At 44.8% G+C, this 212,137-nt stretch overlaps 2 protein-coding genes, 3 long non-coding RNA genes and 3 other non-coding genes across 17 annotated transcripts, besides 21 other annotated features; 6 read left to right on the top strand and 2 right to left on the bottom strand.

Annotated features, from left to right (window-relative positions):
* The first annotated feature begins 43,664 nt into the window (after positions 1–43,664).
* On the top strand, positions 43,665–43,788 carry LOC124900563 (small nucleolar RNA SNORA26). Its single transcript, XR_007096312.1, has one exon. It is a non-coding gene; the product is annotated as a small nucleolar RNA SNORA26 (small nucleolar RNA).
* Positions 56,218–56,267: a silencer, noted in NCBI's record as "silent region_14465". NCBI's record gives its function as "represses an Ori minimal core promoter by ATAC-STARR-seq in GM12878 lymphoblastoid cells {active_cell/tissue: GM12878}" and the evidence as "EXISTENCE:reporter gene assay evidence [ECO:0000049][PMID:35858748]".
* LOC105377094 (uncharacterized) lies at positions 60,228–80,731 on the top strand. Of its 2 annotated transcripts, XR_940846.3 has the most exons (4): positions 60,228–60,273; positions 69,394–69,496; positions 76,695–76,872; positions 80,622–80,731. It is a non-coding gene; the product is annotated as an uncharacterized LOC105377094 (long non-coding RNA). The 2 variants fall into 2 exon arrangements; XR_940847.3 differs by lacking the exon at positions 76,695–76,872.
* Positions 60,412–61,037: an enhancer, noted in NCBI's record as "NANOG-H3K27ac-H3K4me1 hESC enhancer chr3:53404491-53405116 (GRCh37/hg19 assembly coordinates)". NCBI's record gives its function as "activates a minimal SCP1, AML or CMV promoter by ChIP-STARR-seq in naive H9 embryonic stem cells {active_cell/tissue: H9 hESC(naive)}" and the evidence as "EXISTENCE:reporter gene assay evidence [ECO:0000049][PMID:30033119]".
* Positions 77,965–78,259: a silencer, noted in NCBI's record as "tiled region #4971; HepG2 Repressive non-DNase unmatched - State 23:Low". NCBI's record gives its function as "represses a minimal TATA promoter and a strong SV40 promoter by Sharpr-MPRA in HepG2 cells {active_cell/tissue: HepG2}" and the evidence as "EXISTENCE:reporter gene assay evidence [ECO:0000049][PMID:27701403]".
* Positions 83,464–84,233: an enhancer, noted in NCBI's record as "active region_19968". NCBI's record gives its function as "activates an Ori minimal core promoter by ATAC-STARR-seq in GM12878 lymphoblastoid cells {active_cell/tissue: GM12878}" and the evidence as "EXISTENCE:reporter gene assay evidence [ECO:0000049][PMID:35858748]".
* Positions 83,464–84,359: a biological region, named in NCBI's record as "H3K27ac hESC enhancer GRCh37_chr3:53381169-53381759".
* Positions 83,769–84,359: an enhancer, noted in NCBI's record as "H3K27ac hESC enhancer chr3:53381169-53381759 (GRCh37/hg19 assembly coordinates)". NCBI's record gives its function as "activates a minimal SCP1, AML or CMV promoter by ChIP-STARR-seq in naive H9 embryonic stem cells {active_cell/tissue: H9 hESC(naive)}" and the evidence as "EXISTENCE:reporter gene assay evidence [ECO:0000049][PMID:30033119]".
* DCP1A (decapping mRNA 1A) lies at positions 83,958–148,072 on the top strand. 5 transcript variants are annotated; one of them, NM_001290205.2, is made up of 11 exons: positions 83,958–84,118; positions 86,559–86,599; positions 89,230–89,357; positions 93,356–93,410; positions 112,028–112,094; positions 119,122–119,260; positions 127,211–127,324; positions 138,674–139,432; positions 140,645–140,710; positions 143,218–143,436; positions 143,841–148,072. In NM_001290205.2, exons 3-11 carry the CDS (start codon positions 89,325–89,327, stop codon positions 143,919–143,921), a joined length of 1,533 nt encoding a protein of 510 aa, NP_001277134.1. In that variant the 5' UTR covers positions 83,958–84,118; positions 86,559–86,599; positions 89,230–89,324; the 3' UTR covers positions 143,922–148,072. The 5 variants fall into 5 exon arrangements, with proteins under 5 accessions (NP_001277134.1, NP_060873.4, NP_001277135.1 ...); NM_018403.7 differs by lacking the exon at positions 93,356–93,410; NM_001290206.2 differs by lacking the exons at positions 89,230–89,357; positions 93,356–93,410.
* Positions 84,360–84,950: an enhancer, noted in NCBI's record as "H3K27ac hESC enhancer chr3:53380578-53381168 (GRCh37/hg19 assembly coordinates)". NCBI's record gives its function as "activates a minimal SCP1, AML or CMV promoter by ChIP-STARR-seq in naive H9 embryonic stem cells {active_cell/tissue: H9 hESC(naive)}" and the evidence as "EXISTENCE:reporter gene assay evidence [ECO:0000049][PMID:30033119]".
* On the top strand, positions 98,374–98,440 carry SNORD38C (small nucleolar RNA, C/D box 38C). Its single transcript, NR_145715.1, has one exon. It is a non-coding gene; the product is annotated as a small nucleolar RNA, C/D box 38C (small nucleolar RNA).
* LOC124909380 (uncharacterized) lies at positions 104,667–108,336 on the bottom strand. Its single transcript, XR_007095912.1, has 2 exons — positions 108,260–108,336; positions 104,667–104,794 (listed from the first exon to the last, which is right to left on the bottom strand). It is a non-coding gene; the product is annotated as an uncharacterized LOC124909380 (long non-coding RNA).
* Positions 129,667–129,836: an enhancer, noted in NCBI's record as "experimental_70700 CRE fragment used in MPRA reporter constructs". NCBI's record gives its function as "activates a minimal promoter by MPRAs in K562 erythroleukemia cells, with activity observed for the introgressed 3:53335780 variant allele {active_cell/tissue: K562}" and the evidence as "EXISTENCE:reporter gene assay evidence [ECO:0000049][PMID:34662402]".
* LOC107986087 (uncharacterized) lies at positions 135,626–161,527 on the bottom strand. The gene is made up of 4 exons (XR_001740702.3): positions 161,321–161,527; positions 138,495–138,602; positions 137,593–137,645; positions 135,626–135,925 (listed from the first exon to the last, which is right to left on the bottom strand). It is a non-coding gene; the product is annotated as an uncharacterized LOC107986087 (long non-coding RNA).
* Positions 136,355–136,854: an enhancer, noted in NCBI's record as "H3K27ac hESC enhancer chr3:53328677-53329176 (GRCh37/hg19 assembly coordinates)". NCBI's record gives its function as "activates a minimal SCP1, AML or CMV promoter by ChIP-STARR-seq in primed H9 embryonic stem cells {active_cell/tissue: H9 hESC(primed)}" and the evidence as "EXISTENCE:reporter gene assay evidence [ECO:0000049][PMID:30033119]".
* Positions 136,855–137,356: an enhancer, noted in NCBI's record as "H3K27ac hESC enhancer chr3:53328175-53328676 (GRCh37/hg19 assembly coordinates)". NCBI's record gives its function as "activates a minimal SCP1, AML or CMV promoter by ChIP-STARR-seq in primed H9 embryonic stem cells {active_cell/tissue: H9 hESC(primed)}" and the evidence as "EXISTENCE:reporter gene assay evidence [ECO:0000049][PMID:30033119]".
* LOC124906364 (small nucleolar RNA U13) lies at positions 148,202–148,305 on the top strand. Its single transcript, XR_007096331.1, has one exon. It is a non-coding gene; the product is annotated as a small nucleolar RNA U13 (small nucleolar RNA).
* Positions 157,550–158,102: an enhancer, noted in NCBI's record as "H3K27ac-H3K4me1 hESC enhancer chr3:53307415-53307967 (GRCh37/hg19 assembly coordinates)". NCBI's record gives its function as "activates a minimal SCP1, AML or CMV promoter by ChIP-STARR-seq in naive H9 embryonic stem cells {active_cell/tissue: H9 hESC(naive)}" and the evidence as "EXISTENCE:reporter gene assay evidence [ECO:0000049][PMID:30033119]".
* Positions 159,198–160,083: an enhancer, noted in NCBI's record as "H3K27ac-H3K4me1 hESC enhancer chr3:53305434-53306319 (GRCh37/hg19 assembly coordinates)". NCBI's record gives its function as "activates a minimal SCP1, AML or CMV promoter by ChIP-STARR-seq in primed H9 embryonic stem cells {active_cell/tissue: H9 hESC(primed)}" and the evidence as "EXISTENCE:reporter gene assay evidence [ECO:0000049][PMID:30033119]".
* Positions 160,701–161,900: an enhancer, noted in NCBI's record as "MED14-independent group 3 enhancer chr3:53303617-53304816 (GRCh37/hg19 assembly coordinates)". NCBI's record gives its function as "activates an origin of replication core promoter dependent on BRD2, BRD4, P300/CBP and CDK7 cofactors, and independent of MED14, by STARR-seq in HCT116 cells {active_cell/tissue: HCT116}" and the evidence as "EXISTENCE:reporter gene assay evidence [ECO:0000049][PMID:35650434]".
* Positions 160,747–161,623: a transcriptional cis regulatory region, noted in NCBI's record as "candidate enhancer chr3.2458 targeted for multiplex CRISPR interference". NCBI's record gives its function as "positively regulates TKT gene expression with high confidence in K562 cells {active_cell/tissue: K562}" and the evidence as "EXISTENCE:mutant phenotype evidence [ECO:0000015][PMID:30612741]".
* Positions 172,634–172,928: an enhancer, noted in NCBI's record as "tiled region #10976; K562 Activating non-DNase unmatched - State 6:EnhF". NCBI's record gives its function as "activates a minimal TATA promoter and a strong SV40 promoter by Sharpr-MPRA in K562 cells {active_cell/tissue: K562}" and the evidence as "EXISTENCE:reporter gene assay evidence [ECO:0000049][PMID:27701403]".
* Positions 172,634–172,928: a silencer, noted in NCBI's record as "tiled region #10976; HepG2 Repressive DNase matched - State 8:EnhW". NCBI's record gives its function as "represses a minimal TATA promoter and a strong SV40 promoter by Sharpr-MPRA in HepG2 cells {active_cell/tissue: HepG2}" and the evidence as "EXISTENCE:reporter gene assay evidence [ECO:0000049][PMID:27701403]".
* Positions 175,193–175,882: a silencer, noted in NCBI's record as "silent region_14464". NCBI's record gives its function as "represses an Ori minimal core promoter by ATAC-STARR-seq in GM12878 lymphoblastoid cells {active_cell/tissue: GM12878}" and the evidence as "EXISTENCE:reporter gene assay evidence [ECO:0000049][PMID:35858748]".
* Positions 175,479–206,789, top strand: TKT (transketolase). 5 transcript variants are annotated; one of them, XM_011534054.2, is made up of 16 exons: positions 175,479–175,665; positions 189,259–189,376; positions 190,256–190,369; positions 191,153–191,250; positions 193,681–193,704; positions 196,327–196,518; positions 198,227–198,345; positions 199,951–200,144; positions 200,880–201,044; positions 202,065–202,221; positions 202,364–202,494; positions 203,142–203,225; positions 203,352–203,445; positions 204,623–204,745; positions 205,570–205,750; positions 205,892–206,789. In XM_011534054.2, the coding sequence occupies exons 1-15, from the start codon at positions 175,559–175,561 to the stop codon at positions 205,743–205,745; spliced, it is 1,896 nt and encodes a 631-aa protein (XP_011532356.1). In that variant the 5' UTR covers positions 175,479–175,558; the 3' UTR covers positions 205,746–205,750; positions 205,892–206,789. The 5 variants fall into 5 exon arrangements, 4 of the variants coding, with proteins under 4 accessions (XP_011532356.1, NP_001128527.1, NP_001244957.1 ...); NM_001135055.3 differs by lacking the exon at positions 193,681–193,704; NM_001258028.2 differs by having other exon boundaries at positions 205,570–206,789.
* Positions 189,631–190,626: an enhancer, noted in NCBI's record as "H3K4me1 hESC enhancer chr3:53274891-53275886 (GRCh37/hg19 assembly coordinates)". NCBI's record gives its function as "activates a minimal SCP1, AML or CMV promoter by ChIP-STARR-seq in naive H9 embryonic stem cells {active_cell/tissue: H9 hESC(naive)}" and the evidence as "EXISTENCE:reporter gene assay evidence [ECO:0000049][PMID:30033119]".
* Positions 194,320–195,128: an enhancer, noted in NCBI's record as "H3K27ac-H3K4me1 hESC enhancer chr3:53270389-53271197 (GRCh37/hg19 assembly coordinates)". NCBI's record gives its function as "activates a minimal SCP1, AML or CMV promoter by ChIP-STARR-seq in naive H9 embryonic stem cells {active_cell/tissue: H9 hESC(naive)}" and the evidence as "EXISTENCE:reporter gene assay evidence [ECO:0000049][PMID:30033119]".
* Positions 202,373–203,572: an enhancer, noted in NCBI's record as "CDK7 strongly-dependent group 2 enhancer chr3:53261945-53263144 (GRCh37/hg19 assembly coordinates)". NCBI's record gives its function as "activates an origin of replication core promoter dependent on BRD2, BRD4, P300/CBP, MED14 and CDK7 cofactors, with strong dependence on CDK7, by STARR-seq in HCT116 cells {active_cell/tissue: HCT116}" and the evidence as "EXISTENCE:reporter gene assay evidence [ECO:0000049][PMID:35650434]".
* Positions 211,522–211,571: a silencer, noted in NCBI's record as "silent region_14463". NCBI's record gives its function as "represses an Ori minimal core promoter by ATAC-STARR-seq in GM12878 lymphoblastoid cells {active_cell/tissue: GM12878}" and the evidence as "EXISTENCE:reporter gene assay evidence [ECO:0000049][PMID:35858748]".

Here is a 212,137-nt window from a genome sequence, read left to right as displayed (position 1 = left end):
CTCTCTCTCTAGAGTATAATTCCATGTGGGCAGGAGCTTTGTCTCATCTTGTTGTATCTCTCCAGTGCCTTGGAACTGTGCTGGTGCAAAATAAGCACTTAATACATATTGTTGATTTGATGGAAGGATGCTTAAAAAGTACTCTGAGAGAAACAATATATTTCTCAACTCTGAAGGAAAATTTCATGGAACACTTGAAGTTAGTGAAAAATACAGAATAATTTATAAGCAAGAATCAAATTATTTAACATAGATTTGTGCTCTAAAGTTGAAGAAATCAAGTAAAATGATCAGTAAATTCTACAGCAATTGAGAAACTTCAAAAAAAATGGAACTTGAATTAGACTCTGAAAGGTGGAAGTTTTGGGTTTGGAATAAGGGAGATGGGAAAGCAGTGAATGAAGCCAATGAAAATGGCGCATGAGACCAGACAGATTTAAGAAGAGTTCCTTTTGGGGAATAAAATGGCAAGTAAAGTTGTAAGAGCAGGTGAATCACAGCTTTTGGAAGATCCTCCAAGAAAAAGGAAAGATTCAGACTTGATGTGATAGAGACAGGAAGCCCAGAAATAGCAAGATTAAAATCTTGCCTCCCAAATTAGATTGCAGCAACCCTCCTTTTCCTTGGGCCCTCAACCAACAATGCCCAAAGCTGGTCATGCAGTAGCTGTTTAATTAGTACTTGCTGATTCATAGAATTCCAATCAAAGACCCGGCTCTTCGATCAACGCTTTATTACTCACAGACAGACCCCACTGGAAAGGGGCAATGGTGCAATTTTATTTCCCATCCATCTTTTGTTCCCTTTTTCCTGCCTGCTACTGTTTAGAGTCCAGAAAAAAAAAAAAAGTATTACGAACTAAGTCACTGCCTCATTAGGAAGCAGGGTCTGATCTGAAACCAATTTTTCAGAACAATGACTTGTTAAGTGCTGAGAAATGCAGTGTTTAGTCATGGAGAAAATAAAGACAGCTTTACCATGCAATTTGGTTTTTTTCTATACTAAAAGATGAGAATTTTAACAAGTGGAGGGAACCAGTCCATTATCAAGTCCCTCCTCCTTCAAAGAGGGAAACAGAACATGCTTTTTAGTGCACAAACAGAAAAGGCTTCTTCTCCCTCACTCCCCGTATTTTCTTGCTTAAAATTCAGAATTAATGTCAGCCTTGCAAGAAGGTGAGGAAGCTCAGAAAAGAGGGTGTGTAGAGCCCAGAACAAATCTCCTTGCGAAGGACAGATTGGGTGAGCATTGTCAGGTGAGAGTGTATGGTGAGCAGTCTTCCACAGTTATCAGTGATGACTGAAGGGCAATGAGGTCTGGATACTGAGAGGAGAAGTTATGGAATTTCCAGAGTAACAAGTCACCTGCAAATATCAAAATGACATGGACAAAAGGTGATGCTAGTTTTATTTAAGAAGTATTTCAGAATAAGTCAGTGGGAATAATGTCTATCCTATCATTTATATGGTCTCTGAAAGATAAATGGGTAGAAAATGAAAACTATTTGACTCCATCCATTAAGAAGCCCACTGAAGGAAGAAGAGAGGCAGAATACTAATGCAACAATGTCATTTTGGCATAAAATAGAAGATACTCCAAGATATTCTTCCTATAGCTTAGAACGCACAGTTCATTGTCCATTTCCTCTATAGAGTCATTGCTTTCTGTCTGCTCCTGGTCACATATTTTAACTGTAACTTCAACAAATTAGTCAGCAAATTTGTACCATCTATCACAAGGACACCAGTTCAGAGAATAGAAGTAGCTCTAACTCATGTTTAAGTTCACTTTTGGAAGAAACATCTAAAACATAGGTTCTACAGATGGTTAGCCTACCATATCAGATTTTTATCTAAAAATATCATGTAAAACAAAGCAGTCAGAGAACATCCCCTCCCTGCCACTGGGCAGGCTTTCCAGAATCTCAAGCAGTTGCTCTTCCCTTGTCCTGAGTGGTCCCATCCTGGTCTTGTTGAAGAAGATCGTGGAAATGGAGGTTTTGAGGGCACACCCCTAACTACTGCATATTTGTCATTCCCTCCTCTTCTCTTCCCTTCTAGCTCTCAGAGCATATGAGTGTAGATGTACTTTTAATTTGGAGATACACAGATTAGCCCTTCATTATTAGCTGTACTATGCTTATATTTCAAATGTATACATGTTAATTTCATCTCCCGTCTACTCTAACTTGTATGCTCTTTGGGGTGAGGGATTAGCTTCACTTTTGTGTCTCCCAAAATGCCTATAAAAAATGTTGGGCCAACACAGGAGGATTACTTGAGCCCAGAAGTTTGAGATCAGCCTGGACAATATAGTAAGACCTCATCTCTAAAAAAGTAATAAGTAAAAAAGAATGCTGGGTACATGCTTTGGCAAACAGTTTAGCAGTTCCACAAACAATTAAACATAGAGTGACCATATGACCCAGTGGTCTAATCTTATACCCTAGAGAAGTGAAAATATACATAAACATATGAAAAACTTATACACAGATGTTCAGAAAAGCATTATTTATAATAGCCAAGAAGTGAAAACAGCCCAAATATCCATCAGCTGATGAACAGATAAACCAAATATGGTATATTCACACAATGGAATATTATTCAACCCCGAAAGGAATGAAGTACTGATACATGCTACCATGGATGAACCTTGAAAACATTATGCTCAATGAGAGAAGCCAGTCATGCGCAGAGGCTCACGTCTGTAATCCCAGCACTTTGGGAGGCTGAGGTGGATGGATCACTTGAGGTCAGAAGTTCAAGACCAGCCTGGCCAACATGGTGAAACCCCATCTCTACTAAAAATACAAAAAATTAGCCAGGTGTGATGGTGGGCGCCTGTAATCCCAGCTACTTGGGAGGCAGAGGCAGGAAAATTGCTTGAACCCAAGAGGCAGAGGTTGCAGTGTGCTAAGATCTTACCACTGTACTCCAGCCTAGGTGACAGAGAAAGACTGTGTCTCAAAAAAAAGAAAAAAGAAAGAAGCCAGACATAAAAAGCCATATATCGTATGATTCCATTTACATAAAATGTCCATAATGGGCAAATCCATAGAGACTGAAAGTCGATTACTGGTCACCAGAAATGCAGGTGGAGGAACAGAGGGTCACCGCTAATGGGTACAGGATTTCTTTTGCGGATATAAAAATGTTCTGAAATTAGATAGTGGTGATGTTTGTACAACTTTGTGACTATACTAAAAAACCACTGGGTCATACACTTAAAATATGAAAATTTTATGGTTTGTGAATTATATCTCAATTTTTTTAATGTTGGGCACATCAAAAAATAAGTGAAAGTGAAGTTTCCAAAGATAATTTAGGGAAAGAAACCCCAGAAACTATGCCTACCTGTCTTTGGTACAGTCATTCCTTCCCGTTACCACATTGTGAGCTAGAGGCCTTCTCCACTCCTGGACTCTTACCTGAGAGAGGATGTGTAGCAGCCGTGAAAACACACTGCTTAGGCCCCCTGCTGCAGGGGAATCACTGACTGATGGCTCCAGCTGCTACTCCTCTGGATTTGCCACCACATTTGTGCCAGGCTTCCACGGGCTGCTCTCAACCAACGGCTGGCCACAGCAGGGGTACTAATGCAGGCTTATTCTAGCAAGACAGAGAGTCCTCCAACAGGCAACTTTAGCTTGAGGACTCCCCATCTATCTGGCACCACCAACAAGTTTAGTGATGGTTCTTCTCTGCAGGCCAGCGTTCATGATTGGAAAGGCAATCAGAGCTGGGCTCCTTAATATTCATGTATACTATGGGGCCCAAAGACATAGAGGCTTGTGGCAGGGAAAGGGACTTAACACACAGAGTTTAGAGATGGTGAATAGAGCCTATAATGTTCCTGGGGCAAAACAGATGGACAGCCATCAAGGGTGCTACTTAACATCTACAAGCAACACATACACACACACACACGCACACACTAAAAGGAAGAATGGAGCTTGAGGGTGATCACAAACAAACAAACAAACAAACAAACCAAAAACTTGCTTTCCCTTTCCCTCACTCTGTTCCCAGCCCAAGGCAACTTTTAGATCTGGAACCCACTGCCCAAAGGAGGTGAGGTGGCCAAGTCCCTTAACAACACAGCAAGTTATACTATAATGATTCCCCCAGTTCTTCTTCCAAGGATCTAGAACCATTTACTCATGTGATTATATAGAAAAAAATAGAGAAATTTCCAGACTTTTTGAGAACGATTAGACACAGAATCTGAGCTAACACGGACACCTAGAAACCCAAAGCCTCATCACAGGTCTCCCATTATTACCTTATGTGGAGGCCATAAATTGAGTCCTGGTTATGGTCCAGTTCACAGGGAGCCTCGGTCCATGGGCCCACCTAGTGGTCATTTCCCCACTGCATGTATAATTGGAATGGATGTCCTTGGTAAATGACGTAAGCCCCACACTGGGTCCTTGGCTTGTGGAGTAAGAGCTATCATAGTGGTGATAGCCAAGTAGGAACTCTGAAACTGAGCCCCTACAAGCTGAGATAGTAAATCAAAAATGAAATTACTGCCTTCTGATCAATGGTGAAAAAAAAAAACACCAAAAAAACCCAACAACAACAACCTGATATCACTTGGAGGTGGGGGGTGGAGATTAGTGCCATCATTAAAGATCTAAAGGATGCCAAGACTTATCATATTTCCACTCATTTCACCAATCTGTCCCTTGCAGAAACTGGATGGAACCACAAGCTCAATCAAGTAGCAGCCCCAACTATAGCTGCTATGCTGGACACAGAATGAATACTGCAGCAGACTAATAAGGCCTCATGTATAGGATATGCGGCCAATGATTTGGCTAGTGCATTCTTTTCCATTCTGCATTCACATGACAGCAACAACAATAGTCATTTACACAAAAGTTGGGTAATAAGCTGGAGTCATGGTAAAATACATGTGCTGCAGGGGTGGAAGATAATCCTTATGAAACTTCAGAGACCTGCCACTTCAGTGAAGCTTTTAAAGGTCCAATGGTCAGGGACATGCCAGAATATCCTTTCCAAAGTAAAAGACAAATTGCTGTATCTTGCATTCCCTACCACAAAGAAGGAAACACAGTTCCTGATAGACCTCCTTGGGTTCTAGAGGCAACACATTCCACACCTAGGGATACTCCTCCTGCCCATACCAGGTGACATGGAAGGCCAGCAACTTTGAATGGAACCCAGAGCAGGAAAAGGCTACCCAGCAGGTCCAGTGGACCTGTCGTGCCACTTGGGCCATGAAATCCAGCAGATCCTATGGCTTAGGGATGTTAGTGGTGGAAAAAAAGATGTACTGTGGAGACTATGGCAAGCCCCAGTGTGAGAATCTCAATGCAGGCCCCTGGGATTCTGGAGCAAGGCCATGCCATCTGCAATGGAGAATTTTATGCCTTTAGAAAAACAGTTCCTGGTATGTTAACTGGGTCCTGATAGACAGAATGCTTGACCCTCGAGTAATCAAGTGACCATACATCTGCAACTATTCATCCAGAGATGGATTCTGTTGACTCTGCCAAGTTATAAAGTGGGACAGGCCCAGCAGTAGATCATTATAAGATGGAAATGGTACATCTGCAATTGAGCTAGCATGAGCAGGTAGCCCAGCCTCCACATCACTGACCACAGCGCACCAGTACCTCTCTACCAGCTTACACCTATGGCCATATGGGGGGTGCTACACAACCAACTATAGGAGCAGGAAAAGGGCCAAGTTTGGCCTACAAACCTGTGTGGTATGTGAATTATATATCAGTTTTTTAAATCTTGGGCACAAGCTGTATGTGGATACCAGCTGAATTACACAAGCGGACAGTGGCTGCATTACAGCCACGTTCAGAATTGGCCTTGAAAGACAGTGGAGAGGGAATATTTACCCAATGGGTAGAGTTATGGGGATCACACTTGGTCATCCACTTTGCACAGATGGAGATGTGGCATGAAGTGAGACTATTTAAAGATTCCTGGCCAGGCGGGGTGGCTCACGCCTGTAATCCCAGCACTTTGGGAGGCCAAGACGGGCGGATCACGAGGTCAGGAGATCGAGGCCATCCTGGCTAACATGGTGAAACCCCGTCTCTACTAAAAATACAAAAAAAATTAGCCGGGCGTGGTGGCAGGAGCCTGTGGTCCCAGCTACTCGGGAGGCTGAGGCAGGAGAATGGCGTGAACCCGGGAGGCGGAGTTTGCAGTGAGCTGAGATTGCGCCACTGCACTCCAGCCTGGGCGACAGAGCAAGACTCCGTCTCAAAAAAAAAAAAAAAAGATTCCTGAGCTGCAGCCAAAGGCCTGGCCATCTACTCAGGGGCCTGGAGGGAGATATGTGGTAGTGCCTCCTGGGACTTCCTTGCTTCATTGTAACTATAAACAGATGTGTATAGCAACAACACCTGGGGGAGGGGATGATTGCCAAGGGTTCAGATCCCTGGAGATGAAGCTTTGGGTCAAAATACCAGTAAGTTAGCACAACCTGCCAAGGTGGTGGCTGAAGATGAAGGAAATTTAGAATGGATAGTGGAGGAGGGAGACGATGAATACCAGTTGTGACACTGACCTAACTGCAACAATGAGTCCTGTAGTTCATCCCACTAAACTCTTCTAAGTTTCCCCTCAGAAAGAGAGGCTTATGGGAATTATGGACAAGCTGTTCCCTGAACCTGTGTAGAGAAGTGCAAGGGATGAACAGTGGACAGTGGTGGCCATGAAAATGGACAGCTCAGATCTCCTCCTGGGGGGCATGCAATTGACTGATAGTCCAGCCAATGATTAGGCACAGTGGGGTATTAAGGTAGGCTCATTCCAGCAAGACACAGGACTCCTCCAATGTGAAACTGGCTTGAGGACTTCCCACTGACCTGGCTGAACCTCTTTTGGAGCCATGCTTCAGTCCAAGACTCTTCTTACCCAATCCTGCTTCCTTCCCTTCCTCCCTGCACAGATGTCGGACCTGCATCATGGTCTTTGCCTTCTCCGGCTCCCTCCCTCAAGAAATCCCTTCATGTTTTATCCTATCTAGAAGTCTGTTTCTTGGTGAACTTGATATAGCAGAGGCTGCATTTTAGTTGGGCTCTGTGATAGTTCTATGAACAAGGTGCTTTTGGGTGCATAGAATTTTTATCATTACCCGCTCTGCCCCAAATAGGTGTCTTTATTACCTCCTGCCAGGAGTTGAGGAGTGATTGAGTGGAATGTACTCGCTATCATCTAAAACACTAAAAATGATGAATGAGGTAAATTTTGAAACTGCATTTTATCAATTCTCTTTATCTACTCAATTTCTAATGAATAGACATGAGAAGTGCCAAAACCTGCACAGTTCCTTACACATGCTGTCAGGAGTGCTGGGATTTGGAGACCACTGAGGGACTCCTGGTTTTGTGGGATTCAGTAGACTTGAATGACACATTGGTGATTTGGGACCTAACTAGAAAAATAGACAGGACCTCTTATTGCTGCAGGAGAATGCCAAGCTTCCCATCAGAGCAAACCAGTGAGCAACACCCTCTCATTCTTGCTAAACTAGCCAGTGAAGCAAGCGTTGATGGGAGAGCCATGGCTGGGCAGCATATTTTTAACACTCTCACATATCTCCTTCCTGGGACTGCTCTGTTCACATCTAGAGGTGTCTCCATATATGTGAATCAGTGATAGCAACTTAATATGGTGAATCCCTCAAGTGTTTAGCACTCTGAGAAGATTTCCAGTGAAATGAAATTTTTAAGTGCAGGGATCCTCCCACCACCTATGACTTGTTAACAGGCACCTACTGTCCACCTGAAACAGTATTAGGTTGGCGGAAGATTTAAAATCAGAGATATCTGGGTATGCCCCTAGTTGAAAAAAAATAATAAAAATAAATAAAAAATAAAATCAGAGATTACTTTCAAATATGTTGTCTAATGGCTAATGAGGTCATCCAAAACAACAGAAGGCAAGCAGGGCAGGGATTGCCATTTCATTGTACAGAGAGGGAAAAAGGTTCAAAGGTAAAGTGATTTGCTCCAGATCAAAGTTCAGGTCTTGCTTTTCTCACTTCCTTACTAGCTTGCCTAAACTTAAAGAGCATATAGTCTTTTGGTTAACTAGTACTCTTGACTACCAAGACAATCATATCTATTTCATCAACCAAGGTGGATGAGGTCAGGAGATGTCACATTCAAGATTTTTAAAGATCATGACTAGTGATTGTATTGGTTTAAAAATCATGACTAGTGATTTTATTGGATGCTGTGATGCCCCACCCTGACCTCCCTTCAGGAATGGAAGAGTCACTCCCAGCTACTGTCAGTGCTGCCAACAGAAGGCCCTTAGCTGTCAGCCTTTACAGGAATCATCCTGGAAAGACAACCACATTGCCAAGGTCATGATCCTTTACCAGGGCAGCCTGCATCCGATGACTCATTGCCATGGGGGTTTAAAGGCTAAGTCCTCTTACCCCAACTAGGGACAAGCACCAAGGGCCACCTTATCCCAGATTCTGAACTCCCCATAGGGTCAGCTGAGGCCTCCGCTGAGACTGCATTACAGCTCAACTTCTTCCCTTCTCCTCCACAGTTTTTGATCCCAAGAGCAATTCCTAATAAATCTCCTGCATGCTGATCTTCAACTGACTCTTAGACAATTCTAGTAGTCTGAAAAGCAGACACTAGGTTAGAATTTTGAAAGGGGATCACCCAGCTGGCAATGAGGATCCCACCACTGGTGGTAGGTGGCCCAAGGTAGCAGGGCAATAGTTTAAACTTTTACCTACGGTGGGACACATTGGGATGGAACCATTAGGAAGGTTACCATTGGGATGGTATGCTGATGGAAAGGAAGGCATTGGCTGGCGTGACATATCATGCATTGGAGAAATACAGGCAAAATAGTAACAATAAAAACAATGAAAATGGGTAGCTATTGCTAATACACAATCAACACTGTGGAAAAAGATAATGGAAAGCTGATAGTGATTAATCATCAATTAAAAGCTAAGTGTGAAAGCCAGATGGCCCCTTTCATAACATTTGAAGAGGCTCTGATCACCTGTGATGATAGGACAGAAAAAGCCAAGGGTTAGGCTGAGGACCTAAGAGCAGTTGAGTTTGTCAACCAAGGTAGGTTTGCTATGCCAAGGACAGGGCCCTGCTTGGGAAAGAACTGGACCATTACCCATGGGATGAAGACATCTGGGTTGATCCACTTGAAAATGTTGAATCTCTATACTTCCCTGAACCTTCTAATCATGAAGAAGCAGGCCACTCCTGCTGATTAGGGGCTGGCACTCCCCTCTTGCTCAAAGATGATGCAAAAGCTTCTTCCCAGGAAAATAACATGTGCCCCCATGGCTCGCCCTCATCTTCCTCCTGGTCACTAGGCCAACAATGAGGTTTGAGGCACAACATAATCAAGCGATGCAATAGCAAATAATAAAGACTAAATGCTCCTTAAGTCCAGGCAACCTGGTAGGGAAGTGAGAAAAGTAGGACCTGACTTGCAGCCTGCCAGGGAGGAAGGAGACTACACCCCAGGGCCTGGCCAGCATGTAGCAGCAGGAGTGAGGAGAGGACACATCGGACTGGATTCTCAGGGTGCTGGAGCAAGGAGGGCAAACGTAAGGTTGAATAACGAAGAGTTTATAGCTTTGGGAATGCTCTCCTGGGATCCATAATATAATCTGGCAAGAATCCCAGGAGGCGGTGTGAACACGTTACTAGGATGGCTCCTAGAAACAGAAAAGACAGTGGGCCATGCTACGTGAAGTAGAAATACAAGAAGTGTTCCTGGCAAATGATGGAGGAAAGGATTAAAAAGATGGGAGGTAGGGTGCTAGGTGGATACTATAAAAGGTCGGAAAACACATCAGAGGATACACCACTTACCAAAGTAATAACATACACCAGCTTTATGAAGAGGTTTAATGGTGGCTGTCTTCTACGGGCCAGGGCTGATGGTAGAGATGCCATTATACCAATGGACTCATTGATAGCAACTACGATGAGGATGACAGGACCCTCCCTCCTGCACCCTATGGTAATGCTTAACTGTCAGATGGCAGATGGATGTCATTATCACAGTGAGAGGCAAGGTTGGAGGGGCAGCCAGGGGGGCTGAGACACAGAGTTATGGAGACGATTAATAGAACACAGTCCAGCACTTTGGGAGGATCATTTGAGCCCAGGAATTCAAGATTACAGTGAGCTAAGATTGTACCACTGCACTCTTGCCTGGGCAACAGAGTGAGACCCTGTCTCAGGAAAAAAAAAAAAAAAAAGAAGAAGAAGAAGGAAAAAAAAGAATACAGGATCTCTAGAAACAAAATAAGTGGGATGCCAACAAGGATATTACTCAAATTGTAAAACCAAAATAAATCAAGGATGGATACTGAGGAGGTTGAGGGCCATTGTCCCTAAGAAAATGTCAAGGTCATGGCCTCTTTCCAGGGCAGCCTTTATCCAATGACTCATTGACACAGGGTTTAAAGCCTAAGCCCTCTTGTTAGCTTAGCTGTGAGACATTTGAGTTGACCCACTTGAAAATGTTGACTATATTTCCCTGAACCTTGTGATTGCACAGGAGTGGCCCACTCCTGCCAACTGGGGGCTAGTATTGCCCTCTTGCTTGAAGATAATGCAGCAACTTCTGAACCTGGGCCAGGTTTTAGACCCAAATAATTGCCTAAAGGAGATGCCAGACTCCCAGATGGAAGGATCCTGTAACGCCATGGCAAGTGTACATGGTAGTGTTTCCCTATGTTTCCTCCACAAATGGGCCTACTATTATTTATTTGCATAACCATACACTAAGGAAAGGAGACTGCATAAAAGGACCCTAGTGGACACAGGGTCCAAGTCGACGTTAATTCCCAGAGTACTAAATAAGCACCAAGTCCTCCCAGTGGATCATATGGAGTTTAGGTAAAAACTGGAGTCCTGGCCCAAGTCCTAGTCACAGAAATGTCAAGTAGGTCTGCAACCCATAAAGTAGTCATCTCTCTGATTCTCTAATGTGTAACTGGAAGGACATACTTAGTATTTGGAACCACCACACTGGTACCTTGGCCTATAGGGTAAAAGGTTTCATAGTGGAAAGGCCAAGTGAAAACCTGTGAAACTGCCCCCAACTCCTTGGCTTACAAGCAAGCCAAGATAGGAAATGCAAAGCAATATTGCATTCAGGGGAAATGGAAAAATTAGTGCATCCTGATTGAAAGGATGCAGAGATAGTGGTTTCCAACATGTCTTCATTTAATTCATCAGTCTGGCGCCTGGAGAAAATGAGACAAATTCTGGGCAATGAAAGTAGGCTACTGCAAATTTAACCAAGTAGTAACCACAGTTGCAGCTGCTGTGTCAGATATGCTATCTTTGGTAGAACAGACCTGGATGGCCTCAGGTATGTGGTATGATCTGATAATTGTATTCTATCTCTTTTGGAAAAGATTATTAGGTACAGTTTACATTCACTTAGAAGAAACAACAGTATACATTTATAGTCTTGTCCCAGAGCTATAGTAACTCTCCTACTCTTTGGAGAGATCTGGTCTGGCTGAAAATCCCACAGAATATCATACTGATTTTCTATATAGATGATGACTATGCCATCTAGATGGACAGCAAGTAGCTAGCACATTAAGGGACTTGTTGAGGCAAGTATACTTTCCAGAGAGTGGGAAATAAACCCTGCAAACAGTTGGGGTCTTCCACATCAATAAAATCAGTGATCTGGTGCATGCCAGGAAATCCCCTCCAAAGTTAAGGACAAATTATTGCATCCCACTAAAAAGAAGGAAACACAGTGCCTGATAGGCCTCTTCAGATTCTAAAGGCAGCATATTTCACACCAGGAAACACTGCTCTAACCCATGTACTGAGTTACATGAAAAGCTGCCTGCTTTGAGTGGGATTCAGAGCAGGAAAGGACCCTGCAGTGAGTCCAGGTCACAATGGAAGTGACCCTTCCGCTTAGTCCATACATCACAGCAGCCCCCAGGGTATTAGCGGTATCAATGTTGAGAAAAGACATGAGGATTTTCTTGAAAGCCCCAGTGGGAAAATTACACTAGAAAACCCTAAAGTTCGCCAGGCATGGTGGTTCACACCTGTAATCCTAACACTTTGAGAGGTTGAGGCGGGCAGATCACTGAAGCCCAGAAGTTCCAGACCAGCTTGGGCAACATAGCAAAACTCTGTCTCTACAAAAAATACAAAAATTAGCCAGACAACGTGGTGCACTCCTGTAGTCCCAGCTATTTGGGAGGCTGAAGTGGGAGGTCAAGGCTGCCGTGAGCCATAATTGAGCCACAGCACTCCAACCTGGGTGAGGGAGCAAGACCTTATCCCAAAAACCAACAACAACAACAAACCAACAACAACAAAAACCCTAGAGTTCTGAAACAAGCCCATATGATCTGCAGCAGAGAAGCATACACCTTTCAAAAATCCACACCTGGTGTGGTGGAAATGGAGTGCCCAATAATGGGACACCATGCATCTAGAACAACCCATCATGAACTGGGTCCTATAAGGCCCACCAAATCATAAGGTTGGCAGGCCCAGCAGCAATCTGCTGAAAGATAGAAGTGGTACATCCAAGAACGAGCACAAGCAGGACCAGAGGTTACAAGCAAGCTGCATGAGCAGGTATAACAGACCCCCATGTCATACGACACCATTGCACCAGTACCTGTCCCTGTGCTCTATGGTTTCATATGGGGGACAGGGGAAGTATGTTATGGTGAACTGATGAATGGGCCAAGCTTGGTTTTTGGATGGGTCAATTTAAGATATGAATGCAAATCAGAAAGGGACTCTATTTCCACCTGACTCAGAGGTATTTGAAATAGTGATATGGAAAGAGAAATGACCTGAGGTTAGAATATACACCAATTCATGGCAGTGTAAAATGGCTTGGCCAGGTTGTCAGGGAACAAGAAGGAGAAATAATGGTATATCAGGGACAAGAAATCTGAGTCTATAACTTATGGGAGTGGACACAAAGTATATAGACAGTTGTGTTGCATGTTCATGCCCACCACAGAGCATCCACCAGGAAGAGGAACTAAGTCTCAGGGTATAGTTCAGTTGACAGCCAGTTGACATCAGTCACTCCAGTGCTGGCACATGGGTACATATGAACAGAGTACCATAATGACAACAATGTTGGTTACACCTGGGAACAACATAGGGTCCCATTTACTGAGGCTGATCTAGCTACTGCCACTGCCAGTGACAAAGACCAACTTTGAGTGCAGAATATAGTTTTATCCCTTAAGTAGACCCACTGGCCACTTGGTGGCAAGTGTGATGGCAGTACTTGGTGGCAAGTCACATTGGCTACCTTCCACCTAACATAGGTAACAATTCATTTAGACAAAAATGACCCCACTTACCATCACTTCCACTGACCCACTAGGAGAATTTGTACTTCCCATCTCCGCAATTCTGTGCTCTGTCAGTTAGAGGTCCTGATTCCCAAAGGGGAACGCTCACTCTAGGGGATGCAGTGAGAGTCCCACTGAACTGTAAGCTACAGTTGCTGGCAGAGGGAGTGTTGGGGTGGGGAACTTTGGACACCCAGGAGATTCACTTAGGCACCTCTTGGTGTTGTCTTGTTCTATTTCGGTGGTGAATGCAGAGGTGCCGCAGCCATAGCCTGAGAAGGGCGTGGTTGACCGAAGCTCAGACTCCTCAAAGATTGTGGGCGTGGCTAGGTCATCCCCCTGGCAAAGATGTTGGCTGAAGGTAAGGGGAGTCTGGATGGGGAAGAGTAGGGGAAGACGATGAGTGTCACTTAAAACCCCAGAACCAGCTGCAGCCGCAGCAACAAAGGCTGTGGTTCATCCCACTAATCTTCTCTTTTTTTTTTTTTTTTTTTTGAGACGGAGTCTCACTCTGTCACCCAGGCTGGAGTGCAGTGACGCAATCTCGGCTCACTGCAACCTCTGCCTCCCGGGTTCAAGCGATTCTCCTACCTCAGCCTCCTGAGTAGCTGGGACTACAGGCACGCACCACCACGCCCAGATAATCTTTTTTCATTTTTAATAGAGACTGGGTTTCACCATGTTGGCCAGGCTGGTCTCGAACTCCTGACCTCAGGTGATCTGCCAGCCTCTGCCTCCCAAAGTGCTGGGATTACAGGCATGAACCACCAAGCCAGGGCTTTTGAATGAAGATACTCCTGAAAGATTTCAGAATAACTTACCATACATCAGTTTCCTGTGGCATGATTGGTTGACATTCAATCTTGGACGGTGGTGTTACTTAGAAATGAGGGAGAATCATCAATGGGGCACTGGATACCAGATGGAACTCAGCACTTAATGGATTGGGGATAGATGAAGAAAAGGGAACTTGCTGGAAATGCATTTAAATGTTACCAGCTTCCACTATTTTGCATTGGAAGACCAGCTCTGTGCCCAAAACAATGTTGTGCCAAATAAAAGTTCCCAGCAAATGATAGCAACCCCAAATTTTGCCTGATAGAAATACACAATTTGTGGTATTATTTTTAAGGAAAAACAACAAGCCCGTTACAACAGAGCCACCATATTAACATAACTGATTCTATATTAAATTTAATTTCCTAAGAAGTGTGCAAGATCTTTTTGAGGCCATGTGATTGTTATCTGCCGCTCTTATTTTATTTGCTCCCAGTGATCTCCTCTTCAGGGCCCCTAGCTGAATGGGCCTGGATGCTAAAAGCATTACTCAGTGTCTCTGGTCAGGGGGCCTCTCCTAATTCCTGGCGTGCTCTGCCTAAGGAAGAAGGCACATGCATCACACACACCTCAGTTCCAGGACTCCTAGCTTCCTTCAGCACCTATTCCCATATATGGAGAGAAAAAGTGATGCAATGTAAAGAATTCTGAACCAGAAGTAGATCTGCTTTGAAGTCTCAGCCTAACATTTACAAAATGGATTCTCAGGCAAACCACTTTACCTATACTTCCCCTAAAGTGGGACTACTACCTGTCTTACCCAGTCATATTCTTTGAGGACCAAGTGAGATAATATATGTGAAAGTACTTTGTAAACTGGGATGCATTCATACTCAGGTAAGTTTTATTTTAATCACCTCTGAGTGTACCTCTCCTTCCCCTCTTCATCTCACCTTTCAAGGCTTACCACCCTCTTTGAGATTTCTCTAATCCCTTTATCCCTTAAAGTCCTCTTTCTCCAGCTTCCCTGTGGGTTTCTCCTACCTGTCTAATATATTCCACACATTTCTGCACTTTACAAAATATCTTATTCTATTCACTGTTTCATATATATTAGTCTTCTCTGCAATTTGAATACAGGCGCATTATAAACAAAGACCATGTTATATTCTAAAACTTCTCTTCTTTCGCTGGATACATGATAGGTTCCCAATAAATAGGAACTTGACAAGCTGATTCTAAAATATACATGGAAGGGGCCAGGCACAGTGGCTCACATCTGTAATCCCAGCGCTTTAGGGGGCCGAGGCGGGCAGATCACTTGAGGTCAGGAGTTCGAGGCCAGCCTGGGCAACATGTGAAACCCCATCTCTACTAAAAATACAAAAATTAGCCAGGTGTGGTGGCATGCGCCTGTAATCCCAGCTACTCGGGAGGCTGAGGCAGAAGAATCACTGGAACTCGGGAGGTGGAGGTTGAAGTGAGCCAAGATGGCACCACTGCACTCCAGCCTGGGCGACTGAGCAAGATTCTGTCGCGAAAAATAAATTAATAAAATAAAATAAAATAAAATATATATGGAAGAGCAAAGGCCAAAGGATAGCCAAGATACTCCTGAAAGAGAATAATAAGTTGAGTAGACTTGCTCACCAGATACCAAGACTTAGAAAGTTGTAGTAATTAAGGTAATGTTTACTGACACACAGATAGACAAAGTGACCAGTGGAAGAGAATAAAGACAATCTGAAGAAGTAGCATGCATATGTAGAAATATAAGGTATCTCTGCCTGGCGTGGTGGCTCATGCCTGTAATCCCAGCACTTTGGGAGGCCAAGACGGGCAGATCACTTGAGTCCAGGAGTTTGAGACCAGCCTGGGCAACATGATGAAACCCTGTCCCTAGAAAAAATACAAAAATTAGCCAGGTGTGGTGGTGGGTGCCTGTAATCCCAGATACTCGGGAGGCTGAGGTGGGAGGATTGCTTGAGCCCAGGAAGTTGAGACTGAAGTGAGCGATGATCACACCACCACACTTCAGCCTGGGTAACAGAGCCAGACCCTGCCAGAAAAGAAAAGAAAAGAAAGAGAGGAAAGAAAAGAAAAGAAAAAAGAGAAGAGAGAAGAAGAGGAGAGAAGAGAAAAAGAAAAAGAAATGTAAGATATCTCAAAAATAACATTATATACCACACAGGGGAAAGATGGACTAGAAACGGCACTGAGACAACTGGTTACCTATATGGAAAAAATTAAACTGGATTTCTACCCCAAACCATGTATAAAAATCAATTTCAGATGGACTAAAAATTTAACTGGGAAAGGCACACTTAAATATTTAGAAGAGATTATCTTTATGACTTGAGAGTACAAAAAGTTTCCTGAAAAAGATGGAAAAAACACTAACATTAAAAAAAGAAAGAAAAAAGGCTGAACGCAGTGGCACATGCCAGTAGTCTCAAAGCTTTGGGATGCCAAGGCAGGAGAATTCTTTGATCCTAGAAGCTCAAGATCAGCCTGGGCAACATAGTGAGGCCCCCAGCTCTATAAAAAAATTTTTAAATTAGCTAGGCCCAGTGGGGCATACCTGTAGACCCAGTTACTTGGGAGGCTGAGGTGAGAGGATTGCTTGAGCCCAGAATGTCAAGGCTGCAGTGAGCCATGATTGCACCACTGCACTCCAGCCTGGGTTACAAAGATCCTGTCTCAAAAAAAATTAAAAAGCCTGAAAAATTTTACTATGTTAAAATAAATAACCTCTGTTCATCAAGATATCATAAAGAAAGTGAAAAGGCAAGCCATAAACTGAAAGTATTTTCAACGCATCTAAGTAACAAAGAATTTGTATCCAGGATATATAAACAATAATAAGAAAAAGACGGCTCAACAGCCTTGACAAGATCTGCAGGGGAGAGACAGTTTTGGAGTTTTGAGTCCTGCCAATTTACAGGGGTTGTCGGGAGGGGCTTGCCACAAATACGGGCCTTCCCCAGATCTAGCCTAGCAAAGCCTAAAAGTAATTCTACGCAAATTCAAAGTGATCAGCCAGTAATTGAACTGCCTGCTAGAACAAAAATCATCACCCTTTGGAGGAAGAAAATAAAACTCAAGGTCTCTACAATGTATTAAATATCAGCACCAATTTCCAGCATGCAATTTAAGACTATTATACATGAAAAAAAAAACAGAAAAATGTGACCTTGAGATGGCACAGGTATATATGATTTAGCAAACAACTTTAAGCAGCTATAAATATGGTCAAGACTTAAAGAATCATATGGTATTAATAAGCAAAAAGATAGGGATGATCAGCAGTGAAAAGAAAATTTGTTTTATTTTATTTTTTATTTTTTGAGACAGGGTCTCACTCTGTCACCCGGGCTGGAGGTAGTGGTATGATCACAGCCCACTGCAACCTCAAACTCCTAGGCTCAAGCAATCGTCCCACCTCAGCCTCCCTAATAGCTGGGACTACATGCTCATGTCATCATGCCTGGCTAATTATTTTATTTTTTTGGTAGACATTTGTCTTGCTGTGTTTCCCAGGCTGGTCCCAAACTCCTAGCCTCAAGTGATCGTCCTGCCTCAGCCTCCCAAAGTGCTGGAATTACAAGCATAAGCCACCATGCTCAGCATCCCCCCAAAAATTTTTTAAACATCCAAGTGGAAATTGTAGAATTGAAAAGAACAATAACTGAAATGAAAAATTTATTGTATGAGCTTGACAGAAGAAAGGGTTAGCAAACTTGAAGACAGGGCAATAAAAAGTATCCAATCTTAAAAAGAGAAAGAACAAAATTCAAGAAAAGTTTGAGACCTCCTGAGCAACAGAATGAGACTGCATCTCAAAAAAAAGAAAGAGAGAGAGAGAAGAAGGAAGGAAGGAAGGAAGGAAAAAGAAAGTGAACTGGGCCTCAGGAATTTATAAAAATTACCAGTCTCACATACATTAAAATGAGTCCCAGAGGGAGGGTGAAAGTGGAATAGATAGTTATACAAGGAAGGAATGGCCAAAAGTTTTCCAAATTTAAATGTAAAACTTGACTTACAGATAAATGAAGATAGGCTAAATTAAAAAAAAAACCCACACACACTTGGGCACACCATTGGTATATCTTTAACTAAAGATAAAGAGAAAAATATTGAAAGCCCACAGTGAAAAAAAAGAGAGAAAGAGACACATTACATACAGGAAACAATGATATGAATAACAGCTGACTTCTCATTACAAACAATGAGGGCTATAAGACATTGGAATGATATATTTAGAGTGCTGAAAGAAAAAAACAAGCTGACATCCCATAATTCTGTATCTAACAAAAGTATCCTTCCAAAACAGGGATGAATGAAGACATTTGCAGATAAACAAAAGCCAGGAGAATCTGGCACCAGCAGACCTGCTTTACAAGAAATGCTAAAGGATATTCTTCAGGATAAAGAAAAATAATACCAGATGGAAATCTGGAACTACAGAAAAAAAAATGAAGAGTGCCAGAATTGGTAAATAAGAGGGTAAATTTTAAAAACTTTTTTATCTTCTAATTCCTTTCAATGACAACTGACTGCTTAAAGAAAAAAATAATATTGTAAGGTGGCATTTATCATGTATATAGAAATAAAAGATATGACAATAATAGCACAAAGAATGGGGTGGCAGGTTAATGGAATTGTGCCATTTTAAGGTTATTGGATGTGGAAAGTATCAGGTGGGACACCTGAAGTGTGAAGTGGTACAATATTCACTATTAATATTTTGATAGGCTGAGAATTTATAGTGTTAGTCCTGGAACAACCATGAAAATAAATAATAGAAAGAATTATCACTGAAAGGGGAGAAATAAGACAACCAAATGAACAAAGAATGGAATAGATGGGGTTGATACTCATCCAGCAGCACAACTTTGAAATACTGAGTGTGAAAAACCTGCCATATTGTTTAACATGTTTTAAAAATATTTTGAGTTTTATCCCTGGGAACAGAGATTTCACAGAAAAAGAAACATGAACAGCGAATAAATATAGCAAGTGGGTGAATGTTTTTTTTTTTTTTTTTGAGACAGGGTCTGACTGTGTTGCTCAGGCTGTAGAGCAGTGATAAGAACATGGTTCAGCGCAGCCTTGATCTCCCCGGCTCAAGTGAGCACCCCCCTCAGCCTCCTAGGAGTAGCTGAGACCACAGGCACATGCCACTATGCCCAGCTAATTTTTTAATTTTCTGTAGAGATGGGGTCTCACTTATGATGTTGCCTAGGCTGGTCTCAAGAAATCCTCTTGCCTCGGCCTCCCAAAGTGCTGAGATTACAGGCATGAGCCAACACACAGGGCCAGTAAATGAAATTTAATACCATGATAATATGCCAATGGTTTAATATGCCATTTTAAACCCACCAGGTTAGCCAAAATTAAGAGGTCTGATAACACCAAGTGTTAGCAAAGACAGGAATCAAAGAGAGCTCTTTCATATACCTGGAAGAACTGGAAATTGGTACAATGAATTTTAGAAAATAATCTGACATCTTGTTAGGGCTGAAAATGTACATAACTTACAACCCAGCAATTCTAATCCTTAGTATAACCTTGAATCAGCCAGAGTCCTACCAGAAAATCTGCAAACACCTAAGTATTTGTGACATAGGTTAATGAATGAAGGAAACTGTGATGTGATGAAACACCTGAGAAACCAAACAGGTTAATGAAGCAATGGAAACATTAGCAACAGCAGGCAGCTACTACAACCCTTAGGCTAGGCAGGAGGCAGCCAACAATAGCCTGCAACCCAAATCCAGCTCACTGCTAGTTTTTGGAAATAAAGTTTTATTGGAACACAGACACACCCACTCACAGAGTTGAGTGCAACAGAGACTGTATGACCTATAAAGACTAAAATATTTTACTCTCTGCTCCTTTACAAGAAAAGTTTGATGACCCCTAGGCTAGCAAGACAAAGGAAACAATGTTAAAGAAATGCATGGACAATAATCACCTGGCAGAAGCTAGAACCACAGTGGACCCGTCCCGAACCGAGAGCCAGGAAGACACTCAGCCACTGCTACTCACAGAAAGACCATTCAAGACAGAGAGAGGGGGACAAATACCTGGCTTCTTTCTTCTTTGTGCCCTCCAATCTCCCTCTCCGGTGCCTCCCACACACCAACCCAGCTGACACAAAACCCTGAAACACACAGCTTTGGGTGTCCGCCTTCTGTATACAAAGCAGAGCAGCAGAAAGGCGAGAACTGGATCTGAGAGTAAACCAAACCAAGAACTGCCAAATACCTTACAGAAACCCTCACATGTCTGGACTAGGAGACATAGAAAGAATCTTCTAGCAGCATTGTTAGTAACAGAAAACAAACAAACAAACAAAAAACAGAAACAACCAGCTAGGTGTGGTGGCTCATGCCTATAATCCCAGCACTGTGGGAGGCCAAGGCAGGAGGATTGCCTGAGTCCAGGAGTTCGAGACCAGCCTGGGCAACATAGTGAGACCCTGTCTCTATAAAAAATTTTAAAAAGTAGCCAGGCATGGTGGCATGTCCCTGTAGTCCCAGCTACCGGGGAGGCTAAGATGAGAGGATCACCTGAGCCCAGGAGGTCGAGGCTGCAGTGAACCAAGATCACGCTACTGCACTCCAGCCTGAGTGACACAATGAGACCCTGTCTCAAAAAAAAAAAAAGCAGAAACAACCGAAGTTTCCAGCAACAGGAGAATGATTAAAAATACTGTGGAATGGCCAGGCATGGCTCACGCCTGTAATCCCAGCACTTTGGGAGGCTGAGGCAGGCGGCGAAGTTCAAGACCAGCCTGACCAACATGGAGAAACTCTGTCTCTACTAAAAATACAAAATTAGCCTGACATGGTGGCACATGCCTGTAATCCCAGCTACTTGGGAGGCTGAGGCAGGAGAATCACCTGAACCCGGAACGCGGAGGTTGCAGTGAGCCAAGATTACGCCATTGCACTCCAGCCTGGGCAACAATAGCAAAACTCCATCTCAAAAAAAAAAAATACTGTGGGATATTCACATAATAGAGTACTACATAGCAGTGAGAATAAATGGACTATAACTATACATAAAATAACATTTGACTCTAATATAATGCTGTTTAAAAAAGCAAAATACCAAAAATGTATTGTATTATATTTATCTGAAGTTCAAAAATGCAAAACTAAATAATACATTGTTTTGTGATCAATACCTATGTATTAAATCTATAAAGAAAATTTATCCCTGAGAGGTCTGAGAAAAAAGAAAAAAGAAAAAAAATCTATTTAAAAAGTAAGAAAATGACAAATACAAAATTCACAATAGTGTCTCAGTGGAGTGGGTAGAGAGAAAGCAGAGAGATGAAATTAAGGAGAAATGTAAAGGTAGCTTCAACAGTATTGGTGATGTTTTATTTTTAAGTTGGATTTTGCTTCTCTGGTATTTGTTTTATTATTAACTTTTATAACTTACATATGTTTATATATTTACACATAAATATATGTGTTATACGGGTTAGTAATATATGTATGTATCAAATGTTTTATAATAATTGTTTTATTTATGTTTCTCTGTTTTTAAATTTGAGATAGGGTCTTGCTCTGCCACTCAGACTGGAGTGCAATAGCTTGAACACGGCTCACCGTAGCCTCGAAATCCTGGGCTCAAGCAATCCTCTCACCTCAGCTCCTGAGTAGCTGGGACTATAGGCACATGCCACAATGCCCAGCTAATTTTTTATTTTTTATTTTTGGTAGAGATGGGTTCTCACTATGTTGCCCAGGCTGGTCCCAAACTCCTGGGCTCAAGCCATCCTCCTGCCTTGGCCTCCCAAAGTGTTAGGATTACAGGTATGAGCCACCCTATCCGGCCAATAATTATTTTAAAAGAAGAGAAAACCATGTTTCCTAGCTAGAGCTTATTTCTGTCTTTCCCTTAGGTATTTCAAGTCCCTGAAAAGGAGAATTGCTCCTTTAAATTGGAAAACACAAACAGAAAACTTTATCCCAAGAAGACCCTCATTACCACAACAACCTCAGGCTGGTCCCAGTCATAAATATAACACAGGCAAAATCCGTTTTGAGAAAATCACTCTCCCTCAGGAGATGATACATAGAAAGGCACAGATACACTGTGGAAGCAGAAGAGAAGACAGAAAGAGACAAAAGATGGAAAGAGACAAAAGTATTGCCATGGACGGCCACCGTGTACTATCCTCTGCTAGAGAGACTAAAAGAGCCTGCAATCTAGCAGTGGAAATGACAAGGTACAAAACTACGTGCCATGAGAGCCTGGAGAGTGAGTTCTGTAAGAGAGAGGTGGTGAGAGAGATCAGGACTGACTGGGAAGGTGAAGGAAGGTGTCATAAAAGGAGAGGACATTCCTTTCTTTACTGGTGCTTGGCATCCCCAAATCTGTCAGTAACTCGCTGGATGATCCTGAGCAGACCAATGCATATCTATACTTGAGGTTCCACTCTGTAGAGAGAGATAAAGTCCATCTGCTTTCAAGGTATGTTTGGGAGAAAAATGATTGGTGACATGGAAAATTAATAAAACCCTTTATTGATATGATTTTTTAAAGGAGATACACCAAACACCAACATCTTGTCACCTTGTTCTCTAAATTCCTGGGAATCAGCAAAGCAACCCTAGGCTTTGCTAAGCAGCTTTTGTGCAGATTTTGTGCAGCTTTTGTGCAAGGCTCCCAGGTTAGTCCCTGTCCCTGGCATGTTGATGGCAGTAGGGATGACAGGGAGAGTGCTTTTAGATCGGGATTCAAGGTATAACAGAGTACCTTTCACATACTGACTGATTAAATGCTTAACGAATGAATGAATGAATGATCTCCAGCCAGCAATATAGTGTTCGGTGCATCCTTTAATACAAATTGCATGGGAGTGCAACACACCCAGATATATTAAAACCATAAGTAATATCTAAGAACTTAATTGAGATATTTAATAGCTCAACATAAACATATGCAAAATGTACAGCAAATGTTTATATAAAGTATCTTGGGCCGGGCATGGTGGCTCATGCCTGTAATCCCAACACTTTGGGAGGCCGAGGTGAGTGGATCACTTGAGGTCAAGAGTTCGAGACCAGCGTGGCCAATATGGTGAAACCCCGTCTCTATTAAAAATACAAAAATTAGCCGAGCATGGCGGCACCCACCTGTAATCCCAGCTACTTGGGAGGCTGAGGCAGGAAAATCGCTTGACCCCGGGAAGCAGAGGTTGCAGTGAGCCAAGATTGCGCCACTGCACTCCAGCCTGGGTGTCAGAGTGAGACTCGGTCTCAAAAAAAGAAAAAAAAAAGTACCTTGTTCTTAAAAACAATGTATTTAATGTCTCATGAGTAATATTAACGTTCTCTTTCTGTGTTTTTTTTTAATTAGGTGAAGGTCAAATTAATCTTTCAACAGCCAAATTTCAGGGATAACTCAGCGAAAATTTCATCAAAACAGCCTTCTTTGTGAGACTTAAGGGACCTTGGAAACCTGGGTCTTAGTGAAGGAATGCACCTCATGCACTGGGCCACTTCTCTGATGTTACCAGTTGCTTAGGATGTGACACTCTGACCCCATGGTGAAGTCAAGCCTGAGCATTTCACTTTCCTGAGATGGCAAATGGCTAAAAGACTTAGACTTAACAAATGCAAGAGCACAAGGGATTCTGATATAACGTCGCATGAGGATTTCCAGTAGCCCTGGGGAAACACTGAGCTCTTTCTCTCTTCTCTAGATCAGCACATCTACTTTGTCACTCCACAGCTGACAATATCATTTGTAGTTGAAAAACACGAGAGGGAAAATAAGTAATGCAAATTTCTCCTCATTCACCTGTTACATAAAGTTCAGATTTCAGGGCTGAGAATTGAAGTTCTACTTAAAGACCCTCGAATCTGACAGTTGAGAAAGTAGCTCTCCTTTACATGCCTTGTCTTAATTGCTAAGGTACCACAAACACAGGCTTCTCAAGAGACCTGCCTGGTGCACACTTCCTCTACTACAGACCGGTAGAGGACTCCAGTCAATTATCTGTTTCTTCCCCCTTACCAGTCCCTGCCAGTGGGCTATATGGGCTGCACATTTCAAATACATTGTTTTCACTGTGGTAAAATACATATAACATAAAATTTACCATTTTATCATGTTAAGTACATCACTTAGTGGCATCAATTGCAGTCACAATGTGGTATAATCATCACCACTATGTATTTCCAAAATCTTTCATCATCTGAAACTGAAACTCTGTAACCATTAAGCAATAACAGCCCATACTCCCTTCTCTGTGTTCTAACCACTGCTCCACTGTCTGTCTCTATGAATTTGACTACTTTAGGGACTCATATAAGTGGAATTAAGGCCGGGCACAGTGGCTCATGCCTGTAATCCCAGCACTTTGGGAGGCCAAGGTGGGCAGATCACTTGAGCTCAGGAGTTCAAGATCAGCCTGGGCAACATGGTGAGAAACCATCTCTACTTTTAGAGGTGTGTATGGTGGTGCACACCTGTAGTCCCAGCTACTCAGGAGGCTGAGGTGGGAAAATCACTTGAGCCCGGGAGGTCAAAACTGCAGTGAGCCATGATTGTGCCACCGCACTCCAGCCTGGATGACAGAGTGAGACCCTGCCTCAAAAAAAAAAAAAGTGGAATCACATATTTATGCTTTTGTGAATGGCTTATTTCACTTAGCATATCTTCAAGGTTCATCCACGTTGTAGCATATGTCAGCATTTCCCTCCTTTTTAAGGGCTCAATGATATTCTATGGTATGTATGTAACAGATTTTATTTATCCATTCATCCATTACTAGTAACAGGTTTTCTACCTTTTGGCTATTATGAATAATGCTGTGAACATTAGTGTAAAAATATCTATTCAAGTCTCTAGTCTTAATTATTTTGGATATATACCCAGAAGTGGAATTGCTAGATCATTTGGTAATTCTATGTTTAATTTATTGAGAAATTGCCATACTATTTTCCCTCATTAGGTTTTGATTTGCATTTCCCAAATGACTATGATGTTGAGCATGTTTTCATGAGTTTATTGGGCATTTGTATAACTTCTTTGGAGAAATGTCTATTCAAGTACTTTGCCTATTTTTAACTGAGCTTTTTAATGTGTTGTAGGAGTTCCTTATATATATTCTGGATATTAACCCCTTATCAATCAGAGATATGATTTGCAAACATTTTATTCCATTTTGTGGGTCATGTTTTCACTCTCTTGATGGTACCCTTCATCCTTTGTCATTTTTTAGCTTTTTTGTTTGTTTGTTTGTTTTAGATATGGGCACTATATTTCTCAGGTTGGACTTTAAGTCCTGGGTTCAAGCAATCCTCCTGCCTCAGCCTCCTGACTAGTTGGGATTACAAGTGCATACCACCATGCCCAGCTTGTCCTTTGTCCTTTGAAGGATAAACGTTTTTAAATTTAATAAAGTCCAAGTTATCTTTTTTCTTCTGTCACATGTGCTTTTGATGTCATATTTAAGAAACTGTTGCCAAATCTAAGGTCATGAAGATTTATCTCTACGTTTTCTTCTAAGAGTTTTATAGTTCATTTCTGAAATTTAGGTCTTTGATCCATTTCGAGTTATTTTTAGTATATGGTGTTAAGTAAGGGTTCAACTTCACTTTCTTGCATTTGGCCCATTTGGCCCAGCACCAGATCTATCAAGTTTTACTTTATGTGTTTTGAAGCTATGTTGTTTGTTTCATGCACATTTAGAATTGCTATGTATAGTTGGGGATAGAGGCTTTTATCATTATGCGATGTCCCTCTTTGTCCCTAGTAACTTTCTTTGCTCTGAAGGTTATGTTATCAAATACTGATATAGCCATTCTTGCTTTTTGTTGTAGTTGTTGTTAATCCTTGCATGATACATCTTTTTTAATCCTTTTACTTTCAACCTGCTTTCAACCTATGTTACGTTTGAAGTTAGCTTCTTGTACACAGAATACAGTTAGATCATTTATAAACTACACTCTGTCAATCTCTGCCTTTTAATTGTTGTACTTGGACCACTTACATTTAAAATAATTATTGATATTTTGAGGCTTAAGTCTGTCATTTTATTATTTGTTTTCTGTTTCTTCCTTCTCTTTGTTTTCTTTCTTTCTTTCTTTCTCTCTATCTCTCTTTCTTTCTTTCTTCCTTTCTTTCTTTCTTTTTCTTGAGACAGGGTTTCATTCTGTCATCCAGGTTGGAGCTCAATGGTGTAATCATAGTTCACTGCAGTCTTGACCTCCTGGGCTCAAGCAATCCTCCCTCCTCCCACCTCAGCCTCCTGAGTAGCTGGGATTACAGGCGTGTGCCACTGTGCCCAGCTAACTTTCAAATTATTTGTAGAGACAGGGTCTCACTATGTTGCCCAGGCTGGTCTCAAACTTCTGGGCTCAAGTGGTCCTCCTGCCTCGGCCTCCCAAAATACAGGCATGAGCCACTGTGCCTGGCTTCCTCTGTTTCCTGTTACTCTGTTTCTTTACTCTTGCTTCTTGTGGATCACAAGAACAATTTTTAGAGTTTCATTTTTATTTATTTATAATGTTTTTAGTACATTGCTTTGTAAACCTTCTTATTGGTGAGTGTGTCATTTATCAGAGTCTTCTTTCTGGTGTTGACATTTTCGAGTCAAGTGAAATATAGAAAACTTACTTCCATTTAGGTCTCCTTCCCCTCAGTGTTTTAAAATATAAATTATTTCCTCTACATACACTGAGTGCCATATCATATGGTGTTAAACTTGCTCTATTATGTTTACATCTATTTCTACTCATTTTGTTGTTCTTCTATCCTTTCTGATGTCCCAGCCTTCTGTTATTATTTTTTTTGAAACTTAAATGCTCTCAATTTATTTTTTTTATTATACTTTAAGTTCTAGGGTACATGTGCACAACGTGCAGGTTTGTTACTTTTATTGTAGAGCTTCCTTTAGCCACTCTTTAAGGGTAGGTCCGCTAGCAACAAATTCTCTTAGTTTTCCCTTGTTTGAGAATGTCTTTATTCCTGAAGGATAATCTCTTCAAATATGGAATTTGGGGTTAATGATTCTTTTCTTTCAGCACTTGAAAACTGTTGTGCCACTTCCTCGTAATCCCCATGGTTTCAGGTGAGAAAACTGCCGTCATTTAAATCAGTGTTCTCACACACACCAGGGCCTGTCGGGGGCTAGGGAGCAAGGAGAGGGAGAGCATTAGGACAAATACCCAATGCATGCGGGGCTTAAAACCTAGATGACGGGTTGATAGCCGCAGCAAACCACCATGGCACATGTATACCTATTAACAAACCTGCACATTCTGCACATGTATCCTGGAACTTAAAGTAAAACAAAAAAATTAAATAAACAAACCCGTGTTCTCCATTGGAAATATGTCATTTCTTTTTGGCTGTTTTTAATGTGTTTTTTATTTTTTAGTTTTTAGAAGTTTAATTATGTGTCTTGGTGTAGGTTTCTTTGTGCTTATCTTATTTGGGGTTTACTCATCAAATTTGGGACGTTTGCAGCCATTATTCCTCCCAAATACTCTTTCAGCACTATTCTCTTTCTCCTCTCCTTATGGAACTCTGGTGATACACATGTTTATTCTTTTGTTACTGTCCCACAGATCTCTAAGGCTCTGCTTTTTGTTTGTTTGTTTATTTGTTTTTGGAGATGGAGTCTTGCTCTGTCGCCCAGTCTGGAGTGCAGTGGCGCCATCTCAACTCACTACAACCTCCGCCTCCCGGGTTCAAGCAATTCTGCCTCAGCCTCCCAAGTAGCTAGGATTACAAGCGCCCACCACCACACTCGGCTAATTTCTGTACTTTAGTAGAGATGGGGTTTCACCATGTTGGCCAGGCTGGTCTCGAACTCCTGACTTCAGGTGATCTTCCCACTTCAGCCTCCCAAAGTGCTGGGATTACAGGTGTGAGCCACTGCACCCGGCCCATTTTTTTTCAGTCTATTTTCTTTCCGTTGCTCAGATAGAGTAAATTCTATTGATCTATCTTCAGATTTACTGATTCTGTCCTCAGTTATCTCCACTTCACTACTGAGCAAGTTTTTTATTTCAATTATTGGATTTTCAGTTTCATAATTTCCATTTGTCTCTTTTTATAACTTTTATTTCTTTACTGATATTTTCTATTTTGCACTTGTTTCAAGAGAATTTGAAATTGATTGTTGAAGCATTTTTATGATGGCTACTTTAAAATCCTTGACAAATAATTCCAACATCTGATTCATCTTGTCATCGGCATCAGTTAATTGTCTTTCCTCATTCAAACTGTGGTTTTCCTGGTTCCTGGTAGAATTAATGATTTGTTTTTATCACTGGACATTTTGATTATTATGCTAGAAGACTCTTGATTATATTTAAATATTCTATTTTAGCAGACTGTCACTCTGCTTAGACTTAGCCTATAAGTTCTGGCCTACTTTGTGGGCTTTTTTGTTCCAATGACAGTCCAGTTTTGAAAGCGCTTGCAATGTTATTCTGGTCTGTTTTGTTCTTCTGGTGCTGATAGGATTCCTGCTCATTCCTGCTAATGCCATCTGCAGAGGCGGAAGGTGCTTCTTTTAGCCACCTGCTAGTGCTTGGTGATTTTCTGGGAGTAGGGGTTGTAGCAAAAGCCACTAGGCTTGGGTCTCCTTATGCCAGTGGGTAGAGAGCAGGGGAACACAAGGATTCACCCTCTCTGCCACTGTGGACATATCGGACTGCCTGCCAATGCCCTGGTTGTGAAGCAGTGTCTTGGATAGCTTGGGATTTTGCTGCCACCACCGCTGCCAACAGATTGTACTGTCTACTGGCCTGTGGTGTGAAACAGGGGTTTTAGTTCCTCACTAGGTCTCTGTTGGGCTTCCCCTTTCCTGGTTATTTGGCCAGAGAGAGCAGGCTTTCCTTAGGTTCTTATGTCTATGCCTGTGGGTAGTTTCAGACTACAGGCCTCTCTGGCATCCAGGCCAGGGGCATATGCGAGACAAAAAGAAAACTCAGAAAACTCAGCATGTTGTCATTCCTCATATCCTGGGGTTTCCTACTACTCTGTCATCTTTCTAGCTTTCAGAGACCTTTTATCATTGTCTGTTCCAATATTTCCAAGGGGTTTTGTTGTATTTAGAGGGGAAAAGTAGTGAAAAGTAAGTCTATTCCATCTTGTTTCAGAACCAGCAGCACAAATCAATGTTAATAAATTAGTATTATCAAATCAAGATATCACCTCTCAATTATGTAAAGAACTTATAGAGCCAAGTGTGGTGGCTGACACCTGTAATCCCAGCACTTTGGGAGGCCCAAACAGGAAGATCACTTGAGCCCAGGAGTACAAGACCAGCCTGGGCAACACGCCCAGCTTAAAATTTTAATGTAACCATATATAGAAGAGTCGAGTAAATCTTTGAAATTTTCATATGACTTTGACAGGGTTTTATCATATATGTAGAGAACATATAAAATGTAAAATAAAACTTAAAATTCAACCTTACTCATTAATAAGACAATAGATATTGACAGATTTTATGTGTTTTTTAACTTTAAAGGTAGGTTCTCTTGTCTGAAAGAAAGGAGACATTATGGAAAGCCTCGAAAGACAGAAAACAGAAACAAGTTAGTTTAACATATTAAAAAATTCATCTTGATGAAATAAAGTATCTGCTGTACCTTCTGTCAGTAAACCCCAGAGGTCTGACCACATAGAAGTAAAGATACACAAGGTAAAAATCAAACAGAATTCCAAATGACTGCCCTAAATTCCAAAGCTGCAAGGCTATTTCAAAGAAATGGCAGAAGTCTTCCTGCTCTCTCACAGAGAAAGTGTATATCCAACCCCTAAGAAGTCCTGGATGGCCTGGAGCTGTCATAATGACTGCTGACCATGTTATACAAAAGATATGACTGGGAGGTGGTGGTGGAGATTCGGGGGGTGATCCTTGGGGAAGATGGCAAGGAAGAAGAAATAAGGAGACCAGTAATTGATCTTCTGCAGGCTGACCCCATCTGCTAAAGTTAGTATGCCTGGGTGATGAAAAGGACTGACTCACCAGGAGAATAATAAATAGCAACAATCACAGGCATTTGCAGAGAATTGATTTCCTTGAGACTTCTGCAGGTTCTCATATGAATAATCTCATTTATAACCAAGCAGTTCCTATGATGAGTCTGAGGAATCTCCTGTATGAATCTGTGGTATCCCTTACATTTCATAGAAGAGGAAACTGAAGAGAGAAGGGACATGGCTTCCTGGCGACCACATGGGACCTATACCAAAGAGATGGGTTCTGGAGAATGCTAGAACTATGGTTCCAGATTACATGGATGATCCATAGTTAAGTCACTGGATGTTTCTAATCGACATGCAAATCTAATGAAGTCTAAATAACTACTGTTAATTTAATTTTTGCTAATACAATTTTATATCTGAAGGCAAATGTCAAAATAGTTTTGAAAGAAATAATATGCAATGTAAAATGGTAATTGAATAACGATAAAAAATTGAGCACTTCTATATTGTTCACTAAATGCCAGGCACTACTCTAAGTGCTTTACATATATTTCCTCACTTAATCCTCACAAACACCCTTTGATGAAGGTATTATTATTAACTCCATCCTTCAAAGGACAAAACTGAGGCAGAGAAGTTAATTACCAAGGTCACCCTGTTGATAAGGGAAGGAGCCAAGATTCAAACCTGGGCAGTCTGCCGCCAGAATCTGAACCACCACTCTACACTGCCTCTCAGTACTACTACTAATAATAATCCAAAGTGAGATTCCTGGAGTGTATCTACAAAATTGAGAATACCAGGGCTTAGGTGTGGTGGCTTACACCTGTAATCCCAGCACTTTGGGAGGCCAAAGCAGGAGGATCACTTGAGGCCAGGAGTGTGAGACCAGCCTGGGCAACATAGCGAGACCTCAACTCTACAAAAAATATACAAAATTAGCTGGTGTTGTGGCACATGCCTGTAGTCCTAGCTGCTTGGGAGGCTGAAGTGGAAGGATTGCTTGAGCCCAAGAGTTCGAGGTTGCAGTGAGCTGTGATAAGGCCATATTGCACTCCACCCTGGGCAACAGAGCTAGACCCTGTCAAGAAAGAAAGAGAGTAAGAGAGAGAGGGAGAGAGAGAAAGAGAGAGAGAGAGAGAGAGAAAGAAAGAGAAGCAAGAGAAGTAAAACATGCCATTTTTTAAATTTTACTTGAAAGACAATTGATTTCATGTTTGAATTTGAGGAAAAATACATTCAGATTTTAGAGACTTAAAAAAATGAGGGGAGGCCAGGCACGGTGGCTCACACCTGTAATCCCAGCACTTTGGGAGGCCGAGGCAGGTAGATCATGAGGTCAAGAGATCAAGACCATCCTGGCCAACATGGTGAAACCCCATCTCTATTAAAAATACAAAAATTAGCTAGGTGTGGTGGCGCACACCTGTAGCCCCAGCTTACTCAGAAGGCTGAGGCAGGAGAATAGTTTGAACCCAGGAGGCAGAGGTTGCAGTGAACTGAGATCACACCACTATACTCCAGCCTGGCGACAGAGCAAGACTCTGTCTCAAAAAAAAAAAGAGGAAATTTTGGGGGCGATCGATGGTAATGTATATCTTGATAGGAGTTTGAGTTACATGGGTGTATGCATTGTCAAAACTCAGTCAGTATACATTTCAAATATGTTTATTTCATTTTATGTAAGTTTTACATCAAAAGAAAACAACAGGCCAGACAAGGTGGTTCACACCTGTAATCCTAGCACTTTGGGAGGCCAAGGCAGGAGGATCGCTTGAGCTCAGGAGTTTGAGACTAGCCTGGGCAACATAGCAAAACCACATCTCTACAAAATATACAAAAATTGCCCAGCTGTGGTGGTGCACACCTGTGGTCCCAGCTACTTGGTAGACTGAGGTGGGTGGATCACTTGAGCCCAGGAGGTAGATGCTGCAGTGAGCCATGATAGCTCCACTGCACTTCAGCCTGGGCAAAAGCAAAACCCTGTCAAAAGAAAGAAAAGAAAAGAAAAGAAAAACTCAATATTGAACTCCAGTTAATGGTATTAGAGTACAGAAGTACTGAGGGAGAGGTATACAAATGTCTGTCATTTACTTTTAAATGCATCCAAAAATAAGATGGATTAATAGATGGATGGAGGGATGGATAGATGGCTACATATGGGATATGGAGAAAAGCAAATATATTAATATATTAATGATAAAAGTCTTGGTAAACATTTCTACAATCATTACCCAGGTCAAGAAATAGAGTTTAGCCAGCAACCCAAGAAACTCTGCCATGTACCCCGTACTAACCACAGCCTTTCCCAGCCCTCCAACAGCACATTAATCACTTTTCTTATGCTACTTTATTGTTTTATCACCCAAGTGTGCATTTCATTTGCTCCCTTTTTTTAACTCGGTATATCCCCGTCAGTCTCTTTCTTTCCCTTACAATGTATGTATTGAAGGATGGAGGCTGTATTATATACAGAGTTTCCTGCAATCTGGTCTTCAGTGACTGCATACGCATAGCACAGTTCAGCATGTTCCTCTATCCTCTGTATTTCCTGAAAATTGGCAGCTAAATCCAAAGGATTGATGAGTTTTAGATTCAATTCCTTTGGCAAAATTAAGTGGTAGTGTGTTCTTTCATCAGGAGGTACATCATACCAGCTTTTCACTTACTTTTTTTTTTATGTCAGCTCAATGCCTAGGTTCACTGATCCATTTGGGATAGTTAGGGTGGTGTCATTCTAATTCTATCCTACAGTTTTTATTTTTTATCTGGAATAATTTTACAAAGAGATGCTTCCCCTCACCTACTATTTGATTACCCAGTTGTACAGTTCATAAAGAAAAGGCAAAGTATTTTGGCTTTTGTTACCATTGCTTTTGGTGTTTTAGTCATGAAGTCCTTGCCCATGCCTATGTCCTGAATGGTATTGCCTAGGTTTTCTTCTAGGGTTTTTATGGTTTGGGATCTAATTAAACTAAAGAGCTTCTGCATGGCAAAAGAAACTACCATCAGAGTGAACAGGCAACCTACAGAATGGGAGAAAATTTTTGCAATCTACCCATCTGACAAAGAGCTAATATCCAGAATCTACAAAGAACTTAAACAAATTTACAAGAAAAATCAAACAACCCCATCAAAAAGTGGGCAAAGGATATGAACAGACACTTCTCAAAAGAAGACATTTATGCAGCCAACAGACACATGAAAAAATGCTCATCATCACTGGCCATCAGAGAAATGCAAATCAAAACCACAATGAGATACCATCTCACACCAGTTAGAATGGTGATCATTAAAAAGTCAGGAAACAACAGGTGCTGGAGACGATGTGGAGAAATAGGAACACTTTTACACTGTTGCTGGGAGTGTAAATTAGTTCAACCATTGTGGAAGATAGTCTAGCGATTCCTCAAGGATTTAGAACTAGAAATACCATTTGACCCAGCCATCCCATTACTGGGTATATACCCAAAGGATTATAAATCATGCTACTATAAAGACACATGCACACGTATGTTTATTGTGGCACTATTCACAATAGCAAAGACTTGGAACCAACCCAAATGCCCATCAATGATAGACTGGATGAAGAAAATGTGGTATATATACACCATGGAATACTATGCAGCCATAAAAAAGGATGAGTTCATATCCTTTGTAGGGACGTGTGTGAAGCTGGAAACCATCATTCTGAGCAAACTTCGCAAGGACAGAAAATCAAACACCACATGTTCTCACTCATAGTTGGGAATTGAACAATGAGAACACTTGGACACAGGGTGGGGAACATCACACACCAGGGCCTGTCCTGGGCTGGGGGTAGGGAGGAGGGATAGCATTAGGAGAAATCCCTAATGTAAATGACTAGTTAATGGGTGCAGCCCACCAACATGGCACATGTATACATATGTAACAAACCTGCACATTGTGCACATATACCCTAGAACTTAAAGTATAAAAAAAAAAGAAAGAAAAAAGGCAAGGTAAATCATTGGTTGTTTGTTTTTATTTACACCATTTCCACAATAATGAATCATTTATCTGTCATCTTCAGAATGCAATCAATTCACCTTCTTTTTTATTTCATCTTTATTTTCACTTTTTTTATTATTATACTTTAAGTTCTACAGTACATATGCACAACATGCAGGTTTGTTACATATGTACACATGTGCCATGTTGGTGTGCTGCACCCATTAACTCGTCATCTACATTAGGGATTTCTCCTAATGCTATCTTCCCCCTCCTACCCACCTCACGACAGGCTCTGGTGTGTGATGTTCCCCGCCCTGTGTCCAAGTGTTCTCATTGTTCAATTCCCACCTATGAGTGAGAACATGCGGTGTTTGATTTTTTATCCTTGCAATAGTTTGCTCAGAATGATGGTTTCCAGCTTCACCCATGTCCCTACAAAGGACATGAACTCATCCTTTTTTATGGCTGCATAGTATTCCATGGTGTATATGTGCCACATTTTCTTCATCCAGTCTATCATTGATGGACATTTGGGTTGGTTCCAAGTCTTTGCTATTGTGAATAGTGCCACAATAAACATACGTGTGCATGTGTCTTTATAGTAGCATGATTTATAATCCTTTGGGTATATACCTAGTAATAGGATGGCTGGGTCAAATGGTATTTCTAGTTCTAGATCCTTGAGGAATTGCCACACTGTCTTCCACAGTGGTTGAACTAGTTTACACTCCCATCAATAGTGTAAAAGCATTTATATTTCTCCACATCCTCTCCAGCACCTGTTGTTTCCTGACTTTTTAATGATCACCATTCTAACTGGTGTGAGACAGTATCTCACTGTGGTTTTGATTTGCATTTCTCTGACGACCAGTGATGACGAGCATTTTTTTCATGTGTCTATTGGCTGCATAAATGTCTTCTTTTGAGAAGTGTCTGTTCATATCCTTTGCCCACTTTTTGATGGGGTTGTTTGATTTTTTCTTGTAAATTTGTTTCTTTGTTGATTCTGGATATTAGCTCTTTGTCAGATGGGTAGATTGCAAAAATTTTCTCCCATGCTGTAGGTTGCCTGTTCACTCTGATGGTAGTTTCTTTTGCTGTGCAGGAGCTCGTTAGTTTAGTTAGATCCCATTTGTCTATTTTGGCTTTTGTTGCCATTGCTTTTGGTGTTTCAGACATGAAGTCCTTGACCATGCCTGTGTCCTGAATGGTGTTGCCTAGGTTTTCTTCGAGGGTTTTTGTGGTTTTAGGTCTAACATTTGAGTCTTTAATCCATCTTGAATTAATTTTCATATAAGATGTAAGGAAGGGATACAGTTTCAGCTTTCTACATATAGCTAGCCAGTTTTCCCAGCACCATTTATTAAATAGGGAATCCTTTCCCCATTTCTTGCTTCTGTCAGGTTTTGTCAAAGATCAGATGGTTGTAGATGTGTGGTGTTATTTCTGAGGCCTCTGTTCTGCTCCATCTGTCTATATCTCTGTTTTTGTACCAGTACCATGCTGCTTTGGTTACTGTAGCATTGTAGTATCGTTTGAAGTCAGGTAGCTGATGCCTCCAGCTTTGTTCTTTTTGCTTAGAATTGTCTTGGCAATGTGGGCTCTTTCTTGGTTCCATATAAACTTTAAAGTAGTTTTTTCCAATTCTGTGAAGAAAGTCATTGGTAGCTTGATGGGGATTGCATTGAATCTATAAATTACCTTGGGTAGTATGGCCATTTTCACGATATTGATTCTTCCTATCCATGAGCACGGAATGTTCTTCCATTTGTTGTGTCCTCTTATTTCGTCGAGCAGTGGTTTGTAGTTCTCCTCGAAGAGGTCCTTCACATCTCTTGTAAGTTGGATTCCTAGGTGTTTTATACTCTTTGAAGCGATTGTGAATGGGAGTTCACTCATGATTTGGCTGCTTGTCTGTTATTGGGGTATAGGAATGCTTGTGATTTTTGCACATTGATTTTGTATCCTGAGATTTTTCTGAAGTTGCTTATCAGCTTAAGGAGATTTGGGGCTGAGACAATGGGGTTTTCTAAATATATAATCACATCATCTGCAAACAGGGACAATTTGACTTCCTCTTTTCCTAATTGAATACCCTTTATTTCTTTCTCCTGCCTGATTGTCCTGACCAGAACTTCCAACACTATGTTGAATAGGAGTGGTGAGAGAGGGCATCCCTGTCTTGTGCCGATTTTCAAAGGGAATGCTTCCAGTTTTTGCCCATTCAGAATGATATTGGCTGTGAGTTTGTCATAAATAGCTCTTATTAGTTTGAGATACGTCCCATCAGTACCTAGTTTATTGAGAGTTTTTAGCATGAAGGCTGTTGAATTTTGTCAAAGGCCTTTTCTGCATCTATTTTGATAATCATGTGGTTTTTGTCATTGGCTCTGTTTATGTGATGGATTATGTTTATTGATCTGCGTATGTTGAACCAGCCTTGCATCCCAGGGATGAAGCCAACTTGATCGTGGTGGATAAGCTTTCTGATGTGCTGTTGGATTTGGAGTACCAGTATTTTATTGAGGATTTTTGCATCAATGTTCATCAGGGATATTGGTCTAAAATTCTTTTTTTGTTGTGTCTCTGCCAGGCTTTGGTTTCAAGATGATACTGGCTTCATAAAATGAGTTAGGGAGGATTCCCTCTTTTTCTGTTGATTGGAATAGTTTCAGAAGGAACAGTACCAGCTCCTTTTTGTACATCTGGCAGAATTTGGCTGTGAATCCATCTGGTCCTGGACTTTTTGTGGTTGGTAGGCTATTAATTATTGCCTCAATTTCAGAGTCTTTTATTGGTCTATTCAGGGATTCAGTTTCTACCTGGTTTAGTCTTGGGAGGGTGTATGTGTCCAGGAATTTATCCATTTCTTCTAGAGTTTCTAGTTTATTTCCATAGAGGTATTTATAGTATTCTCTGATGGTAATTTGCATTTCTGTGGGATCGGTGGTGATATCCCCTTTATCATTTTTTATTGTGCCTATTTGATTTTTCTGTCTTTTCTTCTTTATTAGTTTTGCTAGTGGTCGATCTGTTTTGTTGATCTCTTCAAAAAACCAACTCCTGGATTCATTGATTTTTTGAAGGGTTTTTTGTGTCTCTATCTCCTTCAGTTCTGTTCTGATCTTAGTTATTTCTTGCCTTCTGCTAGCTTTCAAATTCATTTGCTCTTCCTTCTCTAGTTATTTTAATTGTGATGTTAGGGTGTCAATTTTAGATCTTTCCTGTTTTCTCTTGTGAGCATTTAGTGCTATAAATTTCCCTCTACACACAGCTTTAAATGTGTCCCAGAGATTCTGATATGTTGTGTCTTTGTTCTCATTGGTTTCAAAGAACATCTTTATCTCTGCCTTCATTTCATTCTTTACCCAGTAGTCATTCAGGAGCAAGTTGTTCGGTTTCCACGTAGTTGTGAGGTTTTGAGTGAGTTTCTTAATCCTGAGTTCTAATTTGATTGCACTGCGGTCTGAGAGACAGTTTGTTGTGATTTCTGTTCTTTTACATTTGCTGAGGAGTGCTTTACTTCCAACTATGTGGTCAATTTTGGAATAAGTGTGATGTGGTGCTGAGAAGAATGTATATTCTATTGATTTGGGGTGCAGAGTTCTATAGATGTCTATTAGGTCTGCTTGGTGCAGAGCTGAGCTCAAGTTCTGGATATCCTTGTTAACCTTCTGTCTCATTGATCTGTCTAATATTGATAGTGAGGTGTTGAAGTCTCCCATTATTATTGTGTGAGAGTCTAAGTCTCTTTGTAGGTCTCTAAGGACTTGCCTTATGAATCTGGGTGCTCCTGTATTGGGTGCATATATATTTAGGATAGTTAGCTCTTCTTGTTGAATTGATCCCTTTACCATTATGTAATGGCCTTCTTTGTCTCTTTTGATCTTTGTTGGCTTAAAGTCTGTTTTATCAGAGACTAGGATTGCAACCCCTGCTTTTTTTTCGTTTTGTTTTCCATTTGCTTGGTAGATCTTCCTCCATCCCTTTATTTTGAACCTATGTGTGTCTCTGCACATGAGATGGGTCTCCTGAATACAGCACACTGATGGGTCTTGACTCTTTATCCAATTTGCCAGTCTGTGTCTTTTAATTGGTGCATTTAGCCCACTTACATTTAAGGTTAATATTGTTATGCGTGAATTTGATCCTGTCATTATGATGTTAGCTGGTTATTTTGCTCGTTAGTTGATGCAGTTTCTTCCTAGCATCAGGGGTCTTTACAATTTGGCATGTTTTTGCAGTGGCTGGCACTGGTTGTTCCTTTCCATGTTTAGTGCTTCTTTCAGGAGCTCTTGTAAGGCAGGCCTGGTGGTGACAAAATCTCTCAGCATTTGCTTGTGTGTAAAGGATTTTATTTCTGCTTCACTTATGAATCTTACTTTGGCTGGATATGAAATTCTGGGTTGAAAGTTCTTTTAAGAATGTTGAATATTAGCCACCACTCTCTTCTGGCTTATAGAGTTTCTGCCAAGATATCAGCTGTTAGTTTGATGGGCTTCCCTTTGTGGGTAACCCGACCTTTCTCTCTGGCTGCCCTTAGCATTTTTTCCTTCATTTCAACCTTGGTAAATCTGACAATTATGTGTCTTGGGGTTGCTCTTCTCAAGGAGTATCTTTGTGTTGTTCTCTGTATTTCCTGAATTTGAATGTTGGCCTGCCTTGCTAGGTTGGGGAAGTTCTCCTGGATAGTATCCTGAAGAGTGTTTTCCAACTTGGCTCCATTCTCCCCGTCACTTTCAGGTACACCAGTCAGATGTAGATTTGGTCTTTTCACATAATCCCATATTTCTTGGAGGCTTTGTTCACTTCTTTTTACTCTTTTTTTTCTCTAAACTTCTCTTCTCGCTTCATTTTATTCATTTGATCTTCAATCGCTGATACCCTTTCTTCCACTTGATCAAATTAGCTACGAAGCGTGTGCATGCGTCACGTAGTTCTTATGCCATGTTTTTCAGCTCCATCAGTTCCTTTAAGGTCTCTCTACACTGTTTATTCTAGTTAGCCATTCATCTAATCTTTTTTCAAGGTTTTTAGCTTCCTTGTGATGGGTTTGAACATCCTCCTTTAGACTGGAGAAGTTTGTTATTACTGACCTTCTGAAGCCTACTTCTGTCAACTCGTCAAAGTCATAGTCCATCCAGCTTTGTTCCATTGCTGGTGAGGAGCTGTAATCCTTTGGAGGAGAAGAGGTGCTCTGGCTTTTAGAATTTTCAGCTTTTCTGCTCTGGTTTCTCCCCATCTTTGTGGTTTTATCTACCTTTGGTCTTTGATGATAGCGAACTACAGATGGGGTTTTGGTGTGGATGTCCTTTTTGTTGATGTTGATGCTATTCTTTTCTGTCTGTTAGTTTCCCATCTAACAGTCAGGACCCTCCGCTGCAGGTCTGTTGGAGTCTGTTGGAGGTCCACTCCAGGCCCTGTTTGCCTGGGTATCACCAGTGGAGGCTGCAGAACAGCAAATATTGCTGCCTGATCCTTCCTCTGGAAGCTTTGTCTCAGAGGGGTACCTGGCTGTATGAGGTATCAGTCAGTCCCTACTGGCCGGTGTCTCCCAGTTAGGCTACACGAGGGTCAGGGACCCACTTGAGGAGGCAGTCTGTCCATTCTCAGAGCTCAAACTCCATGCTGGGAGAAACACTGCTCTCTTCAGAGCTGTCAGACAGAGACATTTAAGTCTGCAGAAGTTTCTGCTGCCTTTTGTTCAGCTATGCCCTGCCCCCAGAGGTGGAGTCTACAGAGGCAGGTAGGCCTTCCTGAGCTGTGGTGGGCTCCACCCAGTTCGAGCTTCTAGGCGGCTTTGTTTACCTACTCAAGTCTCAGCAATGGTGGACGCCCCTCCCCCAGACCAGGCTGCCGCCTGGCAGTTCAATCTTGGACTGCTGAACTAGCAGTGAGCAAGGCTCTGTGGGCGTGGGACCTGCCGAGCCAGGTGAGGGATATAATCTCCTGGTGTGCCGTTTCCTAAGACCATTGGAAAAGCGCCGTATTAAGGAGAGAGTGTCCTGATTTTCCAGGTCTGTCACAGCTTCCTTCCCTAAGAAAAGGAAATCCCCCGACCCCTTGCTCTTCCTGGGTGAGGCGACATCCCACCCTGTTTCAGCTCATCCTCTGTGGGCTGCACCCACTGTGCAACCAGTCCCGGTGAGATGAACCAGGTACCTCAGTTGGAAATGCAGAAATCATAAGACTTCTGTGTGGAACACGCTGGGAGCTGCAGACTGGAGCTGTTCCTATTCGGCCATCTTGGAACGATCCAATTCATTTTCTTTTTAAAGATTATTACCGGCCGGACAAGGTGGCTCACGCCTGTAATCCCAACACTTTGGAAGGACAAGACAGGCAGATCACTTGAGGCTAGGAGTTCGAGGCCAGCCTGGCCAACATGGTGAAACTTAACTCTCCACTAATAATACAAAAATAATACAATTTTGTATTAAGAATACAAAAATTAGCCAAGCATGGTGGCACACGCCTGTAATCCCAGCTACTTGGGTGGTTGAGGCAGGAGAATCGCTTGGACCTGGGAGGCAGAGGTTGCACTCCAGCCTGGGCAATAGAAAAATAAAAAATAGGCCAGGCACGCTGGCTCATGCCTGTAATCCCAGCACTTTAGGAGGCCAAGGTGGGTGGATCACCTGAGGTCAGGAGTTCAAGACCAGCCTGGACAACATGGTGAAACTCCATCTCTACTAAAAATATAAAATTAGCCATGTGTGGTAGCTCATGCCTGTTATCCCAGCTACTCAGGAAGCTGAGGCAGGAGAATCGCTTGAACCCAGGAAGCAGAGGTTGCAATGAGCCAAGGTCATGCCATTGCACTCCAGCCAGGGAAACAAGAGCAAACTCCATCTCAAAAAAAATAAATAAAAAAAAATAAAAATAATAATATAATAAAACAAAGATTATTATAAACTCATGGATTTACAAATATTTAAACATTATCCTCATTAGGGCAGAAATTGTTTCCTTTTTAACCTGTGGAAGGCTCTTCAAAATGGCCCCTGAAAGGCCAGATGCAGAGCTCACACCTGTAGTCCCAGCACTTTGGGAGGCCAAGGTGGGAACATCACTTGAGCCCAAGAGTTTGAGATCAGCCTGGGCAACATAGGGAGACCCTCTCTCTTCAAAATAATTTTAAGAATCTTCTGCCCATGACTCTAGTAGTCTTTGATAACTTCTCTACTGTGTGGTAGGTCAAGATATTCCAGTTCATCTCCTACATTTCCTATTCCAGATTTGGAATTAGCCATTTCTCCAAGCAGCCCAGGTTTGCTTTAGCAGAACACGGTATTTCAAGACCATAATCTAGGCACTATGGCTGCTTTCCCATTGTTACTAGGCACTTTCATACCAAGAATCCTGGTTCTCAAGGACCCAGAGGATGACAGGATTGGAATATCCCATCATTTGTGCTAACCTATAAGGATTGTATGGCAATTTCAGAATAACAATAACAATATTACCACCATATATTGTGACTAAACAGTTTAAAAATATTTTTCTCAGGCTAACTTCATTCTCTCCCCCTTTTTAATGGTCATGGTAGATCTATCTGGACAGGCTGTAAAACCTTTACATATAATAATTTCCTCTTTTAACTCTCATTTAGTCTTAGTTCTATAAGCACCCATGTATTTCATGCTCACCACCAGTTCTTGTGTCAATGTTTCTCTAATTGTTTTGGTGGCCTTGATCTAGAGTAGATGCTTTAATAAAAGCCCATGAGAACAAGAGTTCCTGAGTTCTTGCATGTTGATCACAGTTTGTGTCAATCTCACTGGATAGAAGGTCTTTCCCTCACACTTGATATCCTTGGGTATCTTAAGTATGTTACCCCATTTTATTTTGGCACAAAGCTATTCTGTCAAAAAGTCTGATAATAATCTAATTTTCTTTTCTTCATAAGTCACATGCTATTTGTGTCTAAATGCTTATAGAAATTTTTTGAAAGCCAAATAATATTGCTAAAGAAAAGAAATGTTTATTTTCCTTTAAAGTCCAATAATTTTTCTAGAACATGTCCTAGAATATTTTCTAGAATAGCCCTGGGTCAATATGTTTAGGTACATGGTGTGCTTTTTCAATCTGTATTTCAAAATACCTCCGGAAATATTTCAGGAAAGTATTTTTTTCTTTTTCTTTCTTTCTTTTTTTTTTTTTTTTCTTTTTGAGACAGGGTCTGGCTCTGTTGCTCAGGCTGGAGTGCAGGGGTGCAATCTTCGCTCACTGCAGCCTCGACCTCCCAGGCTCAAGCCATCCTCCCACCTCAGCCTCCTGAGTAGATGGGGCTACAGGCACACACCACCACGCCCGGGTAATTTTTTTTTTTAATTTTTGAATTTTTTGTATAGACAGGGTCTCACTATGTTGCCCAAGCTGGTCTCAAACTCCTGGGCTCAAGTGATGCATTTGTCTCGTGCCTCAGCCTCCAAAAGTGCTGGGATTACAGATGTGAGCCATTGCCCCAGCCAGGCAAGTTTTCTTGACTTTCAGTTGTAGTACTCATTTTGTTCCCTTTCTTTGGTCTTCTTTTGCTTCAGGGACTCTAACTATCCATATTTCAGATCTTTCTGATCTATATTTGTCACTTTTCTTCAATGTTTTTTGTTTCTTCATTTCTTTGAACTTATATTTCTTTTTGCCTTCTCTTGTGTCTATTTGCTCTAGAGTTTCTTCTGGTTTGATTGTCATTTTTTAAATGATTTTTTTTTCTTTTCATTTCTAGTTATTTCTTGAATTCTGTCACCCTATTTGTAAGATTTTCTAATTCTGATGAATAATGCTCTTTCATGTCTTTTACTGCTTTCTTAACGTCTTTTAGTTCTTTTCAGATAGTAGGTCACTGTATTTAACTGTTCTTTTTCAATATGTCTTTCTGGGTTGCTTTCATTGTCTATACCCCTTTAATTTTTGCATAAAAATACTGAGACCCAGTGTTACTCATCCAAGTTCACTTTTCAAAGTATGAAAAACAATGTAATTTTAAAAACAAATTTGCATTCTAATGTTTCCTTTGGTGAAAGGTGGCAGAAGCAATTCCCAAAACCAACCAGTCAACATTAGACTACGAACTTCCAAAGGTAGGCCACCTTGCTCCAGGGACTGGAAGTTTCTTTCAGGTAACTGTTTTTCCCTTTTATATCTCAAAAGCAAATGAACTATCAATTCAGTCAGAAGACACTGCACCAAACAACACTCTCTCAAAAAGTCCTAATGAGTCTTATTTCATATCTTCTGTAGTGTCAGTTCAGATTCTGCTTTTGAGATTCTCCCTACAGAAAAGAATCATCTCTGACTCCTTTGTGTAAATCAAAGACAGAGATCAATGACATATTGAATTAATATGAAAGAGCATTTTAAATGCAGACGTCATCCAACACTATCACTGAGCATAAAACTCTGTCTTCATTGAAATATTTGATCAATTGTTTGATGTCAAGCAGTATTTTTTAATTAAATATTTGTCCCTCCTCACATAAAAGGACTGATTACTATCTTTTACAGAAGAATGAATTTAACAGTTTCCTACCAATAAAATAGAACTTTGCCCTCAAAATGTTTTAACCATTTGAACTTTAAAATGCAAGTTCATAGTTCTTTAAGAGACTAACACAGAAAGCTAAAGTAATTCTCCATAAAACCCAGAGACGAGATTGTAAAACTCCTCTGTAGATACTGTCTGGAGTCACAGCTTAACCAGAAAAAAATTTATCACAATTTAAGCACCTTTCTGATAATTTTATATAGTTCATAGGACAAGTGAGACATTTAAGTTTTCTCTGCTTAAAAGGTCATTTAAGCTGAGCATGATGGTGCACACCTGTAGTCCGAGCTACTTGGGAGGCTAAGGTGGGAGAATCACTTGAGCCTTAGGAGTTAAGGACTTCAGTGAGCTATGACTGCACCACTGCACTCCAGATTGGGTGACAGAGCAAGACCCTGTCTCTAAAATAATTAATTAATTAATTAAATCAATGTCTTAGTATACCATGAAGACCACTACCCTGCCTGAAACCCTTCCATGGCCCGCTTTGTCTTACAGGATGAAAGTCAAGTTGCTTGATGTCCCATCCCTTGGTGACCTGGCACTTAGCCTCATCTCTGTCAAACATTCATTTAACAAAGACGACTTGCCCTCAGCCCAACAAGATGAGATCAGAGGGCTGGAGGTCTCTCACACGTGCCACAATCTCTCACACATCCATGCCTTTGTACACTGCTCCCTCCATGGACCTGCCCTTCCACCACTCCTTCCAATTGTAAATGCCCGGGCCAAAGGCAATTCATCTGGTGGCCACTGAGGAGGTGGCTGGGGGTGCGATACTGGCTGGAAAGAAGCACAAAGGAACTTTCCGTATTGATGAAAATGATTATGATTTATATCTCCATTGAGGTGGTGTCAATATGGATGTATACATTTGTCAAAATTCATTGAGCTATATCACAATCTGTGCATTTTATTTAAATTTTTTAAAATGTTAGGCAACAAGATAAAAGTCAATTCAAAAGCATCATTTTCGCTGGGTGCAATGACTCACACCTGTAATCCCAGCAATTTGGGAGGCCAAGGCAGCGGATCACCTGAGGTCAGGAGTTCAAGACCAGCCTGGTCAACATGGCAAAACCCCATGTCTAGTAAAAATACAAAAATTAGATGGGCATAGTGGCAGGTGCCTATAATCCCAGCCACTCAGGAGGTTGAGGCAGGAGAAGTGCTTGAACCCAGGAAGCGGAGGTTGCTGTGAGCCAAGATCGCACCATTGCACTCCAGTCTGGGCAACAGAGTGAGACTCCATCTCAAAAAAAAAAAGAAGCAGCATTATTTTTCATTAGAAGCTCTCCCTACTTCTAACTCGGGCTGATTTGGATATCCCCTCTCTGCTCCCATAACACTTTATGAATACTTCTATCCCAAGATTTAGAAACTTACCTCACTGTACATACACAACTACTGAATTTATTTGTCTACTTCACCAGACTATAAACTTTAGAGAGGAAATGGTTTGGATGGGTGTCCCTGCCCAAATCTCATGTCAATTGTAATTCCCAGTGTTGGAGGTGATTGGATCAGGTGGATTTTCCTCTTGGTGCTGTTCTCGTGATAGTGAGTTCTCATGAGATCTGGTCATTTAAAAGTGTGCAGCACCTCCTCTTCCTGCTTTCTCTTTCTCCTGTTCTAGCCATGTGAAGTGTTGACTTCTCCTTTGCCTTCTGCCATGATTGTAAGTTTCCTGAGATCTCCCCAAAAACCAAGCAGATGCCAGCATCATGCTCCTATAAAGCCTGCAGAACCATGAGCCAATTAAACCTCTTTTCTTTACAAATTACCCAGTCTCAAGTATTTCCTTATAGTGGTGTAAGAACGGACTGATACAAAGAGCAAAGACCAGGTCTTAATAGTTTCATTTCTCTAACACCTACCATTTTTGTGGCACCTTCAGCACCATGAAAATTATGCAGTAAACATCTATTAAATGAATCAAAATGAAATTTAATGATAGGAAGAAGATGGTGGTGGTGACAAGGGGAGGGCAGGAAGATTTCTGAGGTTGTCACAACCCATAAAAATGACAACACAGGCTGGGCGTGGTGGCTCATGCCAGTAATCCCAGCACTTTGGGAGGCTGAGGCAGGCGGATCACTTGAGGTCAGGAATTCAAGACCAACCTGGCCAACATGGTGAAACTCCGTCCCTACTAAAAATACAAAAATTAGCCAGGTGTGGTAGTGGGCGCCTGTACTCCCAGCAACTCGGCAGGCTGAAGCAAGAGAATAGCTTGAACCCAGGAGGCAGAGGTTGCAGTGAGCTGAGATCGCACCACTGCACTCCAGCCTGGGCGACAGAGCAAGACTCTGTCTCAAAAACAAAAACAAAAAAATGACAACACAGTAAAATGTAATTATCAACTACAACTGGAATCAGCCTACAAAGTACTCCCACCCTTTGGCTACCATCTTTCATCCCTAGACACACATATATGAGCTCTTACCATCACCTTCTTTACTGCTCCTTTTAAAGAGTTTACACCAAGATTTATGTTTGGGACTGCAGGGGAACACTTTCCCAGTGTGAACTGAGATTTGTCTCTTTATTCCCCTCTCACTCCAATAGAGGGTTCTGAACAGAGGCATTTAGAAGCCATTCCCACAGTGAACTTATGTCTCATAAATGATCAGCATGAAGGATGGCAAATTGATTTTCTAGGAAAGGTTTCCCTTGCTTCTTGTTTAGGAAATTCAACTCTAATCTCTTCAAAACACATGTCTCAGTGAGCTTTATCATCCCTATAATTAACTTAATTTAGATAAATATTAGCCTCCAGAAATTTTACATTATAAACTTGGCTATGGTTGAACACTCCAGGAAGGCCCTAATGTGCTACAGAAATCAATGAAATGTTAACAAGCATTGACAGCTTAGCAGGTGCTACAGAGGAGAGTAGAATCCAAAAAAGGATTGTGCAACCCAGGCATCTCTGTCCCTTCAAGGTTATCATCTTGCCACTCATCCACCTACGTTAACCGACCTAGAGGCATAGCCGGAACCTGAGCTAATTGTGAAATTCCTCCCCATAGTAAACCTTTCCCCAGAGGTGCCACTCAGCACCTCTGCCCATGAACCTCTGTCGAGAAAGAACTGAAACTCATTTATTTAGTGGTGAAATTGACTGAGACAGACTCATGTTCTCTCTTATGAGCAATTCCAAAATCCCCAAACTCTGAATACCAAAAAACTTTTTTTTGAGACTAAGTTTTGCCCTGTCACTCAGGCTGGAGTGCAGTGGTACAATCACAGTTCACTGCAGACTTGACCTCCTGGGCTCAGGTGATCCTCCCACTTCAGCCTCCCAAGTAGCTAGGACTACGAGCACATGCCATCACATCTGGCTAATTTTTTTTGTAGAGATCGGGTTTCACCATGTTGCCCAGGCTGGTCTTGAACTCCTGGACTCAAGCAATCCTCCCACCTCAACCTCCCAAAGTGCTGGGATTACAGGCATGACCCACTGCACCCAGCCTAAAAAACTTTTTGAAGTTTGACACAAACTCATTTAGTAGCACACATTGGACTGAATTGAAATGAGACTATTTGTAGTCTTCATTCCCTTTAGTGGAAAAATTCATCACTGTCTGATTACAGAAAGCTACCCCAGACCATGTTGGCAGTATGGTATAACATATACTAAATGCAATGTATCACCTTTCTAAAATTCAAAAATACCTTAATGCTGAAATACATTTAGCATGGAATACTTTAGATCTAGTATTGTGGGCCTGAGGCCACTAGAATACCAGTTGGGTCAGTTTGTCATGGGCACCCACCATGACATCTCTGGGTCCAGGTGGAAAGGGCAAGCTCCATGGTAGCTTCTGGGGGTCTGGCACCAGTGGCAGAGCAGGGAGTGGGGCACACCTGCCTGGTAGTGCTACTCCTGACTCAGAGCATCGCCTCCTCCAGGGGGTTTACATTCCAGCAGCCCCAATACATAGGAGGCACAGCTGAGCCATGGCCTTGCTGTTGAAATCCATTGTTAGGAGATGGTGAGGATGACAGGGCCCTGGTGCAGAGCTCTGACCTACGCAGCTGTCCATGGAAACAAAACCTTTTGGAATCCATGGCCATGGCTGGGTGTCATCTCTAAGGCAGCAGGCCAAGTTAGTGAACTCTGGTACCCAGTTAATTACACCAATTTGTTGATATCATACATACCTATCTGGAGGTTGAATTGAATTATGAACTTGGTATTGAAGTATAACAAACATGCAGAACAGTGCACATTGTGTAAGTGTACCACAAGATGAATTTTCACAAATCAAACACACCCCTGTAACCAGCATCCAGCAAAATAGAATATCCCTAGCACTGCAGAAACCTCCCTCATGTTTCCTTACAAATTATTATCATCTGCATCCCCCCACCAAGGGCAACCACAATCTTGACTTCTAAGAGTCTAGTTTTTGCAGCTTGATTTTTTAAATGAAATTCACCAAATGTTTTGCCATTAGGTAGACATGATTTTAGTGATGGCCAGATTCCCTTACTATCTTCTGAAAGTGAGACTATAAACTAGCTGGGCAGGAGGTGAGGTATAACAACCACATAAAATTCAACAAGCATATGCCCAAACCCCAACCTGGAGTTGCCTCAAAATCAAACCCTGACAGACTATAAAAAAGAAACAAAGCTTGCTTGCAATAAAGAACACAGAAGGCTGTGTGCGGTGGCTTGCGCCTGTAATCCCAACACTTTGGGAGGCCGAAGCAGGAGGATAGCTTGAGCCCAGGATTTCGAAACAAGCCTAGGGAACATAGTGAGACCCTATCACTACAAACAATTTTTCAAAATTAGTCAGGTGTGGTGGCACATGCCTGTAGTCTGAGCTACTTGGGAGGCTGAGGCAGGAAGATTGCTTAAGTCCAGGAGTTTGAGGCTGCAGTGAGCTATGATTGTGCCACTGCACTGCAGCCTGGGCAACAGAGCAAGACCCTATCTCTTTAAAAAAAAAACAGAACACAGAAACTTAATTTAAATTAGATGATTCAAATATATGTATCACTTAAAGCTTGTAGAATACTATTTTTATTGAGATAAAATTTTCACCATTTTAAACATTTTGAAATGTATAATTCAGTGGCAAATTCATGGAGTTATACAACCATCACCACCATCTAACTGCAGAACATTTCTATCACACCAAGAATTAACCCTATACCTGTTAGCAGGTGCTCCCAATTCCTCCCTCCACCCATCCCCCGTCAATCACTAATCTACTTTGTCTCTCTGGATTTGCCTATTCTGGATATTTCCTATAAATTTAATCATACAGTATGTGGCCCTTTCTGTCTGGCTTCTCTAGCTTAGCATAATGTTTTCAAGGTTCATTCACGTTCTAGCATGCATCGGTATTTCGTTTCTTTTTATGGCTAAATAATATTCCACTGTGTGCCACATTTTGTTTCTCCATTCATCAGCTGGTGGCCATTTGGGTTGTTTCCTTCTTTTGACTATTGTGAGTAATGCTGTTATGAGCATTCATAAGTAATGCTGTTATGAGTAATGCTGTTATGAGCATTCATGCACAAGTTCTTGTGTGAATGTATGTTTTCGGTTGTCTTGAGTATATACTTAGGAATGGAATTTCTGGGTTATAAGGTAACTGTTTAACCTTATAAGGAACTCCCAGACTGTTTCCTGAAGTGGCTGAGGATTTTGCCTTCCCACCAGCAATGTTATGAGTGTTCTAATTTCTCGACATCCTTGCTAACACTTATTTTCTGGTGTTTCTTTTTTTTTTTCATCATAGCCATCCCAGTGGGTGTGAAGTAGTATCTTACTGTGGTTTTGATTTATTTCCCTAATGACTAATGATGTTGAGCATCATTTTATGTTCTTATTGGCCATCTGTATATCTGCTTTGGAGAAATGTCTGTTCAGATTCTTTGCCCATTTTTAAATGCAGTTGTCTTTTTATTCTTTTATGAGTTGTTTAAATATATTTTGGATACTAGATCCTAATCAGAGATAAGATTTACAAATATTTTATTTACAAATGTTTTCTCCCATTCTGTGAGTTGTCTTTTTTTTTTTTTTTTTTTTTGAGACAGGGTCCCCAGGCTGCAGTGCAGAGGTGGTGTGATCACGACTCACTGCAGCCTCAACCTCCCGGGCTCAAGTGATCCTCCCACCTCAGCCTCCTGAATAGCTGGGACTACAGGCACACCACCATGCCAGGCTAATTTTTAAATTTAAAAACAATGTTTTGCAGAGATGAGGTCTCACTAAGTTACCCACATTGGTTTCAAACTCCTGGCTTCACGTGATCCTCTCACCTCAGGATCCCAAAGTGCTGGGATTATAGGGATGAGCCACCATGCCCAGGCTTCTTGCTTTCTTGATAGTCCTTTTCTGCACAGAAGTTTTTTATTTTGATAAAGTTTAATTGACCTGTTTCTTCTTTTGTTGCTTATGCCTTTGGTGTCATGTTTAAGGAACTGTTGCCTACTCCAACGTCATGAAGATTTACACCTATGTTTCCTGCTAAGAGTTATAGTTTTGTAAAATGGCATTTTTATTAAATCATGTTTTGATTTATTTAAGATGACTATCATGCCAAAGCTCCCTGGTTACAAAGGTCACAAAAATATAAAGAAAATACAAAAAATATATTTTAGTCTTATCTTCTATCACATGATGGTATAGGATGTAGTCATTGGAGTCAAATCATGGATTTGACTTCCAGGACTTCTAGGCACCATGTCTAAGTAGCTTCCTTGGAGAATCTGTGTATCCTGACTGAGAATGAGTATTCCAAATTTTATGTGCATTCTATATATTTATCTATTACAAAGATATATATAAATATAGATATATTGTTATACCATTAAAAACTTTTTTTTTTTTTTTTTTTTTGAGACAGGGTCTGGCTCTGTCACCCAGGCTGGAGTGGAATGGCGCCATCTCAGCTCACTGTAACCTCTGCCTCCCAGGCTCAAGCCATCCTTCCAACTCAGCCTCCCAAGTAGCTGGGACTATAGGCATATGCCACCATGCCCGGCTAATTTTTATAATTTTTGTATTTTTTGTAGAGACAGGGTTTCACCATGTTGCCCAAGCTGGTCTTGAGCTCCTGAGCTCAAGCGATCCGCCCACCTCAGCCTCCCAAAGTGCTGGGATTACAGGTATGAGCCACTGTGCCCAGCTGGAAATGTCCATTTTTCCATCTCTTGGGTGACACTCTGGCTAGCTGTTCACTAGCACTGAGCTTTTTGAGAACTAAGCAATTAACTTCTCCAGTATATTTAATTGAAATTTTTTCTTACTATTCCCCTGCTTACTGGGAAGGCACCACAATAGTATATTGTAAAGAGTAAGAATTAGGAAACCTGAGTTTTGGCTCTGACTCTGCCACTAACTGTGTGACCCTGGAGATTCGTCTCATTTCACTGGCCCTTGGTGTCCTCTTTGAGAGAGGAAGAAAGGAAAGAAGGGAGGGAAAAAAGGAGGGAGGGAAAGGAATGCCCTTCCAATTCTGGCAGTCTGATTGTTTGGGACTACATTTAGAAATGTCTTTTCATCTCTATTTGTAGCAAGCAGAATTGTTCCAGCCAGTTTTCAGGCTATTTGTGTGTGCTAACCTTTGTGGTAGCACTTCTCTCACATTTGGCTTTTGGAAGTAATTCCTAGCCCAAATAACAATCTTCTTTTCCTTGTTTGGCATCTCTACCCAAAAGCCAAACATTGATACATCTGAAGGGAAGGCAGGCTGTGGGCCAGGCTCACAGATAGGCATAAATGTTGACTCCCCAAGTATGCTGTGGGAGATCAAAGGGGAAGATGTGCTGACTAAATGTCCCATGAGAATCCCTGTGAGCCCATAACTTGGAGGAACTGTGTGGTCCCTGACCAGCCTAAGTTTTGGAAAGGAATCAGAAGGCTCCTCCCGATTCACAGGGTAACCAGCTGGCCAGCTAACATCAAGCAGAAGGCAAACAAAATAATGCTTTAAAATTTCCGCTCCTGCCACTTGCCTTGGGGGGGAAAGAAGTATTTAGACAGTTAATTCACTCATTCACTCATTCAGTGAATATATATTGACAGCCTATAATGTGCCACTATTCTAGGCACCAGGAATACAGCAGGGAACAAAATAAAGCTCCCATAATCATGAAGCTGACACGCTCATGAGGAAGACAGACAACAGACAAGCGAGTAGCTCTACATACATGTGTGTATACATGTGTGCATACATGTATGCATATGTGCATGCATATACTTATGTATGTATGTGTCAGATGGTAAGCACTTTAGGAAAAGGCAAAACAGAGAAAGTGGCATAGGAAATGCGGGGGAAAAAGTTGAGTGTTCATTGCTATTGTAAATGGGGTTGTCAGAGCAGGCTTCATGGATTAGGTGGCATATAAACACAAAACTGGAAGACAAGAAGGTGAGACCTGGAGGAAGAGCATTCTAGGCAGAAAGAACAGTAAGTGCAATGGCCTTGGGCTGAGAACACGTGTGTCATCTATAAGGAATAGCAAAGAGGCCAGCGTGGCCAAATCAGAGACATCAAGGCAGAGAGCAGAGGAGGTGAGTGTGACAGAGTGAGAAGAGGGTACATCGTGTAGGGCTTTAGGACTTGGGCTTTTATTCTCAACAAATGGGGATCCATTGAAGGATTTCAAGCAGAAGAGAGACATGATCTGACTTATGTTTCAAAATGATCTCTTTGAAGGGAGTGCTCACACACGGTTAGTGGGAATGTAAATTAATTCAGCCCCTGTGGAAAGTAGTTTGGAGATTTTTCAAAGAACTAACAATAGAACTACCACTCAACCTTGCAATCCCACTACTGGGTATATATCCAAAGGAAAATAGATTGTTCTACCAAAAAGACACATGTTCTGCTTAGTTTTAGGGAATATTTTTTAAAAGACATGCACTTGTATGTTCACTGCCATGCTATTCACAATAGCAAAAACAGGGAATCAACCCAGGTGCCCATCAACAGTGGACTGGATAAAGAAAATGTGGTGCATATACTCTATAGAATACTATGCAGCCATTAAAAAGAACAAAAGTATGTCCTTTCCAGCAACGTGAATGCAGCTGGGGACCATTTTTCTATGCAAACCAACCCAGAAACACAAAACAAAATATTACATGTTCTTACATGTAAGTGGGAGCTAAGCCCTGGGTACATGCAGACATGTAATCCCAGCACTTCGGGAGGCCAAGGCAGGCAGATCACGAGGTCAGGAGATTGACACCAATCCGGCTAACCCGGTGAAACCCCGTCTCTATAAAACTACAAAAAAATTAGCAAGGCTTGGTGGCGGGTGCCTGTAGTCCCAGCTACTCGGGAAGCTAAGGCAGGAGGATGGCGAGAACCTGGGAGGCCAAGCTTGCAGTGAGCTGAGATCACACCACTGCACTCCAGCCTGGGTGACAGAGCAAGACTCAAAAAAAAAAAAAAAAAAGAAAAGAAAAGAAACCTGCATATGTACCCTCAAATCTAAAATAAAAATTACACAGTAGCTCACACCTGTAATCCCAGCACTTTGGGAGGCCAAGACAGGAAGATCACTTGAGGCCAGGAGTTCCAGCCCCATCTGGACAACAAGTGAGACCTCATATCTAAAAAAAAAAAAAATTAAATTAAAGTTAAATGGAATGACTACAAATCAAAAATAAAAATAAAGTGATCTCTTGAGCTGCTCAGAATACTCTGTTACGGGATGGTAGCATGGACATCAATGAGGAGTTTATTGCAATTACCCAGACAAGAGCTAAAGGGGCTTAGACAAGGGGGTAGCTGTGATCATGAGAAGGGGTCAGATTCTGGATATATTTTGAAGGGAGGACCAAGAGGATTTGCTGATATATGCAATACAGGGAGTGAGAAAAACAGAGAAGTAAAGCATGACGACAAAATGTTTGGTCTGAGCCACTAGAGGGAAGGCTATGGGATGAGCAAGTTGAAGGACAGGAAGGTGTGGTGACTCGGGAGTCCTGTTTTGGTCGTGTTGATTTTGTATTGCATATTAGACATCCAAGAGTAGATGAATAGATTAGCTCTGGAATCAGAGGAAAGGTCCAAATTTAGGAGTTGATGCCATATATGTGTATGGGGTTTAAGCCCCTGAGACTGGAAGAGGGCCCCTGGAGAGTGAGTATGAAGAAGAGCAGAGATGCCCCAGCCCTGGGGCCTTAAGACAGCAGGAAGGGCCAGGCGCAGGGGCCCTCGCCTGTAATCCCAGCACTTGGGAGGCTGAGGTGGGTGGATCACTTGAGGCCAGGAGTTCAAGACCAGCCTGGCCAACGTGGCAATACCCCGTCTCTACTAAAAATACAAAAAAATTAGCTGGGTGTGGTGGCACACACCTGCAATCCCACTACTTGGGAGGCTGAGGCAGGAGAATCACTTGAACCCAGGAGGTGGAGGTTGCAGTGAGCCGAGATCATGCCAATCACTCCAGCCTGGGTGACAGAGCAACACTCTGTCTCAATAAAAAAACAAAGCTGAAAGAGAGAATGGGAGGAGAGGACCTGGAGAGAGACAGTACAGTACAGAATCCTCTTTAGAGAACCCAATGAATGAAAGAAAGCAAAGAGACAAAGAAGGTAGGGTCAACACAGGGTTTTCTGAAAATGAGGCCTCTGCGGAACCCTGTGTTTGCAGGAGCTAGGCACCCAAGCTCACCAGCAGTGCCTGTCCTACCAAGAATCAGAGGCCTCAGTCACCCCTCCGAGGGTACTACTGTGGGGCTGAACCCAGAAACTTCTCCTTTAACTTCAAGTGCACAACAGTAATAAGTGCTTTTATTTTTAGAGTCACTTACTATGCACCAGGCTCCCTAGACATCATTATTACCCCAACTTACAAAGGCAGAAGCAAAGACTTCTGCGAGAAAGGCAAGAATTAGGGAAGGCCTGCATGTGAGGAGAGAATGATCCAGTGGAAAGGGGAGAAAACTGGGAGAGGGGACAGTTGCTGGGGCAATGCTCTCCAGCGGTGCTGGCATGAAGCAGTTAGCTGCAAATAAATCCAGCAGCATGGTCTCACAGGACAGCATGCCAGGGACACAGATTTCTTAGGGGAGGAAAACTGTCACTGGGTTTGTTCTATTTAAGGGACCCAGAGAATGAATCTGTGATGCGTCCTCATCCTTGGGCAGCATCTTCCTGTAAACACTCTCCTATGATCAGGCCTTAAATCAGCTATGATTATTCTTCATTAATAACAGTCCCACCTAACAACTACACAGTACCCTCTTCCCAAGAGTCTTTCAATTTTTAAAATTATTTTTAGTTTTTCAAGAGGAAATGACAGAGAAAACAAAACATAATCCCGCTGTACAGATATATATTAATATATAAATAATATATAATATTAATATATATTTCAATATATATTATATATTACATAAAATATATATTATACATACATTTTTATAGTTATATTTTTATATAGTATATATTTTTATATACTTCATATATATGATTTTTTTTTAATTTTTTGTGTGTGTTTGTGGTAGGGTCTCACTCTGTCGCCCAGGCTGGAGTGCAGTGACACAGTCTTGGCTCACTGCAACCTCCACCTCCCGGGCTAAGCGATTCTCGTGTCTCAGCCTCCTGAGTAGCTGGAATTACAGGCTCACACCACCACAACTGGCTAATTTTTGTATTTTTTGTAGAGACAGGGTTTCACCATGTTGGCCAGGCTGGTCTCTAACTCCTGGACTCAGGAGATCTGCCCGCCTCAGCCTCCCAAAGTGCTGAGATTACAGGTATGAGCCACTGCACCCGGCTTATATATATATATTTTAAGACAGGATCTTACTGTGTTGCCCAGGCTGGAGTGCAGTGTCACCATCACAGCTGACTGCAGCCTCAAACTCCTGAGCTCCTCCCACCTCAGCCTCCCAAGTCTGGGACTACAGGCAGGAACCACAGCAGTGGCCCCCTGTTAATATTTTTAATAGAAATAATAAAATGAAGAGTAAAGCCTCCCTCCCCTGTCCTAGTCTATTCCGTAAAGATAACCACAGCTCTTTATTTTTCTAGAAAAAAATTGCATATATCACCTATATGTTTGAGTAAAAATTCATACACAAAACCCATCATGCTATAAATTACTACTCTGCACCTCAGTCTTAATATATCTTGGCAATTTTTATCTACATATTTATTTTAACGGTCATGGTGCACGTTTTAAAAAGTGCTTTGCCAGGCCATGCAGGTGGCTCATGCCTGTAATCCCAGCACTTTGGGAGGCCGAGGCGGGCAGATTACCTGAGGTCAGGAGTTTGAAACCAGCCTGACCAACATGGTGAAACCCCATCTCTATTAAAAATACAAAAATTAGCCAGGTGTGGTGGTGTGCGCCTGTAATCCCAGCTACTCGGGAGGCTGAGGCAAGAGAATCGCTTGAACCTGGGAGGCAGAGGTTGTGATGAGCCAAGATCGCGCCACTGTACTCCAGCCTGGGCGACAGAGCGAAACTCCGTCTCAAAGAAAAAAAGAAAAGCGCTTTGCCATTTGTCATATCTTAGTCTCATCGAAACACATTGAGAAAAGAATACTTTATTTTGCAGATAACAAAATTGACCCAGAGTGACATTAAGTGACCTGTCCAAGGTCTCCCGGGAGTTGGAAGCTGAGGCAATAGTAGACACTGGGTTCCTGTCACTCCCTGTACCACAGCGCCTCCCAGTGGCGTCCAGGTGACATTTTTCACCCACAGCACTACTGGGGCCATCCAACACACCCTCTTCCTCCACATAGTCCACCAGATCTCAGGAAAATTTTCATCCACATTATTAAGACCATCCCATAGTCAAAAGCAATATGTCTCTTTTTTTTTTTTTTTAGATGGAGTCTCACTCTGTCGCCCGGGCTGGAGTGCAGTGGCATGATCCCAGCTCAATGCAACCTCTGCCTCCTGGGTTCAAGCAATTCTCCTGCCTCAGCCTCCCGAGTAGCTGGGACTACGGGCACATGCCACCACTCCCAGTTAATTTTTGTATTTTTAGTAGAGATGGGATTTCACCATGTTGGCCAGGCTGGTCTCAAACTCCTGACCTCAAGTGGTCAGCCTGCACTGGCCTCCCAAAGTGTTAGGATTACAGGCATGAGCCACCACGCCAGGCCCCACTGTGTCTCATTTTTACAGACTTTCTTTATTCATGAAATAATTTTTATAGCCATTGCATTGGGATTTAAAATTCTAAATAGAAAGTTAAGTTGTACATCTTATAATATCTAATATTCTAAGCCTTTCAGAGTGGAAAGAGAAGATATGGATGCTAGGGTAAGTTACTTTTGATCAATTTTTTTTAAGTCCAATGTACAGAGTATGTTCAAATGTCTGTGGTTCTTAACTTTTTTGTGAGACACGGACCCTTTTGTTGAAAATCTGATGAAAGCTACCAATCCTCTCCGGTGACAAAAGCACAGACACCTAAAATCTTGCCTTCAATACCAAGGCATTCATTAGAACTTCTAAGGACCATCCACAGGCCCCAGGTAAAAAAGCATTGCAATAGGGCCGGGCGCGGTGGCTCAAGCCTGTAATCCCAGCACTTTGGGAGGCTGAGGCGGGCGGATCACAAGGTCAGGAGATCGAGACCATCTTGGCCGACATGGTGAAACCCCGTCTCTACTAAAAATACAAAAAAAATTAGCCGGGCGTGGTGGTGGGCGCCTGTAGTCCCAACTACTGGGGAGGCTGAGGCAGGAGAATGGCGTGAACCCGGGAGGCAGAGCTTGCAGTGAGCGTAGATTGCGCCACTGCACTCCAGCCTGGGAGACAGAGCAAGACTCCATCTCAAAAAAAAAAAAGCATTGCAATAATGATTTAGTCCCCCGATTTTGCTATACCAAGTATATCTACATTACCAGCAGTGTCACAACATGCTTTTAATTCATTCTTACTTTTAACATATATGCCAAATCTCAGCTAAGTTGGCTATTTGTGGGTATATCAGTATAAGTTCAATTAGCACAGAAAATCTGAAAACCCTGAAATATTTTCTTTCAGTTTTTTTAGAGAATTAACTTTTCCATTGACAAGGCTGATCAACAAAAAGACATTTAAATTAAGATTTGACTTATATTATACAATGATACTTGACACTCATCTTACACTGAAAACAAAACCAAACCAAAGGGAAGTCCAGACTTGGATACGGTGAAGAGTGGTGGAGGGGATACAGGATTCATCTCATCAACTAATCACTTCTTTCAGAAATATAATTAACCTTAGGAGCAGACAAAATTTACTCTGTGGCTTTGGGGTGGGCAAAAAACACTCCATATAGAAAATCCTTTATTCTACCATCTTTCAAATCTTCCATTCTAATTAGGGTATCCTTTTCTGAGGTGCCTTAAGAATCATCTTCTGGCCAGATACAGTGGCTCACGCCTATAATCCCAGCACTTTGGGAGGTCAACACAGGCAGATCACTTGAGGCCAGGAGTTCAAGACCCACCTGGCCAACATGGCAAAATCCCATCTCGACTAAAAATACAAAAATTAGCCAGGCGTGGTGGTGGGCATCTGTAATCCCAGCTACTTGGGAGGCTGAGGTGGGAGGATCACTTGAACTCAGGAGGTGGAGGTTGCAGTGAGCCGAGATGGCACCACTGCATTCCAGCCTGGGCTTCAGGAGTGAGACTCCGTCTCAAAAAAAAAAGCCTCTTCCTTCCTAAGAAGGCTGATTTCCTCATTGTAAGGGAGTCTGCAAATAGCATTACCGTTAAGTAACAGCAAAGTACTGTATCAATGTTTTTCTTCACATAATTAAAACAGCCTTTAATTTCCCTTTTCCCCAGGTGATGATTCCATTTTCTGGTCCAAAGTCCGCTCTGAACAAGAGTTTAGTCAGCTGCCTAAAACATTAAAAGGCTATTTTCAAACACTTCCAAAAGCTGACTCTTTTTCTGCACTATTTAATGACAAGGCGAAGAAAAGAGGGACAGAAGATAGTAACCGTAACATGTTCTCACCTCTAAGACCTTCTCTTCCCTGTACCCCACACCATCGCTAACCTCATCACTCAGAGACTAAACACCTTCTTCAGCATAAGCCCCCCTCTCTGCTGAGTCACTGAATGTTAGAGCAAGAAGCAGAGAACCGAAGCCCTTGCAGACCGGCAAGATGGCGACCCTGCTGCGCATTAAGAGCCTGGTTATGCAGCTGAAGCAAATTCACAGAAGTTCCCGCCTTCCAGTGTTAGGAGGAGATGTTAGGAAGTTTAAGGGAGGGGGTTTTCTCCTTTGTTTTTTGTTTTTTGAGACGGAGTCGTGCTCTGTCGCCAGGCTGGAGTGCAGTGGTGCGATCTCAGTTCACTGCAAACTCTGCCTCCCGAGTTCAAGCGATTCTCCTGCCTCAGCCTCCCGAGTAGCTGGGATTACAGGCGCGCGCCTACACGCCCGGCTAATTTTTGTATTTTTAGTACAGGCAGAGTTTCATCATGTTGGCCGGGATGGTCTCGATCTCGACCTCGTGATCCATCCACCTGGGCCTCTCAAAGTGCTGGGATTATAGGTGTGAGCCACCACGCCCAGCCAAGGGGAGGGTTTCTTTGTTTGGGAGGTTTTGTTTTGGGGGTTTGTTTGGTTTTTGTTGTTGTTGTTGTTGTTGCTGTTTGTTTTTTTCTTTTCTTTTTTTGCCTTCGTTCTGTTTCTCTGACTAGAATTACTTGTCACTTGTTTTTGTTATTCTTTCAACAGAAACCCTGGAGCATAGGGACACAGGACTTATAGGTGTGTACCTGATGCACTCTGAAATTACATTTAGCTTTTAAAGAGGTGTTATTTTGCTCGCTAGAGGGCTTTTTCTTTGCTTTCTAGGCTTAGCACAAGCTCCAAAATCAGATTTGGGTTCTCCCCCTCATAGTGGCCTTAATTATAGGGAGACAGTGGGCTTAACTAGTGAGTCTCCTTCATCTGATTGCACTGCTGTAGGCCTTTTGAAAGTCATTCAGGAAAATATACATAAGAAAAATTGCTATAGCTCTGTGCTGGACCAGCTCAGTGGAAAACTTCTGATTGCCTAGCAATATGCACTTGTCCTTGGCTAACAAATGTCCTCACTTGTTAACATAGATGCCTGGACTCAGCACTTTTCAGTCCTAAACTCTGTTGTCCTTTACTTCTCTTGACAGCTAGCATGTGTTTAAGGGATCCAGAGGGTTGTGGATGGCAATGTACTGGGAAATGTGAACTGTGGTGCCACTATCCATTTCCCAGACAAGGATGAGGGGTCTCTGGGCGGCCACCAGTGAAAGGTCAGGCTTGAGTTTCCAGGAAGGCAGACCCAAATTCCAGAGCCAAGCATTTCAGCGGAGTTACCACATTCTTAATGCATGCTGCCAGGAGTCGTGCTGGCTGTCCCGTACTTATAAAACGAATCTATCATTTATGGGCTGTGAAGAGGAAAGAGAATCTTGTTCTTGACTGAGCTTTTTACTAAGTGGAAGGCCCACGTTTTTCACAACGTGGCCAATTTCTCAATTTCTGTAAGCCTGGGAAGAAGGTAATATCAACCCTATTTTTTCAGATGAGAACACAGATCCAGGGGGAGGAGCCAAGATGGCCGAATAGGAACAGCTCCGGTCTACAGCTCCCAGCGTGAGCTACGCAGAAGACGGGTGATTTCTGCATTTCCATCTGAGGTACCGGGTTCATCTCACTAGGGAGTGCCAGACAGTGGGCGCAGGCCAGTGTGTGCGCGCACCGTGCGCGAGCCGAAGCAGGGCGAGGCATTGCCTCACCTGGGAAGCGCAAGGGGTCAGGGAGTTCCCTTTCCGAGTCAAAGAAAGGGGTGACGAACGCACCTGGAAAATCGGGTCACTGCCACCCGAATATTGCACTTTTCAGACCGGCTTAAAAAACGGCGCACCACGAGACTATATCCCACACCTGGCTGAGAGGGTCCTACGCCCACGGAATCTCGCTGATTGCTAGCACAGCAGTCTGAGATTAAACTGCAAGGCGGCAACCAGGCTGGGGGAGGGGCGCCCGCCATTGCCCAGGCTTGCTTAGGTAAACAAAGCAGCCGGGAAGCTCGAACTGGGTGGAGCCCACCACAGCTCAAGGAGGCCTGCCTGCCTCTGTAGGCTCCACCTCTAGGGGCAGGGCACAGACAAACAAAAAGACAGCAGTAACCTCTGCAGACTTAAGTGTCCCTGTCTGACAGCTTTGCAGAGAGCAGTGGTTCTCCCAGCACGCAGCTGGAGATCTGAGAACGGGCAGACTGCCTCCTCAAGTGGGTCCCTGACCCCTGACCCCCGAGCAGCCTAACTGGGAGGCACCCCCCAGCAGGGGCACACTGACACCTCACACGGCAGGGTATTCCAACAGACCTGCAGCTGAGGGTCCTGTCTGTTAGAAGGAAAACTAACAACCAGAAAGGACATCTACACCGAAAACCCATCTGTACATCACCATCATCAAAGACCAAAAGTAGATAAAACCACAAAGATGGGGAAAAAACAGAACAGAAAAACTGGAAACTCTAAAAAGCAGAGCGCCTCTCCTCCTCCAAAGGAACGCAGTTCCTCACCAGCAATGGAACAAAGCTGGATGGAGAATGATTTTGACGAGCTGAGAGAAGGAGGCTTCAGACGATCAAATTACTCTGAGCTACGGGAGGACATTCAAACCAAAGGCAAAGAAGTTGAAAACTTTGAAAAAAATTTAGAAGAATGTATAACTAGAATAACCAATACAGAGAAGTGCTTAAAGGAGCTGATAGAGCTGAAAACCAAGGCTCGAGAACTACGTGAAGAATGCAGAAGCCTCAGGAGCCGATGCAATCAACTGGAAGAAAGGGTATCAGCGATGGAAGATGAAATGAATGAAATGAAGCGAGAAGGGAAGTTTAGAGAAAAAAGAATAAAAAGAAATGAGCAAAGCCTCCAAGAAATATGGGACTATGTGAAAAGACCAAATCTACGTCTGATCGGTGTACCTGAAAGTGATGTGGAGAATGGAACCAAGTTGGAAAACACTCTGCAGGATATTATCCAGGAGAACTTCCCCAATCTAGCAAGGCAGGCCAACGTTCAGATTCAGGAAATACAGAGAACGCCACAAAGATACTCCTCGAGAAGAGCAACTCCAAGACACATAATTGTCAGATTCACCAAAGTTGAAATGAAGGAAAAAATGTTAAGGGCAGCCAGAGAGAAAGGTCGGGTTACCCTCAAAGGAAAGCCCATCAGACTAACAGCGGATCTCTCGGCAGAAACCCTACAAGCCAGAAGAGAGTGGGGGCCAATATTCAACATTCTTAAAGAAAGGAATTTTCAACCCAGAATTTCATATCCAGCCAAACTAAGCTTCATAAGTGAAGGAGAAATAAAATACTTTATAGACAAGCAAATGCTGAGAGATTTTGTCACCACCAGGCCTGCCCTAAAAGAGCTCCTGAAGGAAGCGCTAAACATGGAAAGGAACAACCGGTACCAGCCGCTGCAAAATCATGCCAAAATGTAAAGACCATCGAGACTAGGAAGAAACTGCATCAACTAACGAGCAGAATCACCAGCTAACATCATAATGACAGGATCAAATTCACACATAACAATATTAACTTTAAATATAAATGGACTAAATTCTGCAATTAAAAGACACAGACTGGCAAGTTGGATAAAGAGTCAAGACCCATCAGTGTGCTGTATTCAGGAAACCCATCTCACGTGCAGAGACACACATAGGCTCAAAATAAAAGGATGGAGGAAGATCTACCAAGCCAATGGAAAACAAAAAAAGGCAGGGGTTGCAATCCTAGTCTCTGATAAAACAGACTTTAAACCAACAAAGATCAAAAGAGACAAAGAAGGCCATTACATAATGGTAAAGGGATCAATTCAACAAGAGGAGCTAACTATCCTAAATATTAATGCACCGAATACAGGAGCACCCAGATTCATAAAGCAAGTCCTGAGTGACCTACAAAGAGACTTAGACTCCCACACATTAATAATGGGAGACTTTAACACCCCACTGTCAACATTAGACAGATCAACGAGACAGAAAGTCAACAAGGATACCCAGGAATTGAACTCAGCTCTGCACCAAGCGGACCTAATAGACATCTACAGAACTCTCCACCCCAAATCAACAGAATATACATTTTTTTCAACACCACACCACACCTATTCCAAAATTGACCACATAGTTGGAAGTAAAGCTCTCCTCAGCAAATGTAAAAGAACAGAAATTATAACAAACTATCTCTCAGACCACAGTGCAATCAAATTAGAACTCAGGATTAAGAATCTCACTCAAAGCCGCTCAACTACATGGAAACTGAACAACCTGCTCCTGAATGACTACTGGGTACAGAACGAAATGAAGGCAGAAATAAAGATGTTCTTTGAAACCAACGAGAACAAGGACACCACATACCAGAATCTCTGGGACGCATTCAAAGCAGTGTGTAGAGGGAAATTTATAGCACTAAATGCCTACAAGAGAAAGCAGGAAAGATCCAAAATTGACACCCTAACATCACAATTAAAAGAACTAGAAAAGCAAGAGGAAACACATTCAAAAGCTAGCAGAAGGCAAGAAATAACTAAAATCAGAGCAGAACTGAAGGAAATAGAAACACAAAAAACCCTTCAAAAAATCAATGAATCCAGGAGCTGGTTTTTTGAAAGGATCAACAAAATTGATAGACCGCTAGCAAGACTAATAAAGAAAAAAAGAGAGAAGAATCAAATAGACACAATAAAAAATGATAAAGGGGATATCACCACCAATCCCACAGAAATACAAACTACCATCAGAGAATACTACAAACACCTCTACGCAAATAAACTAGAAAATCTAGAAGAAATGGATACATTCCTCGACACATACACTCTCCCAAGACTAAACCAGGAAGAAGTTGAATCTCTGAATAGACCAATAACAGGATCTGAAATTGTGGCAATAATCAATAGTTTACCAACCAAAAAGAGTCCAGGACCAGATGGATTCACAGCTGAATTCTACCAGAGGTACAAGGAGGAGCTGGTACCATTCCTTCTGAAACTATTCCAATCAATAGAAAAAGAGGGAATCCTCCCTAACTCATTTTATGAGGCCAGCATCATTCTGATACCAAAGCCGGGCAGAGACACAACCAAAAAAGAGAATTTTAGACCAATATCCTTGATGAACATTGATGCAAAAATCCTCAATAAAATACTGGCAAACCGAATCCAGCAGCACATCAAAAAGCTTATCCACCATGATCAAGTGGGCTTCATCCCTGGGATGCAAGGCTGGTTCAATATACGCAAATCAATAAATGTAACCCAGCATATAAACAGAGCCAAAGACAAAAACCACATGATTATCTCAATCGATGCAGAAAAAGCCTTTGACAAAATTCAACAACCCTTCATGCTAAAAACTCTCAATAAATTAGGTATTGATGGGACGTATTTCAAAATAATAAGAGCTATCTATGACAAACCCACAGCCAATATCATACTGAATGGGCAAAAACTGGAAGCATTCCCTTTGAAAACTGGCACAAGACAGGGATGCCCTCTCTCACCGCTCCTATTCAACATAGTGTTGGAAGTTCTGGCCAGGGCAATCAGGCAGGAGAAGGAAATAAAGGGTATTCAATTAGGAAAAGAGGAAGTCAAATTGTCCCTGTTTGCAGACGACATGATTGTTTATCTAGAAAACCCCATCGTCTCAGCCCAAAATCTCCTTAAGCTGATAAGCAACTTCAGCAAAGTCTCAGGATACAAAATCAATGTACAAAAATCACAAGCATTCTTATACACCAACAACAGACAAACAGAGAGCCAAATCATGAGTGAACTCCCATTCACAATTGCTTCAAAGAGAATAAAATACCTAGGAATCCAACTTACAAGGGATGTGAAGGACCTCTTCAAGGAGAACTACAAACCACTGCTCAAGGAAATAAAAGAGGACACAAACAAATGGAAGAACATTCCATGCTCATGGGTAGGAAGAATCAGTATCGTGAAAATGGCCATACTGCCCAAGGTAATTTACAGATTCAATGCCATCCCCATCAAGCTACCAATGACTTTCTTCACAGAATTGGAAAAAACTACTTTAAAGTTCATATGGAACCAAAAAAGAGCCCGCATCGCCAAGTCAATCCTAAGCCAAAAGAACAAAGCTGGAGGCATCACACTACCTGACTTCAAACTATACTACAAGGCTACAGTAACCAAAACAGCATGGTACTGGTACCAAAACAGAGATATAGATCAATGGAACAGAACAGAGCCCTCAGAAATAACGCCGCATATCTACAACTATCTGATCTTTGACAAACCTGAGAAAAACAAGCAATGGGGAAAGGATTCCCTATTTAATAAATGGTGCTGGGAAAACTGGCTAGCCATATGTAGAAAGCTGAAACTGGATCCCTTCCTTACACCTTATACAAAAATCAATTCAAGATGGATTAAAGATTTAAACGTTAGACCTAAAACCATAAAAACCCTAGAAGAAAACCTAGGCATTACCATTCAGGACATAGGCGTGGGCAAGGACTTCATGTCTAAAACACCAAAAGCAATGGCAACAAAAGCCAAAACTGGGATCTAATTAAACTAAAGAGCTTCTGCACAGCAAAAGAAACTACCATCAGAGTGAACAGGCAACCTACAACATGGGAGAAAATTTTTGCAACCTACTCATCTGACAAAGGGCTAATATCCAGAATCTACAATGAACTCAAACAAATTTACAAGAAAAAAACAAACAACCCCATCAAAAAGTGGGCGAAGGACATGAACAGACACTTCTCAAAAGAAGACATTTATGCAGCCAAAAAACACATGAAAAAATGCTCATCATCACTGGCCATCAGAGAAATGCAAATCAAAACCACTATGAGATATCATCTCACACCAGTTAGAATGGCAATCATTAAAAAGTCAGGAAACAACAGGTGCTGGAGAGGATGTGGAGAAATAGGAACACTTTTACACTGTTGGTGGGACTGTAAACTAGTTCAACCATTGTGGAAGTCAGTGTGGCGATTCCTCAGGGATCTAGAACTAGAAATACCATTTGACCCAGCCATCCCATTACTGGGTATATACCCAAATGACTATAAATCATGCTGCTATAAAGACACATGCACACGTATGTTTATTGCGGCATTATTCACAATAGCAAAGACTTGGAACCAACCCAAATGTCCAACAATGATAGACTGGATTAAGAAAATGTGGCACATATACACCATGGAATACTATGCAGCCATAAAAAATGATGAGTTCATGTCCTTTGTAGGGACATGGATGAAATTGGAAACCATCATTCTCAGTAAACTATCGCAAGAACAAAAAACCAAACACCGCATATTCTCACTCATAGGTGGGAACTGAACAATGAGATCACATGGACACAGGAAGGGGAATATCACACTCTGGGGACTGTGGTGGGGTCGGGGGATGGGGGAGGGATAGCATTGGGAGATATACCTAATGCTAGATGACGAGTTAGTGGGTGCAGCGCACCAGCATGGCACATGTATACATATGTAACTAACCTGCACAATGTGCACATGTACCCTAAAACTTAAAGTATAATAATAATAAAAAAAAAAAGAAAAAAAAAAAAAAGAAAACAGATCCAGACAAGTTAAATGACTTCTTCCAAGGGGCCAGCCATCAGATGGAAAAGCCAAGATTATTTGAGTTTCTGATTTAGAATGCTCAGATGCTAGGTGTCTTAAAGCTTTCAGTGAGACACTGCTTTAACATATCAAACATATCACAGCAAATAGGAAAAAAGAAGAAGTTCTGCCCAAGACATAGTCCAAAAGAGTGTAACCTCAAAGAGAATTCATATGATTTTCTCTGAAACAAAAACAACAAAAAAGAATTGGCCAGGTGCAGTGGTTAACACCTGTAATCCCAGCTAATCAGAAGGCTGAGGTGAGAGGATCACTTGAGCCCAGGAGTTCAAGACCAGCCTGGGCAACATGGCAAGACCCCCATCTCTGGAAAAAAAAATCAAAAATCAGCCAGGTGTTGTGATGTGTGCCTGTAGTTCCAGCTACTTGGGGAGCTGAGACAGGATGATCACTTGAGCCCAGCAGTTGGAAGTTACAGTGAGCCATGATCACACCACTGAACACAAAAGCTTGGGTGACAGAGTGAGACCCTGTCTCTTAAAAAAAGAAAGAAGCCAGGCGCGGTGGCTCACGCCTGTAATCCCAGCACTTTGGGAGGCCGAGGCGGGCGGATCACCTGAGGTCAGGAGTTCGAGACCAGCCTGGCCAACATGGTGAAACCCCATATCTACTAAAACTGCAAAAATTAGCCAGGCGTGGTGGCACATGCCCGTAATCCCAGCTACTCGGGAGACTGAGGCAGGAGAATTGCTTGAGCCAGGGAGACCGAGGTTGCAGTGAGCCGAGGTCGTGCCATTGCACTCCAGCCTGGCCAACAGAGTGACACTCTGTCTCAAAAAGAAAAAAAAAAAAAAAAAGAAAGAAAAACAATTGGATGTGGCATCTTCTCCTGTCCTCTCAGGCTATCCTAACCCTATCCATTCACCAAGGCTCAGTTGCGTTACTGCCTTTTCTGTAATAGCTTCTCTGAGCGCTCTTCATCCGGACACCCAGCCCTAGATATCAGGACCATATACTACTTTATATTGCTAGTTCCCCCCTCTTCTAACTTCTTTTTCTAACTCCTAATTACCTGATGAAAATTTTTTGTTCGTTTGTTGTTTGAGATAGGGTCTCGCTCTGTTGCCTGGGCTGGAGTGCAGTGGCACAATCATGGCTCACTGCAGCCTCAAACTCCTAGTCCCAAGCAATCCTCCCACATTAGCATCCCCAACTGCTGGGATTACAGGCATATGCCACCATGGAAATTTTAATGAGAAGATAAATGGTAACAGGAAGAAAAAAAAGAAAAATCATGGACATTCCACAGATTGGAATCCAGATATGTTCCTAAGATATCCAGAATTAACTCCATTCCAGAGGAAGCATCTTGACTTGGTTGCACCCCATCTGCAGAGGAGGCAAAGCCAAAAACAGACCTTCCAAAGTCCAGTTCTGTGGGAGTGAATGCACTGAGTTACTCAGCACTGAGGAGGCAGGAGACAAGGAAACCTGTGGCTAGCTCCAAAGCAACGCCAGCTCCAGTCACAAAATTAAGAGTTAGGTCAATCACAAGGATCTTTCAAAAATAGTTCCCAGAGTTCTTATGCTATCTAATAAAATTTTATGGACACTAGAATTTTTATGGATTTCTCCTTTCTTGTTTCACAGCTCAGTTTTATTATTTTGCTAGCAAAAAACTATCTTTCATGCTTTGGTGAAACATCCACTATAAAAGCCAGTAGTAGGATAGATCAGGTAAAATACATAATACCTGGCAATGGCCCTCTAGACCACCATGAGTCCATTAGCATTTGTTTATGGGTTTTGCTAAGTGATTTCTTGGAAGCCAAAGGGTTAAGATCCCAGATGAGTCGTGAGGAAGAACAAGCTTGTGGGATGAATGCTGTGGTGGTAAATGCTGGGTCCACCTCTGCACACAGGCTCTGTCATTTCATATATCGAACTGCCCATTTTTCCCTAAATAAAACAAGGGTAATCATACTTGCCCTGTCCCGGATTGAGTTAAAGGAGATAATATATATGGACATTCTACATAATGGGTTAATATAGCAGGGAATATATTGAAGATCAAAGTACCAAAAGCATGGTGCTTTGTTCATTGTGGCAGAGCTCTGATATAGTTTATCAGTATTATTATCCTGGAACTGTAGGCCCAAGATTGTTTTGTCTATTCAAAATTGAACTACCTAATGTGTTCATCATGTAAACTTTGGCCTCTTTATACTTCTACACTTCCATACTTCCATACTTCTATAAATGCTTTTCCAAAGAATCACAATAATTTCTAATAAATCTACCATGGATGTGATCAAAAATTGAAATGCATAAATGTTTATTGGAAGAAACACTACTGAGTCCTCAAAAGCATATTGACTATGTTTTTGGTTTAAAGTTAAAAATATTGGCCAGGGATGGTGGCTCATACCTGTAATCCCAGCACTTTGGGAGGCCAAGGCAGATGGATCACCTAAGGTCGGGAGTTCGAGACCAGCCTGGCCAACATGGTGAAACCCCAACTCTACTAAAAATGTAAAAATTAGCTGGGCATGGTGGCGTGCTCCTGTAATCCCAGCCAAGGTGGGAGAATTGCTTGAACCAGGAAGGCAGAGGCTGCAGTGAGCTGAGATCGCGCCACTGTACTCCAGCCTGGGCAACAGAGCGAGACCTGGTCTCAAAAAAAAAAAAAAAAAGTATTTTAGCACACCATACAAATATCTGATGGTGATGGCTTTAAATAAAACTGATTCAGTCAGGGCAGTGGTGTCTCATGCCTGTAATCACTTTGGGAGGCCAAGGCGGGAGGATCACTTGAGGCCAGGAGTTTGAGACCAGCCCGGGCAACAGAGTGAGACCCCCGACTCTACAACAAAAGTTAAAAAATAAGCCAGGCATGGTGATGCATGCCTGTGGTCCCAGCTACTTGGGAGGCTGGGGTGAGAGGATCACTGGAGCCCAGGAGGTTGAGGCTGCAGTGAACCATGATCACACCACTGCACTCCAGCCTAAGTGACAGAGCGAGACCCTGTCTTTAAAAATAAATAAATAAATAAATAAATAAAACAAGATTTAAAAATTGAGTAGAAGTTGATAGGGAAGCCAAGTCTGTGTTTTCTCCCTTAGCTTTTAACATTTCATTTTCTCCTTATCTGCATCTTAGAGGACAGGTGACCGCAAAGCAGAAGTGATGAAGAGCCAGTCACCATGGCCACATCTTGAGGTCACACAGTCAGCAGTTCGCTTTGCTCACTCAGTCCTATAAAGTGAGTAAGTCTAATGGATGTGGGCCTGCTATGGCCTGCAGATTTGTGTCCCCACCAAATTCATATGTTGAAACTTAATCCCTAGTGCAGTGGTGTTGGGAGGGTGGACATCTGGGAGGTGATTAGGTCATGAGGGTTCCACCTTGATGAATGGGATTAATGCCCTTCTAAAAGATACTTGGGCCGGGCGCGGTGGCTCATGCCTGTAATCCCAACACTTCGGGAGGCCGAGGCTGGTGGATCACCTGAGGTCAGGAGTTTGAGACCAGCCTGGCCAACACAGTGAAACCCCATCTCTACTAAAAATACAAAAATTAGCTGGGTGTTGTGGTGGGTGCCTGTAATCCCATCTATTCAGGAGGCTGAGGCAGGAGAATTGCTTGAACCCGGGAGGTGGAGGTTGCAGTGAGCTGAGATAGTGCCATTGTATTCCAGCCTGAGCGACAAGAGAGAAATTCCATCTCAGAAAAAATAAATGAATAAGTAAAATAAAAGAGACTTGGGGGAGCCTGTTTGCCTTTCTGTTATGTGAGGATGCGGCAAGAAGGTGCTATCTGTAAAGCAGAGAGCCCTCACCAGACACTGACTCTACTGTCACCATGATCCTGGTGCCAGCCTTCAGAACTGTGAACTATTCATTTATGTTCTTTATAATAGTCTAAGGTATTTTGTTACAGCAACTCAGATGGACTAAGACAGGGCCTAACTCATATTTTTAGAAAAGGTCAGTCCTCTTTTGTTTCACAATGTTAACATGTTGACCCTCCACCAGACTTAAGAATAATGTAAACTCATTGGTTTTGCCTCTGAAACCTATTTTGCATGACCAGTCTCTGGTCTGAAAGGACAAAATCCAAAGACTGCTCTTTTTTTATGGTCAGTGATACCCTTTATGGATACCTTTTAAAAAGATCATTTGACCCACATCAGAAAAGATCTATACTATTGTAACTTTCAAAATCAGTTGCTTACCTGGAAGAGGATTACATAAAAATAAATTAATTAATGAATTAATTAAAAATCAGTTGATTTCTTTTAGGGGAAGAAAAGACTCCTTGCTCATTCTGAGAAGGCACAGCAAAATATGACATTAAGATTACCCGTCAGTTTGGCCAGGTACAGTGGCTCACCCCTGTAATCCCAGCACTTTGGGAGGCCGAGGAGGGTGGATCACAAGGTCAAGAGATCAAGAACATCCTGGCCAACATGGTAAAACCCCGTCTCTACTAAAAATACAAAAATTAGCTGGGCGTGGTAGTGCACACCTGCAGTCCCAGCTACTCTGGAGGCTAAGGCAAGAGAATCGCTTGAACCCGGGAGGTGGAGGTTTCAGTAAGCTGAGATCGTACCACTGCACTCCAGCCTGGGAGACAGAGCAAGACTTCGTCTCAAAAAAAAAAAAAAAAATTAAGATTACCTGTCAGTTTGATGCAGCTGACGTATTTCTAACAATTACAAGCTACAAGGCACTGTTTCCTTCGTGTGCCTTTCAACAGATCTGTTGGCTGCTTTCTATAGATGATGTATGTCAATACTCAGGGATTCACTGACTAAAAAGTTAGAAATCCTATTCACATATATTCTATTAGTATAAACTGTGGTTGGGCATTTTTTCCTCCCAAGCTTAGTTTTCAGTAAATTACTTTAAATGCAGGAATTTGTAGCAAGCAGAAAATGCCGATATGGTAATGTTTCACCTGAGCAATCGTACTTGCATTACCTTTGCTAAACTAGACATCAATCTAGCTCAAAAACAGATAAATGGAAAGTTTGAAATTGTGTACGTTCTCCTGTGTTTCATTATTGAAGAATGAGAGGCCATCCGTGGAAAACAATAATAGGAAAGGGGTCACTAGATAAGAAAACAAAAACCTTTCTATAGGAAAACATCCATTTAAGTCACCAATACTTAAGAAACACACAATTTGTAGGTATTTACAATTTAAAAGCCCCAATTTCCTCCCAACATCCCTTAAAACTAAGTTACATCTATCACCAAACAGTCTCACTTAGACTATTTTCCAGTATTAAATATTACATTAGACTATTTTCCAGTATTAAATATTACACAAATACATGTGCTTTAACATACTCTTAAGAGAACAAAAACAAAGAAGTATCTGAGAGGTCAAAAAAACATTAACAAATGACTTTTCAAAACTAGAGGTAGCTCTTTTAAGAAGTAATGTTGGCAGCTTATGCTACTAGAAGATTTCAAACAAAAATAACCATATCGTATTTCTCATGCAATTTTACCCAGGAAGACATTTAATTTTATGAGATTTTGATGCCATATCTTCTTATTTCACTTTTTTTCTTCTACTTATCAGTGATGCAAAGAAAATAAAATTACAAATATACAGAACATACATAATGAGATTCTATTTGGTTCACATTTTAACATTACCTTTCTACACCATCTGCCTCTGGATTTTCAATAAGACATCTTTTGGTTTGTAAATCTTCGTCTTTGCCAAAAGACAGTTTCTAGAGGTTCAGAAAGTTGTCACACTAATACAGTCACAAAATGAAGCAGCATGGAGCAGCTTAGGAGGACACAGGAGAGTGGGTGTTTTATTACATTTCCGTCCCAGATCATTGTTTCTAGGAGGTAATTCATAAATTTTTAATTCTTCTAGTGTTCTTGAGCAATGTAAAAAGGACCACTCCTCACCCAGTTCAACCTCTTTTATCACAGTAGTTGCAACAATTTTATTATGCAAGAAAAATTGGTTATTCTATTATCTTGATGCTTATTTAATAGCAAAGCATAATTTATGCCCTTCTCTTTAGATAATGAACATTAAGATCTCCTTCAAGGTCCGCTACAGGTAATATTCCTTAAATTCAAGGCTGCAGGCAACATACAGATGAGTGAATGGTTTTTCATATTGTGACAGTTAATCTTCATTAAATTATAGCATTTCAGTAATTCGGAGTGATTTTCAATATATCTTGTTTAACACTAATTTCTATAAGTGCAATTGAGTGGGAAAAGACACAATGTTTTCAACACTTGAGCCCTCAGGATAAATGAATTTAAGTTTACCAAAAATAACATAAATGTAGTCCACTATCTGGACTGTGTTCATTATTCCACAAATCATATAATGAGTGGTTTACACAAGAAAGACTCCTAATGAATCCTGTATTGGTTTTGCCCCAAGTAGACCACATGTTGGAGACCTAAATTAAGATAGCATTCAATTGAAAAAATAGGAAGCAACTGAACCCTTTAACTATGTAACACTGTGGTTTTACCTCAAAGTGGGAGGATACAATGAAGATAAATAATTCATTCCTCTGGGTGTTTCTGTGCAGTTTTGATCCATAGGAGTTCAACAGCTTATCAGTATGCCCTGGTCATCGAACAATCAAATTGCAGATCCAAGGGAACTAAAACTTATTAAATGAGGCCGGGCGCAGTAGTCATGCCTGTAATCCCAGCACTTTGGGAGGCCGAGGTGGGTGGATCACCTGAGGTCAGGAGTTCAAGACCAGCCTGGCCAAAATGGTGAAACCCTGTCTCTACTAAAAATATAAAAACTAGCCAGACATGATGGTGGGTGCCTGTAATCCCACCTACTCGGGAGGCTGAGGCAGGAGAATTGCTTGAACCCAGGAGACGGAGGTTGCAGTGAGCCAACACGGTGCCACTGCACTCCAGCCTCAGCAACAGAGTGAGACTCCATCTCCAAAAAAAAAAAAAAAAAAAAAAGAAAAACAACTTATTAAATGAATTAAATGCATATGTAAAAATCATTATGAACCAGGCATGGTGGCACACACCTGTATTTCTAGCTACTTGGGAGTCTGAGGCAGGAGGATCACTTGAGCCCAGGAGTTGGAGGCTGCAGTGCACTATGATCACACCTGCGAATCGCCACTGCACTCCAGCCTGGGCAACATAGCAAGACCCCCATCTCTAAAAAGAATTATTATTATTATTACTACGTTAATTTTGCCAGATAAATAAATATTTGTGAATGAATAATAGTAATATAAGATTAGAGGCACCCTAGAACTGAAACTGGGAAGATACAGAAAGCATCAGGAACAGAAAGAGTCTATAGGTTCTGTTGGTACTTCTGCAGAAACAACAAAGAAGCTTGCAGTGTTCAGAATTGAAAAAGTGGACAGATGCCTTTAATCAAACTCTTCTTATTTTGTTGGTCTAAGAAATATTTGTATTTTCGTATGCCTGAGGGGAAAAGAAAGGCAGGATTAAAGGAACTCTGAGCATATTTGTGGAACTCTCATGGAAAAGTGCATTTTAAATGACAACCTCCCATTTTGGCTTAGCAGATTACTTCATGATGCAATTGCAAAATCAATTGCCTAATGGTATAGACAAAAACATTTTTGGTCTTTAGCCACTTTGTGACTCTGCAAATTTGTGCCTCTAACTGATTGTAAATGCAGAGCTATGCCTGGAGTTCTTTTAAAATCTTGACTTATTGTCAAAGCACTAAGCAGTGTGTTCTGGTAAATCATGTGCTTAATTTTAATTCTATTTCTGAAGGCTGAAGTTTTATTGCTGACTTTCTAAACAATCTGGAGCGGTGTAATTAACTGAGATAGGCTTCACTGAGGTAACAAAGAGACCCCAAAGTTCATCATCTCTTAAAGTCAACAGGCTATGTTTCTCATTCACATAACAGTCTGAGAAGGATAGTCTGGTCATCAGGCAACACTCTTCAGTATGGTGATTCAAGGTCCAAGCTCTTTCCAATCCTGGCTCTGCCATTCCTTATGGTCTCACCATTGCGGCACCCAGTCAACAGAAAAGGAATAAGAAAGTGTGGAGAGACAACATGCTCCTTCAAACCTGGGACTGGAGATGGCACACAGCTTTTCCACTAATATTCTGCTGACCAGAATTGGGTCATAGAGCCATGCCTAATGCAAAGGAGCTTGGGAAATGAAGCCTAGCTGTGTGCCCAATGCAATGGGGAAGGATCAAAGGATTGTTGTGAACCCAAAAGAGCTCTGCCACAGTCAAGTCAGCTAATCTCCTCTTACCTCTGAACTCCTTCATCTGCAAATGGGCAACAATTTATGTACATCCAATATCTATTTTGAGAGCTTGTGAATAGGTATACCTAGGAAGTACTTTGAGCTCCATGGATAAGCAGTGTATCCGTTGACTATATTGCTATTGTTTATGCCACTGCTGTGCTATTGCTATTTGAAACATTACACTGAGTTAAGTAACAGTAAAAAACATAATACTTTCTACCTAAGAACATCATAAGAACACTATGTTACAAAGTCTTGCCTGGTAATAAAGGGATGATCTAAAGGCTGTCTAGTCCTACCTTCCTATATTCTAGGTGCATTACTCCAAATGGAACAGCTATTTCTTCCTTTCTGATTGAAAGCATTTCTGCTCCAGAACTGACAGACTAAACTAGTTCACATTTCAGAAGTATAATTCTAGAGAACATCAAGCACCTTTAAAAATATAAAGTATCATTTTAAAATACAAAGTTCTGAGACCTTTCTGAGAAACCGAAAGAAAGCATTACTGTCCCAAATATCTGGTAAGGACCTGGAATGAATTTTACAGTAAGTCCACAATCTTTTGGATCAATCATGAAAAATAAATATCAGTGGTGAAACAGCAGCACAAGGATAACAAGTTTCACTCACGTGTAGCCAGTGTAATTTAAGAGCCTGCCAGGCAGCATGGTAGCAAGATACGTGATCTACCTGGAAGCCAAGGCTAGAAGATGCTAATCTTAACTCAGCAGATGAATCATTATATGACCCTGAGAAAATTAGTTAGCTTTGGTTTCCTGGCCCAAAAAGGCGAACAGGAATAAGCGGATACTTCCAGAATAAATTTTAAAAATCAGAGAGAGAGGCCGTGCACGGTGGCTCACGCCTGTAATCCCAAAACTTTGGGAAGCTGAGGTGGGAGGATCACGAGGTCAGGCAATCGAGACCATCCTGGCTAATACAGTGAAACCCCGTCTCTACTAAAAATACAAAAAAATTCCCAGGCGTGGTGGCGGGCACCTGTAGTCCCAGCTACTTGGGAGGCTGAGGCAGGAGAATGGCATGAACCAGGGAGGCGGAGGTTGCAGTGAGCTGAGATAGGGCCACTGCACTCCAGCCTGGGTGACAGAGCAAGACTATGTCTCAAAAAAAAAAAAAAAAAAAATCAGAGAGAGGGAGAGAGGAAAGGGAAAGAGTGGGGAGGGGGAGAGGTAAAGGAGGGCAGGGAAGAGGGGAAATGCGGGGAGAGAAGAAGAGAATGGAAATGGAGAAACTTGTAAGATTGAAAAGGTGCTGAAGATTGTTCTGGGCTACACTAAAAACAATATGTTTGCTTCAGGAAGCATAAAGCCTCAGAATGAGAATATATTAATACAAGTAAATCAGGCATTATTATTTAATTAGCACTCATGAAAAACAAATGGTTTGTTAGAGGTGGAGTTGAAATCACCATCCCTTCTGTAAGATTTATGCAACAGAAGAAGAGAGAGCATCCTAACATTCCAATTAATTCAAGAGATACGTATGTTAGGCCTTGATTTTGCCAGGTACTGGGAATGTAATGGTCAAAGAGACAGACATGATTCCTACCTTCATCAAATGAATGAGACAGACCACACATAAATAACTACAACTTGCAGATAAGTGCTATGAAGAAAGTGAAGGAAATGAGTCATGAGGATATCTAAGAAATAACAGAAAGAAGAATGTTTCAGAAAAGGGAAACAGCAAGTACAAAGGACCTGAGATAAGACTGCTTTGGCATTGTTAAGCAAAGTGTATGGGAGGCCATTATTTTGGACTAGCCTCCTGCACTAGGCCCCAGCAGACCAGACAAAACCATAATGGAGTCACTTGTGCTAAGTGACATAATCCAACTGAACTCGGAAAAGGGCCCATTTTCCAAAAACAGGAGATTTACAGCAACCAATCAGAAGGGCCCTAGTTTACCTGAGCTGGCATAAGGAAGTTTCTCTGTTCTAACACTATAAGGAAATTAACTTTGAAGTGACCAATCTGCTTTTTGTTTCCTGTTTCAGCTTTCTTCAGCCCTTCTCTGCCTGTAAAGCCAACCTCCTCTGATCAGCTCATTGGAATACTCATTCTATTTTATATACCCAATTCAAGAATGACAAATGAAAGCCAATTTGATCTTTAAACTAAATTTGTTGTAATTTTTTTCTTTTGTAATATACAGAACAGCAAGGTGGCCAGTGGGCTAGTGTGAAATAATTAAGAGGACAATTCATAGAAAATGGAAATGGAAAGACAGCAGGAGGGCAGACCAAACAGTATCTCCTGGACCCGTTAAAGGCTTTGGATTTTACACTGGAGAAATGGAAAGCCTGCGACTAACTGAAAAAGTTACACAGCTGGTAGGTTAGGAACTAAAGGACTGATTTCCCGACTTGAATTCCAGTGCCCTTTCCCTTAGATCCCACGATGTAAAGTGGCAAGTTTGATTTTTTACCACAAAGCCACTCCAACTGGGGGAGAGGAGGGATTGGATTGATTGGGTTTTAGGTTTTCATTTTTTAAAATTATTTTTAATTTTTTAAAAAATAGGCCAAGTCGGACATGGTGGCTCACGCCTGTAATCCCAGCACTTTGGGAGGCCAAGGCAGGCAGATCACCTGAGGTCAGGAGTTCGAGACCAGCCTGACCAACATAGAGAAACCCCGTCTCCACTAAAAATACAAAATTAGCTAGGCATGGTGGTGCATGCCTGTAATCCCAGCTACTCGGGAGGCTGAGGCAGGAGAATCACTTGAACCTGGGAGGCAGAGGTTGCTGTGAGCTGAGATCATGCCATTGCACTCCAGCCTGGGCAACAAGAGTGAAACTCCATCTCAAAAAAAAAAAAAAAAAAAAAAAATAGGCCAGGCATGGTGGTATGCACCTGTACCCCCAGCTACTCAGGAGGCTGAGGTGGGAGGAATGCTTGAGCCCAGAAGTTTGAGGCCAGCCTGGGAAATATAGCAAGACCCAATTTCACACACACACAAGTTGACATACATGGAACACACCTCAAAAGTTGAAACTGGCTGGGCGCGGTGGCTCACGCCTGTAATCCCAACACTTTGGGAGGCCGAGGCGCGCAGAGCACGAGGTCAGGAGATCGAGACCATCCTGTCTAACATGGTGAAACCCCGTCTCTTCTAAAAATACAAAAAATTAGCCAGGCGTGGTGGCGGGCGCCTGTAGTCCCAGCTACTCAGGAGGCTGAGGCAGGAGAATGGCGTGAACCCGGGAGGCGGAGCTTGCAGTGAGTGGAGATCATGCCACTACACTCCAGCCTGGGCGACACAGCGAGACTCCGTCTCAAAAAAAAAAAAAAGTTGAAACCACTGTTGCAAAGTTTCTGACACTTTGAAAAGTCTAGCATGGCTGACCCTATCTTCCTTCTGGCCTCACAGGCTGGCTCTTCTTGCTCATTTCTGGGCACAGACCAAGATAACAATGAGAGGAATTTAGTTTATAGTTTAACTTGGAAGCAGACATGATAATAATCTCTCCCTAAAACCAACCCCCTCCTTGATGAGGGACTGAAACCGCCTTTGTAAAACTAACTAAAGGCCATGAGATTAGGATTAGGGGAGGGGCCTGAATTCTGCTAAGATGAAGGCATAGTTTCTATAATCCCTTACTGCTCAGGAGTCATGTGGCCAGAGGTCACAAAATTTGTAACTTCCTCCATTGCTCCTATAAATAACATCACTATCGTAGACCCTAAGATTGGTCTTTTGAGATATTTTTTCAGACTTTGCATTCTGGCAACTGAGTGACCCCACCTGGACCCTGACTCATGACTTAACTAGTCCTGTGGCCCCCACTCAGAGGCAGACTCAGTGCATTAGGACAGTTTTCCACACCCCTATGATTTCATCACCAACCAATCAGTAGCACGCATTCCCTAGCCCACTACCCACCAAATTATCCATAAAAACCCTAACCTCTGAGTTCTCAGGAAGACTAATTTGAATAATAACTCTAATCCTTCCATTTGGCTAGCTCTGCATTTATAAAATTCTTTCTCAGCTGGGTGTGGTGGCTCATGCCTGTAATCCCAACACTTTGGGAGGCCCAGGCGGGTGGATCACGAGGTCAGGAGTTTGAGACCAGCCTGGCCAATATGGTGAAACCCCATCTCTACTAAAAATACAAAAATTAGTTGGGTGTGGTGGCACATGCCTGTAGTCCCAGCTACCTGGGACGCTGAGGCAAAAGAATTGCCTGAACCCGGGAGACAGAGGTTACAGTGAGCTGAGATCATGCCACTGCACTCCAGCCTGGGCAACAGAGCGAGACTCCATCTCCAAAAAAAAAAAAAACAACTCTTTCTCTACTGTAATACCATGGTCTCAGTAAATTGGTTTTGTCTGTGCAGCAGGCAGGAAGAACACGTCGGGCGATTACAAAGTGACTGTAGGTTATTGTGTCTAGAATAGAGCCTCCTTCCCAACTCTGTCACTCAGCTTCCTCCCCTCCTTCCTAGTAGTGTTTTGTGTGGCCTGGAAGTAGTTGGGTTTCAAGAGGACATTCAATCACCAATATTTATTGAGAGTCTACTCTATGCTAGGAGCTGGGCTAGCTAGGTACTGGGGACCTAATAAGACTAAGATGCCATCTCTGCCCTCTCAGAGTCTATTGTCTAAAGACACAAGAAAGGTCTTAAGGTTTGACTCACAAATATAAGGCAAAATTAGGCCTCACGATAAATGAAGATGAATTTCAAGTCCAAAATATTCATATTATCTTTAATATGTCCTAAGAGCTATATGGGGCATCAGAGCATGTTTAGAGGCAGGCAAATATGTATTTCGGAGTGATTTTCTTTTTTTGTTTGTTTGTTTGTTTGTTTTGAGACAGAGTCTCACTGTCGCCCAGGCTGGAGTGTAGTGGCACGATCTCAGCTTGCTGCAAGCTCCACCTCCCGGGTTCACGCCATTCTCCTGCCTTAGCCTCCCGAGTAGCTGGGACTACAAGCGCCCGCCACCATGCCTGGCTAATTTTTTGTATTTTTAGTAGAGACGGGGTTTCACTGTGTTAGCCAGGATGGTCTCAATCTCCTGACTTTGTGATCCGCGCACCTCAGCCTCCCAAAGTTCTGGGATTATAGGCATGAGCCACCGCACCCGGCCCAGAGTAATTTTCTATTCCAAATATGAAAATTCCCTAAAATAACTTGGTGTTCTTTAATAGGCTAGCCCTGCTCAATCAAAAATAGTAAATTAAAATGAAATGTCTTCGATTATTTTAGGAAATCTATGTAAGAAAAAAAACTAAGTTTCAGGTGTGCCTTTTGAATTTTGTACCAGATGAATGTATGTTTTTTAAACATTAAAGTGCAGATTTTTAAAAATTAGGGTGCGGATTTTTAAAACAGATTGAAGGTAAGTAGAGAGGAATAGGGCTCTTACCTCCAGCCACTGGAAGGAAGAAAGGCATCTGGGGCGTGTAGGAAAGGATCCCAGGGTAGAAGATAGGAGTCCCTAGATTCTAATACTGGATCCTCTGTGACTAGTGTGGAATTTTGAGCCAGTGAATTCTCCCCACAGGTCTCAATTAAATCATCTGTCAAATGAGGGTGACGACATCTTCTCTACCTCACCACTGAGCTGTGAAATGAACCAGAGGCCTTACTTTTTTCCCCTGAACTCCCAGTCATCCCTAGAACACCAATTTGAACATCATCTCCTTCAGGAAGCCCTCCTAGACTTTCCCAGCCAGTTAAGTTAGCGGCTCTGTCCTCTGGATTTCAAAGAGAAATGTCTCTAGCATCATCCCTGTTTCCTTGCACTGTCCTACTTTCTTTTTTCCCTCAGAGCCAGGAATGTCTTAAACAGAGTGAGATGCTCCCAAGGGGCCACCAGCTCACAATTAGGAGTTCAATAAATACTGACTTAAGAGTGAATGAATGATATCTGTGTCTTTGTCCACATTTGTACATGTTTACATGATTCTGCAAAGAATCTAAATTTCTCTTTACATTAACAAACAGGGGGGCTGGGCACGGTGGCTCAAGCCTGTAATCTCAGCATTTTTGTTAACCAGGACAGCCCTGACAAAATAACTGGGAAAGTTCCTTTTTCTTATTGTTTTTCTTTGGTCCCTTTATCTATAGACACTGCTGCTTAAAGAAACCAGATGGCGCCAGAGCTTCTTGACCCCTGACCAGATGCCAGAGGAAGATAAGACACCATAAAACCAGCGCAAATGGGAACTGGCAAACCCTGGGTGCCTTTAGATCATGAACATATCATTATAATGCTAATTTCCCTTCCCTAAAAGAAAATCTCTGCCATTTTGTGTACATATGATATATGAAGATGCATGTTTATGAATTGGGCCTGCGTGTCTGGAGTCCCACCCTGCACATACTAACATTCCTTTCCTGCCCCATAGGAATAAAGGCAATAAACCCCTTGCCTTTTATTCTTCAAGAAAAGATGCTTTCAGAGGAAGAGCTCACCTTCTCCATTCCCTGGCAAATGAATAAAACCTGATTGCCTTTTTCAATGGGATATTCTTTGTTTGTGACTGATACACAGTGGGGAAAAAACTCATTTTATCAGGGACACTTTGGGAGACCCAGGCCAGAGGATTGGTTGAGGCCAGGAGTTTGAGACCAGCCTGGGCAATAGAGCCAGACCCCATTTCTAAAAAAAAAAAAAAAAAAAAAAAAAAAAAGTTTTAATTAGCCAGGTGTGCTGGCACACAATTCAAGTTGTTTCACCTTTCTGGACAGAACCAATATACACCTGAAATGTATTTGATGTCTCATCTCTCCCAAAAATGTATAAAACCAAGCTGTGCCCCAATCACCTTGGGCACATGTTCTCAGGATCTCCTGAGAGCTATGTCAAGGGCTATGGTCACTCATAGTTGGATCAGAATAAATTTCTTCAACTATTTTACAGAGTTTGACTCTTCTCATCAACACAATGACAAAAAACAGTGGTCCTGGGATATAAAATCATAGGCAATACAAATATTTAGTGTTATTTTCTTGAAAATATGGTTTTATCTTACAAAAATTTTCAATTCTGTTGGGGATGTCAATTTTTTTTTCTTTCCAGACGTAGTCTTGCTATGTTGCTCAGGCTGGTCTTGAACTCCTGACCTCAAGTGATCCCCACCTCAGCCTACCAAATAGCTGGGACTACAGTTACATGCCACCATGCCCCCCCCTTTTTTTTTTTGGATGGAATTTCTCCCTCTGTTGCCCAAGCTCTGGAGTGTAGTGGTGCAATCTTGTGTCACTGCAACCTCCGTCTCCTGGGTTCAAGCTATTCTCATGCCTCAGCCTCTTGAGTAGCTGAGATTACAGGCATGTGCCACCACGCCCAGCTAATTTTTGTATTTTTAGTATAGATGGGGTTTCACCATGTTGGCCAGGCTGGTCTCCAACTCCTGACCTCAAGTGGTCCACCTTCCTCGGCCTTCCAGAGTGTTAGGATTACAGGCGTGAGCCCACACATCTAGCTACCATACCCTTTTTTTTTTTTTTTTTTTGAGTCTTGCTCTGTCGCCCAGGCTGGAGTGCAATGGCACCACCTTGGCTCACTGCAACCTCCGCCTCCCGGGTTCAAGTGATTCTCCTGTCTCAGCCTCCCAAGCAGCTGGGACTATAGGCGTGCGCCACCACGCCCGGCTAATTTTTGTATTTTTAGTAGAGACGGGGTTTCACCATATTGTCCAGGCTGGTCTCAAACTCCTGACCTCAGGCGGTCTTCCCACCTTAGCCTCCCAAAGTGCTGGGATTACAGGCATGAGCCACCACGCCCAGCCTCCATGACCTTTTTAACGAAAGAAATGTTGCTTTTTAAGAAGTCTGGCGGGGATAGAACTCCCTATAGTCTCCATGATTTGTTTTACTTGTTAGCTAGTGCCTAACTCTTTCAAACGCTTTAAAATGCTCAACAGACACTTACCAATGAAATGAGTGATCTGCTTAATGCTTTAAATGAAGCAAGACAAATTAAACCCTTCATGGACTCTTCCCAGGGCTGGACAAAAATATTTATGTGGGTCAGACGCAGTGGCTCACGCCTGTAATCCCAGCACTTTGGGAGGCCAAGGAGGGCAGATCACCTGAGGTCAGGAGTTCAAAACCAGCCTGGCCAATGTGGTGAAACCTCGTCACTACTAAAAAAAATACAAAAATTAGCTGGGCGTGGTGGCGGGCGCCCGTAATCCCGGCTACTCTGGAGGCTGACGCAGGAGAATCGCTTGAACCCAGGAGGCAGAAGTTGCAGTGAGCTGAGATCGCGCCACGGCACTCCAGTCTGGGCGACAGAGCGAAACTCCATTTCAAAAAAAAGAAAAAGAAAAAGAAAAAATTAGCCAGGTGTGGTGGCGGGCGCCTGTAATCCCACCTAATTGGGAGGCTGAGGCAGGAGAATCGCTTGAACCCTGGAGGCAGAGGTTGCAGTGAGCTTGAGATTGTGCCACGGCACTCCTGCCTGGGCAAAAGAGCGAGACTCCGTTTCAAAAAGAAAAAAAGAAAAGGGCCGGGCGCGGTGGCTCAAGCCTGTAATCTCAGCACTTTGGGAGGCAGAGGCGGGTGGATCGCCTGAGGTCAGGAGTTCGAGACTAGCCTGGCCAACATGGCGAAACCCCGTCTCTACTATAAACACAAAAATTATCAGGGCATGGTGGCGCGCCCATGTAATCCCAGCTACTGGGGACGCTGAGACAGGAGAATCGCTTGAACCTTGGAGGCGGAGGTTGCAGTGAGTCGAGATCGCGCCACTGCACTTCAGCCTGGGCGACAAGAGTGAAACTCCGTCTCAAAAAAAAAGAAAAAAAATCCACTTGTACCTTCTGCTAATCAGTGTATATATTCAAGGCAACTTGAATCTATGCTCCTGGGGTGCAATCCTCAAGCTTGGCCCAAATAAACTCTCTGCTTGCATTTATTTTGCCCCAGAGTCTTCTTCCTTTTAGGTCGACACATCCATATCTGAGACCTAGGGTAATTTTCTGGGCTTCTCGCCTCTCCCTTTCCCCCATGTTTTTCTGTGCTCTCTAAACGGGCCCGGTAGAGTCCCGCATTTCCACATTCCACAGACATGTTTTCCTTCTGTGGCCCCGGGCCCTGCCAGACAGCGCACCGCGAGGCCGGCACTTCGGCGGTCTCCAACCTTTGCCTGGAAAGAGCTCGGCAGGCGAGCTAGAGGCCAGATCCCAGGACCCAGTCGTTTTAGCTCAGGGAAAGGAAGCGCCGGAGCTCCAGCCTGCAAGCTCCACTACGCAGCCTTGGACACCGCCCACATCGTAGGGCCGCGGACCCTGACAACGCCGGAACCCGGCGCCCGGAGCGTGCGCGCGGCGGACCAGAATGGCTGACGTACCGCCCTGCCGCGAGGCCCGCGTAGAGGCGGAAGTTGAGGGGACTGACGCAGATGGGGGAATTTTGCCTCGATGGCACTTTCCTGTCCGCGACTCCGCCCCCACCAGAGGGGCTAGGCTCTGGGATTCAAGATGGAGGCGCTGAGTCGAGCTGGGCAGGAGATGAGCCTAGCGGCCCTGAAGCAACACGACCCCTATATCACCAGCATCGCAGACCTCACGGGCCAGGTCGCTCTGTACACCTTCTGCCCCAAGGCCAACCAGTGGGTGAGTGCCGCCTGGCCCTGAGGACGGCCACCCGGCCGCTGCCGTCTCTTAAAGGGGCCGCGCGGGTTACTGTGGGGTGGGGGGGCACACTAAGAGGCCAGGGCGGTGGAGACGAGGCCAGGGTCTGGCCAAGAGCCTAGCCAGAGCCTGAGGGGTGTCGGGTCCGCTTGGGATTGGGGGATAGGAGTGAGAGAAGTGGCTCGAGACATCCCAAGGAAAAGCCAGTGGAGGGGAGGATTGGAGCAGGATCAGTCCCTTGGCGTCGGGTCTGGGGACGTGGGCGACCTGCCTTCTTTGCAGATACATTGGGAGTTATAAGACCGGTGGGGTCAAAAGGGTGCCTGAAAGCTTGTGTTTGAGGCTTTGCGGATTATTAGATAAATTATATGTACATTATCTATAAAATAAACACTCCTCCTCTCCCCCTGGCAAACGTAAATGAGAGCCCCTGTCGCAGAGGTCATTTGGGTTTAAAGTTTAAAATCCAATTAGTTTCGATTCTTGGAAGGAGGGGGTGGGTGGGTCCGGCTTTAATCGAACTACACAGAGTTTCGGAAAAGATTCCAAGGCACTTAGGAAAAGGGCTTCCGTGTTCACTGGATCCCCGAAGACCTTTGTACAAACAAGAGAGACCCTGTAAATGTGTTTTGTTCCATCTATGATGCTGGTGATGTCATCTCTGAATGCTCCCCTCGGACTCAGTACTTTCTGGCTTTCGTGCACTGGGGAGGGTCCGAAAAGTCACATTCAGTGTGTTCACTGATTCTTGTTAGCCCCTGCTTGAAGCTTTGTTAGTTGTTTAAAAAGCATAATTTCCCACTTTCTTGTAATTGACCCTTCCTAATTAACTCATTCAGCTACAGGCTTTACACTTAGAAAGTAATACGTAAATGCTTGTTGGATTGAATTCACCAATGACTGGAGTTCACATTTCAATAAGATACGAAATCCTTAAACTGACAGAACTCTGGAAGATGACCGTAGTATGTCGTTTACCCTATAATACAGTTGCATAGATTATATTTATCAGTAATTTATCGAAAATCATTTGGCATTTATGAACAGTTAATTCAGATGAAGAGTTTTTATAATCACGTTGTTTATCTTTGCCTCCTGGAAGAGAAGGAGATATGGGAAGCCACAAGGAATAAAATTGTAGATTGTTTTTTAAATGTAGCTATTTTAGACATTGCCTTAGTTTGAAATTTTATGAATCTTTTTTCTTTTCTTGGCCTATATATAAATTTTGAAATATGGATTGCCGACAAATGGTGAAGACTTGGGGCTAGAGTTTTCCTAGTTTTTCACAAAGGCTTTCAATATTTTAAAATTTTACATTGTGGAGTTCTGTTTTAAATATGAAATACAAGCTATAATAACCTGAATTGAAAAATAAGCTGCTACTGTTTATTTGGATCCTGGCACATAGAGCATGACAAAAATCTTTTCCCTCTTTATTATTTTACAGTGAGTTGTAACTTTGCATGATGTTTTTTGGTGGGCAAATTTTCTTTTACTGTAAGACAGTTGATTACCAGTTTCTTATAGTAATAACCTAACATTTTAAAGGTAAGAAAAAGCCTCTGAATCCTTAGGAAGGAAAATAATGATATTTAAGCTAGGGTAGTACTTCTGGAAGAAATCGAGATGATCAATTTTCTAAATTTTTTAATCCCAACACATTCAATATATGACTAACATTTAAAATGTTAATAATGCGTTGATTACAGTAAAATATTTAGGTCCATTGTAGGCTGTAAATTGCAGACTAATAAGCTTATTTATTTTTTAAAAAACACTGAACTGTGTTTAAAACCTAAATACACTCTTGTCACAGAAAATGAACTATGGTAAAGGCCTCCAATAATTACACTGAGGCAGGGTATACTTTCAGTATTCAAGATTCTTCAAGTTCTAAAAATAACAAGCTGATTTTGTTTGGTAGTAATTCTTAACCACAAAATTTGCTAGTTGTCAAAATGTACGAAAACTCCCTAGTGATGAAACAAAGTATCCTATAAGAAAGTTTCATTCCTTTCCTTTTTTAAAATTAACTTGGATAAACTTAAAAGAGAAGAAATTGCAGTATACAGGACCTTAGCTTTAAAGTTAAGAAATCTGGCTAAAATATTTTAGCTATAAAAAGTGAAGGTTTATTCTATGATTTTCTCCTTTACTAATTAAAAAAGAAAAATACTGCAGATACAGATATGTTGCTGGATTAAATATTGCATATGCTTATGCACTGAAAGGATACATTAGAAATGGTAACCACAATTTGTGGAATGAGAGGGAGACTTTACCTGTTCAAAAGTGGTTAATTTTATAATAGATGAAATGAAACAAGTTGATCTTAAACGTGAAGCATTACTTCTCCATGGGGACTATTTGGGGTCTGATTATGGGGAAAAAAAACTAATTGAGTCATTGTCTTTCATAGGAGAAGACTGATATAGAAGGGACCTTATTCGTATATCGAAGGTAAGTTTTTAAAATATGTATATTTGTTTTTAACAGTCTAGTGGTGAACAATGTGAAACGGTTCAATTCTCTTGTACATTTGTCTTTGGAACCGTCCTGCTAGTACCCTTCAAGTTTTCATCTTTCCCTAGCTGTGAAATCTTAACCAGGTTCTTTCTTTTCTCTGAGCCTTTCTGTGATTCAGAATAAACTGAACTAGAATTTATATTACCAGCCTAGCAAAGCAATTTCAAAATAATAATGATTGAGTCTAAAATGGATGCCTGCGTCTCTCTTCCTACCCCCATATTAGAAAGAAAAAGAAAGATATATATTTGGGGAAAAGACAATACATAGACTGGCTCTGTAAAATAATGTTATTGAGAGGTCGATCCCTCTGTTCTTTCATTACTACATGAGTGGTTGTCTTTTATGACTGGTTCTGTCCTCTTTCCCAACCCACAGAAGTTCTGGATTATGTACAGTGTCTTATTTGAGAGTTCTTTAGAAAGCTTGGATTATTCATGATGGCGTATTTTTTATTTTTGACTTATTCAAAAATTCATTATCTTTAAGATTGGTTTGCAAATTGCAACTTTTTTGTTAGGCAGCTTTTGGGGCCTAAAGACAACTGACAGTATATGATAGTCATGGGGTACTTGTTTTCCTGGATTCCTCTAAGGTCTTAACTCTTACAAGGGCAGGTTCCTTCCCTTGTTTTCTAAAGCTTAGGGAGTCAGCAGGAGTTATTACTGATATCTGGTCTTTTCCCTTTTTTTTTTGTATTGAGTTGCTTCATAAGGATTGCCTTTCTCCATTGATGCCAATTTAAAAGAATTTGTCAAATACTCTTCTAAATTTTGATACAAAGCTTTGAGATCTCGTCTAAATGCACTCATTTTTTTCTTCTTTTAAGTGTAATTCTTTGATATTTGTACACCAAGCTCTTTTTTCTTAGACACTTTCTTTGTTCCCTGCTATTCATCTTTCTGCTTTTAAAAAGGAAGGGATCGGCCGGGTGCAGTGGCTCACGCCTGTAATCCCAGCACTTTGGGAGGCCGAGGTGGGCGGATCACGAGGTCAGGAGATCAAGACCATCCTGGCTAACACGGTGAAACCCTGTCTCTACTAAAAATACAAAAAATTAGCTGGGCATGGTGGCAGGCACCTGTAGTCCCAGCTACTTGAGAGGCTGAGGCAGGAGAATATCGTGAACCCAGGAGGCGGAGCTTGCAGTGAGCCGAGGTCGTGCCACTGCACTCCAGCCTGGGTGACAGAGCGAGACTCCCTCTCATAAAAAATAAATAAATTAATAGGAAAGGATCTTTACCCTCACTCCCTTCATTACTCTTCATTAGCAATATAAATCTCTAGAAACTCTGTTATTAGAACCTTAGTTTCTATGATATTTGGTAAAAGTACTTTACTGGCTTTATTGTTATCATACAGAGGCACTGATTGTAGAAAGTAGGAGATTTAGTGTAGTGGGTGGCTGGATTTAATACAATTCACGGAGGCTTATATGGTACTGATTCTAATTAAAGGAGACGCAAGAAACTGTGTTTGGAAAATGTGAGACTATTTTGCGTACCTTGGATAAAGGTATACCAGGATGTCAGACTGTCACTTTGCAGCTATTACTTCATATAGTAGAAGCTTGGATTTGGAGTCAAAAAACCTGAAACTGAATCCTAGTTATATTATTTGTAACTCATTATTTGTGTGACCTCAGGCACAGGCCTTATCATTCAAAGCTTGTCTCCTAATCTATAGAATAGTGTTCTGTTAACACCCCGGGTATATCGTAGAGAAACAAATGAAAAACGGTGAAGTGTTAGGTACATGTGAAGAGTAAAGGATCATGTACCGAATCCCTCTGATATGGGAACCAAGGATGTTTCCTATTGTAGGATTCAAGGCATTTTCCGTCTAACTCAGGAGCGCTATGTAAATATCTATTTGTTGCAAGAAAAACATTATTGTAATGATGGGCAGCCATTATAGCCAATCCAATTGAATGATATTTCATTCAGCAACTGTGTGTCTATCTTGGGATATATGTATGAAAAAAGTAAGACAAAAGCTCCATTTGCATGGGGCTTACATCCTAGTGGGGGGAGGACAATAAATACTAAAAATAAGTGGTATGGATAAAAGAGGAAGGTTAGAGATATTGAGCTTGGGAGCATTAAAAAGGATAGTTCAAGTAGGCCTCATGAAAAAGGTGACATCTGAACAAAGGCTTGGAGGAGATGAGATAGCTGTGCAGCTTCTGGGGCAGTAATCCAGGAAGAGGTTTTTAGGTAGAAGCACACACGCAGAGAGAGTGGCAAGGAGCCCGGTGTGGCTGGAGAGTAGGAGCTGGAGAAGAGCCATAGGAAATGAAGTCAGAGTGGGGAGTATATCAGGTGGGGCCTTGGTGGCCTCAGTAAGGACTTTGGCCTTTACTCTGAGAGACTGTCTTTGGAGACTTCTCGTCAGAGGAGGAGTATGATCTGACTTAAATTTTTTGTTTACAGATGTAAGTGCTGATAATATTGTATAATGTTCTAATGCATTCTTTTTTGAAATGAAAATAAAGTACATAGTAGATAACATTTCTACAGATTAAATGGTAACTACATATTTTTTTTTCTTCTATTAAATCTAAGGTCAGCTTCCCCTTACCATGGTTTTACCATTGTGAATCGACTAAATATGCACAATCTAGTTGAACCAGTGAATAAAGATTTGGAATTTCAGCTCCATGAACCATTTCTTCTGTATAGAAATGCAAGCTGTGAGTATATCTGTTTTATTATAGTTATTACATTTAAAATTGAGTGACTTTAGTTTCTATCAATCCATTATTTAGGAAGTTTCAAATTACAAAACAAAATATGGTCTCTACTTAATGATTATAAATGAGTCTGTTGGAAAGATCAAACCTTTTAAACTGGGCTCTGAGGCCAGAGGTGGTGGCTCATGCCTGTAATCCCAGCACTTTGGGAGGCCGAGGAGGGCAGATCACTTGAGGTCAGGAGTTCGAGACCAGCCAGGCCAACATGGTGAAACCCCGTATCTACTAAAAATACAGAAAAAAATTAGCCGGGCTTGGTGGCAGGCGCCTGTAATCACTTGAACCTGGGAGGTGGAGGTTGCAGTGAGCTGAGATCGCGCCACTGTACTCCAGCCTGGGCAACAGAATGAGACTGTGTCTCAAAAAAATAAATAAATAAACTGGGCTCTGAAACTGGAAACATTCTTTTGTATATAATTTAGTTTACTATTTCATTTAATAGCACTACATTTCTGTTGTCGGTTTATTAAAATAAGGTTTATGCCTTTGTTTTTTTGCAGCTGTGGACTATCAGCTGCCCATGTCCCTAAGCAACAGAACTTAGTTTGGGACACACAGGATGGGAACAGATACAGATAATTCTTTCCACAAAGAAAGTATTATTATTACTATTATTATTTTCTTTTTTTTGAGACGGAGTCTTGCTCTGTTGCCCAGGCTGGAGTGCAGTGGTGTGATCTAGGCTCATGCAAGCTCTGCCTCCCGGATTCATGCCCTTCTCCTGGCTCGGCCTCCCAAGTAGCTGGGACTACAGGCACCCGCCACCACGCCTGGCTAATTTTTTTGTATTTTTGGTAGAGAAGGGGTTTCACCGTGTTAGCCAGGATGGTCTTGATCTCCTGACCTTGTGATCTGCCTGCCTCGGCCTCCCAAAATGCTGGGATTATAGGCATGAGCCACCACGCCCGGCCAGAAAATATTATTTTTGCCCAGAATAGTGGTGATGGGTTTTTTTTTTTAAGATATTTATTACTTTTTCTACTTTATTTTGTCTGAATATGTTTCTAAGTAAGGTTTTTCTATCTGTTTATTTAATTGAGTGTCTACTGGTTACCAGCACTGAGCCAAGAGCTGTGGTGCTTTAATGTTAACGATACAGTTACCTATGTGGTGTAAGCAGGCAGTTAAGTCAACTGAGACTCAGAGATGCATAACTATTACCCTGTTGGAGAGTTAGGATTATGACTATTCTTCTGCTTTTTAGTCCAGGGTTCTTTCAGGCATTTTTACAATCTCTAATAACGATTGGATGTAGTCAGCAAAGCTAGAGTGGCCCTTCCAAGAAACTACAGTACTAAAAAATATACTTGATTCCAGTGTATTAGTATGGATATTGAAGGTATGGGTGTTTGAGGACAGTTTGTTGGACATTGACTATAGGGATATGAAAACTGGTTATGGTAACAATGATTGTGCTCTAATTGGCATCTAAGGATATAGTTGGAGAAATGTTGCTTCTAACTTAAAAAGTAAAAGTTAATGTGTTTGAATTTCACTTGGCGGGGGGGTAATTGGTCTTGGGGGATGTCTTCAGTATAAAATAGAAAAAGTTACTAAAAATTATACACCTCTTAATTCCCTGAATGAGAAGTAACAAGGCCTATTTTAAAGCTAGAAACCCCCAAGTTCTTTTCCGTAGCACACTTTGAAGTATAAGTGAAATAGGTTCTATCTTTTGACTTCTCAGTAAACTATTTGTCCAGGTAATTACCTCTCAGATTTTAAATTCTGTGGACATATTAGACATGCTTTGTAATAGCTGTAAGTTCAGATGGATTTATTTAAACTAATGTTAACAATGTAATTATTTCAGATTGCTCTTTTCTTTGTACTGAATATTCCATTAAAGGGAAAATTCGGCTGGGCAAAGTGGCTCAACACCTGCAATCCCACGATTTTGGGAGACCGAGGCAAGCAGATTGCTTGAGCCCAGGAGTTTGAGACCAGCCTGGGCAACATGTCAAAACCCCCACTCCACAAAAAAATAGAAAAATTAGCCAGGTGTGGTGTCACACACTTGTAGTCCCAGCTACCCAGGAGGCTGAGGTGGGAAAGTCGCTTGAACCCAGGAGGCTGTCCAGGCTGCAGTGAGCCATGATTGCGCCACTGCACTCCAGCCTGGGCAACAAGCGAGACCCTGACTCAAAAAATGAAAAGAGGGTGGGAGAAATTCTGCAAATGAATATGGATCCAATTTTTTTTTAAGTGAAATAGGCTTAATTCTGTTCTTTACTGCCTGGAAACTTAATCTAGCCATCACTCCTAAGTGGTTTGATTATTAAAGTAGTCAGTAGGGAAAGTTATCCGGACCCAGTTACCATTTAGCATAAACCTGAGATGAATTGTATTATATTTTTTTCACAAGGCAAAAGTCCTGTGAAATTGAAAGTGTGACATAACACAAATGTAATTGAACCATGAGTAACCAGAAGCTAACTAATTAGAGCTTCAGTTGTCTGGAAATATTTTTATAGTTCGTGTGTGGAAGAAATGAAGGCAAATTATAAGAAAACAAGCTAATACTAGGTTTTATTTTCTGAAAATCAAGCAGATATCCAGAGAATAACCTGGGGTCGGCATTAAAATGTCAATATTTTATAACTTTAACTCCACTGTAGTATCATAGGTTAAATTGTTATAGTGAGACCTAAAATCATCAGGAGTATTTATTATGTTAACTAGAACATTCTTGGGGAGAAAGTGCATTAATGCATTTTACTTTAGAAAATTTTCAACTGATTGAAACAAAAGTTTTCTTAGTTGAACAGAAAACTCACTTAACCAGGTCATTTCATTAGGGAAAGTATTTAAAGGAATAGCTGTATTGGGGAGAAGTGATAAGACAACAGAAAATGATTTTGTGAGTGTTAAGCCCTCTCGAGTGTGTGTTTTGTCTACATAGTCTTAAAAGTGGAAAATAGTCTTGTCAGGTCAGCGAGCTATTAAGTTGTTTAGGGATTTGTTCTTTAAATAAAAAGTTAGTATCTGATTATGCATACAGGTAATTATACCTGATTCTATAGCTGCACTTCTGCCATTCTCTTGTGGGAAATACCATCAAGACACCTGACCCATTTAACTCAAGTGACACCTTCATATCCAACTTCTTTCATTCAAATTAATTTTTGGAGTTAATGTACTAGAACAGTGAACCATAACTTTTTTTCAGTTCTAAGTTATTTGTTTTATTTATTTTTAAGAGTTTTTCTTTTTTTTTTTTTTTGAGACGGAGCCTTGCTCTGTCACCCAGGCTGGAGTGCAGTGGCATGATCTTGGCTCACTGCAAGCTCTGCCTCCCAGGTTCACGCCATTCTCCTGCCTCAGCCTCCCGAGTAGCTGGGACTACAGGCGCCCACCACCACGCCCGGCTAATTTTTTCTATTTTTAGTAGAGACGGGGTTTCACCGTGTTAGCTAGGATGGTCTCGATCTCCTGACCTCGTGATCCACCTGCCTTGGCCTTCCAAAGTGCTGGGATTACAGGAGTGAGCCACCGCGCCCAGCCAAGAGTTTTTCTTTATAAAACATGCCCATCTACACCCACCCCACCCCTCAAGAAAAAGATAAAATCTTAAAGAGAAAATTCTTACACTGACTAAGGGCTTAGGCTTGGTGATTCTCTTAAATCTTTGTGGGGTAGTGGTGGTGGTGGTGGTGGTTGTTTTCAAAAGACAAGGTCTCACTGTGTTGCCCAGGCTGGTCTTGAACTCCTGGGCTCAAGCAATTCTCCCGCCTCAGCCTCCCGAAGTGCTAGCATGGGCCACCATGTCCAGCCTCTTGAATCTTTTGGGAACAGTGTATTTTTATTCTGTGCAAGGGCCTTTTGGCAGTCACAAGACCCCAGTGGGATTGCAATGAATTATGGGGAGGTTATAAATTCTGGAGTTATTGAGTAGCAGTGGTATTTCTAGCACCTTATTTCTGATCCTCAACTTACAGGTTGAGAAAACAAGAGGCTCAGAGCTGTTTAGGAATCTGCTCGAGATTCGCAAAGGTAATAAGTGACAGATGGAGAATTTGGGAGTAGGTCTTTCGGGCTTCAAGGCCAATGTTCTTTCCACTCTACTGTAACAATAAAATTACTTCATCAATCCATATTCTAGAGTAGTGCTATCCACTAAAACTTTGCAATTAGGGAAAATGATAGTTCCGTGTCAGCACTGTCCCATATAGTAGCCTGCAATGTGGCTAGGGCAAATGAAGAACACTTCTTTTTAGTTTATTTAATTTAATATATTAGAATTTACATGGCTGTATGTGCTGGCAGCTGCCATACTGGACAGTGGAAGTCTCAGCATGAGCTCATGTGCTAACATGCTCTTTGTTGTGCCATACCTGAATCAAACAACTACTTGGGAAGCTTTGGCTTAGATTTTTATGCGTCCTATTTAGTCATTCCTTTTTGAAACTTACAAATGATTTCTAGATACAAAAGCTGCAGAATATATCCCTGAGGGTGGCTTTGCCATGGTAACATTCTTTTGGCATGGAATTTAGTTTGCAGATAAGAATTCTATTCTGGGCTTTGCCTTACTGACTATAACCTTGGCTAAATCATTTAAACCACTGATTTGACCTATTTATCTTAAAAGGCCATCATGAAAGTAAGGTATTTTGTTAGGCATTTACAAATACAAAATATCATAGACTGTGTCTCCATTCTAGACTCAACAAATGATCTCATTAGTGAAAGAATCCTAGGGACATCAGTGTTATCCACACCTGGCCTATCCAGATTCTCTTATAACACAGGCCTGTGATATGCTTCTTCCTATCCCTTCTGATAGTACCATGCATGAGCTGCAGGCTCTTTGTGTCTCTTTACAAGTATTATTTTCAAATGTTGTAGGGGCCATTACTAGAAAGCCTGAGGTATACATTGGAAAAATATATATATTAAAAATGAGAAGTCTTGGCCAGGTATGGTGGCTCACGCCTGTATCCCAGCACTTTGGGAGGCCAAGGCGGGTGGATCACCTGCGGTCAGGAGTTCAAGACCAGCCTGGCCAACACGGCGAAACCCCATCTCTACTAAAAATACAAAAAAATTAGCCGGACATGGTGGTGCACGCCTGTAGTCCCAGCTACTTGGGAGGCTAGGCAGGAGAATCGCTTGAACCCAGGCAGTGAAGGTTGCAGTGAGCCTAGATGGCCCCTTGGCACTCCAGCCTGGGAGACAGAGCAAGACTCCATCTCAATAAATAAATAAATAAATAAATAAATAAATAAATAAATAAATCTGGGCTTTGGGTTAGAAGGAAGATGTCTTCCTAAAAAATAACCATGGGACTTCCCTCATACAAATTTAAGGTTCAAGTTGTACCATTCATTTAGTATCATTTCTTACCCAGGTCAAGAAATTAACATAAAATTAATCATCAGCTGGTGATTACTCTACGGCATCTGGCAGAAGCAAATGTAGATCCCTTCTGGCAAGATACATTCTTAGCCCAGCCAGGTTGCCCAGGAATATCAGGCATGTCTCATGGTCTAAAATTACTAAATATACAAGGAAATACTTTGCAGTGAATGAAAGGTAGCATATAACAAACAGCAGGATTATACAACCCTTCCCAAAGACTTTAGTTCATGGAAACTAGAGACTCTAATGGATGTAAATACCAGATACAGATTATAAAATAAAGTAAAAAGAACAGCAAATGTGAAAAAAGAATAAAGGCCCTGTGCGGTGGCTCACGCCTGAAATCCCAACACTTTGGGAGGCCGAGGCAGGTGGATCACCTGAGGTCAAGAGTTCGAGACCAGCCTGCCCAACATGGTGAAACCCCATCTCTACTAAAAATAGAAAAAATTAGCCTGGCGTGGTGGCAGACACCTGTAATCCCAGCTACTCGGGAGAGACTGAGTCAGAAGAATCGTTTGAACCCGGGAGGCAGAGGTTGCAGTGAGCCAAGATCATGCCACTGCACTCCAGCCTGGGCAACAAGAGCTAAACTCCATCTCAAAAAGAAAAGAATAAAATGCTGCCAGGCACAGTGGCTCACACTTGTAATCTCAGCACTTTGGGAGGCCAAGGCGAACAGATCACTTGAGCCCAGGAGTTCAAGACCAACATGAGCAACATGGCGAAACCCTGTCTCTATAAAAAATACAAAAAATTAGCCGGGTGGACCTGGGAGGCTGAGGTGAGAGAATCACCTGAGCCCGCGAGGTTGAGGCTGCAGTGAGCCATGATCACGCCACTGCGCTCCAGCCTGGGTGATAGTGAGACCCTGTCTCAAAAAATAAAAGAATAAAAAAGAATTAAATGCTATTAAAAAAAAGGAAGATTTGAAAAATTGCTGAGTAGAACTAATAGAAATTAAAATTTTAATTGAAAGATACTCTCTACTTGGATTCAACAGTTAATTGGTAATAGCTGAAAAGAGAATTGGTGAGCTAGAAGATATATCTGAGGAAATCCAGAATGTATCCAAAAAAAGGACAAAATGGAAATATGACAGAGTGATTAGAATTATAAACTCTAACATTTGATGGATAAGAATTTCAGAATGATAAAGCAGATTTGTAGAGAGGCAATATTTGAAGCGTTGATGACTGGGAATTTTCCAGAATCCATAAAAGACATAAATCTCAGATTTAAACAATAGAATGAGCTCCAAGCATAAAACATAGAAATATTAGCCGGACACTATGGCTCACGCCTGTAATCCCAGCACTTTGGGAGGCCTAGGCAGGCTGGATCACTTGAGGTCAGGAGTTCGAGACCAGTCTGGCCAACATGGTGAAACCCCACCGCTACTAAAAATACAAAAATTAGCTGGGCCTGGTGGCGGGCACCTGTAATTCCAGCTACTCAGGAGGCTGAGGCAGGAAAATCGCTTGAACCCGGGAGGTGGAGGTTGCAGTGAGCCGGGATGATGCCACTGCACTCCAGCCTAGGTGACAGAGTGAGACTCTGTCTCAAAAAATAAATAAATAAAAATAAAAAAAATATATATATATACACATGCGCGTGCACACACACACACACACACCCAGACACATTCTGATGAGATGTCAAAGGCAGAGACAGAAGCAACCAAAGGTTGCTCAAGATTGGGTGTTTACAAAGGAACACCAGTTAGACTGACAGCATATTCCATAGTTGCAGCTACTGAGTTTAGAAGACAAAAGAATAATATATTGAGAGGACTGAAGAAAAAAAAAAACCAATAATTCAGTAATCGAAGAGAACAAAATAAAGATACTTTTCAACAAAAACAACAGCAGTTGTCTCCCCAGATTCTTGCTGTAGGAGCTCCCACAGCAGTGCTGTCAGTGCAGTAGCCACATGTGTCTATTGAGCATTTGCAGCGCGTGACGGGTAAAAGCAGACAACTGGTTTTTCTCTTTCTTACAGCCAAACGCTCCACAGTATAACATGATTAATTGAAAATATTAAGATGCAGGCTTGTGGTACCATCAAGCTCTATGAAATTGGTTCTGGCTTTTAATGATTTTATTTTGTAAAAAACAGTAACAAACTAGAAGCTGTTCAAACCTAAGCATTCCAAGATTGTGATGACGGCAGATAAATTGATTAATAAGGTTTTGTGTATTCAAAAGATTCCACCGCAGAACATAAATAGGATATTTTAACTTTCAAACCAATAAAAACCAGGAAGTGGGAAAAAAGTAAATAGAAACCATGGGAAAAAGAAAGCCCAAAATAAAATGGCAGAAATCAATCAATTTAGAACAAATGTTAAGTGAACTAAACTTGCCAGTTAAAAGACTCAGATTGGATAAACATATAGAATTTGCCTACATACTGTTTTAATATTTTTAATTATTTTTATCTATTTATTTATTTTTTAGAGACAGGTCTCGCTGTGACACCCAGGCTGGAGTGCAGTAACACACCATCATGGCTCTCTGCAGCCTCAACCTCTGAGGCTTGAGTGATCCTTCCATTTCAGCCTCCCAAGTAGCTGGGACCACAAGTGCACGCCACCACTCCCAGCTAATACGTTTTTATTTTTTGTAGAGACAAGGTCTCTCTATATTGTCCAGGCTGGTCTCAAACTCCTGGGCTCAAGCAATCCTCCTGTCTTGGCCTCCCAAAGTGCTGGATTATAGGTGTGAGCCACTGCACTGGCCCTGTATGCTGGTTTCAAGAAACTTTAAAAACTCTAAGATCGTGGAAAGGTTGAAAGTAAGCAATAGAATGAGATTTATCAGGCAGCTATCAAGCAAAAAAGGCTGGTGTCTCTGTGTGAGTCATACACGGTAAACTGTAAAGCAAAAAGCATCATTAGGGATAAAAGTTACCACATAATGATGAAAGGAATAAGTGACCTAGAAGATAAAATAATTTTGAATGATATATACTTAGTATATGTCAGAATTGCAAACTGAATGTTAAAAATCCCTAATTATAGTGACAGATTTTAATAAGCCACTTTAGTAATTGACAGATAAAGCAGACAAATTTTTTTTTTTTAAGAGTTAGGGTTTTGCTTTATTGCCCAGGCTGTCTCGACCTCCTGGCCACAAGTGATCCTCCCACCTTGGCCTCCCAAAGTGCTAGGATTACAGGTGTGACCCACCACATCTGGCCACAGACAATAAAAGTTATTGGATAGTTGAACAATACAGTTAACAAACCTGATATGATGGACATATAAAAAACCCTGCTGGCCAGGCGCAGTGGCTCACGCCTATAATCCCAGTACTTTGGGAGGCCGAGGAGGGTGGATCACGAGGTCAGGAGTTCAAGACCAGCCTGCCCAAGATGGTGAAAACTTGTCTCTACTAAAAATACAAAAAAAAAATTAGCCAGGCATGGTGGCAGGCGCCTGTAATCCCAGCTACTCAGGAGGCTGAGGCAGAGAATTGCCTAAATTCGGGAGGCAGAGGTTGCAGTGAGCCAAGATCACACTACTGCACTCCAGCCTGGGCAACAGAGCGAGACTCCATCTCAAAAAAAAAAAAAAAACCAAAACCCTGCTGCTGTCAGTGATGAAAATTTTGTCTAGTTCTGCTACTGACATTAAGTTATGATAAAGTCTGTCTGAGGAGAAAAAAGAAAAAAAAATCCTACTTTTAGCAATTAGAGAATTTACATTTTTTTCAAGTATATATTAGAGGTTTATAAAAATTGCCACATATAGGCCATTCAGCCAAAGAATTTAGGGAGGAAAATAGGGAAATCTGAGTAAAGTTGAAGGAAAATAAAGAGTAGAAATTAATTGCAAAAAGTAGAAATTTCTTTTTTTTTTTTTGAAACGGAGTCTTGCTTTGTCACCCAGGCTGGAGTGCAGTGGGGCGATCTAGGCAAGCTCCACGACCCGGGTTCACGCCATTCTCCTGCCTTAGCCTCCCGAGTGGCTGGGACTACAGGCACCCGCCACCACACCCGGCTAATTTTTTGGTATTTTTAGTAAAGATGGGGTTTCACTGTGTTAGCCAGGATGGTCTCGATCTCCTGACCTCATGATCCACCCGCCTTGGCCTCCCAAAGTGCTGGGATTACAGGCATGAGCCACCGCGCCCGGCCTAGAAATTTCAATAGAATAGAGCAGATCAACAAAACAAAAAACTCCACTATAACAACAACCATAAAAAGAACAAGGGGAGGTACAATATGCAGTATTAGGAATAAAAATATAAATGTGTTCCAACTAAAGGAAGAGAACATGCATTTTTAAAAACAAGAAGCCACTGTGAAGAACTTTTGCCTGTAAATTTAAAACTTGGATGATAAAGACAGTTTCCTAGGAAAACATAGTTTAACAAAAATTACTTAGGAATAAATAGATTTGAATGGACTCATAAATAAAATAATTGGGCCAATAGACTAAAAATCTCTCCCATCACTTCTAAAGAAAATGCTGAGAGGAATGTTCTATTCAGTAAATGGCACTAGGACTGTTAGTTCTCCATGTGGAGACCAGCCTCTGTAAAGGTAGCTATGGGGTTCATACACTTCTGGTCTAATCTTCAAGGGAAACTTGTCTCCAAAGGCCACTCTTCTGTGATGAGGAAATCATGCTTCTGTGATTCACTATTCCCTCAGCAAGGTGGTGAGCAGCATACCTCCCTATTATACATACCTGCTACAAGCAACATACCTCACTATTAGGTTGGTGCAAAAGTAATTGTGGTTTTTGCAATTAATGTCAAGAAACACAAATATTTTGCACCAACCCAGTACATACCTGCTACAAGCAGCACACCTCACCGAGTAATACTTCTCTTAGAAGATGTTTTTCCTCAAGACCAGTGTCAGAGGTCTTTTGATTTTCACTGTGGACACCTCTTAGGAATAAAAGTAGTAATGGGGAATCTTTTTTTAATATCTATGTGCTTACCTATCACTTAATTACAAAATGCCCCAAGAATATTCTGTGAAGTGTGTTCTGAGGAATTTTTTAAGAATCTAAACCCGGCATGTGAATCAATAATAAAGTACAGTCATGAGTCACTTAATGTCACTTAACAACAGGGATATGTCCTAAAGGCGCCATTAGGCAGTTTTGTTGTATGCACATCATAGAGTGTACTTACACAAACCTAAATGACATAGCCTACACACCTAGAATATATGGTATTGCTTTGAGGCTACAAACCTGTACAGCATGTTACTGTACTGAATGTGAGAGGCAGTTATAGCACATTGGTAAGAATTTGTACATCTAAATACATCTTAAGAGAAAACGTACAGTGAAAATGTGGTATTATAATCTTAAGAGACCACTGTTAGGTATGCAGTCTGTCACTGACCAAAGCAGCATTTGTGGCACGTGACTTGCAAAAGCAAACAGAACTGATTTTTCTCTTTCTTACAGCTAGACAGTCTACAGTATAACCTGGTTAATTGAAAGTATTAATAATATAGGTTTGTGGTACCATCAGGCTCTATAAAATTGATTCTGGCATTTAATGATTTTCTTTGGCAAAAACTATTTCAATATTGCATTTTGGGCCAGGCGCAGTGACTCATGCCTATAATCCCAGCACTTTGGGAGGCCAAGCCAGGCGGATCACGAGGTCAGGAGTTTGAGACCAGCCTGACCAACATGGTAAAACCCCATTGCTACTAAAAATACAAAAATTAGCCGGGCATGGCGGCACGCACCTGCAGTCCCAGCTACTTAGGAGGCTGAGGCAGGAGAATCACTTGAACCTGGGAGGCAGAGGTTGCAGTTAGCCAAGATCGCACCATTGCACTCCAGCCTGGGCAACAGAGCGAGACTCCATCTCAAAAAAAAAAAAAAAAAAATTACATATACTCCATCTCAAAAAAAAAAAAAATATATATATATGTGTATATATTGTGTTTTACCTTGTTTTTAACCAACGTGATTAACTCGGATACATACCTTAATTCAGTGACATTTATTGAATATGTCATTTGCCAAGCACTTTACCAGCTGCTATACCATATAGATTAAAACTACTGTGCGCTTATAAAGAATTTTGTTTATATTTTTAGTCCTTAGGTTCTATTATATTTTCTTAGAAAATTATAAGCTGAAGTTACTAAACTGCGTTAGAACTTTCTATGTCAAAACTCTGCCTTCTTGGTAAGGGTGAAGATTCTTTTTTTTTTTTTTCTGAGACAAGGTCTCACTCTGTTGCCCAGGCTATAGTGTCCAAATGATCCTCCATCCTCAGCCACTGCCCTGAGTAGCTAGGACTATAGGTGTGAGCTACTACACCAGCTAAATTTTTTTCTTTTAAATAGAGATAGGGTCTCTGCAAATTTTTTGTAGTGATAGGGTCTTGCTGTGTTGACCAACCTGGTCTCCAACTCCTGGCCTCAAGCGATCTTCCCACCTCAGCCTCCCAAAGTGCTAGGATTACACTATAGCCACTGCACCCCGCTGGGTCAGGATTCTTAATGAAATGTGCTACTACAGTAAGCCCAAAGCTATGCATGTTTATTCTTAAAACAACTCCCTGTAGATTAATGATAAAAATTAATGATTTAAGGTCTGTGATTTGAGAGTTATTGCTTGTAAATTTGAATGACTGGGCTAGTAACAGTGACAGTCTGATCTACCAGAGAGACAGTAAGGGTATGTACATATTTTTTCTTGGTCATTTTCAGCAGCAGTACTCACCCATTGTTGGGAAAGAGTATATGGTCTTGATTTTCTCTTCTCAGACCTAACCTTATTCTCACCATAGACCAGTGTGTAATGGTAGTTTTAACCAAAAACAATGATTGTTTTACTTTATGTGCATGTTAGATACGGCATCTTTTTACTGGAAGTTTATCATTTATAAGGACAACTTTTTCATGTTTCCTTCATGTAACACCCTAAGGCATGTATCTCCCACTTAATGCCACTTTTTGTATTTTTTAATGTTTTCTGTAAAACCAAAAGCAGTTTTGGGAAAATGGACAAAGCCCTTTTGAGTTTTTCAAAAGAACACAGACATTTCCCGAATTTTATTTTACCTTGACAGGTTTAAACAATTACAAGTTTGTGGTTTGTATGAAACACTTTCAAAGTGATCCTATGTGAGTAAAATCTGATCTGAAATTTTCTTAAAAAGGAGTTAATGTCATATATCTACTAGTCTAATATGTTGCTCTTTAGCTTGCTTAACCGAAAAAGACAATTACCTCTTAAGTATAATTTAAAATGTTAAATATTATTGCTATTTAATATTTTTAAGAACTTACCTCCAAAAGCCAGAGAGAAGTACCCCTTCGTTTCTGCTTCACTTATCACTTTTCCTTTATATCGGGCATCGATCTCTTGATACATAGTGCTTTTAATGAAAATTAGATCACTAGAAAAAGTAGGGAGGTTCATTTCCATAGTGTTGAAAATGCCACTGCCAAATGGAAAGTTTTAGTAGAAGAAATGCTGTAGTGTGTGCTTTTTTTGTCTCTCTGCTTGTCCTTTCTCAGTTCAAGGGCAAGTCTCAGAACAGTAGAGATGGTAGGTGGCTGTTGGCATTTGGAGCAAATCTTCAGACTTTTAAAGCACAGCGCAAGAAATTTCCTTACAAGATAAGTTTACAATTTGTCCAATCCAAAAATGTGAGTTCTCCCTCCACACTGAAAGAGGAATTCATAAACAACAAGAAAATTTCCGTGATTCATTCTTTGATATCTTTGAATTCAGTGCAGTACTTCTTTCTTAGCCTGAAGAAAGGCAGTCTTCCACCATCAGTTGCGGCACCGCTGTGCTTGGTATGATTCTGTAATCAGTGAAGGAGAAAGGGTCTGTGGCAACTGCATTAGTCTGGCCTTCTGGACCAAGATAAGGAAAGAGCCTTGCTGTTGCCACATTTGTAGATTGAAGAGGTAAAATCACCACGAAAACATAGAGGGACTTAAGGCTCAGTGGCTGAGTCTGACTCAGTGACACTGTTAGTTCAAATGTTTTAAAAATACATATATTGCTTTCTGGCTCATTGTAGGCGCTGCTTAGTATTCTGGTAGAGCCTTTACCAAGTGCCTTCTTGGTAACTTTGTAAATCCATGAACATTTCAGAATTTCCAAAGCAGATTCTTTTCATTATGATTCACTAATTACTGGCTTTTTCCTCCTCAGGTAGTGTTGTCAGATAAAAGCACTTTTTATCTTTTTTTTTTTATTGTGGTGTTATCTAAATTGTAAAGATTTGTAAAGTTAACCATGCCTGTATCATTTATCTTTTAGATAATTATGTTAAATATTCAATACTTCAAATGTTTTTTCTTTTGAGAACTCACAAAGGAAATCATTGTTTGTACTTAAGTGACAGAAATATGTTAACATGTAATATGTAGGTTTTCACCTTCTGTTTACACAATGAAGTTATCTGTGTAGGTAAAAATTGAAACAGAGTAACCGCTAGTCTAAGCGAAGCTCCTCTGGAGTGTGCAGAATAAACCTCCAGACTGGGCCCTTCAGGTTCAGTGTGCTGGAGGATCCAGGCAGGTCTGAGTCACTTACAAAGTCACTGCTTCCAGGCATGCTCAGCTTCTGCTTTTTCTTTTCTTTTTTTTTTTTCCTGAGACGGAGTTTTGCTCTTGTCACCCAGGCTGGAGTACAGTGGCGCAATCTCGGCTCACTGCAACCTCCACCACCCAGGTTCAAGTGATTCTTCTGCCTCAGCCTCCTGAGCTGGGATTACAGGCACACGCCACCATGCCCGGCTAATTTTTGTATTGTTAGTAGAAATGGGATTTCACCATGTTGGCCAGGCTGGTCTTGAACTCCTGACTTCAGGTGATCCACCTGCCTCGGCCTCCCAAAGTGCTGGGATTACAGACGTGAGCCACCACGCCCGGCCTTTGTTTTTGTTGTTGTTGTTTTTTTGTTGTTGTTTTGTTTTGTTTTTTTGAGGTGGAATCTTGCTCTGTTGCCCAGACTGGAGTGCACTGGCACAATCTCAGCTCACCGCAACCTCTGCCTCCCAGGCTCAAGCAATTCTTCTGCCTCGGCCTCACCAGTAGCTGGGATTACAGGCACATGCCACCATGCCTGGCTAATTTTTTGTATTTTTAGTAGAGATGGGGTTTTACTATGTTGGCCAGGCTGGTCTTGAACTCCTGGCCTCAAGTGATCCACCCACCTTGGCCTCCCAAAGTGCTGGGATTACAAGCGTGAGCCACCGCACCCGGCCAGCTTTTTCTTTTTAATAAAAGGAAAGCACAGGCTAAGCATTTGCTACCAACATTTAAAAATTACCATATTTTATACATCCTTAACCTGGATTTCTGATTTTTCTTGTGATAAAATGACGTGTGTGACCACACAGCACTTGGATTCCTGCAAGTACTGCAGTCAGCCAGAATTGTAGGTAAGACATTTTCATCACTGATCTCACCACACCCTGAGGTCTCTTATAGTCCGTGAGGTATTTGTGCTTACAACCCTGCTGTGGATGATCGATTAGTAAATTGGTAGAAAAATGTGTAGGAGAGTAGAAGTTAGGGAAAGTAGAGAAAAGAAGTTCCCCCCCTTTTTTACACCCCATCTGACCTATTTCCCAGATCCCTAACTATAGATTTTTGGAAGCCTAGGAAATGGGAATTCAAATCCATGGAGGTCAGGGGCCATGCTTCCCCCTGCCTTTGTCTCTCCCTTATGATACATAAAGATGATATTTGTGTGGGATACTAGAGCGACTAGAATACCAGTTGGGGGGGGGGGGTTGGACATGTCCAACATTTGGCAGAACCGTAATCATTTACACCAGCATTCCCCAACCTTTTTGGCACCAGGGACCGGCTTTGTGGAAGACCATTTTTCAATGGACGGGGATTGGGGGATTGTTTCAGGATGATTCAAACACATTACATTTATTGTGTACTTTATTTCTATAGGTGTTGTAATAAATAATGAAATAATTATGCAACTCACCATCATGTAGAATCAGTGGGAGCCTGGAGCTTGTTTTCCTGCATCTAAACAGCAGTTCCATCTGGAGGTGATGGAAGACAATGACAGATCATCAGGCATTAGATTCTCATAAGGAGCCACAATCTAGATCCCTCGTATGTGCAGTTCACAGTAGGGCTGGAGCTCCTATGAGAATCTATTGCCACAGCTGATCTGACAAGAAGCAGAGCTCAGGCAGTAATGCTCTGTTGTCTGCCACTCACCTTCTGCTGTGCAGCCTGGTTCCTAACAGGCCACAGACCAGTACCAATCCGTGACCCTGAGGTTGGGGACCCCTGATTTACACCACACTTTGGAAGCTGTATTTTAAGGAGCTATGGGTACTGTGTGGCAGTAGCAGATATACATCCTAACAGCAAAGGCAAAACCCTAGTGCAATTCACTGTTTTACTTAGGGTTGCCCATTGTTTAAGAATAAAACTTTTGCAAGTGGGAGTAATCAGTTGTGATATTGTTGGGTTTATTTTCCTAATTCCTAAAGAAGTTCAATGGTCATTTCATGTGTCTAAATTCTGTACTGAGATTATAATGTTAATGGGATTGTGGAAGGAGTATTTCGGGTTAATATATTCAGATTTGATTTAATTTAGACAGAGGCACCAAATTTTTAAATGATAAACTGAAGACCTTGAAGAGTAGCATTTTAAAATTACCTGTCCTAAGTCTTTTAATCATTGTTCAATATTCAATAAGTAGATATTACAATTTAAATTTTAGAAGTTGGACTCTTTCTCTACCATATTAGTGTTCAGTGGTGGTCTGAAATGAGTGGGTTTTTTGGCCAAAAGGGTTAAGCTGCAAAGATAATTGAATGACATTTTCCAGAGTTTCTTGCGGATATACAACATCTCATCTACCTAAGTGTTTGTAACATGCCAAAATCTGTTATGATCCCACGTCAGTCAGTCTTAGGCTCCATATCCTTTTTCCTGTGTGTGTGTTTTCTGCCCCTCTATCCTAGAGCCTTTCTTGTCTTCTCACTCTTTCCTAACCCTTTGATGTTCTTAGAGAGCCTCCATGCTTATTCTTGTCTTAAAGGAAATGATCTGCTGAGGCAGAGGTATTTGCCTTTTCACTTGCCAGGCCTGACTTATGTTTATATACCTATTCCATTTTTCTATATAAAAAATGTATTTGTCTATACCCAAAGCCCGTTTTCTTGTTTTTGTTTCCTGGTGTAAGAGATCTTTGTCAGTATCATCTTTAGAAATTGCATAACTTTTTTTCTCTTTATTTATTTTCTCAAGCACAGAGTTTCAGGAAAAAGAAATTTTATAACTCTTAACATCACCACCAAAAAGCTTTTTATTAAACCACCTTTTTGCTTGGCACCATACTGAGAAAATCTCCAGCCTCCTCAGATCCTTCTAGAAAGTAGGTTAGATCTAAATAATAAATGAATCACAAAGACAACATATGTATGAGAGTGATTCCCAGCTCTGTTTCTGTGACATTTCACAGCATCTCTAGAAGTCTCAAGGGATTTTACGAAGATACCAAATTAATTTGGCTTTTCTTGATCTTGTGTGAGCCATGTACCTCTCTCAAGATGAGAAACAGTGAAATATTTTATATGAAATCATAATAGGTTGCTATATCTTTAAACGGGTCTAAGGAAATAGAAAACTCTTACTCAAAACTCCACTTCTTAAAATTTCTCAATACAAAATAGTTCAAATACCTTTAATTTTTGTAATTTGTATTTTTTTTTACATTTTCAAAAGAAAGGGGCCTTCATTTGAAAAGCAAAGGAAACATTTAATGTTTGATATTCTTAGATGGATCTGGATATTTTTTGTGGAAGGCAATGAAATGTCCTATCACACCTCCTAACTTTTTTCTTTTTTTTTTTTAGTTAACAAATTTTTAAAAAATAAACAAGGTCCCACTGTGTTGCCCAGGCTGGTCTTGAACTCCTGGGCTCAAGTGAACCTCCTGCCTCAGCCTCCCAAAGTGTTGGGATTAGAGGCATGAGCCACCACACCCAGCCAACTTTTCAATGACTTGTCTATCCTATGCAACATGACTGACTTAGGATAGCTGTTAGCAGTCACAATGTGTGGTAGGTATCCATTAAGTAAGTAGTTTCTTTCATCTTGAGAAAGGCCATTTGTAAAACAGTGTGCCATCATTTGCCATAGCAAGGCAATACTGTATTGCCAAAAGCCTGAATTCTCTGTAGGATAGTTAATCAGAGAAATTTATTTCAGCAAGTGAATTGTTGGCAGAATGTGTTGGGCCTTAGAGTGTAAGTTCTCTAGAGGGAAGAATGCTTAGCTTTGGTTTAAAGGGGAGGTCCTCTGCAGTTTTAGCTATCTGGTGAACTTGTCTGTCTTTCCTCATGAGTGACAGTGACAGGCTCCGTGGCAGCTCCCTGGGCTTTCTTGCCAGTTGCACGCACTGACCGTTTGATATGTTGGCAGACAGAGCTGATTCTTGGATGCGTGTCTGAACCTCTACAGGTCTGCTTTTGGCAGAATCGAGTGTGACTCTTATCCCTTACCCATTAAGCTATCATTATGGCTTTCTTATCTTTATTTCTTCTGCAAACATGCCTTTGAAAGTGTTTGGCTCTTTTTAGGCAGTTTGATAATATACAAAAGCAGAAGGCATGTGTCTTATTTCTAAATTATATTGTATTTTTTCAAAGGAAAAGAGGACATCTTAAATGAAGGTTTTTCAAAATAAGTTGACAGCTTTGATGGACTTACTTTGATTATTGATAAGTAGTTCTTTCCTAAGAGTTCGGTTTAGAAGTCCCTGTGAAAATACACTTAATTGCTTCTGTTTAGCACAGAAAAAATTGTGTGTTCCTCTCTAAGCCTGATGTGTTGCATATCATAAACTTTTTTTTTTTTTTTTTTTTTGAGACAGAGTCTTGTTCTGTCACCCAGACTGGAGTGCAGTGGTGCGATCTCGGCTCACTGCAACCTCTGCCTCCCGGGTTTAAGCAATTCCCCTTCCTTAGCCTCCCGAGTAGCTGGGATTATAAACATGCATCACCACGCCCAGCTAATTTTTGTATTTTTAGTAGAGACGGGATTTCACCATGTTGGCCAGGCTGGTCTCCTCACCTCAGGTGATCCACCCACCTCAGCCTCCCAAAATTCTGGGATTACAGGCATGAGCCACTGCACCCGGCCGCATATCATAAACTTTTCTTATCACTGTGTATTGTTTTGGTATGTCCAGATTAATATAGCTTATTGAAGGAAAACGAATTTTTGTATTTGGACTTCAGTGTTTGGGGTGTTCATTAGCCAAGCTTGGAAGAAGCATATTTCAAGAAAGGTAGTCCTATGTAATTGCCATATATGGAGTCTTTTTAAAGCCCTGATCTGATTTACTGTAGTTAGAGCAAGCCTTAGCCGCTAAGAGCGTAACTAAGAACCTGCAGTAGATAATGCTTAATAATTATCTCTGTAACAAGGCTGCTTCTGTGCTCCTTCCATTGAGATGTTAAAGCTGAGTGAATTTGTTGACTTACCATGATGTAAAACATTCCAAAATTACTTGTTATTCATTGGAGTTTGATTCTGTTTGGAGCACTCAACTCTGTGAAGAAAAGAGGCACTGTGAAAATGGATTCCAAACATGGGAAACTCGGCCGGGCGCGGTGGCTCACGCCTGTAATCCCAGCACTTTGGGAGGCCGAGGTGGGCGGATCACGAGGTCAGGAGATCGAGACCATACTGGCTAACATGGTTAAACCCCATCTCTACTAAAAATACAAAAAGTTAGCCGGGTGTGGTGACGGGCGCCTGTAATCCCCGGGCGCCTGTAATCCCAGCTACTCGGGCGGCTGAGGAGAATGGCGTGAACACGGGAGGCAGAGCTTGCAATGAGCCAAGATCGTGCCACTGCACTCCAGCCTGGGTGACAGTGAGACTCCATCTCTCAAAAAAAAAAAAAAAAGCAAACAAACAAACAAACATGGGAAACTCTTCCCAGCTGGTTGAAGGCTCAGAGACTAGTGAGCCTGGACTTCCTTCAGGTAGTGCACCACTTGTGGGACACATGGCCATACACGGGCTCCATAGATTTAGAGCAGTTTTAGTGTAATTAGAGGTTTTTCCCTGCCTGAGAAGCCCTTTGTAAACAGGGTAGGAAAAAAAATTCTTGTTCATGATCTTCATTCATTAAAATGAAGCCGTTCACTTGCTGTGTGTATCAATAATATTTTCATTAACTCTACAATAACAATAGAAAGACTCAAAATTATATTTCTGTTGAGAAGGGAACATACATATATATATATATAATTTTTTTTTTTTTCTGAGACAGAGTTTCACTCTTGTTGCCCAGGCTGGAGTGCAGTGGCGTGATCTCGGCTCACTGCAACCTCCACCTCCCAGTTCAAGAGAGTCTCCTGCCTCAGCCTCCCGAGTAGCTGGAATTACAGGCATCCACCACCACGCCTGGCTACTTTTTGTATTTTTAGTAGAGACGGGTTTCATCGTGTTGGCCAGGGTGGTCTCGAACTCCTGACCTCAGGTGATCCACCCGCCTTGGCCTTCCAGGGTGCCAGGATTACAGGCATGAGCCACCGTGCCCAGCCGAGAAGGAAACTTTTAAAGTTAAGATTTGCCATGAAGTCTTTTGTGGAATAATGGGCTTAATTCAGGGTGAAACAAATAATTGAGCATTAAAATAACTTTTAAAGCGGTGGTTTTCTAAATTGGTATATATTGATAATTATAGAATTCAAATAATAGTTATAAAAATGATTTTTTGATTTATTTAAAATCTCTTGTGCTAGCACTTCTATTTCCTATATTGTATGGCACCCTCTTAATGTGCCTTTTAACTTAATTATGTATAGGCTTTCTTCTTTTATGTGTCACTTTAATCATCGAGCATAACTGAAGCTCACTAACTTTTTGTTTCTATAAAAAATTGTAATGTTATTTCAATGTAATGAGATGTAAGCAATGAAAATGTAGTGACAAGATAACTGGTCTAGGAGTGAGAAGACCCAAGTTTGTTTTTTGGGTTTTTTTGTTTGTTTTGAGACGGAGTTTCGCTCTTGTTGCCCAGGCTGCAGTGCAGTGGTGCAATCTCGACTCACTGCAACCTCCACCTCCTGGATTCAAGCAATTCTCCTGTCTCCGCTTCCTGAGTAGCTGGGATTACGGGCATGCGCTACCATGCCCGGCTAATTTTGTATTTTTAGTAGAGACGGGGTTTCACCATGTTGGCCAGGCTGGTCTCAAACTCCTGACCTCAGGTGCTCCGCCCATCTTGGCCTCCCAAAGTGTTGGGATTACAGGCGTGAGCCACCATGCCCAGCCTGACCCAAGTTTTACTTATAGCTCTGAGACTGATTTTTTTCTCTAATTTGTTAATAAGTTACTTAGTCTCTCCGTTAACCCCTATTCCCATCCATAAAAATGCAAAATGAAAGTTCCAATTAAACCGAGTAGCATAGACTTGTCTCTCCCTGCCACTTGCAACTATAAAACCTGGAAATGACACAACAGACAATCTGGAGAACTCTGAAAGATAGAAAGAGGATGATCTGGTCAGGAACCCAGAACTGGCAGAACAGCAGCAGCAAAGTGTCTTACAAACCCCCACCCAACATAAGAAGGGGGCCTGGGCCTGATGTTTCTTGACCTTCAACCTAGCAACAGAAGGTGGCCCGGGTAGGCTCATTCCTCTCCTAGACTGAATGAGAGTCCTGCCAGCAATACTGGGCCAGCCCAGCAAAACTGGCAAGGATTGGAAGCCCCACTAATAATAATTGGCCGCCAGGGGACTTCTGCGTCTCCCTTCCATGAAGTCAGTGGAGCAGGAATAGCAAAGAGGATCTCATTACAACCAGCTTGGAATGGACAGCAGTCTTCTATGACTTCTGTGGTTTCATTTATGTAATATAATACTCTTGAAATTACAACATTGTAGAAATAGAGAACAGGTTCCTATTTGCCAAGAGTCAGGGACGGGAGGGGCCAGAGCAAGGTGGATTTGGGCTATAAAAGGGCACCAGGTATCCTGGTGGCCATGGAAATTTCTGTATCTCGACTGATGTCAGTATCCTGGCTGTGATAGTATACCATAATTTTGTAAAATGTTACCATTGGAGGAAACAATTTATAGGGCACCAAGATCTGTCTGTTCTTTACAGTTGCATTTGAAGGTACAATTATTTCAAAATAAAAAGTTTTAATGTTTTCTTAAAAAAAGCATAATGATACCTGCCATTTCTGTGCTAGGGAATCATTGTAAGTATTTAAGGAGGTACAAGGTATGCTGAGGTGTGTCATCATATGGGCCCACATGGTAGCAATGGGTCTTATCCATCCGTGTGTCTGTTTCAGCTTGTATGTTCAGTATTCTACTCTACCTTATCCAAAAAGCAGTTATAGTAGCTTTAATATATTATAATCTTTAATAAAGTTCATTTATCTTGCAGCAAGTTTGTTTAGGGCTTTCTTTGAACTGAGCACCATATTGGGAATAAAAAGAATGGGATAAGAAATGCCATAGACTGAGCTCAGTCCATTTCACATGTAAACAGTCAGTCATAGGATGGATATAGAGCTGGGGTTTGTTTTGAAAGCTTTGTATTGTAACAATTTTAATATCTTTTTTTTTTTTTTAGATGGAGTCTCACTCTGTTGCCTAGGCTGGAGTGCAGTGGCGTGATCTCGGCTCACTGCAACCACTGCCTCCCGGGCCCAAGCGATTCTCCTGCCTCAGCCTCCCAAGTAGCTGGGATTACAGGCACGCCACCACAGCTGGCTAATTTTTGTATTTTTAGTAGAGACGGGTTTCACCTATGTTGGCCAGGCTGGTCTTAAACTCCTGACCTCAAGTGATCCGCCCACCTCAGCCTCCCAAAGTGCTGGGATTACAGGTGTGAGCCACCATGCCCGGCAACAATTTTAATATCAATTTAGAATGCATCTTAGAATCAATATGATTCTTAGTTTAATTGGGAGCCTTTTGCTTAAAAGCTTGATAGTACATAAATAATGGTTGCATCTTACACTTAGTAACATCTTAGGTTCACTGAGATCTGGTGATAATGTCTAAAACTATTTTGTGTAATCTTTATCTGAATGTTTTACCTGTCCTGATTTTATTAAACAGAATTTGGGGAGGAGATACTTGTTTTCTTTAGATAGAGTATTAACAATTTGAGGGTCTGATGGTACATTTAGTGAATTCCATGATGATAATATATTATTTACATACACCCAAATGTTGAAACCTCATTTCTTCTTATCTTTTTTTCCCTTTGTTTTTCAAGTGTCGATATATAGTATCTGGTTTTATGACAAGAATGACTGTCACCGCATAGCAAAACTCATGGCTGAGTAAGTATATTACTCCATAAATTTAACTGATGATATGTGAGAAATGAAAAATAATCCCCTCCCACTTCTCTTTGTTACTAAAGTCTGCCAACTCATGTATTTCCCCAATTTCTTTTTACTGCCAAAAACTTGGAAAAGGCTGAAAAGCTTTAAAATATATATAATTATTATCTTAACTCCTCCCAGTGTGCATTTCAGTTTCCTTCCAGTCTTCCTTCTTTGTGTATATATTAAGTAGATGTGTGTGATTGTTTTTTTACAAAAATAGGATCCTACTGTATGTATACTGCTTTTCATATCAACAGCATTTTTCCAGGGCATTAAATCTTTCTCTGTAGTATTTATGACAGCTGCATTGTATCCAGCTCTATAGACAGATCATGATTTAACCAGAACTTTACTGTTGGACCTGTAGGTTAAGGCTGCCAAACTGCCCGGCTCCAGAGGATATCTGCATCAGGTGTACAGCCTGACCATATACAGCAACTCTGATTTAGGTTCTGTGCAGATTTCCACTGTAACAAGTGATACCATATGTGATAGCCTGATAGAGAACTCATACACACATCTGTATTTAGTTCTTTTAAGTGAACTTGTTTTTGACACAGACTCTAGGCTTAACAGGCCCCAATCCACTCATGGGTTGTGTTCCAGAAGATTTTTTGTGACTCAGAACCTTGAAATTTAGAAAATTATTTTCCTTGAATTAATGTTCTAAAGGGCAGTTCATTGTCCTCTCTCAAGCTAGCCTGTAGAAGCCAGCCCTTGTGTGACCTATCCGTATTGCTGGACTGCCATTCTGGATTCTGGAAGCCCATTACACGGGGCTTCAGGGGGCCTGAGGGACTACAGAGCTCTGGGCAAAATGCTATAATAGGTAGACGGTATATTCTGGTGCACCTCTGCTTTTTTTCAGTTTTTGCCTGAATCTTCTCAGAAATGTGGACCTCTCTCCCCCCTCCACCATCCCCATCTGTCAAATCAAAATTCCTTTTGCTCTCTTACAGTTTTCAATCACATGTTTAAAAGAAAATAATCTTAAATTTTTTAACAGTCTAATCTTATTTTATTTTTATTTTATTTTACTTTATTTGGTTTTTTTTAGACAGAGTCTCGCTCTGTCACGCAGTCTGGAGTGCAGTGGCGCAGTCACAGCTCAGTGCAGCCTCAAACTTCTGGGCTTAAGTGATCCTCCCATCTCAGCCTCTCAAGTAGCTGGGACTACAGGCATGCACCACCACTATCAGCTAATTTTTTGGGGGGTGGGTAGAGATAGGGTCTCACTATGTTTCCCAAACTGGTCTTGAAGTCCTAGGCTCAAGCGTTCCTCCCACCTTGGCCTCCCAAAGTGCTGGGATTATAGGCGTGAGCCACCATGCCAGGCCAACAGCCTAATTTTAAACTCATGAAAGTATATATAAGTAATTAACCCAGAATCTCAGTTCATGGCTAAGGCCAGGTTGTGATCTAAGACTACTAACATGTCCTGATCGGAAGTTATCGGCCCCCTGCTTTGTTGCCTGTTCTGGCTGTGAGCTTGCAGGGCAGGGCCATGTTTATTACTTGTGTACACCCCAAGGGCATCGTTCTGTATGAACTTGTAGTCACTTATACTTGAAAAAATGTTGGCTTGAAAAAAGAGCCACGCTTTGTTTTTAGAACACTTTTTCTCTTAAAAAAGATAAAACTATTTTTCATTTTTTAATTTAATTTTTTTCTTTTGAGATAGGATGTTGCCGTATTGCCCAGGCTAGTCTCAAACTCCTGGGCTTAAGGGATCCTCCTGCCTTAGCCTCCCAAGTAATTGGGACTATAGGCACAAGCCACCATACCCAGCTAAAACCATTTTTCAACATAGCCATTTATTAGATGATCACTTGTTTTAGCTTTGAAAGTGACAGCAAAGGCAGCTTACTTGTGGTTACCTAGAAGACACAGGGTTGGCTGGGCGCGGTGGCTCACGCCTGTAATCCTAGCACTTTGGTGGGCCAAGGCGGGCAGATCACCTGAGATTGGAAGTGCGAGACCAGCCTGACCAACATGGAGAAACCCTGTCTGTACTAAAAACACAAAATTAGCCAGGTATGGTGGTGCATGCCTGTAATCCCAGCTACTCGGGAGGCTGAGGCGAGAGAATCACTTGAACCCGGAAGCTGGAGGTTGCGGTGAGCCAAGATCGCGCCATTGCATTCCAGCCTGGGCAACAAGAGTGAAACTTTGTCTCAAAAAAACAAAAACAACAACAACAACAACAAAAAGGCACAGGGTTGTTGATTCATGGTTATCCAGAAATCCAGATTTTTTCTAAACTTTGGAATGTATTAATATATAAACACTTTCTCCTGCAGAATGAGGACGTGGGCTTTGAGTGAAATGATCTGGCTCTTTTAGCTCTAACAACTATTGAAAGAAAACCGTTTATCTATCAGGGCAAGTGTTACCCCTAATGCAAGATTTCAAATGATAAATGAAGCTGAAGACTGAAGGCCTATCTAAAAATATTTTATTGAACCCAGAAATAGGATTAGGAGTAGAAATGGAAAGCTGGAAGGGAAAAGAAGAGCATTGGGGCTTCTTTCACCAGAAATGCCCGAAAAGGGACAATTGCTTAAATTTTCAGCTTGTTTGACTAGAAACAGATGTGTTATTAAAAGTGATTTGAGCCTGGGCACAGTGGCTCATGCCTGTAGTCCCAGCACTTTGGGAGGTCAAGGCGGGGAGGATTGCTTAAGGCCAGGAGTTCAAGACCATCCTGGCCTGATATAGCAAGACTCATCTCTGTTTAATTAAAAAAAAAAAAAAAAAAAAAAGGGAAGAAGAAAAGAAAGTGATTAGAGAAGCCAGGCACAGTGGTGTGTACCTGTCATTTCAGCTATAATACTTGTGAGGCCCAGGTGGGCAGATCACTTGGGCCCCAGGAGTTCAAGATCAATCTGGGCAACATAGTGAGATCCCATCTCAAAAAAAAAAAGTGATTAGAGAATACCCTGGTGAAACTGTTGATAATGAGTTTTAAGTGTCTGGCCTATTTATAGCTGAAGAGAATATTGTATGTTACCATTAACTTTGTGATAAATGCCTCTCTGGTCACCAAAACTAAAGAAGACTATCTGTCTTTGTTCTAAATCTGCCTGCATAAACCTGTTTGTTACTTTTTGTTGTTGTTGTTTGCTACATATTTGAGAATATCACCTCTACTATCCAAAAATACTAGCACAGTTCTTGTTAGTATATTATACATATAAATAAATGTGTCCATCAGTGCCCATTCTTTTAAATACAGTTCTTCCCATCACTATTTGACAGCCACAATATAATAAAGATCCTCCAAGTAAAAAAACTGATTTACTCCAGGCTGGGCGCGGTGGCTCACGCCTGTAATCCCAGCGCTTTGGGAGGCCAAGACAGGCGTATCACGAGGTCAGGAGATCGAGACCATCCTGGCCAATATGGTGAAACCTCGTCTCTAGTAAAAATACAAAAAAATTAGCGGGGCATGGTGGCGGGCACCTGTAGTCCCAGCTACTCAGGAGGCTGAGGCAGAAGAATGGCGTGAACCCGGGAAGCGGAGCTTTCAGTGAGCCAAGATCGTGCCACTGCACTCCAGCCTGGGCGACAGAGCGAGACTCCGTCTCAAAAAAAAAAAAAACAAAAAAAAAAAACAACAAACTGATTTACTCCAAACAATGTTTATAAAAACGAGAAACTATGTAGGAAAATGAGTGAGCTTCTAGACCCTATGTCATCTAAATTTGTATATTCTCTGGTCAGTGGTGGCAGAGTTGAAAACCCACTAAACTTAGAAGCTGTTGACTCTCCTAAAGAGGAAATCCAGTCTGCCAGAAACTCTTTTTTTTTTTTTTTTTTTTTTTGAGACAGAGTCTTGCTCTGTCACCCAGGAATGTGGTGGCGTGATCTGGGTTCACTGTAACCTCCGCCCTCCTGGGTTCAAGCAGTTCTCCTGCCTCAGCCTCCCGAGTAGCTGGGATTACAAGTGCCTGCCACTGCACCCAGCTAATTTTTGTATTTTTAGTAGAGACAGGGTTTCACCATCTTGACCTGGCTGACCTTGAACTCCTGACCTCATGATCCACCCACCTTGGCCTCCCAAAGTGCTGGGATTACAGGCGTGAGCCACCACACCCGGCCTCAGAAACTCTTTTTAACAATAAAAAGTTGTTTGACGGTTTGGCCACATAGACTATGTAAACTTTGGAGAACTCATGGAAGTAAGCTTTATTCCTGATCTTACAGACATCTTAGGGGTAGGTTTTGGTGTTTGAAAGGAAAGGAGAATGGCATGAGTGCTATCCATAAAGTTTGGATTAGAAGAGGCCTTAGAGTCCAAGCCTCGTTTATGTGAGAGTCCCTTCCATTACCACCCCCGACAGCTTCTGCTTTCAGCAGTGGTGAGCTTTATAAAATTACCTGTTCTGGCTGGGCGCAGTGGCTCACGCCTGTAATCCCAGCACTTTGGGAGGCTGAGGTGGTCAGATCACTTGAGGTCAGGAGTTCAAGACCAGCCTAGTCAACATGGTGAAACCCTGTCTTTATTAAAAATACAAAAATTAGCCGGGCATGATAGTGCATACCTGTAATCCCAGCTACTAGGGAGGCTGAGGCACGAGAATCGCTTGAACCCGGGAGTCGAAGGTTGCAGTAAGCCGAGATCGCACCACTGCACTCTAGCCCGGGTGACAGAGTAAGGCTCTGTCTCAAAAAAAAAAAAAAAAAAAAAAGAAAAAGAAAAGAAATATTCTTCTCTTAAACCAAAATAATCACAGAATCACAGATCCTAGTCTGGGTCAGGGAAGAGTTAAATACCAGCATGGCCAAGTCAGGCAACATGTCAGGAGGTAGGTGGAAAACAGGCCGTGTGACAGATCCTTTATGAAGATGGATTCAGGCTGATGTGGCCTATATTTGAGCATTAAATAAACAATTCATGTTTGGTCTTATTCTCATATCCCATACCAGTCTTTCAGTCTACCATGAAGCTCATGATGCTACATTTGTTTTAGAAGTAATAGTCTTATTAAGAGCTATAATTATGAATCTAGATAGAAAAACTACATGTTACCTTAAAGCCACATTTTCCAAACAGGAATTCTACCTCAGAGTAAAATTCTATAGTCAAATAAAATTTGAGAAAATCTATAGGCCTGCCCTTCTTGGAGAATCACAATAAATTTTAGCATGCTTAAAAATCAACTGGCCAGTTGTGGTGGCTCATGTCTATAATCCCGGCACTTTGGGAGGCTGAGGTGGGAGGATTGCTTGAGGCCAGGAGTTTGAGACCAGCCTGGGCAACATGGTGAGACCTTGTCTGTACAATAAAAAAATAAATAAAACAAACAAACAAAAATTCAATGGGTGGGTTGTGGTAATTCATGCCTTTAATCCCAGTATTTTGGGAGGCTGAGGCAGGAGGATCACTTGAGACTAGGAGTTTTGGGACCAGCCAGGGCAACATATCAAACTCCATCTCTACAAAAATAATAATAAAACTCAAGGATTCTGTTTTTTCTTTTTTTTTAAGTCGGTTTAATATTGTTTAACCCAGTATTTTTAAATAAAAAAGCCATCTCTGTTCACCTCTTCCCCACACTCTAATGAGAGCTCCTGTGCAGGCTGGGTTTTTTGTTTTTTAAAACAGGGTTTCACTATGTTGCCTGGGCTGGTCTCAAACTCCTGGGCTCAAGTGATCGTCCTGCCTCAGCCTCACAAAGTGCTAGGATTATAGGCATGAGCACTGTGCCTGGCCTGAATGAATCTTAAAAAAAACAAAAAAAGTTGCTTTATTAAAATTTATTATTCAAGCTTGAAAGCTTGAAGAAAAATATAGGAAATAATAAAATATGTATGTGCTTACCACCCAGCTTTCAGTTCCTAATATTTTGCTGTAATTGTTTCAGATCTTTCTTTACAAGGGAGAAGGGGGTGTTCTTAAAAACTGAAAGCCCACTTAGTGATTTTTTTTTTTTTTTGGAGTCAAGGTCTCACTCTGTTACCCAGGCTGGAGTGCAGTAGTGTGATCTCAGTTCACTGCAGCCTCTACCTCCCAGACTCAAGCAGTCCTCCCACCTCAGCCTTCCAAATAGCTGGGACTACAGGCGTGTACCACTACGCCCAGCTAATTTTTGTATTTTTTGTAGAGACGGGGTTTTGCCAAGTTGCCCAGGCTAAGTTGGTGGTTTTTAAAAGGGAGAATAAGGGAAACCTTTTATTTGCTTATAGTGTTACTAACTTTTAAGGATTCACCAAGACCTCTATTTTCAAGAACTGACTTTGTCCTTGCTAGCCCAGTGTCAATCCAAACTTTCCACAGAGGATTTGTTCAACTATGCAGCCTTCCTGTGTCTTGGTGGAACTGTCAGTTTTCATATTTACTTTAGCAATTAGTTTGACTGATTTTGAAATACTTCAAGGGAAAAAGGGAGAAACCTTAGTGGAGTTTGTAATGCATCTCTGCCAACTCTAGGAAGGAATTCTGTATTTTTATCCTTCTGAAGGGTAAATATTGGCACTGTTAATGAGACGGTGAAATGGTAAGTCATTTATTTCTGAAATGAGGTAACTGAAGTTCTGTGTTATATATTGCAAGAATAATGTAATCGGCTGGGCGCGGTGGCTCAGGCCTGTAATCCCAGCACTTGGGGAGGCCTAGGGCAGATCACGAGGTCAGGAGATTGAGACCATCCTGGCTAACACGGTGAAACCCCATCTCTACTAAAAATACAAAACATTAGCCGGGTGTGGTGGTGGGCGCTGTAGTCCCAGCTACTCCGGAGGCTGAGGCAGGAGGATGGTGTGAACCCAGGAGGTGGAGTTTGCAGTGAGCCGAGATCACACCACTGCACTCCAGCCTGGGCGACAGTGCGAGACTCCATCTCAAAAAAAAAAAAAAAAAAGAAGAATGTCATCATGTGACACTCTTAGTGTATCCTTGGAAGATGAACACCAAAAGAAATCTTGGGTCAGATTTTGTTTCAAGAGGCCTTTCTAAAACCTTGTTCTTCTCCTCTAGTGTGGTAGAAGAGGAGACACGGCGATCCCAGCAAGCTGCTCGGGACAAACAGAGTCCCAGCCAGGCCAATGGCTGCAGCGACCACAGGCCCATCGACATCCTGGAGATGCTGAGCAGAGCCAAGGATGAGTATGAGAGGGTGAGGCTCTCTGGGTACTTGGGTGCTGACCAGGGAAGACCAAAACGGGAGGAGGAGGTCTGCAGGAGACTATTTTACTAGGGAAGCTGGCCTCCAGGGACGGCAGAAATATAAGTTCAAAAAGAGAGCGTGTTAGCACACTCCTGTAATCAGTCCCAGCTACTTGGCAGGCTGAGGAAGGAAGATCACTTGACTCCAGGAGTTGGAGGCTGCAGTGGGCTATGATTGTGCCACTCCACTCTAGTCTGGGCAACAGTGAGACCCTGTGTCTCTCTTTTTTTTTTTTTAAAACAGATGTGTCTTACAATTTTAAACCTAAAACATAAGGAAAGAACTTGCTTACCCCAGATTACTTGTTTTTGGCAGGAAAATTTACAATGCTTTTTTCTATTCCTATAAGATTACTATGGGAGAAGATGGTCTTGGAGTGCAGAAGTTAGCTCGCAGCAGCTAGTTCTGGTAAAGCTTCGTGCCTCTTCTTCACCACTGCAGTTTCTGTTAGGATCCTCAGTGGTCCTAGGAATTTGTTTAGGCTTTGAAAAGTATTCTGATAGTTTGTACCACATAATACTAAAAAATACACTCATGGTCTGTAATTGGTGGTAGATGCACAACCTTCATTAAGCTTCATTTGGAATTTTACCCAAATGAGAGGCTTTTCTGAAATTCACTGTTTTCTTTCTCTTCTGTTGTGCATTTTAGTTTATAAATTAGCTGATAAAATTTTCTCCCAAAAGTTGAATAAAATGGCAATTGTGGTACTTTCGTTAATTTATTCAATACCTGCTTATGAACCATCTACTATGTGCAAGCAGTGGGCATTTCATGGTTATGACTCTCCTGGAATTTTACTTGGCACCTCAAAGCCCCCACACTTCACTGGAGTGAGACAAGCTCTCTACTGCTGAACTTTGTTTTAGCAGAATTATACTGTCACCTTACTCTTCATTAAATATTGAATTAAGTGCTTTCCTTTCATGCCTATTTCACCTCACCAGAACTTCAAGGAACAAAATGTGAAAAAGCACTGTCCAAAAGACCCTGTTTCCCATACAGTTCTGCTATAATACCAGCTACTAAGTTATTAATCAGTGATCCTGAAAAAAGCTTCAAATTGGCAAAACGAGTTAAGGTACTGTTGTTAGCATGACTCTTCCTCCTCCCATCCTCTTGGGACTTTACAGAGCTCAAAACTGAGAGGTCCTGCAATAAGTAAAACAATAACACCAATTCCCAGATTGACTTGACTGCAGGACCATTTTTTGCATACTGCCCTTTAACAACTCAAGAATTTGGAGTTCAGGAAAAAGTTTGAAAAAAGTGTTCTGAAAGATAGTTTCTTCTGACTAAAAATAGGCATGTTCACCATAAACTACATAGACCTTCTACATTCTGATAACAAAGGAAGTCCCACCTCCAGGGTGGAGAAATGTACATGAGAGCCCATGAGAAGTTTCAAGTTTGTACCAAATTCTTCAATGTCTCACAGAGAATTAGGAGGAATGAATGGATCTATGGAAGTTAAATTTGGAGGAGCAGTCACCTCTCTAATAAATTAATCGATTCTTAGGAAACCAAATGAGAACTAACTTCAAGAATGGCTTTCTGATTTAGAAGTTACCTTACATTCCCCTCTTCTACCCTTGATGACAAGCGGATTTTCTACGTACATACTTTGTTCTGTTTGTAGAGCCCTTTCAGTGTTCTCATAGGTACCTAGTAAGTCCAGGGCTCTGTCACTCATCCTGAGTAATAACTGTATCAAGGTACCACACGGGACAGAAACTGTAGGTGCTGCGCACTAAAGCAGATACTCCAGTAAGTGGCCTGGCTTACTCAGGCTGAGAGGTTAAGTAGCCACAACGAGAAAGTAGGAAATAAGACATTAGCTTTGAACACAAAACTTTAAAGGAACTCTAGGGTCAGGTGGGCAATCTAAACATCTGACATTATTTTGAATTATATCAATATTACAAAAGGAATATAGATAGCATGATAGTTTCTGTTTTAAATAAACTTCTTTCACACTATGGAATAAAATATCGTCTATGGGTAGATTAAAATGAAACCCTTTGGGATTTGGTTAAATCTTTGATATTTACTTTATCATGTGTTCTTTCTGATTTTGAAAACTGTCTGCAATAGGTGGAGCTTCTTTGAATTAGAGTTTTGTTCTCTTATCTGCATTTGTCTATCATCTCATCAGATGGAGCTGGTATAAGCAGTGACCCATGAATTCATGGGTCTTGGTGTTTGGATGGGCTCCCTTCAGCTGCCACATTTTTTCAGACGGCCCCTTTGTTTATCTTTAGGTGAAGACTCAGAAGATTGGCAATCAAGGGCAGGGGTGCAAGCTAGGCCTCAGTGTTGGGATTTAATCCTGATTCTGAGTCTCCGCTATCTGCTGAGTATGATATAATGAACGAAATTTCAGACTTTTGAATGAGCACTTGTAATAATGAGACTCTTTTCTTTTTTCAGACAGGGTCTCTCTGTTGCCCAGGCTGGAGTGCAGGGGCACAATCTTGGCCCACTGCAGCCTCTACCTCCCAGGCTCAAGACATTCTCCCATCTTAGCCTCCCAATTAGCCACGACTATAGGCCATGCATCACCATGCTTGGATAATTTTGTTTATTTTTTGTAGAGATAGAGTCTCACTATGTTGCCCTGGCTGATCTTGACAAGCTCCTGGGCTCAAGCTGTCCTCCCGCCTTGGCCTCCCAAAGTGCTGGAATTATAGGTGTGAGACACTGTGGCCAGCCTAGAGACTGTTTGAAAATTAAAAATCTGTATAATAAGCATTTTCTTCAAAAGAAAGATATTGCACTTCTATAATATCTTTTAATTAACTTTCCTTTTTTTTTTTTTTTGAGATGGAGTCTCGCTCTGTTGCCAGGCTACAGTGCAGTGGCGCGATCTCGACTCACTGCAACCTCCACCTCCCAGATTCAAGTGATCCTCCTGCCTCAGCCTCCTGAGTAGCTGGGACTACAGGCATGCACCACTATGACCGGCTAATTTTTTGTATTTTTAGTAGAGACAGGGTTTCACCATGTTGGCCAGGATAGTCTCAATCTCTTGACCTCGTGATTGGCCCGCCTCAGCCTCCCAAAGTCCTGGGATTACAGGCGTGAGCCACCGTACCTAGCCTCAACTTTCTTATTTTTTATGTAAAGAAAGATAGTTGAAACCACACTTGGCCCATTATGAGTTGCTTCTAGCCATAGGATGTAATCCTGGATTTTGGTCAGGGGGGTGCGGATGGTTGTTTGTTTGGTTTTAGTTTAATTGCAAAACAGTTTTTTAAAGTCCAGGGTATTTTTGTTCTTAAAAAATAGAGGCCAGACACAGTGACTCATGCCCATAATTCCAGCACCTTGGGAGGCCGAGGTGGGAGGATTGCTTGAATCCACGAGTTTCAGACCACCCTGGGCAACATAGCAAGACCTTGTCTCTACCAAAAAAAAATTTTTTTTTAATTAGTTAGGCATGGTGGCACACACCTGTAGTCCCAGCTACTCCGGAGGCTGAGGCGGGAGGAGCACTTGAGCCCAGCAGTTCGAGGCTGCAGTGAGCCATGATTGAACTGCTGCATTCCAGCTCAGGTGACAGCAAGACTCTGTTTCTTAAAAAGAAAAAAGAAAAGAAAAAAATAGGATAGGCCAGGCGCTGTGGCTATGTCTATAATCCCAGCGCTTTGGAAGGCTGGAGCAGGAGAATTGATTGAGGACAGGCCTGGTCAACATATAATGAGATCCCATCTCTATAAAAAATTTAAAAATCAGCCAGGTGTGGTGGTGTGCACCTGTGGTCCTGGCTGTTTGGAGGCTGAGGTGGGAAGATCACGAGCCCAACAGCTCCAAGTTACAGTGAGCTATTATTCTGCCACTGCACTCCAGCCTGGGCAACAGAGCATGACCCTGTCTCAAAAAACAATAAAAATAAATAAATACCTAAATAAACATGAACACCATTATTTTTCTTATTATGTAAGCAGTATAAACTATAGAAAAGTTTTTTCTTTTTTTAAAACAGCTTACAGAGAACGTTTTATATTCAAAAATTACAGTAAACAAAAAGAAGAAAATATCATAGTTCTACCACCTAGAAATAATCACTGCTAATACTTTGTTACGTATCCTTGCAAAAATATGTCCAAGTGTAAGTGGTATGTTTGTGTACATTAGATTTATTAATGTTCTTTGGTAACCTGTTTTGTTCCAAATAACTATCTTTTTTATTGACAGTAACTATTCATCTCACAGAGAATCCCTATGAGATTTCCTTTGGTAGAATGAAGTTTTTGAAAAAACTGATATTTATAGCTGTGTATTTTTCCTTATGTGCATTATATAAATGATACCCTAGGCTTCTCTAATTCTATTAAGAACTTGGCGATATATCCTTATAGCTAAATCCTTGTAAAATCCTCATGTACAGCATTAACTTTTTATTAGGATAAATTACTTTAAATGGAATTGGTAGATCAAAGCATTTTTATGTTTTTAAGATTTTTACCAAATATTATAAAATCACCCTCCAGCAGGTTTGTCTGATTGCCCATTTTCCCTCATTTTTACAAACACTGGATGCTGTTATTAACAAACACAAAATCTCCAAGAAAGGCCCTGCACAAGTATCAGAAATACATTAAATTCTTGAGAACTTTCATTAAAGTACAACCTAACAATATAAGCCAGTTTTATTGCTTATACTTAAGAATTGCAAATCAAATGCCCCAAGAGCCAGGGAAGCCATGGTAGTGAGTAAAGCAGGCCGGGTGGAACTGAAGCAGGTTGAGAGCTAGTTCGTATGTAAAGGGTCATTTACAGCCCAGCTCTCAGTTATTGCCGATAAGGTTTTGCAACCTTATCCAGCCTGTCTCTAAAAATTACAAATCTGGGGCTTGGGGCAGTGGCATATGGCTTCCAGCACTTTGGAAGGCTGAAGCAGATAGATTGCTTGAGTCCAGGAGTTTAAGACCAGCCTGGGGCCGGGTGTGGTGGCTCACGCCTGTAATCCCAACACTTTGGAAGGCTGAAGCGGGTGGATTGCTTGAGGTCAGGAGTTCAAGACCAGCCTGGCCAACATGGTGAAATCCCATCTCTACTAAAAATAGAAAAATTAGCTGGGTGTGGTGGTATGTGCCTATAGTCCCAGCTACTTGGGAGGTTGAGGGAGGCTGAGGTTCATGAGAATCACTTGAACCCAAGAGGCGAAGGTTACAGTGAGCCAAGATTGCGCCACTGCACTCCAGCCTGGGTGACAGAGCAGGACTCAGTCCACAAAAAAAAAAAAAAAAAAAAAAGAACAGCCTGGGCAACATGGTTGGTGAAGTCCCATCTCTACAAAAAAATAGCAAAAGAAAATCATAGCTTGCTGCAGCCTTAAACTCTTGGGCTCAAGTGATCCACCTGTCTCAGCCTCCACCATGTTGGTCAGGCTGGCTTTTTTTTTTTTTTTTTTTTTGAGACGGAGTCTTGCACTGTTGCCCAGGCTGGAGTGCAGTGGCCCAATCTCGGCTCACTGCAAGCTCTGCCTCTTGGGTTCACACCATTCTCCTGCCTCAGCCTCCCGAGTAGCTGGGACTACAGGCGCCCACCACCACGCCTGGCTAATTTTTTGTACTTTTAGTATAGACAGGGTTTCACAGTGTTAGCCAGGATGGTCTCTATTTTTATTTTTTGTAGAGATGGGGTCTCACTATGTTGCCCAGGCTGGTCTTGAACTCTTGGTCTCAAGTGATCTTCCTGCCTCAGCTTCCTGAAGTGCTGGGAGCCACTGCTTCCAGCCCCAACTTTTTAATGTTTCTGAACATTTATACCTTCTGTTTTAAGAACTTGTTATGAACAATATTTTAACTTTATATTTTCTGTAATATAATTCAGTTCCAAGCATTCCACATAATGGGGTTGATATGGTTGATAGTGATGTTGCAAACAGAGGCATGTTAAAAGATTGAGATATTTCATAGGCTTTCACCAAATGTTCCGCCGCTATTCAAATTGATAACACTGAGTAAATGATGTTCTGAAATAATATAAGGATTAAGTCATTTGGGTGGGAAAAAACACATGCCATCCATTTAATATTTGAGTACCTACTCCTGTGATAAGCATTAATTGTCTGTAGCATGGTATCAAGAAAATCTGTCTGTGAACTGAGTTTAGGGCTGCTTTTTAAAAAAATCTCATATCTTGCATTTTCTGAACTGTTTTTGGTGTCGGTTTTGGCATGGATGATGTTCATCAGATGCCGGATCAGATAGCACAAATATTCAAGAATTCATAACCCATAATTCCATGTCCATCTATTGGTCTGATCATTTTTTGAGGATTCTTTTTAAGAACAAGATTATTTTCATTTTTAATGTCATGAGCACATTAATGGTAACTTAATAATATTAGTACAATTAGATGTCCATATGCGACAAAAAAAACCTAACCTAATAACATCTTAGAGAATAATCAACTCAAAATGTGTCATCGATGTAAAATATAAAACTATAAAACTTTTAGAAGAAAAATGTATTTATCATATGACCCAAGAAGTACCACTCCTAGGTATTTACCCTAGAGAAACAAATTTTGCCAGGCACGATGTGGCTCACGCTTGTAACCCCAGCACTTTGGGAGGCCGAGGAGGGTGAATCACCTGAAGTCAGGAGTTCGAGACCAGCCTGGCCAACATGGTGAAACCCCGTCTCTACTAAAAATATGAAAATTAGCTGGGTGTGGTGGCGCGCGCCTGTAATCCCAGCTACTCAGGAGGCTGAGGCAAGAGAATTGCTTGAATCTGGGAGGCAGAGAGCACAGTAAGCTGAGATCAAGCCACTAAAATCCAGGCTGGGCAACAGAGTGAGACTCCGTCTCAAAAAAAAAAAAGAAAAAAAAATTTTTGTCCACTTAAAAACCTATATCAATGTTTATAGATGTTGTATTCATAATTACCAAAAAACGGAAACAACACAGATGTGCTTCTGTGAGTGAATGGTTAAACACTCACGTATTTATATAATGTAATACTACTCAGCAATAAAAAGGAGTGAACTATTAATACCATACAACAGCTTGGATGTACCTTAAAGGCATTATGCTAAGTGCAAGAAGCTGGCATTCTACTTATATTTCATTTATATGACATCTTTGAAAAGACGAAACTAGAGTGAGAGAGAATAGACCTAGTTGCCGGGAGTGGAGGGAGGGCATGACTGCAACAGGACAGCACAAGGGAATTTTTTTTTGGATGATGGAACTGTTTTGTATCCTGATTATGCTGATAGGGACATAAATAGAACTGTACACCCCCTTAAAAATTCATTTCACCATATGTTAGCTTTTATTTGAAAATAAAATCAGGCTGGGCACAGTGGCTCACACCCATAATCCCAGCACTTTGGGAGGCCGAGGTGGATGGATCACAAGGTCAGGAGTTTGAGACCAGCCTGGCCAACATGCTGAAACCCTGTCTCTACTAAAAATACAAAAAAAAAAAGAAAAACCAGCTGGACATGGTGGCTTGCACCTGTAATCCCAGCTACTCGGGAGGCTGAGGCAGGAGAATCGCTTGAACCCAGGAGGCAGAGGTTGTAGTGAGCCAAGATTGCGCCACTGCAGTCCAGCCTGGGCAACAGAGCAAGACTCCATCTTGGAAAAACAAATAAATAAGATTAAAAGAATATGTGATAAAGTAATACCATTATCTTTTTCTTAAAAAGGTGATAAAAATAACAGTTGTGGCCAACACTGTTGTCTAAAATTAGGTGCTCAATGTTCTAGAAATTTTATTGCATGTTATTTACATTGGAGTACAGAGCAAACATTTTGAGGTTGGTTTTTCTTCTTCTTTTTAAAAAATAACATTTTTGATAACCTCAGATGCTGTTTTGTGAGCCAAATAATAGCAAATTTTTTTCACAAGATATATTTTTTTCTTTTAACTTTTTAAAGAATCAGATGGGTGACTCAAATATCTCCAGCCCTGGGTTACAGCCAAGCACTCAGCTCTCCAATCTGGGAAGCACCGAGACTCTAGAAGAAATGCCCTCCGGGTCACAGGATAAGGTTTGTACAGCTAAAGCTCTAGCTTTGTCCTAAGTAACAAAGAGTAACATTCAGTAAGGATTCTAATGAGTGCAAGTTTGATTTGTCAGTTGTGTCAAGGTTCAAATGTGCAGCAACATAATGACATCCTCCTAGGTCATGATCCGAGTAACTGTTTAATCTGGATTTTGCAGTAGCCTGCTACCTGGTTTCCCATCTTTTGCTCCCTGGTTGCTTCTTACCTATTCTTAACCCAACAGCCAGAGTAATCCTTGCAAAACATAAGTCAGATCATGGCACTCCTCTGCTTAAAACCCTCCAGCAGTGTCCGAGCTCACTCAAATCATAGCCAGGATCATGACAGTGGCCCACGAGGCCCTACCTTATCTGGCCCCTCTACCCCAGGCCTCATCTGTCACTCTGCATTGCTCACCTGGCTCCAGTCCCATTGGCTCTCTTGTCTTTCCCCAAATGTGCCAGATATGTTCCTGCCTCGAGACAGGCCTTTGCACTTGTTCCCTTGGCCTGTAATACTTTCCTCCCAGATAGGGCTTGCTCCCTTTACTCCCTCAAGCCTCATATGTCCTCCATAAGTCAGGCCTTCTCTGACTACCCTATTTAAAATAACCCTTGGCTAGGCACAGTGGCTCACACCTATAACGCCAGCACTTTGGAAGGTTGAGGCAGGCAGATCGCTTGAGCCCAGGAGTTTGAAACCAGCCTGGCCAATTGACGAAACCCTGTCTCTACTAAAAATACAAAAATTAGCTGGGTGTGGTGGCACGTGCCTGTAATGCCAGCTACTCAGGAGGCTGCAGCACCAGAATGGCTTGAACCCTGGAGGCAGAGGTTGCAGTGAGCCGAGATTGCACCAGTGCACTCCAGTCTGAGCAACAGAGTAAGACTCTGTCTCAAGGAAGAAAAAAATAATAACAGTAACACCCCTTGGACAGGCACAGTGGCTCTCGTCTGTAATCTCAGCTCTTTGGGAGGCCAAGGCAGGAGGATCACTTGAGCCCAGGAGTTAGAGACCAGCCTGGGCAGCATAGTGAGACCCCTTCTCTAGAAACAAATTTTAAAATTAGCCAGACGTGATGTCATGCACCTGTGGTCCCAGCTAATTGGGAGGCTGAGGTAGGAGCCTCGCTTGAGCTCAGGAGGTTTGAGATTGCAGTGAGCCATGATCACACCACTGCACTCCAGCCTGGGTAGCAGAGCAAGGCCCTGTCTCAAAAATTTAATTTAATTTAATTTAATTTAAAAATAAAATAAAACTCCCAGGTGCAGTGGCTCATGCCTGTAATCCCAGCACTTCAGGAGGCCAAGGCAGGCAGATCACCTGAGGTCAGGAGTTCGAGACCAGCCTGGCCAACATGGCGAAACCCCGTTTCTACTAAAAATACAAAATTAGCCGGGTGTGGTAATAGACACCAGTAATCCCAGCTATTCGGGAAGCTGAGGTAGGAGAAATTGCTTGAACCCGGGAGGTGGAGGTTGCAGTGAGCCGTGATTGCGCCACTGCACTCCAGCCTAGGCGACAGAGCAAGGCTCTGGCTCAAAATAAATAAGTAAATAAATAAAATAAAACAACCCTTCCTCACCTCCATCCTCTTACTGTACTTTATTTTCTCACTAAGGTTTCTAACCAGCTAAGATGGTTTCTGTTTTTGTTTTTTGTCTGTCTCCTGCCCACCAAAATATAAGCACCATGTAAAACAGTTTTGTTTTTTTGTTTTTAAGCTGTCTCTTACGGGAAAGAAGGGCAGTTTTATGAGCCTTGTTCATTGCTGTATCCTTAGCATGTAGCACTGTAAATATTTGTTGAATTAGTTCTCTTTATAACTGATAGTCTGATAAAAGAACAGATATCAAATAAAATCCGTAGGTTTTTAAGTAGACTTTTTGTTTTGAGATAATTACAGATTTATATGCAGTTGTAAGAAATAATGCAGAAAGATCCTATGTACCCATTACCCATTTGCCCATTGATAACATTTTGCAAAATATAGTACGATATGACAACCAGGATATTAACACAATCCACACATGTTGTTCAGATTTCCTTTGTTGTGTGTATATTCAGTTCTGTGTAATTTTATCTCATGTATAGCTTTTTGTATATCCACTACCACAGTCAAGATGCTAAATATTTTCATCACCCCCAAGATGTTTTGCCCTTTCATAAACACACTGACTTCCCTGTCATACCCTATTCTGCCTCTGCGTCTACCTCTGCCTCCCCGATCCCGCCATCGTTTAGCCCTGGCAACTATTAATCCATTTTCCAGTTCTATAATGTCATTTCAAGAATATTATATAAATGGAATCATATATATAACCTCTTGAGATTGTCTTTCTTCACTCAGCATAATTCCTGAACATTTCACTGAAGTTGTTACATGTATCAAGTTTGTTTCCTTTTATTACTGAGAGTATTACATGATACGCAAGTACTAAAATTTGTTTAACTGTTTTTGGCAACTCACTTACTGAAGAACATCTAGATTGTTTTCAGTTTTGGGTTATTACAAATAAAGCTCCTATGAACATTTATGTACAGGTTTTTATGTGAACATAAATCTTCATTTCTCTGAGATAAATGCCCAGGAGTGCAAATGTCAGGTCATTTGGTATTGCATGTTTTAGTTTAATAAGAAACTGCCTTGGGAGGCCAAGGCGGGTGGATCACTTGAGGTCAGGAGTTCGAGACTAGCCTGACCAACATGGTGAAACCCCGTCTCTACTAAAAATACAAAAATTGGACGGGCATGGTGGTGGTGGTACCTGAATCCCAGCTATTCGGGAGGCTGAGGCACGAGAATCGCTTGAACCTGGGAGGCAAAGGTTGCAGTGAGCTGAGGTCATGCCATTGCACTCCAGCCTGGGCAACAAGAGCAAAACCCTGTCTCAAAAAAAAAAGAAAGAAACCACCAAACTGTTTTCTAGGAAGTCTGTACAGTCTTACATTCACATCAACAATGTATCCAAAAATGTTTTTAGATATTTAGATAATTAATTTAAACCAAATTTTGTATTCTACCTTCCCATACCCCATTTTTACTGTATCTGGATTTAGGATCATCATCCAGGAGTGTGCAGTGGGCTTACTACTTCCCCTTTCTAAATCATGAATCACTTCATCTTCCTTTTGTGAATCATGAAGTTAAGGATTATTGTACCGCCTAATGCAGATTTGTTGTGAGACCCTAAGGAAGAAATGGACCAGAAAAAAATGACTTAAGAATTATAAGGTCAGGCATGGTGACTCACACCTGTAATCTCGGGACTTTGGGAAGTGGAGGCAGGCGGATCCCTTGAGTCCAGGAGTTTGAGAACAGCCTGGCCAACATGGTGAAACCCTGTCTCTAATAAAAATACAAAAATTAGCCGGGTGTGGTGGTGCACGCCTGTAATCACAGCTACTCAGGAGGCTAAAGTGGGAGGATCACTTGAAACCAGGAGGTGGAGGTTATAGTGAGCCAAGATCGCACCACTGCACTCCAGCCTGGGCGACCAAGGGAGACCCTGTTTCAAAAATCCAACAACAAAAAAAAGAATCAGCCAGGCACAGTGGCTCACGCCTGTAATCCTAGCACTTTGGGAGGCCAAGGCAAGTGGATCACCTGAGGTCAGGAGTTCAAGACCAGCCTGACCAACATGGTGAAACCCCATCTCTACTAAATAGAAAAGAAATTAGCCAGGGGTGGTGGCACATGCCTGTAATCCCAGCTACTTGAGAGGCTGAGGCAGGAGAATCGCTTGAACCCGGGAGGCGGAGGTTGCAGTAAGCTGAGATTGTGCCATTGCACTCCAGCCTGGCCAACAAGAGTGAAACTCCATCTCAAAAAAAAAAAAAAAGTCATAAAGCACTGTCCATTGAAAGATGAAAAATGAGTGTGACAAGCCATAGATGCTAAGCCTTTCAACAATAGCACTGCGTCTGTAGACATACAGAACTCAAGTGGTACAGACAGTGCTGATGTGTTATTCCGTCATTTTTCATATACTTTTAAAACTTCACGTTTGGTCGGGCATGGAGGCTCACACCTGTAATCCCAGCACTTTGCACTTTGGGAGGCCGAGACAGGCAGATCATGAGGTCAGGAGTTTGAGACCAGCCTGGCCAACATGGTGAAACCCTGTCTCTACTAAAAATACAAAAAGTAGCCGGGCGTGATGGCATACGCCTGTAATCCCAGCTACTCAGGAGGCAGAGGCAGGAGAATTGCTTGAACCCAGGAGGGGGAGGTTGCAGTGAGCCAAGATCGTGCCACCACACTCCAGCCTGGGCGACAGAGCAAGACTCCATCTCGGGGTGGGAGGAAGACTCCATTATTTAGGTTATAGTGACAAAATTTTATGAAATACTGAGATCTGGATATTGTCAGAAGTCATGTGATTGACTAAAGTTAGTTTAAATTTATCATCAGCCGCCACAGGCAGATACTACATTTGTTTAGTAACACTGCCATCTAGTGCTGAGGAGCAAGTACTGCTGTCAAGCCTTAATAGTATTACATTCCATTTCAGTTGCATAATTCACTTGTTTAAACTTTTCTTGGGATTGTTTCTGTAGTGTATTTTGTTATTGTTTGTTTCCTATGTTCAAGAATAGTGCCTATCTTATAGTGTGCCCACTGCAGTGACCAGTAGCTCCAAACAGACATGTAAAATTCTCTAAACATCAATTCTCCGTGGGATGAGGAGTGAACCATATTAAACCTGATGCTGAAGATGATAATTTTGTCCTGTGCTGTACATGCTGTTGCTCGCTGAATGCCATTTCCTGAGCTAAACGGTCAGACTAACACTTGATCTACATGAAGTATTAAAAAACTCAGAATCCTAACTTGAAGCATGTTCAAGCATGAGGAAAGAATAACATTTTACCTTTTCTGTGGATGATGGAAGGTTAATTCATGAATAAATAAGCCCAGCTACTAGAGGAGGGCAACCAGTTTTTCTTATCAGAAACAGAAAAGAATGCAGAGACTGTGAAACTTTTGGGAATTTGTGTGAAGAGAAATATTCTGCTCACCCAGGCTCCTATGACAAATTCAACCAGTTAGGTATAATCATGTGTCATTTAACAATGGGAATACTTTCTGAGAAATGTGTCATTAGGCGATTTCATTCTCCGAACATCATAGAGTGTATTTATACTTTCACAAACCAAGAAACCAAGATGGCATTGCCTACTAACACCTAGGCTCGATGGGATAGCCTATGGCTTCTAGGCTACAGACCTGTGCAGCACATTACTGCACTGCGTATTATAGGCACTTGTAACACACTGGTATTTGTATATTTAACCATAGAAAAGGTTTAGTAAAAACACAATATTATATTCTTATGGGACCACTGTTGTATATGCAGTCCATCATTGACCAAAACATGGTTTGTGCCAAATGATAGTATTTCCAAACGTTGATGCATTTTGATCTGTAGCCACCTCAGTTATTCAAACCTTAGCTGTACCTGTTTTCCGGAGGTAAGTATCACCATCCAGGTGATTAGGTAACCTATACTTTGCTGAATTGACATCTCCATATGGTGGCACACTGCTTAAGAATGTAGACTGTATTGTTAGAACTGAGTTGGAGTCTGGTTCTTTTGTTGTATTTGGGCATCATCTATAAAGTAGCAATAATAATTTACCTACTCTAGCAGATGAATAGAGTAATACATGTAAAGTGCTTAGCATATCGCCTCCCACATAGTAAGCATTCTGTGTATGATGATTCATTATTACCATCACAAATTCGTTTATTCTCTCTTATATGAGAAAACCTCCAAAACTGTAATGCTTTACCATACTCCCCATTCTAGAGAAAGTTAGAGAATCTGTCTGGCCTCGCAGTAGTTATAGGGAGGCAGCATAGAGAATCTAGAAACTTTCTGCTGCTTTTAAAGTCAGGGGTCAGGGTTCTACCATATGGTGGTTTCATATTTTAATTTAAAGTAGGTGTGTGTGTTTGTAGAGACAACGTCTCACTCTGTTGCCCAGGCTAGATTGCAGTGGCCTGATCATAGCTCACTGTAACCTCAAACTCTTGGGCTTAAACAATCCTCCTGCCTCAGCCTCCCAAGCAGCCAGGACCACAGGTGCACACCACCTTGTGCAGCTAATTTTTAAATTTTTTGTAGAGGCAGGGTCTCAATATGTTGACCAGGCTGATCTTAAACTCCTGGCTTCAAGCAATGCTTCCGCCTAGGCCTGCCAAAGTGCTGAGATTATAAGCATGAGGCACTCTGCCTGACTTAAAGTAGATTTTTGGCTGTTCAAAGTTAATTTATGTTTCACTGGACAAGGAAAAATTGCTGTCTGGATTATGCCTCAGGTGTATTTTGTGATGAGGTTTCTCCATGTCCTGCCATTTGATTATTCCTTTTCTTAAATTTCTGCAACATAGACCCAATCTGATCTCTGTTTTTCAAAGTAGTTTATACCTAAATATTGGTTTGTGTGTTTGTATACATATGTCTGTAATAGAATGGGGTGGTTATGAGCTGTTTAATTTGCATTAATAAGAATTAGTCTTGTTGGCCAGGCACGGTGGCTGTAATCCCAGCACTTTGGGAGCCGAGGCAGACAGATCACCTGAGGTCAGAAGTTCAAGAACAGCCTGGCCAACATGGTGAAATGCCATCTCTACTAAAAATACAAAAATTAACTGAGCGTGGTGGTGCATGTCTGCATTCCCAGCTACTTGGGACGTTGAGGCAGGACTATCACTTGAACCCAGGAGGTGGAGGTTGCAGTGAGCCGTGATCACACCACTGCACTCCAGCCTGGGTGACAGCAAGACTCCATCTCAAAAATTAAAAAAAAAAAAAAAAGAATTAGTGTTGTTTTCCAATACTTTTTTTTGCTAAGAAACCTGACCCATTTGTTTTCTAAACATATAATGTGTATAAAAAGGAATTAACCCAATTCAAAACTGGGTAAAAGATTTTAATAGGAATCTCCATATAAGGTATACAAATGGCCAATAAGCACATGAAAAGATGCTCCACATCATTAGTCATTAGGGACATGCAAATTCAAACCACACTGAAGTATCACTTCATACTCATTAGGATGGCTAATATCATTAAAATGGAACATCACAAGTGTTGGAGAGTATATGGAAAATGCTCCATATACTCTGTTACCTCATATACTGCTGTATACTGGCAACCATGTTGGATTGCTGGTGATAATGTAAAATGGTTCAGGCACTATGGAAAAAAACAGTTCGGTGATTCCTCAAAAAGTTAAACTTGGAATTACTATATGACCCAGCAATTCTGCTCCTGGGTATATACCCAAAAGAATTGAAAACAGACATTCAAACAGATACTTCCACACCAGTCTTTATAGCAGCAGTATTTGCACTAGCTAGAAGGTGGAAACATCTCAAGAACTCCAGTGTCCATTAATGGATGAATGGATAAATAAATGTCATATATACATGCATTGGAACATTATTCGGCCATAAAAATAAGTGAAGTTCTGATACATGTTGGAACACGGATGAACCTTAAAAACAACAACATGAATATACTAAAGGCCACTGAATTTTACACTTAAATATGGTTAAAATGGTAAGTTTTATGTATATTTTACTACAGTTTTTTAAAATAGGGAGATAAATGTCTATTGTGCTGTCAGTAGACATTTATGATGCCATGAATTCACAAGTGACTAAGTCACAGTGTTCAGTGTAGTAAATGGAACCTGTGAACATGTCTGCAGCTATGTGGCCTGGACAGAGAAGTCTGTCCCAAGGGAGAATTTGTTGTCTATTTTGACCTAGATGGAATGGGTTTGAAATATTACCAGACAGCTGTGTCCTTGATGATTCTTTGCATTGGGAGTGACCAGGAGGTTTATAATAGCCTAGCCTTGGTTATCTTACCAGGTGTTTTGTTGTTGTCTTGCATTGTGGGATATGATATTCCAGGAGCATTTAATGAATTTTTGTTTGGTACTCCATGCTTGCTATTAAGACCACATGGTGGGCCGGGCGCGGTGGCTCATGCCTGTAATCCCAGCACTTTGGGAGGCCGCGGCACGCAGATCACCTGAGGTCAGAAGAAGTTTGAGACCAGCCCGGGCAACATGGTGAATCCTGTCTCTACAAAAAATACAAAAATTAGCTGGATGTGGTGACGCACGCCTATAATCCCAGCTGCTCAGGAGGCTGAGGCATAAGAATCGCTTGAACCTGGGAGGAGGAGGTTACAGTGAGCCGAGGTCACGCCACCGCACTTGAGCCTGGGCGATAGGGCTAGACTGTGTCTCAAAAAAAAAAAAAAGACCACATGGTGTTTATGTGATTATAGTTTAAGCCAACTTCAATTTAATGCTTTTTGGGCACCAGACATTATATTGAGAATTTAATTTTCACAACAGTGTTCTGAGATCATTGTCACAATGTCCTCGCTTTTCAGATAAGGAACTAAATTAGAAGGATTATGCTGGGCTCAATGGCTCACTACAAAAAATTTAAAAATAAACTGATCATGGTGGCATGCACCTGTGGTCCCAGCTACATGAAAGGATTGTTTGAGTCTGGAAGGTCAAGGCTGCATGAGCTGTGATCACACCACTGCACTCCAGTCTGACTGAATGAGACCCTGTCTCAAAAAAAAGAGAAAGAAAAAGAAAGATGATGTAATTTTCCCAGTTAACAGCTGAGGTATCTTTTATTTCAGACCCTAAACTCTACAGTTTTTTTCAGAAGTAAAAATATGAAGAAATTGAACCATATAAGATCTTTAGTATTTTTTTGTATCCATGGTCTAAAATTAGATACTGATGCTGCCTTATATTTGAAGTGAGAGTCTAACATTAGTAGAATCTCTTTATTGAATATTTTTAAAGGTGAAATGGTTTGGTATGAAGCTACAACTTTTTTACAACTGTGGGAGGTTCTTGCCTCTTCCTCCACAACAGTTACTTTTTACTGACTACATTTTTTCAGACCTGCCCTGTCCCTCTCACCTAGCAGATGATGCTGTCCTCATACCAGGGAGAGAAGACAGAATGGCACTCCCTTAACTTTCTGTCCTTCACATGCAAACTTGCCTGCATGCTCATCGCTGCTGGCCCTCTTTCTCTGTTGTCTGACAGGAGCCCCTCCTGACACAGGATCTCTTGCCTTAAGCTCCCTCTCCTCATACTGACTTCCCCCTACTCCCCGAAAGAACTTTGGAAGAGAGCACTGTTGAGTGTCTGCCATGTACTGATGGGATCTGTGGTCCTGGGTGGTGGTGCCATTACTTGGGTAGGCAAGTCCAAGAGCAAGAAAGGCAAGGATTGGGGAATACATGAGAAAGAGAGCCCCTGCCTTGGCAAATTCGCTTTCCATGTTGTTAGGAGTGCTGACATTAAACACACACTTCCTGTGTGCTGGGTTCCATACATTTCAGCCTCCCACCAGACCTCCCTACTTTATAGAGGCCTGAGACTCAGAGAAGTGGACAGCACTCCTCAGGCCACACAGCTGGAAAGGAGCAGAGCCAGGCAGCGGCAGTCATCTTCAGGCCCTGCCTGTGGGTGGTTGATAGGACATCACAGCTGTGTCGCTGCAGCCTCCTGAGGGGATGCCTTTGCTCCCTTGACTTGTATTACCATCTTTGTGTTTTAATAACCCAAAATGAAATTACCGTTTTGTGTTCTAAGTCAGTACCTCCAGGTTCTAGATGTCCCACAGAGACCTCCAGACATGTTCACAACTAACTTCAGCTTCCCCCTCTCCCTAACCCTAGGTGCTCTTCCTGGGCTGGGCTGGCCTGCCCAGGCAGTGATACCACCACCCAATACCCAGATACCAGGGTGTCCTCTAGGCTCCCTGCTCCTACCTGACCAGCCACCAACTCCTTCCATTCCAACTCCAGTTCTCATCCTCTTCTCTGCCAGTATCTTAGTCCAGACTCTCCTCAATCTCACCCCTACAATTTGTCCTTTATGTGGCCGACCAAGTGCACGTTCTAAAATATAAAGCCTGATGGCTCATCCCCTGGACATGTTGCCATTGCCCTGTGGATAAAGTCCAGATCCTCTAACGTGTCTCAGATACTCTGCAGTCTGCCCGCTTCTTCTCTCTTTCCCTGTCACCCTCCTACCCAGCCTCTGATCCAGCTGTGCTGAAGCACGTGTGGCTCTCAGTGGCTGTGCTCCCCAGCCAGCTCGCCTCATCCCTCCCCAGTTTCACTCCTCTTCCTAGTGCCTTCCTTCCCACTGAGCTCTGCAACTCTGCCTTGTGTGTGTGTGTGCGGGGGTCCGGTGGGGGGGCCCTTACCAGTTGTCCTGGCCTCTTTTTTCACATCACAGTCACAGCACAATGCCTGGCACCTGATAAATTCAAGAATTTTTATCAAATGGATGAAACATTTGCCTGGACAAAACTGGGTTTGTTTTCCTGTAGAAATGTGATCATACCATAGTCTTATAATATTGATATTATACTAATTTGCAGTGTACTTTGGGGCCTTACAGACTTTCTGAAGCCTTGAGAATCATGTGTTTCAGTGAACTAATTTTTTCAGTATAAACAGATCTAAACAACTAATTCACTCATTTTAGGAATAAAAAGTTGAGGCTGTCTGTGTTTTCAAAGTGCTTAGGTGTGTCTCCCACTAAAATGTAAGCTCTGTGAGAACTGTTGTTACTCCCTTGCTGCATCGCGTGGGCCCAGGTTAGAGCAAGACCTGGCACCCTGTGAGTACTCAGGAAATAAAGGTTATTGACTATGGAAATACTGCTTAAAAGTACAGGAAAACACGAATGTTTTTCCTTTGAACGATTATGGTATCAATAAGCCAACTTACTAAAATATATATAAATTTTAAATTGTCAGGCTTACATGCTTTTTCTGAAGAATTCTGTGACTAGGGACTAAGGCAGTGGGAGTTGGGGATGGCCCACTATTAAATGGCTAGATTTATTTTCTGATATTTGAGACCCAGTCTCTGAGGTCCAGTGCCTAGCGTTTCATTGAGAACAGTGAAAGTAAAGGTAGAATCACCTGATTAGCATTTGGTCCCTGTGTCTCCTCTAGTGTCATTTCCCTGTGTGTTGTTGACATGAGGCAATTGGGCACAGTCAGCTTTGCCAAGAAAAAGAATGGTGAATTCTGATCCTGCTACCCAGAGACCCTAAAAATTTGAATTATATTACCAATGCAAATTTCCATCCACCAACCTGGGGACACTAGATGAACCTGGGCCTTAATCCTTAGTATATCTTCAGTTTTTTCCGTTCCTTATTTTGATACTCCATCCATCCTTGATTCTGCAAAATCTTTGGCTTCTGGAAAAGAAGTTTGGTTATGCTGATTTATAACAGACCTCTTTGACTGGGTGGTTTCATTTGTTTTTCAGTCTGCTCCATCTGGACACAAGCATCTGACGGTAGAAGAGTTATTTGGAACCTCTTTGCCAAAGGAACAACCAGCAGTTGTGGGTCTGGATTCAGAAGAAATGGAGAGGTTGCCAGGAGATGCCTCCCAGAAAGAGCCCAATTCATTCCTACCATTTCCCTTTGAGCAGTTAGGAGGAGCCCCTCAATCAGAAACCCTGGGTGTCCCTTCTGCTGCCCACCATTCAGTCCAGCCTGAAATCACCACCCCGGTGCTAATCACTCCAGCCTCCATCACACAGTCCAATGAAAAGCATGCTCCAACCTACACAATCCCGTTGAGCCCTGTTCTCAGTCCCACTCTGCCAGCTGAAGCTCCTACTGCACAGGTTCCCCCCAGCTTACCTCGAAACAGCACCATGATGCAGGCAGTGAAGACCACGCCTAGACAGAGGTCTCCACTCCTGAACCAGCCAGTCCCTGAGCTAAGCCATGCCAGTCTGATTGCCAACCAGAGCCCCTTCAGGGCCCCATTGAACGTGACGAACACAGCTGGCACATCCCTCCCAAGCGTTGATCTTCTCCAGAAACTCAGGTTGACCCCACAGCATGACCAAATACAGACACAACCACTTGGGAAAGGTGCAATGGTAGCCAGCTTTTCTCCGGCAGCTGGTCAGCTAGCCACACCTGAGAGCTTCATAGAGCCTCCCTCTAAGACAGCAGCAGCAAGAGTGGCGGCCTCAGCCTCCCTGAGCAACATGGTGCTTGCTCCCCTTCAGGTAATGGCAGGAGGGTGGGGGTGGGCAGAGTGGGTAACTGTAACTGGATGGGATGAAACTACAGAGACCTTGGTTTTAACTGTCATGACATGACAATTTTTAGAGTTGTCCCTTTAAAGTATGTCAGAGGCTCGGAGACAGGTGAGGTAAGAAGCCCTATCATGAACAACCAAGTAATTTATATTTTCCTATCGGGATATTCACTTTAGTGGGGGTTGTATGTTTGTTTTGCTTTTGCCCAGCAGTTCCAGGAGTCCTCATTTGACTGAGGACCAAATTATTCCAAAGCTTAACTCCCTATCTCCCACGGCAGTCTCCTAGAGTGCCTACCTTGTGCCAAGTACCCTAGAGGTGCCATAAGAGCATCCTAGACTCGAAGGTATGAGGTCAAATAAAGCTGATTTTTTCAACTGCCCATATTTACATCACCTTATAAAGAGGTGCCATGCTGCCTAGATCTCTTATCTCTACAGACTCAGCAGCAAAAATATGCCCAGGCTGAAGGACAGATATCACATGTTCTTACTTTATTTGAACTCATGGAGATAGAGAATAGAAGGATGGTTACCAGAGGCTGGGAAGGGTAGTGGGAAGGTGGGGGGAGGTGGGGATGGTGAATGCATACAAAAAAAAAAAAATAGAATGAATAAGACCTGTATTTAATAACACAACAGGGTGATTATAGTCCATAATAATTTAAGTATATATTTTAAAATAATGAAAAGGGTATAATTAGATTGTAACACAAAGGAAAAATTCGTGAGGGGATGGATGCCCCGTTTTCCATGATGTGATTATTATGCATCGCATGCCTGTATCAAAACATTTCATATACCTCATAAATACATACACCTATATACCCACAAAAATTAAAAATTATATATATTCCTGGGCTGTCTCTGGCTTTTATAAGAGACACAGGTTTCAGGTTTTTCTTTAAAGATACCTGAAAGGCTCTGCACACACCCCTTCCCTCAGGAGCTAAAGAGGAGAGGCTGTCGCAGAGCTCTAGTGCAGTTGAATTGTTGGCTGCATGGTTACAGGTTCCTGTCAGACTCTTCCCTTGGGAATCTAGGAACTAGTTAATATCTGAACCATTTTCTGTTACTAACCTAGATTTTCCACTGGGAAAGTCTTTTTCAATTAAGACTAGGAAGTCTTCTTAATTGAAACTTCTTATATCCGTCTGTCTTTTCTTCATAAACATTTCAGTCTATGCAGCAGAACCAGGATCCTGAAGTATTTGTGCAGCCTAAGGTGTTATCCAGTGCCATCCCGGTAAGGACTCGCTTTTTTTTTTTTTTTTTTTTTTTTTTTTTAAGACTAGTCGGGTGCCATAGTGAGAAAGTAGAAAGAGTAGAACAAGGAATTTGGTCTGTAACTGGCTGTGAACAGTCAGGTGAGATAATTCACTCCCTTTGGACCAGCCAGGACTCCCTCTTTCTGAAGAACACATTATTTTTAAGTTCTGCTGGATGTGAAGTAAAAGGTTGTCAGCTTAGTGAAAAGAGTTAGCTATGGAGCCCAGCACATCTTAGATGCCTTTCCTAGGCCAGGTCCTCTCCCACCCCGTCCTGGCAGAGTCCATTGCTGTGGCTTCTGTGGATCTCGAGGCGTCTGCATGGATATCTTCCCTGACTGTGTGTGTAGAGGGCACGGTGGGCCCTTACTCGGTATTTGTGAATGGGTGACTGCTAAGAGTGTGGTAGCCTGGCTTCTATAAGTAGGAAATACTGCCCTGGAAGAGCTGTGATGTCCCAGGTGGCAGAGCCACTATCCTGCTATAGTCCTCTCATTTCCCATTGCTCTGAGAACAAAGCCTCCCAGGCCTGTGTCTTCTGTCCCATTTGTCCTCCCTTGCTTCATTTTTTGTTGTCCCTACTCTCCATCACCCACTAACCTTGCAATGCACACAGGTTTTTTTTTAGCTCCCTAAAGTCATTTCTGTTTTCCTTTGAGCCTTTGTACCCTCCTTGAGTCTTGGAGTTTAAATGGGAACCAGCTTCTGACTGGTCTTACATCTTGGAGTTTAAATGGGAGCCAGCACCTGACTGGTCTTGGAAACGAGCCTCTTTTCTATGTGTCTTGTCCTTCTGCATGGTGATCTATCTCAGCCTGCTTTTGCACCAAAAATAAATAAATAAAAGGTAAATAGCTCAGATGCCAAAAACCATACCGTTGAAACTGTGGCCCGCTCTGTGCTCTTTGTAAATGAGGAGGTGACATATAAGAGAAAGAAATGCAGATCTCTGTTGATTGTATCAAATCTGACAAATACTGAAAATACTGATTATTACTGGTTTAATGTATTCAGATAATTAGCTGGAATTAGCCTAGAAGCACATCTAAATGGAGGAGAGAGGTAGATGTTAGCTTTATTTTAAGAAATTTTCTCATTGCTATCTATAATAGTATAAAAAAATAGATTGAACATAACTGGATTTTTTTTTTTTTTTGGAAGCAGAGTCTTGCTTTGTTGCCCAGGCTGGAGTGCAGTGGCACTATCTCAGCTCACTGCAACCCCCACCTTCTGGGTTCAAATGATTCTCCTGCTTCAGCGTCCCAAGTAGCTGGGATTACAGGCTCCCATCACCACACTCCACTACGTTTTTGTATTTTTAGTAGAGATGGGGTTTCACCATGTTGATCAGGCTGGTCTTGAACTCCTGACCTCAAGTGATCCTCCCACCTAGGCCTCCCAAAGTGCTAGGATTACAGGCATGAGCCACCACTCCCGGCCATAATTGGATTTTTAAATTCTTCTTTATTGCAATGTGATTTACATAAACTGAAATGCAGATTTTTAGAGGCCAGGTGTGGTGGCTCATGCCTGTAACCCCAGCACTTTGGGAGGCCTAGGTGGGAGGATCACTTAAGCCCAGGAGTTCAAGACCATCCTGGGCAACATTAGTGAGACCTCGTCTTTACAAAAAAATCAAAAATGGGGGGAGGATTGCTTGAGCCCAGGAAGTTGAAGCTGCAGTGAGTGGTGACTGCACCACTGCACTCCCACCTGGGTGACAGAATGAGACCCTGCCTTAAAAAAAAAAAGACGAGATGGAGTCTTTCTCTGTCACCCAGGCTGGAGTGCAATGGTGCAGTCTCGGCTCACTGCAACCTCCACCTCCTGGGTTCAAGCGATTCTCATGCCTTAGCCTCCTGAGTCTGGGATTACAGGCACACGCCACCATGCCCAGCTAATTTTTGTATTTTTAGTACAGACGGGGTTTCACCATGTTGGCCAGGCTGGTCTCGAACCCCACCTCGGCCTCCCAGAGTGCTGGGATTATAGGCATGAACCACTGCGCCCAGCCAAAACATGCAGATTTTTAAATGAGTTTTTGACACATGTATGTAATATCCCTTGGGCAACCCAATCAATATGTAACATTTTGTCACTCCAGAAAGTTCCCTCATGTCCTCTTCAGTCATTTCCCCAACTCTCCTCCCAAAAAGCCTTTACATTTTAAATTTATCATAGGATTTTTCTTACTGTGCATTCTATACTGTTACTTCTCTTACCTACTGTGGTGGTTGGACTTGGCTTCCCGTAATGATTCTAGGACATTCTTACATAAATGGGCTGGTCATCCTTTAGCTAATGGAAGTTTATAACCAGATGTCAGATGTTCACATGTTCCTACTGAATGTTTACCTGAACTCAAAATAGTCTGTCTCTGTGCTCCACTCTTCTGCTGCTTATGCCTGTTTCCACATGGTCCCTATTCTGGGCCTGGCTACTGGCTTCTGCACTTCGGTACAAAATGACCATTGTCACTCTCCAGGTTGCAGGCGCCCCACTGGTTACTGCAACGACCACTGCAGTGTCTTCAGTCCTGCTGGCCCCAAGTGTTTTCCAGCAGACAGTTACAAGATCTTCGGACCTTGAGAGGAAAGCCAGCTCCCCTTCTCCTCTAACTATTGGAACGCCAGAAAGTCAGAGAAAGCCTTCCATTATTCTCAGCAAGTCTCAGCTCCAGGATACATTAATACATCTAATAAAGGTATGTAGGATACCAATTTTATCTTTGATTTTTCATTATTTAATGAAAGAAATTTTATAAATTCCTCTTACAGAATCAGTTCATAAAGTAAATTCAAAAGACTAGCTGGAGGCCAGGCAAAGTGGCTCACACCTGTAATCCCAGCACTATGGGAGGCCAAGGCAGGCAAAAAAAAAACAAAAACAGACTAGCTGGGAGTACTGTTTCTCTTTTTTTAAGCATACAGTCCTGGTGGAGAAATATCTGCATGAACTCAAAATATTAATCATGATTGTCTCTGGGTGGTGGGATTATCAGTTATACAAATCATTTATACAATTTTTTTCCTAAGCTGTTACCAAGGAAGTAAAATCTGATGAGGTAAATGTGGCATTCGTATCCTTAACCTTTACCATCTCTTCTAGAATGATTCCAGCTTCCTCAGTACACTTCATGAAGTCTACTTGCAGGTTCTGACCAAGAACAAAGACAACCACAACCTATGACTGGAGCAGAATAAGTCTAAAGGCAGAGCCCCAGCCTCAGAGACAAATAGGCTTCATCATGGAAACTTCTGAGCAGAACATTGAGTTTGAGAATCCTGAAATTGAGCCTATGAGAAAGAGACTCATTTCTTAAGAATGTTTTCCAAGTGACATTCTCAGTGATAATGGAGGTTTCACTGTGAAGCATCACCAGCAGATCCTTGTTTTGACAAAAAAAAAAAAAAAAAAAAAAAAAAAGAGAGCGATCATTGTGTTAAGTTATGTGGGTGTTTTCATCAGCTAGGAGCAAGGCTGTGGAATAAGGAGTCAGATTCTCAGCTTGCTTTCACTTTCAAGGACTTACAGAGGAGTAGTCACCAGCCTCACAGCAGAAGTTCAGCCCGGCCCCCACCGCTTCCCCCAGCCTACCCCATAGAAACGGGCTTTGGGCTGACAAGTCAAGTTTTGAACAGAGTAGAAGGCAGCTCTGCAAAGTAGCTTCTAGTTTTTAGGACCAGAATTTAAGCCGGCAAATTAGGAATTATTTCCTCAAGTGAAGTATATTTTATATGAATGCCCCATTTGGGCCTTAAAAGTTGTGAAATTTCTTAATAGCATTTTGTTTTTAAGTGCCCCAGTCCTGCCCTGCAGCAGGCCCCCAGTGCAGCATTACCATTTGAATAGGGCACTGTCAGGCTCTGGTGGTGTGGACACAGGCATGTCATACCTTTGAAGGAAAGGCTGGGGCTGGGAATGCCCACATCCTATCAAATCTTCATTTTAGGTTAAACTCTCCATTGGTTCTGAAAATGCTAAGTTTGTGTGTGAAGCACAGCCTTATTTTCCTTTTCTGTCATTGTTGATTGTTTTCCTTAACACTTTGACAAAAGGACCAGTGGACCAATCTGACAAAGCCATTCTGGTTCCTTTCCTTGAGTGTACTGAGAATAGTTTTAAAGCTATGCAGAAAAGGGAGCTGTTATTCACACTGCCCTTATTTTGTTGTAGAATTATGGAGTTAAAAGAAAATGTGATTCCGAACTCTACCAATGTATTCCTAGGCTGTGAGTACTTTCCCGGCCCAAAGTGTGAAAATATGTAAAGAAGCTTTGTTATGCTGCTATTGATCTGCCATGATTTCTATTTATTCTTTTATGGCATGTAATGGTGTTTAGTAATATTTTAATGTAGATTTTGATTTATTTCAGCAATAGTAATTTTAAGATATTCTTTGAATGAAAGTGTCTTCGTTTCTATGATACAGGTCATTTTGTAGTATTTAACCAATTAAGATGCACTGCTTACTTTTCTGAGCACTATTTAATGATGGGGTAAAAACCCAATTGGCTCAACCAGCTAGCATAAGGATTAGCTGTGAATAATGCTGACAGATATGATGGTTCCTTAGGAACAATCATTTAAGCTTTAATGGTAACTCAATCATAAGTCCATAGATTATTTTTTTCTAGCTAAAATTTTAGAAAATTACTTGTGAATTACATACTTGTTTTAGTTTGGTCTTAGTTTTTAGCATAAAGAATGATTGGCTTTTGTTGATCTAAACATGCTTCCTGGACAGGGTTTCTGCTTCTCATTTTAGTGTCTTCTATTGCTGTCTACCTAATTATGTGTGAATTGTGCAGAATTCAGGGAAGCTTATAAGTTTTCATGCTCAATTGTGAATAGTTTGTTTTCACAGATAGTATGTAAATTAAGCAACCAAAAATGAATTCCTTATGCATCATCTGGGAACGAGAAAGCTATAGTGGGATACAGAGTGTTGCTGACACCGGGAGATGGTGTCCAGGGAGCCACGTGACTTCCATAAAGTGGACGCACCAGTAGGTGTGATTGCACCTCAAGTGTAGTCTCAGTGGGCTTCGGTGAACAGACGAATCAAGGGATTCTTGAATCGAAATTATGCTTTTGAGTATGTAATATTATGAGAGAGTTAAGAGAGAATATCCTAAAGAGAGTCTGTGATCATACTAATTTTCACCTTTAATGCTAGGAATGGATATGATAGACAGTAAAGAGCATCTATGATAAGGCTTCCTTAGTGTGAAAGTAAACTTAAGTGCCCAAGTCATGGAGACTTGAAAAGGGTAAACCTGTTTCACCTCCCAAATTTATATATTCAAAGTATTTACTTAAAATTCAGAAGCCAGAAGTTCATGTCATGATTACCAGGAAGTTCAGGCCAGAATGAATCCCTAGAGAAGCCAGGCCAAGCCTGGATAATTGCAGCTGGATGACCCTGGCCCGAAAGTCACAGTTCAGTTGCCTTATTCCTAGTTCAGGCTTACTATCTAGAACCTCATGCTAGCTTAGGTTGCATGTTTACATTGCTGCAGTGTCTTTACTGGAAGCTTAGTTGGATCGAAATGGACACCGAGATGGAGATGCTTCTGGCTAGATTTCGCAGAACCCCAGGAGACCTGCATTTAGACCACTCTGTCCATTTGTGTGCCCACCCCCACCCCCAGGGTCTAAGTGTAGACTCCAAGAGGAGCAGCCCAGAGCTTGGAGGAGAGGTGTGTCTGGGGCACCACTGGTGGGTGGTGCTGCTCTTCTTTTTGTTGTAGTTAATGCGGTGTCTTTTAATGGACTCTCAGGCCTCCCAGACAGCCTTGTTCCTTTAAGGCAGAAGCTCTTCTTCATTGTGTACCTCCTGGGATTCATGAGGTGTGAGATTTGGCCTGCTTGACTTTGAATTCAAGTTTTTCAAGTGACTCTCAGTGTCAGAAGAAGCATTTCATGCTGTCCACATGTGGTATGTCCACAGCTCACCTTCAAAGGCTTAGATGTAGCCATCACAGAGAGTGGTATTTTATTAAGAACCCAAGTCCCAGCCTGACCAACATGGTGAAACCCCATCTCTACTAAAAATACAAAAATTAGCCGGGCGTGGTGGCACGCGCCTATACTCCCAGCTACTTAGGAGGCTGAGGCAGGAGAATCACTTGAACCCGGGAGGCAGAGGTTGCAGTGAGCCAAGATCACACCACTGCACTCTAGCCTGGGCGACAGTGAGACTCCACCTCAAAAAAAAAAAAAAAAAAAAAAAAAAAAAAGTCACGCTGGGCCCCTCTCTACAGGGGGACACACAGGCTTAGTTTAGTATATGTCTAACCAGATTTTGCATGTCAAGCATTTGTCCTTTTCCTGGCTTATGTTTTCTTGTAGAAATTATATAAACCCTATCAAATCCACTACTAGGTAAATTTTTAAACCATGCAGCTTTATTACTCTCCTCCCCCAAAGAATGTAGTTTGAAATTTTCTCATTTCCATAGTAGAGGCCCTAACTGCCATTGTATTACTAATAATGCAACATGAAATTGAAGGTGCCTAACTGCTCAAAAAACAAAATCAGCCATCATACTGTAACTCTGAGAGGAATGAGAGGTGGCACAGGCACGAGTGGGCTCAGCCCGTGTGAGTGAGGAGAACTGAGGAATCCTAGGGTGCGCATCCTGCATCCTGGCTGCACGTTTGCTGCAGAGTATGTTTTTCTTTCTTGCCTCCCTTCAGTTTTCTTCAGTTGCGTTCAGTGTATCTTCTGGAACCAATAGTGCCCTGTGTTCTCAAGTCTCTAAAATGCTAAGATCTGAGCAAAGTCAAGCAGCTTACACTAGGCTTTTTTACAGCTGTGCTTGAGAACATTTCCGAGTGGACCAGGGCCTTGAGGAGCCTGTTTTTCAGCAAATTCAACAGATGTGTGCAGTGATTCCCTCCGTTTTGTATTTGACACCTTCATTTAAAATGCTAAGATGCAATATCATTCACTTCAAAGTGGGGAAAATGCAGAATTGTGTTTCCTTTTTATCTGTGTGATTCCTTAAGAAACATGTTTTTAAAATATGTGTTCTAAATGGTTTTTTATTCTGTATTACTGCTTTGGCCATGTGGCTCTCATGACTTTCATTGTACCAGATTCTCAGCTCCCTGAAACATGGGGACGAGAAGCTCTGGAATTACAGCAAGATTTTTGTTCCATGAGCGCAATACTGTATCATTAACATTTTTAATGGTATGGATTTTATAGCATCTGTGTATGTTTGCAAATATTAAGTTATTACATGTTTTAAAATGAGCGTTTTTCATCTTAAATTTTATATGTTTGCAAATATATTTTTTTAATAAAATTTCAAAACCAAGTTTTAGCACCTACTAAAATTTAATTGTGTTTTTATTTAATTTGTAGAAATAGGGACTTTTGAATGAGTTGCACTTTTGCAGAGTGCCATACTGGTGAAATGGGATGAGGCAAAAAAACAGAACCGACAAAACTGTTATCAGATCCTTTTGTACTTCTTAAGCATAAGGATTAGGTGTTCACACACAGGTGTGAGATGGGCCATCCTGAAACATTGCTACAATGTCGGCATATTACCTGTCTGACACAGAGAAAAAAGAAAACTGTTATCTACCTGTTTCCAGCCTGTATAGTCAGGGTTCTCCAGAGAAACAGACCTGAGAGAAGATAGAGTTATGTACCATGTGATATTTCAGTCAACAACAGACCACATTTATGACAGTGGCCCCATAGAATTACAACCCTATTTTTACCCGACCTTTTCTGTGTTTAGATACACATATACTTATCCTTGTGTTACAGTTGCCTACAGTATTCGTACAGTCACATGCTGTACAAGTTTGCAGCGTAGGAGCCATGGGCTGTACCATGCATGTAACATAGGTGTGTAGTAGGCTATGCCATCTAGGTTTCAGTTGCCCACAGTCAACCCAGGTCTGAAAATATTAAATACAAAATTCCAGAAATAAACCATTTTAAGTTCGATGCCGTTCTGAGAAGCATGATGAGATCATTCGCCATCCCACCTGGGCTGTGAATCATCCTTTGCCCAGCAAATCCACGCTATATATGCTGCCCACCAGTTAACCACTTAGTAGCCATCTCAGTTATCAGACCAACTGTCGGGGTATTGCAGTGCTTGTGTTGAAGAAACCCTTATTTAATAATGGCCCCAAAGCGCAAGAGTAGTGATGTGGCAAGTCAGGTATGCCTAAGAGAGGCCATAAACTGCTTCCTTTAAGGGAAAAGTGAAAGTTCTCAACCTTTTAAGGAAAAAAAAATCACATCTGGCTGGGTGCAGTTGCTCACACCCATAATCCCAGCACTTTGGGAGGCCAAGGCGGGAGGATCACCTGAGGTTGGGAGTTCGAGACCAGCCTGACCAACATGGAGAAACCCCATCTCTACTAAAAATACAAAATTAGCCGATGTGGTGTCGTGCCTGTAATCCCAGCTACTGGGGAGGCTGAGGCAGGAGAATTGCTTGAGCCCGGGAGGCAGAGGTTGCAGTGAGCCGAGATCATGCTATTGCACTCCGGCCTGGGCAATAAGAGGAAAACTCCATCTCAAAAAAAAAAAAAAAAAAGAAAAGTCACATCTGAGGTTGCTGAGGTCAACATAAAAATGAACTTTCCATCCATAAACTTTTGAATAAAAACTTTGCTCTAGTTTTGCCGTTGCTTTTTTTTTTTTTTTTTTTTTTTTTTTGACACAGATTCTCTGTCGCCCAGGCTGGAGTGCAGTGGCGTGATCTTGGCTCACTGCAACCTCTGCCTCCTGGGTTCAAGCAATTCTCGTGCCTCAGCCTCCCGAGTAGCTGGGACTACAGGCATGCGCTGCACACCGGGCTAATTTTTGCATTTTTTGTAGAGACAGGCGTTTGCCATGTTGGCCAGGCTGGTCTTGAACTCCTGACCTCAAGGGATCTGCCTACCTCAGCCTCCCGAAGTGCTGGGATTTCAGGTGTGAACCACCATGCCTGGCCTGCTGTTGCACTTTAAACTGCAAGTTATAGCCATGGTGTGTGATAAGATGGAAAAGGTGGCTGGGTGCGGTGGCTCACACCTGTACACCCAGCACTTCGGGAGGCTGAGGAGGGAGGATCACTTAAGCCCAGGAGTTCAAGACTAGCCTGGGCAACAGAGCAAGACCCTATCTCTACAAAAAAATTAAAAATTACTTGGGCATGGTGGCTTGTGCCTATAGTCCCAACTACTCAGGAGGCTAAAGTGGGAGGATCACTTTAGCCCAGGAGGTGGAGGCTGCAGTGAGCCATGATTGTGCCAGTGCACTCCAGCCTGGGTGCCCAAGACCCTGTCTCAAAACAGAAGATGGAAAAAGCATTAAATCTCGTGGAAGACATGAACAGAAAACGTGTTCTGATTGACAGTATGTTGCACCAAAAAGCATTGAGCCTATACAAAGACCTAAAAGATCTCTTGAAATGGGGACACCAAGCCATTTACTGCAAGAAAGGGATGGTTACACAGATTTCAGGAATACAGAAGGTCAACAGTAGCCTAATGCTATATCACAATGCCTACGCCATCACCTCACTTCTCATCATGTAGGCATTGTACCATCTCACATCGTCATAAAAAAGGGTGAGTAAAATACAATAAGATACATGGTAGATGATATAGATAGATGATAGATAGATAGATAGATAGATAGATAGATAGATAGATAGATAGATGGCTTTTTGTTTTGTTTTTGAGGCACAGTCTGTCCAGGCTGGAGTGCAGTAGCGTGATCTCAGCTCACTGCAACCTCCACCCTCTTCCAGATTCCAGTGATTCTCGTGCCTCAGCCTCCCAAGTAGCTGGGACTACAGGTCTGTACCACCATGCCCAGCTAATTTTTTTATTTTTTAGTAGAGACAGGGTTTTGCCACATTAGCCTGGCTGGTCTCAAACTCCTGACCTCAGGTGATCTGCCTGCCTCAGCCTCCCAAAGTGCTGGGATTATAGGCATGAGCCACCATGCCCGGCCTACAATAAGATATTTTAAGAGCCAGGCATGGTGGCTCACGCCTGTAATCCTAGCACTTTGGGAGGCCGAGGCGGGTGGATCACCTGAGGTCAGGAGTTCAAGATCAGCCTGACCAACATGGTGATACCCCATCTCTACTAAAAATACAAAAATTAGCCAGGCATGGTGGTGCATGCTTGTAATCCCAGCTACTCCGGAGGCTGAAGTAGAAGAATCACTTGAACCTGGGAGGTGGAGGTTGCAGTGAGCCAAGATCACACCATTGCACTCCAGCCTGGGCAACAGGAGTGAAACTCCATCTCAAAAAAAAAAAAAAAGATATTTTAAGAGAGAGAAACCACATTTACATCACTTATTATAGTATATTGTCATAATTGTTTTATTTATTATTAATCTCTTCCTGTGTCTAATTTATAAATTAAACTTTATCGTCGGTATGTATGTGTAGGAAAAACATAGCATATGTAGGGTTTGGTACTGCCCAAAGTTTAAGGCATCCACTGGGGGTCTTGGAACATGTCCCCTGGCAGATAAGGGGGGAGTACTGTATAGAGGAAGATATTTATTATAAGATAATGGCTCGGCCAGGCACAGTGGCTCACACCTGTAATTCCAGCACTTTGGGAGGCCGAGGTAGGTGGATCACCTGAAGTCAGGAGTTTGAGACCAGCCTGGCCAACGTGGTGAAACCCTGTGTCTAGTAAAAATACAGAAAAAAATCAGCCAGGCATGGTGGCAGGCACCTGTAATCCCAGCTACTTGAGAGGCTGAGGCAGGAGAATCGCTTGAACCTGGGAGGCAGAGGTTGCAGTGAGCCGAGATCACACCGTTGCACTCTAGCCTGGGCAACAAAAGTGAAACTCCATCTCAAAAAAAAAAAAAAAAAAAAAGATATTGGCTCACATGGTTACACAGGCTGAGAATTCCCACTGTCTGCTGTCTGCAAGCTGGAGACCAGGAAATTCAGTGGTCTAGATTCCAGACCAGGTCTGAAGGCCTGAGAACCAGGAGCACTGAAGGCAAAAGATGGATGTCTCAGCTCAGGTGGTCAGGCAGAGTTAATGCATTCTTATTTATTTATTTATTTATTTATTTATTTATTTATTAGAGATGGGGTCTCACTACGTTGCCCAGGCTGGAGGAACTCAGGGGATCCTCCTGGGAACTGCTAAGGACAAACCTGCCTCCCATTCTATTCAAAGTCATCCCTCTGCTCACTGAGATAGAAGCATATTCTGATTGCCTCCTTTGGAAAGGCTTATCAGAAACTCAATGCAACCATTTTTCTCTCACCTACCTATGACCTAGAAGCCCTCTCCTTGCTTCGAGTTGTCCCCTGCTTTCTGGACAGAACCAATGTACTTCTTTTTTTTTTTTTTTTTTTTGAGATGGAGTCTTACTCTGTCGCCCAGGCAATCTCAGCTCACTGCAACCTCTGCCTCCCAGGTTCAAGCAATTCTTCTGCCTCAGCCTCCTAAGTAGCTGGGACTACAGGCATGCACCACCACGCCAATTTTTGTACATTTAGTAGAGATGGGGTTTCACCATATTGGCCAGGCTGGTCTTGAACTCCTGACCTCGTGATCCGTCCACCTCGGCCTCCCAAAGTGCTGGGATTACAGGCGTGAGCCATCACGCCCAGCCACGCATACTGTACTTCTTACATACATTGATTGATGTCTCATGTCTCCCTAAAATGTATAAAACCAAGCTGTGCGCTGACCACCTTGGACACATGTCCAGGACTTCCTGAGGCTGTGTCACAGGCACGTGTTCCTCAACCTTGGCAAAATAAACTTTCTAAATTAACTGAGACCTGACTCAAATTTCCAGGGTTCACACTAACGTTCAGGTCTTCAACAGATTGCAAGGTGCTCAACCGCACTGCTGAGGGCAGGTCTGCTTTGCTCAGTTCACCCATTCAAAGGCTAATGTCTCCCAGAAACACCCTTGAAGGCATGCATACCCAGAAATCATGTTGAACCACCTATGTAGGCATCCTGTGGCTCAGTCAGGTTGACACATACGATTAACCATCACAGCCCATTCCCAGGCAGCTGGATCACAGGCCATATGGATTATTAGAACTGAAGCTTCTGAGTCCTGGTACCTATTAAATACTTCCTTCCTAGTAGCCACACATTGTAACTCATACGGGTAGACTTCTTTTTTTTTTTTTTTTTTTCAGACAGAGTCTCACTCTGTCACCCAGGCTGGAGTGCAGTGGCACGATCTTGGCTCACTGCAACCTCCACCTCCTGGGTTCAAGCGATTCTCGTGCCTCAGCCTCTCCAGTAGCTGGGACTACAGGCATTCGCCACCACGCCCGGCTGACTTTTTTTGTACTTATAGTAGCGACGGGGTTTCACCATGTTGGCCAGGCTGGTCTCAAACTCCTGACCTCAAGTGATCCACCCGCCTTGGCCTCCCAAAGTGCTGGAATTACAGGCGTGATCCACCGCCCGGCCTCATATGGGTAGACTGCTAAAGAACTCTCAGGTGGCAGGGTACAGTCGCTCATGCCTGTAATCCCAGCACTTTGGGAGGCCGAGGTGGGCAGATCACTTGAGGTCAGGAGTTCGAGACCAGCCTGGCCAAAATGGTGAAACCCCGTCTCTACTAAAAATACAAAAATTAGCCGGGTGTGCTGGCGCACTCCTGTAATCCCAGCTACTCTACTCAGGAGGCTGAGGCAGGAGAATCACTTGAACCCGGGAGGCAGAGATTGCAGTGAGCCAAGATCGCACCACTGCACTCCAGCCTGGGCGACAGAGCAAGACTTTGTCTCAAAAAGAAAAAAGAAAAAAAAAAAAAAGAACTCTTAAGTTTTCCCAGATACAGGGCGTAATTCTATTCATGGCCAAAAACACTTATTATAGGAGACTTTACAGCCTGAATCATTTCCCAGATTCAATCAATTCATGTGTCTTAAGCTCTTATGATGTGCTGGGCATCTAGGATGATAATGAAGAAAAGAAGAGGGGAGGGACGGAGGGAAGTAAAGCATAATTATTATAGAAAATAGAGAAAAGTTTAAATGAAAAAAGGTGGGTTTTTTGTTTTTCTGGTTTGGTTTTTGTGTTTGTTTGTTTGTTTGTTGAGTGAGGGTCTCAGGGTCTCACTCTCTCACCCAGGCTGGAGTGCAAAGATGCAATCCTGGCTTACTGCAGCCTTATTTTTAGCAGAGACAAGGTCTGGTTCTGTTGCCCAGGCTGATCTTGAACTCCTGGGCTTAAGCAATCTGCCCACCTTGGCCTCCTAAAGTGCTGAGATTACAGGCATGAGCCACCCTGCCCAGCAAAAAAAAAAAAAAAGGTTTAATCAGACATCTCTCTAATAATAGTTATCATATAATAGTGTAATCATTGGTGACAATTTAGTATAAATTCTCCCTAAAATGTTTGCTGTATTTGCCTGTCTTTGAGCTAACTCTTGCTGTATGACTGTTACACACACACCCCCCTCAGTCATCATTAATGCTGCATGCTCATTCATTCAACACTTTATAAGAATTGCTGTCCAGGTGGGTGTGGTGGCTCACACCTGTAATCCCAGCACTTTGGGAGGCTGAGGCGGATGGATCACCTAAGGTCAGGAGTTCGAGACCAGCCTGGCCAACATGGTGAAACCCCGTCTCTACTAAAAATACAAAAAATTAGCCAGGCGTGGTGGCACATGCCTGTAATCCCAGCTACTTGGGAGGCTGAGGCAGGAGAATCACTTGAACCTGGGAGTTGGAGGTTGTAGTGACCCGAGATTGTGCCATTCTACTCCACTGGCTCATGCCTGTAATCCCAGCACTTTGGGAGGTTGAGGCAGGTGGATTGGTCGGGCCCAGGAGTTCAAGACCAGCCTAGGCAACATAGCAAAACCCTGTCTCTACAAAAAAATACAAAAAATTAGCTGGGTGTGGTGATGGGCGCCTGTGGTCCCAGCTACTTGTGATGCTGAGGAGGGACGACTGCTTGAACCTGAGAGGCAGAGGTTGCAGTAAGCCGAGATCGCGCCACTGCACTCCAGCCTGGGTGACAGAGCCAGACCCTGCCTCATTTTTTTTTTAGCTCTGTCGCCCAGACTGGAGTGCAGTGGCGTGGTTTCTGATCACTGCAATCTTCACTTCTCGGGCTCAAGTGATTCTCGTGCCTCAGCCTCCCCAGTAGCTAGGGGGAAAAAAATTTTTTTTAGCATGGCCGAGCACAGTGGCTCCCGCCTATAATCCCAGCACTTTGGGACGCCAAGGCAGGCGGATCACCTGAGGTTGGGAGTTCGCAACCAGCCTGACCAACATGGAGAAACCCTGTCTCTACTAAAAATACAAAATTAACCAGGTGTGGTGGCGCAAGCCTGTAATCCCAGCTACTCGGGAGGCTGAGGCAGAAGAATCACTTGAACCTGGGAGGTGGAGGTTGCGGTGAGCCAAGGTCGCGCCATTGCACTCCAGCCTGGGCAACAAGAGTGAAACTCCATCTCAAAAAAAAAAATATTAAAGAATTGCTGTTGATTATTTTCCTGATCTTCACAATAACCCATGTTAGGAGAAGGACATTGAAGCTGAGAGTGACTGAGTCTGAGTCTGTGCCAAAGGTTGCATATTAAGCAGAGGTGGTCAAGGACCTGAACTAAGCAGCCTGGAGAGGTACTCTAGAATTCTCTTTTTTTTTGAGAGAGAGAGTCTCACTCTGTCACCCAGGCTGGAGTGCAGTGGTGCGATCTCGGCTCACTGCAACCTCCATCTCCCAGATTCAAGCAATTCTGCCTCAGCCGCCCACGTAGCTGGGACTACAAGCACATGCCACCATGCCTGGCTACTTTTTTTTTTTTTTTTTTTAATTTTTAGTAGAGACAGGGTTTCACCATGTTGGCCAGACTGGTCTTGAACTCCTGTCCTCAGGTAATCCACCCGCCTCGGTCTCCGAAAGTGCTGGAATTACAGGCGAGAGCCACTGCGCCCGGCCGGAATTCCTTTCTTGACTCCGTTGCCTAAGTGATAAATTATCCTTGAGGCTTTTCATAGTGTCTGAGGTCATTCACGTTACTGCTGTTTATTAAAAGCTTCTCACCTGCTGCTTTTCACCTGTCAAGTTCTAGGAAGCCAGGTAACCAAGTTCATTGGAATTTTGTGAAAAGCTTAAGTCAACAGGTCCTGAATAAGAGCTGTAGAGTTTCCTCTTTAAATTGAACAGATGGGTTTGAGATTTCTTGGTTGTCTCTAAAGACATTTTCCCTCACTGTTTATGGGTCCTTGTTCATAGATTAGGTGTTGCTATAAAAAATCTGATCTTTCAATAAGAAGTGTATGAATAACAGCTCGTTGAGTCTTCTGAAAAGTAATGTTTGTCTCAGCTGTCAGGACCCAGACAGTCTCTCTCACCAGAGGAGAGGCGGGAAGTGGTGCAGCCAGGCTGTCGATGAGCAGGAAGCCCACCATCAGATGAAGACAGAAGGAAGCAACAGCAAGAAATACCCAGTCACAGAATCAAACCAAGCTTGAAGCTCACCCTCCACTTCCATGTTTGACGCAGTATGAACTGGCTACCTATTACATGTAATATGAAGAGTCCTAAGAGCTTTCTAAAGGGCTTAGATCAATTCAAGATTCTAAACCTCTTAGAGTTTGCTGAATGGAGTTTTAGGTAAGAAGATAGCTGCCACACTCACACAGAGGTATAAGGAACCCATGCTGAGCCTATGCCATGGGGCTCCCAGCCCATGAGAGCCTTATGCACCTTGCATGTCTCTTCAGGTTCACCAGGCTACATTAGCCAAAAGTAAAGACAGCTAGGCTGGACACAGGTGGCTCACACCTGTAATCCTAGCACTTTGGGAGGCGAAGGTGAGAGGATCATTTGACCCCAGGGGTTCAAGATTGACCTGGGCAATATTGCAACATCCCCACCCCTTATACAAAATAAATTTAAAAATCAGCCAGGTGTGGGTGGTATGTGCCTGTGGTCTCACCTACTCTAGACACTGAGGTGGGAGGATCACTTGAGCCTAGGAGCTGCAGTGAGCTACGATTGTGCCACTGCACTCCAGCCTGGGCAACAGAGCAAGACTCTATCTCTAAAAAATAAACTAAGATAAAGTAAACGACTTTTAAAGTAAGCGACTTTTAAAGTAAACAACAATTAAACGACTGCTAGTAAGAGATTTCTTATAACCAGCAGAGATGGAATGGCTGGGGGAGAGGTGATGCAAAGTCAATGTGACAGTCACATCATGTTCAACCAACATTTATTTCAGATGAGTCTGAATAAATTTGAAGTGCAATTCCACAAGAAATCATAAGCTGACATTTGTCATGTTTGTCCCCTCCAAATCTGATGTTGAAATGTGATCTTGATGTTGGAGGTGGGTCCTGGTGGGAGGTGTTTGGACCCCAGGAGTGGATCCCACATGAATGGCTTCCTGCCTTTCTCGTGGCAGTGAGTGAGTCCTTACTGTTAGTTCTCAGGAGAATTGATAGGTTTTTTGGTTTGGTTTTTTTTGTTTTGTTTTTTGGGGTTTTTTGCTTTTTGTTTTTGTTTTTGTTTTTGTTTTGTTTTGTTTTGTTTGAGACAGAGCCTCACTCTGTTGCCCAGGCTGGAGTGCAGTGGCGCGATCTCGGTTCACTGCAACCATACCTCCCAGGTTCAAGCAATTCTCCTGCCTCAGCCTCTCAAGTAGCTGGAATTACAGGTGCACACCACCATGCCAGGCTGATTTTTGTATTTTTAGTAGAGACGGATTTACATCATGTTGGCCACACCGGTTTCAAACTTCTGACCTCAAGCAATCCATCCACCTTGGCCTCCCAAAGTGCTGGGATTACAGGTGTGAGCCACTGTACCGGGCCGAGAATTGGTTGTTAAAAGGAGCCTGGCACCTCCTCTCCTCTCTCTTGCCTCCCCCTTACCCTGCGATCTGCACGGACCACCAGCTCCCCTTCCCCTTCTGCCATGAGTGGAAGCTTCCTGAGGTCCTTGCCGGAAGCAGATGCTGGCTCCATGCTTCTGGCACAGTCTGCAGAACTGTGAGTCCAACAAGCCCCTCTTGTTTATTAATTCCCCAGCCTCAGGTGTTCCTTTATAGCAACACAGACTAAGTCAGTACATTCTCATTGATGCCTCCCCCGAGAGGCAGAGCTTATTCCGAGTGTAGCCTCCCAGAAGGGCCACAGTGCACACCTGTGCACACGTGCACACACACACAACACCAACTTCCTGTCACCCCAGGAAGGGACAGGAGCATTGGTTGTGGCAGGACGGATGTCAGTCCTTTAGTCTGAAGGGGCCCCAGATGGCCCCAGGCCCAGAATGTGGAGCCGGGAAGGTCGCCATGATCCACAGGGCAGCTGTTTTCCTACCAGGTCCCAGTCACCCCAGAACGGTGGTTCTGGCCTTGCCTGAGTCCCAGGGAAGCTCTAGGAGGCACCCTCTGCAGGCCGCTTCCCATCTTCTGTGGTGTCTCTGAGTCGGCAGTGGAGCTCTGGCTTCTGAAGCAGGTGCAAAGTCTGGGCCCCTACACAGTTTTGCTACACAAGCCCCATTTTGCTGTGTCTCTGACGTGTCCCTGCCCCTCAGAGTCTGCCCCTTCCAGGCCAGGTGTCCTTCCCTGAATAGAGCTTTCTAGCATGCTCTCCCCATCTCGCTGGCACTGAGAGGCTTCCCTAACTTCTGTCTGACGCCCTCCAGCCCGGCCCTCAGATGGGAAGGGGACCCTGGCCATGGTGTGCGGACCATCGCTCCCATTTAATGTGGGTCCTGCACAAGAGGCCTCAGCTCCACTGGACACCTCCACTCTTTTTAAAAAATATTTTATAAATCCTTCTTTGCTATCTTAACCTGGAATTCATAGATAATATAACTTATGGCTATACACACAATTTCTTCTTTTGTAAAACAGATCTTTTGTAAGAAGGAGCTTCTATTTTTTTCCTTTCATTTTTTTTTTCTTTACAAAAAACAAAACAGTCAGCCATGGTGGCTCATGCCTACAATCCCAGTACTTCAGGAGGCCGAGAGGGGAGGATCACTTGAGCCCACTGCACTCCAGCCTGGGCAACAGAGCAAAGTAAAAATAAAAAGGCTTGGCCAGGCAGGGTGGCTCACGCCTGTAATCCCAGCACTTTGGGAGGCCAAGGCCGGTGGATCACCTGAGGTCAGGAGTTTGAGACCAGCCTGGCCAACATGGTGAAACCCCATCTCGACTAAAAATACAAAAATTAGCTGGGCTTAGTGGTGGGCGCCTGTAATCCCAGCTACTAGGGAGGCTGAGGAAAAAGAATTGCTTGAACCCAGGAGGCAGAGGTTGCAGTGAGCCAAGATCATACTACTGCATTCCAGCCTGGGTGACAGAACAAGACTCTGTCTCAAAAAAAAAAAAAAAAAAAAAAGAATTTTTGAAATGATTTTTTGTACACACAATTTTAAAATAATATTCTCTAATTGTAATATAAAGGAGAAACGTTAATAATGAAATGTTTCATATTAAATATGTATGGGGCACACCTGTAGTCCCAGCTACTCAGGAGGCTGAGGCAGGAGGATTGCTTGAGCCCAAAAGTTCAAGTCTAGCATGGGCAGCATAGAAAGACTCTGTTTTAATATGGAAATGCTTGGGCACAGGTACACAGGTACACAAATTCCCAAAATACCCCATAGAGGACCTCCGGTCTTCCCTCTGAAACCTCTCCATACATCGCTGAAAAGCATGCTACTCTCCCACATAACATCTGTGGAGGAGCCAGCCACAGTGGCTCACGCCTGTAATCCCAGCACTTTGGGAGGCAGAGGTGGGTGAATCACTTGAGCTCAGGAGTTTAAGACCAGCCTGGGCAACATGGCAAAACCCATCTCTACCAAACATACACACACACACACACACACACACACACACACACACACACACAAAGCCAGATGTGGTGGCATGCACGTATAGTCCCAGCTACTCGGGAGGCTGAGGTGGGAGGATCACTTAAGCCCAGGAGGTCAAGGCTGCAGTGATCTGTGTTCACACCACTGCACTCCAGCTTGGGTCTCGAAAAAAAAAAAGAGTCGGCCAGGCGCGGTGGCTCACGCCGGTAATCCCAGCACTTTGGGAGGCTGAGGCAGGCGGATCACTTGAGGTCATGAGTTTGAGACCAGCCTGGCCCACATGGTGAAAGCTTGTCTCTACAAAAATAAAATTAAATTAACATAAAAAGAATACATATTGAAATGAATGTATTTCCTCAATCCCCTCTTCACCCATGCCAGCTAGACACAGACACAGTTTTGTTGCAGAAAATTCTGTTATTTCAAAACTGGCTGTCACCCCCTCCTTGGCGCCTTCCCAGATCAACAACCTCAGCAGGCAATTGTTTGTACAAATCACTGGACAGTGCGGTATAAACACGTGCTGCTGGGGCATCCAGCACCTGTGCCCAACACATAGACCCTGGTAAATGAAGTGTTGAGTGAAATCAGAGGACCAGTGATGGCAAAACCACTTCCCTGCCCTGACCAGATAGCCAGCAGCAGCACTTTTCTTTTTGCACAGTAGCATGGAACAAACGCTTTTTTTTTTTTTGGTGATGGAGTCTTGCTCTGTTGCCCAGGCTGGAGTGCAGTGGCGCCATCTTGGCTCACTGCAACCTCCACCTCCCAGGTTCAAGCGATTCTCCTGTCTCAGCCTCCCAAGTAACTGGAACTACAGGCACCCACTACCACGCCCAGCTAATTTTTGTATTTTTAGTAGAGACGGGGTTTCACCATATTGGCCAGACTGGTCTCGAACTCCTGACCTTGTGATCCGCACACCTCGGCCTCCCAAAGTGCTGGAATTACAGGCGTGAGCCACCGCACCTGGCCTAACAAATGCTTTTCTGATGCCTTGTCCAAGTCACTAGAACAGGATGGCTGACTGGGTGCCCTTGCTAATTCTGGAGGCAAGGATGGGAAGAGAGAGAGTAAAAGTCATGTGTCTGGGGGCCAAAGAACCCTGGTTTGGGAAGTGAGATATCTCCTCACTCACTTTCTCAGGTGACCTTACAAGGGAAGTGCTCCTGATGGTTTCAGGTTTTCCAGGAGGAGCTGTGGCTCACAGTGGTTAAGCAACCCCTCTGTGAGCCACTCTCTGGAGCTTTTTAGTCCTACTCTAAGAAGCCAGTTTCACTCTCAGCTGTTCAACAACCAGCCCAGGAGAAAATCCACTTAACCTCCCCACGACACAAAACAAAAGCTTTAATATTTAATACCCACTGGAACAAAATAGCTCCTTCCACCACCCCAGCCTTGCTCAGGGAAACCCAAGAGGTACCAGAAAAGGGGACAAGGATGAAGATCTCTCCCTACTGCGTCCTGCAGACTGTGCAGGAGGAGCCCCTAAGAGTGTCCTGTCTGTCACCAGCACCGCCCCTGCCCAGCCCAGCCTGTCCAGCGCCCCTGGGCAGGAGTTGACAGGGGCTGTAGGGCGTTGCTGGAAAGCAGCTCCTGCTCCTCACACTAGGAGGTACCCAGGCCTACGGCAGTGCCACACAGAGCCTGACCGCACTAGTCAAAAAGTGCAAGTCACAATGACTCGGCATGTTTTCTTTATGCACAAGGAAAGCAGGCCCGGCAGGGCTTGGCTGGCCTCACACTGGCACTTACCTCCGAGGAGTTCCAGGCCTCTCCAGCCCCAGGCCTTCTAGGGTGAGTCAGAGGGCCAACAATCCAGTCTGGCCCTGGGATTGGCCAGGGACAAGCAGGGTCATGTCTGCAGGGGCGACCAGAAAAAAACCCTCTCTCCTGGAGGCACAGTGCTAGATGGAGGGAAAGCACAAGTATTGTTTGTTGCAGTATAAAAGCAGAAGTATTGCAAACATCCAACCAAAGGGGGACAGTGGTTCAACTTCCTCTGTGCCAGTAGTAATCCTAGGGTAGAAAAGAATGTGGACTCACGTGGGGAAAGACGCACAACCTGTGGAGCATTAACATCTTTATTTAAAATATTGATGCAGACAGGCGGATCACCTGAGGTCAGGAGTTCAAGATCAGCCTGGCCAACATGACAAAAACCCGTCTATACTAAAAATACAAAAATTAGCCAGGTATGGTGGCACACGCCTGTGTACCAGCTACTTGAAAGGCTGAGACAGGAGAATCACTTGAACCTGGGATGCAGAGTTTGTGCAGTGAGCCGAGATTGCGCCCCTACACTCCAGCTTGGGTGACAGAGTGAGACTCCAACTCCAAAAAAAAAATGAGTAAAATAAAATATTGGGCCAGGCGCAATGGCTCACGCCTGTCATCCACGCACTTTGGGAGGCCAAGGTGGGTGGATCACGAGGTCAGGAGTTTGAGACCAGCCTGGCCAACATGGTGAAACTCCGTCTCTATTAAAAATTCAAAAAAATTAGCCGGGCGTGGTGGTGGGCACCTGTAATCCCAGCTACTGGGAGGCTGAGGCAGGAGAATCACTTGAACACAGAAGGCGGAGGTTGCAATGAGCCGAGATTGCACCACTGCACTCTGGCCTTGGTGACTGAGCGAGACTCCGCCTCTAAATAAATAAATAAAAGAAACACCTAGGTTAGTGTGTGATTGAATAACTGGGTACTAGTCTAGCCAAATTGACACATAAAACTGACCATCACAGTATTTTTGTTAAATTTCCAAATTTTCTACATGGAATATGTGTTACTTGTATAATATTTTTTAAAAAGCAATAAGTGACAAAACCACCGTAATGAGGTAACACTTTGCACCCACTAGGATGCTTCAGGTAAAAAAGATACAACAACAGGCCGGACGTGGTGCTCACGCTTATAATTCCAGAACTTTGGAAGGCTGAGGCGGGCAGATCACAAGGTCAGGAGCTTGAGACCAGTCTGGCCAATATGGTGAAACCCTGTCTCCACTAAAAATACAAAAAAATTAGCTGGGCATGGTGGTGGGTGCCTATAGTCCCAGCTACTCTCAGGAGGCTGAGGCAGGAGAATCGCTTGAACCCAGGAGGCAGAGGTTGCAGTGAGCCAAGATTGCGCCACTGCACTCCAGCCTGGGTTACAGAGCAAGGCTCCATCTCAAAAAAAAAAAAAAAAAATACAACAACAACTGTAGACAAAGTCATGGAGAAACTGGAACCCTCATTCATCACTGGTGAAACTGTAAAATGGTGGGGCCACTTTGGAAAATAGTTTGGCAGTTCCTCAAATGGTTAGATGACCGTTTGTAGAATTGCTGTATGACCCAGCAATTCCATTCCTGTGCATATACCCAAGATAACTGAAAACACAGGTCCACAAAAAAATGTTTATATCACCATTCAAAGCAGCATTATTCATAATAGCAAAGAAGTGGAAAAAAACCAAATGTCCGTGAACTGATGAATGGGTAGGAATATTGTGGCATATCCACAGGATGGAAAATTATTTATCAACAAAAGGAATAAAGTACTAATACAAGCGACAAGGCGGATGAACCTTGAAAACATCACACTGAGTGAAAGAAGTCAGACACAAAGATCACAAATTGCAATGGTGCCATTTATATGAAATATCCAGAATAGGCAAATCCATAGAGACCACAAGTAGATTCCTGGTTGCCTGGAATGAGGAAGAGGGAAAAATAGGGAACTATCAATGAGTACAGGTCTCTTTTTCTGGGTGGTAAAAATGTTCTAAAACTAGGCCAGGTGTGGTGGCTTACATCTGTAATCCAAGCATTTTGAGAGGCTGAGGCCAAAGAATCACTTGAGTGCAGGAGTTCAAGTCAAGTCTGGGCAACATAGGGACACCCTGTTTCTACAAATAATAAAAAAAACTGGCTGGGCATGGTGGCTCACACCTTTGCTGTCAGCAACTCTGGAGGCTGAGGTGGGAGGATGGTTTAAGCCCAGGAGGTCAAGGCTATGGTGAGTCACTGTACTCCAGCCTGGGCAACAGAGAGACCCTGTCTCAAAAAAAAAAAAAAAAGAATAAGTTCTAAAATTAGGTAGTGCTTAGAAGTGCACAAGCTGCACAATCTGTGAATATACCTATGGTATAATACAAAATATATTTGGTCTTTTTAGATTTGTTTAATTTTTAAAGATTTTTTATTTTTATTTTATATATATATATTTTTGGAGACGGAGTCTTGCTCTGTCGCCCAGGCTGGAGTGCAGTGGCGTGATCTCGGCTCACTGCAACCTCCGCCTCCCGGGTTCAAGTGATTCTCCTGCCTCAGCCTCCCAAGTAGCTGGGACTACAGGAGCACGCACTGCCACACCCGGCTAATTTTTTTCGTATTTTTAGTAGAGACAGGGTTTCACCATGTTGCCCAGGCTGGTCTTGAACTCCTCGGCTCAGGCAATCTGCCTGCCTCAACCTCCCAAAGTGCTGGGATTAGAGGTGTGAGCCACCACGCCCGGCCTAATTATTATTTTTTAAGAGACAGAATCTTGATCTGTCACCCAAGCTAGAGTGCAGTGGCACAATCATAGCTCATTGCAGCCTCGAACTACTGGGCTCAAGCAATTCTCCCACCTCAGCCCCTGGAGTAGACACTTGGCTAATTTTTTTTTTTTTTTTTTTTTTTTTTGAGACGGAGTCTCGCTCTGTCACCCAGGCTGGAGTGCAATGGTATGGTCTCGGCTCACTGCAACCTCTGCCTCCCGGATTCAAGCAATTCTCCCACCTCAGCCTCCTGAGTAGCTGGGACTACAGGCGTGTGCCATCACGCCTGGCTACTTTTTGTGTTTTTAGTAGAGACAGGGTTTCACTATGTTGGCCAGGCTAGTCTCGAACTCCTGACCTCATGATCTGCCCGCCTCGGCCTCCAGAGTAATGGGATTACAGGCATAAGCCACCATGCCCAGCCCAAATTTTCTTTATCCTTTCATCCTTTGGTGGATGCTTAGGTTACTTCCATATCTTTTTTTTTTTTTTTCCTTTTTTTGAGAGAAAGTCTTGCTCTGTCACCCAGGCTGGAATGCAGTGGCACGATCTTGGCTCACTGCAACCTCTGCCTCCCAGGCTTAAGCGATTCTCATGCCTCAGCCTCCCGAGTAGCTGGGATTACAGGCACGCGCCACCACACTCAACTAATTTTTATATTTTTAGTAGAGATGGGTTTTTGCCATGTTGGCCAGGCTGGTCTTGAACTCCTGGCCTCAAGTGATCTGCCTGCCTCTGCCTCCCAAAGTGCTGGGATTACAGGCATGAGCCACTACACCCAGCCTGCTTCCATATCTTGATGAAATATATTTAGTATTTGTCCCTAGTTCCTGTCACAGGGCTGAAAACCCTTGGAATTTGCTTAGCAGAAGGCATGTCTTTTGTTACTCATAAGCCACTCTTTGATCACACCTGCGTTTATGCTAACACAGTGACTTGGGGTGAGGCCTCTAGATAGGCTCGGGATGGGGCAGTCACCAGAAAGACCAAGTAATTAGAGGATTAGAGGTCTGGAACTTTCAGCTCCCTCTCCCCGCATACCTCACCCTATCTGTCTCTTCATCTGGCTATTTCTCTGATTCCTTTGTAATATCCTTTATAATAAACGGGTCATTATAAGTAAAATGTTTCCCTGAGTTCTGTGAGCCACTCTAGCAAGTTAATTGAACCAGGGACGGGATCTTGGGAACCTCAATTTATAGTAAGTTCCTCAGAAGTTGCAGAGGCCAAGACCTGTGATTGGCATCTGAAGTAGGGGACAGTCTTACGGACCTGAGCCCTCAGTCTGTGGGATCTGACACTATCTCCAGATAGTGTCAGAATTGAGTTGAATTAGAGGACACACAGCTGGTGTCCACTGCAGGATTGCTTGATGGGGAGAAATCCTCACATATTTTGGTGACCAGGGACCACAGAAGTGTTCTGTGTTGTAGTGACTATATGAGAATTAAAAAAAAAAAATTAATTTATTTTCTCTATCCCTCAACACCAAAAATCATTGAATTATACACTTTTAAGGGAGGGTAGATTTCACGGTGTGTTCATTTTATCTCAAAATGAGATAAAAAATGTGATTAAGAAAAAAAAAAAAGAGGCTAGGTACAGTGGCTCATACCTATAATCCCAGCACTTTGGGAGTCCGAGGTGGGTGGATTGCTTGAACCCAGGAGTTTGGGACCAGCCTGGGCAACACAGCAAAACCCCATCTCTACAAAATAATTAGTAGGGCATGATGGCACACACCTGTGGTCCCAGCTACTCGGGAGGCTGAGGTAGGAGGATCACTTGAACCCGGGAGGTGGAGGTTGCAATGAGCTGAGATTGTGCCACTGCACTCCAGCTTAGACAACAGAGTAAGACCCTGTCTCAAAAAAAAAAAAAAAAAGAGAGAGAGAGAGAGACAGAGAGAGGCAATAAATGTGAAAGGAAAAAGAGGGGAAAGTCATGTGTACTTGGGTGGGCTGGCTCCCAGCAAAGTCGAGGAGCTGGTGCGTTTTTCTCCTGTCTCCAGACTCCCTTTCCTCCCCTTTGTCTCCCTCTCATGGGGCTCTTGCCCAGTCCCAGGACCCTGGAGTTTGCGGACATCGTGGTGAAAGTGATTTGCAAAACTCATCTCAGAATTCTCTCCTCTCATTGCACTTCCCTTTGCTACTGGCCAGAGGGGTCCAATACACTCCCACCCCCTACACGTAATTGCCCAGAAAAGTTTATGGGTCTATGACCTGAAAACTATCAGAAGTCTTCCAGCCCTACTAAACCTAGCTGGATCTGCTTTTCCCAGACAGAAAATGGCCCCAAGGGGCTCTGACTCGGCACACAGGGCCTGGCACAAGGGGAGAATTCAACCTCTGCATGTAGCAAGAATAAGCCTCTCTTACAGATGTGAGAAACAGGACTGGAGAAAGGGCTCCACTGAAGGCCATGCAGGTTTCGGGCTCCCTCTCTCCTCTCACTCTGTCAATCCCACAATGGGACCTTGCCAATTGGAAGCAAAGGTGATGAGTGGCAGAACCAGGCTTTCTGGCCAGCCCTCAGCCAAATATGTACCCAGATCTCTGGCAAAACTGCCACCTTCCTCTCAACACCTGCTGAGGACTCTGGTTCAGGAAATAACTCACCAGGAGGACAAGATTTAGGCACGAAAATGTTAACTGCAGGGCAATACCCAATGATTAACAGCTGGAAGGGGTCTGAGCGTTCAGCCCTAAGGGATGGTTAATAGATGAGGACACGGCCCTATGATGGGACAATGCACAGCTAGTAAAAATGATTTCTTCGAAGCATTTTGAAATGCTAATGAGAAAATATAGGGGGAAAATGGTTTTACATGATCCTGACAATGGATTTTTTTTTTTTTTTTTTTTTTTGTGACGGAGTTTCACTCTTTCGCCCAGGCTGGAGCGAAGTGGCGCGATCTCGGCTCGCTGCAACTTCCACCCGCCAGGTTCAAGCAATTCTCCTGCCTCAGCCTGCCGAGTAGCTGGGATTACAGGCACACGCACAGCTTCCTGAGTAGCTGGGATTACAGGCGCCCCCCACCACACCCAACTAATTTTTGTATTTTTTAGTAGAGATGGGGTTTCGCCATGTTGGCCAGGCTGGTCTCAAACTCCTGACCTCAGATGATCCGTCCACCTCAGCCTCCCAAAGTGCTGGGATTATAGGCATGAGCCACTGCATCTAGCCGACAATGTATTTTTTAAAACAAGGAATTCACAATAGCAAACATACTGAGCAATGACTGTCTTCAGCCTTGCCTGACAACCTGAAGTGTATATCCAGCCCCTGACCCCTGACCCTGACCCTATTGTATTTATTTATTTACTTTTGAGACAAGATCTGGCTCTGTCACCAAGGCTAGAATGCACTGGCTCAATCATGGCTCACTGCAGCCTCGAACTCCTGGGCTTAAACAAGCCTCCCACCTCAGCTTCCTGAGTAGCTGGGACTACAGGTACAGGCCACCATGCCCGGCTAATTTTTAATTTTTTTTTTTTTTAAATGGAGTCTCGCCCTGTTGCCTAGGCTGGAGTGCAGGGGCACGATCTAGGCTCACTGCAACCTCTGCCTCCTGGGTTCAAGCAATTCTCCTGCCTCAGCCTCCTGAGTAGCTGGGACTACAGGTGTGCACCACCACACCCAGCTAATTTTTGTATTTTTAGTAGAGATGGGGTTTCACCATGTTAGCCGGGCTGGTCTGGAACTCCTGACCTCAGGTGATCTGCCCGCCTCGGCCTCCCAAAGTGCTGGGATTACAGACGTGAGCCACCGTGCTCAGCCTAATTTTTAAATTTTTAGTTTGTAGAGACAGGGTATCACCATGTTGTGCAGGCTTGTCTCATGCTCCTGGACTCAAGCAATCTTCCTGCCTTAGCCTCCCAATGTGCTACAGGTGTGTGTGAGTCACTGTGCCCGGCCTATTTTCTTCATAACAATTATATATAATAAATCAATATTTGTCAAATGAGCAAGCAACTTTAACAGTAGTCCCCTTTGAGTGGAATAGTCCATGATTTTAGTTTACTTTGAAATTTTCTGGGCCAAGTATGGTGGCTCACGCCCGTAATCCCAGCACTTTGGGAAATTGAGGTGGGTGGGTCGCTTGAGCCCAGGAGTTCGAAACCAGCCTGGGCAACATGGCAAAACCCCATCTCTACCAAAAATACTAAAAATTAGTCAGGCATGATGGTGCATGCCTATAGTCTCAGCTACTCAGGAGGCTGAGGTGGGAGAATCCCTTTGAGCCCAGGAGACAGAGGTTGCAGTGAGCCAAGATTGTGCCACTGTACTCCAGCCTAGGCAAAAGCAAGACCCAGTCAGAAAAAAAAAAAAAAATTCTGTACTTTTAAAGTTTTTCCGATGACTATGTTTTACTTCGATAATCAGAAATTGAGTGTTTTTAGGCCGGGCACAGTGGCTCACACCTGTAATCCCAGCACTTTGGGAGGCCAAGGCTGGTGGATCACCTGAGGTCAGGAGTTCAAGATCAGCCTGGCCAACAGGGCAAAATCCCATCTTTACTAAAAATACAGAAATAGGCTGGCCACAGTGGTGTATGCCTGTAATCTCAGTGCTTTGGGAGGCCCAGGCGGGCAGATCATGAGGTCAGGAGTTCCAGACCAGCCTGGCTAACATAGTGAAACCCTGTCTCTACTAAAAATACAAAAATTAGCTGGGCACGGTGGTGTGTGCCTGTAATCCCAGCTACTCGGGAGGCTGAGGCAGGAGAATTGCTTGAACCTGGGAGGCTGAGGTTGCAGTGAGCTGAAATCGTGCCACTGCACTCCAGCCTAGGTGACAGAGCGAGACTCTGTCTCAAAAAAAAAAAAAAAAAAAATAGCTGGGCCCAGTGGCACATGCCTGTAGGCCCAGCTACTCAGGAGACTGAAGCACAAAAATCGCTTGAACCCGGGAGGCGGAGGTTACAGTGAGCTGAGATTGTGCCACTACACTCTAGCCTGGAGGACGGAGCTAGACTCTGTCTCAAAAAAAGAAGGAGGAGGAGGAGGAAGAGGGAAGAGGGAAGAAGGAGAAGAAGGAGAAGGAGAAGAAGAAGAAGAAGAAGAGGAAGAGGAAGAGGAAGAGGAAGAAGAAGAAGAAGAAATTGAATGTTTTTAAAAAACAAGAATAAATTGAGTACAAGAGAACTGAGACATTCTGTGAATGAGTTGAAACATTTGTGTTCTCAAATGGGAGCTACATTATCGAAAGAGGCATTTCCCCAAAAATGCCTCCCAAAGGAAATTTCAGGCATTGGGAGGAGAGATAAATGTATTAAAACTCAGTCAACCTACATGCCTCTTTTGGGTACTCAGGAGCAAGGCTGTCTACTCGGCACAGGAGGGCACGAGCTGGACACTCACTCCACGAGGACTCCTCCCAGGCCCCTGAAGGTGGCCAGCCTTGGATATGAGTCAAAAACAGTGTCCTGAGGACCCAGAGCTGGATGTTGGCTCCATTGCAAGCCCTGTGCTGATTTGGGGCTCCCAGAGGCTGGCCCAGGCATGCCCCAGGAGCACACATGTGGGCCCAGCCCTGCCAAAGCAATGTCCAGTGCTGTCACTCAGGAATGCAGCTGCCCAGGGCCCATTCATGCCTCATCAGTGCCTGCTCAGTGAACGTGCAGGAGCACATCAGGATGGCGTTGCCCTAAGTTTTATGTGGATAGCAAAGCAAGGACAGGAGAGGCACCATCAAGCTCCCACTGCCTGGGGGTTTGCTCCCAACCCAAAAACATCCAGGGCAGCAGCCTGGCTTATGAAACATGGGAGCAGCTTTACATAATCATAGGAAACCAAGAGAAAATGTGTGTTCACAAAAATGCAACCTGCCCATAACTTCACTAGCTAATTTTTGTATTTTTAGTGGAGACAGGGTTTCACCATGTTGGTCAGGCTGGTCTGGAACTCCTGACCTCAAGTGATCCACCTGCCTTGGCCTCCCAAAGTGCTGAGATTACAGGTGTGAGCCACTGCGCCCGGCCTATTTTGCTTTTTTTCTGATCAGCTGGGTGTAGTGGCTCATGCCTGTAATCGCAGCACTTTGCGGGGCCAAGATGGGCAGATCACCTGCAGCCATGAGTTCGAGACCAGCCTGGCCAACATGGAGAAACCCTGTCTCTACTAAAAATACAAAACTTAGCTGGATGTGGTGGCAGGCACCTGTAATCCCAGCTACTCAGGAAGCTAAGGCAGGAGAATTGCTTGAACCCAGGAAGCTGAGGTTGCAGTGAACCAAGATCGTGCCACTGCACTCCAGCCTGGATAACAGAGTAAGACTTTGTCTCAAAAAAAAAAAAAAAAAAAAAGTCAACCATGTTCATTGCCAATAAATTCCAACAAAAGAGAAAAGGGTAGGTAAAAAACTGAAAGTCCCCAATTCCCACTCTCTAAGCCTCCCACGGTTTGTGAACCTGTCCCTGCAGACTCTGCATGCCCATGTAAACTTACACACACCTACAAGCATGCGCACAAGTGCACAAAGGCACATGTGTGCTTTTATTTATTTTTGACAGAAATAGGATCACCCTCTATCTGCAGTTCTCTACCTTGCTTTTACCCCATTAACAACGTATTATGGGCCGGGTGCAGTGGCTCATGCCTGTAATCCCAACACTTTGGGAGGCCGAGGCAAGAGGATCACTTGAGCCCAGGAGTTCAAAACTAGCCTGGGCAACATAGCATGAGACCTTATCTCTTAACAACAACAAACGTGAGAGGGTGTGTGAGCATTGTCTGTGAGTGTCAGTGTGTGTGTGTGCCAAACAGTTCCTGCAATCTGGGATTCGTCATGCCCGGCCCAAGTGCAGCCCCCTCTGGGTCCCCAAAGTACAGGGGACATGAAGAGGTGGGACATGACTTCCTGACACTGCCAGTCTCTTATGCAAGGTGCCCCTGCCCAGTATGGCTAGACCGGTCCTGGCATTTCAGGCTGAAGGGCAATTCAGAACTCTCTGCTTCACATTCCACTCTAGGCAGCCAGTACAATCCATCAGCACTGCCTTGGTGATCAAAGCCATTGCCCAGGAACAATACTGGGTGGCATGGCACCCCTCAGGACCCCAACCCCCCTCAGGTCCCTTTTAGTGATACTGGAGATCCCTGGGGAGTGGCTGTGGGGGACTCTTACGTGGGGACTCACACTGTTCTGGCTCCTCTAAGGGTGACCTTCTCCCTAGTGCTGCACGGGTCCTGGGGGACAGCTCAGATTCCAGAATGTGGCTCTGCTCTCAGGTCACTGTGGCCTCTGCTGGCACCTGATGCCGGCAGTAGGACATTTCTGCCACTTCCTACCCTCCAACAGAGCACCTTTGTGTCTCGGTTTCTGGAAAGGCCGGAATGAAGGACACCAGTCTGAATGGCCAGATTCCCTCCCCTGAGGCCTCCCTGATGCCCTCTTGGCTTGGGTGCAGCCCTGGCACTTGCTGACTCTGTGTCCTCAGGCACATCACTTGACATTCATGCTTTCATTCTGCAGGCATTCATTGAGCCCCTATTGTATATGAGACCCAGTTGTAGTCCCTGCGGATAGAGCCAGGGACAAGAGATTGTATTCCGGCTCTCCGGGAGCTGACCAAAGATCATGCAGATAGGCAGAGAGCCCTGCAGAGACCAAGACAGGCAGTGTGATGGGCAGCATGGCTCTAGATCCAGGCCATGTGAGGAGCCTCAGGAAGGGCTCTGCTGGCTCAGGGAGCAGCCTGTGCAAAACCTCTAGGAGGGAGTGGGCTTGGTATTTTTTAAGGAATGCGAGGTCAGTGTGGCTGAGATGGGTAGGGCTGGGGGACCTGAATTATATCCAAAGGGTGGAGGAAGAACAACATGGGAGTTAAGCTGGGGAGGAACACTTCTCTGGCAGCCATGGGGAGGGTGAACAGGAGGCTGAGAGAGGATGGGGTGTGAGGGCAGCAGGGAGCCAGATGTTAGCTGGAAGCCAGACAGGATCCCAGGGCTTTCTTCCAAGTGCCATGTGACTTCTGAGGCGTGAGGGTTCGAATAAAGACCCTGGGACCTGGGGACAAGGGAACCACCCTGGACAAACTGGGTGCTAGCAACACCTCCAGCTAGCCTAGGATTCTGGTTCTGAAGCTGACCTTCAGGAAGACCAAGAGCTCTTGAAATAAGGCTGAACCCTTGGGCCCTGTGAAAGGGAAAACACTCAAACTCTGTTTTTCCTCTGTTCTCACACCACAACAATTAACACAAAAGACTCCTGTGATCAAATGTGTGGGGGTTTCTCCCCATGCACCAAGCAAGCAACCAATTCTGCAGCAACACCAGCTGGGTGTCCTCCAACTCTATTCCATTCTGATGCTAATTACCTGGAGATAGCCTCAGAAACCACAGGTTAAGGATTCAGTCCCCCAAGAGCACCTCCTCCTTCCCATGAGTCGCAAGATTGGGACTGACCAGCTTCAAGTTGGGGTTCCCACCACTCCCTCTTTGGGTTCAATTAATTTGCTAGCGCAGCTCTCAAAACTCAGGAAAGCACATTTATCGGTTAGTTACAAAGGATATTTTAAAGGAGACAAAGAAACAGTTAGGCAAAGAGATACATAGGCGGAGGCCTGGAAAGGTCCCTAGTGAAGGAGCCATTGTCTCCATGGAGCTGGAATGTTCCACCCTCCCAGCACGTGGATGAGTTCTTGTTCACCTTCCTGTGAGCCTCCACGTGTTCCGCTGTCCAGAAGCTCCTGAACCCTGTCCTCTTGAGCCTTTCATGGACATTTCATTGGACAGACATGATTGACAACCTTGTGGAAATGTGATTAGACCAAAAGTATATGATCTAATACTAACTGACTGAGTGGGGAAACCCCGCAAGACCTGTGTGTCCTGACTCTTCTTGACCTCTCTGTGAAGCTCACTGTCTGGTAAAAGGGCAGACTCTTGAAACCTTTTGAAAACTCTGTGCCATCCAACTCTGTGGCCCTTAGGACAGTGGCTCCCTAAGGGAGTGGCCTCAATTTCCCCATCTGCCTAACGGGACTCATCCTTATCACTCTGCACCCACTCTGGTCTTCCCTCCTCATGGGTATGGGACAGAACCCCTTCTCATGGGGGTCTAATGACCTACAATTACACGAGGTAGGTGAGAGAACTTACTTATGGCCAGCTCCAAGACAGACCGGCAGGAGAAGATCCTGCCATGGGGAGAGAAAGGAGCAGGTGAAAGGAAGGTAGGAGAAGGCCTGAGAGACTCTGTTTCTGGGGTCTGCTCCTGAGGTCTAAAGCACCCCAGTGGTATAACAAGGGTTGGGGGCAGTTCTAAGCCAGGGGCCTGTATATGCATATCATAGTATCACAGGCCCCATTCATGTGGAACACCAGGAGGAGAGAGAGCCTCCCTGAGGTCCCTGGAGCTCCAGGTGGTGGGGAGGGGACAATTTTCTTTCCATTACTCCTAGGTCCCCAGAGCCATGGTGAGTTCTGTGCCATTGTCAGAGACCAGAGTGATAAGGATGAGTCCCATTAGGCAGATGGGGAAATGGAGTCCACTCCCTTAGGGAGCCACTGCTCTAAGGGCCACAGAGTTGGAAGGCACAGAGCTTTCAAAGGGTTTCAAGGGTTTGCCCTTTTTCCAGACAGTGAGCAGCTTGAGGGCAGAGGTGGCACCTGCCAGGCATCTGAGGGTGGCACACTGTGGGGCCCCCCTCCAATCCTAGCCCATAGCCCTCACCAGCCAGACACCATAGGGCCAGCCTCTGCGGGCTGGGCCAGCAGGAGCCAGGTGCTATGGGATGCCATACTTAGGGTCTGATTGGGCATCTGGGGGTCAGGCCAGCAGAGGAGCACCTGGAGGCGAGCTGGGGGACTCACTCAAATTCAGTCAATCGCCTCATGAGCCAGAGCTCTCTGAGTATGGGCAATGCAGGGAGGACACAGAGGACACAGGGCGGCCACTGGTGCCTCTTGGATCTCTCAGGGTTTTAGCTCCCTGCCCAGCCATCCGTTTGAGGGTCTTGCCTTTATCTTTCCTCTGTCAAATGGAGCTTCTTCCTCTGTAAAATAGGCATTGTAGGCAGTATGTACCTCACTGGCCAAGTGTGGTGGGCAGATTGAATGAAACAGTGTCTGTGATGAAAGTCCCCTCCCTAATCCCACTCTGGGGAGCTTCATACCTCTGGGAACCATGGGGTCTGATAACAGTAGTGGTGGGTGCCCCTGTCCCTACAGACCTGGAAGCAAACCCAATAATCTCCCTAAAAGTCAGTAGTGTTTCTAGGCCCTAATAATTTGTAAAGGATCTTCCCCTAGTAATTTCTCAGTTATCATCACCTGGCATTGTCATGGCTACCACTATCCTATTCTCATTTTCAATAATCCCCATCCCCTGTGCAGGGCTCTAAAGCCCTGAGTGGCTGGGCATGGTGGCTCATACCTATAATCCGGCACTTTGGGAGGCAGAGGAGGGCAGATGGCTTGAGCCTAGGAGTTCAAGACCTGCCTGGGTAAAGTGGCAAAACCCCATCTCTACAAAACATACAAAAATTAGCCGGGCGTGGTAGTGTGTACCTATGGTCCCAGCTACTTTTGAGGCTGAGGCAGAAGGATCACTTGAGCCCAGGAGGCTGAGGCTTCAGGCAGCTGTAATCACTCCACTGCATTCCAGCCTGGGTGACCATGGGTGACCCCGTCTCAAAGAAAAAACAAGTTTTTTAATTATTAGAAAAAAGAAATAGGGCCTGGTGCGGTGGCTCACCCCTGTAACCCCAGCACTTTGGGAGGCCGAGGCGGATCACCTGAGGTCGGGAGTTCAAGATCAGCCTGACCAACATGGAGAAACCCCGTCTCTACTAAAAATACAAAATTAGCTAGGTGTGGTGGCGCATGCTTGTAATCCCAGCTACTAGGGAGGCTGAGGCAGGAGAATTGCTTGAACTCAGGAGGCGGAGGTTGTGGTGAGCCAAGATCATGCCATTGCACTCCAGCCTGGGCAACAACAGCGAAACTCAGTCTCAAAATTAAGTCCTGCAGTCTCTTGGGCCTGGGGTTGGTCGGCTGGGGCCAAGCCTGGCACCCACCAGCCTTGTGACCTTGATTGCCCTTGCCAAGCCTCAGTTTGTCCATCTCTAAAATGGGATTCGCCGTGACAAGTCCACGGAGGACTGTGTGGAGGAGGGAGACTGAGAGGCTTTCGAGTCAGGAGCCCAGACTCGAATCCTGAGTTGTTCGTTATGTTATTATTATTGGTGTGTGTGGTTAACTGCTAACCTCGCAGTCCGCAGCGGCCCAGCGCCTAGGGGAGGGGAGCGGGCAGGAGGCGGCCCCAGGCGGGGCGGGGCTGAAGGCCTGGGGTGATCCGAGCCCCGCCTCCTCCCCCTGCCCCGCCTCTCCCATCCCCGCCCCGCCCCGCCCGGCGACTTAACGCGCCCCCGCCCCGCGCCCGGCCTCGGCAGCCGCCTGTCGCCGCGGGAGCAGCCGCTATCTCTGTGTGTCCGCGTGTGCGCCCGGTCCCCGCCTGCCGCACCATGGAGAGCTACCACAAGCCTGACCAGCAGAAGCTGCAGGCCTTGAAGGACACGGCCAACCGCCTACGTATCAGCTCCATCCAGGCCACCACTGCGGCGGGCTCTGGGTGAGTGCGCGGCGCCGGCCGGGGACGCGGCTCGGGCGGGGCGGGGGGCGTCTGCGGCGGCCAGAGTCGCCGCGGGCTCTGGGTCGCGCTGCGAGATGCCTAGACGAGGAAGGTGGCCCGGGCGCCGTCGGAGGGCGGAGACGCGCGCCTCGCAGGGCCCCGGGCTGCAGGCGGCTTCCGCTGCGCCGCACACTCGCCCTACGCCCGGGCTCGGCCGCGTGGGCCTCTGGTCCTCCGTGCGCCTCAGGCCGGCTCTTCCCCACGCGGATCGCCGGCCGCGCAGCTGCATGGTGGCGCGGGGGATGGGCTCGCGACTCGCCAAGTACCCTCTAGGGTGATGCCGGGAAGGCCACCATTACTGCTGTTCTACAGAACGCGGCCCTCTTAACCCTCTCCACCACCTGGCTGTGTGGGCGCCGCCGGGAGTGTTCCCCCTTCCAGATGGGGAAACGGAGGCTCCGAGTTAGTCAGCTACCCAAAGTTACACACAGGGAGATCTGATTTGAGCCCCAGCAGTCCGACTCTAGAGACCCTGTTTTTAATTCCTCTTGCAGGAGACTCGGGGGCCCGGCCTTCTCCCCACCTCAGACTACGCTCCCCTACCCCTGTCTCCTGCCACCCCTGGGTTGGGTCCGAGTTTGGAGCAGGGGGCTGCTGAGACGCCAGGCAGCGGCGGGGCTGATTGGGGGAAGAGGGGAGGAGGGCGGTGGCACGTGGGTGCAGAACCCTGGGATCCATTGTGAAAAGGAGGTCTAAGATTTGACCTGGGGCGGGAGGAGGCGGAGGGCAAGGAGACTGAGAAGGCTGAGCGCCGGAAGGACGGAGTTCCAGGGCCCTAGCGCCGGGAGTGACGTCCTGGGGCAGGGCCAGCCACCAGGTGCTGTATCTCCCAGGCAGGAGCTGGCGTGCCTAGGCCCCAAGATCCTTCCCTGGCCAGCCCTTTTGGCCCAGAAGGTGGACACCCAAGGAGCCTCCTCTGTAGCGGAGACAGGGATAATTAATGAGGGCCACCGTGCATGCAGCTGGAGGTGTCCAGTGGGGTGGGTGAGGGGGTCAGTCAGTGAATTACTTCAGAGCCTGCTTCCCGCTCTGTAAAGCGGGGACAGTAATGGCACTTAACCACGCTGGGTGGTTTCAAGGACTCCAGTGCTCTACTTGGAGGCTGCTTTGAGGCCACAGTGCCAGCAGTGCTCCGGGCTCATGACAGGGTTGTGAGGGCTGCGTGATGGATGATTTCTCGGGACCTTCCCAAACAAGCTCTGTTTCAGACAGACAAGATTCTGGCTTCTGGCCAATTTCATTCAGGATATATTATTAAGAAGTAAATCTGTTCACCTTTCTGGGTGGATACGCATTCACCCTTTGTGCCTCTAAGACACCCTGTTCTCAGAAGGGATTAGATGTCTTTCAAAGCCCTTCCCCCACCCACTGCCTTGCACACTTTGGACCTGTTAGCTCTCCTGGGTTTGTGTCAGTCTTACCACTTATGTGGGGTATCCCCTGCCTGGGCAGGGACCTGGCTTACTCTCAGCTCCCCTTTCACCAGCCTGGCACACGGTAGCTCTGCAGGCCTTGTATTGCTTATTTGGTACTGTTGGACCTGCTACCTTTGGCCGTTTCAGGGGGTCTGAGGTCTAGCTGGAGAGAGGCAGCAATTACCCAACTAAGTAGTATTGCACATCTGAGCATCTTTCAGGGCTAGATAAAACATGCAGATGTTTACAGGGTTCCTGAGCTGCCAAGTAGGTATCTGGTATGACACAGCATCATCGTTTGTTGCATCCTGAGAATAACCCTGTGAGATAGATTGTGTTGTATTCACATTTTATAGACGGGAACACTGAGGCTAGTGTGTTAAGTTACTTGCCCAGGCTGGGAATTGGTGGCCATTCCGTACTGTCTGGTTGGGGCTCATGCTGTCAGGAATGCTTCTTGGCAGGGCATGGTGGTTCATGCCTGTAATCACAGCACTTTGGGAGGCCAAGGTGGGAGGATTGCTTGAGCCCAGGAGTTCCAGACCAACCTGGGCAACACAGTGAGACCCCATAGCTTAAAAAAAAAATTTTTTTTTTGAGATGGAGTCTTGCTCTATCGCCCAGGCTAGAGTGCAGCAGCACAATCTTGGCTCACTGCAACCTCTGCCTCCCAGGTTCAACTGATTCTCCTGCCCTAGCCTCCTGAGTAGCTGGGACTACAGGCATCCGCCACCGCACCGGCTAATTTTTGTATTTTTAGTAGAGATGGGGTTTCACCATCTTGGCCAGGCTGGTCTCTTGACCTCAGGTGATCCACCCACCTCGGCCTCCCGAAGTGCTGGGATTACGAGTGTGAACCACTGCCCCCGGCCAAACATTTTTTTTAATTGGCTAGGTGTGGTGATGTGTACCTGTAGTCCCAGCTACATGGGAGGCTGAGGCAGAGGATCACTTGAGCCCAGGAAGTTGAGGCTGTAGTGAGCCTTGAACATGCCACACACTGCAGCATGGGTGACAGAGTGAGACTGTGTCTCAAAAGAAAGAAAGAGAGAGAGAGAGAAAGAAAGAAAGGCCAAGAAAAGAAAAATAGTTGGGCATGGTGTTACATGTATGCCAGCACTTTGGGAGGCCAAGGCAGAAGGTTCGCTTGAGGCCAGGAGTTCAAGACCAGCCTGGGTAACATTAGCAAGACCCTGTCTCCAAAAATAAATAATGTTTCGGCCAGGCGCAGTGACTCATCCCTTTAATCCCAGCACTTTGGGAGGTGTAGGCGAGTGGATCACCTGAAGGTCAGGAGATCGAGACCAGCTTGGCCAACATGGTGAAACCCTGTCCCTACTAAAAATACAAAAAATTAGCTGGACGTGGTGGCGGGCGCCTGTAATCCCAGCTACTCAGGAGGCTGAGGCAGGAGAATCACTTGAACCCGGGAGGCAGAAGTTGCGGTGAGCTGAGATTGCACCATTGCACTCTGGCCTGGGCAACAAAATTGAAACTTCTTCTCAAAAAAAAAAAAGAATGCCTCTTGGGCAAGCAGTCTGTGCCAGGCTGGAGAATGGTGAAAAAGGTGAAAGGGAAGGCCAGGTACAGCCGCGGTGGATATTAGTCAGTCTGAAAGGCACTTGGAGAGAAATAAGATTTACAAATGTAGGGTGCTCCAAAAGAGTGGAATGTCAAGTGTGTCTCCTAGTTCTTTGTTAGGCAAAGTCTGATTTCCTCACCGCCGTTACCCCTCCGGAAACATACTGTGGTGTCCGAGAGTTACACCATGTTTACATTGTAATGTCTTGGAGAGGGAAGCTCACTGAACTCAAAAAATATCCATTTGCAAAAGAAAAAAAGGATATGTAAAATACAGTGACTGTGTGTGTGTATGTATATGTTTAAAATATGCAAAAAAGGAGGGAAAACTTATTTTTCAGAAGGAAATAACGTTGCTATGCAACCCATATTTTGAAAGTTGTGAGCCAAGAGTATGTGTGTGTTTGCACCCAAAAGCTAATCAAGGAAGACTTGAGACACAGGTAGTCTTCTGTTTCTTGTCCCCAGATGTTTATCTTGAGGCCCACTGTTCCCTCTCTGCAATGAGGCATAGAGTGAAGGCTCAGTCCGGAAGCCCTGGCCCAATCTGGGCTGTAGTCACAGCTAAAGTGACAGTTTGTCAGAATGTCCCCTTTTCTGGGGGAGCTCACAGGACTTTGATCCAGTTCTTTTTCTTTTGAGATGGAGTTTCACTCTTGTTGCCCAGGCTGGAGTGCAATGGTGCGATCTTGGCTCACCACAAACTCCGCCTCCCAGGTTCAAGCAATTCTCCTGCCTCAGCCTCCCAAGTAGCTGGGATTACAGGCATGCACCACCACGCCCGGCTAATTTTGTATTTTTACCCCGTAGAGACGGGGTTTCTCCATGTTGAGGTTGGTCTTGAACTCCTGACCTCAGGTGATCCGCCCGCCTCGGCCTCCCAAAGTGCTGGGATTATAGGCGTGAGCCACCGCTCCTGGCCCCTTTTCCTTTTTTCTTTTTTTTTAAGACAGGGTCTTGCTGTGTCACCCACCAGGTCTGGAGTACAGAGGCACAGTCATGGCTCCCTGCAGTCTTGAACTCCTAGGCTATAGCAATCCTGCCTCACCCTCCTGGGTAGCTGGGACCACAGACATGTGCTACCATGTCTAGCTTTGGTCCAATCTTTTGCTGGCCACTTACTGAGACAGGATTTGTACATTCTGTGAGGACCCAGGCTCGTTTCTCGATAGCTTTCCCATTCCTATGCCATTGCTGACCCGTGTGCAGTGAACCTCACCAGGCCCAGGAAGCAGGGACACTGGCCTCTGTCAGGAGTTGGGCCTGGAGGTGAAGGGACAGACCTCACAGAAGGCTCTTTGTTGAGGCAGCGCCCACAGTGGCTAGAGCTTCTCTGGGGTCATCTCCTTCCATGGGCTGAAGGAATTATGGCAAGGGTCCAGCTCATCCTGGCTTTAAAAAAACAAAACCCCAGTGGCCTTGTCAGAAGTGGCCTGGATGCTGAGGCTGGTGGCAAAGATTTCTCAGTTCTCACCAGGGCCAGACTGTGGTGTTATCCAAACAGTGCAAGTGTCATCTGAGGACTCCATCACAGTCAGGCCTGATTCAAAAGGGAAGGTGGTCTGTGCTTTCAACAAGTCCCCCCAGGGTTTCTGACCCACAGCTTTGGGGAGGTTAATGCCTGGCCAGTCCTGGCTGGTGGACACAGGAGATGAGTCCAACCCTGGCTCTGTTCCTAGTGGCTGTGCCTTTGTCAGAAAGGCCCTTCCGGCCAGGTGCGGTGGCTCATGCCTGTATTCACAGCACTTTGGGAGGCCAGGGTGGGAGGATTGCTTGAGCCTGGGAGTTCAGGACCAAACTGGGCAACATAGTGAGACCTCATCTCTACAAAAAAAAGAAAGAGCTGTGCATGTGCCTGTAGTCCCAGCTACTTGGGAGGCTGAGGTGTGAGGATCACTTGAGCCCAGGAGTTCAAGGCTGCAGTGAGTTATGATCATGGCTCTGCACTCCAGCCTGGGCAACAGTGAAACCCTGGCTCTTAAAAAAACAAAACAAAACAAAAAAACCTTCCTATCTCAGGTTCTCAGTTGCCCAGGCTAGAATGCTGTGGCGTGATCTCTGCTCACTGCAGCCTCCGCCTCCTGGGCTCAAATGATGCCCTCATCTCAGCCTCACAAGTAGCTGGGACCACAGGCATGAGCCACTATGCCTTGGCTAATTTTTGTATTTTTTGTAGAGTTGAGGTTTTGTCATTTTGCCCAGGCTGGTCTCAAACTCCTGGGCTTAAGCGATCCACCTGCCTCAGCTTCCCTAGAGTACTGGGATTACAGGCCATTTTCTCCATCTTGAAAGGAGAGGTTCATGGATAGGTGGTTTCAAACTGGGTGCCTCAGGAGTAGGGCTGGGGATGGAGTGAGTGGGCTCCGGGGTCCCACCGCCCGCTGTTGCTGATTTTACATCCTGGTGCTCTTTGTGCCCTTAAAGTGGCTGGGGTTGTATCCCAGTTTACCCAGCTCTGACATCCAGGTGCTTTGGCTGAAGGCTTGAGGGCCTCCTGGGGTCTCTGGCCCCATGTGGCTCCGCCTCTCTGGGCCTGTTTCTGTTTTTGGGCTGCCTCAGGACCCATCCTGGCCCTGACTGAGGCAAGAGCATGACCGTTGAGATTGCCCCAGCAGCAGCATTTCCTCACTCAGTGTGAAGACACTGGCCACCCTGGGGTGGCTTGGTTCTCTGCCCGAGTGACCTCTCCTCTGCAGGGCTGGTGGTCGGTGTTTTAAGAAACTGGAAGTGAAGTACAGCACCTAGTTAGGATCTGGCTGAGACTTTGTCGTGGCTTCCTATGGACTCTAACTGATGTCCGGCCCCTGTTGTGGCTCTGACCCCTCAACATTCATTGTCTCTTGTGGCAGGCTTGTTGTCACTGTCGCCTAGTTCCACAAAATCAGGAACTCCCTTCTTGCCACAGACCAGTTTGCCCTGGGTGCTGGGGACACTTCTAGAGGTCAGGGACCTGCACAGAGCTAGGTCCTCAGGCAGGCTCTGCTCCTGCCCTGAATGGAGAGGCAAGGTAGGGGAGAGAGGATGTGCTGGGAGCTGGGGTGAGCCCACCTGCAGATGGGGGTTGCTCAGAAGTCAGTTGCATTTGTGCACTGGGTGGAATCTCCGAGGACTACACAGCTGGAAGGGAAGTGTGGACGCCCAAGAACTTCCTCTACTGAGCTCTCCTAGCACCTTTTTCTTCATTTATTTGTTTGTTTGACAGAGTCTCGCTCTGTCACCCAGGCTGGAGTGCAGTGGGGCGGCGATCTTGGCTCACTGTAACCTCCACATCCTAGGTTCAAGCGATTTTCTGCCTCAGTCTCCCAAGTAGCTGGGATTACAGGTGCATGCCACCACTGCCCAGCTAATTTTTGCATTTTCAGTAGGGATGGGGTTTCACCATGTTGGCCAGGCTGGTCTTGAATTCCTGACCTCAGGTGATCCTCCCGCCAGCCTTGGCCTCCCAAAGTGTTGGGATTACAGGCGTGAGCCACTGCTCCAGGCCCTTTTTCTTTTAAAAACAAATTTTTAGGCCAGGTGTGATAGCTCACACCTGTAATCCCAGCACTTTGGGAGGCCAAGGTGGGTGGATCATTTGAGGTCAGGAGTTCGAGACAGCCCAGCCAACATGGTGAAACCCTGTCTCTACTAAAAAATACAAAAAAAATGAGTCGGGCATGGTAGCAGGCACCTGTAACCCCAGCTACTCGGGAGGCTGAGGCATGAGAATCGCTTGAACCCGGGAGGCGGAGGTTGCAGTGAGCCAAGATTGTACCACTGCACTCCAGCCTGGGTGACAGAGTGAGAACTTGTCTCAAATAAATAAATAAATAAAAATAAAAACAAATTTCTAGCAGCTTGATTAAGGTATAATTGGCGTATCATAACATTGTAAGTGATTTTAATGAATTTGCAGAGATTTACTACAAAAATTTACCACATCTCCTAAAAGATCTCTTCTGGACATTTGCTGTCACTCCCCATTTCCACCCCCAGTCCTGGGCAACCACTAATCTAATTTTCTGTCTCTAAATTTAACTCTTCTAGACATTTCATATAAATGCAATTATACAGAATGAGTTCTTTTGGGTCTGGCCTCTTAGCATAATTTTTAGAGGGTCATCCATGTTGTAACATGAATCAGTACTTTGTTCCTTTTTTTTGGGGGGTGGGGGGCAGGGTCTCCACTGTGTCCCGAAGCTGGAGTGCAATGGCACAGTCATGGCACACTGCAGCCTCAACCTCCCGGGATCAAGCAGTCTTCCCAGCTCAGCCTCCTAAGTAGCTGGGAGGCACTCACCACCATACACAGCTAATTTTAAAAATTATTTGTAGAGACAGGGTATGTTGCTGAGCCTGGTCTCAAATTCTGGGCTCAAGTCCTCTTCCTGCCTTGGCCTCTCAAAGTGCTGGAATTAACAGGCATGAGCCACCACGCCCAGCCCTTCATTTCTTTTTACGGCTGAATATTCCGTTGTGTGGACATAGTGCATTTTGTTTATCCATTCACCAGTTTTTCTTAGCATTTTGCTCTTATCCTAGCTCTGCTGCTGGCAGGCCGTGTGACTTTAGGCAAGTCACTTTCTGTGAACCTTAGTGGCCCCATCCTCCGAATGAAGCATAGTCTAATATTTACTGAGCAATTGCTAATTTCTATGCATGGTGCCACGTTCTGTACATACACACTACATCATTTAGTCAGATTCTTCTTTTACCTCCGTTTTATAGTGAGGAAACTGAGGCTCAAAGAGGTTACAGCCCCAAGGTTACTAGGATACATCATGTATTCATTTGTGCACTCAGTTTGTGCCTGGTACTATTCAAGCCTGTGGATACAACAGTGAAAGGCCCAAAGCTCTGTCCTCAAGGAGCTTGTATTGCAGTAGGGTAGACAGGCAATAACCACCTAATGTCAGGTGGCAAGCATGAGTGAGGGGAAGAAGAGCTATTTTAGACAGTGTGGTCAGGGAGGGCTTCTTGGAAGAGGTGACATGGGGCAGAGATCTGAAGAAACAACCTGAGGTCTGGAGCCAGAGGTTCTTTCCGGGCAGAAGCCAGCTCGGGTAGTTCAGGGCACAGGAAGAGCAAGAACTGCTTCTGATGTTCATTTCCACCCTGACATCCTGGGATTCTCTCCTGAGTATTTTTTTTTTTTTTTTTTTTTTTTGAGGTGGAGTCTGTTGCCTAGGCTGGAGTGCAGTGGTGCGATCTCGGCTCACTGCAGCCTCTGCCTCCCAGGTTCAAGCAATTCTCCTGCCTTAGCCTCCCATGTAAAGTAGCTGGGACTAGTGGCCCGCACCACCATGCCCAGCTAATTTTTGTGTTTTTAGTAGAGGCGGGGTTTTGCCATGTTGGCCAGGCCGGTCTTGAACTCCTGACCTCAGGTGCCTCAGGTGAGCCACCGCCCCTGGCCTCTTCTAAATTTTTTTTTTTTTTTTTTTTTGAGGCTGAGTTTCACTCTTGTCTCCCAGGCTGGAGTGCAATGGTGAGATCTCAGCTCACTGCAACCTCTGCCTCCCAGGTTCAAGCGATTCTCCTGCCTCAGTCTCCCAAGTAGCTGGGATTACAGGCACCCACCACCATGCCCAACTAATTATTGTATTTTTAGTAGAGACGGGGTTTCACCTTGTTGGCCAAGCTGGTCTCAGACTCCTGACCTCAGGTGATCCACCTGTCTCTGTCTCCCAAAGTGCTGGGATTATAGGCGTGAGCCACCTGAATATTTAAAAAAAAAAAAGTATATGCATAAAGAAGAAGATAAATGATGTACTCTTGTCATAAATAATGAACCTGTGTGTAGCTGCTCCCAGGATTAAGAACTAGTACATTACAGTGATTTTTGGAACTACAGTGGGTCCCTCCATCCTCATCTTCCCTTCCCCTGAGAAAGAACTATACCCTGAATTTTTTGTTTGTTATCATTCTATTGTTTTCCTTTTTTTTTTTTTTGAGACGGAGTTTTGCTCTTGTTGTCCAGGCTGGAGTGCAATGGCGCCATCTCGGCTCACTTCAACCTCCGCCTCCCGGGTTCAAACGATTCTCCTGTCTCAGCCTCCCGAGTAGCTGGGATTACAGGCATGTGCCACATGCCCGGCTAATTTTGTATTTTTAGTAGAGATGGGGTTTATCCGTGTTGGTCAAGCTGGTCTCAAACTCATGACCTCAGGTGATCTGCCCTCCTCGGCCTCCCAAAGTGCTGGGATTACAGGCTTGAGCCACCGCACCTGGCCTGTTTTCCTTGTAGTATATACAAAAAGACTTGTACATAAATCAATATGGTCTTCTTTGTTAAACAGATCCTTCTGCACTGTGCTTTTTTCACACTATATTTGGGAGAGAATATTGATACCGGATTTGTGAAGTGTAGCTCGCTCATTCTTACTGCTGTATAGTATCCCATTATATTAATATATTCCAGTTAACCTCGTCTATTGATAAACATATAAGTGAGTTCCAGGTCTTGCAATTGCAAACAATGCGGGGCAGCCCTGTTTGTGTTTCCTTTTTTTTGTTGTTGTTGTTGTTTTTTTCCTGAGATGGAGTCTCACTCTGTCACCGAGTCTAGAGTACAATGGCACGATCTTGATTCACTGCAACCTCAGCCTCCTGGGTTCAAGTGGTTCTCCTGCCTCAGCTTCCCAAGTAGCTGGGATTACGGGTGCCTGCCACCATGCCCAGCTAATTTTTGTATTTGTAGTAGATACAGGGTTTCACCATGTTGGCCAGGTTGGTCTCGAACTCCTGACCTCAGTTGATCCACCCACCTCAGCCTCCCAGAGTGCTGGGATTACAGGTGTGAGCCACTGTGCCCGGCCTGTTTGTGTTTCCTGTAGAATGTGTGGAACATGTGAGTACATTTCACTGTATGTTCCTACTGGTGAAGTTGCTGGGAGTTAAGGGATGTGCATCTTCGGCTACTGATCTGGTTTATTTTTAATGCTTGAAAGATTACTTAGGTTCTCTATTTCTTCTTGAGTCAGTTTTGGTAAATTATTTTCATTATTGTTATTATTTTTTAGACAGAGTCTCACTCTGTTGCCCAGGCTGGAGTGCAGTAGCATGATCTCGGCTCATTGCAACCCACGCCTCCGGGGTTCAAGCTATTCTCCTGCCTCAGCCTCCCAAGTAGCTGGGATTATAGGCATGTGCCACCACGCCCGGCTAATTTTTGTATTTTTAGTAGAGACGGGGTTTCACCATGTTGGCCAGGCTGGTCTTTGAGCCGCTGACCTCAGGTGATCTGCCTGCCTTGGCCTCCCAAAGTGCTGGAATTACGGGTGTGAGCTACCGCGCCCAACCTGACATCCATTATCTCTTGAAGGAGCCCATCTGGAGGGTGAGGGAGCCTCTCTGGCCTTTTCTTGCATAGAAACCTGTGAGCAGGTGGAGTGAGCACTAAAGCGATGACAGAGATTCTCCTGGCCAGGGGACATCTGGAAGAATATATATTGTCCTGGAGGGGAGTGGAGAGGGGGCTTTTTTTTTTTTTTTTTTGAGATGGAGTGTTACTCTTGTTGCCAAGGCTGGAGTGCAATGGTGCAATCTTGGCTCACTGCAACCTCTGGCTCCCAGGTTCAAGTGATTCTCCTGCCTCAGCTTCCCGAGTAGCTGGGATTACAGGCGTCCACCACCACACCTGGCTAATTTTTTGGTATTTTTAGTAGAGATGGGGTTTTACCATATTGGCCAGGCTGGTCTTAAACTCCTGACCTCAGGTGATCCGCCTGCCTTGACCTCCCAAAGTGCTGGGATTACAGGTGTGAGCCACTGCCCCCAGCCTGGAGGGGGCTTTAAGAGACTTTCTTTGGGCCTAGCTCTAAGCTTGCCACACCACCGTCACAGGTTGAACTAATTGGGGTTGTAAGTGGACTGTTTTGGTCAAGGCAGGGTGTGTTAGTTTTTTTTTTTTTTTTTTGAACAGTCAAGTGTGCTTGTTAGCCCTGTTTATCACAGAGTCAGGGTATACAGTAAGTACCCTGTAGCCCCTCCACCGTGCTCCTCACCCCATCTCTCGCCAGTGTTCACCCAGAGTTGTCACACACAGCACCACGGGATGGGGCGTCCACCTGCAGTTGTGCAGGCAGTCTGGAATGGCAGGAAAAACTCTGGCCCTGAGGAGGCCACAGGCTTAAATGTATGCCTTTGGCCCCAAAGGCCCGCTAGGAAGTTGAGCTTGAAAGTAACTGTCTCCTGTGTGCTCAGTGCTTTACAGTGTGCAGAGCCCGGTCTCAATCCTTGGTGTATTTCTCCCCTCTTGCCTGCCTGTGGCCAGCAGGAGTGGGTGGTGTCACCATCCCTGCCTGTAGATAAGAGCTGCAGGTGCTGAGAGGGTTGGCAGTGGTGGCGGCTGCTAGAGACCTGGGTACTGTGCATGCTGCGTTATCTCACTGTGTCTCCCAGACACTCTCCCAAGTGAAGAAGCTGAGCCCCGGGTTGACGAAGCACTTGTTGAAGTCACGAAGCCCAAGTGGCACAGCTCACCTCCCCAACCCAGGATGCTCTGCCGAGGGAGAGCCCCAAAAGCTCTGGGGAAGAGTGCGGGGACACCTGGCTCCTAAGCGTTCTTCTTTTGTGCGTGTTTACTTGGTAGAAGTGAAGAGAGTGGCCGCAGCAGGCTGGATGCAGCCTTTGGAAGGAATGAAAGGCTGCAGGCCTAGCAAGGAAGGCTTAAAATCAGCTGCACGTTCTACTTCTCACCCTTGGTCACCTCGCAGCTGACCTTCCTCTCTCCACGTTTACTCTATCTGGGCCTGGGTGTGCTTCTGCCACACACAGAAAGAGCCTGTGCCACACCATTTCTCCCTGGAACCCCTTCTGGTGGCCAATGGGACTGTCACCCCGGGGTGTCGAGGTGGATGGGGCAGGTGGAGCCCTGCACTTACCGTCCTTGTTCTTCCCCGGAACAGTTTGGCCCAGTGTCCACCCACATCCTTCTCCCACCAAGGATCCCTCCTAATGGGACCATGGCTTTAGAAACAGGACCCCTCAGGGCCGGGGCTGCCCTTGGAGGTGGGAAGGACGAGAGGTCAGCCTGAGGTGACCTCCAGTTGAAGCTGGCCCTGGGAGCGTGGGATTAGGGTGGCCTCCAGTTGAAGCTGGCACTGGGAGCGTGGGATTAGGGTCCCTGCCAGGCAGAAAAGGGTTTCTCGTTTACCATGTCCTCCCCTCCCTCTTTCAGGTGTAGTGTCTTTTCCCATGACCGGGAGTTCATAGAAATAGTTAAGTATAAGATGATCGTGTGCGAGAATGTTGGTACTAAACCAGCATGGACAGTTTTCTGGATTTCTCTACTACTAACTTGTCTGCACTGAGCGTGACTCACCCCTAACCTGGTGGGAGCGCTGATTGGAGGGGCGGGAGGCTGGCGGCGTGAGCTCCAGATGGTGCATGTGCCCTTGGGCTTGGCATGCGGCGTGTCTTCGTGTGAAGGACCTCTGGGAGCAGCGAGAGGGCTGAGCTGAGCTGAGCTGAGCTGCATGTGGAGGGGCCCTCCCGGGAGGCCTGTGCCCTGAGGCTGAACTTTTAACAAAACCCTGGGACCAGAGGGCTTCAGGGCTGATCAGGACCTGCAGCGCTTCCTGCTGGGAAGCAGGAAGCAATAGAAAGTTTACGCTTTCTATTGCTCAGGAGCCGCTCAGTGATTAAAACAAGTCTAAAAAGCCAAGGGGACTCCGTGGCCCCACCACTCCCAGGCTGGAAGGCAGGTTCTTGCTTTGTCAGCCCTTCCTCAGCCCTTGTCCATAGGCAGAAGGGGTTTTTATTAATACATGATTGTAGCCTTGTAGGAGATGAGATTATGTGTCTTGCTTTGAAAATTCTACACAAAAGCCTGTTTCCTAGTTGCTACAGCAGCCCTCAAACTGCCCATTTCTAAAGCTTTCAAGTAGCCCAGTGATGCAATTGGAAAGCCCAAGGCCCAGTTTTTCAGGCTACCACACCCCATGCGTGGAGGCTGCTGGGAGGTCTGTGGTAACTCCATGAGCCTCAGTCCCTTCCTCCCTGCCCCATGGGCTCAGAGGCCCAGCACCCCTGGGTGCTGAGAGGGCAGGGTGCCCTTCACAAGTGGGCAGTGTCCGGGCAGTCCTGTCAGGATGTGGGGTCAGTCGTAGGAATGCCGGCACCCCTTGGCTGCTGAGTCCTTAGACTCCTGGGGGCCACTAGGTGGGAACTGGGTTCTACCTGACAGCAGCTGCCCCCAGCCGCAGTGCTAGCCTTGGGCTGAGTCTTCTGTGCTAGATCTCTCCTGGGCCCCTCCTTCCTTCTTACTCAAGTCCAACCCCAGATATTTTCAGTTGCCGTGATTCTGAGGATCTGATGCCCCTGGAAAGGTACAACAGTCCCCAGCACCCACTAGCTGGCCCAGGCCCCAAACTGCCAGGAGTGGCCTTCTTGAGACCATGTGTCACCCTCCCAGGGAACAAGAGCTCGTGGCTGTCTGATAAGCCAGGCCTGTGTGACTCCTCAGGACATGCACCCCCAGGTCCCTGTACAGCTGAGCACAATAGCTCAGGAGTGCAGGGCCATGATGCCTGTGTCTGTCTTCTCTCCTGGGCCACAGCCACCCCACGTCATGCTGCAGCGCCGCAGAGATCATGGCTGTCCTCTTTTTCCACACCATGCGCTACAAGTCCCAGGACCCCCGGAATCCGCACAATGACCGCTTTGTGCTCTCCAAGGTAAGAGCCCAGCTGCCCACTGCCAGCCACACCTTGCCTGGGACTAGGGTCACACGGGCCCTGGAATGGTGAGTGGTCTTTGAGGAGACCTGGCTGGGCCCACCTCTCCCAGGTGCCTTCTCCCTGCTCGTCCTGGCCTCTCCCTCAGTGTCCTGCTCTGTGCTGACCCAGCTGGCTAAGGAATACAGGACTGAATTGATGGGTTGCTCTGCCATGGAGCCCAGGTACATAAACAACGCTTTAACTCAAAGAAATGGAGTAGGGGACTACGGAAACATCTGTTGTGTGTTCTGCCCAGTCTGGGTGTTGACAGGCAGGACTGGCATCTCGGTCTGGGTTGTGGCTCCCTACCTGCTCTATCTGTGTTGTGCCAGCGCTCCCGAGGCCACGGCTTGCCCCCTCGGGGTGGTGGTGTGCTGTAGCAGGGTTTTGGATGGGGACCCCCTGACCCCCCCCTTCTGGGTGGAATCACAGCCACAGATCCCTGAAATCCACCTGTGCTCAGGCCTGCCTCCGTGGCGTTTGGTCTCTCGGGCAGGCTTTAGAGCTTAGAAGTCTGTCCAAGTTGTTCCCATGCCACAAACCAGGGATTAGGGCAGCCGGCTGCCTGCTGGGGTTTTGGCTTCGTCCAGCCTCACAGCTGTGCCCCCTGCACCTGTCTTAGTGCCTGCCTGGCCTTGGCAGTGGGAACTTTGGGCTGAAAACCAAGAGGCTGAAGAGGGCTGAAAGGGGAGAAGTGGCCTTCACTTGCTTCCTCCCCTGAAATGGATGCTGCAGTTGGCCGGCTCGGCCGGGCCCCAGGGGTCAGTGTGAAGTAGGCACAGCCCGAAGTAGAACCGCTCCCCACCTGACCTCACCCCACCATCCATCTCCCGGCAGGGCCATGCAGCTCCCATCCTCTACGCGGTCTGGGCTGAAGCTGGTTTCCTGGCCGAGGCGGAGCTGCTGAACCTGAGGAAGATCAGCTCCGACTTGGACGGGCACCCGGTCCCGGTAAGTGCTCCTGCCAGAGCCTCCCATGCCTCTGCCTCCACTTCCTATTTCCCAGACATGTGGGACGGGGGTAGGGGGTGCCCACTGAGAAGCCAAAGGTGTTGAAAGGCGGAGGAGGGCATTGAGTTGAGGAAGGAAAGAAGCAGGTGTTTTGGGGACACGTATTCAACCCAAGCTGGTGCCAAAGGGGAAGGCCTTCTGAGGCCTCAGCCAGGGTGCTCTGGGATGACTTCAGGGAGGGCCTCTCCCCAAGCTACCCTTCTGCACTGGGCCTCCTTGGCTAGGTAGCTACAGCTTGGGAAGAGAGGGGACTCGATAAGGGAGTGGCTGCAGGATGCTGGCGAAACCCTGGGGAAGGGACCCAGTTTGTTCCTTGGGGTGCCATCTGGCATCCCTGCAAACGTTAAGACTTCATGGATTACCACAAAAACTGTCACATGGTCTGGGTCCCCACGAGGGGCAAATGTTCTGTCAATTTTTTCATGATTCTCTCTCCCAGCACTTTGTGAAGTGGGTGATGTGGGAACTGAGGCTCACAGAGGTTCAGTCCCTTGCCTGAGGCCTGAGGCCACATAGCTGGCTAGTGGGCAGGGCTGGGATTTGAACCTATAATTATAATTAGTTCATTAGGAGAAGAAGTCACATGCTAGGTAGAGGCCATCCTGGGGCCTGACCTTCTGCAGAGGAAGGGCTTGCTGGGCTGGGTGGGAGTGTGGCTCCCTAGGCGGGTGAGACCAGGATCCCTTCTCCTCTCAGATTAACGGTGGCCTTCTGTTATGACAGAAACAAGCTTTCACCGACGTGGCCACTGGCTCCCTGGGCCAGGGCCTCGGGGCCGCTTGTGGGATGGCCTACACCGGCAAATACTTCGACAAGGCCAGGTAACACACCTACTCCCCACCCCCAACCTGGGTAGTTTTGGGGAGTGGTCCTTGGGTGACCCACCCTTCACCATCGCCCCCAGACTCTTCCTCTTTCCTGGCTAGGGCAGAGTAATACATATGCGTGGCCTCTTTTGCTCTTTAAACATCCGCTATGGCTGGTGCCATGACCGGCCCCCTTTACAAATGAGGAAACACTCAGGAGTTAAGGGACCTGCCCTGGGTCCCTCAGCAGTGACTGGCAGGGCCAGGTTTGCACAGAGTGCGTGCTCTCAATCATGTGCTCTTCAGCCAGAGTGCTTAGGCTGAGGACTTCCTGTTTTGCCCCCAGCCCTGTGCCCAGACCCCAGAAGTCTCAGAAAGACCCACCCCCAGGCCCCTGTCTGACTAGGCACCAGGAGCCCAGGCCTGAGCCACTTGCCTTTATCTTGGTAAAGGGGAGGGTTGTATGTTCTGAGGGGTTCTGGGATACCTGTAAGCCACCTCCTATCAGCAGGGAAGAAACAAACATTTGAGAGATTGAGCCTTCAGAGGGTGGGTGATGAGCCTGACCAGAAAGGTGTGCTGCTCTAGCGCCCACCAGGTGATTTGTAGGAACGGCCCCCCAGGAAGGTTCTAGCCATAAGTTTGTCTGCGGTGGTCAGATATGGCCTGGGGGGATGAGGTTGTAAACTGTTAAGAATAATGGCTGGCTGAGGGAAGGATTGCTTGAGGCCAGGAGTTCCAGACCAGCCTAGGCAACAGAGCAAGACTCTCTCTACAAAAAATACAAAACTTAGCCAGGCATGGTGGTACACACCTGTAGTCCCAGCTACATAGGAGGCTGAGGTGGGAGGATCACTTGAGCCTAGGGCTTCAAGATTATAGCTATACATGATTGAGCCACTGCACCCTAGCCTGGGCTACAGAGCGAGACTCTGCCTCTTTAAAAAAAAAATTATTCTTTTTTTTAAAGAATAATCACTGTATTAGTCTGTTTCCACACTGCTGATAAAGGCATACCCAAGTCTGGGGAAGAAAAAGAGGTCTAATGGACTTACAGTTCCACATGGCTAGGGAGGCCTCACAGTCATGCTGGAAGGTAAGGAGGAACAAGTCACATCTTATGTGGAAGGCGCAGGCAAAGAGAGAGTTTGTGCAGGGAAACTCCCGTTTTTAAAACCATCAGATCTTGTGAGACTTATTCACCATCACGAGAACAGCATGGGGAAGACCTGTCCCCATGATTCAGTTATCTCCTGCTGGGCCCCTCCCACAACCAGTAGGAATTACGGGAGCTACAAGGTAAGATTTGGGTGGGGACCCAGAGCCTAACCATGTCAGTCACTCATCAGAAGGGTTCCTTTGCCCTTTGGGGGCTAGGCCCTGTGCTCAGTGCTCATGTGCTGTATTGGGTTCCACCTTTAAAAGCCCCCTGTGAGTTGGGTAGTGGTGTGAGAACCGTGACCCGTCTTACAGGTGAGGAAGCTGAGGCAAGATGCTGGCCTAGGCCATCCAGTTGGTGGTGGAGGTACCCAGGCTGCTCTTGGAGAGGCTGAGGGCACCACAGGAGCTCGGGGAGTCCTGTGGGCGGGAAGCCTCCTAGAGGAGGAAGGCCAGTGGGGCCAGCCCGCAGGGTGTGAGAAGGGCCCAGTTCTGCAGCTGATGGCATCTCCACTGCCCTGTCCTCCACTCCTGCAGCAGAAGTGCCATAGTGGGGTTCGGGAAGACTGTGGGTCCTTGAAGGACAGGAGGCTGCAGGGAGCACCTTCTGTGTGCAGGCCCTTCCCCAGGACTGGCTCTCCAAGGAGGCCTCACAGTCCCTTCCAGACCCCTTCAGGCCAGTGTCACCTGACCACAGTTTGCTTTCATTCCTTGGTGAGCCTTGGGGCAGGCTTGGCTACACCCAGAAGTGATTCACCATGAAGTAAAGAGAGAGAGACACACAAAGAATGAGATGCATGTTTAAGAGCATTTTATTTGGCAGAGAACCAGAGATGTGAGTTAATTATTCCCTACAGTTGCTGGAAATAATTCCCTGTGAAGGGGCATTTCCTGACCCTAACATAATGGAACAAGTCAGTGTAGGGAGAAGGAGTTTAGCTGGGTTCCCAGAAGCCAGGGTGGCTTGGGGCCAGGGTTGCCTGGAGCCTAGGCCCCTGACTGTACCTGGGGGAAGGGGCCAGGGCATCCAGGGATTATCATGTCAGGCCAGGCACCCGGAGGTAGCGTCTTGATAGAGCAAACTGGTCTCCACTCACTGTTTCTCCCTGCCCTCCTGTTTAAAAAGTACAGAATGATATTAAGAAATGAACGTTTTCCTTATTTTTTTATTTTTATTTTTTCTGAGATGGAGTCTCGCTCTGTCACCCAGGCTGGAGTGCAGTGGTACGATCTCGGCCCACTGCAACCTCCGCCTCCCGGGTTCAAGTGATTCTCCTCCTGCCTCAGCCTCCCGAGTAGCTGGGACTACAGGTACGTGCCACCACGCCTGGCTAATTTTTTGTATTTTTAGTAGAGACGGGCTTTCACCATGTTAGCCAGGATGGTCTCAATCTCCTGACCTTGTGATCTGCCCACCTCGGCCTCCCAAAGTGCTGGGATTACAGGCATGAGCCACTGCACCCAACCAATGTTTTCCTTATTCTTAGCACACTGCCTCCCACCCCCAATTTAAATCTAATGATGTATTTTGTCCATGTTATCATGAGAAAAGCTTACAAATCTGTAATCCCAGTGTGTGTGTGTGTGTGTGTGTGTGTGTGTGTGTGTGTGTATAATATAAAATCTAGTATTACACTTTAAACCAAGCCTTCTATCATGAGCTTTTTCTCCTGATATTAACAGTGGAGAGCTGGTTTTTTTTGTTTTGTTTTGTTTTTTTGAGATGGAGTCTTGCTCTGTCACCCAGGCTGGAGTGCAGTGGTGCCATCTTAGCTCACTGCAACCTCCGCCTCCTGGGTTCAAGTAATTCTCCTGCCTCAGCTTCCCGAGTAGCTGGGATTACAGACGCGCACCACCACACTCAGCTAATTTTTATATATTTAGTAGAGACGGGGTTTCATGACGTTGGCCAGGATGGTCAGTCTCAAACTCCTGACCTCAGGTCATCTCCCTACTTCAGCCTCCCAGAGTGCTGGGATTACAGGCGTGAGCCACTGCACACATCCTGAGAGCTGGTTTTAATGATCACATAATATTCTGTTTTATGGAGATGCTATAATCCATCTAGCCAGTCCTTTGTTGTTGGACACGTAAGGTAGTTTCCAAATCGTTCTACAACAAATGTCGACCTTCTGTTTAGGGTTCCCTCTCTTCAAATTAGTTCATGAATGGATGTTTGCAGCCCCCCACCCCTAACTCTAACAGCTCAGGCAATACCAAGCCTCAGGGTTAGCCCAGGCTCCTGTAGGCCCCTTCCCTGTTCACAACCCCTTCCTTGGCATCTCCTCGGGACCTCAGCACGCCCTCTGACCTGAGCCTGATGGCCCTGTAGGGCTTAGCCTTGTCCCTAGTCTCGAAGCCAAAGCTGTGCTGGGCCTCCAGTGCTAGCCTCGGTTCGACTTCCCTGGAAGTGGGTGTGGGCTTGGGGTGGCAGCCAGTTGCCTTCCCTGGAATCCCTTTCTGGGAAGTCGAGTTGGCTTCTCTGGCTCAGCCCCATCATGTGGCCCCTTTCTGGAGCTGCTGTGCCAGACCAGAGTCCCTGCAGGGTCTCTGGGCCCCCTCAAAACCTACAGGGGAAAGAGGAGGCAAGGCTGGGACAGGATAGGGCCTCTGAAGTGTGGGCCTGAGGCTTTGTCCTTCTGGCCATGGTACCCCACAGGGGCACCACCTCCTGTGGTGGAGGCCACAGAAGAGCAGTATGAGGCAGGAGAGGCTGCAGGGAGTGCTCCTGGCCTGCTGGCATGTGGAAGTGCTGAGTCATGCTGACAGCTCCGTGGCTAGCTGTCCCAGCCTCTTCCTGCTGCCCCTGCCTTGGCCCTGCGGCAGGGAGGCCTGGAGGCTTGGACTGCTGAGCATGCAGCCGGGTTGAGGGCCTTTTCCTGCAGGAGCAGGAGGGCAGCCATGTCCCCTCTGAGCCCAACCAGGCACCAGCCTCATTTCCTAGGGCTACACAGCTAGACACTGGGCAGGGTAAGGGGAGGTCCCCAAGTCCTACCACTCCTCACCCTACTTGCATGCCTGCACGGCAAGGAGCGGACAGTCTAGGCTACAGTCAGACCTGCGTTTGAATCCTGGCTCAGCAACTTCCTGACAGCGCGACCTTCAGACAAGTCCTGTCTGTTGCTGCCGTCCCTCTGCTACCCCCATCCCCTCACATCTCCCAGGCCGGGAACGTTCTGTTTGCTGGGTAATTTATCCCAAGTTCAGTGTTCTTTTTAACGTCTCACTGTCTTGAAAAGATCACAGTTGCCTGTGTTGAGGGGAGGAGAGGGCCCCTGTGGTAGAGAAAGAGCCAGGTGCAGCTTCAGTCTTGGGGTCAAGAGCTAGTCTTGGAAGCTTGGGGAGAGCCTGTCCCAGGAAGCGCCTGGTCCTCAAGTGCCCTCTGCTCTATCCTCCCCAGAGCCCTCTTGCTCCAGGGTGTTGCCTAGAGTGCCTCAGGCCTCCTTGGCCCACCTCCCTCCTCCGGGCAGAAGCAGAGCTTGGTTCCCAAGGTTCCCCTTTCCCACTGGCCCACCCAGCCAGTCCCAAGGCCTCCTCCAACCTCTGGTTCACAGCGGGGTCTGTCCCCTGCAGCAGGTGGCTCAAGCCTATTCACCCACCCTTCCTCACTTTCCTCTCATTCCAACAACCCCCATTTTTCTAGATCTTATTAGCCAGATCCCTGTTGTCCTAGACCTCTGTTTCTTAACAACCAGTACTTCTTCCTGAGCTCCTGACGTCTTCCTTCATGCCATTTTCTCTTGGGGTGTGGCTTGTGGTAGGCTGCAGGAACCTGGTGACACTGTTGCCCCTCGAGTGTAAATGCCATCTGTTCTGCATATCCATGCGTGGCTGCTCCTTTACCCAGAATGCAGGCTCCTTGGATGGGTGGGGGGGTGGGAGCCAGCTGGGTCCAGGTGAGAGGGACTGGCCTGATTCACTCTCTGTCCACAGCTACCGAGTCTATTGCTTGCTGGGAGACGGGGAGCTGTCAGAGGGCTCTGTATGGGAGGCCATGGCCTTCGCCAGCATCTATAAGCTGGACAACCTTGTGGCCATTCTAGACATCAATCGCCTGGGCCAGAGTGACCCGGCCCCACTGCAGCACCAGATGGACATCTACCAGAAGCGGTGCGAGGCCTTCGGGTATGTACGAGGCTGTGGCCTGAGTGTGGTCACAGCACGGGAGAGTGGTCTGTGATCACAGCTTTGCAGGTGCAGGTGCAGGAGCTGAAGCTGGGACCTTAAGCACCATCTAAAGGTCCCTTTCTTTAGCATTTGACTCACAATTTCAAACTCTAGGCATTTGGACTTAATGGCTCAGGATATGTGGGCCAGGCCCAGTTTTAAGTGAGTTTCCTTGTTTTCGTGGTTGTGGCATGGTGGCTCTCGGAGCTTCCACACACCATCTCACGTCAGCTCGCTTTGTTCTTGAGGAAGGAGGGTTCTTGAGGGATGGGGGCTTGCTCGGTAAAGCTAAAGGATGTATAGCTGCGGAGAGGTTTGAACCTCAGTTTGGTGGCCACGTCCTGTGCCCAGCCCCGCCCAGCCTGGGGAGGAGGAACAGGCTCCTGGTGAAATGGGAGATAGGGTTTCCAGATGCCCCCCTTCGGCCTTGATTGGTTACAAATTCAGGGTCAAAGGGCACAAAGCAGGGAGGTCAATCTGCATGGGTGTCAGCCAGAGGGGCTCCACCTCAAAGCCTCCACCGGTGTTGCCAAACACAAGCTGCTCTGCACAGGGGCCCAGCATTGGCTGAGGAGGCTGTGGAGGGGAGGGAGCAGGGCAGGTGCCGTGCAAGGCTTTGAGACTCAGGTCAGGCCTCCAGGACTGCGTTTTGCGGATGAACCCATGCCTGTGACTACACTAAGTAACAGGATGCTTGGGGTTACCTTGCAGTAGCACAGCATACGCAGGCCTGTGTTCCCTGATGACTGACCTCAGAAAGGGAGAGGAGGAAGGGAGGAAATAATCTCTGTTGGACAGGCGAGGAAACTGAGCCACAGGGTCCTCACCCCACAGGCCTCCCCAAGGCCACATCTATCTGGGGACTCAGAGTACAACCCCAGCAGCACCCCCAGGACCTGTGTCCATAACCTCGTGACTCAAGCCAGATTCCTGAAGTCCTGGCTCCACCGCTAACTTGCTTTGTGGCGTGGGTCACGTTACTTACTCCACCTTCGGTGTCTCAGTTGATTTGTCTGTACAATGGGGCCAGCTCAGCACCCAAGCATGGCGTGGTGAGGCTTCAGTGGGCTAATATGGGTAGTGGTTGGCATGGCACTCAGTTTGAGAAGTGCTATTTTTATTCTTATGTCAAAAAGAGTCCCCAAAAGGATAGCTTTTCAAGAGAAAGGGTGCTCTGCCCCAGCTCCTTCCTGTATATTTGACTCCATGGTTCATTTCAAAAACATTTCCAGCACCACATCCAGCATCTGTGGAGTGATCAAATGTGTTCCCCAAATAAGAATTGGGCCAAAAAATTCATCAAGAATCTAATAGCAGACAGATTCCAAACCCAGTGCGCTGACCCCAGAACAGCTTTCAGTAGGAAATGAGCAGATCAGGAATGAAAGAGACAATAAAGGAACTGAGCTCTGGATTACTTAAGAGGAGGAGGAAAACCTGTTCAGAGGCAAACAAAAGGAAGTAAAATAATGTGAAAAAGAAAAGGATTTAAAAAACCCAAACTGGAAACAGGAATGTTGCAAGCTTTCTACTACTCCAGCTGAGGCCGCAGTTGTGGGGTGGAGCCTGGGCAGACCCCAGCTGCCAAGGCAGACCTTTCCCTGGAAGGCTCCTCGGTGTTGTGGCCCCTGGGAATTGCCCCTTACTCTCTGCCCCCTGTCCCCAGTTGGCATGCCATCATCGTGGATGGACACAGCGTGGAGGAGCTGTGCAAGGCCTTTGGCCAGGCCAAGCACCAGCCAACAGCCATCATTGCCAAGACCTTCAAGGGCCGAGGGATCACGGGTCAGTATGCACAAGCCGCCCTCCCCACCTTCACCCCTCGCCCAGACACTGTGGCTACGTAGCTCTGACCCGCACATCCAGGGAAACAGCCCTTGCTGCTCACTGAGCTCACCAGGCTCCAGGGAAGGGGAGCGGGAGATGCTGTGACTCAGTGACCCCTGTGGCTGAGCCAGGATTTAAACTCAGATCCGTCTGGCCTCTGCCGGTGGGGGCATGTACAGGCAGGAGGAGAGGAGGGACTTGGAGGGTCTGTGGGTGAGAGGAAGGTCGTGGAGTGAGGCAGCCCCCGTGCCCCACCCTGGCTGGTGCCTTTCAGAGCTGCAGCTGTGTGTGCTCTGCCAGCTCCGGCCACCTGCTCCAGCTGAAGGGCCGACACAGAGCCAGGCAGGGCCCGGAGAGAACTGTTCCCTCCAGGAGGTGAGTGGGGTACTCCTCAAGCAATGGCAGATGCTGAGCAAGGCCTGTGTGGGCCAAGAGCCTTGGGGGGTTTGGAACCTGGGTTCTGCCCCAGGCCGGAGAATGAGGCAGGCGTAAGTCACTCCCTGGCACCCAGGTGTGGGCTTCAGATTCCTAGGCCTGGGATGGCCTCACCCATTTTAAAGATGGGAAAATGAGACTACAAGTGGTCAGGGACTTGCCCGGGGACAGAGGAAGTCTATGGCACGAGGGGGGCTGATCCCAGGGCCTGGGTCGGCTTCCCTGCCAAATGCCCCTGGCTGCCCACCTGCCTGCTCTCAGGGGTTGTGGCTTGTTCTGCCCATGTAGACTCAGGTATATGAGGATGTTCTGAGTGGGGGTTTGGCAGTGCTGGGAGGTGTCTGGGAGGGGGTGGATGTCGAGGAAAGGGCTCTGGGATATTGTCATGGCTTTGGTGCTGCTGCCTGGCACTGCCCTCTGGTGTTAAAAATGGGCAGGATCTGGACCACTTGCAGCTTCTTGGGGGCTCCTGCTAGTCTTTCGGGCTGCTGGGTGCTACCTGGGAGTTCAGTCTGTTCTTGGCTCTGGCCAGACTCTAGTGACTACTGAGGTGACCTCCAGGGAGAGGGATATTCAGCCTTCCTGGCCGCACACAACAAGGTGCCATGGGGTGGGCATGCCTAGGTGCTTATAGACTCCTCTGCTGCTCACAGATGCATTGGGTGACCCTGGAAGCCCTGTTCTGGGCCTTGGGTTCCCCTTCTGATGGCCAGGGTCCCTTCCAACCCAGTCGACAAACTGAGTATTTCTGCAGCAGACACCTCTACCTGTGTGTGACCCTGCAGGCGGGGTTGTGGGGAGGAAGAGAATGGACACATTGGTGAAGGGATGGGGCAGTGGGCCCAGAAACACACACCTGCCCACGTCTGGCCCCTCCTTTCCCACTCAGCTGTGAGCTCCCAAAGGACCAGGCAGTAGACAGTGAGTGGTGGGCACGTAGGAGTCCATCCTATTCACTGCGACCCTCCTTTCCTGGCCCCCGTGCCTGGCTGGGCTCTGCCTGTCTGGGATGATGCCATTCCTCCCTTGCCCTCGGCAGGTAGAGGGCCAGTCTCCTGGAGCAGCCTCCTGGCCCTCTGGGAGCTTCTGTCTTACCCATTCCTCTGTCCTCCCGTGTTGGGTCTGCAGGGGTAGAAGATAAGGAGTCTTGGCATGGGAAGCCCCTCCCCAAAAACATGGCTGAGCAGATCATCCAGGAGATCTACAGCCAGATCCAGAGCAAAAAGAAGATCCTGGCAACCCCTCCACAGGAGGACGCACCCTCAGTGGACATTGCCAACATCCGCATGCCCAGCCTGCCCAGCTACAAAGTTGGGGACAAGGTACAAAGTGGGGCCTGTTTCTCTGAACCCATAGTTCTCAGGTTTCCCAAGTCTGTGGCCCAGATACACCCTCTGGAGGGCTGGGAAAGGGAGGAGAGCGATTCATTTAGGGCGAGGAGTGATCCCTGAGGTGTTGTTCCTGTCACTTCCCTCAGAATGACAGACATCTCTGGAGTTGACCTGCAGAGGCTCAGACCGGGCAAGGGAATTGCCCACTTAGCAAGCTTAGCAAGCTACTGACAGAACTGAGATCAAAGCCAAGGACTCACTCCCAAGTTCTTGCATCGCTGGTCCACGAGGGACCCTTGGCCTGAGCTCAGGACCCCCACCTGACCTGGGAAAGGCTAGGCAGAGCTGTCCCACTCCAGGTTTCTGTCCCAAGGGAACCCATCCATGCAGCCTGTGCCTGGCCTTGACTCCCAAGCCTTCTGTGTTCCCATGCAAAGTGGAATAGGTTCATGGACCTGGTGCAGCAGGCGGGAAGTTGGGGCTGGTGGGTGTCTTCTGTAGCTTATACCTTTCACAGCCAGAAGGGGCCGGGGCTCCAGGGGCTCCCAAGACATTGACCGTAGTCGTTGGCAACCTTTCAGCAGTTAAAAGCCTCTGCAGGACCTTGTGCTCCAGGGCTTCCATTTTTGGCCCCGTTTTAATCCTTCTCTGAAAGCAGGGCTCCAGGCTGCAGGTGTGCACTCACCCTCAGAGGGGTCCAGAGCCTTCCCACTCTCTTCCTCACAGATAGCCACCCGCAAGGCCTACGGGCAGGCACTGGCCAAGCTGGGCCATGCCAGTGACCGCATCATCGCCCTGGATGGGGACACCAAAAATTCCACCTTCTCGGAGATCTTCAAAAAGGAGCACCCGGACCGCTTCATCGAGTGCTACATTGCTGAGCAGAACATGGTAGGTGCTGGGGCCGGCAGGGACAGGTCCACCCAAGGCTGAGGGCTGTGGTCTGAGGGGTGCGGGGCAGCCATGTTGGCAGAGCCAGGTGCCTGCTGTAGGCCAGCCCAGGGAGACTATAAGAAAAGCCAGGACCCAGCGTTAACCCCTGACCTTGAACAGCCACAGTTTGGGAGGTTCTGCCCAGGTGCAAATGTCCTGGACAGGTGTGCACATGGGGGAGCCGAATGGGACTGCAGGTGCTCTCAGGAGGAGCTGCGTACAGGCCAGGCCTGGTGGTGAATGGGGTCTCTTCCAGGTGGAGGACAGGCCTGGCCAGTAGGTGGGGCCGTGATGGGTTTAGCAGCCCGAGTCTGTAGAGCACCTGTAATGCACACGGCTCTGGGCCCTGCCACCCTGAGGGATGCAGAGATGAGGGAACTCTGGGCCCCTGACATGTACCCATTTGGGGAAGCAGACCCTTGTCAGGAACTGAGGTTGTGAAGTAAGGAACAATGTTTTGTCCATGTTTTCAAAATATCCCCTCCTGGTGGTCCAGGAGCCCAGCCTGGCTTGCAGGCCCCTAGGGACAGGGAGCTTCCTCTCTCTGGAGGGCACTCAGATCTCCAGAGTTCTTCCAACTGGACCTGAAATTCTCTCTGTGGTTTCCAGAGACTGCTCTGCAGGGCGTGGGGCTGGGGAGGTCCCAGGTACTAGGGAAAGAGGCCTTGTGTTGGCTGGCAGATTTTGGAGCCTTGAAGGGCAGCTGGTTTGGAACTGATGACTGTACTCAGTGCTGCTTCTGGATGAGTGATTTGGGGCCTGGAGCCTCAGCAGGCATGAGGCTGCTGCCCTCGGACCCCAGGGAGGGGTTGGGAGGACCGGTCTCTGCAGAAGAAGGTGGTGGGGGACATATTCAGAAGCCCAGAAAGGATGGACAATCTATATACAAATTGTGGCTTTCTCCACAAAAGGGGTCCTAGGCTCCCCGACCACCCTCTGCCTGCCCCTTTGGGCTGACCCTGTCCCACCTGCCCCCAGGTGAGCATCGCGGTGGGCTGTGCCACCCGCAACAGGACGGTGCCCTTCTGCAGCACTTTTGCAGCCTTCTTCACGCGGGCCTTTGACCAGATTCGCATGGCCGCCATCTCCGAGAGCAACATCAACCTCTGCGGCTCCCACTGCGGCGTTTCCATCGGTGAGTTTAGCCAGGGTGTTTACACCTGGAGCTCCCTTGACTTTTGCACCAGGAGGTATGGGAGGGGGATGGGCCAGGATTCCAGCCCATGGATGGGGGGGTAGGGGTCTTATTTCTGCATATCCTTTCCCCCACACCCCAGGGGAAGACGGGCCCTCCCAGATGGCCCTAGAAGATCTGGCTATGTTTCGGTCAGTCCCCACATCAACTGTCTTTTACCCAAGTGATGGCGTTGCTACAGAGAAGGCAGTGGAACTAGCCGCCAATACAAAGGTAGGTTGCATGGCTGTTCTTTCTCCTGCTGGCAGCCATCACTTCCCAAGGGAAACAGAAGAGGAGGCCAGAGCTGGTCACTTGCTGCCCCAGGGGGTGTTTCCTGACCTTGCCCCTGGTGTTCGTGTAGCTTGTGGAAGTTAGACAAGAAAAAACGAAATACACACCCCACTTACTGCCACGTGGCAGACATTGTCAACTGATTGCCAGTCTGTCTCTGCTGAGAATCCTGGCAGCCCTGGCCGGTCCAGCGGTTGACACCTCTCCACCCTCCTGAGTTGGGTTCTCCAAGACAGGCAAGGATGAGCTGAGCCCTGTGGTCCAGGCCCGGAGCTGCATGCCACAGACCCAGTGCGCGTGGTTCCTGCCCCTCTGCCTGGTGCAGTCTGTGGGAGTAGCCCACCTGCAGCCAGTCTACCTGGTGGAAAGTTGCCTTCGGTCTGAGGCTGCAAGGTGGTGGGCAGTTCTCAGAGTGTTCAAGTGGGGTGCGGGCGGCAGAGGGCAAGCAAGGCCCTTTTCCCTGCTGGAGTAGCCAGGATGCAGTAACTAACGCTCCCATGGGAAGGGATGGCCTCTCTAGAAAGACCTCGTCTCTGAGGTTGGGTGTGCCACATCCTGTATCCTCAGTTTATCTGTTTCGGTCTCAGGGTATCTGCTTCATCCGGACCAGCCGCCCAGAAAATGCCATCATCTATAACAACAATGAGGACTTCCAGGTCGGACAAGCCAAGGTCAGTGCCTCGCATGCCCCAGGAGCCCACAGAGCTGCCTGGACCCTCCCTGCTGTGACTCCCAGCAGTCAGGGCACACCCTGCCCCAGGGCCCTGAGCCTTACTCACCCTCTGTGTCACCCCCAGGTGGTCCTGAAGAGCAAGGATGACCAGGTGACCGTTATCGGGGCTGGGGTGACCCTGCACGAGGCCTTGGCCGCTGCCGAACTGCTGAAGAAAGGTGAGGAGAAGGGGCCTCCAAAGTCATCAACTGAGCGGCCACTGCATGCTAGGTCTTGGGGTTCTTTCTTTCGTTCTTTCTGTTCTTTCTTGAAGAGCTCACAGCTAGAGAGAAAGCATTTCATTTCATTAAATAATGATAGCAATTATAGCCATCCTTTGAGCACTTGTTCTGTCTGGCATGTTGCTAAGTCCTGGGGCTGCAGTGCCCACAGTCCCTACCCTATGACTCTAAAGTCGAGACCCCCCCAGCATGGTGGCCAGATCAGTGGCCTGGAGCCTGCCAGCTGGGCTGGAATCACTCAGCCAGGCACTAGTTAAGGAAGTAAGTTATTCACTGTCACCATGCCTGTTTTCCTATCTGTAAAATGGAGATACTAGCCCCTTGCCCTCAGAGCTCTCCTGAGGGTTACATGCATGTGACTTGGTATTCTATTATTATTACTGCGAGCTCACAGTGTTGGCTAGTGGTTTGTAGGGGAGACAGGCATTGGCCTCTCCTGCAATAGAATCACACAGCAGATGTCATGTTTTAGCACGAAAGAGGGGGCAGGTGTGGCATCTTCCAGAAAGTGGCTTCAGAGTGGGTAGGAATTGATTAGCAGAGAGGAGAGTGAAGGGAGGCCGGAGGAGGGTCAGGCAGGAGCAAGATGGGGCTGGAGGAGCCAGAGGAGTCCATCCCCAGGCAGGGGGAGACCCAGGGGGGTGAGCTTTAAGCAGGGCCTGGCAAGCGTGGGTTTGTCCTTCTGAGAAGGTGCCTCTGCTGCTGGGGCCGCACGTGGGCCTCTGATCACTCTGCGGGCTGCAGCTCCCCAACGTCACCACATCAAGCCTCACCTTCCATCAGGCCAGACACCTGGGGTGTTTTCTCTCGCATTCCCTTTGTCTTCAAGGTTGTGGGAGGATGAGGGAAGGCGCTCAGGGCCTGCACGCTCCGCTCTGGGTTCTTGGATACTGCGGGCAACACAGCTGGACCAGATGCCCCAGTGCAAGGGGTTGGCAAGCATGAGCTCAGCCATGGGAACGAGGTGGCAAGTGGTTCTCCCTGGGACAGGGACAGGCCCGCAGGCTGAGCTCTTAGCTACACGCAGCCCTCAGGATGTCCCACCAGGCCCCCACCAGGGCAGATAGTGGTGCCCAGCCCTCCCCTCAGCCACGCCGTGTGCTCTCCCTCACAGAAAAGATCAACATCCGCGTGCTGGACCCCTTCACCATCAAGCCCCTGGACAGAAAACTCATTCTCGACAGCGCTCGTGCCACCAAGGGCAGGATCCTCACCGTGGAGGACCATTATTATGAAGGTAAGGAGGCCTGGGGCAGGCAGGCTGGGCAAGGGACAGGGCCAGAGAGCCGAGCGTTGGACGTGCCTCTTCTATCTGAGCCCCAGGAGGGCAGCTGTGGCCCAGAACACCCAGAGCTGTCCCTCAGAGCAGCTGGGACGTGGTCTCTTAAAAGGCCTCAGGCTTGGCCTGGGGACCTAGCTAACTCACAGCTGCTGATGAGCTCTGTGGAGCTCCTGCTGCCCAGGAAGCTGGTGAGGATTCCAACCTCGCTGCTAAATGGTGGATGGTGGCGTCCCTGAGGTAGTGTAGGGTGGAAGCTATGGTGCAGCTTGGGAAGCAATGCAGAATTTCTGGTATTTGTGAGTCCTTCACACAGCAGGCTCCCTAAGTACACACCAGCCTCTCTAAGTAGGAGGCCCCAGTGGGAGAGATGGGCTTTGACTCTGGGGTCAAATGTAGATAATTGGACTATGGACAGTGGCTGGCTGGTCACCAACAATGGTGTTTGAAACAAACATTTAGAGGCCATATTTGGGCTTATAAAAATAGTTCTGGGCCGTGCATGGTGGCTCACACCTGCAATCCCAGCACTTTGGGAGGCTGAGGACAGCGGATTTCTTGAGCTCAGGAGTTGGGAGACCAGCCTGGGCAACATGGTGATACCTGTCTGTCTCTTTAAAATAAAAAAAATCAATGAGTTATGTGATGGGCTCATGGCTACAGGTGGAGAAAGGCAGTGCATATGCAGCCTCCTCCATCCTTGACTAAGGCTGACAGAGGGCTGGGCCCACCACTGCTCACCCTGAGGCCTCGTCTTCTGACTCCCCTCCTTTCATTTCTAGGTGGCATTGGTGAGGCTGTGTCCAGTGCAGTAGTGGGCGAGCCTGGCATCACTGTCACCCACCTGGCAGTTAACCGGGTACCAAGAAGTGGGAAGCCGGCTGAGCTGCTGAAGATGTTTGGTATCGACAGGGATGCCATTGCACAAGCTGTGAGGGGCCTCATCACCAAGGCCTAGGGCGGGTATGAAGTGTGGGGCGGGGGTCTATACATTCCTGAGATTCTGGGAAAGGTGCTCAAAGATGTACTGAGAGGAGGGGTAAATATATGTTTTGAGAAAAATGAATTGGCCCTGAAATGTTTTCTTTTTTGATGTGTTTGCAGCCAGTGCAGGTTCTGGGGAAGAAGCGTGGAGGGTGCGCTAGGGAGGCTGGTGTCCTTGGTCCTGGGCCAGGACCTGGGTGTCCCAAGTCCCCTTGGAATCACCTGCAACTGCCCTCAACCTCCAGAACTATCGCTGCCTCCCATTCATCACCAGGTGACATTTGACTGCAACCTGCCTTCTAGCTGAGAGGCTGAGACCTACATCCCTCATTGTGACCTCAGTCCACCTGGCCCTGAGCGGGCTGGGGAACTGCCTCAGTCTGGAAGCTGACCAGGCACTCTCAGGGCCGCCCCACCTCCCCCAAGTCCCCACAGCCTTGCAGTCAGGTCTCCTGGGATAGGGAGGTTCACTTGCTTGTTGTCCCTCGTCCTTGTCATATCCTTTTAACTAGGCATCTCAGAGAAGCAGAGACAGGGCAGCCTTCGTCCTGGGGGAAAAGGGACCCTCAGGATGGCATGAGAGGTCCTCAATCCCAAGTGTGGAACTGTCCCCCTCAACTTGTTAAAATGCAGATTTCTGGGTCTTGCCAATGGGGCCTGGGACTCCATGTGACAACTGGCCCAGGAGCTTCTGATGTCACACAGAATTCTGCAGTCCCAAGCTCCAGCCCCGACCTGCTCTGCTGTTCCTAGGTGACTGCCCTCACACTGCTGACCACAGTGGATTTCTCCCCCTGCTGCTCGGGCTCAGCTGGGGTCAGCCCTGCTTATAAGGTCAACTGTGCAAAACCTTATACTGGCCAAGAACAAACTAGTGCTGGGGGAGGAGGGCTGGGTGCCCCGGCCACTGGTGGAGTCCCCAGGAAATCCTCAGAGCTGTTGCGAGGATGAGACACATTTGTGGACACGTCCACCTGTCCTCCTGACCGTCTGGAGAGAATAAACCTGTCAAAGCCAAGGTCAGGCAATTGCCCCCCACTTAGCTACCCAGCCAGGTCTAGCAGTGCCAGAGGCTGTGCCTGTGTTTGCCTCAACACCAATTCCAGAGGGACCAGGCATGGGGTGATGTGGTTTGGTCCCAGGGGGGTGCCCTGGGCTGATGCCTGTTCACCAGTGTGTTGAGGGCAGACCTGGGATTGGAACCTGGGTCTCTGTGAGTCTAGAGATCCCACCTTCTGTACCCTACTGCCCCTAGGGCCCTCAAAAGAGGAATCATGCAGTAGGCTCCCAGGAGGGCCCTGGTCCCATAGGATGATGGGAACAGCCTGGGGCTCAGGTCCTGTGCGTCTCCAGAGCCCACAGGCCCCTGCAGAGAATCTAGAGGCAAATACTGGGACAAGGACACCTGAGCCATAGGCACAGGCCCAGCCAGCAGCCTGGTGAGCCCATCTACACTGGCTAGCCATGCCCCAAGGACCTGGGAGGCCTGGCTAACCCAAAGTAGAGGGACAGGAGGGGCAGCTGCCCTCACCTCCAGCCTGCCTGGCCTCTCCCAGGCCCACACAGCTTGTGAAGAAGAAGACGAGAGCCTGGGCAGCAGGCGCCGGGGCCTGGGCAGGATGAGGGAGGAGAGTCAAGAACCCTGACCCAGTCACCCAGACCCAGTCCGGGGACATCAAGGCTACAGGAAGCTGGGACATTCAGGAATCCCAGAGCTGAAAAACTCTGCCTCCTTTTTGGCGAGAAGACTTAGAGTATAATGTGCTTAGTGTAGGGCGTGCTTGGTGCGGAGTGTGCTGGAGGCCATCACTGGGTCCTCATGGGAGCCTGACGAACTTGTCATTTCTCCCTCAGCCCCTGCTCAGGAAATACGGGAAGCCAAGACAGTGCCTGAGGCCTGACTGGAGGCTGGTGTGGCCTGACCTGTCAGCTAGCAAGGCCTGGCGGTGCCTCATGGCATAGACAGCTGAGCAGGAGGGCAGCATGGCCCCCCAGCAGCCTAGGACAAACTTTCCTGGCACCAGGGAAAGCCCCTCCCACCCCTGCTGGTAAAGGGGATGCTGAGGCTACAATCCACACAGCCAGGAGCCGGGATGCAGCTGCAAGGAGGGCGTGCTGGTGACCCCTCACGTCCCTACCCACTTGGGCAAAGGCTGTGGCAGCTGAGCCTGATAGGGGCGGGCAGGGCTGGGGGCAAACTCCCCAGACCAAAACCACCCCCACCACCCTCTGCTCAGTACATGGGGCAGTCCTCTCCCCAAGCCTCAGTTTCCTCATTTGTTCAGTGGGAATCATGACGGCCTCACAAGGCTGTTGTGAGAATGAAATAAGAGAAGTGTTAATGCCTTTAGAACACTGCTAGGCAGATACGGGCTCAGAAGAAGTTGGAATTCCTAACCGTTCACAGGCAGGGCCACCTGGCTGGGGGGCGCCTTTGTCACTGTGCGTTGTGTGACTACAGACATTTAGGAAGCACAGACTTCTGCCCGTAGCAGCCCATGCTGGGCAGTCGGGGCCTGGCTCTCAGGGGTGGTGGCCCAGCACACAGCTGTTCAACTTGATCATAACTGTCCTTGACACAGCCCTGACCTGTTGGTTATCAGCTTCACTGTGATATAATTCACATAGCACACAATTCACCTATTTGAAGTATATTATTCAGTGGGTTTTAATATATTCACCAAGTTGTGCAACAACGCCACAGTCAATTCCAAAATATTTCCATCATCCCCAAAAGGAACCCTCTATCAGTCCTCTGCTGAGGGCCACACAGATGCCTCTTGCTGCAGAGCTGGGATCACAGCTGTCCCCTTGCTCCCACCAAAGGTCCCCTCCCAAGATGGGTGTGTGTAGGGCAGGATCTGGGTCCTGCCATGAAGGGAAAAAACCACTTCAAACAGCTTGTCCTGCTTTCCCACCTCAAGGGCGAGGCTCTGCCTGCAGGACCTGGGGCCCATGTGTCCTCGCTGGTCCTCTTTGGGAGGAGGAAGAGGGGAGAGGAGGGTGAAGGCTGTTGGCCACTGCGCTGGGTGGGATTCCAGAAACCGACGCTCAGGGATTGGGTTTTACGGACACACGGATCTGCAGTATGAATCATGAAAACACCAACACACAGAAAATGGGGAAAGGAACAGCACAGCAGAACATAATGTTGCTGACTACAGGCTCCTTCCCCTGCTCAGGGAGGACCCAAAGCTACGTCTCCTACCCCAGTCTTCACTCCAGAGAAGGGGGGTTGCCCAGACATGGCCCTAAGGGCAAGATGAGGAAAGTTTCTGAGTTGGGCCCAGGGGGTGCTGGCAACCCAGGTTGGACACCCAGGGCCTGTATTCACGCTGGTTTTGGTGGTTTATTCTAGGTCAGGCACAACCTTGGGAAGAATGAGCCCTTTGTTCCTGGTTCAGCTGGCAAGACAGGAAAGGGCTGCCCTAGGGTCCGGGGTCCTGCCGCTGCCCCACAGCCTGGGCCTGAAAGCTGCCGAAGCCCCAGTCAGCTCAAGCTGCCATGAGACAGTACCATAGGCTGGGTTGCTCAAGTAACAGAAGTGTGCTTCTCACTGTGCTAGAGGCTGGGAAGTCCAAAATCAAGATGTTGCCCCTTCAGTTTCCAGCAAGGCTCTCTTCTGGGCTTGCAGGTGGCCTTGCCTCTGTGTGTGCTGGGGGCAGGAAGATCGAGCCCTCTCTGGTGCGTCTTATAGTATAAGGACACTAATCCCATCAGATCAGGGCTTCACCCTTAGGACCTCGTTTAACCTTAGTTAACTTTTTACAGAACCTGTCTCCAAATACAGTCACATTAGGGGTTAGAGCTTCAAATTATGAATTTGGGTTTGGTTGGGGGCCACAGCTCAGTCCATAGCAGCCCTCAAATCTGCCAAGTTCACAGTTCACTTCTCTCCCAGGGGCACACTATTCTGGATGTCGGAACTTGAAGTATAAGAGAAAAATGAAACTATCTTGAGATTTAAATGAGAAGAGGGGGCTGGGTGCAGTGGCTCATGTCTGTAATCCCAGCACTTTGGAGGCCAAGGCAGGAGGATCACTTTTGCCCAGGAGTTCAAGACCAGCCTGACATCATGGAGAAACCCCATCTCTACACAAAATACGAAAATTAGCTAGGCAGCAGCATGCACCTGTGGTCTCAGCTACTCAGGAGGCTGAGGTAGGAGGATCACTTGAGCCTGGGAAATGGAGGTTGCAGGGAGCTGTGAGCACACCTCTGCACTCCAGCCAGGGCAACAGAGCAAGATCCTGTCTCAAAAAATAAATAAAAGCTAGAAAGAAGGAGGGTTCTTTAAAAAGGGAGCAGAGGCCGGGTGTAGTAGCTCACACCCGTAATCCCAACACTTTAGGAGGCCGAGGCAGGTGGATCACCTGAGGTCAGGAGTTTGAGACCAGCCTGACCAACATGGTGAAACCACGTCTCTACTAAACATATAAAAATTAGCCAGGCATGGTGGTGTGCACCTGTAATCCCAGCTACTCAGGAGGCTGAGGCACAAGAATCACTTGAACCTGGGAGGTGGAGGTTGCAGTGAACCAAGATGGCATCACTGCACTCCAGCCTGGGCGACAGAGCGAGACTCTGTCTCAAAAAAAAAAAAAAAAAAAAAAAGCAGAAACCCATCAGCAGGCCACTGAGCACCCCTCCACACACGTCCAGGTCCAGGGCAGGAGAAAACCCCAATCCCCCTCCTTGATCTGGGTCTCACCTCCCAACAACAACAAAGTTTCCAACACTGGCAAATGTGGGTTTCTGCCTCAAGTCTTCATCAAAGTACCTCAGGTAGTCTTAATTAGTACAGCAAGTTGTACATGGTATGTTTTTATGTTTTTAGTGATTTCAGATCTGAACATTCTATACGTATGTTTTTCACATGTTTTCACAGGAGGAAGGGACAACCAACCAGAGAGTTTTTGTTTTGTTTGTTTGTTTGAGACAGGGTCTCACTTTGTGGCTCAGGCTGGAGTGCTGTGGTGTGATCTTGGCTCACTGCAGCCTCGGCTCCAGGGCTCAAGTGAACCTCCCACCTCAGCCCTGAGTAAGCTGGGTCTACAGGTGTGCACCACCACACCCAGCTAATTTTTGTATTCTTTGTATACACAGGGTCACCCCGAGTAAGCTCGGTCTACAGGTGTGCACCACCACACCCAGCTAATTTTTGTATTCTTTGTATACACAGGGTCTCCCCATGTTGCTCAGGCTGGTCTCGAACTCGTGAGCTCAAGCAATCCACCAGTCTTGGCCTCCCAAAGTGCTCGGATTACAGGTGTGAGCTGCTGCGTCCGGCCTACTGACCAGAGTTTTAACAAAAACTTCCCATCCATACACCACACTTTAAATTCTGGAAGTTTCCATCTCCACTCCTGTATGTCTAAAAGACTGAGAAATCCCCGAACTGGATAAGGCGCTTTATCCCTTTAAGAGTTTAATTGGAGACAAGCAGAGACCTCTGCACATGCTTGAGCCCAGGTTCCCCAGGGGTGGGGGGTAAAGGGCTTTGACATTTCCACCCCACCAGGAATTTCATTTGAGCTGATCTCTGCAACATAGATCTCAGCAATTGCCTGTCCATTCATCCTCACAGGCCCACGTTGCATTGCTTTGCAGGCGGTAGTGGCCTGCATGGAAGAGGAGCCTGCAGCGCCACCTGTAGGGCTGGGGAGGGATGGACTCATGGACCAGAGATCCTGGCTGCAGCAGTGCCTCCTGGTCGTTGTCACACACAACTGAAACTGCAAGGTACATGCTGGGACAAAGATGTCAGGCTCACTCCCTGTGAGACTAGGCAGGGCTCTCTTCCAATGACACCGGAGTTCATTGATTTTACTTTTTCCTTATTTTATTTTTTCTAAATTTTATTTAATTTTATTTTTTGAGATAGTGTCTCACTCTGTTGCCTGGGCTGGAGTGCAGTGGCATGATCTCACTGCAGCCTCGACCTCCTGGGCTCTGGTGATTCTCCCACCTCAGCCTCCTGAGTAGCTGGAACTACAGGTACATGCCATCAAACCTAGCTAATTTTTGTGTTTTTTGTACAGATGGAGTTTCACCATATTGCCCAGGCTAGTTAAATTTTACTTTTTAAAAGGCTAAACTCGAACTCCTGGGCTCAAGCAATCCTCCCACCTCAGCCTTTCCAGTAGCTGAGACTACAAACGTGCGCCACCGCACCCAGTTTGCTTTTATTTATTTTTGAGACGGAGTCTCGCTCTGTCACCCAGGCTGGAGTGCAGTGGCGCGATCTCGGCTCACTGCAAGCTCCGCCTCCCGGGTTCACGCCATTCTCCTGCCTCAGCCTCTCCGAATAGCTGGGACTACAGGCGCCCACCACCACGCCTGGCTAATTTTTTTTTTGAATTTTTA

Source organism: Homo sapiens, chromosome 3, assembly GCF_000001405.40.
Source record: "Homo sapiens chromosome 3, GRCh38.p14 Primary Assembly".
NCBI classification, from domain to species: Eukaryota; Metazoa; Chordata; class Mammalia; order Primates; family Hominidae; genus Homo; species Homo sapiens.
Note: the sequence above shows the minus strand (reverse complement) of the source record. Positions and strands in the feature narration are given on the sequence as shown.

Excerpts from the sequence above, each read along its gene's own strand:
- TKT (XM_011534054.2), top strand. The coding sequence starts at position 175,559 with ATGGAGAGCTACCACAAGCCTGACCAGCAGAAGCTGCAGGCCTTGAAG. Across the intron at positions 189,377-190,255 it reads ACCGCTTTGTGCTCTCCAAG|GGCCATGCAGCTCCCATCCT; the intron begins GTAAGAGCCCAG and ends ATCTCCCGGCAG. Across the intron at positions 198,346-199,950 it reads CAAGGGCCGAGGGATCACGG|GGGTAGAAGATAAGGAGTCT; the intron begins GTCAGTATGCAC and ends TTGGGTCTGCAG.
- DCP1A (NM_018403.7), top strand. The coding sequence starts at position 83,984 with ATGGAGGCGCTGAGTCGAGCTGGGCAGGAGATGAGCCTAGCGGCCCTG. Across the intron at positions 84,119-86,558 it reads GCCCCAAGGCCAACCAGTGG|GAGAAGACTGATATAGAAGG; the intron begins GTGAGTGCCGCC and ends TGTCTTTCATAG. Across the intron at positions 127,325-138,673 it reads CCTCCGGGTCACAGGATAAG|TCTGCTCCATCTGGACACAA; the intron begins GTTTGTACAGCT and ends TTTGTTTTTCAG.